Source organism: Drosophila virilis, chromosome X (assembly GCF_030788295.1).
Source record: "Drosophila virilis strain 15010-1051.87 chromosome X, Dvir_AGI_RSII-ME, whole genome shotgun sequence".
Taxonomy (NCBI): Eukaryota; Metazoa; Arthropoda; class Insecta; order Diptera; family Drosophilidae; genus Drosophila; species Drosophila virilis.
Genome location: NC_091543.1, coordinates 21,427,947 through 21,716,304, shown reverse-complemented (window position 1 = coordinate 21,716,304; position 288,358 = coordinate 21,427,947). Strand labels below are relative to the sequence as shown.

Here is a 288,358-nt window from a genome sequence, read left to right as displayed (position 1 = left end):
CCCATTCCCCCACCTCAGCAAGCCCCTACGACGGTCATTCCCTGTTCGTGCTCATTCGCTTGCAGTGGCAAGCGGCACATTGCATACTTTTAGGTGCGCTGCATAAATTACGCGCCAAAGAAGCCCCAAAAGTGAGGGCGACCCAAAGCGATTGCATAAACAGAGGCAGGCAAATCCAAGACGAATGCGAATGGGAATGATAAAGCAGAGAATGGAAGCCATTTTTTTTTTTTTTGGTTTTTTTTTAAAGCAAATCAATAACAGCGAAGAGAGCGAGAGCGAAGCCAGCGAGAATACTCTCTCATTCTGATTTTGGCACAGCTGCTCAAACAGAGCAACGCGGTTTGAAAGAGTTGTTCGTGGATTTGTTCGTCGTACGCAAAACGAGTTCGAATGCAGCGGTCGGTTGCAACTCTACTCACAGCTAAATAACAGCTTGAACTATTCAAAGGGAGTATGCCTGAATAGGGCAGTCGTATTCAAACTGTGAAATAGCGATTCATGGAGGGAAGTGCTGGTGAGCCTGCTAAAAACATTTGTGACCTTAACGCGTATATCGATTTCTAGTTTTACGGTTTAGCGAACGGACATTGCACACAACCAATACACTTCCTTGGCACCTTATGAACAGAGCATATTTACTAACTGCTGATCAACTATATGGTAATGGCTATTCGATACGGTTGAACGATCTACAAGATAATATAAGACATAAAACGGAAAATGGATGTATCGAGAGCCCAATCTAAGTATTGACTTATAAATACGTAAACTTTGTCAATGAAGCTGGCAAATATTTGTTTAAGTTTGAGTTGCAGATAAACTCGAGAAGTTATAATCTTCTATGAGTTAAGGCTGGCGGTTTACCCATGATCGAATGTAGGAGGGAACGCATGCTACTTGGGGTCGCAAAAACAGCTGTCCCCTCTGCTACCGCCCGCGTTCCGTTCCCGTTCACGTTCCCGTTCCAGTTCTCGCTGCCGACCGTCTCTATCAGTCGGCAACAGCAGTTGTTGTCGTCTCTCGTGGTATTCGCTGTGTTATTGTTGTTGATGTTGTCAGGCCCCCCCGTTCAAGTTAAAAATCAAATCAAATCAAATCAAAAATAAAAATGCCAAAAAAATAAAAAAACAAGTTGACAAATGTTTTAAAAACAGGCGCGTGCGGCGGCAGAAGGTGGAGCAAGGCGAGGTGCAAGGTGGAAGCAAAGCAGCAACAGCTGTCAAGAAAAACGCTAGCAGAGACACGCCTCCCCATATATATATATATATATATATATATATATATATATTATATTCCTATATACATACATACGTAATGTGTTATTTGCATTATTTTTGGAAAAAGTTTTGTTTTTGAGCAGAGCGCGTGATTTTTAACACGACAGACAGACAACATGCGATGACAAAAAGTTAGGAAACATCCATAAAGCGTATAAGCTTATATGGCGGCCATATAAAAATAATCAACATCTTTCACGACTTAACGCCCTGCTAAGCTGATAACCTGAACATGCAGCAGTCGTGTCATCTTGTTATCACTCAAAATCTATAGAGAGCAGCAACAATTAAGTAGCTGTAGCGAACACGTTTCCACTCACATTATAGGGTATTCATGCGCACACAAATACCTGCTGCCAGATGCCATCGGCTACCTAACTATTTCTTGTGCCTTATACAATATCTAATATAATCGAAGACGTCTCTCGTTTATGTAGAATTTAGTTTTCATTACGAATTTCTTTAAACTTCTTTTGAATCTTTTTCATCATATGAGGGCTGGTCTAAGATATATACGGTCCATTTTACTATTAAATCAACCTATCGATCAATTCTCTTCTACTGCAACTCAATTTCACCAAGTTTATTTATAACTGAATACTAACTCAGGGCTGCCCAACTCGCATCCTTTCCCGTTCGGCGTCGTTCATATTGGCCATATTATCTACCCGGCAATAATGCACTTCATTTCACATTAGAGCACACATCGCTTATTCTATTGGGCTTTATGGGGCCGCTGTAATAATTATGGAATTTCAATTGTGTACTCTATATATATATAGTGACATATCCATAGTCGCACCCACCCTTTAACATAACTTAGCACATAAGCATAAGCACAATTATAAACATTTCTAATATTGTAAACAAAGAGCCTGGTGATAACATCGACATTGGTCAAGATCAAACTGTCCCCCTTTGGTAGACATAAACAATTCACCCTAAATATCACGCCACTGTCAATGTTCCCATCAGAGTACTATCCCACGCATAATTGCTGACGCAGCTCAAACTTCACTCAATTTTGACTCAAACTCTCTCAAAGCGAAGTTTGCTAAGCGACCGCAACAGTTAGATAAATCAGTTCATATTCGGGAAGCAAATCTGAATGTACTCAACAAAAGTAGCCGTTAAGTGAAAATAATAAATTGAAATATATTTTTTTATAGTAACCTAACGTGTAAAACTTAATTGGCGCAGCCGGTAGGATACGTCGGGAAAAATTAAAGATCGCTAAAGGATAATTAATTCCCAGATCTAACGCACAATCGCGACCGAAAGTGTTGTCGGAGTGTAATAAAAATTTTCTCGAATACGTATCCGCACAAGAACCTTCGGGTCATTAGTAGCTTAATAATATTGACCCTTTGGGCAATAAAGCTACTACAGTTAATAACGACTGGCTTTGCATATCGTTTGATCCCTGCAATACGTTATTACTGAGTCTTTTTAAGACACACACACAAAAAAAAAAAAAAACATTTACACAATAATCCATCACAAACTTTAACTTAAAATAAAAGTGCAAAATCAAAGAACAATAAAGTTCAAACCTACAAACTCAAAACTATTCAAAAAAAAGTGTATTACACCAAGATGACAATGGAATTATCAGAACAACACCTCAACCAGGCCCTTTCACAACTTAGACAGGTGCCAAGCTTTGACGGATCAACGGATCAACTAAACGCCTTCATTAAAAGGATAGATTACATCCTACACCTGTATCCAACCCGAGATGTTAGACAACATAGCATCTTATACGGAGCCATCGAATTGCAAGTCACAGGAGATGCTCAGAGAATATCACAAAGGACAGCAGCCAACACTTGGCAGGAGCTGAGAAACGCATTGATTGAAGAATACAAAGTGCAGACACCATTTGAAGAACTCCTTCGACGCTTATACAACACGAATTACCAAGGAAACGTCCGTAAGTTCATCGAGGAGCTCGAGAATAAATCTTTTGTTATTTTAAATAAGTTAGCACTAGAAAATATACCTAGCAATACAACCCTTTATACAAATGCTATGAATAACACAATCAAAGATGTTATTACAAAAAAATTACCAGATAGGCTTTTCATGATGTTAGCCAGACACGACATTACGTCGACACAAAAACTAAAGCAAGTAGCTCAAAGAGAGGGATTATATGAAAATAGCGTTACTGAAAAACCTAAAAATAATAATGTTCAGGGAAATCCAAATAACAATCGTAGGAACATGGGAAATTATCAGCAAAATGCTAACCCAACCACCATTTCAAGTGGCTATTCCAACACGAATCAGAGTTATCACGCACAAAATAAACAGCATAATAAGTCCGAAGACAATCAGAAAGCTCACCACGAGTTCCAACAGAAATTAAGTCAAGGTAGATACCAAAATCCCTTAAACTACCAAAATCAGTCCCATTCACGCTTGAATGCACCAAACCCTCCGACTAAACGTCAAAGAGATAGTAACAGTGGGCAGATGAAAATGGATACATCCGAAAATTTTCATCAGCAAGCCTCGGAACAAACAGAAGAAATCCATTCATAAAATTGATTATGAATGACGAAGTTCTAAAATGTGTCATCGACACAGGTTCAACCATTAATCTAATGAAAACTAACCGCTTAAATTTTCCAGTTTACAACGAAACATTAAAGGTTCACACCATAAATGGTGTTATTGAATTAAAACAAAGTATACGATTAGGAGCAAGCAAAATTTGTCCGAGCAAACAAAAATTCTATATTCACGACTTCTCAGAGCATTATGATGTTCTGATTGGGAGAGAATACCTTGAGGCATGTCAAGCAAAAATAGACTATGCACAAGGATCCGTAACCTTAGGAGAATTTAACTTTTGTTTTAGATATAACGACGAAGAGGTCGAAGAGGACATGACCGCACAAGAGTGCCTTGATCCACCCTCAACAGAGGACAGACCATTTAACTTCGCTATTAATAATGAATTAATAGAAAACAATGAGTTTAGGCTAGAGCACCTAAACTCAGAAGAAAAAGAAAAAATAAAAAAAGTTTTACATGAATTTCGTGATATCCAGTACCATGAAGGTGACAATTTGACTTTCACTAGTACAATTAAACACAAAATTCTAACAAAACATGAGGACCCAATTTACAAGCGTCCATACAAATATCCTCAAATATACGATGAGGAAGTAAATAAACAAATAAGCGATATGATAAAACAAAATATCATACGTAAATCCAAATCCCCTTACTGCTCACCAGTAATAATCGTTCCAAAGAAAAACGATGCATCTGGAAAGCAAAAGTTCCGGTTAGTCATAGATTACCGCAATCTCAATGAACTATTAATGATAAATACCCTATCCCGATCATGGATGAAATATTAGACAAACTTGGAAAATGTCAATATTTCACAACCATTGATCTAGCCAAAGGCTTCCACCAAATCCAAATGGATCCTGGTTCAATACCCAAGACCGCATTTTCGACTAAACATGGCCATTACGAGTACACTCGCATGCCATTTGGTCTTAAGAATGCACCTGCAACGTTCCAACGTTGTATGAACAATCTCTTAGAAGATTTAATTTTTAAAGATTGTCTGGTCTACTTAGACGACATTATTATTTTTTCCACTTCATTGGAGGAACACATTTTGTCGCTACAAAAGGTATTTAAGAAGCTTAGAGAAGCTAACTTAAAACTACAGTTGGATAAATGCGAGTTTATGAGAAAAGAAACTGAATTTCTCGGTCACATCATCACAACTGAGGGTATAAAACCAAATCCCAACAAGATACAAGCAATTGTCAAATTCCCAATTCCAAAAACCCCAAAAGAAATTAAATCATTTCTAGGATTATGTGGTTTCTATAGGAAATTTATACCAAATTTCGCTAATATAGTAAAACCATTAACACTTAAATTAAAAAAGGGAGCAAAAATCAATATAAAAGACAGAGACTACGAACTAGCGTTTGAAAAGCTAAAAGTACTCATAACATCCGACCCAATTTTAATATACCCTAACTTCGAAAAACCATTTTCATTAACTACAGACGCAAGTAATATGGCAATAGGGGCCGTCCTTTCGCAAGAGCATAAGCCTATATGCTATGCAAGTAGAACTCTCAACGAGCATGAGTTAAATTATTCAACGATTGAAAAAGAATTATTAGCAATCGTTTGGGCCACTAAATACTTTAGGTCCTATCTTTTTGGTCGACAATTTCAAATCCTTAGTGATCACAGACCACTCGTCTGGTTAAATAATATGAAAGAACCTAACATGAAATTACAAAGGTGGAAGATCAAGCTAAATGAGTTTGATTTCCAAATTAAATACGTCCCAGGAAAAGAAAATTATGTGGCAGATGCTCTGTCCAGAATTCAATTAAACGAAAACTTCTTAGGCGAAGATACAATTAGCACAAGAGCAACAATACATAGTGCTCAAGAAGACAACAGTAACCATTTACAAATCACAGAAAGACCACTTAATTATTATAATCGACAAATAGAATTTGAAAAAGGAACCGAGAACGAAACAAAAGTTACGAATTACTTTCACAAAACCAACATAAAAATTACGTACAAAGACATGACTAATACGCATGCCAAAGAATTAATAAAAGAATACTTATGCACAAAGAAAAGTGTGCTATACTTCCACAACGAAGCAGATTTTCCAATTTTTCAAGAAGCCTACTTAGAAATAATAAGTCCGAATAATTCAACAAAGGCAATGAAAACTAGTACAAAATTAATAGACCTTCAAACATACGCAGAATTCAAAGAATTAATATTAAAAAAGCACAAAGAATTATTACACCCAGGAATTGAAAAAACTATCAATTGGTTCAAAGAAACCCACTATTTCCCAGATTATCAAAATTTAATTCAAAATCTAATAAATGAATGTGAGATTTGCAACATCGCAAAAACAGAACACAGAGATACAAAATTAACTTTCGAAATAACTCCGGAAATCGCTAATATCCGAGAAAAATATGTAATGGATTTTTACATAGTAGGAGATAAACAATTTTTATCTTGCATTGATATCTATTCAAAATTTGCATCATTAATAGAAATAAAAAGTAGAGACTGGCTAGAAACCAAACGAGCTATATTACAAGTGTTCAACCAAATGGGTAAACCCATCGAAATAAAGGCAGACAAAGACTCAGCTTTTATGTGTACAGCTTTACAATTATGGCTAAAATCAGAAGCAGTAAATATTAATATAACCACTAGTAAAAATGGTATATCCGACGTAGAACGATTTCATAAGACAGTTAACGAAAAACTAAGAATCATTAACAGCGACTCAGACGTCGAAAATAAACTTACAAAATTTGAAACTATACTCTACACGTACAATCATAAAACAAAGCACAAAACGACTAACAGAACACCAGCGGACATATTCATATATGCAGGTACACCAGAGTATGACACTCAAGCTAATAAAGAAAAACTAATAAATAACCTCAACAAAAAACGAACAAATTATGAAATTGACACTAGATACAAACACTCACCGTTAGTTAAATCAAAGACGACAACCCCGTTCAAGAAAACAGGAGAACTAAGACAAATCGACGACAAACATTTTGAGGAAACTAACAGAGGCAGGAAAATAACACATTACAAAACCAAATTCAAAAAGAAAAAGAAGACTAATCAAAGCAAATATAACAATTACAGGTCAACAACAGACAGCGATCAAAACATACAAGCACCAGCTTAAATTAATTATTATAATATTACTATCAATAACTGTAAACCATATAAATGCACAGAGTATTGAAATTAATCCTATCAAAGCCCATAACGGATATCTCATATTTAAAACAGGAACCATAGACATTCCGACAGATTACGAATTCCACTGTTTAACGGTTAATATAACAAAAACCGAAGAAACTTTTAACAATTTAATTGAACAAAGTAAAGAATTCAATAACCTTATACAAATCGAATACCTAGTAGAGAAATTAAACAGAGAAATAAACGGCTTAAAAATAGCCAAACGTAGCAAAAGAGGTTTAGTTAACATAGTAGGAACAGCATATAAATACTTATTTGGAACATTAAATCAAGAAGACAAAGCAGAAATTGAACAAAAAATAAGCAACTTAGCAGAAAACAGCGTTCAGGTTAACGAATTAAATTACATAATAGAAGCTATAAACAAAGGAATAGAAATCATGAACGAACTAGATCAAGAGAAACAAAAAGGAAAGAAATTAGATATCCTTATATTTAACTTACAACACTTTACAGAATATATAGAAGACATTGAGATGGGAATGCAGCTCACAAGATTAGGAATTTTTAACCCAAAATTACTAAAACATGACTATTTGTTGCATGTTAATTCTGAGAAATTGTTGAATACAAAAACTTCCACTTGGTTTAAATCAGATACAAACGAAATACTGATAATATCCCATATTCCTCGAGAAATAATAAAAAGCCCGGTATTCGAAATAATTCCATACCCGGATGAAAATAATAATATTTTGACAGAAATAGCTCATGAAAAATATTTTACCCAAGATAAAAAAGTTTATAGCAGAGAAACAAAAAAATTAATTAATAATGAATGTTTAACAGGAATTTTAAACCAAATAACATCAGAATGTAGTTATACTAAAATTTTGCAAAATTTTCAAATCAACTACATAGAACCAAATATAATTTTAACTTGGAATTTACCAAAAACTATATTAAACCATAATTGTATAAATAACGAAATAACAATAGAAGGAAACAATATAATAAAAATCTTTAATTGTTCATTGCAAATTAATGAAATTTCAATTTCAAACAATATGTTAGATTATACTCAAAGCATTTACGTAAGCAATGATGTTATAAAATTAGAACCACTTTCGTTTGTACAAACGAAACAAATTATAAATGCACATACAAAATTTAACAATGTATTCCAGATAATTACAATAACCATATTTGTAATCATATTAATAAGTTTAACACTGTATTTGACATATAAGTTCAAAAGCATACCTAAGAAATTAATTATAAAATATAAAAAACCCAAAGTAGAAGAAACACCTACAATAATAGGAGATATACCAATTCTAAAAGAAGAAAATGTTACACTATATCCAAACTTAAACACCTGAGGACAGGCACTTTTCTAATGGTTGGGGGAGTGACATATCCATAGTCGCACCCACCCTTTAACATAACTTAGCACATAAGCATAAGCACAATTATAAACATTTCTAATATTGTAAACAAAGAGCCTGGTGATAACATCGACATTGGTCAAGATCAAACTGTCCCCCTTTGGTAGACATAAACAATTCACCCTAAATATCACGCCACTGTCAATGTTCCCATCAGAGTACTATCCCACGCATAATTGCTGACGCAGCTCAAACTTCACTCAATTTTGACTCAAACTCTCTCAAAGCGAAGTTTGCTAAGCGACCGCAACAGTTAGATAAATCAGTTCATATTCGGGAAGCAAATCTGAATGTACTCAACAAAAGTAGCCGTTAAGTGAAAATAATAAATTGAAATATATTTTTTTATAGTAACCTAACGTGTAAAACTTAATTATATATATGTATATATGACAGATTGTTAAACAACAGTAAAACGTTGGATTTATTCTTTTTAAAAGCGATGACTTTTCAAAAAGAACTGAAATCATTAGCCGGCGTAAATCAACGCTGTTGTTGCCGTCTTATCAATCAGGCAGACTGGCTGACAACAAAGACTAATGATAGCAGCACAGTGTGGTCTGTTCACAGAACAGGGCGTGGCATTCGCTAAGGCGCTGTCACTTATCAGTCGACCGAGAAAAAAGAGCCCAGTAAAAAAAGCAGGGCACAGCGACGATTTCCCAGTTAAGTGGAACGACTGGAATTGGACAGAGCTATAAAGTTTTCGTTTCAATTTTATCGCATTGTTATGAAGTACAAAGTGCAAAAATATAAAGTAAGGGGTGCAGCAAAAAGCAATCTTAATCTGCACTATATCTCTGATATATAGCTTGGGACGTGGATATATAACTTGTAGATTAAGCAGCTCCAGCGCCAGACACTAATAACTGTTTCAATGTGTTCCAATTCCACTTGTTTCTACGTTCAAAAACATTTTCAAAAGAATTGACACTCAAACATTATCAATATATCAATATATCCCCCCCTTTGAACCCAAACCATGAATTAACTTCCTTAAAGACACACTTACGTGCGTGGCGTGTGTATGTGTGTGTGCGTGTGTGTGTGTGTGTGTGTGTGTGCAGCTTACCCGACAACATTATAAGTTAGGTTAGGTACACGTGATATTCGAATCATCAACACTTACCTGAAAAGAGAAAGATAGAGAGAGAGAGAGAGAGAGAGAGAGAGAGAGATAGAGAGGGAGAGAGAAAGAGAGAGGGATGATTAGCATAACAAGTTTGATCAATTCGTAGACAAAATCAATAATTAAAAGTGTGGGGCATTTGAAACGAAGCAAACTCTTGGAATATACATTAAAGTGAATCGTGATCACAAATTGATGCGACAGTTGAAACACAAACGACAAGCATGATTATTTTTAGTTGATGATTATTAATTACCTAGTATATGCTTAAACTTTTGCACCACTTTGGTCCAACTAACGCAGGATTGTGTTCTAGCCAGTTTTGCAGTCTTTACACTCTCGAGACTGTCGTTGCCAACATGCAGTGCAGCCTCCGCCTCGGCGCCCGTCTCAATTTCATCATACTCATCATCAACGTAGCCAGCTGCATCATCGGCTGCGGCATTGCGATCATCTGAGTGACGGCGTACTGGGACAGGTTTTAGATCGGGAATAGCATCGTAATGATTATCATGACTATGACTGCGGACGCGCATCTTAACCAGATCTGCATCGGGATCATCATCGTCATCAACGGCAACGGCATTTGGATGCGGATCCGATATCTGTTTGTCAATCGTTAAACGATTTCTATCACAGTGGTTGGGTTGGTCTTTGGTCTCAAGGCCGCTGGCCGCCAGATTGGAGGCCACCGTTGTGTTGCGCTTCTTGCGCTGCTCCTCGCGCTCCCGTTTGAGCAGCGCCTTTTGCTGTTTGGCCTTGCGCTGTTTCTGTTTGCGTGCAAACTTTTCGCGCAGCTTTGGACTGCCAAACTCGTCCAGATAGTACATGGTGTCCTGCAGGCCATCCTTGCGATTGATCAGCTTGGCATCAATATGCGGATCCTCGTTGATCTTTAGAAGCGGAAAAAATATGCGACCATCTGTGCCCAAACTGCGTGCATCACGTCTTTTTGCCGCCGCAGCAGCAACTGTTAATGGCGCCAACTCTAAGGGCAGCTCCTCCTCTTGCTTCACTACCGTCGCAGCCGCAGGCGTTGCCTTTAATCTTTGCACATGCTCGTGCTTGCCAATGTTAATAATGATGCCCGACTGTGTATCATCTTCGTCCACATCCACATCGACATCGACATCGACATCCACATCCACATCGACATCGACAGCAACGCCATCATCCTCATCCTCTTCCTCCTCCAGATCGTCCTCATCGTCACGATCATCGACAATGTCCACCTCATCGATGCGATCCTCCACATCAAAGCCCTGCGTGCCGGTGCTGTTGGTGCTCTTGTATTTGATGCGACGCAAAACGACACTGCCAGCACCGACACTGACGCCAACGCTGCTCAATTCGAGCGCTGAGGCGGCGCGTGTGCGTCCACCTCTGGCGGCAGCTGCCACCTGTAGCTGTTCATTGCCGCTGCTGCTGCCCAGCGATTCGCTGCTGCTGTTCGATTGGGCGCCACCCGCGCCGCCGGAGGCGCGCTCACCGACACGCTGCTCGATGCCGCTGTCCTGGCTGAGCAGCAGCTGCTGCTGTTGCTGCTGCTGCTGCAGCAGTTGGCGCTGCTGCTGCTGCTGTTGCTGCTGGCGTTGCCATTTGGGCAGCGGGCCGTGCAGGCTGAGTGAGCCGCTGCTGCTGCGCACCGGCAGCTGTTGCAGCTGTAGCAGCGTCGCCTGCGAGCCGCTGCAGAGCTGCTTCTGTGAGGCGCTCGTCACGATGACCCCGCTGTCCGCTGACCCGGTTGATGTTTGCGTTAAGAACCTTTCGTTCAATGGAATTTTGATCGGTGCACTTATGATGTTGTTGCTGTTGCTGTTGTTGTTGTTGTTGTTGCTGCTGTTGCTGCTGCTGCTGCTGATGACGGGAGCCGCATTGGCGGGCGGCGCTGCTGCTGCGGCTTTTGTTGCTGTTGTTGCCATCAGGTTTTCAATGTCTGCAGTTATATTTGCTGATTGTTTTGCCTTTGTTAATCTAAATTAACCACGAAGTCTTTCTCACTATTTGTGTATGTTGATATTTATTTTATTATATGCTTTGTTTTGCTTATGTTCTCTTTCACATTCAATCACTTTCTTCTTTGCACTGTCAACTTTGTTGCATCAGAGTCACATTGCCTGCTCAATAGAATGCATTTCAAATATAAATAAATATTTCTTATTTTGTATTTTTATTGTTGTTTTGTTTTTACTGCTGTTGCTTTATATAAACAAACAAAAAAAAAAAAAAAACAAAAAAAAAATTATTTTCGCATTTCCCATTTATTTTCGTGTACTTCTCATTTTAGTTTGCTGCTATTTTTGGCAACACACGAAGAAGCATACATAAAAATCAAAACAAAATAAAAAACTGAAGAAAAATATATATAAAATATATTTTCTTTCAAGACGACTTTCGTTCGCCTGCGTCACGCAATAAAAACAAAACACATAAAAACACACACACGCACACATACGCACGTGAAGAAAATCAAATTATTTTCCAAAGGAATTTCAAAAAAGTAGAAATATAACTGCGCTTGCTCAGCTCAGCAGAGCACTTGGTAAATTTTCTATAGTTGCTTTTCTTATTGTTAATGCAAATGTTAAGAGAGAATCGTATCTCACACACATGTGCGGGCGCTCTTGAGGTCGCGATTGAACTGAAACTGAAACAGAAACTGAAATTGAATTTCCAAATTATCAACAGCGACGACAGCAGAAGCGTCGCTGCTGGCGCCGCCTGACGCACATAAAACAAAAAAAAACACACACACATACACATACGCGTCAACGCAACGAGCGGCAATGAAACAGCAGACAAGAGAGCAGCACCACAATATCAAGAGAGAGCGGGCGAACGAGCGTACAAAGCACAAAAGCACAGCACACAGAGCAAAAGCGAAAGTCATTAACTATTGCGAGCGAACAGCGGCGTGCGTCGTTCAAGTGGAATTCGGAATGAAACACTGTGCATACTACTTGCGCTGCTTGCTAGTTGCTTGGCTGGCTTCTTTTCTTTTACTGCAGCCTTCAAATGGGGCGTGGCAGTGGGAAATTCAGACACGCACACACACACACATACAAACAGTTCTGCTTCTAATCTTATCACGGCACGACTCCAAAATTCTGAGCTAATCAGAGTATGAAGAGCTGAGAATTCTGTGAGATTTGGCCGTCTGCTCTTCGTTTCAGCTGCTTCGCTTCGCTTCTACTTGCGTCTAACTGTGATAATTTGCAATTGCAGCGTACGAAATTTATCAGAAGTGTAAAGCGGAGGTGTTAAATCAAACAGAGTGGCGACTGGGTGACTGGGCGAACGGGCGACTGGGTGAGCAGAATCGGAGCAGGCGAAAAACAAATGGGAAATGGAACAGCGCACAGTAAACACGGGCGGGAAGGCTAAGCGCGATTAGGCTCTTAACGGGCGATGGGGTTTGGGGTTGAACTTATTAAATATGTACATATAGTAAAAAAAAAAAAAACAAAAAAAAAAACACACTCGATTATAAGAACAACAAAAGCAACAACGGTAGCAATAACAAAAGGTATTGCCATAAGGCAATTTTTAGTTGCTCGTTGTTGCTCAAGTGCAAACAGTGGAAAATTTTCGAGTTGCCTTCGTGATGGCGGCAACTTGTTGTTGTTGTTGTTGTTGTTGTTGTTCTTGGATTGTGTCCATTTCCAATGAACTGAACTGGGGCTTAGCACGCAAAAACTGTTGACAAAGGACACTGGACAAAGGACACTGGACAAAGGACAGCGAACAGTGTACACAGCAAGTGGGCGAAGCCCCCGCCTTAGACTTGGCTTGGTCAATGGCGCATTAGCGCAAATTAGAGGAGTGTACGAAACGAAGTGGAATAAAACGAAACATCCGAACCATCAAAATATGGAGAACATGCGCGCCTATGTTATATTGTCATAACCTTAAAAACAAACAAAGTCTGGGGTACAGGCCAAAGGGTGATAGGTGATATACAGTTTGTATGCTTATGTAAGCAAATATGCTCAAATGACATTTGAAATACGCACAAAGCCGTTCGGTTTTCCAGTTAAAATCGAAGACAACTTTTCTCTTTGCTAACTGCTTACACAATAGATTCAACCTTATATTGATTAAAACAATAACTTTAGTTCAATAATTGAGTTCACTACGTATCGCTGCTCGCCTTTCTCGCTCAACTATTAAAGGTCATATTTATCACAGTTAGAAACTGGTTAAATTCCAACTTTCTCCGCTAGAGCTGGTGCTCCAGATCATTTTTTGGACGAGCTTTTTCCCAGACCACTTGACCACCTGACCACCTGACCAGCTGACCAGCTGACCAGCTGGCCTGTCTGACTATTTGACATTTGACGTTAATTGCCAAATGTTTCGTGTAACGTCGCATGTTTCTTCTTCTACCATTTTCTTTTGTTAAACGTGTTGTTGGTGCCCCAACAAGTGCGCATTTTGTATCGAGTTGACATTGAGCGAACCATTAACCCACCCAAAACACAAGTACGTAACACAATGGTATCCCTCAACTGCAGACGTCAACCCCATATCGCTTTTTATTTATTAAACATAAATTAACGTAAGCAACGACGACAATGTTGGCAATGACGACTTTCCTCTTCTTGCCCTGAACAAAAGTACCTACACGTGTGCACAGAGAGCGCCGGTGGGTACAGAACCCCCCCCTAACACACACACACACACACACACAAACACCATCTATAAAAATCTACTAAAATTTACATGGCAAATGAGTTGAGCCATTGTTGTTGTTGTTGCTGCTCCTGTGGTAAGGTTAAACTCTTGGCTTGTTGTTTCTGCCGGACTTGAACTTGCATGTCGATAATTCTACGGCACGTCAGCTTTTAAATCGCCGTGTGTAGGGCACACAACTTGTTATATGCACAGGTAGAGCGCGAGAGAGAGAGGGAGAGCTAGAGGGAGTAGTTGCCGAGTATAAAAATAGAATCGAAATCGGGCAAGGGTTGTGCACAGCTGGGGTTGTTCTTGTTCTTTCACCCATTTCGCCCATGCATATTGATTCTTGAGAAAAGTCGCACACATAAGCCAAGATATGGCTTATATAAGTGCTAACTGAATGCAGACGTAAGTAAGTTGCCGCGTAATGCCATATTATATATGCATATATATATATATATGTCTATATAGATATAGATATGATGAATCAGTAGCAACTTTTTAGTACAGTCCTCTAGCACACCTCCCCCCCCACTTTAGGGTTAGTTCGTTTGATTGATTCTGGCGCAGCAGGTCTGGTTTGACAACCAGTTTGTGTTCTGGTGCGTGTTATTATCTCTATACGGTCACACTGCTAGAAAGTCCAATTAGCTGGTCAGTTCAGCAGGTGCTCAGGTGTGGCGATCGCCCTGTCAATGGGTAATTGCCATTAAATACCCGACACGCCCCCTTCAGCTGCAATTATTGATATTGACAGCTCTTGTTCTTATTGTTGATTATTATTATTATTATTATTATTATTATTGTCTTTATTCGGTCATTAGGCGATACGAGTAAAATGTACGATAACGGAAGTTTACATTCGACAGTCCATGCCCCTGCCCTGCCCTGGCCTGCCCGCCCCCAGCTTCGTTCGTTTGCCTCTTCCTCAGCTGCTTCTTCTTGTTATTTTCGAGTCTTTGGCAAATACTTGAAGACCCCGAACCATTAATACGACTAAAATCTCTTGAGGCGTTCTCGTGTGCTTCCAATTGTTGTTTCACAAATGAAATGCAAATATTTCTTGCCATTTGGTTTTTTTTTCTTTTTTTGTACTTTTACTTGCTTCCTCTTATGCGCTCTTCTCCACTGTACTTTTATTTTATATTGTTTTGTTGCAATATTAGCACCTTTTACTTTCCATTGTTTCTCGCTCTCGCACGACTTCCAAGTTTGCCCAGCAGATGGCGCTTCGGTGCTGTGCGTAACATACGCGTTCGCTGAGCTATTTTTACAATACTGCACAGACCAGACCAGAACAGACCCGACTATATACATAGCTGGTTTAAGTACTGCATTAGTCGAACCATGATCAATGCGGCCTTGACCCCCCAGTGAAAAAAAAAACTGAAGGAAAGTGATCGACAACCAGGAGATTTACTCTAGACAGATCCGTTTTTTTTTTTTTTTGTGGCACATCTTCCAATCAGCAATATATTTATTTCTAAATTTGAAGAAACTGCAGTCCGATTCATCAGATGCAAACAAATTGGAATAGAGACCTCTCGAAGATGGTAAGGAAAGTGGGCGTGGTTTGGCGTCATAGACATGCGGCAGATGATATGCTTACTAATATGTTAGGCAGCCCGATTTTTATTGTTAGCTAGCGGAGTTACCGTCGAAACACAAACGGATTGGATGCCAATTCAGGGCAGCTCGAAACACAAAGGCAACGCATGGACATGGACACAAAGGATATTTGATAGCTTTGTGCTAAGTAATTGGTTTTAACAGCACAGCAAACCGGACCAAACCAGAGTTGACTAGACACTTCGATAATCAGGGCAGGGCAACAACATGCGTCGCTTTATATGTTGTTGCATGCAAACTCTGTTGATAAGCCAGTCATATACCACACAGAAACATACATATATATGAAGATACACACACACACACACACACACACACACACACACGCGCGCGTCTAGACACCTCTTTGAGTTCGAATATTGAGTAAGGTTTCAGCAATTTGAACAGAAAATCAAAGCTGATGATAAAAATGTGAATTATCTTACAAAACATGAAAGTACTCAAAAGTAATAAAAAGTTTTCGAATAATCTAGATGATTTAATACTCTGTATTCCATTTAGAATAGAAATTATTATCGATCAGCTTTAAACTGGACCATCTCTTCATGCCTAATGCTCCGTTGTGAAGCATCTCGGTTCTGCTCAATTGGGAAATCTAACACAGGTCTGTGCAGTAAGCATTAATATGCCAACTAATCGCAGGCGAAAACTTGAGCAAGGTTAAACACAAAATAATTGCATTGTCTTGTGCTATTTATATGACCCTAGCTGTATATACAGGCAGGCATATATTTTATATGTGAACGTATGTGGAACGCAAATCGATAAAGACACAATGAGTTGACACAATAATGTGACAAAGCAAAGCAAAACCGAGTGAAGAGTCCAAGATGTTGCCAGAAGCGAACACCACAATCCGCAGACGCCAGACGCCGGCTTCTCAGTTATTCTCAGCAATTGACGCGCAGTTGGCATCTCGACTTGTGCCGGGCTGGCCGAGCAGAACAACATATGCAGGCAGACATACATACACAAATATGTAGAATGTGTAGCCATCCATATATTTGAGACTTAAGTGTTTCACTCTAGAAGTGCATGAGTACCCGATGGCACTAGGTAAATGGCTCTTTGAGTGGGTGATGACTGCTTTGGATAGAGGCAGAAGCAGCTGCGGCGGCGCCAGAGGTGCTGATCTAAAAAGCCAAACATGCGATTAGTGGGCTACACTCAGTCAGTCAGTTAGTCCGTCTGTCAATCAATCTCTGTGTATAAGTAAAACGTTGTTATGTTCCAAATAGCAACAAGAACGACAAAAGGAAGAAGCAGCAGCAGCAGCAGCAGCAGCAGCAGCAGCAGCTGTGGAAACTGCGTCTTAGACATTCGAAATGCGATAAGTTTCAGTTGAAACTCTATTGTGCTACACACATATAAATATGTATATATATTTATTAATGTGCATATAATGTTTGTATTTGTCAATTATTTTAATTATTTAACCCAATTTAATGACAATGCTATTTGAAATAGTACTAGCCTGTCCCCATACTACAAAATGGCATTGGAACGAGGGGGGAACGATTAAACGAAACGAACGATAACTGTTCAAAGCGCAACACGATGGAATGCAACCAAATGGCATTGGAACAAATTGCATAGCAACTAATAGAAAGTCAAGGGCTAAAAAATACAAATCAAATGAATGGAACCTAATGTACACAAAATAAACTTTTTAACTTTACTTTATCGTATCAACAATTAAAACTCATTTGAAAGCCTCGAAAAACTAAATATGAAATGAAACGAAATGGCAGCGGAACACCTGAAATTAGACAGGTGAAAATGCCAGCAACAAAAAAAAAAAAAAAAAAAAAAACACTGATTTTGTACTTGAAATTCAATATGCACTTTATATGTTAACCATTTGAACTTAATTAAATTCAAGGTTGGCCTGGTGAAAGTGAATGCAATGGAAACACACAAGCCAATAAAATGAAGTGGCAAAAACAACGCGAACCTAATTGATATAAAGGCAAAGAAGAAGTAGAAGAAGAAGAGCAAGAAGAAGAGCTCGATAACTAATTCAATTACCTTGAAGCTATTTCTATACCGATGAATGTCAATTGATGGATTAGTTGGTAGCAAGTGCAGCGTTTCGCATTTGCCATTTACATGCCCGTTCCAATTCCACCGTTCTCAGACAGCATAATCGTGGCCAATCAATTTGAAGGTTTGTTTTTTACCAAAACAACAACAACAAAACACACACACACACACACACACACAATCTTATCTAAGCGCAATTGCAAAATTGCTTAATTAATCAACAACAATCAAAAAAAAATATAAAATAATAATAATAATCGTGGGGCCAGCCACTGTTTAATGCCAGTTTCCCTATCGCATTTGGTGCTTAAGTACTTTTCGGTGTTGCAGGTAACTGTGAAAACTAGCCCAGCCGAATCGCCTTCCCTATCTATATGGCAGCCATATAGCAATTACATACGCTCGTCCAGATAAGTACACGAACTCACATTCTGACAGCTACGTGATCCTATCCTAGATTGTATCTGTATTCAGTTAGCCAAAAAAAAAAAAACAAAAACAACTAGCTACATATTTGTTGCCCACATGTCAATATACTTCATTTGGCTTCGGCTTAGGGTATATTTTTTATGAAGGCGCCAGAAGTTGCGCTTCGATTTACGGGACACGGCCGCGCGCACCTGTTGTCGACTGCAATCGACTGCAACCTGATTTGCTGTTGTTGTTCCTCTTCTTCGGCTTCTTTCTCTTCCGTTTCGCTGTTGGCTGTTGCTTCATCGCCCTCTGTGCACATTAATGCTATTGTTATTTTGCCTGATTGGCAAAGACAAAGACAGATAACCGTAAACAAAACCACCGACGACAGCTGTAAACAGCGACAACAGTAGCTGTAGATGGATAGATAACTATCTGGCATTGCAATAAAGACGACTAGACTATCTGTGAGTGTAATAGCATAGTTGAGTAATTCATATGCAGGCATTTATGTGGCGACACATTCGAGACAGTCTTCGACGTCGAGGCCCCAAGCTGAATGCCCAATCGATTTACATGCATAAGTTTGGGGGTCCAGCAACGAAATTGTTGCGCATGACTCAGCGACAACACGCCCACAAAATTAACGCACGCACACACACACACACACACACACACACACACACACACAAGAGTGCTCTGGTCGCGAGTGCTTGACTAGAAAATACCCTAAGTGCTCTCAAATTTGTACTCTAGCTCTTACAACCTATTAGATCTATATGCTTAACAGCAATTCGATATCGATTTGTTTCAATTGTTTGCGTACAAGTTATCGATCATTCGAAATAAACTCGATTTTCAATGGGAACAGCCTGTCACAGACAGGCAATTCAACAATTCTTCTACCAAGTGCATTCGTTTGTTGTTGCTGTTTATTTTTTTTTCTTTTTTGCTTTCAACAAATGAAATTCAAGCAGTCTAATAAGCGTTAATAAGAAAACCTTTGGTCCGGGCAAGGCCGCCTAACACCAGCTGGCTTATTGGCAAAACGAAATACCAAGAATCCCCTGCAACAACAAAAGACAGTCAAAATGTGAACTTCTTACGTCAATCGACGGCGCTTGTGATTCATTCACAGAGCTGAAAATGTGTGTTGAACCTGATATATGTAGCTTAGTTTGCTAAAAACAAGAAAACAAAAAAACATGCGACCCACACCCCAACCCCCTTTATGACGGGATCAACCAAATACGACTAGCTCGGGCGTGACCAACTAGCAAATACCCTAAATACCTATGAACATTCCAACTTCGTTCCCTATGCTATGCTATTTTTTAGCGTATAAATATGTCAACCAAATGTGTGCAAATACCCAAAGACTGGGCCCAAGAGAAAGACCGACTCAGCTCCAGTTATATTTAGTTATAGTTATAGTATATAGGTTCCAATAGATTCGGAGAGATATATGTATGTGCAGGTGTAGCGTTCTGCCAAAGAGTTAAAGAAAACCATAATACCCTATTTAGCCATTTTCAATTAATGCAGGGTATAACAACAAAAGCAAAAGCACCATCTGAAATTTATGTTTTGGCCTTTCCCGCGGCTGCTGAGCTAAATACGCATTGATGAATTTGCGCGCTCGCAAGCTGAGTTATTAATTGCATCAGCCAATTCGAAGGCACACACACACTCACACGCACACGCACACACATGCACTTGCATAGATGGATATGTATGTAGGTGTTAGATCTGCGCGTGTGGCAATGAAACAGCAGTTAACAGCACCAATTGAGCAAAGTAACGGTGAGAGCAGAAGTGCAAGAGAGCTGCGGCATCGATCAGATAACAAATGTTAATTGATTTATCTATTACGCATAAGCATACTTTCTTATCGTTTGTTCGCTTCAACGCCCACCCAAAAGAGCTGCGCGCGGGAGTCTACCCAGACCCGCAGCCTTTCCCGTTTCCATCACACTTCCCCGGAGTGCGTGAATGACTGGGCCATGCGTCATCAGCAGCGCGCCCCAAAAAAAAAAAAAAAAAAAAAAACAAAACGAAACTAAAATAACAGAAAAAAAAAAAAAACAACACACACTCAGCACACATAACGAAAAAACCCCCAACAAGACAAAATGCCGACACTGAGGCTGCTCTCCACAAGCCTCCCGCTCTCTGTGCGTACACTCTTAACTTCGTCACAGCTCGGCGTCATACCCTCGCGCGCTCTCTTCTGTGTTATTGGGGCTGCCAGCTGACGCAATGCGTAGCAGCATTTACGTCAACCGGCAACGCTGCCTGCGACAACGTAGTCAGCTTTAAAGTTTAACATTCCTTAAAGTTCCAACAAGAAGCTAGCGTCAGCGCCAGCGTCTCTGTTACAGAGGTCAATACACACGCACAGCGAAGCCTTAGGGAAGAGCGAGTGAGCAAACGAGAGGAGCTCACTCGTAGTGCTGATAAGACGCTTGCTATGACGACGACAATGTCGTTGTTGGAAGGAAGGCAACCAGATTATTTTGCTTGGCTGCGCGTTCGTGTTTAAATATGCATATGCATGTATGTATGTGTGCATGCATTCATGTACACATATATGTTTGCATATACATACATACGTATGGGTGTCTCAGTTGCTGTGTGCCGTTGATAAGGTCACGATGAAAATGAATGTTCGTTTTGTCATGTGTATTAATCTGTTCACTATGTAAAAAGGGTACGGTATTCATGTAATGTCCGTCTGCTAGTCTATTCGTATGTGCGCCATCTAAATCAACCTATAACACTTTATGGACTTAGAAACTGGAAGTCAACTGGTACTGGTGATACGATTTCATAGTGATTAACTAATCGACTATTTTGAATTTGACTAATGCAATGCTACACATCTCTAACATAGCATGAAAAACCACAACAGACCATTTAACATAACATTAACAGTTCTTCTCAGTAACACACTCTGGCAAATCGTTTAACATTCCACTTAAAAGATGCAATAATTTAACATGTCCAACAAGATTTACAGCAGGTCTTAACAAATGTTAACACTTGACAGTTTCGTTCCAATTGGCTTCTTGCATAAGATAAGATAGCTACTAGAACCACTCTCTAACTGAATCGCTACACAATCCACCCACTCCCCCTCCCCCTCTCTTTATGCTCAACCCATTATAGCATATAGTACGGCTGTATGGGTGGTTGTCTCTTCAGTTTATAGTGCGTGAAAGCAGCACGTGACACGCTGACATTTATTAAGAGAGACGCGCAAAGTGGCAGCTGCTAATTGGTAGGATAAATAATTGAGCTTGAGCTGTATTTGAGATTTGTCGTGGGACCGCATTATTCGCAATATCACAGATTAAGCAAGGCAAACAATTCGAAGATCGGCGGAAAATATGTTGTTTACATTGTTTATTATTTTTTTTTTCGTTTCTCATATCAATAACAAAGTGCTAAACGGGCGAAGGCGACGGCAGGAAGAGTTCAACAAACGAAACTAAGCAAACGTTGGAAAATTTTAATGCCAAGTCCTTCTTTAAATGGGAGTTAATCAATTGTCAATATTGACACAAGCGCTGCAAATCGCACTGTTAAATGACGCAAGTTGCGTATGTGTTTCAATTCCGTTAGCAAACATCAGAGTAGCTTATGTTTCGTGAGACTGTTTGCATCGCATTACAACATGTTAACAGCGAATTCTTCTCCCTCTCCCTCGCTCGCTCTCTCTCTCTCTCTCTCTCTCTACGTACCAGAACTTGTATTCTTTCGCGTGCCGTGCTAATTCAATTTGCAAGCCGAATCACTCGGGCGCACAAGTGCGAAGGAGACGGAGATAGCGACAACGACAGCAGCAGCCATTAGAGATGTGCTAATTTCGATAGGCCACTCGCTAATTGGCATCGTTTTGGGACTAGGGGGGAAGTTAGCGGAAAGCGGGCGACAGCTTGGCCAAGATATTTGCAAGTATTTTATTGTGAATGCCTCGTACCCCCCCCTCCCCCTTTATTGTACCAACGTTTCATTTCGCGTATTGCGTTCTGCTCGATTTGCCATTGATCTGTGCAGCAGACTGGAAAGTTTTAGATCTGTGGAATCGTCGCAGCGTTTGGCTCAAAGATCGATCATGTGACAAAGTTGCACGCGTCGCATATTAGAGCCAATCTTACCACAGCCCCTTTTATATGGGGCCGTAACGCAAATAAATGTACGTTTTAAAAATAGACCAGACAGGCGATAATTGGGTGCGGTAGGTGTAATAAAAATGGATAACTCATCTATTTTCGTATCAATTGTTTAATATTTTTGGTTCGATGGCTTGCCCGAGGCGCCAAACACCAAACCGGACAAGCTTAACTTCAAGGCAGGTGCGATAATAAAGAGGGCTTGCGATTGGACAGTTGATTCTCTCCAATACCAGGCACCCATTGCCAGTTCGACCTCAAGCTTAGAAGCGAGAACAACAACAACAGCAACACAAGAACCGCAAGTCAAAGCCAAAGCCAACAATAAAAGCCGATAGGAAACTTAAATAGCGCATATATCGAATAGACATAATCGACATATCGCATGACATTAATGAGCCCTGGCATTTAGTTTGTGTCTAATAAACCGCAAAAGGTTAAATATAAGTTAAGTATATACAATTTGTTTATGTTAATTCACAAATGTGCATAATAATGTTCATTTTATATGCATATCGATACTTTTATGCATAAAGAAAGATTCAATGGGAAAATGGGAAAGTGCTTTTCACGCATTCTTTCACAGGGTTGAATAACATTTTTCACATTCTCGCATAAATAAATGTTGAAATTCCCATAAATACAAATAAAATATTCGATTGCAACGCTGCGCGTGCCCCCGCTGCCAACCATTCCGCCCACAACCCTCCTATCGTTTAACATTTCATCAATCAGTAATTCAATAACAAATGTAATGAAACACAACTTAAACTATTTGAACGCCCATGCAAAATGCAAAATACCCATCTTTAGATCGTGTGGCAAACCAGTTGAAAATGCATTGGACCATAAATTCGATTGAAATATGCAAATTGTTGCTATTATTATTCGTTGAGTACAACAGGTATGCCTCCTTCTGCCTGTTACACACATTACAGGGTATGTTTCAAAATGAAAATGAAATGGTAACAACAAACAATGGAATGCACAGCAATGCATGGGGAACACATGGAATGGAACTGCGCGCGTGCTCGACAATGATAAATGTGCCATTCAGCACATTCCTTTATTGTAAATGATGGAGGGGACGAGACTGATGACAAAGACGTCAACATACGCCGGAAAATGTCGTTAAAAAGCCAAAAACCCCCGCTCACTGTCAAATGCAGTCGCAGTTGCAGTCACTGCCGCAGTCACAGTCACAGTCACAGTGGCCAACGTCAGAGCGAAACGTGTGCTTTTTGCTTTTGTTCGGCGACATTGCACTTGTTGTGACCGTTTTAAGCTACTGACCGCTTTGGTTATTTATTTGTTCGCATGTTTTTCGATCGGAAACGAACGTTTCTGGTTTCTGGTTTGAAAAATGCGCAGCTCCCGAAATGGGCGTGAGAAATCACAACAACATGAAAGCCGTTCGCTTATGGGCGTCATCATTAGCGTCATTATGCCATAAATACAGCAAGAATGCATGTTTGTGTTCATATACATGCACATGCACACGCATACATACATACATACATACATATGAAGGTGAAAATATTTATAAACAGCGTACGGGCAAAAGGACGCTCAGGGCAGGCAAGATACACTAAGCACATAACGCGGAACGCGTGGGAAACGAAACGTGGCGAGCACATCTTACGCCACAGTCGCTCAGCAGCGACAATTGCATTTGCGCGGAAGAGAGAGAGAGAGAGAGTGCGTGCGTTGACGCATGTGCATGCAATTATGTTCGGCTCTCACAAAAGGTCCACGGGAGAGCAAAGAGCGTGCGCAGCCGAAGGCACAGTCGACCATACACAGCAAGCTTTACATTTTATTTTTTTTTTTTTTACCGATCGGCTGTTGCCTTGAACCATTGGCACAATTACCGCGTGGGTGTACGCAGCCAGAGAGAGCGAAAGAACGGAATGCAACGCAAAGAGCGAGAGCGGGAGATCAGTTCATACTAGAGATGAGCGCGTGTCAGAATATCGCAAGCCGAACAACAATTCCGTATGTGAATGTTTCAGTGCAATTGACTGCCTAAAAATGCAAATAGAAAACAATCTTTTTGTTAAGTGATTATTTTTATTTTTAGTGCATTGTGAGCTTTTCTATTCATATTTAATTAAAATGTTTATGTTTGTAGCCAGATTAAAGCTCGTGTTGAGTCGTGCGTGCTCGTGTCGCGAAAGTAAACGGGACACGCGATCGCGTTCGTACCCAAAGCAAACGTAATGCAAACAATTTGATATATTTGAAACATAAAAAGCAACACAAAAAGCAAAGATATAAAAATAGCTGCAGAGGCAGTTGTTGTTGTTGTTGTTGTTGTTGCTGTTGTTGTTGTGTGCAAACATTTATTCGTCTGTGCTATTTTTATAAAACAAAAAGTGAAGCGAAAGAGCGCGTAAAAGCAGCAGCAACAACAAAAAAAAGAAAAAGACGTCGACTGACTTAACTTCTGCTCGATGCCTGCTGCTGGCAGTGCTGGGTAGGGGCACGGCCGGCAGCCGCTATGCCGGCACCACGATGGGGGCCCCAGTTCATGCGAATTTTTTTTGGGAATTTTCCACTGGCAACGCGACAGCAACAACATGAATAATTCACTTTTGGCCCAAGGCATGCGCATGCCTGTCTGACTGACTGTCTCAGCTTGTGTGCGTGTGTGTGTGTGTGTGTGTGTGTGTGTGTGCGTATGTGTGTGTGTGTGTGTGTGTGTGTGTGTGTGTGTGTGTGTGTGTGTGTGTGTGTGTGTGCGTGTGTGTGTGTATTTCAGCATTGTCGCCAATAAGAAATTGCATGCACCACTGTGCCCAATAAGCCCTCCACATTCCCCTCACCCAAATCAGTTCTTTTGCCAATAGGCAAACGCACAGCAATGCTGCAGCATAACAGAACAGAACAGATCAGTCTCTAAATAGAGAGAGAGAGAGAGCGAGAGAGAGAGAGAGAGAGAGAGAGAAAGAAAGGAAGAGGGGCAGAGCACTTCAACGATTGACGCGCTAGCAAAAGCCACCCAATTAGCGCGCAGGCGCGGCGGCGGCAACAATTACAACTACAAGTACAAGTATAAAGACCAAAAGCAGCAACAACAACAACGGCAATGTGAAACGAAACTGGTTTGAAGACGCGTTGCCGCTGCCGCTGCCGCCCGCCGTTGCTGCTGCGCCTGGATGTCAAGCAGGCAGCACGAAGAAGGCGAAAACAGCAAGACGCTGACGCTGACGCTAACTTTTTGCTCACTTGTTGCGTGGCGTGCGAGCGAGAGAGAGAATCCGATATTGCAAACTTTTCCATTGATGAATTTTTTTTCGGACCGCTGGACAAACGGGCCAAGGCAAGTCAAAAGAGGAGGAGGGGGGGAGCAGTAGGCGGCATTGCAGTTGAATTCGATTGTGACGGCTGGTTCATTCACGAACTATCCTCCATTTCACCCACCCCCACACACACACACATACACACACACACACATCGCTCCGCAGGTAAAAAGCTTTACCAATAGACAACTACTTTTGCTTTTGCCTAAATTTCAACTAACTACATACATACATATATACACAAAAACTAAACACAGAATATAAATTATATATGTATATAGAAATGCAGCACACACACACACACACACACACATATATACAAACACATACACGCACGATTGGAGTGGAGTTTTATTGAACATTCGCAGAAATTAGCTAAGGAATTAGTTTCAATGCAAAAAAAAAAAAATTAATCAGCATGTTATCGAAAATTTGTTCCCAATTCAAATTTGGCATATGCAAATTGTATACATTTGTGTATACTTTGTTGTTGTTGTTGTTGCCAATCTGTGCTGTTTTTCGTTAATTATGTTATAAATTTATTACACTGCACTACACAAACATTATTAACTTGAAAAAAAATATATAAAAGAAATAGTGTATGTGTGTGTGTGTGTGATAATTTACGCGATAGAAAAAAAAAAACGTTACTGTTTCACTTTAAGTATAATTTTTTCGTTTTATTTTCTCACTGTGTTTCGTTGCTTTCATGCATGTATTTTTACGATTTGCGCGCTTTGCGGACCGCCTTGCGGTCGTTGGTACGACAGAGACAAGAGACGTAGACGTAACGAAGCGAATTGGGCAAAGACGAAAACGACGAATACGACGAAAATGACGAAGACACACACGAGACGAAAATACGTATACGCCTGTTCGGTAGATTCAACGCGAGTGAACTAAAAACGTTGCCGCTTGTAGCCAGACGGTGGCGACGGTTGCGGCAAAACGCAGCTACGACGGCGACAGCGTCGTCGGCAGCGCAGCCAACGTCACCAATATACCAATATACCAACATGCACACATACATACATATACATATATATATATATATGTGCGTTTGTGCGTATGTTTAATTCACATTTTCTTTTTTAGCTTGTGTTTTGCCCTGGAGCATTGAACGTTGTGAAGAACCGCAAGTTGATCCCAAACACAACGCATAGCGCCAAGCCAAGAGAGTAGGCGCACCACAGCAAGTGAGAGAGCGAGAGAGAGCCAGCCAAAGAGAAATAGAGAGCTCTAGAAATTCTTGTTAGGTGGCGGCCATCAGCCGGCAGCAGCGCTGTTGATGTTGCTGCTTTGGCAGCCTCTTTGCATGTGTGCGTGTGCGTGTGCGTGTGTGTGAGTGTGCATGTGACTCTGTAAGCGTGAGAGAGTGTGTGACGGTTTACTTGCGGCCCCGCTCGTGTTGCATTTGATTAGATGACGTCGAGCTGTTGGCTTCTGTTAAAGTAATACGTGACGCTCCTGCGCGTGACATATGTACATATGTATGTATGTATGTAAATAGACCCCAAAACAATGTCAAGGACTCGCTTGCAGTGCAAGAAATCAATGATAACCAAGAGATGCGGCAGTAGGGCAAATATTCGCGTGGCGCCTAAAAGTATGTGACATCGAAAACAAAAAAAAGTGAAGCAATTGCGCCAACATTTGAACTGATTTGCTTTTGTTTTTGTTTGTGTTTCTTTTGCACTCAAATTTACGACATTTCGATAGTTCGTAAAACGATTTATCGAACGCAACAGCTTGATATCATATATTCGATAAATTACATCAAAGATGTTTTGCGTTATAAACAGAGCTTAATGTGCCGTTATTTGCACACACTCTCTCTCGCTCTCTCACTCTCTCTCTCTCTCTCTCTCTCTCTCTCTCTCTCTCTGCCAGAGTTATCTATGTTATCTAGGTATGTATGTATGTTCCAAGTTTGCTCGCTTACCCACATTTATTGAAAACTATTTGGAATTTATCGACAAAACGGTTATTACTAGTCAACTTACCTGGAAAGAAAGAGAAAATAATGGAATTAGTTTTGCATTTGGAGAGTTCGATAGTTTTATTATGGAGACTGTACTGCGCATATATCGGAAATTGAGGTTATGTTAGACTAGACTAACCAGCTTGCACAAAATGCTTGTCATAATTCTTGGCGGAGTTGTGCCTGCTAATTCCAATGCCGGCTTGCTGCTTGGCGGAGCTTTGATTGCCGAGCTTGGTGGCGCCACCCTCGCGGGCGGCGCCCTTCAGCTTCACCGCCCGATTGGTGGCCGTTTTGGTGGCTTTTAGTATTTAAACTTATTTTAAACTATATTCAAAGATATACCGAAATGTTGTTGTAAATTTAGCCCAAGCGCCCCCCACTATGTTAAGTTTAGTTTACTTGACGATAGGAAAGAACTAGATACTGGAAAATTTTGACAAGAAAAATTTAGCATGCTTCTAGGCAAGTCCAGCATACCCAACCAAGCCCAAACTAGCTAGTTTAAGCATCCATATTATGTCTGACTGACTGACTGACTGATGGGCAGACTCAAAAGCTCGAAAGCTGTTTTTTTTTTGTGCTTTTGTTTTCTTCTTTAAACTCATTTTGGAAACACATTTAGGACGTGTTTCACGGGTTTCGTAAAATCTGTGTGGAAACTCAATTTGACACTTTAGTTTTTGTACGATCTGCTCCAAAGTCTATTTAAATGCTTTTCATTAAAAAGCTTTTCATTTGTTGTAATGCCATTCGATTGTGAAAAGGTATCCTAAAGCGGATTCCATATAAGACCCCACCTAATTCTTCTATAAGGTCAGATACATAAATGGTCAAAAGTCCTAATTGCCAATTCGATAATTATCGATTTCGCTAAGCAGGGTTGCCTCATTTTGCACTTAACATTACATTACAACCCTTAACTCATTTACGATATAACTTCAGAGTGCTTATTATACCCTGCACCCATTGAGTAAAAAGGGTAGATTGGCTTTTTGGAAATGTATGTAACGGCAAGACAGAAGCATCTCCGATCCCATAAAGTATATATATATATACGTATTCTTGATCAGCATTTATAGCCAAGTCCGCTCCTGTAAGAGACTGCTTCCGATAATTGATCACTTTTCCAATTTCCAAGCAATTCGAATTTTTAACAAATCTCTTAGGTTTTAAGTTAAGAAGTTAAGAGTCGCCAAACTTGATATTCAGCTTCTATTATAGTAGGACGCCCGCAAGATGTTGTTCATCTAAGTCAAAGTCTAAGTGCAGTCCTATAAAATGAGGAACATAAAGATACGAACACAACTTCATTCAGTCAGGTAATGGAAAAGGTTGTTTTCTTAGTGGCTTAACAGAATTTGCTTAACAGAATTGGCTTAACAGAAATGTCTAACAGATGCTCCCAAAAGGATTTATGAATTGCTCACAGATTTTTGAAAAAGAAATAAACATTTATGTGCCTGGCTAAAAAATTTTACAACTAAACAGTTTTTTTTTTTTCTTTTAATTTACGAACATATCAAGAATTTCTAGCGTTTATTTAATTGTTTGCTTTGCCTTCCGATATGGTTTAACATTAAGCACATTTTAACATTTTGAATTTAACGATTTGATCACATTTAAAAGAGAAAATCTGTTACTGAAAAAACTTTAAACATTTTCTAATTGAAATCCGTCAATGAATGTAAATACTCTTTGGAAACGTGACCGTTTTTTGGGGAGCGTAACTGATATTTACTTTGTATTCGTATTAACTGGCAAATGACAGCAGGATATTCGCATTTGTTGCAAATTTTAGTCGAATTTTATAAATTTAAATAACAAGAGATTCATAAATTAGGGCATGAATTTGGCTTGCAGCCAATTGGGCAGCAGCAGCAGAGCCGAAAATCACAATTGGAGCAAACAAACGCATTTTGGGGGTCGCCGGTCGCCAGCGGCAACGAAAACCAAATACACCCATACACAAATAGGTATTAATTAAATATTTATGAAAGAGCAATTACCAAGGCTGCAGTCGGGTGTAACAGCCGGCGCAATGCTCTGTTCAATCTACTTGATTGAGTTTATGCCCAATACAAATATGCCCATTGTCAGTTTGTGTAGAGATAGATCATTTGAAAAATGCTAACAACATTCTTGCCTTGCATTGTGCCGCTTGCCTTAACACGCGGTATGCGACACCCCCCCTCCCCACCCCCCTCACTGTGTGTACGCCTGACTATGTGTGTCTTTATCTTGTTTACGCCAAAAGACGCAAGCGCTGGCAGCGACGCCGCCGCTAGCAGCCAAACGCATGATCCAATCGAACAGACCAACGGAGCACGAAAAGAGAGCACGCCCCTCGCCACTCGCCCCTCACCAACCCAACCGATGCGAATTATGCAGATGTGTGTGCGTTTTCTATGTGCAAAAAGCGCATGCTCACTTACATGCATAAGCACACACACACACACACACACACGCACACGCACATACAGTTACATAAATTTATGTAAGCACATTTGAAAGTTCATATCTTAAAATGAAATGAATGCACCAAATGCCAGAAAGAGAGAGAGAGAGAGAGAGAGCTTTGCTATGCTGCACTTGCCTAGCTGGAATAATCAAAGGGATCGGAATACGTTCTGAGACCACAACGACATAAGAGAAAAGCTTTCGGTTTAAGAGAGAATACTAAAAGACATTTGTATGCAATGCAGATGAATATCGTGCACATTCAATCTGTTATTGCTCTGTATGCGCCGTTCTCTTTAAAGTTAAGAGCATGCACGCCTGTGCACGTATCCGTATCCGTATCTACACATCTATCATAAAGGTGGGTGAAAATGTACGTAATAGACAGAAGGAGGCATTGCCGATCCGATAAAGTATGTATGTTCAATTGATCGAGTCATGTCACATTCCGTCTGAACATCTGTTCGACTTTTCATGTGAATTATTAAACCAATTTTAATTTTTAGTTATTCTTAAATTTTTGAATCTTTGTATTGCTCGCACAAACCGTATTATTATCTATATATTTTTAGCTAACACCTGTCTAGTCTTTCCTCCTCCCTTTTTCTTTGACTGTTGTTGCTACCGTCTTTTCACTAATTATGAGCGTATACGTTTGCTACATTAATACATGCACACGTGCACGCACACATGTGCACATCCAAAGCTGAAAATTATTAATTGAATTTGGTTTTTTTTTTTTTTTTGCACGCGCAACCTCTCTTCTCAAAGGCAAACGCCGAATTGAGCGACCGACAGGTTAAGGAAATTACGCGAGAGACGAGTCTATGCGCACGCACACTCAAACACGTGTATTGAGAGAGAGCAAGAGAGCGAGAGAGGGTTGATCGTGAGAGCGTCAATTTCAACAGGTAAAGTACATAGCTCAAGTTCTCTTTCTGCTGTTGCAAGTGTGTGTGTGTGTGTGTGTGTGTGTGTGTGTGTGTGTGTGTGTGTGTGTGTGTGTGTGTGTGTGTGTGTGTGTGCGTGTGTGAGTGTGGGTGAGTGTGAGCGAGTGTTAGAGACTGGCACAATTAAAAAGTAATTATTTTTACAGCATTGTTCCAGTGTTGTATATTCCTTAAAGATAACAGTTTTTTTTTACCTTCAAGCAGTGAACCGCGATTGATCAACATGCTCGTCACCTTCAGCAGCCAACAGTAGAAGCGAAAAAAGAGAAAAACGCTGTGCAGCGCCGCCACTGCTGCGCTTTTTTTGTTGCAGAGCGCGAGAGAGAGAGAGAGAGAGAGAGAGCTTAGCGAGCGCGGCGAGAAAGCGTTCAAATGCGTCAACGTCGCTGCTGACCTTCTTACTCAAGTCGATTGTTATTGTAGTATTGGTGATGGGCGCTTTTTCATCAGCTCAAGAACGTTCTTTGCAGGGGGTGGCAGTGGGCAGTGGGCAGTAGGTAACAGGAACAACAGTAATTTCGACTGCTGCCAACTTCAAAGCCAGCGTCGTCGCCGTCGCTGCTGACAGCGCAGTTATCGTTTAACTAGATGCACACAAACACAAGGGACAGCGCGGTTAGCTACACACGACCGAGAACAACGTCGACCAGAATGCAATCAGTGGAAATTTGAGGGAAAATATTGCACTTTTTGGGCGCTGGCACTTTCCACGCGCATTGCACACTTAATTTTTCTTTACATTTTTCTTTACAATTTTGTTAAAGCAGCGCAATAAGAAAATACACACGACACACGCACACACACACAGGCACACAAAATATTTAAACAAAAAGAAAAACAAAAAAAAACAAAAAAAATAGGCAATGCGAACAACAGTGAAAAAGTAAAGTGAAGTTGGTTGCGCGCGTTTTTGCGTTGTTCTCAGCGTTACTTCGACGAATTTCGTGCTACTGAAAGCCAGAGCGAAAAAAAACACGAGCAACGACAATTCAACTCATCACACAACTGTATGCATTGGCCGCAGCGACAGCGACAGCGGCAGCAGCAGCAGCAGCAGCAAATGTTGCGGCGAAAAACCAAACAACAGTCGATGGCGACATCGCTCTGTGAGAGCATAACAACGACCGACCAACGGGCAGGCAGGCGACTGGCGGGTACGAAGAGAGCTCAGCAAAGCGGCAGGTCGTGTGAGGTGAAACTGTCGAGGGTGAGTGTATATGGGTATATGAATATATGAGTGTTTGTGTGTATGTGTGTATCTGTGCGAATTCGCTGTGCTAGCATGCGCGTCACACTCGCCATGCGGTGGCAGCGGTGATGGCGACTGAAGCGAGCTTTATGCCTGTGTGTGTACGTGTATTCTCATGTGTAATTGTGCTTGTGTGATGGAAACAAAAAAAAAAAAAAAAACAGACACTTTTGGGAGCGCAACAGACAAAACAGCGGCACCCGACCATCGCAGTCGCTGCGCGCCATCACCTTTGTGTACAGTGGGGTCGCGGTCGCTTACGTGACCGGCGCGGCCACTGCATTGCGCCACTGTGCCGCACCGCAAAGCAAGTTTGCAAGTTTTGGAGAGAGAGAGAGAGAGAACAAAATTGAGAGCGATTGTGGTGAGTAATCGAGTGCTCTCCTCCTATGTGTATGTGCATGTATATTAGTGTGTGCGTGTGCGTGTGTGTGTGTGTGTGTGCATGGATGAGATATTTAGTGTGAGTGTGAAATCGATTGAACTCGCTGGCGCTGCAAAAATGAATATTCTGACAGCTGCTGGGGGCGCGCTTATGGATCAAGGGAGGGGATGAGCTAAATTAGAAACAAGGAAAAGCGGCTTGCTTAGTCAATGCCTTCTGCTGCCGACCACAATGGGGCACGTGGAGCGGACCGCTGATAAATGCCAATATACTGTAAAGCGTGACATGAAGTGGGGCAATGTTAACTAATATGTGGCGAAAAATAAAGAAGCAGCTAGTTCCTTGTTCTATAGCCCCAACATGCATGTTCATAATCAAACTGATTGGGAAACCCTCGTCGGTTGGTGCTTCATAGAAAAAACATTGATAATAGCTAAAACAGTCGATTTCACAGATTAGAATTCGCGACTCATTTCGAAATTGAACTCGAGCCGTGATTGTGAATATACATATGTATATGAGAAACACATGTGGAGAAATGCAGCAATGCAAGATTCGACAAAAAAAAAAAAAACAAAAACAAAAACAAGAAGAAGAAGAGAAGTTACAATAACGGCAGCAGATATCGGATGACTCTCTTAAACCTTAAGTGTACGCTTCCTATTCCTATCTCTTTCTCTCCTTTCTCTCTCTCCAGCTTAAAAGCTTTAAGAAGCTCTCTCGTGCCTCTCTGTGATCTTCAAGTGAAACCCTATCACGGATCAGACGACAGTAGCTCAAAGGGGCAAATTTAGATAACGTTTAAGCACACTATATAGCGGCATATCGTGTTTTACAACACTGTCAATAGTCGCGTTTTACAACACCTTTGTTACCAATTTCCAACACTAGTTTAGAAAACTTTTGAATTTATATCAATTCTATTCGAATGCATAAAAAGTTGACTAAACTTACCTTCAACAAAGTTGATGTAAATTTGCAAAACATTCGTATGAAACATTTCACGATATTTGCGAGTAAAATGAAAACTGAGCGCCAATATTTAGGAGAAGAATTTAGGAGAATTTCTTCAAGTGTATTTGAGCTTAGATCCTCCTTCCAGCTCTTAAACTAAAGCAGCCTTTGCTTCCCTGAGGTAGGGCATCATGACTTCGTACTAAAATGTTTAACGCATAGCAAACCCTGAACCCTTGGAAATTGGCTAAAAGGTGTTTTTCGTTATATATGAATGCAGTTGAAGGCAACTCGGCACGAGGTTCTGATAGTTTGTCGATAGCTCGCTTCATTTCGATATCGATCCAACTCGATTTTGAAACATAGCTCCAAAATTATAGAAGCTATTTGCAGCTTTCTTGCCGGGTACAAAATACCCTACAAAATCTGATTTTTAAAACTAAAAAGGCTTTGAGGTTTTAACAGGTTTTAACAGTGAGGGGCAGAGTGAAGTGAGGGTATCTGCTAGTCGAGCAGAACCGACTAGAGATACTTGGCAAACATGTCTCTTCCAAAATCTTGCAATCAACAACGAAAGAAAATCAAAAACAGAATCTCCAAATGGATTCTTCACAATAAACAAAATCTCCAATTGGATTAGAATACGAATATCACGTAAGCTATTGTTCTCTGACTTATCTGAAATCTTAAGAAAACTTGCTAGTGATACCATTTTGAGATTCTATTTTCACGCAACTCTAAACAAGTAAAAGGCTACAGTCGGGAGCACCCGACCTGAACGCTCTACTTCAAATACCTCGCACTGTAACTCTAGCTCTTAAAGGATCTGATATCCTTGCGTTCGTACATACGGACAGACGGACATGGCTAGATCGACTCGGCTATTGATGATCAGGAATATATAGTATATACTTTATGTGCACGAAGCAAATTCCACTCGTCAGTGTGGAAAACTCGCGTAAAAGTTTGTAAGAAACTGCACTTGGCCCTATATCGGAATCTCAAAGAGCCTATCTCAAATTCATTTCACACTTACCGTCAAATCCACAATAATGGATGGAATAAAGTTTTTCAACTGTTTGCCGCGTTATTCAATGGACTCATCAGCAAATATCTGTTTAAGATATCAATTTGGACGTGAAATTCAAGATGGGTTTGAAAATGGGCGGAAAACTGGTGTGTATAAGTGTAAACCTTTGATCGGGCAAGGCCGGAAATAGCAGCTAGTAACATATGTCATATATATCAAAATTTCCATATTTCTCTTTGATTTTAGACAACAAGACAAGTCTTAAGTTTATAATATCAGGAATGTTTCCTGGATTATGTAAGAGGCAGATGGGTTTTGGCCTGTCGCTGCTCGGTTGAATCAGATATTTGGTGGAATCTGAATGTATCTATAATAATAAGATATAGATAGATATCTGTGTTGTACTTACTGCAGGTTTTGACGCCGCCAAGCACCAGACTTGGTGACTGTTTGTTGCCCTCGGCAAAGGAGGAGGTTCTTGGACGACCGCTCATGGTGACGTTGCTCCTGCTGCTGCTGCTGCTGCTGCTGCTCCCTCTCTCTCTCGCTCTCTCGTTCACTCACGCACTTTGTAGTGGTCACTTCGTCTCTCCCTCGCTCACAGTATATTTGTTATTGTTTTGACAGTCACGCTATTCTTCTCTTAGCAATCTATCTTTTCTTTCAGGCCTTGGTAAAGTTCTTCTTTGTCCCAACAGAGAGGACGATGCACGGCTGTTGGCAGCGCGTGTCGTAGACTTGTTAAAAAAAAAAAATAACACAACACACACGCGTCGTTTTTACAGCTGCTTTTTATTATTATTATTGTTGTTGTTATTGTTGTTGATGTTGCTGTTGTTGTTGTTGTAGTTGGTTTATTGTTTTTATATCTGTTTTGTATAAATGTTGATAAGTGTTTCTTCAATTTGTATATGCTGCTTTAGCTCACTGGTGATGTGATGGCCAAATTGTCGGCTGGCACACGCGTTGTTGGTAACACACACAGACACAACACTCGTCAATATGATTAAATTGTAACTGTTAAACGGCTGCAAGCAATCAATAAAGAATTGAAAATTTAATTAACAGTGCCAAGCACACATATAACAAACACATGCAGAGCATCTGTGAAACAATGAAAAACAAAAACAAAGCACAGCAAATCAATAAAAGAAAGAAAAGAAAGAAAAAAAAAAACACAAAGTACTCGCAATCGCGTCACGTGTTTTTGCAGCTTCCGCGCGACAGTTTTAACATCTCTCTCTCTCTCTCTCGCACTCTGTCGCACTGGCTTGCGCTGTTACTGTTTGCAGTTGCTGTTACCGTTACTGTTAGTTCTACTCGCCGTGTTTGCTGTTACGCTCCCTCTCCCTCTCTCACTTACACTGCCGCAAATAAACACACGCACACTTATGCAAAGCGGTGCTAGTCTTCTTGCTTTGCTACACAACACTCATGTTTCAATGCCACGCGTCGTACATTGTTTATTGTTGTTGCTTTTGTGACGTATGCTTTTTAGAATTGCACAGCACACACACACAGACACATACACACACATACACACATAGCTGTATATATATGTATACAGAAGCCTGTATTGCAGTTAGACCGCATCGCTTGTTGTTGGTGTTATTCTTTGATTGCTTTTCCTTATTGGCAGCGCTTCAATTTTATTGCAATGCAAGCACAATCGAAAGATAATGGGGGCAAAGGAACGGCATTTGGAACAGGCACATAGGTGAAGCGTAAGGGAATTCAATGTTCTTGTTGGCTGACACGAAAATAAATTGGTGGTAATTGCACACACACACACACACACACACACACACACACACTCGCACACTGACATGGGAGTGACAAGAAGGGGCTCTGGTCAGTTCGCTTGCATTTAGCACGCTGCATTGGGCGGCCTGGCTTGGGCGTGGCTGTCCTGAATAGCCTCGCTGATTGACCCCATTTCAAGTGGCCGCCGTTGACAGCTGACGCCGGTAAGTCGCTCTCTCTCTCTCTCTCTCTCTCTCACACACACACACACACACAGCAGCAAAGCCCTGCGCCTCTGCGTATGCTATGAAATGGGAAAAGCGCACGAACAGATTCAATTTGCACAAAATTTGTTTAGACAGACATATTAAGGCGAGCCTTTGAATGTCTACCTAATTGCCAACTACATTAGAGTGCATTAGAGTGCATTAAATGCAAACACGAGGAGAACGCAGGGGGAAGGCAGCGGCAGAGGCAGAGAGCGAGCGACAGTGACACCATTTTTAACTAGAGCACCAAAGGAAGAGCGTGCGAGCGAGAGGGGTAGGGTATATATTTGATCAAAAACTTATAAAACAAACAACGGTATAACAAACAGTTAACGGTCTTCCACTGCAAGAGCAGACCGCTGTTTGTGTGTGTGTGTGTGTAGGTGTGGGTGTGCCGAGTGTGCTTGAAGCGCAGCAAACTGTCAGCCCAGAGAATGATGACGATGGCCGCTGCGTACCCGCACCCAAAGACAGCGTCGACCTTTGACCCACAAAACAGCGCAAATGGCGCAGCGTGCGTGTGTCTGTGCGTGTATTGGTATGTCAACAATAGTGTCATCGCAGCGTTGTCGTCGTCATGAGCTCATTTTCATTGGGACTTGACCTGCTGCCGCCAGACAATTATTTCCAAGTTTTCTTTTAAATATATTGTCGATGCCAATCGAAACGTTTTATTTATTACCCGACTACTTTTGCCATATACTAATCGATTGATTGATCCACGGAACTCGTAATACAGTTAATACATGCAACTAACAGATCCACCTCGAAGCAAACTCACACGTTTCGACAATTCGATCGATTTCTGACAGCCTGGCAGCCCTGGCGCCAAAATAAATCGATGCCCAACCAAGGCGCGCAAAAAACAAGCGACAACAGAAACGCGCTGACAAATTCCAAAAGCTTGACGGCAACGCGTTGGAAGCGGGGGCTGGGGGGTTGTGTGCTCTGCAACTACATCTCCAAAAAGTATGCTATGGCATTTGCCAATAAATATTTGCAGGCAAGCCAACCCAATCAGTCTCTGGCTCGCCCTTCCTCCACACCTCCCCCCCACCCATACCCCACCCAACCTAGCACTCTGCCAACGACTAGTTCTCTCTTTTAAATGCCATTTTGCCGAAAAAGCATAAGAAGCAAATCCATCAAGGTTAAAAGCGACATGGCAAACATTTTGGCAGCGTCAACTGAAAGACAAACAGCCCGAGAAGAGAGAGAAAGGGAGAGGGAGAGACAGACAGAGAGAGAGAGAGAGAGAGGGGGGGGGGGGGGGGGGAGAGGTAGAATGTGTGTATTCGATACAGCGGTTCGATTTGCTTAAGTTGCTTAATTGAATTTTAAACCCAACAAATACATAAACAAACAAAACACACACACACACACACACGCACACACACACACACACACACACACACACACACACACACGCACACAAAACCCTTAACACAGTCAATGGACTTTTTCCTTATGCTACTCTCCACAACTAGCCTGCTCTCTTCTGTATGTTATAGTGGCCCATTTTGTCGTCATTTACTCTTCTTCTTGTTCTTGTTCTTCTTTCTTTTCATTTTTTCGGTTTTCGGAGAGGCTAAACTGTGGGTGGCTTGGTTAACGCCCCCGCGCGCGTGTCGTATTTTCAAATTGTTTCACACTGTTCTTGTTCTTCTTGTTGTTGTTGTTGTTGTTGTTGTTGTTCATCTTGCTCATATTCGCTATTCTCACGTATTTTTAGTCGCCTTATTTATTGACACACGCGCGCAACGAAAAAACGGTTTGCATGCCATTTTACCCATAGAGCATTCCTGGGAGGCAGGGCGACAGCAGAAGAAGAAGAAGAAGAAGCATCTGCTGTACGCCGAAAAGCGAGCTACAAATAATGTGCATAACATGCTTGTGTGTGTTCGTGTGTGTGTGTGTGTGTGCCTGCACAAACGATAAGTTCATAATTTTCCAATACTGGACATTCAATAGGCTACAGATAAGCAGAAACAATCTCTTTTGACAGTGTTGGAAAGTATGTCAGGCTCTGCCCGCTTTTTTCCTAACTCTTCTTTTAAAATATAAGAGATATCGATTAATTACATGAATCATTCAGCTTTACAAGGGGCAAAAGCGTTTAATGCTGCTCAACTTGATCAATTTAGCCCAGCGAAAAGCGAACTCTACAATGCTATGAAACAGTCTATACAACAAACAACAGACAGGTAAATAATCTAATGTCTGTTTCTTTTGCATGACGAAGTTTTAAATTTAAATCTTGGCGATTGGGTTTTGTTCTTTTTTTTTCGAGTAGGTGGGGGCAACAACATGCTTTGTCGTCTCTATCAGTCGATATCAAGCAAAAAATGCTTACCGATAAGGCATATTTTAAATGGCGACTTAATTTTTTGTGTGCTTGCCAAACAGCTGATCGGCACGTTTACCATCGCAGCGTCGCGCACAAAGAGAGCGAATTGTGCTCGATCATGTATTGTTAGCAGAATCTGTGTAACGGTAACTCGTGTAAATATTTTAACAGTGAATGTTATGTTAAGCTTATTTAAATGTTAAGCTCATTCAAATGTGTGAGACAAGTGCATGCACGCATATGCATATGCACAGATCATTTAATAATATATTTAACAGAAGACAATTGTTATTTGCCGAATTTGCTGAATAAGAAAATCTTAAACCTGACAATATCTTTTAATAAACGCTTAAGAAAGAGGATTACACACCCTTCACTCAGATCCTTAAAGAAGCACGAAGATTTAAGTCATCGACGATGCAGCAAAGAACTCCCTACACATACATAGGCCACACATAAGTCTAACTGCAATAATATCATTAACCCATCAAGGCCGGCAACTTTAAGGGGGTTCGGTAAAACTTCATATAAAAATGTAGAAAACTGGGCCAACGCAGCATTCACTTATTTATTGCATTCACTTAAAAGCCAACAACAGAAGTTATTACCTGCCAGAGGGATTTTCCCAAAAAGTGGGCTTTCCTTCTCAACTTAAGCAAAGGCTCTTCATTAGTGCAAATATTGTTCTAATTGATTTTATTCAAGAAAATAAACATTATTTGATAAAACAAATTGTTTATTTTGCTATTGAAAGTATGGCGTTTTCCTACACTATTCCCTATAGAAAACGAGCAGTTTTTTGCACTTATTTTTTATTTTCTTCTTTTTGCATAGATTTCGTCAAAGGTCGCTAAATTATAGCTTTACACTCTTCGTATAACGGCAACTAAGTAAATAAAACAAAATAACAGAACTGAAAGCAATGTTAGCCGAGCAGCTGTTGTGCGCTTGTATGTGTGTGTGCTTTACAGCGGCCTGTAACCGTCCCGTCCCGAACTGTTAGTCCTCGCACACAAACACACTAACAGCCACACGCAGATTGGGAATGCACCAATTATGTAAGCACTCGTCACAGTCACAGTCGCAGCAGCAGCAGCTGACTTACCGACTGAGTAACTGACCGACCGACAATGTAACCAACCAAACCAACGACAGAACAAAAAAAAAAACAAAAAAATAAAGTGCTAAATTTCACGAGCACATTTAACATTGAATTAGAAAAATCAACTTGCAGGTAGGTTTTCTGCTGCTCACTGACGTGAAAAATTATTAACACGAATAGCACGCGGAGCACAGGACGCCAGCGTCATCGTCAGCGTCGACTGAACGCTCGAATTTCACATTCGCCTTTGGCTGCTGCTGCTGCTGCTTCTGCTGCTGCTGCTGTTGGATGAGCCTGGCTGCCTCCGCCCACGTAGTTGGGTGCCTAGCTGGCAGTGCTGCAATGGGCGCAACTAGTGCTGTTTTCAACACTGATGTTGCGCCCAATCGATTTGCAAGGAAACTGTGCAAAAGCAAACGCAAACAAAGCGAAAGCCTCACTCACACACACACACACACACACACACGGTCCGAATCGGGCTGCTCTGTTGAATAATCGATAAAAGTTTGCTGCGTGCAAATGTGTACAAAGTATCGGAATGTCACGCGCAGGCGAAGGACAACGCAGGCGTAAAAGTGTTGCCAGCCTACACTCACTCACTCACACACACACACACACACACATGCACACACACGCGCGCGCACACAAGCAGAGCGAACGAACGTGCATGGAAACAGCTGTGACTAGGAAAAGCTTGCGAATGGTTTTTTAACATTTCAGAGCGACGCCGTTGTCAAGCAGAGGAACTACTCTCATTCTCGCACTCGCACTTGATTTTGTAGCTCTTCTTGCTCATAGACACACGTGCACAGCAATTTGACAACTCTGGCCATGCTTGAGAGCGTACACATTTGCATGTGTATGTGTACGTGTGCTTGTCCGTGCATGTCGCTAGCTATTGCACTTTGCAACAATGGCTGAGTGACAGTCACAAATTTGCGCAAAATTTCGATTTATTTAATTTGAAATTCCTTTCAACGTTCGATCAGCCGTTAACCAAAGACCAAAGTGTCTGCAGAACGTTGCACAGTGGTAGCAAATGCATTCCCTGGCACTAGAACATTCAAAATAACCTTGAACCACAACCGAAATTCGGATTGGCCAAAAGCTACACACATATACATATGCATATGTTACTGTGCATGCGTCTCTGTGCATGTGTGTTTGTTTTTTTTTTTTTTTTTTAATTAAATTCAATTAACAAGAGAACAAAAATGAAAATGTTGAGACAATATTTTATTGACTTTTCATATTTAAACATTTCAATCTGCTGTTCTTTTCATAAACGAGGGCATATTAAGTTAAGGTGTTAACTTTGGTAATAAACAAGACAAATACCACAACGCAGTTGATTCATGTTATTCCCTTTCTTCATTCTACTCCATTTCATTTCGTTGCACTGCATGTCAATAATCAAGCGCAATTGCAAAGTGAGTCTGTGTGCATGCGTGCGTGCGTGCATGTGTGTGTGCGTGCGTTCTCTGGCTCATTTTCATTTGTTTCACAATTCATTCTAGTGCAACAACAACAAGAACACTTGCCAGCATTGATCTGGCACCACTGTGCAATGGGCAACATTGATGTGCTCGGATGGAGCAGCGCGTAAACACATAATCAATGTTTATACAATTTTGACTTCATAACTCAATTCATCTATGTAAAAGAGCACTAAAAAAAAAAAAACTCAATAATAAAAATGTATTTATATATACTATGTAATAAATAGCACAAACGCATACTCCCGCACGCTCACGGACACTCTCTCACACTCACGCACGCACGCACACTGATTAAGGCACTTGTTCGTTCTCAAATGTAGAGCCAAACAAGGATGAGGCGGCGCAGCGGTAAGGGGGGTGCTTGTGTAACGCAATTTTTTTCTTTTGCATTAGCAGAAATGTGTGTGTTTAATGTTTTATTCAGCTCGTTGTTCACTAACCACACAAAAAAAAAAAAAAATATAAAGTAAAACAGAAAAAAAAAAAAATTCGTTGCTAGAATTGCTTATTATTTATGTACAATATGCATACATGCAGACATTTGTATGTGCATATGCCTGTACATACATATAAGATGTATAACTTTTCTTTCGTTTTTGCGCTGCTATCATTTCTTTCTTTTCTTTTTCACATACATATTTCTTCACTGCTTTCTTTCAGCTACTGCTGTTGCTGCCGCTGCCGCCGCCGCCTCACGCACACGGCTACACGTAGCGACACACACGCTCTAACACATACATGCATCCATACACACACACACACATCACACACCACACACACACACACACTCGCACACATACTCAGAGAGCGCGACCCGCTGCCGTTGCCTTTTTTCGTTTCGTTTCGTTTCGTCTTTCGCTATACACCTTGCTTCCGTATATACTTTTTTGTTCGTTGTCGTTGTGAAAAAAAAAAAAAGAAAAAAGAATCGGTTTGTACAACAGAAATTGTACAAGATTTTTTTTTATATGTATGTTTGCGGCACTTTTAACAGCGAATTCTTCTCAATTTTCTGTTGTAGTGTTTGAAATAAATGGCACTTTTTGTTCGGTTTTTCACTTCAATTGAGTTTATATTTTTTTATTCGCTCTACCTATGCGCTGCTGCTTCTTCACGCGCAAAACTTCTCGCTGCTATTGCCATTGCTTCATTTTCGTACTTTTCATTTACGTTTGCTTCGTTTTCGTTCTAATTACTTTCGCTGTTCTCACACACACGTTGGTTGGCAGTTTTATGTTATGTTGCAGTTGTACAACATTTGGCACTTTCGGACAAGAACTTAAGAGTATTGTGTATTATGCATATGCTTTTTATCGACTACCTTTTTTTGCCATTTTAATATGGCGGCCGTGTGTGTATTGTGCACAAAACGTTGCTACTGCTTGGGCTGCTGCTGCTGCAACAACAACCACAGCGAGCCAACACTACTTACACTTTCACTAAACGAAAAATAATATGCGCCGCGCGTTCCACGTTCACGTTCGTTCGTGTATGAGAAGCAACTAAACGACGAATGAAGTGCCAAAGCAGACGAATGATAATGAAAAGAACATTGCACGATAATTATTCGATATTGTAGGCGTACTATCAGCTTCTTTGCTGATTTTTTTTTTTCTGGCTGGCAGCTCGTCTGCTTCTTCGTTTTGACTGACGTTTCCCAACACTGCGCATGAAGCACTTTTGCGTTAACAGAACTCAATAACACACTGCTGCTTAACATGGCGACATTCTGTTAAGCGGCGTACCGGCGCCTAATTTAAATAACACACAAATTGTTAAACGCAACTGTCGTTTGTTTTTTTTTTTTGCTCTTTTTTCACCGAAACTCGGAGAAAAAAATTTGAATATTACAATTACACAATGGTTATGATTACAAGTAGATAAATAAGTGTGTTCTGTATATGGAATTATGCTGGACAACTCGCAACAACTCGAGGACCAGTTTTATCGTTAGTATCGTATTTAAGTAATAAGTATGTTTGTATACGCGTATATATGTAGGTAACAAATACATTGTACAACATATTGCCCTATAATTGATTTAGTATGCATCGTAAAATCTTCGAAAAATTTAACAGCTATTAAATACAAAACAGAAACGCAAGAACATAAAAAGAGATAAATAAGAAAAAAAAAAAAAAAAGAAAAAAACAAGAATATTATAATTAATACAGCATTTGGCTAACAAGAAATCCAAAACCCAAAACCGAATCCCAAGTCCAAAGTCCACATAATACTCTAGTAGGGTATCTGATTCTGATAGTACTGGATCATGTCGTAGGTACGCGTGCGGAAATTCTGATACGAATTACGTATGACGGCTAGCATATGGGCAGCCGCTTCCTTGTTGTTCTTGGTGGCCACAAATCGCTGCTTTAGCAGATTAATCGTCTGGCCACGAAAGCAAGGCAGACCCGTGTCCAGCATTAGTGAGACAAGTGAGACAATCGCATCCTGATATGGTCGCACCGCCAAGAATGCCTGCACACACAGCTCACAGAACCATTTGAAGGCAGGTGCCTCCATTTTGCCGCCCATTATCATGACCATCTCGTCAGTGAGCTTCATATCCGGCTCAAAGCCAATATTGCCACCCGGCGATGACTCAAACATGAAGCCAAAATCTGTAGCAGAAGCGAACAGTTGGTCAACGAGATTATATAATATGCGTGTGCATAAGTACCTATATGTATGATATGGCCGTCCTTATCGATCATAATGTTGCCATTGTGCCGATCCTTGATCTGCAGCAGATAGCCAATTAGCGAGTAGGCAGCCATTGACTTGACAAAGTTGGCGCGCGCCGCCTGAAACTCCTTGGAGCTCTCATCTCCATATTGATGCTGGAAGTACTCGGATAGGCCAGAGTCTGTTTGCCTGCCCAGCTGATCCCGGGATTTGGCATTGGGCACACACTCAATGACGCCGCACTGCAATTAGAACATATGGCTGTGGTAATGTCCACTTGGTAGCTTGGCTGCGACTACTTACGCCCGGTGCTGTGGCCACCACGCGATAGGGGAACAGAAAAAGATCCAGGCCCACTTGCTGAAAGATATTTTTGAATATAGTGATCACCTGCAGGGCCAGCATATCCTGGCGCACATCGTCGCCCACTTTGAAAATGGCCGCTTGCCATGATTCGACGCCGAGCGTCATGTGTGCATCCTCCTGTGAATTCTTTGCATGCATAAGGCAGAGACAACGCATATAAGTGTGAGATAAAAAGAGAGAGAGAGAGAGAGAGAGAGACAGAAAGAGTCGCTGTCTTACCGGATTATTGGACACTTCCATGGCACGTGTCTCCAGCTCGGTGATGCCACAGCGATAGACACGGAAACGAGCCAGATACGGCGCCTTGGCAGCACTCTGCATAGGCGTACCGCTGCTATATTCAATGTCCAGCACCATTGCCTCCGGATTGGATGGCAAATAGCATCCGGATTGCACCTTGATGCGGCTAAGTGCCGCCAGGCACGCGTTTTTGCGCTCAATACCCTTGGGGAAGGAGCGTATCTCGCCGGAAACGGCCGTTATTTTGCCAAAGAAATCAAATTCACGCTCATAGAAACGCTTTGCGGCGCCTGAGAAGGAAGCAATTATGTTCTGTGACAGCATATCCAATGCCTCATACAAATTGGGATCGCGATGCTGCTGATCCTCGTCCATGTACATATTCGTTTGCATGTTCCAGATCAGCTGATGGGCCACTATCTGCGAACGCTTCGATATGTTCTTAATAAACTCCACCACATAGCCCATCGTATCGTGGCGCAGCGCCTGCACCAGTTGAGGTATATAGGGAAGCACCGATTCTGCCGGATACGAGTTCAATGTCTTCACCGCATACTGTGCTGTTAGTGGATGCGATGGGTATTGCCGTGAAAAGTAGGACAACGCCTGGATGGGTGTCACCGCTGACCAGGACAGTATATAGACCAGATCGGGGCTCTCCTGCAGTAAATTCTTTGTGGTGCACAAATACTTGAGCGCCTCGGGTATATGACACACAGCTATCGGATCGGAGCATACCAGCCGTGATACCTCCTCGTCAATGGTCTCCGCATTCTTGATGCGCTGCGGCAGGAATACGGCCAGCGCCGGGTTATAACACCAAGCCAAACGCGCATAATCACGCCAAACATTTGGCTTGTATGGACGATTGCGCCACTCGGTAATCTGTTCCTCACCTGGATTGAAACATAGAGAAATTAATAGTTTTATCGATCGGCTAGCAAACGTGCGACTATGTGCCTTAAAATCCTTCCACTCACAACATACAAAAATGTTAGTTCTGAGTGGAATATTAGCAATGGATTTGAGGCGTTTAATGGTTGCCAATATGCAGAGATATCTAGCATGGTTAAACCCATTTGGTTTTTGTTATGGATTGAAAGATTTAGTATCCATTGACCATTTCATGAAACACTATCAAAAGATAGGCATGGATGGAATCTATAGTTAGGATGGAATCTATAGTTAAGCTTATATATCTTGATGACACGAGTCAACCCATTCAAATGCCAAGCTTGCCAATTCCATTTAAGATTATGTATATAGTATTTACCTGGCACTATCAGATCGGGCAGACTGTTGGGATTGTACCAGGTAATGAGAAACTCCAGCTCGACGGCAAGCAGCTCCAGTATCAGATTGCGCTTCTTCATGTAATCCTTGTCATAGGAGTCCTTTTGGTACTGCAGGCGCTTTGAGCGATTCGAGCGCTTCGACAACGTGGATGTGGAATGTGGTATGGTGTTGTACCAGCCGCCTGTGTTGCCAGTGGCACTCATGGAGCGTGCATAGTCAGCGCCCCCGCTGATAAGGGACGCAGTCTCCGGATTGTTGCGCACTGCCAGCATTTGTGTAGAGCTGACCGAGGCACTGGTGATATCATAGTCGCCTACCTCCGATGTAACCAGATGCTTCTTCTCGCTGCGCATTGTCTGCCAGAACTTCAGCAATATCAGTATATCCTCTAGCAGCTGCTCACGGCTCTGATTGGGGCACGTCGGCGGGCCACAGAAATAGTCGAGGGCATTTGAATAGATGCGCTCGCGCAGTATGTTGCGCGCCAGGGATTTTGGTATGGTATTGCCCTGAAGCAGCGACAGGCCACACTGTAGCAGCTTGAAGCGACAGCCAACGGTGGCCACCTGTCGATTCTGGCGACTGCTCTTTAGTATGGGCAGGCAGCGATGGAGAAGCAGACAGAACATTTCCACCTTGTCACGATTGCAATATTTGGCTGTATCCACCATTTCTGAGAGCAACTGCAGCCAAATCAAATGCGGCGCTATCAGTATGGGCTTACTGACCAGCTTGCAGCCCTCGTATGCGGCCAGCGGATGCGTGATCTCCATTTCCCAGGCAAACAAGCCCATGCGCTTCTCAAATGTTGTCTGCCAGGCGCTAACCATTTCCTGTATGAAGCACAGCTCCAGATCCTGACGCGCCGTCAGCACCCACTGCCAGCACTCGACTGCGGTTTCCATGGCGGACTCGGTGAACAGCTCCAGTTGCGAACTGGCCACCGCATGCAGCAGTTTTCTATCGATCTCCGCACAGATGATGAGGTAGGCGGTTGCTCGCCACAAGGCGCCGCGATGCCTGGCATCGCTTTTCTCGGCACATGCGCCCCACACATCGCTAACCAGGCGATCGGCCAGTCCGACTTTGTCTTGGTCACTAAGCACGGAGAGGAGGCCGCTTATTTCGCCAGCGTACTTGCTGCGCAGGCACAGCACGGACACGAAGCGCGGCGTGTCCGAGTTGACGCAACTAGGCCGTTTGCTGAGCGTGCTCAATGTATTGCCCGGATGCAGAGTGCTGCTGTTTACCACGGAGTCAAATGCCAGCGCAAGACCGCTGTGATGGGCTAGCACTGGGGTGGGTATCTGGTTCGGGTACTCCTGCAAATGGGAGCGCGTAGAGCGAGGCGCCCACTTCATGGCCTCGTTCACAATGCCCTGACAGCGATCGGCAAAATCCTTAAGACGCAGCTCACGCGCCGGCAGCGAGTCCATCAGCTGCAGCGTATACGGCGTCGAAACGACACGAAGCGTTGGCGTCTCCTCGTTGGGATCCAGTGACAAGGAATACGCCAATAGCTGCAGTATGTCCAGCATGCACCACAGCACGCGACGATTCCACAGCAGATGCGGGAATCTATCCACCAGCTGCGACAGATACTGATCCGCCACCAATTGGATCTGCTTGTGTATATGATTGAAGTAGACCAACAGCAGCGTTGCCTGCGACTCCAGCACCTTCTCTCTGATCTCATCATGTGCATACAGCACATTGCGAAACTTCTCGAACACCTGATCCGCCACACTGCAAAATGTAAACATAACAATTTTGTAAATAAATCGAACTGTATTGAACGCTTGAGATATCATTTCATTTAAATAAATTTTCAATTTTCATATTTGTATATACTTTATGTTCTCGGATATGTCAACTGCTGCCTATTACGCGCATATGTTAAAAAATTCCAATTTGTATTTGGAAATTGTATTGAAGTTCGAGTTAAGTGAGGCATTTTAGTGAGAGTGGCCTTGTAGAGAAACGAATATTGAGTAAGCTTCACTAACAATCGAGTTTTTCATAAAACTCTGTTTTCGATTGAAAACTTCTAACACGATCATTGAGTGCACCGCCTGCTCTTTCCATGAAACGCAAAAGGCAAACTAAAAGAGTTTCTATAAATGAGATGCATATTCTATATATATTATGGTAGATGTTGATAGAATATCAATGTGTGGCACACTCACCATTTGACGCACTGCCAAATGCCAGTTTTGTCCTTTTGAAGTGCCGTGTCGCACAGGTAGCTCATAATGGGCTCCAGGCTGGGCTCATCGGCATTCTCGACGCGCAGCATCTCCAGCCAATAAACGCTGAGCAAGTAGGTGCATTGGGCAAAGCTAAGCTTGTTAATGGAAGCAGCTACGTTGTCGGAAGAGTGCTCTAGCAGCACCAGTATTTGGCTGCGCAGCTCGTTCACCGAATCGCTCTTAATGGCCAATGTGTAGTTGAGCTCGCGCATATCCGATTTGTGTGCCGTTTGCGAGATGAGCAGCGGCGACTTGGCTGCTATTTGCTGCACGCCCTGGTACCAGTCGGCGGGCCAGAGGCGAGCATTTGTAAAGCCCATGACAACGCAGTAGGCCCAAAAGTCCTTAAAGAGCTTGTGTAGGCGCTGACGCGGATTCTTAATAGGCGGCAGGCGGCGCATAAGTACAGCAATAACGGGTATTAGCATGCCCAGATTGCCGGCACGTGAACTAGCCTTTTGGGCGCCCGGCGTGTTGTCATACGAACGCTCTCCATCGAGTCCAATTTGCACAAACAGCTCCAATAATTTGCCCAGCAGCTCTAGCATCTCAGAATCGCCCTGTATATTGGCCGCAATGTTGCCAAGCGCATTGACCACCGCATCGGAGACATGATGGAACTGTTTACGATGCTCCGGATCTGATGTATATGCCAGCGATGCCGACTGTACGGTAACGCGTGAGAACATTTTCATAATCTCATCGAAAATGTGCGTCTCGCACTGCGAGATAATCATGCAGCCGAGCTGATCAACAATTAATGCATTCTGCTCCGATGGCACCTTGCAGAAGCGCTGTATAAAGAACTGCAGTATATTCTGTGTGGTCTTTGAGGTGTCCTTTAGCGCCACGGCTACATGGCCCAGCATCACGATAATGTTCAAGCTTACCAGCGTTGATTCGCTGCAGAACAGAAAGACAGTCCGATTGGCTGTTTGTTTCACTAAGTAATTGATTTTGTACTTACCTCTCGTGCTTTTCGGCGGTGAAGAGACGATTTGACACATTTGCCACGAGGGCGGGAACACAAAACTGGTCGAGCGTGTGGGCAGCGCGCAGTGCAATCGATAGATTCTCAATGGCGGCATCGCGCAGTGCCTCAAATGCCACATAGCCGCTGCGTCCGGTGCCAGGCTGCTTTTGGTTTTCATCAAAGATGTCGACGACTGCACGTGAATCCGAATGCTGCACCACAATCTTAAAATGCGTCAGCTCCTTCTCCTTTTTCTGCAGGGCTAGCGTTTGCATTGCATGTGCATGCAGCTTGCCCAGTATGGGACTAGGATCGACCAAGAAATCGCGCAAATACGATATCGAAGTGCCCGCAATGTTGGGAAACTTCTGGGCAAGCTTGCCCAGTCCCTCCAGGCAGACCATCAGCAGCGGCATATGATCCATCACGATCTTATGGCTGAGTACCAGATTTAGCTTCTGCGACAAGCGTCCGCACAGTTTGTCCGCCTCTGTTAGGTGTTTGAAAATTTTGTTATGATTATGATTAGCATACGATATACAAATTAATTGGTACAAGGGAGAGGAAAACGGAAACGACAACCTCAACATTGGGAAAGTGGAGCAGCATGCGGCGCAATGGTCAAATGACGTTTGGGATCATCTCCCGATCCCATTCGTATATGATACTCGTGAACATGCCGTGATAGCAACGAACACGAACTACGAAACGAAAAGTAATCGGTAATCAGAAAACAAAACAATAAAATTAATAAAATAAACAATTCGATTGGAACTGAGGGGACAGGAACTGTTCCTGACCTTTCATTAATAAAAAATGCAAGCCATTTTGCAAGGATGACACGTTATAGTCGACGTCAACTGTAAAAATATTCCGTTTTGGCAAAAAAAAAAATATAAATAAAAATATCAACTCAAAAATAACTACGAAATGAAAGCTAACTTCGGTGCACCGAAGCCGCATATACCCTGACAATGTGATCCCTTTGACGTCTTTTCCTTTGCGGAATTTACTAGTTGACAAAAAGAATGATAAAAATATTAAAAATAAACGATCTTTCCTATGCCAGCTATATAATCAATTTAGTGCTCCGTTGTTGATTAGATATGGCTCATAAATTGATATCTTCATATTGAGATATCTTGAAAAACTGAAAAGTATTTTATTCAACAACCTTGTAACATCATAAGCTTAACTGAGAGAATACTACGCGCTGATTGTAAATTGACAAACATAGCTACAATATTGAATCGGTTTTTGATGCTGATCAAGAGTATAATATATCTCTAAGCCTCTTTAGTTTTATTCACTTCGACTTGTAAATCAGTTCATATTTCAAATTTATGCAACAGACAGGAGGAAGCATTTGCAATTCCATAAAGTATTAACATTTATAAACAGGAGCAACATCCAACTCGATCTAGCCATTTCTATCTTTCTGAGAAACACGAATCAAATTGTGTAGCAGCTGCCAACTTGTGGTTCTGATGGTAGCTCGCCGCTGAGTACACGGTATCTCTAAGTCGGCATTCTTTCGGGCCAACTAAGTTAGTAGATAAAACGCTTTGGTCATCTAAGGCTAGGCGAAAGTGTAGCAGCTTTAACAACTTGGCATATGTTTAAAACATTTGCATCAATTTCTATTTATTCATGTTAGTAAAGGTAACTTGTCAGTCAGCTTAAGCCAAAATCTTGGCATAGATGTGTCTTCGGAATAGTTCGGATTGAAGCATTTTATCATATAAAGCTATATCTGCGCTTTGTGGCACAAGAGTATGAGTTGAAATATTTAAAACAATATCAAATAGAATCAGAGAAACGGACAATTAACACGCTTTTATCACCTGTCGAAATATATATATACAAAAAAAAAAAAAAGATAACAAAATGTCCGTTAAAGTAATTATGCAGGAGAGGTTTGTTTACGTACCCGTCTCATCGCGTATGGCCCAAACCAGAAGGTCCACGCAGGCGGCATTGGCCATCACATTGATCTTGTACTTGTTGACGACGGCAATGCCGTTTTCTTCGCGCCTTTCGCGCTCCTGGTCCTGTTGTTTGTTTTGCAGTTCCGTTTGGCCGTTGAGGAATAGACGCTTGACAAACTCCTGTACATCCTTGGTGAAGGGTGTGGGAAGATCGACTTGATGCTGCAGCAGCTCGCGCAGCAATGTGACTAACACCAGATTGAGCATCTCCGAGAAGCTCTTGTAGCAATTGCCATTGTTCAGATGCAGCGAGAATATGTCGCTGCCCAGCTCATCCAAATACTCCAGCGTGTCCTTGGTCAGTAGCTTCTTGGACACCGCAAAGATGGTCTGCAAATGCTGTATGGGAAATGGTGGCACACGGTACAACGGCTTTGGGCCGCTTTTGCTCGGCGATTCGCATAAATTGACGCGCATATGGGGAAACTGATTGAAGCTGGAGCCGTATCGTGTGAAAAAATGCGTACGCGGATCGTACGGCACCGAGAAGTAGCTTTGCAGCGACGGCTTTTGCTTACCGCCTACCGGACGTATACGGCTCTCATCAGATGGCACCTGGCTGTGGGCCAAACTGCCTGACATGGAACGTGGTATGATCGGCCGAAACTGTGTGGTCGCCAGTCGTTCGCTGCTGCTAAAGGAGCCACCACAGGTGCCATTGCCGCCGGCACTAGAACGCTGTATGGGCAGCCGTTCGGGCGGAAATATGCGACACAGCAGCGGCGGATTGTTACTGGCATAGCGACCCATGGATCGCGCCAGACCAAACAGAAGCGGTACCGTTGCATTGCACAGCACAAGGGGCGGTGGTGTCGAGTTGCTGTCTTTGCTGGGCTTGACAATGTTCGCGAGCGTGCCCAGCGTTTCGACCTGATTAAGTATGATCTCCTCACGCGAATCCGGACATTTGGCTGCTATGTCTGATAGCAGTGTGTTTAGGCAGAAGCTGAACTTCTCTGCCGCGGGTATGCGCACACCTGGGAATAATCAATGGATGGACACCAGTTGATGCAGTTTATTTTCTGAAAGGCATTGTCTACACTTACGCTCTACTTTGCTATTGCGTTCATCATGTATTCTTGCCTTGGGCAGGCTCTTGGCCAACCGCAGCAGATAGGGCACAATCTGTGATTCATGCTGGCAGCCGCCTTCCAGGAAGTAGATGCCCAATGCAATGACAGCATCCTGTGCTCTTGAATCCAAACAAAATACGCCTGATGCATTCTCCTGCGGGCAGTAGCGGAAGAGTGTTTGCACCTGTGGCGGCAATACGCATATATACAGGATATTAAAGGTGAGTAGCGGATACGCTGCGATAAGCAGCAGCAGCAACAACAACAATAACAACAACAAAAACATATATATCTGTTTCTCTCCCCAACCACCCTCCCATTTGGGCATCGACGTCACTACACGCATGTCTGTTGCGTCCAAGGTCAACGTTAGTTGCGCGAAAATTCGATTTTCAATTTGCGTCCACTGTCCCGCCCCCGCCCCCCACTTCTTTCCCTAAGCAGACACCAACAACACACACCACTCAACCATAACACACCCCCTGCACACCGACCTTGTCCCATGGCGTGGGCTGAATTCCTGCCAGTACGCGCGCCAAGCAAAGCACAGTCCGCTGATACGTATACTTGTCCGAGGCGGTCATCTTTACGCCTCTGTCAAATGTGAGATGGCCTCCGACTCGGCGACTGCAGAACGTCTACGTGACGGTCTGGGGAGGCGGAGCCGCGACTGTAAGTCGCCCGGTGGCGTAAATGCACGTAAATTGGTATGGGTGGAAGCGCGCGCCCGGGTTGCACACTTTGTTTTGTTAATGATTTATTTAATTTGTTTAAATATTGCTCATTAAACGTTCGTCATCGTCAATCGTTCGTAATTTATATTGTTTTGCTATCGAAAGTATCGAGTACTGTGCGCTACTATCGAGAGTACCAAGTACTGAACGCTGCCAACTGTTGTCCAACGATTCGTTTCTGCTTAAAGTATCGACTTGTCAACGCTGTATGTAAATTAACAGCAATCGAGGCTCCACACCTGTAGAAACTGCTCCACACGCAACCTTCGAAGCAAGGCTTAAACAAATAGATGTTAATGTAAATGTTAAAAACAATGCAAGCGATTTGTTATTGTTTCTGTCGCAGCCCGCAGCCTAGCATACAATACTAATTTATTATTTTAATTTAATTAGGTTTAATGGTAATGCTTTAATTAAAAGTGCGTTTGCTTAACATTTAAATGTTGAGCTACAATTCTCAGTTCTACAATTGTTCCGTTAATACCACAAGGCTAAGGCAGGTGTTACGCAAAGCTCCTGCAACCTTTGACTACTTACGAAAGCCAGATGATTGGGGCCAACTTTCGAGCTAAGAACTGCTAGAGGGACTCGACTTGAAAACAAATATACCTTCATTCCTGAGACAGAAAAAATCCCAATGTCCGCAAATAACGAAGGCCTCCGAGTCTGTAATCATTCCACTCGCAACCTGCCTACACAGAAAAGGGGGTCGATTCCCAGCTAGATAGATCTTTATCTATTTGATGTTGACACTTTCCTTGTTGAGCCACCACTGGGATCGTTTCTGCACAGGGATATTTCCTCTCATTCCTTCTATGCGGAACGAATCAGCAAATGATCTTCTGTGCTCGATGATCACTCCGCGCTCGAGTGGGCCTGGTTTTGGGTGATGCAAAGAGACGAATTAGATCTCTTCTTCAGGGAAACTCACTCTCAGACCTGAAGAAGACCTGGAGGACCTAGGGAAGATCTATCAATGACTGCATGATATATATCTCCATCGAGAAAAATTATGCGTCTGATATACGAGACTATATATATTCTAAATTTCAAGCCTCCAGCTGGATGTTAAATTTGGGAGGCATTCCAAGTGCTGATATACTCTAGATCGAATCGAGAGCTTTGCTTCAAAGCCTTGATTTACAATCGAGATTATGGAAATGTCCTGATTCCGAATATGCTATTTATACTTTAGGGAGTTGGACATGCTTTCCTTTTACTATTTTCTTTTCGCTTGAACAATTGAACAACCAACAATTTTAGCCTAATCCAAAATACATTATATTTATTAATAACTTCTCACATATTTTCTTTTATTACTTTTTTTTTTTTGGAAAATTTCCTCTTTATATGCTATGTGCAGACAATGGATCTCTAGCTAAAGATACATGTATGCAAACAAAATGAACATTCATCTTTCGAAAAACGCAAGAAATAAAAAATAAAAATGCTTATTTAATGTCTATTTATAATTGGTTGCTTTTGCTCTCGCCCTGGGATCTTCAACAAACGAAGACAATTATGCGGCGTGGCACAAAGTTAGGCCCGTCTTGGAGTATGTACTTGCAGCAGTGGCAGTTCGAATCGAAAAGAATTAAAATAAAAAAAAAAACAATTTACTAAAGTTTAGAAATATTTTAAACTTGAACAGCACGATATCTGGCTGTCATCTCTGTGTAGTTGTGAGCTAAACACTAACAATCTCTACATTGTCAATCGCATTTGACCGAAAAAAAAAAAAAATAATAAAGGTATTAATCGTAATATTAGACTGCAAGCAAATGTTGGATGTTCTTGTATGATTGGATGTTGTGTGTGTGAGTGGGCTGTTTGGTGCAGCTGGACAGGCTACGCAGTCTTTAGTCGTCACCCGCGGAGCGCTTCACCTTGCGCTGTTTGGGGCTTTGTTGGCTGGCTTTGGGACTGGCCTGTTTGCCTGGCTTGGGCGATGTTTTTGGCGTTTTTGATTTTGGCGGCGATTTTTCTGTTGAATGCAAACAATTGTTAGAATCAAACTGTGCCATCTGTTGCAGCATAATACTTACGCAGCGCACGCAGTGTCTCCTGAGGTACCCAGTCGTAATCAATGTTGCTGTCGTTGGCGGTGCCGGTCTCGATCACCTTTTTGGCGGCGGCACGCTTGCGCTTGCCAGAGCTGCCCAGCAGATACTGTTGTCCAATGACCAGCAGCAGGACAACAATGCCCGCCAGCAGTACATACAGGAAGAATGTCTCGCCATCCAAGCCCTCGTCCACCTCAGAAATCAGCACAGTTTCATTGAAGACAGCCTCGTTGTACTGGATGCCGTTGGCGTCACGGTACGCCAGAGCAATATTTAGGCCAAAGGGACGGCCAGCAAACTGATCAGATGGCAGGAACGTGTATGAGACAGTTGATTCAAAGCCAGGCTTCACCTCACGGTTGTACGCCACGGCAGAGAAGTTCTGAATGAAGTAGTTGAAGTCCATGGGATAACGGAAGGAGGCCTCCACAGACTCGATTACGAATTCCTCCTGACCTTTGTTGGTAAAGCCAATCAAGAACTCGACGGGCTTGCCTCCGGGCAAATCCAGCTGTTGGCCAGCAGTATGCAATGGCTTTGTAAACAGCAGATAGGTGTCTGCGTTGGGTGAGGTACTGCTGCTCCCGCTGTCAGACTCCTCATCCGCTTCAGCATCCTCGCCCGTTACAGCGCCCTCTTCGCTATCCACATCAACTAGATCATCTTCGACAGCCTCGGCCGCATAGGCACCGAATTTGTTTGCTGCAACACCAAAAACATAACACGAATGAGACCGAGACCAATGTATGCAAGCATTGTGTATTTGCCAACTCAACACTTTTCTCTCGCTCTCAGCAGCAACAGCAAAGCCGCTGGCAATGTGGAGGTCAGGATGAAAATGACAACATGCACATTTGACAAAATAGCCACCCAAAGGCTTTGGCTGCCCCCTTTACTCCGTCAACTAATCACAGACATTGGCCACAGGCACTGCCACGTAGCCGCTGCTGCTGTCGGCGAATACAACAAAAGCAACAACAGTTGCTGTGATTTGGTTGGCTGCAATACTTACGCGCGCTGAAGGTGCAAATAATGGTGGGCAGTACCAGTAACAGAAAGAACATAAGGTTCTTCATTTTGTTGGATTTAATGTCTTTCGCTAATGGTTTCGAGTGCACGAAAAATAAAGACAGCAACGGAAACGTACCGATAGGCAACTGGCAGCCAACGCGTATGAGCGAAACTAACCGAATGGGGGACCAGCAACAATGCGTGTAGCCGACGTAACACGATTTCTGCCGACTTTCACTTGTCAAATGTCTACGTGGTGCCGCGTCAGTTGACAGCTTAGAGTTGTCAGGGGCTGTCACAAAGTGCAGTCAGGCAATAAATTTGAATCAGTAGCAGGTTTAACAAATCACATTATTAATACAACTTTTATTCACACATTTAAATAACCTATAATATTAAGTTAAGTGCTTAAATTTTCGATAAGTATATATCTTTATGTGGTAGTCTGGCAATACTGGTTATTATCAGTGTTGTTATTGAGTGTGAAGCTGTCAAATATTCAATTTATTTATTTGTAAATTATTAAAGAAAATTGACTTTTCAACTCAGTTGCCTAATTTTAATCAAAAAATTAAATGCTATATTTATAGCTCAGTAAGTGGCCGAATGCAAATATATAACATTTTACAATTCGCTCAGAGCAGTCCACAACACTATTTCTCAAAGCAACACTGTGCCTAGCGCAGCCACCTTAACGTCGCTGAAACAATAATCAGCCAACTTCCTTTTTGCTTGCGTCTGTCAATTGAAACGCAACTCGCACGTGAATTCTCTACGAAAAAGCTCACTGAAAATACACAAAAAACATGGACAAACCAGTTGTTTGGGCTCGCGTCATGAAGGTTCTTGGCCGTACCGGCTCCCAAGGCCAGTGTACACAAGTCAAAGTGGAGTTCCTTGGAGAACAGAACCGTCAAATCATCCGCAACGTTAAGGGACCTGTGCGTGAGGGAGACATTCTGACCCTTCTCGAATCTGAACGTGAAGCAAGACGTCTGCGCTAGGAGCGTAACTCGCTTGGGATTGGTTTAGAATGTGAGTAATTGGCTGTTGACTGAAATCTATTTAAAATTCAATAAATCTTACTTTTGCGCTTTCAGGTGTTGTTTTGCACTTGGCAATTTCTTGCAAGAGGATGATATAAAAACCATAAACATACAGAAAGAATAACACAACACCAAATTAAAAATGTTTTAATAAATTTCAAGTATTGCAGTGCTTAAAACAACAATTCAAAGAAAGTTGTATTGATTTTTTTTTTTTTTTTGTTTTTGTTTTGTGTTTTTGTGATCAGTGACCTGTGATTGGGTCAAGCGGTAGCTACTGAAAATGCTAAAGGTAATCCAGACAGAATTGGCAACAAAAACTCATTTATTGCAGATGACAGCCTTAAACAAATAAATCGCTTTTGTTTCTTAATAAATTATTTGGTGTATTTGGATGAAGCCCATCAGGTTGCCAAACTCAAAGGCAATAGTTCTGGTCGGCGCAGGGCTTCTGCTAACCCCAGGACAATTTTAGCCTTGTAATGCGTTGTAAGCTCCAAATCTTGTGTGAACTGTTTGATTGCTGAGCTCTGCACCAGCGTAGGCAGAAGGGAACGTGAATCCAGCTGCAAAAATTTGGTTTGCGTTTGCAGCACACTAAGCGCTTGTGCTAGCCAAGAGCTCCATTCGGTAAGTGTACATCGTTTCAGTTCTACCGCCGGTCCTAGCTCTGCTGTCAGAGCCTGGCATTCTCGCTCAAAATCTGCCACAACGATAGCAACCTCAGCCACAGTTTTCTGCTGCTGGTCTCTGCGAATATTGACAATTATTTTAACTTCATTCTGGGGTAATGTTCATACAAAACTAACATGAACTGGTAAATGGGTCGATAAGCGTCATGGCAAGCTGAGAGCAGTGTAGCGGCAGCCGCTTCGTTGATTCTGTGGGAATGTTCTGGCAATTAATACGGGATACGTACATACATACATGCATGTGCATGTATGCAAATGCCTTGTGTGTCGTTACCCAGAGACTAAACGTTGTCGTTGACTGAGCTCCCAAATGCGGTTCGCTTGAACATTGAGCTGTGGTGCTTGGCAGCTTAATGCGTCGTAGTAGGTGCGAATGAGAGCTGTTGCGCTCTGCAATAAATCGCTCAGTTGTGTTTTGTAGTATTTGTAGCGTTGGGGCTCCAGCGGCATATTTATTTGTTATTGACAAATTTCGCGTGGTTTTACTTAAACATCTGGCAACGCTGCCACTAGAAAGATGCCACTATAAGTTATCGATATGTGGCGTTGCGATATTTTTCAATTGTTCTCACTGAATAGCATTTTTGGTATTCGTTACGAAATGTTAAATGGTTCACCACAAGCGCAATAAGATTTCTATTTGATTTAGATTTTAAGAAATAGTATATGACGCAATAAGCTCAAATATTCTAAGAAAATAATTTATTTTCCCAACTTTCGTATTAAATGTTCGGATATTGCTTGTCCAATAGCTGTTGGAAATTTAAGCAAATGTGAATTGTGAGAACGTTGTGTTTGATAAATCAAAATATATCGATATTAAATATCGAAACGCATGGCTTAAAAGCCAGCAAGCAGCTGATACGCAGCAAAACAAGTAAAAATTAATTGAAGCCGTTTGCGACGAATTGTTTTAAAATATTTTTGCTGAAAATTAAAGCCTTAAAATGACTACTGCGGCGCGCCCCACATTTGATCCAGCGCGCGGTGGCTCTGGACGCGGCGAAAAAGACTTGAGTGCACTCAGCAAACAGTATTCGAGTCGCGACTTGCCCGGACACACTAAACTTAAATACAGGTATGTACACACATATATATATATAAATATTCGTATATTTCAATATACTTGTAGAGAAACTGGCCAAGGAACTAGCGAAGAGACTCGCAATCGTGACTTCCGCAAAGAACTCGAGGAGCGCGAGCGTGACATACGCTCTGGCAACAGCTCGGGTAAGGCACTGCCCTCGATTGTGCGAAAGGCTATTGAGGCAAACAATGCCAGCGGGAGCAGTACAAACAAGCGGGCCAAACTGGAAAGTCTGTCGCAGCAGCAGCTTCATCAACAACAACAGCAACAACAGCATGCGGCCAATCTCGATGCAGATGAGCCGCTGGACAATGATAGCTCGGACTCGGACAGCGATTCGGACAATGATGATGCAGCCCTGCTAGCCGAATTGCAAAAAATCAAACAGGAGCGCTTGCAAGAGACGGCACGTCGTGAAGCTGAAAAGAAACAAGAGGACGAACGCATACGCATGGAAAACATTCTGTCGGGCAATCCACTAATCAACTATGAGCCCGGAACAGCGGTTTCAGCTGCCGGACGCACCTCTGGCAATGGCGGCGATTTAAAAATTAAGCGTCGTTGGGATGACGATGTTGTGTTTAAGAACTGCGCTCGCTCGGCACCTGAAAAGAAGACTCACTTTGTCAACGACGCATTGCGTTCGGATTTCCACAAAAAGTTTATGGACAAGTATATTAAGTAGATAAGCCTGACCAAGATCTTTGTAAGCACAAGCAATACATTTGTAACAGTCTATTATGCAGCTCCATTTTTTAATATTGTATTTGCCTGAAATTAATAAATTCATCTTGGATAACTATCTTTAACGTTGCATGTAAGATGCGGCGCTGCTGGTTTGACCTATTGCCTGGCGGCGGCAACCACTTGAGTGCGAAGGGCATGGAACCTTAACCAAAGTGTGAAACCGCAAAAAACGTCAGTAGCAGCAGCACCAGCAGCAGCACCAGCAGCAGCAGCAGCAGCAGAATTAGCAGCAAAAGCAGCAGCATTAAAATGGCAATGCCCAAAGAAGCTACGAAGTGAAGCAAGGGGCACTGGCTACGTGTGCATATGAAGCGACAGCAACATGATGAGCTTGCCAGGGCAAGGGCAATTGTCGCTGCTGATGAGGCACGAAGCAAAATCAATTTGCCAAAGGAGCAGGCAGAAAGCACATAATAACTTGGCCAATTACGCGCCAGTTCGGTGGCGACGGAGCCAGCAACTGTTGATGGGCTTGAGCTAAGGCCCATGCAAATCATCAGCTGCAGCCTGCAGTATTGCACAATATCAACGCCTCTTAATGCCCCGCACGCGGCCTGCAGGCTGAACTTCGGCTTTGACAATCAGCACACGTTCCTGGCCTGGGCCGGGGCCACCTTCTTGCCGTCTGAACGCGACCCGGTGGCTCCCAAAGTTGCCGAACGCTCAATTTTACGCTAATTCGATCAAAATCAAACAAAATTAGCCCAGCCAACTTCACAATGATCATAATGATGACACTGGTGAACAACGACAATGCCAAATTCCAGGTCTTAACGCCAATACGAACATATTCAAACATCAGCTGAACAATTCAAAAGGAGTTAACATTTTTGGCCCATTTCGAAATTCGATGTTTCCAACATGGTTTTCCAAGCGCACCAAACCAGTTTGTGGACCAAACCAAATGGCCAGATACACAGACAGACGTACATACATATATACATATATACATATATATATAGTTAGGTTTTGAAACTTTGTTCACCGCTGTAATCATAATGATTTGCATTCATGCTGATCATTCTGCAGCAGCAGGAGCAGAGGAAAATGCTGCTGATTGTTGTGTTATTATGCTGCCTGCTTCTGTCTGCGCAGAATGGCTGGGTTAGGGTCAGGCCCGGATCCAGGCCCATAGATGCCGACTGTCAGTTCAGTGAGTCGGTTCAGCAATATCAAGAGCAAGCAAGAATTATTTATTTCCTGTTTTGCATTATGTTTCCCATTATTTGTGCATCCATCAGACGGAGGCAATCTGCAATGCACTTTTCGGTAGTCGCCCGCCGCGCCCTAAATTATGGCCATTGACCAAACTGAACAGCCCATGGCCCCTGCTGCCATGGCCTATCAATTGGCAGAGATTTTACAACTGTGTTACTTGCAAAAAATGGCGACTGGCCAGCGGAAATGGCCGTCGTGGTCACAAGTGACAAACATCCAGCGGTTAAAGGGCCAGCGCACGTCTGACCACCAAATAAAGACCACGAACATATGTTTCTGGCTTTATGAAGCATCCCAAGCTGCCCAGCTCCCAATCCGCCCACGCCACATCTACCATTACCCGGCTCGGATTCGACTCACACAGCAAGTTGGGTTTGGCAAACAATTTTGAAAACTGTATCAGAAATCGGTTGTTCGAAGAGTTTGTATACGAGAATATTTATATATTTGTGTAGTTACGTTTCTTCTTGAATCAATATCGAATAACACCAAATTCTGTTTTTACTAATTGACGTACGGTTCCGTATCTCTTAAACTATTCAACGGATTTTGGCCACGAATAGTTACCTTTCGATTTTACCTTATCCTATTAAATGCATGCACATTAATTTATTTAATAAAATACACTTGGATACTCTTAGTAGAGCTAAACGCACTATCATTGTGAATACCCTTTCTCTGCATATACCCTAGAAGTTAAACAAGCTAGTAACTATAGTCCGTAGCCTCTCCTTTGGTAGAGATCAGATGGTAGAAAAGATAAATCGTGCTATTATAAGAAAATCTTGTGGAAAAAAAAACGGGTTAAACAAATAATAAACCATAATAAACTTGATTTGCCTATGGTATACCAAAGTCTATTTGGTACCCAAAAAAGGCTGCCTCTAGCAGGGCCGCAAGCCCAATAAAAAAATGGCAAGTGGTTCGCTTCATGGCTCGAAACAACTCCCCGTGTGTCCCTGTGCCAAATATGGTAACATAATTACAATTGTTTGGTTCCAAGCAATTTTCAATGTTTCAATAGTTGGTTTATAGGGTGTATAGGGTATCTCGCAGTCAGTCACAACCGAATAGAGCATTTTTTTTTGGTTATTTTTTCGTCACTGATTTCAATACAACTCAAAATCAATATGTGTGTGGAGCTCATTAAGTGTATATAAATTTCTGACTTTTCTACACTACGAGAAATCGCAAGTGACTTTTATAAAGTGACTCAAATATAAAAGTCACTGACTTATTTATATTGAAAACTTTTTGAATAAATTTCAACAATAACTACTAATTTTAAAGTGTTCAATTTTACAAACATACTTCAGAGTAAAGTGCTCAAAATTAAAGACTTAAATTAACTAAAGAATAAATCAAATGCAAACGTGTCTTTCACGACATTTTACTATATTCTTAGAATGGGATAAGTTTCCAGAAAACGTGTATGAAAACAATAAGCAAGTTTGCTTGCTTCACTTAGTTATCGATCAGTTAACCAAAAGCGATCGATAAGTTAACAATAAGCTATCGATAACTTAACAAAAAGCTATCGATAAGTAAACGATTAAATGCATCTAAGTATTTGTAGAGCTGAAATTTGGCCCGGTCAGGGATTCCAAACTTAGCTACACTGACACACACACACACACACGCACACAAGGGTTGATACTTTAAAATTGTATAAAATGCAAATTTCACTCAGTTGTTGCTGCTGTGTTGCATTTTTGCTGGCGGGCACCGTGGACGCCGCACGGCTAAGCGGGTGGGAGTGGTGGAATTGTTGGTGGGGGTTATGTGGGCTAAGGCTAGGCCGGGAGCAAACTGACAGCTTGACTACTGGTGCAACTGATGCTGCATAATTTAGTTGACCAATTTACACTGGCAACCGTTTGCCGCTGAGTGCAACCGGAAACACATGCACCGCTGGCCGAATGGCTTGTGGGTGTTGTGGGTGGTGGGTGTTATTTATATATATATATATATATATTTTTTTTTTGTATCCCTGTATTCTCCTCATGTCTGTTGTTGTTAATGCCTCTGAAGCCTTTAATACCATACACACCTCAAAAGTTGGGTATACCCAGTTGGTGTTAAGTTCGTAACAGATCTAAATATGTTTATTCTCCAAAAACTTTCGACTTTTTTTTTATTGATTATATCTTAGCTAATATAAGATATTAATTTCAAGCCACCAATTTTGATTAATTCTCACCTGCGACGCTGTCCACAAGGATTTTATTTTGCACAGCGCTTTTCTTCGCCTAGAAATACATATGATGTGTAAGGATATATACGCGTAATCGATTTTTATACAGTGTGCTCTATGCACAAATTAAAACTGTATATATTTTCCAATTTGTAAATCTTTAGCTTTAAAAGTGGACAAACTAGACAATGCGCAAAACCAATACACTCAGTTATTCACTGCGAACAGAGTATTTTTTGCTTATATGCGATAGGGTTATTTATACGTGAGTACAGGGTATCGCCAGGTCGAACACACTCGGCTAGCACACTGTGATTTGTTTTTTGTTGCAGCTACTGTTGTTGTTGTTGTTGTTGTTGCTGTTGCTGCTGCTGCTGCTGTTGTTGTTTTTCGGGTCACCTGCACTTGACATATTTACTCGTTATGGCCATTTGTAAATCGTCTCCAGTGACGGCAGACGCGCAGCGGGCAGCACTTCACGTTCCATGTTTTACTTGAATGTCCCGACGCAATGGGTTGGGCTGGGTTGTTGCTGGGAGTGACCAATCAACTGGAGCACAATAACCGAGTTAGAAAGTGAAATGTGGGAACTGTTCATAGCAGGACTTGGAAATTATATAGCCCATAAAACAGTAAATCTATTTTGCTCAGATGCATATATGTCTGCATGTGTGCAAGGTAACAGCATAAGTGATAATTTCTATTTACTGTAAGTTTTAACACATCGCTTAGGTATTTGTCCGTTGGCAGTGTATGAGTTGGATATATCAACTTTGGCAGTTATACTAGAGATGATCTTATCGAAAGGTCACGCTATGTCGAGTAGGTGTGCCTTAGCCGGAATCGCCCTAATAGAACATGTTAGGGTTGTCAAAAGGTGAAACATTTCTAATCTGTAAACAAATCGAGGGACTAGAGACTAACAAGTTTGGTGTATTTAGCGGCTAAGTTATGCTATACTACATGCATATGCTACAAACAACCAATATAAAAGAAATTTATCAAAATCGATATTTATCGATATTCTGAAAATTTTTAAAGATATCGATAATAAATTATTATTTCGCTCTGCGCCTTGTAAAGAAGAATATATAACAATACACATATAACTATAGTCCAGGGATATTCTGAGATGGACGCGTTTTCATATGCAGACCCACAAACGGTCATCGCTGGACTCAATCCCTCGAATTGTTTAAAAATATGTGCACTATTATTAGATATATACAATATGTGCATGTTTGTGTTTTTATATAAGTTATTACTGTTACTATCTTAAAGCTACAGGGTATCTCTTCGTTGACCACATATTACCAACGCATTTTTGTTTGCATAAAATATATTTCAATTAAAATTCTTTAATGATCAGTTAAATTCTCTTTAAATTTATTTTATTATTTATTTAATATGCATTATCACATGTGAACACGAATATTATCTTCTGACGTATATATATATATATATATATATATATATATATATCTTTTGACTAATCTCAAGGTAGTTTATACTTATTAACGGTTAACTTGAGCTAACTTGAGCTTCAGGTTTGGTAAATTATTTGTAGTATATAAATTTGAGTTCAATGCACCGACTGCCAATGACATAATGATGTAGGGGGGTAGCGGGTGTAGGGGGGGGGGGGTTAGCCGGTCAGTGGGCTCATGAATAAATTCACATAAATATTTGCTATGCGGTTGTAAGCATGAAGTGAATCAACCTGATGTACCGATATAGAGCTTTCTTTGTGGTAAATAGCAATAACTGAGTGCCTTTATCGGAACACATATGGAATACATACGTACGTATGCGCCCGCATATGGCATCGCCTCGAGATGGCGATGATGGTGTCGGGGATGCGGAGATTGGCGGAAGGCGGCGGTGCCAACTAATTCAAACTTCACGGTAATTTGATTAAAAACAAATTTGCACACGCAACAGATGCATATTTCCGCAAAAATGCCAGGGGAACGGGGGAACACTTTGGATCGAACCGACTAATGCTAATGTGGCCAGACTTGAATTACGGCAACAGGTGGAGATGCAGATGAGGTGCGTTGCTGGGCCACGCATTGCATGCATTTGGGGTCATCTGTTGCGGGTTCAGGTGCAATTCTAGGTTTGCATTGGTTAGGAGCAAGTAGGCGAAAACTAAAAGCTCATTTGCAGTTACTTCCGCTGCTAAATGAAAATGCATTTCCTGGCTGGAAGAGGCGTTTAAGTTGCCGCCATTATGGTACGAGTGCCACCCCTCTGTCTACTCCATCCTTGCACCCGCCGCCGCCGCCGCCGCCGCCGCCACCGAAGTAAATGTTCCAATGTTGCCTCGCATGTAACGGTGTCTATGACATTTTTATGCAAAATGTTGCGACATCTGTAAATGATTTGCTGCCATTAGAAGAAACAGGCCCGAATCAGAGTTAAAATTTGACTCCTGCTCCGCCTATGATATATTCCAGTGGCAACTAACTGCTTCCTACATACATGCTGCAGTTCTACTTCCGGGCCCGACATCAGCAAAAGTCACCAAATGTTGCTAGAGCACCCGACCCGGACATGGCTCCCTCTACGCACAGGCCTGGGCAAAAGCCCATCCAGAGACTGAGACTGAGACGGTGAAGAAACGTAGGTCAGGCACTGGCCGCAAAAGGCTTTCCGTTTGCATTTTCTTCTCGAGTGCATGCGGGTCCCAAAAAAAAAAAAAAATAAAATAAAAATTTTGGTGCATACACCGACTGCCGCATACACTATATACATATGCTAAATGAAGGAACAAAAATATTTAGATATATTGTAGATTGTAGACAGCCATCTTTTTAGGCAATTGAACAAGAAGGATCCGCGCTCAAATCCCAGACTTAAGTATGGAAGTATTATTGTTAGTCGAAGAACCCAGTTGATTTAATGAAATATACTAATAGCATTTAAATGCTGTATAATTATCGTATAAACAATTTGTTTTTTTTTTTTTGCATCGTCTGATGCAAACGGAACGCCTTAGCTGGGCTTCCCTTGACGGTGCTGAGGGTGCAAAGTGGCACCAGTCAAGAGCAAGAGCTAAGGGAATGGAGTCTAGGGCCTGGGACCTGGGACCTGTTACCGAGCCAAGGCCAGGCCTGGAGGCCTGGCATCAAGCCATTTAGAGTGAGAAATTGACCATTAAAACAGACAGCTACACATGTTGACAAATGCAACGCGTTCCGGGGCCCAACAATCGGTTGGGGTCGCGGCGGGTGTGTGGCCGGCCCGGTGTTAATTTGCAGCTGGGGGAACAAGCCGTATCGCACCGAACGGAATCGAGTCGACCAGAAGCCACAACAAGTGGACTACGTTGTGAATCTTTTGTTCTGTGCAATCGGCCCTGTTTTACTGATTTCTTATACGCGGGTTGCCTTTTATTTGTGCTTCAAATATTAATAAAACAATATCATAAAGGGACTGTTACTGCCCGAAGCTGATTCTTCGCGGTATCCAAATGAAGACTAGCATTATGAAACCAGTTTAAATCTAGGCCGTAAATGTAGGCAGGTTTAACAATATATTTTTTGCCCATATTCCATGCCGAAGATGAACAAATATTTTCATCAGCTAATGCCACTTTTTGGACCAGATGTACGTTGCAATGAAAGCACACAAATCGCACCAAGGTGCGGACAATATAAGGGACAACCCTCGTGCAAGCACACAGACAGCACAGACACAACGTTGTCCTTTGCTGTGTGCCCCCATTGAGGACCCAAGAGCCAGTGACCGGTGGCTAGAGGCCAGGTCCCTGGACCGTTGCCTTTGCCTTTGGCTCGTGTTCCAAATGTAGCAATTCTCATTGCGATAATCAAATTGCAGGCTTCTTGTATGAGCCTGCTCTGGGTTAGTCTGCCAAGTGGACGATGGGTGCACTGGACATCCGGTGTGTGGCAATTTGACAGCAGCGACGCTGAGCAATGGCAAGTGTCCTGTCTGGTTAAAAGTGCGACTGCAAAACGCATCTATTATGTACGCCAATAAATAGAGGTAGTTAAGAACCTTGCGGTTTTCAGCATGCATTTCAATTTGAAAAATGCCTCCAGTCAGCTGGCCATTGCACTGCCTGGTTTCTCTCTCTCTCTCTCTCTCTCTCTCTCTTTGCCCAGGGGCCTGTTTGGAACCCTTCGGGCAAGAATTGCATTTGCCACTTGCCAGTTCGTCGAATTCGCACGCTTCCACGAAAGTTGAATGTGTAAAAAACCAATAGCTAAAGCTGCGACTTCGACTTTGATTACGTTCACGATTACCACGTCGAACCGGGCCATAGTTGTGCAAACGCTAGCCCCCCTTTTTCTACCCAGCGACGCCGCCGAAAACGTAATCGAAAACCCCCCCATGATTCATCTGGTAATGCGCGGGTCTCCAACCGGTTTTCACTGTTGACTTTTTGATTTATTTACGCCATACATATGTCTACACGCACAGATCTATCGAGTTTGGATTTGGAATCGGCGGGACAAGCTCAGTCGCGTGGGCCCTGCGGTTGCACTTAATATCCTGCGTTAATTGTTAATTTGCATTGTTGGGGCAATGCTGCTGCTGCTGCTGCTGCTGCCTCGTCGTCTGCGGCTCCCATTTCCGCCAGCAACTATGTTTACCGGGCATAAAATTCAAGTCGGGCAACGTCAACGACAGCGGCAAATCTTTGGAGTTCCCATTTGGCTGCAACGCCAGCCGATCGGCATCGCTTGTGCATACTAATGGGCCCAAGTTCAGGTTCAGGGCAGCTGTTTGGCTTGGTTTACGTGCGGCCATCGGCGTGGCAACGGTACGAGATACGCACGCCGATCCGCCAACCGCCGCTCGCCTTATTACCAACGATTACCTCGAAATTGACATCGCCAAGTAGTACTGAGTCGGCGTCATATGTGTCTTGCTGGTGATTCACTGCATCCAACCATTGTCTATTGTGCTTGTGCCCACTTGCACGCTGTTGCTGCTGTCCATTTGGTTTTTGCCAAAACCAGTTATATCGCAACATTCTTGGCCAGTTTCAATTCAAATTTATGAATGGTGGCACTGTCACAGATCTAACTTATAGTGGATATTGCTTGCTGAATTAGATTAATAATCATACGATTCGAATATTGAAAAATCCGTTTACTTATTTGCTTAACCTTTTTAAGTACGACTGAACATTTCTTGTTTGTACTGACTGAACTACAGACTGATTCAAAGTCCACAAAGTGCACTGCTCGAATCGTTGGAGCTATGAAGCAGACATTTTTACTGAAACTTCCTTTTGGGTCGAATCAAAGCTTATGAAAGTGATCAAAATCTGTGAGTCTGGGTGGCTAACAAGCGGCATTAAAAGTAAACATTCTTATTTTGTTTTGATAATGCTGTCATATATATTTTTTGGCAGTCTCCAAATAGATGATTGAGTAGATGAGTTGACTGAGCACCGGCCAATTGAGCGTCAGGTTTACGATACGATTTTCGAATTAGTCAAGGCAAGTGTAAGTGCTTTTTATCAAATAAGTTTTCTTTTGCGCAATGAAGGCGAGATAACTTATTAGTAGGAAAATTAGTATTAATGGGATAGGTCGGGAGGCGTGGGACGTGGGAGCTCATAGTTGCATATCGGCTGTAATCCTTGGGGCTTAATATTCAAAATAGAAAGACTTTTGTGATCAAACTAAACGGGCAAGGGCTTCAAAGCGTCGATGCTACGATATTAACGTTAGGCTACCCAACATACATATTATTATTTCATTATGTGACATCAATTTGTCAATAGGCAAGTTATTTCCCATAAGATATGCATAATGGCGATTTCCTCAAGCATCTTTAATCCAAATTATAAATCTACGACCCCCATTTACACTGAGGAGGAATGCATGTGTGGAAAAGTGTGAAACACTCTATGAAAATGAGCTTGGGACCGATGAGGCCAAAGGTTTTTTGCGATTTTTCAGAATTTCCCGAGCCCCGTTTTAAGTGAAAATATTAGCTTCCTAGCTCTTACGGTTTGAGCTGTGTGTTAATCAACAGTCAGTCAGTCAGTCAGTCAGGACAAACAGTTTTATATATATTGGGATTACATATTATACATATTTATTTATTCATTTATATAGACCATAGTAGTATATTTAATAAGCAATTTGCAACAACAACGTCATAAAGTAAAGCACATGCGGTTACGCCAACAGCGACAACCAAAATATCACCAGCAAAACTGGTGCTAAAATAATCAAAAGGCTAATAAAATTGCTGTAATGATGTGGGTGCAGCAACAACAACCACAGAAACAACAAGTAAGTGTGTACTCGACTAGGAGATACCCCTTGTGCTTCCTCTTCTTCTTGTTTTGGAATATAGTTCGATTTGGCTTACAAATTGTGTAGAAAAATGTGCATATACCAAGCGCGAGTAAAAACCTTTAAATATTAGTTGCTTGGTTTGCTAACTTTCAGGATAAAGGGAAGAGGTATCTAAATAGTGGAATCTTATTATACTAGAGCTTACAAACAAAATTTACAGCTATACAGCTCTAATGAACAATGAGTTATTGTCTAAAAACCCAATCTGAAAATCAAACAGACAGTCTGGCAGACAGGCGGACAGCCAGGCCTCCTGCCGCCTGTCACATACATATCCCCAAAGCCATGCTACTCTTCCTACACACTTTAATGGACTTAGGGTATAACTATCACTAATCACTAATCACTCAACGGGAGCCTTTAAAGAGCCAATGAACTGTGACCGCTAATCAAGCTCGCAGGTTACACAAAAAGACCTCACTCGGGCTCAGGCGCCGCAGCCCGGTTACAGAGCAGCGGCTGCACTCTCACCCGGAAAATGGAACTGGCGAACGCATGACCTTCATGGCTCAGCATGTAGGTTGGAATTAATGACATGACCTACAGATGAGCGAAACGCGCTGAAGCTAAGCAACTTCTTTTGCCTGTTTTGCACGTCCGAATTTCCGACAATCCGAGCAGCAGAAAACAAAGCCTTGCCGATTCAAGGACATGCTAAGATTTTGGTCTTATTTAATTTAGCTTACAATTAAGAAATAATATTGGTTTTGTTGAAATCAAAATTTAGAAAATTATTTGTTCATTGAAGTTCTCTATTTGGAAATATTTTTTTGCTTAATGCTTGGAGGTCTTTGAGGTTATACAAAAACAAACAAACATAGGTGTATATCCTGTTGCACACCATAGTTGCATGTGTGTTCCGGAGTGCTTTCAAAAGTTGTAATAGGACTGAGAACAGCATATTGCACAGTAGGTTTCACTTCAATTGTTATACTCATTGAAAATAGGTTAGAAACTGCTGAATGAGTTTTGGAAAGAAAGTGTAACAGGCAAAAGGAGGCATCTCTGCAGCCGTAAGGTATATGAATATCATCTGTCCGTCTGTTTGCATGCGTCGATCTCAAATGTAAAGGTTGTAGATTTAAGAATAAGAAAACCTCACTCGTTCCTATCATAATTGAAAGGCCTAATTGAGGGGTAAGTTGAAAGAAGGGTCGAATGTTTCCTATTGTCATTGCTTAGCCTGTTTAGCTTGAAGTAGATAGCTGCGTAGGAGCCTTGAATAAAAGCCTGACCTAGTGGACGCTGGGCTGGGTGTCACCTTAATGCTGGGGGATTTTTGCCCAAGATAAGGCCAAGGGAAGCTGTTTTTTTCAGAGAGCATATATATAATGTATACCTGAGAGTGTGAGGCTTGGGGAGGATGTAACGACAGCTCGACGTACAGGGTATCTGCCAATCGCATACTCCCGACTAAAGCACTCATATATGCATTTTTTTTTTTGGCTTGGCGCACACACACTTCCTATCGCTCTCACACATCTCTAGCAGAGTTCCATTCATTCCACGGCACACGCCATTCTACTTATTCATTGCGCTGGTGGCTGCTGCGTTGCAACTTTTTTGCCGCCTGCTGTCTGCGTTTGACGCGCGTCTGACACATGACAACACATTAGCCGCGTCCCGTCACACCTCCGCCTCGCCTGGCTACGCACTTGCCACCTCATTTCGTATGGTGCAAGTCTTGCATTTGGTTGACGGATAATTTGATGTATTTTGGGTTGGTGTTTTTTGCTGAGAAAATTAGTCAAAAATTTACATACGAAATCGAAACTTATGCTCGCCAGGTGTTGCAGTTCTTGCTTAGACCATAGCAGCATACAATCCTGTGGTGATTTGTCAGTGGCAATCAATGGTCAAATGGTTGTTTTATATGCGTGCCGTCTCTCCTCTGACAGCCAAATTGTTGCGGCGCAAGCACAAAAACAAAATCAAATATAAAAAAAAAAACAACAAGTAAAAATGCACTAGCCGGGAGTATCTGAATATGAGATACCCAACGTAACCAACTCGCACGTTCCAATATATGTACATATATACGAGGTAGATACAAGCCCACGCACACAAGCAAGCACGCCCCAGACTCACACTATGAGAAATGCATGCTTCTTTAATTTGGCAGCTTATGGGATGATCTTTATGCGATTTTCAGCACTTAAATACAACAACAGAAAGTGTGTATACATCAAGGCCCAAGACGATGCGTTTGTTTCAATGTTGTGGGCAACGCGGCAACCAAAAAGTAAAATCATTTTGATTTGTGTGCACTATATGTGAGTTTATATACTAAATTTGGCATCGAGTGCTTCGTAATACGGCGAAAAAGCGCAAGCTTTTTGATTTTCAATCAGTATCTATTGATGTCGTTAAAATTGAGGAAAGAGTAGGGCCTATATTCTAAATTTAATTTGCTCTAAAAAATAGCTTCAAATCAGTCTTATTTCTTATAGTTTCTAAGAATGAAGGGACGGACAGATAAAATGACATAGTTAAACCAATTTGTCTGACTTCAATTCTACTGACTTCTACATACACTTGCATAAAATAATCAAATCCTTATATTGTCAAAGAAAAAAAAAAAACAACTAAAGCCACGCTTCTGGAGCAATCAGCTGACTAATTTGACTGATTAGTCAGACTGCGCTTAATATTACTCATACGCAGCGTACTCAGCGCAGGTCTGTTGACCGATGTCTTAGCCTGGGTCTTAATCAGCTTATACAAGCAAATACATGCGTACATACATACTATATACGTATATACGCACATACATACGTATTGGTAAATACGTCAGCAATGATAACAACGTCAAAGTCGAACGGCTCATGAGAAACCCGCTTGGAAATTTTATTTAGCATGTCAAGTGTGCACATTTGCAATTGTATTAGTAATGCACAAATAGTCCCTAAACTACAATATTTTGGCCCTATTGGCCCTAATACCAGTTTGAGATTTAACTCCGTGTGGTCGCATAGAAATAACACATTTGCGAAACAACCCACAACTGCTCGGAGGCAGCAATTGGCTTAGGCCGCAGTAAGGCCAGGGCCACGGCTGCAGTCCAACTAACTGGCCAAAAACCGAATGATCCAGTGTGAATCATTCTCAGTTTCGTGTTAAACCTGCTGTGCGAGCAACTGCTGAATACGCGCTTAATGAGACCTTACAAAAGAGAAAAGAGAAGCTCTCTCAGCTCTAAAAAGAGACAGCAGCTGCTTTTTGATGTGTTGTTAGAACGTGAAGTTCGGTTTGTTTGTTGTCACTGATCAGCGTCAAATGGGAAAATTCTGATGGCTTTTATCTAAACACGTATATGTTTTTGCATTCAGTTTATTAATTGAATAGACGAACATCTATTTCTAGTAGGGACTGGGCTAAGCATTTGGTGTCGCGAGTCGGATACAAATCATACTATTTCTTTAAATTATACCTCTCGTTATATCTCTTACCAGAAGAATGCAGCTTAGGAATGTGCCTCTTCTTTGATCAGCGCAGATCTAGTTTATTCCAAATCATTCAAATCATACTCGATAGGTTTTTGGGTTTTGGTCAGGGTGAGCTTAAAACACAATGTTTAGTATAGATAGATAGAGCACATCTTACTCCACCGAAAATGAAGGAAACTTCTTTTTTCAGGCATAGTCTAGAGAGAGCCTTGGAAATATTATCAAAAGTTAATGAAAAATGCATTTCCCATAATGTGGACTGCGGAAAGAAGTAGCTCTGCCGCTGCGTTCGGTGTGCCGCTTGCGAGCTGCGTGTTTCTTTATATTTGCTTATGTTTGCACCTGCCAGTAGAAGCAGAAGCAACGTCTCATGGGTCACAGTGTCAAAAACAAACAAAGGGTGAAACGCTTATTGCCTCCTCTTGTTCCCTTCAATAGGCATTGTGAAACGAAAAGTGAGCGCGGCGCATGCCAAAATTATGCCCTGATCCCAATGAAAATGAGTAACAAAGGGTATAATGGGTTTATGCAAATGTTTGTAACATGCAGAAAGAACCAACTTCGATTCTTACTTAGCATCAAGAGCCGAGTCGATCTAGCCATCTGACCTGTCCCTATGGATTTCAGAACCTTTAAGAGTTAGACGATGCTCGTGCAGCAGGAGCTTGTTTATAATTATTGATAAGTTACTCTTCCATAATATCGATAAGAATCGATATTGAAATCCTCTTTTTTTTATCGGGAATTTTTTAAAAGAGCAGCCAAAGAGCGGCAAATCTATGCTGAGGTTCGTTTTTGTAAGATGACACAATTTAAACTACATACGCGTGATGTATTCATAGGAATTCATGAATGGGCACGAGATCCGATATCTTTCATAAGTTCAACCTAATTAGACAAAATCTTTATATACGTATGCATCAGCGTGTTTAAACCGGATTTGCTGAAAATGAGTTCTCAGTCGATCGGATGACCATTTTTGCCGTTGTAGTGTGATCTGTCGGCAATGGGATGTAAATCGCGATGAAAACGTCAATCTTGATACAGCGAAAAGCACAAAACTTAAATATCGAAGCTGTGTCGTAGCATCGGAATAAAGCATCGTTGCATCCATAAAATTACTGAAAGTACATAAGAGACGATCGAATTGACGATTTTAATACTTTTTATACACTTGCAGAGGGTATTTTAATGTGTCTCAAAATGTGTAACGCATAGAAGAAGACATTTTTCGACCGCATAAAGTATATATATATTCTTGATCAGTATCAACAGCCGAGTCGATATAGCCATGCTATCGTAATGAAACTTTGCATGCATCCCTCTTACTGTTGCACACAGTGCATATATCGGAACCGGCTGCATCGGAGCACTATATCACATAGCTGACATAGGAACGATTGGTCGAAAATTAAGTTGTTCTCTGGAAACGTCTTTTCTAGATATGTTGATCAAATTACATTTTTTCCCTGGGCTTGAAAAGGTTCGGCCAGCAAGGGCACTAAGTCTTCGGTTTGCTGAATATTTATGGTTTTATTTTTTTGAGTTTTAAAAAAGCAAGTATCGCATGCATTATTATATATAAGGTAAGGTAAGAGAGTAATTAAAAATACATAAATTAAAAAAAACCCAAGATAAATGAAAGAATACCAAGGCGAATATCGCCTAGACAATATACATTCTTAAGCAGCATCAACATTCGAGCCATGTCTATCGCCAGAGACTTTAATATACAAAGGTGAAGCATTTTACTTTTTTTTAAATATTACTCTCGTTCTGGAAAATAATTAAAGATTGGATTATAAACGCCGACTTTATTCACGAATATATGGTATTCCTCATAAGGGGAATGCATGATAGTGTGTGTGTGTGTGGAGGTGTGTTTTAGTACGATTAGAACGGCAGCTAGGTGCAGAGATACCCTGTCTTTTTCTAGTTGTGCAGTCGGGACTGGGACAGTTTTAGTAATCAGCTGATTACTCACACTCCCACTTTCCACATGGGGATCCACTTTAAGACTACATGTACGCACAACATGTGTCCGTGTGTGCTTGCTGATAATCCTTTTTATCACCCTCAGATTGCCGCACGCCGTTCACCACTCTCCCTCTTTTGCGTTCGCTCTCTTTCATTGCGCTCTTTGTCAGCACAAGTTTGCGTGGGTTCCGTTTGGCGCTCTCTTTGGTGGGTGGCAACTGCTGCGGCCGCTGCCGCTGCTGCTGCTGCTGCTGCTGCTGCCGCTGCTGGCTTATTGTAGGTGTTTAACAATATTTGTTTTTCGGTTTTTGTTTGCACTGCAGCACACTTTTGTGGGTGGAGCTTGACTTTTGTCTGTGCTTTGTTGTTTTTGATTGCAGGCAGCATTTTATTTTGGTTTTGTGGGCTTATTCAGTTGATTGTGGAAGCATTCGGCGTCTAGTTCCACTTTCTGTCACAGACACAGATTATGTTGCACTTACCAGAGCGAGAGAGACGGCACACACAAATTTTTTTTTGCCATTATTTTGGCCTGCTTATTGCGTTTTGCTACTTTGCGACAACACGTGAGCACAAAATTATGTAGTCTTATTTATTAAAAATGTTGTATATCTCTCAAGACTTCCCGCTCAAATTTAGCAAACACACTTTTCCAATTCGCCTAATGCATTAAGTAAAATATTTTTGAATAACGAAATATCTTGTTAATTACAAAGACTACATGGATTGGTAGATATAAAATCTATAAATAATATTGAATAGTAGGCATATACATATGTATTCCTGATTCGCACGATGACCTGTCCTATTTCCATGCAAAATATCTGTCTGCTATAGCATAAAACTCGTATTGGATGAATCAAATAAGGAACTTTAAACTATAGAAAATCTACTTTATATATTTTTAACAGATAAGATATAACACCATTTTAGTAAACTATTTTGAACTACTAGATATTTTCATTGTCATCCATAAAAATATATACAAAGCTTACCAAATTACTTAAGTTAAAATTTAATTGGATCAGCAGATTTCTGATGTTATATTTGTTGGAATCCACTTACTCACCGGTATTATTTAGTCTCATAGCACACCGCCAAGTTTCATACGAACTGCACAAGGAGCAACAAACAAACAAAAAAATAAACTGATGTAAGTTTTAAAAAAAAGGTTCCCCTTTTTGATCAAGGCCAAAGAAAATTATGTGAAAATCTGTTCTTGGAGATGATGAAACCTGAGACAAGAATGCCAGACCTGCCCTGCGTTCATTGGCACACAGTAAAGCCGAGGAAAAGGTCACAGAGGTCGCATTAAAACAAGAGCTTAGACCCAAAATATCTTAAATCAATCATAGATCAAGGAAAAGGCTAGCTTTCTTCGCAAGTAGTATAAATGCCGGAGTCGGTCGGATTGACGGCATCATAAATTCTAAATAGGAATGATTGGTGGAAAATAAACCCTTTTTACTTTTTAATATATCTCAGCAAAGTTAGTATGGTGGGCAAGGACGAATTCCTTAATTTCGTTAGACCATTTCTAGCTTAGACAAAGCCTGCCTTCACAGAGAGGAGGCAGTTTGCTTGGTGGAACTTCATAGAGTTTTTTATGGCGTCTATCTTTTAATTGAGAATGATTTTTCAGCATACAATGTATTTTCTAAGGAGTTTAATAGTCAAACGAATCAACTTGGATTCAACTCGTGTCTGTGGAAAGATGGTCATTTGATGGCTTTATTTCCATTGTGGTGAACTTGCCGACTATTTTATTGTCTGTTCCCGGGGGTTTGTAAGGCTTAAGACCATGAATTACGCCTCTGATTTCGCTGACAGATAAAAGGCACTGGTAGCTAACTTTTAGTAGGAGGTAAGAAACTGTTATCGGGTTGAGCAGCAAAGTTACATAGATAACCAAGGCTATCGAGAGTACTTTTATTGGCCACTAAAGGTGCTAGGGAGGAATACACGAAAGACAGCTTCAATTTATCTATAGTTTTAGTTGAAGAGTAACTCACCCCGTCAAGGTCAATCTTAATGTTCGCTATTAGGCTGTAAAATGCTGTTTCTTCAGGTGGTCCTTATGATCTTAGCCATGTTACTGGAGCTAATCCTAACGGGCTTTAGCTTCAGGTATTGTCGCTATCGCTGTGACAGATGCCCGCGAAGATGTCCCCCAGTTTGACATCAGAATGCTTTTGTGGGATCAGCTGATTATTATCCTCTAGCTAAAGCTCCTGAGCGCCTGGCTTGCCGTTAATCGTTTCTGAGCGGGACACTCTGACGAACTACTTGGCTAGACCCTCAGTAGGCTCATTTTATAAAATAAAAATGATCGGGCGGGCCAATTATTCTATAGCTGCATAATGTGCATTTGGAACAGCTTTTAAGCTTGCTTCGGGTCCCCTCGGGTTTGACAGAGGCCCACAATCAGCACCTCGCGCGGCATGTTGAGGGTCTATTGATACTGAGCTTGTGTCGACGACTTTCACGTTTAAGGTATTTGCTGTCCTTTCTAGACTTCATTAATTAAAGTGCTTTAGTGTTTAAAGTAAGTAAGAGCACACTAGCCGGCATTGGCCGACTGAGAGATACGCTGCACCCAGCGCAGAATACAAACCGATAGGAATTCTTTACGACTTAATTAAGCTGTTTTTAAGCCTTGAACAGAGTATTGCGCAGTCGACTGCAATAGGTTAAGTGACTGACGCCTTTATCTGGGCGCTTTTCTAATTGGTCATCGATTTGTTAGTATGTACAATTTTTATAATTCTGCAAGGCTTTTGCTTAGTGGACATCAATACATGTTCGTGTGTATGTAGATATATGTATGGGTGCATATAAGTAGCGATTTGAGTTCAAAATTCTGACGGGACCACCCAGATGGAGACCATATACATCAACAACACAGTAGCTGGTAGCGACGGGCTACGGGCGACGGGCAACTGGTCCGCCCAAGGTTCAAGCTTAGCTGACTGGCTGACTGACTGAGTGACTGAGTGAATGACTGAGTGACTGAATGACTGGCAACGTATTGAATGAGCCGCTTGTAAGTAGTACAGTCCAAGTAGATGGCGAAAGTTAATTAGCCACCGGCAACAATAGCCTAGTGCTGGGGCTGGACCACTCGAAGTTCTTGGATGGTAATTCAAGTCGCTCATCATAAACTGCTGACAAAGTTCTGTTAGCCTTGTGTCGCCACCACCGCAAGCTGATTGAATGTACTCGGGCACTCGTATAAGCGACAAGCGATGAAACTGACGATCAGCCAGATCACTTACGTACACGTTCTGGCAACCTGGAGCCGAGGCTGCAGCTGGAAGTGACTCTTGGGGCGTGTGTCAGGCTTCTTGCTGTAGTCTGGTTGCCGTTTTGGGGGCGCATGCTTCGATCGAACGTCGAACGTCGAACGTCGATCGTCGATCGCTGCTAGCTGATCGTCGGCGTCTTTAACGCTCGGCTTACTTTCTTTGCCGGCGGCCTGACGGCCTGTTGGCCTGCACGCCTGCCAGCCTGCAAGAGTACTTGGGATTGGGCTTTTCGCACTGTCTAGAGTTTCCACAGTTTCTTAATCCGATACAGGGGGCTTCGCATAGTTTTGACGCCGACAATGGCATTGCCTTTTGCAATTTAACAATTGACTGCACCGGCTTGATTTGCAGCTCAGCTTTTGTTGTATTAGGCACAACAATATAGAAGCAAACAACAACTACAGCCAACCGTGTATTGTGAGCACCTACGAGGGATGAGGGGTTGCATCTTTCGGATGTAGTAACCGCGGCGGGGTGTTCAATTTATTTATGCTATGGCAAACCGCAAAAACTTTGCACGACCCATGATCCACCAGCAGTGCCTGGGACGGAGACGGAGTTGCGCAGCTAGGGCTCATCCATCCAAAGAATTGTAGTTGGAAGCCCAAATCTAACTGGGTAAGATGGCACAAGAGAGATAGAGAGAGCGGGAGAGAAAGAGAGAGAGAGAGAGCGAAAGAGAGGGTGTGCGAAAGGGATATTCCTCTTTCGTGTGGTGGTCTTACAATGCTCGAATCATAATTTATTTACGCTCACTCTTAAGGCTTCATTCAAAATTCATGATTTTCGCAATTGTTGTTGTTGATGTTTTTTTTTCTGCTGTTGATCTGTTGTTGTTTTTAATATATGTGCATAATTAACTGTAGTTATTGTTGCTGCCACTATTTTGCTATATTTTACATTTTTTCTTTGTGTTGCATTTGACTGTGGTTAGTTTTTTGCATAATCACAAAATATTATTATTTACACACTTTTCCTATTTACCATTTTATTTTGTATTAACATATACGATACGATAGTACATGTGCATATGTGCAAATGGGCGTGGTTTTGCCTGAACGCCATGATGGCGATCTATACGTAGTTTGCCGTGTCTAGCTGCTGTTGAGGAACTCTATCAACTATTATTAATTTTAAATAAATACAATAACTTTATTAATAGTCTTCATTCTTTCCTATAACGATTTTGATATTCGAATTTCAAACAAAATAACAAAAATCGCGGCATATTTTTATATGACGCAACTAATCTAGACTTAAGCCTATTAAAAAAAAAACTTAATTCTTTGTTGTGTTCTTACTCATCGATAGGGCGTATACCTTACATACATACATACATACATACATACATACATACATACATACATACAAAAGTAGTTGTACATGCTAAATATATATAATATAAATGGTTAATGTGCAATACCAATGCGTATAATTATTACATATAATGGGAATTATTTACAGTTCTTAAAGTTGTAAAAGTTACACACAGAATGCAAAAAAAAAAAAAAAAAAAAAAAAAAAAAACACTACATTCTAATATATATTATATTAATATTGAAAGGGGCAAGAAAAAGAGGACACGCACAAATTTCGTTTAGTTTTAGTTCAGTTCTATGTGCAGAAAGGCGCGTGTTCTTTGGAGTGGCGCTAGAATAAGGTTGGGTCAATAGGGACGCCAGACTTGCGTCATATCGCCAACATCCTCTTCCCGTGCCGCCTCGTTGCTAACGTCGCTCTGATGCTGCTGTTGTGCCTCCATCTGTCGCTGCGTCTCGTGGTGATGGTGATGCAAGTGATAGTTCTGGGAGGCACCTTCCGCTGCCTGCTCGGCAATCGACACTGCTGCCTGCTGCTCCTGCTCGCCCAGGGCGACGCCTCCGCTTACACTGCTGCCGCCGCCGCCGCCGCCACAGACGCCAGTGCCCAATCCGATCTCTATGCTAGAACGATTGCTGGCCAGTGAGCTGATAGTTAATTGCTGGTCTGTGGCCAGGTACTGTTCCAGCTTCTCACTGCTGTGAAGATGCAGATGTATCTGGTTCTGGTTAACAGTCGAGTAGAGCTGTGGATATAGAACCACCGGCGGCGGAGGTGCCGTTGCATGTGCACCAGCTCCGCCGTATTGTGCTGCCGTCGCCGAACAGCTGCCGTATTGGTAGTTATTATAACCATTGGACCAGGCCGCTGGATTATTGTAGGCAGCTGGCGTCGCGCCATAGCTGGCGTTAATTGATTCCAGATCTGACTTGGAGCTGGTACCGCAATACCCGCTTGCAGCGGCCGTCTGATACGGATCGGCGGAAAATCCATGCATATCTGGAAGCACTGAGGATATATGATAATTGCCCGCGTCCAGCGTTGTTGTATCATAACCTCCCATAGCGCTGCTGTAGTGATTCATGGCCGATGCGGTGGCTACCGGCACCGGCACCGGCGCTGCGGCCGGCGGCGGTGGTGGTGGCGGCAACGCCACTTGGTGCTGTAAGTGGTGCGCGTGGTGGTGATGCGCCGAGTGGCCGTGTGTGTGCGAGTGGGTGTGGCTGTGGTGCGCATGATGATACGGTACACCCACACCAACGCCCACTGGGTAGGCGACGTTAGCACCGGAGCTGGCCGAGCCCGTCCATTCAGCGGCGCCTATCAGATCGGTTTCTGCAAATTGATAGTTGGAAAAAAAGTTGAAAATATTGAGAGATGGATAGAGAATCAGTTCAACAAAGTCAATAGACAGAAAGTCAATTTATGAGCAACATCTCCAGTCCTCAGTACGATCTCACCCCACTTACAGCTGCACTTGTCACAAACATGCTTGGGCGTGGCAGACTACAGGCGGAATGGATAATTGAAAAATAATTTCATATGCGCCGACGAGACCCACGTGTGTGTACGCCCTCCACCCTCATCCACCTCATCCCCCGTCATGGTCTCTCCCGGCAAGGGGTTAACAAATTGGCAGAGCAAAAGAAAATTCCAAGGCATGCCTCGGGCAACTACGACAACAGCGGGACGTCGCCATCCCCTTGCCTCATCGTCGATGTTTGACAGAACGTCGCGCGCATATTTTGATTAATTATGTCAGCCAGCGGGCCCGGGCCCAGCACCAAAAACAAAAGAGGAAGCATCGTATATGCCAGCACAAGGCTCCAAGATGGTATACCAAAAGCAGGACCAAAAATGCCTTTTAATTAATCAAATTTATTAGAAGCAAAGCGCAACTCAACGTGGCGCCAGGTAAGACGACTATACTAATTATTACGTAAATAACACAGACTAATACACTGAAAGAAAATATATAATGATAACACCTTACAATTAAAATCTTAAAGCTTCTTTTGCGGCCATTGTGTTTGATGGTGATTTGACTTTATCATATGCACCCAATGGCTGTCTTTATCAAAGTTCTTTGAAATTGAATTGATTGGTTGGATCATAAACAAACAAGTTTCATGTAATTCCTAATCATATTTTCAACAATTTCACTTAAATCAGAGAGGGCAATTATAGTTAAATCAAGTAAGAGTGCTCTAGGCGCTTACCTTTAGTCAGCGCCCTTTCAAGCTTACTCAAAGTTTCTAGGGCTTGCAGAAAAACGAGCTATTCAATTTGAACATTTAGGTAAGGAAAATGTGACAAATCAAAATAATTTGTTTATACTATTTGAAATACTAAAACTTAATAATAATATGGGGTCTTTAACTCTTATGAGCTTCAAGAATAGTCAGCAGGACTTTCATAGCGATTAAATTGGAACCTATGCCAACCCAACCTTAATTTGAGCGATTAATAGCCAGAGCTACGTACAAAATTTCAGTTTCTCTTTCCCCTCTCTCTATCGACTTTGTTCATAATCATAACCTGCAGAGACTGTTTGATCTGACTAGATCGACTTGGAACTTAAAGCAGATCGAGACTATAAATACTTAATGGTATCAGAGGTGCCTGTTTGTAAATTGAATTGTCTGTTAGGGTACTGCATAAAACTTAAAACTTGCTTAGCGAAAGGAAAATGTGTTAACAATCGTTCAACTCCTGTTAACAGAAAGTATTTACTTGACTTGGAATATTTAATAAGAAAGTGCGATGTTGCACATGTGTTACAATCATATTAGTTTGTTATAAATAAGTAATATATCAGAATAACCCCAAGTACGTGTGATTTGATCCATTTGACCATATGAACCCTCCCAGCCTGTACTCCAGGTAGGGCTTCCATCTTCATATCTTATGCTATTCCATCAATTTTCGATCCCATGCCCTTCTTTTGTGCATACTCGCCGAAATGAAAGGGGTGGGACAAGAAAATTGCATACGAGCAACTTTTCACCCAGCACTTATCACATTTTATTGTTTCAATTAAGGCGAAAATTAAGGCATTGCAACAGCAACAGCAGCAGCGGTAGCAAAAGCTGAAACCAACTCGAGGAGTAATCAGAAAACGCAACTACCGCAACTTAGCGAGGATGCAATGAAGCGAAACTGACTGAATGAAAGCCAAAGGGGCGAATAATGGCTTTGGCAAGGGCAAGGGACCTGGTCGGGTCTATTGGCCGGGCACGTGGAATTTTGTGCCACTTGAACTCAACCCAAGCTAACGTCAGAGGATGGGAAAATAAAGACATTTTCTTCTCTTTACTCTTTGGCTATAGTCTCTTATTAATGTCACTCGCATTGATTATAATTGAGGGTTTCTTGCGTATACGCAATGTCACTTTTGTCCGTCCTTTCCGACACCAGTCTTTCATTCTAATAAAAGGAACATATACTACATGCAGATGAGGAAATATATCAAATTTAAACTTAGCTTTAGTCAAAGCATTAGCGCCGAGGTCACCAATCTGAAGTTGAAAAGTAACTGTGGTCTTAGACAATTAAATGTAACAATTTCATAAGCAGAATTTACAGAATTTCATAGAAGCCTATTAAAATGGGTGTCTATGTATTAAAATATATGCCTTTGATTAGTATCAATGTCAGTATGGCCATATATTCTTTGTCTGACTATCCGTCTGTTTAATTGTCTTGACCCATTCGCACTTTCCTTGCGCGGTTCTTCAATATGAATTTCATTACACTTTTTTAACCATAGCACCATTTGTTGTCTCTCTGTTTCCTTAAAAACTGTTTCCTTAAAACCTATTCCGGGTCAAATCAATATTGCCGAAACTTCAAATGTACACAATTTGTTTGCGCGCAAAACACGCCAGTTTTAAATATATAACAGCTACTGTACTCCCCTCACCATGGATTATTTTTAATAAGAATCCATTACAATCGAAATTGAAAACAACAAACGTGTCATAATTGAGATCTGAGATCTTACCCAGGGTCTTCACAACGATCAGCTCTAATATACGCAGCAATCCAAAATTGTCCATAAAAAAGGGAAACTTGCTGAGAAACTCATTACTGTTCTTGTTACTTATATCTTCATCTTTCTTCATCTAAATTATTTCAACACGGTGGCAGAAAAGTTAAATATTCTGTTTAAATTGATTAAAAAAACACATATTTCTTATTCTCCTTGCATTTTCTACTTCTGTGCTCTTGTTTTGCGAATAAATTAAATATAAACAAATATCAAAATTGGCGATTGCTGGTACTACCAAGTACTCCCAGGTACTTGGACTACTTGATGGTCGAATTTCGTAAAACCCGTCTTAGTAAGTCGTCCTCTTCGAACCAAAGGTGAGCTTCAGTTAAAAATACAGTTTTGTAGCTCGTGCGCTTTGGGCTATGTATTAGTTAACATTCTTCGGTCGGTCAGGACAAACTCGTTTATATATATAAAATATTAAAAATAAATAATAATAATGCGAAATTCACTCGGATTGACAAGAAGAACCACATACTCGTTCACAGTCCAATAACAGCTTGGCACGTGCTGAAATTATTAAGAGAGGCTTGGTCAAAATATTTTTGGACCAATCTGAAGAGGGGCGCATCACTCGAGTCATTCCGAATTTGATTACTCAAACCGTGAATGACATAGATTTCGCGATTTAGGGGCGAAAATTTAGTTTTACTTTGTAGCCAATGCCAATGAATCTCTAACCTTAGTAAGAGGCTATTTGGATTTGAAGGATTTATGGGGTTGAAAGACTTTATATTTAGCCCGAGCTAATCTTAGAAGATTTTTGCGACTAGCCAAACATATGCGAGTATGTGTTTAAAGTAATCGATAAAAAGAGTTTATTAATTGTCCAGTATTAATCGGTTGATGCTGGGAAAACTTATGCATTTGAAGATATTTTTTGTATAAAGTAGTGAGTGAGGTGGATGGGAGAAGGGAGGGGGGGGGGGGTGGCGTAAGACGTGTGAGCAATGGACAAAACTCGCAACTCTCATTGCCTCCACTAGCCGGATATCTTCGATTTTCTCTGGTCATATTCCATATCCGCTTGGCGTGCAATCAAGCGTAAGGAAGAGGAAGAGACTCTGCGTATCATCGACAGAGCTGATTGTAAGAAAACCACAGCTGGCCAATAATCGCCGGCAGCAGGGCATTGAGCATAAGTTAAAGCTCTGCCACTGGAGCGGCAGCGACCCCATTCCAGGTTCTCACAGCTTTCGTATGCGTTCTCGCTGCCTTCGCCATCTTGGAGCTCATTAAGGACAGGCTGCCAACGAGCAGCTCCAAGTACAAGCTACAGTCGCCAAGCGGTACAAGTACCATTGCTGTTAATTAAAGTGCCTCCACGCCAGCCACTGCTTTGCCTCCTCTTCGGCTCAAATGTTATTTTTTTTTTCGGGCTTGCAAAATGGCGGACGCTTAAAAAATAGCAACAACTTTGCTGTGGAGCGTTGTTGTAAACAGCAAACGGCACGAAACGGAAGTGAGTTTGCGGTTTGGGCTTGGGTTTGGGTTTGGGTTTTGGTGGCGGACCAACTTGGCCACAGTTGGCGTTTTATGGGCCAAAAAGATTTCATTTCAATGTGCGATGGTTGACATTTTTGTTGTTGTTGCTGCTGCTGTTGCTGTTGCTTTTACTGTTACCCGGCACACACGGCACGCATTTCTGGATGCATCTTGCAGCTTGCATTTCAATGTTGGATGTTGTTGCTGTTGCCGTTGCCGTTGCCGCGGCCGTAGCAACAGCTGCGCAACCGCATTTGGATTGATTTGTGGCTTGAGCTCACAGACTCGGTAAAAAGCTTCACAGAAGGGCCACCTCACTTCGCCGCGCTGCTCACCGATCTTAAAATCCTAACAGATGTGGATTTACATACTGCACGCGCTCTTGCTGTAGCATGAAACTATAATATGAGGCAATCAACAATTAAAGGATTTCGAACGTATTAAGTTTTCACTTTTGGGTATCAAGAGCGGCTGAGCATACAGCACTTGTCATACTTTTCTCTCCTTAATTCAATTTATTTTCTCAGACTTTGGATCAGCTTCAATTTACGTTTTTCTTGCATACTGAGTATAATAAAATCAGTACAATCAGAAACTCTAGGCATTCATTTCCAAGGTAGTTTGATCTATTTTAATTCGTCATTTTTAATTCCGATAACTTGCGGTCTGTGGGCTTTTTGGAATTTCCCCATGGTTTCCGCTAAAAAATAAAAAAAAAAGCGCAACGTTTTTTGTCAAGTTGTTATTATGCGTAAATTAACAATTTAAGCGCCACATTTAAATATTAATGGCTTAGCTTTTTAACAGCAACAGCAGCAACAACAACAAGAAGAACAACAACAATTTGTTTATATATATACTTGCATGTATATATGAACCACCAAAACGTTGCCCAAACACGCGCTGTGGGATTTCGAGTCTACGCTTGGGGCATTTCCGGTTTTGGTTTATTTTAGAAACCAAATATACAGCCACAACGAAATCGATTGCACTGCCAAATGCCTGTGGATTGTTGTTATATGTATGAGTTGTTATTGCTTTTGGACAATTAACACACGTCGACGATGTCGACGATGCCGACGATGTGTCATTTTATTCATATCATACACACATACAATTGTGTGTGTATTGTAATTGGGCAGTTCGATGAGCCGCGACTCTTCTGGAGGCAGCAACGCAATCAGACAACACAAAATGCAAAATTAATAAATTAATTAGCATAAGCAACACTTAGTCTCTGTATCAGAGTTTCTGCTTCAGATTCGTCTAGTTTCATCAGTGACCAAACTAGCCCTGACTCATAAGCCAGTGACTCAGACCCATTCCCATAACCAGTGCTCGTGCTGGTGCTTGTGCCTGTCCCCGGGCCAGTTCACAGTTGCCCAACATCTGTTAAGCAGCATTAATTTCGCTTCTTTTTCAAGTCTATGCGGTTCTGAAATAAACGCTAATAATTTGCATACCCTGTACTCAGATGCAGACACAAATACATGGCCACTAATTAACACACAACAGGCCTTAGTTTGATTTAGCCTTTGTCGCTTATACCCTGTTCCCACAGTGCAGAAGAGTATATCCGGTTTATGAGGCTGTCTGCCTATATGTTCATCTGTCTGCACAAACTTCATTTTTTGGCCTCTCCAAACTTGACCCACTAAAAGTATGCTCCATTTTTCCCTTCGACAGGAAACAAATTATGATTTCTTGACCAAGCCCATGCACGCAAATTGCAAAAATCTATAAGCCCAGCAATTTAAGTGTCAGAGTTAGCGAAATTTTACAAACAGTAAACTCTAATCCGCTTCAAAGATCAAAATATATTCGCCACTCCCACGACTTTCTGCCACCCCTGCAACTCGGAAAATTGTATATAAGTATTTTTCTTAAAAAGATTGTCTTAGATCTTCGGCTGTAGAAAATCTCTAGTCCTACAATCTTGAATTGCTTAACCTGTTATATGCAGCTATGACACAGTCGTATTGTGCATGTACGCGAGCAATAAAGTAGTTATTACAGTGAAAACTCTCTTGAGTGAACAGCTACCGTTGGTATCCACCCAATCAGGGCCTAAAAGGAGTGACCGTTAGAAGAGTATTTACTCTATTTTATTATTGAAATACCTGGTCTTACCTATAAAACTAAAAATATAAGCATAATATTTTTGTTAACACACATATGCACATGACCGCTATTGAGTTAAAAAAGGAGAAGATATTTCTTTAATACAGCATGAGACCCCAGGATTAAACACACAATAAATGGATGCAGGCCTTACTTGACGCTTGCAATTCGGAAATGATTAAGGCTATTTATATTTTTTAAAAAAAGCCTGCATCTATTTGGATTCGGCCAGCTAAGTATTAGTATTTATGCTACAAATTAACCTAAAACCGATTCTCAAATGGTGTTTCACGAAATATACTCATTGCTATACGAGAACCTGCATACCTGTAAATAAAATCGGGAGTTGAACTCGAAAATGATCAGTTTAGGACCTGCTGGAAGAGTAATCGAACAATTTGACGTGTTTATTCTGAGCAAACAGATGAAAATTCATTCCATATCCATTCCTGAACCCAGTGATGCATTTTTGCCGGTTTTACAAATTGGATAACTTCAATATATCATCTTTGGTATATTTTTATTGAGTACAGTAAATAGAAAATATATTTTAGTTAGGGAGATGGAATGTTGGGTGCATGGAGTTTTAATCCTTCGCATTTTAAGGCCAACTATTGTTGAAAGTTAGAAGGCCACAGCTTTTACTTCAAGCAAATCAAGCATAACATGGGCAATGCCGGGCAATATATGCTAGTATATCTATAAAGCTTAGACAAAATCATTTCACATAAACACATGGTAACAGTGTGTGTTGATGTAAGCTCTGATGGAGACTGAAGACTTGAACTATGCGGCTATGATTGAAAAAAAAAAAGCGCGAGGCCCCAACGACAATGATCGACTTCAACGGAGTTGAACTATTTTTAAGCTTTATTGAAGAAAATAAATAAATTAGCGTCATAATGTTAAGAGATAAGTAATAAATACTAAAAATAAATCGAGACTGAGACCGATATGCGGCATCGGCCGTTCATTAACTCAATTAAAAGGTTTAGGCCGCCTGGTGCCTGGTCGAATCGCCCAAGTTCTTGACCAATTTAACAAATACACACAAACACACACAGCTTGCATTGGCACGGAAGCAAATGTAGGCGTCATTAAGACTCGTTACTTCATTAGAAGTATTTCTCGACAGTGGAAAAGATGCAGTGAAATGGGATAGTTGGTAGCTGTTCTGCTCATGTAACTTACCTTGAATTTGTGGCGCATTAGGCTTGTAGCCCTGGCAATCCGAATTTATTGTACTATTTGACGATGAGTAATTGCTACCCAATTGCTGGGCAATACTTGCGTTTGTGGTCAGCGTGTTGCCTGCCGATGCAACCGATACCGCAGCAGCCGCTGCCGCCGTCGTGGCTGCCGCAACCTTCGCGGAGCGACGCAGCGTTTCCAGTTCGTGAAAAGTTTTGGGAAAACTATCAATGAATGGTCGCTGGCCGAGGCCGAGTGCACGATATTGGGGACCGCCGGGTGGACCTGTAAATAGTTTTAGTAATGTGAGCTTGGCATTAGAATTGTGCTGAAATCAACTAATCGAGTCGCATTATATGTATTCGACTAGAAATCTTTCTCTTAATCTAATATTGAGTGAGCTACTGTTTGTAGGCCGTCTCTCTATAAAGACTTTTGACAACTGGTGCACAAAATGTACTCTCCTTTCTTATAATTTCTTTAGTATTTTTGTTTTTTCTAGTGGTATTTGATAAGTATGCTGCAATGGGGTTTCAATATTCTCTCTCCTAAAAACCAGATTTATCTGATTCTATAAAATATATATCCTACATTCGAGTATATCGATGGGTAGATAGACATTCCAGTCTGTCTGTTCAAGATACCAAATTTGTTATATAGGGTCTTGTATAATATAGGCAGATGCAAAATATTCGTTTTATGAAAGAAGGTTTGGCTTAGGTTTTTGGAACACACACACATTTAAATGTCAGCTGTAAGCCGTAAATATGACTCAACACTCAGAAGATATTTTGGAATTAATTCATGGTGTTTTAAGAAGAAGTATAGCTACAAAACGAAGCACGCATCTTGCTCAGTTTTGTAATGCCGTATCACTTTTTTGACACAAGTCCTGAATTGCCCAACTGACCCGGCTGATCGTGCGTTCGTACATATATTCGTACAAGTTGTGCACTGCTGCTCTTCTTCTACTGCGAGCGCATACTCAAGGTGAAGTCATGCCGCAGAATATTTAATATGTACCTATACAATACTGTATACTTAAGTATAGTCGTATGTAGAGTAGATATTGCAGCGAAGACCTAAAAATGCATTAACAAAAAAAAAAAAAAAAATATATTAAAATATAAGAAAAAATTAATTCATGCTCGTATATGCATTACACGAACTAATAAACTCAATACGACAACGTTGCCGGCTTTGCAAAAAGGTTTTCTTTGAAAACCGCAAAATTTTCAGAAACCGTAGGAAGCAATGCAGTTCATTTCAGTTCAGTTGAGTTGAGTTGAGTTGTGTTAAGTTGAGCTCACGCTGCAATACGCCTGTCCGTCTGTCCGTTTGTCTGTCTGTCCATCTGTGCAGGCAAACCGGCTGCACTTTTCAAACACCTTCCCTAAAGGTAAAGGCCCAACAAAATGGCCGAACTCTGTTACACGATCTGCCCAGCGAGCAATTTTCAAGTCAATCTGACGAAAATATTTTGAAAATATGTTGACGGCAAAAAGAAAGCAGACAGCAGACGGCACAAGGAACGCAGAAGGTGTTCCACGGGGATTATGAGCGATTACCATTGTGTGCAATTGACCGATATGGCTAAGCTATTTACATTAATTAGACACTTGTTTAATGCGGCCTTAGGTTCGTGCCCAGTCCCAATATGAATTCGTGTTCCTTTTCGGCCGCATAATCCAACCTAAAACTCAGCGGGTGGCGAGTATCTTTAGATCTTTAGACATTTATTCGCAATAGTTAGTGCCACAGTGCTGGAGAAAATGGTGCTTGGTGCTGTTATAATTTGTACTGCTGATGGTGGCTACTTACTCGTCTTGGAACGCGGTTCCCTTGGACCGTCGACGGTCACTTTGATGGCTTTGGCATAGGTGGCCACTTGTGGCGGGCTGGTTGCAACGGTAATTGTCAGCGTAAAGCTTTTTCCTGTAACAATAAGAAGGAAAGGTCCGAAAAGGGTATTAAAAGTCATATGCTGATTTATGAGACAACAAATTGGCTACCGAATCAATTTTCAGCTCCTCCCCACAAATGCATACAACGCTTTCAAAGTGTGTTTATTTCCCTTATCGCACAACAGGCATTTGTACTGGCATATTGTGTTTGCCAGCTTTGAACAACCTTCGCAGGGCTTTCTTATCCACTAAGGTTGAAAATGTATCACTACGGCATGTTTGTACACATACACATATCATGTTTAACATACCTATATTTTCTAACATACCTAATTATTTGGGTAAATTGATGAAAATATAGGGTATGTGATATCAATTACTTGGTTAAGGCATGTCAAACAAATGGTACGTATAGGAACATGTACAGCATAGATCTGTTCAAATTTATGTTATTATAATTCTTGACTTTTGCAAGCAGAAGTCTGGCAGAACTTAGAGATTCATATATTCAAAAATTCATAAGTGCATGCATATTGCAATTAGGCTTTATCCAAGCTAATCCCAACAAAAAGCTTTAATTAGTGCGAATTTCGAAATTATTTAAATCTAAAGTTATGTGTATACACACTCCCGTCCAACTGAATAGGTTTAACACCTAATAACTAAGAATTAAGTCAAATATATAATGTAATAATTCACAGCATTTGTTTTTTTTTTACATCAAAAACTATAATATATCTTTATACTCTTTATTTATATAACGAAGCGAAGGGTTTCTGAAGAAATTGAAAGATATCCAAAAAGTGAAATATTCTGATCATAATAAGTAGTACAGAATGCCTTTACACGGTATACCTCATTCCATTATGTGGTATATCTGATCGTCGGATCATATATATAAATGTAAATTCATATTTACAGGGCACAGATAGGGTACTGGGTTAAGGGTATCTATGATTCGGCGTGCGGAAAAAAAACAAGCATTTAGGATTTTTTATGTCTGTGTGGCGCAATTTATTTGAGCTCGGCATAAATTTTGTTGATCCTTCCTTGATGGCCGCCTCCAAGTGATTGTCCCGCGCCGCGTTTACGGCTAAAAATAACGTCATAAAAATGTTGAAACCTGTCTGCCAGGTGCGCGAAACAGGGCAACATTGTGCTCTTTGAATGGGCTTGACCATGTTTACACTATTTATGGCTAAAGCGAGTGCCGCGTCGCATCGCGTCGCCTCGGCTGGTCTAATGGTGAATTTGATAAGTTTATCGATTTACAGACCGCAAGCGGCAATCGATTATCGGGTGCGGGAAGCTGGTCGACTTTCGAGTTGCCATTGCATTGGCATTAATTGCTGCTCCACACCGACTGCCAGTTAAACAAATGCATTACCGCCATTTTTGTTGTTGGCGGCGGTTAACATACAGATACGAGGTAACAGAAACCTGCACACAAACCCAGTTTAATGTTGTTCTTTATGCATATATGAGCATATATTTAAACATCCACGAAAGCAACAATGTTTATTTCACTTTGTTGTCCCAGAGTAGAGAGTGAGAGAGAGAGAGAGAGAGAGAGAGAGAGACTGAGCGAAATGCAGAACCATAGACAGAGCCAAAATCAATCCTCTCTCTACTAACCGCAAAACCTCAGTCGCATCCATCCCCCCCCTCTGACAATGAAAGGATTGTGCACCTACGCAACATCGCATGAGGGGAGAAGACAGGGCCAAATTGTGCAGAGGTACTGAGGTGCCTGTAGAAATGGACAACGGCGATGAACGCGCTACTTGATAAAACTGGCATTCGGCACATAACTTGGGACAGTGCATAAAACAAATAGTCACTGAATCTGAAGGTTGTCAATGGTACGAGATTTACCTCCGAGTGGCTGCCCCGTAGCTGGTTTACCCAATGTTACCCAATCATTAAACATAGGAGCAGAAGTACGACATGTGAATCTGTACTGCCGGGGTTCATTAACCTGGCAATTTGTAAACTGTCGGTAGAAGCAAACCAAGTAGTCAAAAGCTTTGTTTACGTGCATTCATATGCTCTTTAAATTGTGCTCATCAGTTAGAAAGCGTTTGTCCTCAACCAACGCAGATCCATTGCTGACCCCTGTCATTTAGACGTATTGGCGTGCTACGTGGTCGTTGATGTGGCTCCAAATGTCTTCATTATCGTGAGCCGAGCTTGCGTTTGAAAGTCAAATCTATCGAAATAAGAAGTCAAATTAATCAAAGTGCTCCAAAAAAAAAAGAAAAGAAAGACATAACGACACGAAAATCCAAATTCAAAAGTGAATACCAAAACTTTTAAAGAGATTCCTAGACATTTTGGTTTCTTCTCTTTGGCAGTCATTATTCAATGGAGCACAGCCACATTTGTGATACCTGGCACATACTAACAGAAGGCCAAAGGGTATTGGTAAGGTAAACTAGAGCAACATGATCTCGACCCATAAGACAATCAACCACTCATCTATGGATACGTATACAACAATAACAAGAGAACACGCGTCTGCCTTTTGTTGTAAAGATAAAATATTGCACTACTTACGAGTACTAAAGACTCAATGTAAATGATAAAACATAATAATAATACTAATTATAATAATAATAATAATAATAATAGCAATGAGCACCAGTTTTACTGGCGGTTCCAATCGCAATGTAATCAGTGCCCCAACGAAAGCAAAACAAAGCATGCAACCCAAATGAGTTATCAACATCAAACGTATTGTTGAACAATGGGCACCAGACCCCGATTTCTACAACACGGGCAATCGGAGTTGGAGTAATTGGTAACGACGATCAATTTGAAAAAAAAATAGAGCTATCGAGCCAAGAGCAATCAATGAGCAAGGCTTATACTCATCTGAATAACAATGCGACAATTTGAAGAGAATTTTCGCAGATAACCCTCAACTGATTTATCCTGTCTACATTTGTATTCAAGACTTCACTTATTTATCTAAAATATATTCCATAAATGCAATTTACAGATGTAAGCTTTGAGGTTCTGGGCACAGGTATTCGATACAGGCTTACTTTGATCTTTAAGAGTTCAGTTCCTTTCTATGTTTATGTCTAGCAAATCTGTTCTTATCTTAAAAATCATAAGTTCCTTTATTATATTCAGATCAAGAACTTTTGAATACTTTTTACAAACAATTGATAGCATGTTCCACATATCTGCTATAGTACAAAAGTACAAAATACATTAACAAGCAATTTGTTTATTGTGCTAAGACAAATTACAAATAAACACGAAGAGAAACTTTGAATTCAAAAACTTAAAATAAAAATCATATTGCTGCACACGCCACATTACGCAATTGTAATGAAAATTCACACAGATGATTTGCATACTCATATACAGAATATATATTGAAATTTGACATATCCGAAAACTATAAATTTTAATTGGCGTAACCAATTGATATACTTAAAAAGTTTTTTTTTTTTTTTTTAAATCAATATTACTTAAATGTTTCTAGCTTTTATAATTTTCGAGCTAGACGGACTGGTCTAGACCAACCTAGCTTTTTGACCCGATTAAGAATATATAAGTTTTACGGACTCCAAAATGCGTTCTTCTGCCTGTGACATACATTTGCCTTCTGCTTTTACGCCCTTTCTTTGAAAGAACTTTCAAGGGATGCATAAAGAATAAAAGCTTGTGGGTTTTGTTGGAGGGCGTGGGGCTAAAAGGATTAAAAAATAGCGATTATCGAAAAGTAAATGTGAACAGGACCAAAAGTAAAACGGACAAATCCTTAAGGATGAGTATGAACAACCGTATTATCCACCTACTAAGCGAATCTTATCAAACAGTTATGGCAGTCCAATCTAGTCGTAGACTCAGCCTCGGCCCTTCTCATGTTGGCTGGAGCCTGGCCCAACCCTTATTCAAATCTGAGTACAATTTTTGATATTAATTAAACGATGGGGCAAAACTTATACGACTTATAAATTGCTGCGGCGCGTGCCACTCATTTGTCGTTTGTTAGAGGAGTCTCGTAATCCTTTTGTCTTTTGTCGATTTCGGAATCGAGTCCTTTGATATGATTAGTCCGTTTTAGATGGCCAGCTGATAGGCGGTCTAATAAACTAAGATTGCGATCAACCAGTTGACGAGGCATTGAAGAGCATTTAAAATCCGAATAAAGCATAATTTAAAGCAGCACAAAATCTCGGCGCATGACATTGTCAGGCTGTCCGCCTCCATAATCGAAAAGGGAGCACTTTTTGAATGCAGTATATATTTAATTTTTTGTTTAAGCACATATTAATATTTTGTTTGTTTTGCACGCTTGCTGGTCGAAATGAGCTTTGTCATTTAATCAGAAAACACCGCATGGTGTCCTGGCTCGCAATTTACGTGGCTTCTTAGCTGGGGTCATGGAGAAGGCCACTTTGGGCGATAGCGATGGCAGAGGCGGAGGCGGAGGCGGAGGCGTGGGCCAGGCTATTAAATGAACGACACTGGGGCTGTCGTTGACAATTTGGTCAGCGCTTATATTCTTACATCATTAGCTTGTTATTTGCATGCCTGGTGCTCGTTGTTCTCTGCTGTTGCTGCCGCTTCTGGGCCAGTAATTATTTGCTGCCCTTTGCGGCACGAGCCGTCAATTGGAAGGCATGCACACTGGCCGACTGTCAGGCAGGCAGGCAGCCAGGCAGCCAGGCAGGCAGGCAGGCAGTCTGGCTAGCAGGCAACAGTTGCAGCTAATTAGCCAACTGCTGCTGCAAATTCAATGCAATGTGACTGAAGTACAGGCTCATGAACATATCCCATATTAATGGTGGGTTCAAATCGATTATTCCATTGCGTGACGCCCAAGCAGCTCAAGGTATGCTGATATCTTAGGTATTCATGTGCAGCAAACTTTGAGCTGCCGACTGAAGCTAAGCTTCGACCATGGGTAAATTCGCGGGCTGCCGGCTGCTGGGGCGAGAGGCAGTCGTTGCCGTATTGCATGTTACCCCGGGGCCAGCGCAAACTGCAGCAACAGCAGCCGCCTAATATGACGACTGCTCGACATTGATCCTTACTGCGTGTTAGGGGCATCCACAATGGCCAACACACCGGGACGGCTTCAGCTTTTTGGTACCTTAACGTTACTTTGCTCAATCAAAGCGTTTCCGCTCCTAACAACTTCCGCTCTCAGGCATCGAATTCTGAATAAGAGATTTGTGGGACGATTGAAAATCCAGCTTTTATTTTTTTATTACACTCTGCACTGATAAATAGCCGATATATTTAAAAAATTGGTCTTAAGAAGCTGAAGAAGCCGATCAAGTCTTATTATCAAAACGCAATCGAGTTATTGTAGTACATACAAATGTATGTACCAAGTCCGGAGATTATATTCTATATATTTTCCTTTTGCACTCCTGTCTGTCTTTATATAAACTCTCAGTTTGAAAGATATCATCTGGGTATTTAGAATTCGACTGCAGGCAGTTTAACTTTACTCCGCTTGTCACATATCAGAATCGGAAAATTTCCTATAAGAACAAATTTCCTGATTTTCAGATATTCTAACTAAGGTGTAATAGGCTGCAGACTGAATTGGATCAAATATGAAGTTTTGTTAAATTTGGCTGCGTGCTCCTAAGAATATATAAATATGACCGATATAACTGCTGGAGCATTTTATTTTATTTTGTTTGAAAACTATGTCCTGTATCTAGCAATAGGAATATATAAAAAAAGCTCCTACATGATATTAAATATTTTAACGTTTCTGCATATTTAAGTATGTATGTGTTTTGTGGATGTGCTTTATGTATTTTTTAGTAAATTAGTTTTTAATGAAAGAGGTAAGTAGGCTACGGCTTAGATTGAATGAAAATATTTTGCATCAAATACAAGATTTGTTGTCGGAATCTCTTGTAATCCTTAATATAAGCTTCTGATTTAAGGGAATCGGTTTTTATTTGGGTTCTTTCTCTATATCGAGCTTTTTCCGCTGTTTTGTTGTGTTCTAATATTCACACACATATTAATTAAAATACTCAAATTTAATCAATCCAGTTCCCTACCATGCCCTACCCTATCCACACACTCATGTATTCCTCGATTTCACTCACTTGTGAACCTGATGGAGCAATTTGATAGGCATATTTAATAGAGGAGTATAAGGAAAGGGAAATCCTGTGTCGTCCTGCGGATCGTTACTCACCTCGACCACTGCGTCCCACGAAGCGTAGATCGTTAAACTTGGCAACGCCGTTCTTCATCTGGGCGGTATAGTTTCGCAGCTCGGCGCAGCAGTTCTCGTCATTCCCCGCCCGGATCGTCACATAGGTGCCATCGCCGACGTCCGCCAAGGCGACGACTTTAAAGGCCAACGGTAGCGTTTTATTTGACCGCCAGTGAGAGGGCAGAGCGGAGCACAGGAAGTACGGATTGCTCGTACGCACTGTAATTCGAAACGAAAAATTTAATTCAATCAGCTTATACATTAATTTATTGTTTTTCAAAATATGGTGAATAATTGATAGTTTTTTGGCGGCAATGGTGACCATCAATCATTCGTATCTGCATTAAACGGCACTTCAACGTTTCGCTGAAGCGCTTCATAATTAATTAGTGGGTGGCCGTGACACCTTGCCCCGATGTGGGCCGGTAGATGACAGTTTAGCCAGATGCAGGGCAACCTGCCATAAAGGTCGCACGGCCATTTGTTGCTCAAAGGCTTGCATGTGTATATGTAAAAGGTCCACTCAACTAGATTCAGAGATTCACTTTAAAATTACTTTTCACATATTTTCAATTATTCACTCGAGGTCAATGTTGCCATAACGACCAACAACAACAATGCATAAAGTAAGCAGGAAGAGTGAGCAGTTTGACTGTATAGCTATTTCAAGAAGCCTTCGGTTCTATCATCAGGCTCTGCCATCGAATATCTGGATTGGCAAGCTTTTGTCCCAATTCCGCAGCTAGAACCAATTGGGCTATAAGCAACGAAAGGGCGATAAAGCGACAAAATACAGGCCATCTCTCTTGGAAGTGATTATAATAATATCACCAGTAGAGCTACTATATATATCTCTCGAATTAAGCCCTGGCTTACCCTGAAACACGCATATTAGTTCTGTGCAAATGTAAGTGTGTAACACAGAGAATGCAGAGTCTCCGACCTGAACTAGTAAAACGCTTGGAAGAACATATGTCCCTATAAAGGATATATATTGTAGATCAGCATCAATTGGCGATTGACGCGGCTCGACTCGACTATATTCTCCTGTGCGGCTTTTTTTCTGTTTCTATTCAATTTCACGTCTCAGTCTTCAAGATTTTTTCATAAGGCTTGGCTCGCTTTTCTCTGACAACCAGTCCATATCTTAGAGCCTGCTATATCAGACATTACCATATAGCTGGCACGGGATCACATAAGTATGTACTATAAGTGTAATAACATTTTTAGGCTTCCAATGCTTATGCTTTTGAAGATATCTAAATCACAGTTAAGTTTGTAGGTGGACAAAACAAGAATCCTGATGTTCGGGTGCCAGCATACTCTAGCAGACTTCTGGTAATAAAACTTCCCTCTTAAATTAAGCGTAGATATGTGATAATATTTATTCATTAATTTATTATATGCAAAATCGACTCCCTTGGGTTGACTAGCCAAATAAGCTCATCTTTACTTAGACTAACACGTAATTGTACATCTTAAACTCTTAAATTTAGACTAACTTACTATGCCTTGCATGAATCGTTTCTGGCGCTCTGTAATGATTACACTACGTATTACAGGGTATTCTGTTCGGTGTTTTTTTTTTTCAATCAGTAAATCTTTTAATTAAGTGCTTATGTCAAACAATCTTTAAGCAATCCTGTCTCAGGCAAGAGTTCATTCAAATTTAGGACACGTCTTATGAAGAAAAGTGTAGTCTTTCATAAAATCCACAGATTGATTTCTCAGGCTCGTCAACGCTCTGAGATTTCATAATGAGTCAATGATATGCTAAGGTATATGGATTTCAATGAAATGTTCTGCTGAAGCCGAGGACCAAAAGAGGAAGACGCAAAACAAGGCGAGACTCGTGCGTTGATATTAAAACCAATAACTGATATCAATTTACTTCCATTCTCCTCGCATCATCGAATAACATTGTCATCGACATCTACATAAAGCCATAAAAGTGTTAGATATCTCGTGAGCCCCATCCTGGATAATTGACACGCGCTAAAGCTTTCGCAAGATCCCCGAACTAAATATTGACCTGAGTTTTGCTTGCAGCGCACAGCTTACTTGCAGAGTAGAGTTTGTTTTTACCAAACTAAATGAAATTGTTATAAACAAATCGACCCAATCAGAAATGATAATTTGCTTTGGGGGGAATTCTATTTTGGAAAGTGGAATGCCGCTTACCCAATTCTCCTGGATATTCCTGTTGTCTTTCGAGCACAAATCTTTCCATCCACAACAGATCCTGATGCACCGCATTGTTGCTGTTATTGTTATTGTTGTTGCGACTGTTGTTGTTATTGTTATTGTTGTTTTTGTTGCTGCCACTGTGTGTACTATTGGCAGTACCATTGCTGGCGCCACCTGTTGGCGAGCTGCTGCCAACACTGGCACTGCTCGATGGTATCACCTCGCACATGACCGCAGCCGCCGCCGCGGCAGCTGCGGCAGCCGTGGTGGCGCTCTTGTAATCGGCAGGCGCTGACCAGCCCGTTCCCGTTGGCGATGCCGACGATGTGACCATGCTGCGATTGCTACCGCTGCCGTTGCCGTTGCCGTTGCCGCTGCCGCCGCTACAGATGTTGCGCCCCAGACGGCCGGCGATGCTGACGGGTGCCACAGCTGAGACGTCTCCTGTTCCTGTTGCTGTCGAGCCCGTATATAAAGTATTGTTGCTGCTGCTGCTGCCCACAACTGCTGCTGGCGTAGATGCTGTAGCTGCTGCTGCTGCCGCTGCTGTTGCTGTTGCCGCTTCGCTGGGTAAGTGGAAATGCATGCGGTCTGAATGCAATTCAAAGTTGTGTGGCGCCAATTTGACGGACAATGGGATTTGTGCGGGTGTAGCTGCTTCTTCCGATTCAGTTTCCCTTTATTGCACTGTTTTAGTTCTGTTTCAGTTTATGTGCTCTTATCACTGCCAACTATGCCACTTGTCATCTCCTTTATCTCATTTATTTGCCCTTTTCCCTACACCCACACACATACGCAGCCACTGGCGCACGCCCTGCTCGAGCAAACGAACAGACCTTAAGTGGCCATTGCCTACTCTTAGGCGCTGCGGCTGCAATGGCATCAGCTGTTGTTGTTGATGTTTATTTTTGTTTTATTTTTGATTATCTTAAATAACTTTTCTCTGATTCTCCCGAATCAAAATTAGTCACAAATTAACACTTTTCTGCTTTTTAATACAAAAAAAAAAGGTTATTCATGCTTGGCATGCGTCAGGTTTAATAACTGTGCTGCTTTTGATGTTATAGTTAAGGTTGCTGCTGCTGCTGTTGTTGTTAGGGCGGAAAACTCTCGCTTTTCATTGCTGCTGCTGTTGCTGCATACATCAAACACACAAATAAAGATCACGATCAAATTCAATGAATTCACTTTCGATTCGCCGAAATTTTCGCGCTATTTTGAAAACAACAACAACAACAGCAAAAACATTTCCGTGACGCACAGTCAATGCATTGTTTATGTTTATTCCGCTGTTGGACTATTATTATTTTGGCAACGTTTTGTCAACAACAACAATAACACTTAAATCAGCAACGGTATACCGGTTAAAGCAACAAGACTTTTGACAGTTGATCATTGGGTTTCATTTACATGGGCGGCAACTTTAATTGTTGCTTTTGTTTTTTGTTTTCAATCGAAACTAACTTCCAATAAGTTTATCATTTGAAATTTGTTTTTGGTTTTTGGCGCGTTTTTTTACTTCCCGACATGTCTGGGTCATATGCATTGTAATAAATATAATTAAATATTAAAAAACTTATTACACTGGTACACGCACACACACTCACACACACACACGCACACACACACAACGGCAAATTCGCTAAAAGCAATGTGCATCTGGGGGTTTTTATTTTGCCAACAAACAAAATATGTAAAAAAAAAAACAGGTGCGTCCGCGTGTCGAACTAAATTGTTACTGACACCTAACGTGGCCACCAGCGGCGACTTAACCTATAGAACAGCCGCCAGCCGAGCCGAGCTCAAAATTCAGACATCGTCATCACTATCGACGCAACGGCAGCAACAGTGAAAGCAACAACAGCAACACCCTGCTGCTGCCGTTGCTGCTGCTGTGATAAGTTGTGAACGTTATTTGGCGGCTCTCTCTTACGTTCTCTCTGGAGTCGTATTCAGCAATTGCCGTTTCAACAGCTGAAATAGCGTTGACTCTCTTGCTGTGGCTTCTGCGTCGGCGTTGACGGTGGCCAATCGGCATGCGGTTGCCTGTGCATTGTGCGCAAACCGTTATGTTTGAAACGTATTCTGATTGGCCACCAGATGCCTCTGACTGTGTGTGTATGTTGTCTGTGTGTGGGTCTGTGCTTGTGTATTGTAGGTCATGGTGGTTCAGACATGCCTTTGCTTTTTTTCTGGGGAGCCCATTGCTATCTGTCATTGGGTGGAGCCTGTACCTGTTTGCCTTAGTGCGACCAATTAGCCTGAACCTCTCTTTGGCTCGCTCTTTGCCTTTAGCTCGGCTTGTTGCCAGCTCGTATGTATGCATGCGTGTAACCATTTGCTCTCTACTTTTCTCGCTCTCTCTCTCTCTCTTTCTCTCTCTCTCTCTCTTAGATTTTGAGCAGCTCATTTTACTATCAATTGGTATTTATGTTATTTTATACTAAGTAAACAAATCAAGTGGGACAAGGGGTAATGCTCATATTTATATTAATTTTTTAAGTCCAAGTGTTTATGCCTTAGCGATAAAAGTTATCATACTCTAGATTAGCCTGCGGTCTCGCGTTCATTCCGTTTATGTCTATTAGTATCAAACTGATATGAAAATTTCTGAAATAATAATTATGTATACGATTTAAATACCAGCAGATCGAAATGGGATTCGCATATTGACTAATTACTCATAGCTGGCATATTCTGAAAAACGCCCGCGTATATAAACCCGCAGTTGCTCAAGATTTACCGTTGAGTCAACGGTTTCCATAGGTACTCATGCCATTGTATATTCAAAGATGCAAACATGTATGTATATACACACACACGTACATACACACATTCGAAAGTTTATTTAAAAATACATATGTATGTGTGTATGTATGTTTTTACTTTAGTGGACGGCGACCACACAATTTTTATCGCACATATGCATTTACATACACATAAACATATGTGTTTATGTACGCATGCACATAGTTCAGGTTGGGATATTTACATACACAATTATATTTTCATTGGATTATTTTGTTTCGCTACTGTGGGAAACTTTCAGCTTATCAGTCAAAGCAAAAATAAAACTATGTGTTCTAGTCGACAGTATTCGCTTAGGAGATGTCCAGTACTCAGACCCGAACAACCGCAACAGGGGTTCGCACAAACACACGAATGAATACACCGAAATCGATTCTTATCGATTTTGTAGAAGCGGTTGGGCTATCGATTATTTTAAAGAAATTTGGTCGCGTTCATACAGTTATACAAAAAGCTGACTTGACTGTTGATACAGAATTTGAGTATATATGCGTATTATACATATAATAATGTATTCTATTTGGGCGGGAGACGTCTGCATTTGTCTGTTTCATACATTTACACAGTGTACCCACTGGTAATTCAAAGTACAGGGTATAAGAAAGAACTTATACGATTTGTGCAAAAATGTGCTTATCACTTTCTGTGGATATTGAAGGTCAAGCAGCATGTTCAGCATTTTTTCCCATAGCACCCCAGATAAAACTACACATTTGTAAGTTTTGTATACATAAGTACACGATACACTCAGAAAAAGTGGTTCCTAAAAGCTAATAAAACGATACACAGACAAAATGAAGGGGGGAAAATAATTTAGGAAAATGTAGTAGAAGATATGTAGATATTCCTATAAGCAAGGGACCCTATCTATAGTAAGCTTTAAGAAATTGACTAAAAGTTGCAAATAATTAAATTTAAATGGATTTAAAACATGTTGTGCAAACCTATGTAACAGGGAGAGGGAAGTGTATTCAACCCCATAGAGTGTGTATATATTCTTGCTCAGCATCAAAAGTCGAGTCGATCTAGCCATGTATATCCGACCATCTTCATACATATAGGAGCCTTTCCCCCCCTCCCTCCTGGAATAAAAATCAATACAAAATACAAACTGAATCTAATCATTAGCGCATTTCCTATAGTGTGGGGCTAAAAGTCCTCAACTTGCAGCGTGTGTATTTGTGTATTCATTTCTGAATCTCTTAGTCGGGCACTCCCGACTAGAGCTCACTTGTATGCATACTGGATAAATACATATGCATGTTAAGCTATTTTTGCTATTCTGACTTTAATTTTCCAATGTTAGACACCCTTTTAAAGGACAATATACTTTCAACAGGAATTGTGTGACGAATAGAAGAAGCCATACCCACCCCTTTAAAGTAAATATATTTATATATGAAACATTTTTTTGGGTATCTTCCGCAAACTCGGCATTTATTGGTTCAATTGAGTCAAATCTTATAAAGAAAGAATTATCGAAAACTGAGTTTTTAAATTTACATTACAGTTCTATTGTAGTTGGAGGAAAATTAATAACAATATTTTGTTTTCCTTTCGGATTTGAATTTAAATTTTTTTCGCTTATATGTTTCGGTTCCGACATTTGAAGCAAGTGTTTTCGTACTTAAAATGTAATAATTTTAATTATAAATCCGACTAAAGTTGTAGAAAGCCGATATTCTCCGGAATAGCCTACTACATTCACGATTTATGGAAGGAAGAGTATAAACTTGACCGATTACATACAAACATGATATAGATTACATAGTAGTGAACGCAGATTCATTGAAAACGTTTTGGAAAAGGCTTTTCCTGAGGCGAAACAGTTGTTTGAAACCTTGCAGTAAAATTTCAACATGACAAAGCCCCAATCACCACCGCGAGAGTTGTCAAAGCTTGACTGGATCGTGAGAATATCACTTCAATGAGCTGTCCTCCGTACTCCCCTGACATAAATAGAAATAGAAAATAGGTGGGGATGAGTTGCAAGAAAGGTATATGAATCCGAGAAACAATATTCTACAAAATCGGAGCTCATTGAGGCGATAACACAGGCCTGGTCAAGAATATCGCTTGATTATATCAAGCGCTTGTATGATTCCCTACCAAACGGGATATATGAACTTATACTGACTCGTGGGAGCTTTACTCATTATTAATTATAATTAAATCGGATAGAAATTTCTTATTTTTTATGATACTTACTTAGATTAGTCAGAAACTTGAAAGCTATTTTTTTTTATTGAGAAATCTTGCTTTTGGTTTGCAAGATTTAGAGGCGCTATTCAAGTGAGCGGCAGTGTATGCATGTAAGATAAACAGACGCGACAATACTGATCACATACGCACACATGTAAAAAATACTCACGTATTTGTTGCACATGCACTGCATGCATATATATGTATTATATATAGTAAATAACTGAAAAGTTAGGTGCCGTACAAAATGAACTGAAAACTGCTTCGCGCGGAGTGCATCAATGCAAATGCAACTGCTTGCAAATACTTTAGTTTACATATACATATATATGTGTATGTATATATACGGGCTTACATGCACCAGTTCATATGAGCAGACATAAATTTATATAATCAATACATACAAATGATGAATCTAGCTAAGTATGTACATATTATATATTCATGTTTACTTACATCTAGTTTTGCCCTTATTCCCTAAACAGAAAAAGTGCATTAAAGTAAACTGCTTAAGGAGCTCCCAAGGTTTTTCTGCAGGCAATGTTATATTATAAAACCCGCTTCAGGGGAAATACAAATGTGGAACTTAAGCTACAATAATAAGCAGTTTTGTGCCAGTGTGCAATGCAAGACTAAAAAGTGGCTCACGAATTACTGTAATCGCTGTCTACCTTTGATACAAGCTAACGAGAAAGAAATGTGTATCTTCGCCACGGTGCAAAAGCTTCGCTTTTGTGTGTAGCGGCGTCTGCAAGCAAAGTAACCAAGCAATACAATTTGATCTAATGAAAATTATGTCGCATGAAGTCGTAAGTCAGATCCAAGCAGTGCAAAATGTATTCTATTAGCCATTGAATGGTCAAGCAGCGTTACAGTCAGAACTAACGCTTAATGGTTTCGTGTCCGTGCTAAGTAGCTTGTGGTGAGTATATAAGTATAGTCCCTTCAGTTTCCGCTAGAGAGTTAAAAAATCAGTTATTCAATGTGGCTAATATAATAATAGAATTAACAGCACTAAACACAATATAATTAGTAAGATGTGCTACGTACATTCAAGAGAGAGTTCTTAGTTGAGAGTGACTGACGTGTTTTACTTGTGTTCCAAGGTTTTTATATATTTTTAGGAAAGTGCAGGTGTTCAGTTCACTTATTGTAAACAAGGCAATAAAACTAATTGCGGTAAATAAAATTATGGCAAAAGGATAATGAAACTGCTTGTGGAAAAATTGGCATATAAAGCAGGCCCAATACGATATACTGCTTGATAAGTAGTAGTTTTGCAGTGCAAGAAAGTTCGAAAACAGTAAAAGCAGTGCGGTTCGTGCACTTGCTAAACTTTTCTTGTTCGGGGAATCCCGCGTTATATTCAACGGATGGCACTAGTAAAATGGTCGCTAGAAGCGGGACCGGCACGGCGTTGATGCAAAGAGGCAGGCGCTGAAAAGCGCGGAGGAGTTCGCCAGGCCCGCCGCTAGGTCCGCTCCAAAAAGAGCCCTTGCACAGCAACAAACAAGGCGAACAAGATATTTCAAGTCTCTAGCTCTTAAAGGTTCTGATATCCTTGCGTTCATACATGCTGATCTGATCAAGAATATATTTACTTTATGGGGTCGCAGACGCTTCCTTCTGCCTGTTACATGCATTTACACCCATCCATTATAGCCTTTTACCAATAACCATACAACATATGCATAGATGACACAACTTCATGTGGACATTCAAAATAGTTTTTTAGAATTTTGATTGAATTTCAGCAAATACTATTGAAAATTAGTTTTTAAGGTCGATCCAATGCCAAACAAAGTATATTCAACCATTTTGCTGTATTATCAAGAATAGGAACTGTTAACATCTTAACTTCTTAGCTCTTACGATTTGATTTGTGTACTTATTATCAAACAGTCAGTCAGGGCACACTTCGATATAAATTTTGTCAAACAGATTTATGGTGATTACTTAAATACCTACATTGATTATACACACACTTAAATAAAACAAATGGGCGATTTGTTAGTAGATTTTTTTTTCCATTGTATTTTCATTGTCTTACATTGATTACAGACAGTTCTGTTATGATAAATATTAATCAACTAAGTTTCATTAGGATTTATTAAATGGATTGTGATTATATTATATAACAGTAAGATAATAAGGAAACTTCTTACATCATTTTTGAATTTATAAACCGTTGCATAATGTGTTGTACATAGTCTGGTCTAGTCCAAGTTCTGATAACTCAAGCTTAGATAAACTCTTTACCTACAACCTTTACCATATGCAATTTACCGAAATTGGATCCGCAGAGTGAATAGAACAAAAATGTATTCTCACTAAATAAGCTTTTGCAGTTATCATCGATCTGTAGAAGTGTTATATGTATGCATCTTCGGTATCCCGAAGAAAGTAGTTAAATCTTGTTACTAATTAAAAATAATATTTTAAAATATGCATTTAACTTGGACGGATTAGTTAGTATAGTTATCTATATGCAACTTTTCAACATCAAAAAAAGTATATATTTTTAATACATAATTATGCTATCCATACATATATATATATATATATATATATATATATAGTGTATATTTGATGCGGTACCTAACAATATTAAAGTCCGCAAAAGCAGAAAATAGTGGAAGTCATATTTGTTGATTCTGTCGCATGTTTGATTAGGAGTCTATTTAGATATACTTTTAGTATTGAAAATACCTTCACCCAACCATTCATTTGTATTATTAGCTATTTTATTAATACTTGAAAACCTGTAAGCTCTCCACAACTAGTTAATTAATGTGATCTTCATATCTCCTATCATTCATATATCTTTCATTTCGCTTATCTCCTTGTGTGTGGCAGTAGGAATGTCTTATAGAGTGGTTCGCTTGAAGATACTTCTTAACAAAGCTTGCTGTATTAATACGATTGGCCAATTAATAACCAAAAAAAAAAAAAAAAAAAAACATTCACATGTTCTTTGAGATATTAAAGGGCAGTATAGTGTTTAATGCAAATTAGAGAATCATACACATATATATGTACATATATCCTTGTAGGGGTACATATACATATGTAATTTTAAGGCACTTACATATTTACTCTATCAGCTTAAGACGCTATATCGTTAGATTAGATACATACATACATACATACATACATACATAAATACATATATACATATACATATGTTTGAAAGAAAAAAAATAATAGGACCCCAAGTTTTGGGTTGTTAAAGAATTTACAAGTGCCCATCCACATGAATGTCGATTCTGCTTTATGAACTAAAATTGATCAGATTTGCATTTAAATTTATGTTAATATTGCAAACTGTGTGGACATTTTGTCAGGCAATTGTAATTGGCACGTTTGTTAGTATTGCGTCATTTCGTATATAAATATTTATAAATGGGGCATTCACTTCAGAGAATTTACTAATTGGAATGGTTTACAATTTTGAATTGTGACTATAATGTCCCGGTAAGATTTCAGTTATATTTAATGATATGCTTTACAGTTATTTATCAGAGTGGTTGATAAAGTTAAATCAGCTGAAGAGTTTACTTCAAGATCTTAATTTGTAAAAGCAATTATGTATGTATTACTGTCAAAACTAAGTATTAATAACCCCACCCGAAACGTATTTTGCGCTTATGTGTTTGGCCGAATAATTAAAAAAACAAAAAAAAAAAAAATAAGGCTTGTGGTGGAGACAGTGCGCCGCCTACCATTTGCGCGGGGGCTGGGGCAACTGCTTTTCAGATTGAAAGATGCTTTGATGCGTCTCCACGTATTCGCTTTGCGTCTGAGATACGATGCGCTCCTCAGGTTGAACCGATTCGAGCTGAGCTAGCGTTAATGGCTGCAAATTGATAGGCAGAGCATTATTATATGGGCTTGGGACGTTATGGTTCCAGTACTCACCTGACGTGCCCGATAGGCGCGGGGCGTGCCCTCTGGCGAGGAGACTTCTAGCTCATCGGGTGCTGTCCAGTGCTCGGTGAATTCACTTGCGGAGCGAGCCAGTGATGGATGGCTGATTGACCGATGGAAGGAACGCCTGTCCTCGTCATCGTAGTACTGCATGTGATAATACGAGCTGGCATCGCTTACATTATCCAGATTATCTGGCTGTGGCCTGCCAAAATCAACGGTCACCTCAGACATTGATCGGAAGTCGTTGTGGTCCGTTTGGTATGAGGTGCGCGAGCTTCGTCGTGACCGTTGCGTATTGAACGGACCAGGCCCGGCACCAACACCCAATGGGCCACCATGTAGCGGTAATGTTGGATCGTTGCGTATGGTTCGCACGCTGGATCCACCGTCGCTATCATACTCGTATAGCGTGGGCAGGGAACTGCGCCTCGAGCGTGTGTCCCAGGGCTGCGGAGGCGCCTTCTTGCCACGCTTGGGGCCGCGCGTCTCCACGTCAGTATCGTCGTCATTGGGCGGTGCAAGGATGCGTATGATGACGTCCCAAGTCTGCGGCTCGAACATGCGTTCATAGCGCGTGTCCTGGCGGATACGTTCAAAGTCTTCACGCACAACAGCTTCTGTGAGCATTGTACGCAATGAAGATTGCGTGGTGATAATTTCCTTCCACTTGGCCCTATCATCATAGCTTATATTGTGCACGGAACTAGCATCGTCACCAATTTCTGATAGCTCAGGCTCCTCTAGTATGCGTATGAGGACATCCCAGTTGGGCACATCTTTGTCCTGTGGTGGCACCTCAATCGGTTTCATGTTTCCAACTAGCTCGGGGCTGGTCAACTTAAGCTTGTTATCGTGAATTTGCGCCGGTGGCTCAGCAGGCGGCAAACTTAGCTCGGTGCGCGCCATCTTGGGCGTCAGTGTAAGACCAGAGGCGCTAGAGATATCAGAAAAGTTTTCCCATTGCTGCTCTTCGCGCTGGCTCGGATAATTGCGCACCTTAACGTCGAACTTGGGATCAACAATCGGCGGAGGAGGAGGTGGCAGTGGCGCTTTCGGCTTACTCTTGTACTCGGTAACACGACGCTTGTGGCTTTCAATGTCTTCGATGGTTTTTTTCTCAGTAACCGTACGCAAATAGATGTCGTCCACTGTGTGCGATGTTACAGGCAGCACCGGGGATAGCACCACTGGCTCCGCTGGTACATACTCGTCCTCGTAGTAGTGCATCGATTCCACTGCACGACTTGTGTCATGTACTAGTCTTTCAGGTGCCTCAGAGGCTAGGTCTGTAATCTCGCTTGGCTCCGGCCCATCGGTGTAGTCAGACCAGGTTTCTGGGCGACCATCTACGACCTCATGATGCGTGCGTGTGTACACTGAGAACTTAGGCTCGGCTACCATGGGTAGCGGTTGTGGCTGCGGCTGCTGCGGTGCTGGATGCAGCTCCGGCACATAAGTAAATTGCGACTGCATCGTCTCTACTTGGGGCGGCAACGAGTCCATGGTCATGACACTTTCCCGATCTTCATATGCCTCCATAATGGTGGACAAATTGTTACGATCGGTCCGCAGCGTGGCCATGCTCTCCGTGTCGGAAGTGACGGGTGATGGAATTGGCGGTGGAGATTTCTTTACCCGGACCTGAACATCGAACTTCGGTGAACCAGCGGCCACCTCTTGTATAGAATTGGTTTGTCGGGAAACGGTAGTCATGATTGCGTTAGCTGCAGGTATTTCTTGGGTCGGGCTATAATGGTCACTATATATACTTGAAGTTTCTTGAACAAATGCTCGATTTTCAAAACTGCCCGCTGAACTGAACGGTAACGAACGAGTGTCAATCTCCTCGATTTCTGAATGCGATTCACTGGGATAGTCCGAAGGTATCAAGGCGCCTTCGCTGCCCGAGGAGCTATAGACGGCTTGGAGTGCGGCATGGGCGCGAGGTATTTTCACACCCTCGAATGCGCTAATATTGCCAGCACTGCTACCGCTCAACTTGGTTATCTCCGATCCGCTACCCATGCTCATAGGTAAACGCCGTACGACTGGTATGGGCCGGCTTCGCAGACAGTAGTAGGAGACGGCTAGGCCCAACAGCAAAAGCGTCAGGAACATGATAGCACAGATGATCATTAATATTTGTATGCCCTTTAGTGGCGGCTGGAGTACAGCTCCAGTGGCAATAGGATTTAATCTGCAAACACAAAAATGTTATTTCCAATGAGAAACCATCTTCTACTTAACACTGCTGCTACTACTTACATGGGTGCTGGCAATGCGGGTGGCAGTGAAGGCACCGGCGGCGGATACCGACAAACTATTGTGATGATCTCATCGCCATCCATTTCCAAATTGGCATGGAAGCGCACAATAATGTTGTTGGTGAACACGCGTGTGGGATTCTGTTAAAGTCACACTGAAATTATGAGTTGGACTGCGTGGACTTGAGAAATGATATGCTTACCTGTATTGTGCCACAGCCCTTAAGTGGGAGCTCCAGGCGATAGCTAAGTGCGCCTTTGCCACTAACGCGGCACGCGCTGCTGCGATCGTAGTCGGCCTGAATGATGCCATGGAATGGATCATTGAATTTGAGATCAACCTGCAGCAGCAATGGTTTAAGGTGAGTCTTGCTTGAATCTTTTCAGGCATAAATGCCACTTACTTGCATTGAACCTGCGGCGCAGTTGAGCGCTGCTTTGGTGCGATTCAGAAAAATCAAGGGGCTTATATCGTCCAACTTGGTTACCTGGAAAGCAGTAATAAAAAGTTTAATGAAAAAATAAACAGTCTTCCTATTACATATTGCGTGGGAAGCTTGCAATAAGGCAACAAGTTCAACCAATCCAAACCTTACACAATCCACAGAGCTTCCACAGATTATCATATTATATAAGCTACTAGTGTGGAATCGCATCACATGACTGAAGCTTCCGTTGAGGCTGGCTTTGACTGTGTCCTCGATAATAACAATACACGTTCATATGCATTCAAGTCTCTCAGCTCAAGTAATGGGGTTATTGTTTCTGGTGCCAACTTGTTTCATTGTTTCGCTTCGAATTGGCCCTATTTCTAAGCAAACTAGTCTTTCAGTTTCGAAGACTTGTTAAGTCCAACTAACACATTTGCTTTATATTAGCGTACTCAGCATATCAGAGCCTGCCAGTTTCGACAATTCTTTCATAATATAGTTATTATTGAATCAAACAGTCACAAACGAAAGTGTGAAAACAAATAATGTCGATTGTAATTGGATACCCGAAGATCGGAGGAAATTCAATTAAAAATCATCACCAGTCACCACGCGTCTCTTTTAAGAAATTAATATTCTTGATGCATCTAATTGACTTTTGTCCCTCCCATAATCTAAGAATTAAGAAGCCTCCAGCATTTGTACATTATTATGCAGTATCAGAGAATTACGAAGGCTAAAAGTTATTGCCGGCTCGGTGAGCAGAAAGCAAAAATCCCGAAAAGGGGTAATTCATATATATATTATAAAAAAAAAGTTATTTATAAATATGCATATGTAAATGTACATTTACACGTTCCCAAAATAATATATGCTTTGCATTCGTACCCAAATGCTAAGAATTAACTCCTTACCTTGCCATCCAGGGTCGCCTCCTCGGGCAGTCCGTTTGTAGAGTAGTTGCCGCTATCGCCATGTTGCACGTAATTGGATTGAGCCACTGTCTTACCGCTGAACACCAGCAACAGGATGGAGGTGGTAAGCAGGCAGCGCAAACTGCTGGACCACAGCGGCGATGGGTCTGACTGCATTTTGCTCAAACGTATCTGTGAAGAATGCAACACGACAAAGAAAATGTTAAGAAATAGCAAAATAAGCAGCCTGAAATGGAAAAGTGTGCACACAATAAAGCCCACAATATTCTGGCGATAAACCTAGCTTTGGGCTGCGGCCCACAGGTAGCGGCCCGTAAAGCTGCAATTGCCAGTTGGGGGAAACTCGAGTGCAGCTGCAGCTGCAGCTGCTCTTAGATACTCTTGTTATCTCTTGTTGCAGATCGGCGCAGCTGCATTCGAGCAACTTGCATTACGATCAATTATCGTCAAGTTGCCAAATTGGGGTTAGAACGACTAGGGCTTGTATCTAATTGTGATTGCTGACTAGCTATCGAAAGCAATGCAGCCGCTGACTGCTAAATGGATATGGATCACTTGGGAATAACGCTTGCCTCCAGGTGAATGCCAGCTTGATCAGCCAATGGAATTCTTATTTCGGTTATTCATACCATTCGTTGCCATCGCTAATGACTTCTGTCAACGACCTTCGCCCCAAATATGTAGTTGCCGCACACACAAATCAGACAAAAATGTTAAAAAAAAAAAAGAAACAAAAATAACACACGCACACATACATATAACTTCAAAGTTTCTCTCCATTCAACAACAATAGGTATAAGAACAACACATTTTTCATCGACTTCTTTCATCGCCAGTAAATAATAAGCAACAAAATTCTGAAGTTGTTGTTAATCGCATTCATGACTTTCTTCAACCTCAAGTAGCTCGAGATACAAACGGAGATTGGACTAGAAATGACAAAACGCCAAAAGGGCCGTGTATTTAGGTTTGTTGAACAAAACGAAATGATTCAATTTCAGATTGAGTTTGTGTAACTAAGAAATCTTATAGAGACTGACCACACGATGCAGTTGGAAATATAAAGTGGAATGGTCATATTAAATAATAATAAGTAGTTTTTATTGGATGCTAAAATGAACATATGTATTTGCTAAAAAGGCATGTAATCTGCTTTTGGGTGTATTGCATAAGGTATGCCTGACATACGCAACAACGAAAGCTTCACGCAACTGCAGACCATCAGATCGATGTATGTATGTAGACACATTCGTACATATACATACATACAGCTACGCTTACACATGCCAATGTGCTCTATCCACTAAAGTCAAATAAAAACTCCTACGACAGTTTCGCCATATTTGTCAGACAGTCGCCTTGAGCAGTCTGCGCAGCTGCAATTCAAGAAAACGACGTCAAGAAAAATGTTAAAAGCAAATCGAGTTGCTTTGTGGCTCAAATTCTACTTGGCTTGAGCATTGGTTGTTCAAACAAGTTTTTGCCAAATGGCCAATACAAACACACAAGCACCCTAAACAGGTACAGCTGAAAACGCTCGTAGGAGAGCCTTCTGAGCAAGGTTTTACATAACTTGATGTATTTGCCTGGTGCTGGCTCCAACTAGGCTCGCTCTGGCTCTTCAAATTCCCTAACTAAAAGAACCAATGAATTCAAGTGCATCAGTATCTGTGTACTAGTATCTACATAAGTGCAAGTAATACATATACATGTACATACATACATATATCGCTAGCTCTTAACTGGATGTCACACAACGTTCGAGGTTTTTTTTTTTTGCATCATTTGCCTTTTGCAGATTTGAATTAGTCATAATGCTAATTAAATACATTTTGAAGGTTAAAATAACTGTATCCATATACATGTGTACGTAAGTACGTATGTATATACGTATAAACAGCAACAGTCTGCCAGTTGACCAAGAAATTTTAGCCGAAAATTGATAATTGACAATAAAATGGCTTAAATGGCAAAGGGCAGAGCGGCTCAGGTTAGAACACATATACATATGTATGTATGTACATAAATATTTAAAATCTACCCAAGTATAGATGCGTTTATAAAAGTGTCTGAAGAAACAGGAACAAAATATTCAATTAAGACAATATTCAACAATATTCAATAGTATTAGGAAACTTCTAATACATTTTGTGTGAAACACACACACACAAAACTGAAAAGAATACGCATTTGAAGAATTTACACACACACACATGCGTGCACTTACATACATGCATATATACATATATATGTAGGCATATTTATGTACAAACAGTGTACATGATTTCAGTGTGTAAATGTACGTTGTGTGGTATTGTAACTCGTACAAGCTCGAATGTATAGTTACATACATATGTATGTACATACATATGTTAGTACTTGCATATCTATATACTTGTTTGTTCATATGTATATATAAATATATATGAAAATATGTTCGTATGTACGTATGTCGCACTTATTGAAAGACTTGGCGCAACAATAAGCTCAGATGACGGCAATTTCGAGTAAAACTGGTATTTTGAATTGTCGTAGATTGCGTCTCTCTCGCTCTCTCTCTCTCTTTCTCTCTCTCTCTCTCTCTCTCTCTCTCTGCGTCTGCTCCTATACTCAGCTTGCTCGGCTCTCCTCTCGTACTGGCTTAATGATTACGTGACGCGGTAGACAGAGTAGCTGCTTAAAACTTGATGAAATGATGTCGCTGGTAAAGTTGTGCTAGTGTAATTACGAGTATGTCAGCCTCAAGTACATATTCATGTACATACATACATTGTGGTCTAATCCAAGCCAGCATCCCATGAGCCCAACGCCTGCTACATCCGTATCTATGTACATATATAAGACCCACAGACAGAGATAGAACAAAAGGCGGAGCCAGAACCAGAACCAGAAGCCCAGCCACAGCCGCAGCCTTGGCAACGGATTAGCAATATTCCGACCGTATGTTGCCCACACATCACATCATGCATGTACATATGTATGCGAGTATTTTTGTGTTTATTATCATATACATATGTGTATGTCCAAGTATCTATGTGCATATGTGGAGGAAATTCTTGAGGTACGGATGCGAACGAAGTTAAGTTGATCGTAGTTATATTGAAATGAAGTACTCTGAAGCACTTGGGAACAAACACGAGATTCAATTAACTGATTACGCTTAAAAAAAGCGTAGGAAAACCTTGTCTACTACCACTGTCTCGAAGGTATTCGTGGTCATGAACTTCTGCACTCTCTAAGAAATACAGAGATTTTATTGAGATCTCAGTCTTTGAATTCTCTGGCTTCAAACTGATATGTACACGCATATGTCTGCATTTAGGTAACTCGATGTGATTATATATGTATGTATCATGTATTTTGATCCAATTTCCAGAGAGTTCGTGGAGACTTATGACATACCAAGCAAATATATGTTCATACATATATGCATAGTAATAATAATCCATTAATAGTATGTCATAGCACTTTGGTACGTACATATACCGTTTAATTTGTATGTATTCATGTTATAATGTACATTTTTTAAACACACAAAAAATACAACAAAAAAGAGCTTGCAAATCGAGGCTAAAAGCCCCTTTGCATGCAACATTGCAACATTAATCAACGGTGAAATGGTAAAAATATGTAATATTCAAAAAATACATATACAATATACAATAAATGTACATATGTGCAGATGCATTTGCTTGTAATTAGTAATTGGGGTATGCTACTAACGTATATGTAGCTCACTTTTCCTAGTCTTTACTGTACTATACTGAACGTTGAATATACATATGTATATACAAATGTATACATCAAGCCGTAAACAACAGAGTTTCGCAATGGTATTGCGGGAACTCGGTCTTGTACGAGTATAGCAATAGTTTTGTTGCTTTAAATTTGTTGAATATTTTTCGCGTCGCGCTTTGATGTTTTACTAGCGCGGTCGGTGGATCGTTCGTTAAAATGATTTTTTTAAATTTGTTTTATATATTTTTTTTTTTGTTGTCAATTCTATGCAAGCGGCTAATATTTGTCCGTGCCCGAACGCGCTCTAGTAGGTTACCTGCTTGCGACTGTTGCGGCCGTTTGCCATTTGACAGCGACTACCAAGCGTTTGGCGCTGCTCCACAGCGTCAGCCACTTCCGCTCCCGCTTCTGCTTTGGCTCTGGCTCCCACCTTTGGCCATGTTGGTTTACCATCAGACGAGCTTTGCCCACGTACCCGTATCTGTGCAATACATACATATTGCCGTTTGTTTGTATGTGTATACGTATACCTGTGCTGGTGTCTGTGAATTAATCATTCCGTTGACTCTCAGTCGCTCTCTACTCACTGACGCGGTTTTTGACTTGTTCACCAGTGCAGCTCCCGTTTCTAATCCCACCGTCCCCCGTCCCATGACCGCGCGACCAGCAGTGCGCAACGAATTTGTATAGTCAGAACCAGCTTAAGCTGACCTACGCCTCTCGTCTCCATCAGACTTGCCCGTGATCAACTAACCGAGACTCCAAGCTCTCGGACTGAGCTCTGATGGAGGGGTATCTCGACATAGCATCGGATTCGGTATCTGTACAAGTTTCTCTCGGCTTGTTGCCAAACCTGTTATTGTTATGTCTGCTTTATTTGCGTTGGCACTGGCTCAGTCTCTGGCTCTGTCTCTCACATCATTTGCTGGGTAAGCCGCTTGCCGTTTCTCAGCCAAGTTAAAAGTTTATGAAAAGTGGCTCGAAAAGAGCAAGCAATTGAGAGTTGCTGAGCGCCACGCTCTTGACTTTTCTTAATCGTTGAACACATACAATGCACACAACTACGATTGATAATGATGCTCAGATCGGAAAGGGTTGTTGTTTCTTGCTGACTGTGATGACTAAAATGCGACATTACTTACTTTGCTCAATTCAGTTTTGACTCATACTATTTTTCTTCGAAAAACCTATTAACCAAATATTTCTTCTATTTTCCAAAGCAATTTATGTGTCTACTTGTGGAAGACGCAGATATCTCTGACCCTGAAATGGGACACAGACTTACACTCTTAAAAACAGCAAAACATACCACACAGTATAAACTTGGGTATTAGAACAAAAAAGCTGACAGTTTCGATTTTCTGTATCTATTGAATCGTGTTAAGCAAGCAATATTAATAAAATTAACAAAATTTCTGTGCGTGCCATAGAATTAATTTTGATACGATTTATATCCATTTTCAACGAGTTCTAGATATTTTAAGAAATTCGAGTCATTGTTGTAACCATCAATTTAAGTTTTTCATACGCATTTACATACAAACTTATGCTCCTTGCTTGTGTAAGGTTTTGTGGTTCAAATTTTAGATATACATTTTTTAATTATTTCTCGTCGCTAGACAATTTAAATCTACCCGTATTATCTCGAACTCAAAGTCTAAAGTCAAATTTTAATAGATACATTTTAAAATCCATCAAACAAAAATAAATAACTTAAAGTTACAATCGACCCTTTCCATCCATGAAAGTCTTGTGGTGAGAATCTTATAGCCAAAAAAAAAACATTCTTTCAATAAGCCCGCATTTTCCATCCAAGAGCGGTGGATTTTTCCAAAAAACGTATCAAGTAAATTTTCACAATGCTTTGTGAAAATGAGTCTGGACACATTTTCCACAGCTGCGGATGGAATTTTCAAAATTGTTAACACATCTATTCAGGAAGTTCTTATGTAGTGCTTTGAAAATAAGTTAGAGGTCGAAGAACGAATCTTAAAACTTCACCCTTATAACCTTTTACCCTTTTTATCAAATAGATCTTTGAAAATGACTTTGAGGCCGATTGAATAGTAAACAAAAAAGTTTCATCTAAATGATGTCCATAATTTTTCAACACTTGCGGGTAGAAGCTCTAAAGGACCTACATTTCGGGGAAACAGTAGGGAATCAGTTACAATAGCCGAGTAGATCTAGTCATGTTCGTCTGTCTATCTAAATATATTTCATATTTATTCGTACTATCTGAAGTTAAATTTACCATACATATATATAAAAACGAACTAAGAACCAATAGTTGGAATTGAAAAACCACCTTGTTCATTAATTTCCTGCACGTTTTATCCTAGAGGATTAAATTTTGAAAAAAATTGAAAACTTTATTGTTCGATATGGCATTCAAGTGAGTATATACCATCACAAGGCTTTATAGCTTAAACAAGTAAGTGTTCTAGTCGACACGGAAATTCCCTAAACGGGGATCTCCTGTCCTAGGCTATTGATGCAGGGTAGGTTAGGTTACATATATGACCATAAGAGCATTCTACCCATTTTCAATGGGCTCAGGGTATAAAAATGAGTGGTTTCAATGTTTTTGAGTTATGCTTATAAGACCCAGCCTCAAAATCGAGTTATATCGTTATTTCGACAACAAATGATAAACTCCTTTTGCATATAATATGGGTGAGTATATATTCCAAATTGTATGTCTCTAGCTTTTCTCGTTCATACAGACGGACTTGGCTAAATCGAAACAGCTCGCAGTCCGGGTAAGGAGTACATAGAAATTGATGGGGCCGGACATGCCTCTTGCCTGTTATTGGTATTCAACATAATTTTATATATTCCTAATTAGTTGGTAAATTACTAAATAAGTAAGGTTGCAAAAAGTCTAAATTTGTTGCATAGTGTAATTATATCCTATGAGTAGGTATAGGTGCGTCATAAGCTGCACTCATTGGAAATGCTTCAGTTTCGCTAAAATAGAATTGTTGCTGTTAATGTACATGTACTTTAATTAACCGAATTAATCAAATCATTGAAAACATTACAGCAAGTGTTTTCTAAAGATAACAATTAAATTATTTAAATACACCCAGCCCTACCAATCGTCTTCAACATCACTTGAAATCTCTAGGCGGAAGCTAGTTTTGTAATCTTGTAGTTTGCGACGACAGTTTCTGCTCAGTGGATTGTTGCGCAGATCCACTAAAGCCAGGGAGTCACTGCTAATTGCTTCATCAGTATCAATCTCTGAAAGTGCCATTCGGGTTAGGTAATTGCTGTATTGATGCAACCAACGGTCGGGCGAGTGTACTTACCCAAAATGGCATTCTGTTGAGCATCCAAGGTGGCAAGCTTCTGAAGCTTAAAGACGACTTGAGGTAATGTTATAAACGAGTTGTGAGAGATATTTAAGGTGGTTAAAGCACTCAGATTGGCCAATTCGTCCGGCAGTTTTGACAATTGATTATATGAGAGATTGAGATCTGGAATGCAGTTATATTTTCGATTTCGTTATATTTTTCCGATCGATACAAATGACACTGGCTAATCAATCACCTGTTATTGCGCTGAATTTCAGCGCAAATTTTGGCGTCAGCTTCTTCAGCACATTGCCGCTAAGGTTGCACGTCTGTAGTATTGTATTCCGCATCAGGTGATAAACTGCATCTGGTATTTGCATCAATTCACATTGCGATAGATCTGAAAACCCCAAGATTTCGTATTTTATAGCTTGTATATATTGAAAATGGGTTATAATAGATATAGGCAAAGGTAAGCCCCATAAAGAGTACATATTCTTGATCAGCTTGTCCAACTGCGTCGATTTATCAATATTCGTTTGTCCATTTGTGTAAAAACGGCGATCTTGGAAACTTTAATTGGTATGCTCAGGACTTGAAGTTTGAAATATATATGCGAGCTTATCAGTTTTTGGCGATCCCAAATACATGAAATCGCTAAAATTGGATCTCGAGACTTGCTGTTTTAAGCATAGCTCGAACACATTTGAAACAAATTTTGAATGTATAGTTTACAAAGGTAATCCGTGTTGTATATGTGTTTTTTTTTATATGTGTGTCGCTAGGCAGCTAACGAAAACTCCACGCAAGGTTCAGGGTATCTCCTAGTCGATCACTTTAGCCTAAGCACATTTGTTAGCTGTATATGCAAACATAAATACGTTTATTAATTTTTCCGATAAGTTAAATACACAAATACATGAATATATATTAACATTTTTATGTGTTAACAAGTCAACTATATATAGATCTATTTATGTAATCGTATGCATAAAAACATAAATAAGTCTATATTGTGATATTTACTTATGTATGTGCGTAGCTTCATACGTATACATAATATATACATATATATACGTATATATATATATATAGTGGGGAAAGTACATACATATGTCTGTACATATCTGAGAACCAAAACCCTTACCTAAATGAGAAGTTTCGGCTGCATTTTCACATCGCTCAATTACTTTAACCACCAAGTGCGCCATTTCCGTAGCATATGCCTAAAATGCGCACACAATGCGCTGTCGTTTATCAGCGGGTTTGTTTATAAAAATGTGATTGAGAGTATATATAGAAAACTCTAATAAATAGAGTATTTGTATGCACACATGTGCCATCAATAAATAGAAACAGAAATACAGAACCTAACGCACTTCTATCTGGCCCAACACTAAATGTTTGATATTGCCATGTACACTAGCCGAGCGCCTAGGCTGAGAGAGAAAGAGCGCAACAGAGCAAGAGTACACTGTTCAGCAAAGAGAAGCGGCAACATAATCAGACCGCAGGTAAAATGCACACAATTTTAGATTTCTACACGCTCTTTTTTGTTTGGCTCTTTTCTGCTCTTGGCATAAGCAGCTTCAGCAAAAACGATGACCTACACAAGAATGGATCATCATCATTGTCACTTTAGTACGATGAACGCATTAAAAATAGGTAAAAAAAACAAGGGTATAGTGGCTTGTGAAAATGTATGTAACGGCGAGAAGAAAGCATTTCCGACCCCAAAAAGTGTAAACATAAAGTGTGCCCGTATGTATGAACGCGTCGATCTTAGAACCTATAAGAGCTAGACACTAAACATTTTAAAGTTTGTAGTTTCTTTCGAATGATAAACTTGTCTCGTTTTCATTCAATCGATCAAAGCCAATATCGTAATTTATATTATATTATTTGGAAACTTGACTTTTAATAATGCGAGTTATATCCCTTTTTTCCATTTAATATGTAGAAGCGTGTTTTTGGGTTTCTTGCTATAGCTTGATCAAGCGAGCTTGGTAGATGATGGTCCAGGGTATTTCTTAGTCGGGCAGTGCCGGTTAGAGCACTGTTGCTATAATTTATTTATAAAAAAAAGCAAATATTGTAAAGCTAAGGCGTATGCTGCTTCTGGTTTTTGGTAGGAAGTGTTTAGGGTATCTCCTTGTCGTGCACTTTTTCATTTCTGGCTTGTTGTTATATTTTATTGTACACAGATAAAATGTTCCAGCTCATACATGTCGGAAATACATACATTAATGCTTGAGTAGAAGCAAGAGTGCTCAAGTCAAAAGTACCCGACTAGAAAATACCCTGATCCTTCTATCAAACCCAGAGGTGGTTCGCGAGTGCCAGAAAAAGCACCTTTTTTTTTGTCAACATAAAAAATATATATTAGCAAGAAAATTGATTATATCAATCAATTTCATTAGTACTCACTTGAGCTTCTGCCTACATACAAGAATGTACTTTAATTAAATCCATTCTGTATTCAGTGTATAATCAGAATTTGGGGTCGTTTGGCTATTATATACATAATATTTCAACAAGTATTCTCCACACTGGCTGGTGCTGATTTCCAGAACCCCGCCTTAACCCCAGCTCTAACAGTCTAGTCAGTCTGTCACTTACAACAGTTTCATATATTTACAAATAAAAACTTAGGAATACCCCGTAAATAGACGGGGTATATATGCACACATGTATATGTATAAATATATTCAATATATATGTACATATATGAAAATGAGGAGTAAATGTAATATTTTTCAAAGCCAAATGTCGAAGAGTGCTGAAACTTCTGCATGTCGTAGTTGCATGTAGTTGAACTTTCTTTTTTTAACTATTTTAAATTTGAGTCATTGAAAAGAAAATTTGTGAGTAACTAAGAAGCGTTGCAATGAAATCAAATGAATTTGACGCAATCTCGACCGTTAAAGAGAAAACAGACGTTTTTATATATCTACGTACATATATAGCTTATTATTGAAACAAAACTCAGTGCGCAATAACTGAAATTGGCTGTGGGCCAATTTGTTTATGTTTTGAAAATACATTTTTACAAATAATAAATGTGTAACAGCTAGAGTTGGGTGTATGTCGTGATTGCTTTCGTGACACGAAAACGCATTACTAAACGCGATGTGACGATACAGCAACTTAAGAGGGTATATGATTTAAACCAAACTAAGTCATATTAATATAGTCGCAATTGTGACCCAAAAAAATCGATCAATCAACAACAAATCAACCGTGTAAATAATTTACAACACTGAGAAGGCCTAGAAAAAAACATTCCTAAAATCTCAAAGATCTCGAGTCAGCTATACCTCCAGCTAAACAGTAAAAAGGTCGCTAGAAGAATCAACAATACTTTTTGGGGTAGGTAATGAGTCCGTCTGCCTGTTAAATGCATTTGCATATTCGAAATTATGGGCTAATTAAATTAAATTAGTGGAGAGTAGTATTATTAAAATTGAACATTTTTATCGAAGCATACATACATATATAGACAATGACAAGCTGTAGACCTCGTTGTCTTTTTTCCAAGAAAAATTATGAAATAATCAAAACATGTTAATAAATAATGCTCGAATAAGAGATATCCTGAACACAGCGCCGAGTTGTCAGTACAAAACAAGTATACATATACATGTATATACATATGGACGTATAAACACAAACACACACGTATACGCACAGGCAAAACGCTTTTTGCGCACTTTACAATGAGGCTGTGCATTTTTCTCAGTTTTTGCCATACAATGGAAAATGCATTTTTGAATAACATTGGTGTTTATCGACAGTTTCCTATGGAATTTCACGAGCTTTAATATGACAACAAAAATTCTGTATAAAGAAACGAAAGGCTTTAATCAGCTCCAATATATGCTCATACAATCCACTTAGCTGTTGCATACATCTCCACCTAAACATATGTTTTTTCCTATCCATTTGATAAGACAAGTTGCGCCTTTCCTGTTGCTTTACCCAACGCTGCGTGCTTGTTTCCGAATTAAGGTGCGTGTCACGCATTAAAAGCGTAACTTGCATCATCCCTATTCCGCGCCACCTTGTATTTTCTTTACAGATGACACAATGGTCTTTTCAAGACTACGCTCATATATCTTACCTAGCATGTGATTCTCCTTAGCGTCTTCACAGCGTTGCACCACTCGTATAACTCCACGTCCGGCAATTGGCGAGAATGTAACTATGCCGCCAATTCTGGCTATATGTGGAGGTATACGGGGATCTACTTCTGTGTCCAATGCTACTTCATTGCTGGAGGAGTCCGATTCCCCGCTGTCATTGTTGCCATTGCCATTTGAACGATCCTCACCGTTTCCCCCTCCACTGTTGTTGGAGATGTTTGTAATATCATTGCCGAAAGGACGCATGTTTGCTAATTGTTTGCTTTATTGTGATCGTTGTATTTTTACGGTCTACTATTGGCGCAACACAGGAGTTCAAAAATTGAAGATAATTTCAATTTATTTCACGTTAGCTCCAACACCAAAAAAAAAAAAAAAAATTTATAGATAACAGCGAATAAATGATGTTATTTTATGCACTCAATAGAATAAATTGAAAACGATTTTAAAAATTTTTGAATTAAAACGCGAACTTTTCAATAACCAACTGAACGTCACTCTCTTGCGCATTGAAATATTGAAAATGCTTTTTACTTTCGGTTTTTATAGCACGGAAGAATAAAGAAAAACTGCGCATAACAAAACAAATGAAAAATAAAATGGCATGAAAAGCAACAAATAATGAACCAGAAATTGGGATTACTCCCGGCAAGAAGTATCTCAAATACTCTTCCCAATAATATACATACTACTATCGACACCTCATAGCCTGAGTGTCAAAAATCGTTACGGATATATAATGACACAAGTCAGATTGAAACGGACATCCAGTCATCCCCATTATGAAGCATTATATAGTCGAAGATATATAAATGCATGAATGTATGAAAAGGCGTCCTTAAAATTGTTGTTGACATTAACAGTCGAGATTCCAATGTTGCCCTGACATGCAATAGGCATAGTATAAAGATTTTGATTTTCAATAAATGCAGGAATCTTAAATTTTGAATGTTTTCGAATTGTATTTAGCTGATCAGTTCCATAAATACTGCCATATCATTAGGACTTTTTCACGGAAAGGGTGTTATTGCATACTACGAAATCGTCTTGTCATCGTAAGAGCAATAGCCTCCGTTATAAACAGTCTTTCTCTTGGTCTGCTCTGTTCTGACAACGGAAAAGTGTAAAAGTTCAACACACAGAGAGAGAGCGAAAATTTCAGTGCGAATTTGATGCGTATACGCTCAAAATATACTCGATATACATACATATATGCATATCTAAGTGTGTGTGCATACGTTCTTATAGATCCGAACTTTGACGCATCTGATAAATTGCGATGTTCGGTTAACGGAACTATTGTAAAAATTTTCCGCACACTTGCTATATACTGATTATAAGTGCGCATATAAATGTATGTTTATGACTGTGTATTCGTTTAAAAAAAATCAAGTTTTTGCGCATTGGTACTTAGAAAGTTACTTTTCTGAGAGTTTTACTCGCGAAACCTATTTTAAAATTGTTAAAAGAAGGTAGCATGCATTGCATGGTTTTTGTATATGTAACAGGCAGAACACATTATCTCTGACCCCATAAATTATATATGTTCTAGTTCAGAATGACGAGCTACGTCGATCTTGCTATGTCTGTTTATCATCATTCTCACAATATCGTATCAAAATAATCTGCTCTTAACAAACTTTCTTGGTTACATATGCGATACCGGATGAAAAAATAAAAACATTCCAAAAAAAAAAAAATAATAATAATGAAAGACTATCAAAAGATGCAATAGCCTTGAGAACATATATAGTCGCACATAAGCAACATTGTTCGCATAGTATATGCCCGGTTTCCATAACAGAAACTACTTTTCGAACGATCGTTCCTAAGGCAGCTAACCATGTTTGTTTATCTAAAAATGAGTTTATCTCAGAAGCTTGACATTTTTAAAGGTTTTTCTCGTATTTGTTTCCGATCATCAATAGCCTGCCTCGTTTTCAATATTCTAATGGAATATTCTATGGCATAACAAGATCGGTTTATGCAGAAGTTATTAAAGAAAACATTGACAAACATATAAATTCCTATGCGTAGCCTTGAAATCCAAAAACAGAATTGTAATTGCGATTGTGTTGTAAATATTTGCTGTTTATTTAGTTATTTTTTTTCCGTTTAAATCCAATTCTTAGTATGGCTGAAAATTACGAGGCAATAAAAGGCAATTCGGCAGCTTGCAAGTGCTAACGAGTTCAACACAGGCAATAAAATACGTATGTATATTTTTTCAAATTTATTTTTATTAATTAATGCTTTATTCATAAAATATGATTAAGTAAAAACGCGTAAGGTGCCACTGAGAGCGCAGCGCGAGCGCCATCTGGTATGGATGGATGAAGTATAAGGGTATCCCCTTGTCGGGCACTCCCGACTGGAGCACTCTTTCTTTTTTACAAGGTATATTTGGGGTGACTCGTATTCCGATGAATGTGAGAAATAGACTGTGGAGCGGCTTTTATAGCAAGTATGTATGTACATATATACTGTTATCTGTCGATATCCCCTTAGCTGTGATCAAAGCTGAATTGCTTTTTGTTTGTTTTGTCAAAATGTTGGTATAACATCTTCGTAGTTCGGGCACTTACCATGATACATATGTTGTATGCATTTAATCTTCTTAAAATCGGTAATCAGCTACGGGCAATGATAAAAAATACAAACGATATAAAATGCTTGGTTTTAAAAATAAAATAAAATAATCTCATCATATGTCACTTGTGTTGGTGCATAACCAGAATGCATTTGGCGGAGGGACGGGAGCCATTTGACCCATTTATATTGTTAATTTGTTAATTGGAATGGAATGGGTAGGACAGAAAATGTTACTGGCCTAGCAAAAAATAGCAAACGCGAAAATAGTTGCGTCGAAAAATGCTAGTGTAAAAGTATTATGTATATTGATATATCGTATATGGAAATTGTATTAATTTGACAAATTTTTTAACATACAAATTCATAGTTTTGCCGGAAAAAGTGTCTTAATAATAAGTTATGGCATTCACAAATTAAAAATGCCCATAGATTCACTAACACATTTACAGTCAAATACGTAACAAACTTTATATTTAAAAACTCTCTATTGCATTGCGGAGCCCTGGGCATGTTGTAGTCCTGTGCATAAATACAACATGATAATACTCAAGGCTTGAACTCGTTCCTCGGACCTAGTTTTTGTGCAGGCCATTGATTTCCATGGCGACTCTGATTCCATTCGGTGTGTGGTCGCCTTTTCAGTATAATTTAGCATCGTGCTGCCCTTCGATTCCGCATCTAGTGCACCCTTCAGTTTTGTTAGCTTCATTAGAAATATTTGCATTTTACTACAAATGAGACTGAATTGAATTAAAAAAAGACTGACCAGTTCATTTATTTTGGTCACTCGCTCGTCGGGGGGGACTTCCGCATAGAGAAGCTTACTGTAACTCTTAGCCAGGCTCATCAGATCCTCGTTTCGGGAATGTTTAATGATTGGTTCAGTGATGAGAGCAACTTGCTCCAAAGTTAATGCTGTAAACTCCGAGGGAAGAGCCTCTAAATGGGGCGTGATCATTGCAAAGGGATTTGGATTTGAATGATGATGTTGCGAGGTTTCTTCTGTTATCGACGACTTTCTAAATCGAGTAGGCGTGTATTTAATTTCAGCTCGGATAGCCTCTGCAAGCAAACTTACCGCGACGGCGTATGCTGCGGACTCGGCGGTAGACTTTTTGAGTTAGCCTGTGAGCTGTTTCCTGAAAGTGAGGAGACTATGCCTGGTATGTCCAGATTGCTGGCTTGTCGCTTTATTCCCTGTGTCAGCATACCCGTTAAACTAGCTCTATGCACGTCCATATTAGGATTGTGCGTTTGCTCAATGCTGCCTTGCGACGAAGTCTCCTCCGTTGTCATAGAGCTTAAAGGTTTGGGCTCCGAAATATCAATATATTCGGCCTGTGTAATTGTAAACTCTGGCTTGTTCACTGTTACTGGAGGGGCAAAGAGTGTGTTTGGTATCGACCCAGAGTAGTCGACTGGACCACAAACGGTGGCGCTCTGGCACTTGGCAATACACTTTTTGTGGCAGCACATGGTACAGTCCTTACACTGCATTGCATCCTTTAGCCAGATTTTCTTGCCACAAAAATCACACTGCGTTGCACGATGAAAATGAGTTCGTATAAAGTTATGGGACTTCGATGCAGCCATTGTACTAGCCACACCAGGAACGGAACAATCGCCACAAATGTTTGAAGATTTCAATGACACAGTCTCTCCGCTGTTTTCATTCTGAACTTTATCGTTTGCAGCTGATTGGCTAAAATATGTACAAAATATATATTATGTAATGCACCTTATGTACAATTAACAAAAATATACCTGGCTGGAGATTGGGACTTGGTAGTACTCTTGACTGTGCTCTCACTCGCAGTAGCATTTGGATTTCCATTCCATAAAAATCCAAACAAAATATCTCCGAAGCACAGGTTGGGATTGAACCCAGATTGAGTGGACAACGGATGTGCTTTACTGTGGATCCAACCAAAATGATAAGAAATTATAAAATCCATTGAGAATTTGTGACATTTCTGGTACTTACACTGGCAAAAGAGTTGGCGGATTTAAAGCTATCTGCTTTAGGGACTGATTCAGGCTGGTCTCGCTGCATTCGACTAATATCTGACCGACCTGTAAGTTGTAATACCCCAACAGTATGCTCTCACCTGCGCACTTCCCAAACACACATACGTTTAGAAAGCGACTCTTAGCATCCAGCTGAAAATTGCACATATCATCCATGCGTATAAGAGGGCTGAAGGTGCAATCGATAGTCGAGTGTTGATAGAAATAGTTGACTTCATCGAGTGACTTGTCGCTCACACTAGATACCTTATCATCATTCGGGCAGGGCATTTTTGAAGGAGTGTCGTCTAATTTGGATTTGTCTTTGTCCTTTTGACTGTCACCGCTTTCTCGACTGATGGTCTTCTTGATGGCTTTTGCAATTATGTTTGATTTTTTTGGGGAGTTCGTTAGAGTAGCACCCAGACTAGACTCAGTGTTGCGACCAGCCTTCACTTGTAAATGCTTGGGAATCATCTCGGGGTCGTCAGCGTCATGTTTAAGAGCTACAGGAATGTCGCACAAATCGTCATATTTCTCTAGATCCTCCAGAATGGCATAGTTACGTATGATTCCGGGAATGATACGCTCGATGCGCAGGTAGCAGACTGTGGACTGTAGGTTCTTCACAACCTTCGCAATTTGTTGAATAGTTGTTACCTGTTTGCCCTCAATAGAAACAAGTGCATCACCAGACAAAAGATTAGCCTTGCAGGCTGGCGTGTTCGGCAGAATAGACTCGATCTTCACCACCTGACTGCTACTTTGCTTAAACACAATACCTATCTGTTGATTCTTGGCCTTGTGTATAACCACATCCATGGAGATTAACACGTGTCGGTTATCTTTCTGATGTGCCTCAATGAAAGGCACTGGCGCCAGCGTTATAGTACAGTATATGCTGCTGGTGCCCGGCCAGGCCATCAGCCGTGACAACTCTGCCACACGTACGGTTAGATCGCCATTGGGCTGTATGTCACAGTCACTTGTCTCTTCCTCCGCCGCCCAATGGAAGAAGGGTTTGTAACGCAGCTTATAGTTGGGTAGGGTATGTTTGCGGCGTACTGCTTTGCGTATTTGATTTGATATAAGATTCGTTATGTTAGATTGCATTTGGCGACCTTGGTATTTTGACTCGATAACTAAGTTAAGTTCCGGGTCACCTAAAAAGCTGAGGGACCAGTGAGTGTATGGCCTCCGAGTAAACTGTAGACGTGCCATGCCAGACAGTTGTGTTACTAATATAGAAAATCAAATTTATCAAATTTACATACAGAGACTCAGTAACTGCTGCTTGTATACAATTACCTTTTAGCATTATGGAACCCTTTTTGCCCAGTACCATATCCGCATCAATCGATGTCGAGAAGTTTCCGATATAGTTAATATCCAGTAACAAGTCTAAGTTCTCAATGCGCTGTTCTGCGTCGTCAAGTTGGACGTTATGCACCGAAAGCGATCTGATGTTTGGAAACTGATCTCCCAGCTCAAGTTCCCTAATCTACAAAAGAATTTCATTAGAATTCCATATTGTTTAATGACATAAGCTTATTGACTGCACCGTTAGCTTGTCCAACAATTTGCCTGTTGTGGTTTTTGTAATCAGTTCATCCAGTTCAATGGAAAGCTTTCGATAAAACCATTTTCGCACACGATTCGAGTTTTTAAACTCATGGAACAAGAACTGCATAACAAAATTCAATGATATTAACGTCGACGAGCCCTGATCGCTTTTCTGATGTATCTCGAAGTTTCCACCTTCGTTTTGTGCCGTGTTCAGATTACGGGCGGTTTGTTTGATGTTCTAAAAGGGAAACATTGTTTAGCTCTTATTTCCGCATAAATACATACATACATTATGGAAACACGATTCAGAATCAACTTACCAGGGGTAAGGTGTATCTGGCATTCATCTTTTTTTGTTCCTCGCTCTCATCAGGTAAATTTGAAAATTTTATAAAAAGCAAATACTGAAGCAATATCATAATTACTCCGCCGATTAGCAGGAATATTAAACAGAGCAACAACACATTAGAAAAGGGTATCTCCATACTGGGACTATCGTATTTTACGTCTGTTTATTAAGTTGCAGAAACTTTCTGCCGAGTAAATATTTATTTTTTTAGCTTATTAAGTGCGCTTATCAATGAACTTGCAGTCTTTTTTAATTACGACTAGATATTTGCATGTACATATAAGATTTTCGACTACATCAGACATCGTCAATGCATTGACCTTTTGACAATATGACTTAAAATGCTAGCTAACCACTTCGTCCATTTGAACATTGACGTTTTTCACTTTGATATTGATATGTTCTTGTCAAATTCTTGTCCCACAATAAAGTGAATCTCGATGGTTTCTTAGTGTAATACTGAATGCGCTTATACAAAATCAATACTCTTACTTCCTACCGCGCATGACAGTTAGTCAGCTGGTTTTTATATTGTTATGAAGATTCTAAGCCAAAGCTACCATATTCCAAATACTTCGTAACAAGCCTCACAGCTGATGAGACTTGCTGGGATGCAAATGGCTTACTAAAATGTGCGTGGGCCTCGTCATAATGACACGTAGTATTTGATTTAGAAATATGTAATTTACGGGGTTAAATAGTAATAGAACCAAGGTCTTCTCACATTTTAATAAACGATTGTAAAATAGTCACGCAAAGCACGAGGTAATGAATAAAAAAGATATTTAGGCAAGATATTAAAAAAAATTTAGAAAAATTTATATTTAACGGGCTTAAAAGTGATTTTTAAACTAATATGAAAAAATATTTAGAATTCCATTATAAGCTATTTGATTTTTTCTTTTGCATCCGATCATCATAGGATTTTCTTACCTACATTACAATCTTTGCTCTTGAGAATTACAAAAGTTCAAAGGCATAAAAAATCATTGATTTCTTATCGATTTCACGGAACGTATAAGAAATAAAAATAGTTTATTACGCTCAATATGGGAGCGCTACACGGCTTACCGTAAGGACAAATGGTTAGCCTAGATATTTCATGCTGGCAACAGGAAAGAAGATGGAGGTAAAATGATTCGAAGGGCGTGATTACGGCAAGTCAGTCACAATTCAATAGAGATGATAGAAGTGTTATATTGACAATAGAATGTCGAGACGCTAAAAAAGAAATCAAAATGATGTGTGGTGAATGTTAGAAATTGCCTCATGAAGGATAAGGCCCACTTATAACTCACTTAAACAAATAAAATGTAATGCCTAATGCGTCGGTTCCAGTTAGATACAATTTGTAGGTGCAACCGCAGCTGATAATAAGTGGAATTGGGCTTTGTGACAACAACTTGTTTGATATTCTTAAGATCATATCAGCTACTTGCTGTAGCTCCAAAACGAACTCCAAAATAGATCTCGTACGAACGGCCACACAGGTAAGAATTAGATTGCTCAAAACCTTTAGACAAGAGGAATGAAGCGCAACATTGGGGCTCATAATGAGAAAATGTTGCGTTATTGCGTAAAATTAGTAATTTTCTGGCATTCATTTAGTTTAGTTTTTTTTTTTATTATGTAATTCCTTTACTTTGTGTAAAATAAGAAAGTATTAATAGGTTTTATTAACAAATTTGTTGAAGGCAGGTATTTATGTTATATGTTTGTGTATATCTTGTATATAAATTACAAGTCGTTTTCATAATTAATAATTATTAAATTTACTTCAGTTATCATTTACTCTAGCTTTTCTTAATATTATATTTAATATTTAAACTGCATTATTACTTAGTGTACTCAGTTAAGATAATTTATATATGTAGGTATATGTATTATAATGCATTTTTTTTTTTTTACCATTTTACATAATATCTCTCTTATTTAGCTTATTTTTGCTTTCATTTGGTTGCACTTTGCTTGTAAAAAATTAAGAGCTGATAAGAATTAGATTTCTCATGTGACTTCCAATCCAGACTGTTAATAAACCACCCAAATTTGCAATTATAATAAAAATAACCGCTTCATAACATCTTAATACATCGAACCCATCAGATGAGCAACAACACTTGAAAACAAGAGTGCTCTAGTCGAAAGTATCCCTGTACCCACCGTCGAGCTACCGAAATATACGTCCGAATATCCTTTATTACCCACAAACATCAAACATAGATACACTCACACACAAACACTTACACTCACACATAAGCACTTACACTCACACACAAGCACATACAAGCATATACGCTGTAGGCTGCATGCTTTATGCAGCGTTTGTGTTTCTTTTTCTTCCAAAAGCTCCACACGAGGCACAATTTTTGAGTGAAAGGGATATATTCTTAATCTGTGTATACTACACAAGGACATACAAAATTTGTAATCTCTCTAGATTTTCCGAGATATGGAATTGGGGGGAGATACAAAATAAACAGATTAACTCGCTCTGCATTAAATATACGATAATATTCTTCGAAATGGATTTATACAAAGGGATAGACTCAAAAACAAACGAACATGGATAAATCAATGAAATGGTTCTCTCACCCAAAAAAAAATCAAAGTAAATATGAATACTTATTTTAATATACCAAACGCCTAGATGGACTGACATCGCCTTCCTGATAAGGAATTCGGTGAAGAAGCTACCCCCTACCTATTACATACACTTGCACAAAACTATATATTCATTTTCAATGGGTACAGGATATAAAAACGAATTGGAAAATTCATATTCTGTATAATGTATACAATTAGATTGACTATTCTATATGTACTGGAACTTGGAAGAACAAACCGAACACAAGGATGTCAAATATGCATGTTAAGTTATTTAAGTACTAATTGGTTTTTCGCATGACAAGAAGGGGCATGGACGTTGCTCTTATGGTGGGCAACCAACTACAAGATGAATGAATCGGAGACCTTAAAAGCGACTCTTACATACTTAAGAAATTTCTATTGAGATCTGGATTGACAAAGCCTTGCTTATGAGAAGATTATCCCAACAATAGGCGTCTCTCATACACTTATAAAAGAGTTCACAGCTGGCAAATAAGCGGCTAAAAAAAAGTTTACAAACTAGGCCAATAGTAAATTGCTTAAAACATAAGAAAAAAGGTCCAGGGACAAAACAAATTTCAAATTTTTTACAATTTCTTTTATAGTTATTAATTTTGTACTTAATAGGTCGATTTTATATTTTTATTTCTTTATTTTTTCTTATTTTTGTTTTTTTTTTTTGGCAATTAGGTGACTGCAAATATTCGCAGGTTGATTTAATTGTACTAATGTTATTATAAAGCCGTTAGCGAGCGAACTGTGAATTCGGATGCCCATGTACATACATACAAACATACATTGTAGATACTATGGTGTGAATATTAAATCACAAATCGACGTTATACATATTCAACTTATAAAGAAAAAATTAGCAATAAATAATAACTTTGGGAGGTGTGTTGTGTTTCAATAGTAGTTGAATATTAAAGGCACACATTATATGCCATTTATTACTTTTCTAACATAACATTTTGTTTTTAGTAAATTTGGGTTCACTTAGCTTTGACTCTTAAGACTTGTTAAACACGATTGTATATGTCATGTATACATTCATGTGCGTAGATAATATATTTACATCAGTATGTATGTATATATGCACATTTGACATGTACTTAGCTGCGTTGAGTTTAAAAGATTGATGTAAGTATCGAATATTGTGTTTGATAATGTAAAAGTAGTATTCAACTAGCCTAAATACAAACTATATAAATATGTATCGTATGTACTATTTAAAGTCAATCCTTTAGTTGGTGTTTGCTTTCATACGCTTGATACTTTATATATTGCGTAAATTCGCATTAATGCTCAGCGGTTTTAATTTTAACTTAAATTATGGATTCATTTTTTATTTAAATTACAATATTTGTGCGCTCTTCAATATTCCCTCGTTCAACATCTACATATTCACAGATTTAACTATCTAAACGCTTACTGGTTTTGATTTGGAATGTCACTAGTGTTTATATATGTAAATGTGTTCTACATGCGTTTTACATTTTTCACCAGGCTGCTTCTTTATCTGTTGCTATGGTTATCTTAGGGAAAATCTATTGTCAGACTCGCTCAAAAATGTATCTATGTATGTATGTCATGGCTGTCTATATGGTTCAATATATAAATACCTATATACCTATCCATGCATATCGTTTATGTGTGTATGTAAGTATACGGCTGCATGTACATATATGCAATGTTACAAAGCGCAACAATTGGATTAAATCAAGCTTAAATATGAGGCCTTATAACAGAAATCAACCACGGAAACATACGGGAAACCCTCTACCCAATTTGAACAGATATAGAAAATTTCGTATATCCTACGCCAACAGAATAACAAATATACATACATATGTACAATAGCATACATACATAAATATGAGAGTGCAATTTCTGTATGCAATAAAGGAAGACAACAAAAATGCATTCAAATAATTATTTTCGACCAGCAACATAATTATAAATACCTATGCACATCGAACTGAAAATGGCTAAATTTTAGTATACTCTAATACCAATGGATCTTAAGACACTTACATGCACGCAAGAATTGAAACTCCATCAAAATCACGCACACACACACACACACGCGCACACACGCACATACACACATACATACACATACATACTTAACAATGCTTACAACATAGTATGTACTTAAAACAGTTTTTCTCGCATGCACTTTTCTTCTTCTTAAATATCCGCACTAATGTACACAATTCATCCGTATGGGCTCGAAATGAGTTCTATTTCTGCTAGTATAATCGTAGTCGTAGATAAATACATTACATAAAAAATTTGATATCTACAATAATATTTGATAATATGCACAATCGTATAATAATAAAGATAGTTCTGCATTTAAATGTACATAATTGAATTATTAACTTTAAATATAAACAAGACAAAAACGCTTGCAAATGGATTACAGATTTATCGAGTTATGCATGTAAATATGTATTAAATAACTTACAATGTATGCGTGCACCTACACATATATATATATACATATATATATATGTATGAATATATATATATACATATAGATACTAGCTACTTAGAACTATGTATGTCTACACATATTCGAAATATTTTTAGGTCTTACATACAATGCGTTTCACATATTTTATGACAGAGTCTAATCTATTTGCTTTTTTGTTTTCTAAGTTCTTGTTTCGGGCTCTTATATTTAAGCGGGTTCGGAATTTAAAGTGTATGATACGAATGTTGCTGGTCTTCTGGTGTAAGTTTCTCATAATCTTGATTAGAGCTATGTTGGCAATAAGTAGGCGCGATAAAATCGGCAGATAACGCAAATCTATCATTTAAAGTGGCGGTATTATAATTTATATCGTTATCTGAGTAAACCTTTTGTATAGCGACTGATGTTGTTTGATTACTTGGTGTCATTGGTATTGCATTTGTTGCTTTGCTTAATTTCCTGCTTACTAGTATATCCGATAGGGGCGATGTTGTTCTTGTTTCTGGCAATGACAGTACTATGCGGGCTGGTATTGCCGATGCTGAAGCATCGCAATGTGAGTACTCGTAGCTTGTGTCTGGCTGTCCTGTTAAGAATTGTTGCGATTGCGGCTGTCGATTTGGGTTTAAAGCATACGCTTGTGAGCTGCCTTGAGCTAATTGAATATCGAATGCTGTTGCACTTGCTTCTAATGTTGTTGTGGTGGTAGTATATTGATTTATTTTGTTTCGTATCGTATCAAAATTGTGATCTAAGTTTGGTGCTGATAACGATGACCATTTGGCCTGATGCTATACCCAGATCTGTTCCTTTGGATTACGCGATCGCAATCAAAGCCTTTGCTAGCACCAATCCTCCTCATCCGAATCGGAGTGTCGAGTATTAAGTCCGCTCTTTGGCTTAAATCCATTAAGAACTGGAGATGGCAGTACACGACCCGTTCGGCCCATAGCCAACGCTTGTTCAAATGACAACGGTGCTATATATTCCAGTCTGCGAGAAATATTCATTTTATTTCAAATATGTTTTCAAAATTACATAATATTACCTTTCTCTTTCCACTTCCCGCTCACGTTCCCGTTCACGTTCGTACAACTCACGTTCCCGGTCTCGATACTCATAGCGCAGGTCATACTCGTGCAATCGATCTCGATCTCTAAAGCGGTCGCGATCACGATCACGTTCTCTACTACTATAATACACTTCTCTTGGATCCCGCAGTAGGTCGCGGTGATGTGGCAGCGAGTGAACACTGTGGGGTGTTGAGTGGTGCGTCTAAAAGTATTTGAAGTTTAAAATGCATTAATGTAAATCTAGATATGTGCAACATGCTGATTGATGGGTATCAACGCAGAGTCTAAGCCGTAGCAGCTAGAAAGCTGTACTTTTCAACCAATCGGATTTAATTGAATTTTTCAAAGCAATCGATTCGTATTTTGCTAATTTTGCAAATTCAACACCAATCACGGAAAATAGGTGAAACTGGAAGGTTCATTTGCTGTTTAATAAAATATTTTTCCATCCGGTTAGTTATTAACCGAATTTAAAGAGTTCCGCATTCGCAATTCCTGACAAACCCGGACAATAAATGCTAGTAATACACATTTGAGCTACAATAAGTGATTTTACGTACGTGGGTTGGACTCGCATTCAGCTTTGGAAAATTAATGTTGGTTGGCTTAAGCTGAAGGGTCGACGGTTTGCTTGGAGTCGGTGGTAGGCGTCGTCCAATGCCAGCACGACGAGAGGCCAACGTTGGGTAGCTATGCTGTACATGCGGGCCACCTATTGTAAACATTGGACACAAAAAAATCAGTAAGGCTTGTGTGGCTCATCAGTAATTTGCTAAACAAGTTAACAGTTTGAAGTTATGAGTTAAGCATAAGGACAATATTCGGAAACCATACATATATAGAATGCAATTTTATGTTGTGCGTTCAGTTTTTATATAAGGCATACAACTTTTAAGTAATATTCGAACTTAATATTAAATATTACTCCAATTGCCAATATTACATTGACACTATGAAAACTGAACATTGCTATATATAATATACAACATATATATATATATAAATATATGTTTATATATATATGTATATATTATGTATTTTATATATTTTATCTATTTATATATATATATCGAATATCCAACGTACAGTTAATAACATAAGATCCAATTATTATTTTGGCATCAAGGTGCACAGTTACTTAGATGATTCATTGTAAAACGTAATTAATTGTGGTAGCATGCATGACTGTGAGCTATACATACAAGTTTAATGAGTATATAAGTAGTTTATTCCAAATGGTATAGAGACAGAAAGAATGAAACTAGAAAAAAACGTAACAGTGCAAAATATGAAAGATATACATATAACAACATTGGTTATACACCCAACCGATTCCAGAATGATAACCATAAGCCCATTTAGTTAATTTTTTTTGCGTCTGCAAGTGGAAATAACGAAAATAAAAATCTACCCACAGTTTAAATTCGAAATGAGGGCAATGATAATATGATAATGAGGAATAGAGTCCCATATAGCTGACGTCCAAATATTGTTGGACTCTTCGATTTAGTTTTTGCATTGACAGGTGTTCATCGATGTAAAATTATCATAAAGGAGAAGCACATAGATTCTTGGTCAGTAATTTGGGCATAGAATGAATTATAGGTTTATATATATATATATAATTGACTAATAATGCGTATATAACGAGCACTGCCCTGATACATAATATATATGCACGAGTCAAAGAGGATCACACAATCATAGGAGACTATGTGTTTGCTTAAAAACCGTCATCAAGTTCACTCTTACTAAAAATGTTAAGTCAATTCTGATAATTTGTTTGTCCATGCAGTCTTAGATAGGTCCCTAATGAGCCCCTTTTTCGACTGATATGCGAAATAATTTGTAAATTATAGTCTTAAAGTTGTGCTGTATGCATATAATATCTTACAACCGTTTAGTGAAAGTTTTTGTTGCCAAATTCTTTCCGTGTAGTTTTTGATGAGGATGAATGTTTGTACATAGTATATTTAGGTAAGTGTATGGGCACTAGAGATATGAAATGAACGCTGCTAATAAGAATATTTGAGTACGAGTACAAGTACATAAATACATACATAAGTATTTTTCAATGTGAAACGCTAACAAAACTGAGAACTGTGTAGTTATGATTGGTAAGTAGAATAGAAAACTATTTGATAATTGAAAGCTTATAATGGAACGTCTCATGGCATGACAATACATGTACATGTTAAGCATTTTAGCAGCTGTGTACGAGTAAGCATGTCTGATATTTATATCTGATGGTTTGTAAAAGTAGAAATGTTTGAAGAAATTTGTGTAGAAGAAAGTACTAGCATATATAGAAAACATGTTTTTGGTATTGATTTTCTTATTGATTTTGATTGTTATAGTGTGTTTGATTTTGATTTTGATTTTGATTGAATTGTCAGCTTTAGTTAACATGTGCTAAAGATGTACCCATATCAATCCCATAACCAAGTCTGTCTCGTTCACGCATCTCCTGAAGTCGAGCGGGACTCGGCGATCGTGATCTTTGACATAAACTTGTTGTCCCATATGTGGGATAAGGCAGTTGAGTGCGTTTACTGCGAGACAAATGACCACCATAACGAGAAGGCGAGGGCGAACGGGCCGGACTTGTCGATGCTGACCATGAACCTATATTGTACATATAACAACAATAACAAAGAAAAACAACAATAATTAAGGATGTCGGGGCACAACAGTTTACGTATTGTAAGATTCTTGTTAAATTTGCTATAATTTGAATTTTTTTTTTTAATATTGAAATTTCATTTTTTTTTTTCTTTTTGGAATAACAAAGGAAAATAATTATATGAAAATATAAAAATTATAAAATTAAATCGAAACGAATAATGAATAAAAGTCATCTTTAAATGCTAATTAACTGTAGACATATAATCATAAATGTATTGTATGTAACTAGGATACTACAACATTTTTAGATAAAACTTCGGTCAAACCGAATTGTAATGTATGCACTTTATATATAACATTAGCGTTTGTGGAATGCCATTGATTTTTTTCATATATTGTTCATAAATATTTGACATTTTCTATTCACTTGACGCGATATTTTACAAGCGAAAAGCTTCTTATTATTTTTTGTTGTCATTTCCAAACACAGTGAAGGCGTTTAGTTTTAGATGAATTTTCGGTAACTACATGAAAATATATAAAAAATATATCAATACATGTATGCATTTCCTATGCATTTGAATTATGTGTATATCATTCAACAATAATTTGATTGTTGCAACTTTACGTTGCGAATTTGTCCTCCACCTACATATACATACATACATGTGTGTAAGACGACGATTTGTCTCATATATTAGTTGTTATATCCACACATTGTGCATTGGCTAATAATGTTTGTGAAGGTTTCAGAACATACTTGATATATGACATTAAATTAATTTAATTTAAAAAAAGGAATCGTTTATATAAATCTTATGCTTTTTGGCAATGTGCAGCAATGGCTCATTCGCCTGTCTTTGACTCTGGTCCGTCCCTTTCTCTTCTTTTTCAATTATTTCACACGAAATATCGTTTCGCATGGTGCTTTCATACGTCAGCGCGAATTGAGACAATAATTGCCTGTTTTATGTCAATACATTGTCAAACTTAAAGAAGCCCTCCGTTAAAATTTCACAGGTGCTTTTATTTTTCTCATTTCGCGTCAAGTGGATATAGACCTTAGAAATATATTGTAATTTTACAAAAAAATATTCAAGCCATTATTAAAACGCATTTCTAAGCTTGGCTGACATTTTTCTGTAGTGGGAACAAGAATAATGTAATAGAGCGTTAAGAAAAAATAAAAAATTCTTAGCGGCCAGCTCACATAAATTTTTAAGTGCATCAAATACATACATTATAGTACATACATAGAAATACAAAAACAATAGTTTTGGATAAATACCTCTTGGATACCGTTGATGACTATTGCTATGCCTAGGATGTCGAGTCTCCTTGACCATCTCTACAACATTAGATACGGTATCGGAGAACCCGATATCATGATGTATGTATTGATGGCCGCGTCGTCTAGGACTTGGCGATCTGGCCAAAGGAGAACCGTTGTGTCTGTGATGGAACAAGATGCAATTGTTAAGTAAATAGGTAGTATGGACATTGGGCTTTTAGTAATATTAGTCATTAGAAGCGAAGTATCATTTTTTGATACACAATCAGACAAAGACAAGAGTATTTAAATATTACCTCAAGCTAGGCGAATGCCGATGGCCATTTATATACGAATGTCCAGGATGTAAATGGCCAGCATCGGGACCAGTCAGCGATTCTTGTGATGGATGTCTCGACGAATCTTGTAGATCCAGCATCTAGTCAAGAGAGTTAGATACTCAAGTTAGTGTTTTAGTAGAATAAAAATGAATGACATCATTTGTAATCAGCCGCAGCATGTTTACTTGAGCTGTCAAACAATTAACTAAGAAATGTTCATATTTGAATACGCTCTATAGCCTATAGGCATTAAAATGTGATTAGAGGTTATTGTGTTTCGCAGGCTGACGGCTTTCAAATGAATTCATTCATTTTTTTTTTTTAAGTTTAGTTGGTTTACAATAAAAGCTACAAATGTTACCAATGCTCCATATTGGAGCGAAGGGAATATATACGTATAAACAAAAGCAACAAAAGAAATATAAATACATATATATAGATACTTATATATATATATATATATGTAAATATATATTTTCTTGCGTAGGTATTTTAAGGGGATATACATATATAATATGTAAATTAAAAAACAATTATTACTTCACTGCAACAAAATACATATCCAAATGCGGTTTCAATTGCACTAGGTTGAAGTATCGAAAGGTTCTTAAATGCAGGATAACCTAGTTTAGGGCGTGTAACATTTAAACAATTTCATACACTACTTAAAGTATACATGTATGTTTATTTACTTGAACACTTTAAAATTAATTTAGATTTTCGGTATTGGGCTATATTTTATGTACTAGTTATGTATTATATTTTTTCTATCTCATTGAAGTTTTATTTTTTTTTTTAAATTTTATTCTTGATATCAGTATGCGGTTTTCTCATTTGTGTTACTTATTTCCTTTTTTTTTTTTTTGATGTGCCAATCATTTAAGACCCAGATTAATCTACATAATTGCAGTTAAATGTTGTCCTATATTTATGTAAAATCAAGTGACATATTGGCCAAATGAATCAAATATAATAATAAAAAGATACCAAATTTAAAGTCAATGTCATACAAAGAGACAAATGATGCTATATTACAACTCTACGTACATTGTAACTACACTAAAAATAAATAAATTCATATACATATATGTGTTCATCTAAACTTGTCTAAAATGAGTAAATATGGCTGTAATTCAATGCAGAAGAAGCAAGCAATCAAGTGTACAGAAGGAGTAAAAAATGAGCGTGTGATTATTTTTATATTTACAGCTAATAAACATCTTCATCTAATTATACATAAAAGTATACATATATATATATATACATATATATTTATATATATATATGTATTTACATGCATGCATTTTCCTGTTAGTCGGAGTTAAATAAGCTATTTATGAGCGCTTGTATATATATTGACAATTATTTTGTTGTATCTGATTGCAAGTGCTGGTGGATGTGCAGCTAAGTGACCTGTCCAAATGTCCATGATTAAGTGACGAACCTGATTTACTTACCACATGTTGACTATATTACTATGGACTTAACAAAAAAAAAAAAAGAATTGAAACTATTTACATAAAGTGTTCTGGCTTCTGATACCGAGGCGGAACATCTCACTGATGAACATTATAAGAACAGACTAAATTGACACGGGAACGAAAATAAACAGTACGGAACCACCAGAGCTTTTACATGTTTTAAATTTGAAACTACTTTTGTATATAATGGTCCTAGTTGCCAGATTGTCAAGAAAATTTGTTACTTTGAGACACAGAGCTAATTAAGAATGCTTCGGTTTTAAAATGTCCTAAGCACATTTCTATATTAAAACTAAAGCTGTAAATTTAAGCTTCGCTTACTAAGCTTCAGTTTGATCAGAGTTCGCATAGGTAGCTCGTTGGCGCAGGCTTCAGAGCTGCCGTAAAAGATGCAATTTCAACAATTTTCTTATTTTATTAGTTTAATTTCGGGCTACAGCTCCCATGGCTCCATTGCGCTGTCAAAGCAATGCTTTGCGAAACTCTGTTATCAACTTGCAACATTTGCCGAAGGAATGCTTACGTACATAGTACAAGTACTTATACATACAGATCAACGATCAAATTACAACACTGATTATGAGTACTAAGCGAAGATTTGCTTCTCTAACTGATCAATAAATGGCTATGCAACATTTATGCATGTATGTATGTAAGTTACTATCGAGTAAAAATTGCAAATTGCTTAACATAAATTACACAGCACGGATGTACATTTATTTGTATTTGTACATAGATACTTTTATTGTTACATACATACATAAATGTATATGTAGATGAGTGAGCGTATATTCAAAGGTACTAGTGTTTTACTTCGACTTAAGTAATTGGTTTTTGAACAACATTTATATCGGAAACGGATTATGGACACAAAGAGTATTCACATATATTCATATAATACACAATTATTTATTCTTGTTTAAATTTTTAGAATTTTTGATAATTTCTTTTTGGTTTACCGCTTGGAGTTTATCAAACTTATTCACCTTTTTGTTTCTGAAATTATTTAAAAATTAGAAAAAAACAATTTACTTTTGTAAATGTACAAAGCACAAAATTGTAAATGTTGTGTTGTTTCGTGAATTTACAAATTGATATTTGCAGACCTATACATATTATTTTGCGAATTCATATATGTATGCATAAATTATATGTGTATGTATGCCTGTGCTATGTATGAAAAGTGTGTTAATGGGTATGTATATGCTATTGAACTGGATGCGATTCTTGATATGTGTTAATACATTTTTCTGGTCGAAGTACCCTGAAATTACATCTAAGCATTTCTAAGCGTTCGTCTTTAAAATAAAACACCAACAACGCTCATGGACTAGTTTCTGTTTTGTTTAAAGATACAGACACATATAGGTCGGTATATTCGGAATCTAGTAAATCGTAAAGTATATAAATACAGTTGAAACTCGATTATCCATTAGGCTCAAAGCATTAAGCATAAGCGTACTTTAAGAAGAAGAAAATTAAAAGGGATGAGCAATCTGGTAGTCGACGCTCGAGAAGTTTCCTTTTACACCAACGTTTCTAAAATTGCTTGGCAATTGGCAGCCGGACTGGGCTCGGGGAGTTTGAAAATCAAATCTTTTAGCCATGTGGCAGACTTTGCAAACGTATTCCAGCCTGAGATCTACGCAACATTAACGGGAACTCAGAAACACAAAAGTGTGGATATAAGCAGATTGCTTTTAATTACTTTTAGGTCTCTATCCTCATACAGAACAATCCCGAAACGTGTGCCCGGCTGCAAGAGGCCAGTAAATACACACCCGGATTATATATATACTAGGTCAGCATCAATAATCGAAAGAATCCAGACGTGTCCGTCTGTAAGAATTAGAGATTTGTAATCTATCGTAAATTCTTCTTGAGCCCGCGCAGTACGAGTTCGTTTTAAATGTTTGATATCCTGTCATGTTTTCAATCGTTCGCTGAAAATCGATATCGAAATCAGGCTTTTGAGCAAATTTACAGGCGAGTTCTTGTATAAGCCACAGAGATTAAGTTATTGAAATTTGTTAGCATCAAATGTAACATGATATATATATGTAATGAAGGTGCAGGCAAAGATTGGGATTTGAGAAATTCCACGCAAAGGTGTAGTAGAATCCTGAACAACCGTTATATAAAACTATTTATTGTCTTAATTCGATCGGTTTGTTACTCATCTGCAAAGATCTTTTTTAAAATTGATTTCCATATTGGATCTTTGGAAATTTACTTGAACCAGAAACTTCACCCACCAAACTGGACCCCCATTTTCACCAAGAACGGATGCATTTACCGGAAATCGTAAAACGCCTTTGAGCTGTGTGTTGATCAGCAATCAGTCGAACATCTTTAGACAATTGATTGGTACAATTTGATCAGTAACTTTGCGAAAGTAAATAAAAATAGGGAACTATTATAAGGAATTGGCCCTCATTTTGGTTTAAGCTAGGATATTCCCCGTTGCCTAAGCTCTGAAAAGAGTGGTTTCGATAAATTGTTATTCAGCCAGAACAAACACCTGAGTTATCCGATTACAATTTGTTCTCTTAGCAAGACGCAAAATCAGTGCCTTTAAACTGTAAGTACGTAAGGTGCATCAAACCGTAATCAAAATTTATAGTACCCGAGCACTTTCAAATTGGACTGACTTTGTGAACTGGATGTGACAACAGAATGACTTGAAATAACACTTGTTGCAATCACTTCCTTAAAGATAGAGGTGTCATATGGCATATCTTTATATAGAAATAGTTTGATTGTTCAAAATATAAACGAAAGGCTTTAAAGGATTGAAGGCCAAATGGCATATAGAGCAATAAGACTGATATATAAGTATATGGGTGGAATCTTTGAAAATACTGCAGTAATAATAAGGCTGCTAATGGGCATTACGAGTGGGCATGGCCTTTCTAAGAAGCTGGTCGTAAACATACAAAAAGTAGTTACATTTCAGTCTGGCATAATGCGCATCAATGTGAATGATGTATGAAAAACGATAGTGTTGGCAATGATGAGCATGATTATGATGATGATTTGGTTATGTTAATGGCGTTGGCAATACTTTGCTCGTTACAAGTAAAAGTTAAGGTGGTGTTTTTTAAATTACCTAACAGATCGCTTTCTGATCGTACTCCGACGTGCAAGTGTTGCCAAACTGTTGTGTTCGACATCACCATTTGCGTGATAAGTGCTTGCTAATAAATGTGTTTGTGAGTTGGCGCCTCCTTCCCCATTCGGCTCAAAACTTATGGAGCCCTGTCGCGATCCTCCTTTGTCAAGGGCTGCCATATCGAGCAGGCAGTTAAAGAATGATTGTTTCTATTTGTATTTGTTTGCAGTGGGCGGTTGCAGTTTTAATGCCAGATCGGTGCCAGATCGGATTCGTTTATACCATTTCATAATGTTATTGATGTAGTTATTTAATGAATACAGATTGTATGTTATAATTTTTCAATTAATTATTATTGTTTTTTTTTTTTTTTTTAATATTTATTTGATTGTTTTTATTACGTTTGTATGTGATTTAAGTTCGCAAATCGATATGTTTTTGTTGTTGGTTGTTTGCATGTATATTTCAAACGTTGTGGCAAGTTCAATTGTTTCATTGTAGATAAGTTGAGTGAGTGGTGAGTATAAAGATTCATGTTTACATTGCAACGCATTGGGTTTTTTTTGTTTTTTTTTTTTTGTTTTTTTTTTTTTGATTTTGATTATGTTCAAGCATTAAAATGGAATGTAAGAATTGTTATAGAATAATTGAAAATGTAATAAGTGGGTATCAAAATAAAAGCACATAACATAAAAATATTAATTAATATATATGTATATATATTTATAAATATTATGTTTTTGTTGTTGCTTTTAAATATTCTATAAATATATATGTTTACGTATTATATAAATATGTTAATATTATAATAATGGGCAAATAGCGGGTTTCTGGAGATTTCATTGATACGTATGTAGGAGTATACCGTTTAGAGATGTTTAAAGCTCAATGCAATTTGTAATTTATAATTTAAAAATGTGTCTGTAAGTGTGTATGTATAAATGCATTCGCATTATGTATTCAATAGCTGCTTAAAAGAGCTTGGGTTTTTTTTTTTGTTTTGTAATTGTTTCGATCGTTATGGTAAAAACATGCGCAAACATTTTGACAACTCACTAGGTTTTGAAGAAAATCTATGAAGTATATATTATTATGAGAATTATGTGTGCTAATTTATAGAAAAGGTGGACAGAATTGGTTTTTGTTTACTTAAGTTTTGTCGTTTTGGAAATTTATTTGATTTAGCATGGTGTGGGTGTCTAGATAGCAATATAAGTATAACACAAAAGAAACAAATTGTAAGGCTGCTAATTGTAAGGTTGCATCTTCATGACACGTTCAGCTTAGATTATTTGTTGCATGCCAACGTTTTGATAGGTTAAGGTCTATGGTTAGGTTAGATATGCAAATATTTAAATTTGTACCTAACTTATGACATACATTTTGTTGCATGCCTATCATCATAAAAATGGAATATGAAACTCAACGGCACAACTTGTGAATCAACTAAAAATGTTAAATATAGGACATTTGCTATTGTTTTGGAACAATTATTGATTCTAATTATTTTTCTTTATACTTCGTTTTGTTAATTCGTTATGTGATTTTTTTTTGTATTTATTGTAATTGCCGTACCCTTTTCCGGCATTTATGTTACTAAGCATAAGCAATAATAACTGCATATATATAACGCAAATATAACGTTAAGTTTGATATATTCTTGATTTAATAATTGAATGCATTTATTATATGGGTTATAAATATTGCAGAACAATGCCTTTCTATGCATACAAATTTAATGGTGCGAAATTCGTTTGCCAAACTCTATAAAATGTGCATTATTAAAAAGGCTCAGCAAAGATAAACCATAAAATAAATATTGTAACGTTTGAAGTTTATAAAAAATATAATAGTTTTACTTCTGCTGAGGGTGGACAAGGTCTAAAATTGGACTAAGTGTGATTTTTGTTGCATTTAGACTGGTTGACCTAATGGCATCACATAATTTGCCCAAATATTAATTGGTTTGCAGTTTAGTATCGTCAATCGAATGATAATTTAGCTAACTGATTGTCCCTACTCGGTGGCTGTGTTATAACCATGCGAAGGGTAATTTAATTCTGTCACGAAGTGTCTATCGTATAAATGTAGGCATCGTCGATCCCATGGGGTATCTATACTCCGCATCAATATTGTTGTTGCTATGAGTCCCAAAACTATTGTCATGAAACTTTGCATAGGCACGCCTTTTTACAGACAGCAGTCGACCGGATCGGACCCTTACATCTATAGGACGAATCGGTCGGATATAAACATTTGTTTTTATAAATACATTTGTAAAACTATCGAAACATATAACGCGCATCTTTCTTTCTTGTGTTTACTTTGGTTTTATGCGCAGAATGTTTTAATGTCCTTAGAAACTATAAATGTTTAATCATATTTGGGTTATATGTATATATATATATATATTTTTTTTTTTTATCAAAACAAGTTAGTGCCCGCGGCATGTACAACGGTGATAAAATAATTTGGAAATTGTCGTATAGTACGATTTTATACAAGTATATGTGCTATGGCTTTGTTCGCAATTGCATTAACAGGAGAGGATTGGCTTGAAATCCGAATTTAAATTGAAGCTTTGTCAGCCCTTGTTCGGTGAGCGAGTGAGAGGGAAGAGTATTTGTGTGGTTTTTGAAAGCAGAAATATAACCATAGCATTGCAATTATTTGTTACATAGGTGTTTTGTAGTACTAGATATTTAGAAATTATTTGGGTGTCTATGCAGATTAATATTGCATAATGCATAAAACTAGTGTATATTGATTCCTATATGTATATTCACGTTCCTATGCGAGTATGTACACATGCCGCTAGCCGAAATTGGTAGTTACTTGCAGAAATTTGTAAAATGGCAAAACGGTGAAAAGGGAGCTTATAAATGGCAAAGTAAAATCAAGCGAAAGATGTGTAAATATATTATATACCGGCTCCTCGACTGCCGTTGGGCTACATTTACGATCATCATCATCATCGGGTTTCTTCCGCTATCATTGCCCAAATATCCAATTACATGTATTTTGGACAATTTGATTTTAATCAGTTTGTCAGTGTTAAATTATCGATCGTTTGTGCATTAACAAGAATAAAACAATGTATGTAATTTAATTACTTTTTGTAGTCTTAACGAATTTAGTAGTTTTTATGAATTGACTGTAATTTAAAAATTATACTTTCTATCAGGTAGAAAGCTTTGAAAGGTCTTTCAGCCGTTTTGCTCAGTTCAAACAAACAACAGACGAGCTCTTGGCCAAAGAACAATGTTTTACTCATGAAAATGGCGTTAAATGGGTATTTGTTTTTCTATGAATTAAGACATAAAACAATACTACTTGTAGCTAAAATAATAGCAAACATACGAGTCAAACTTGACAATCAAAATATCAACTCTTTAACTCTACCAATATATGTGTCTACTATTTTTCAACTCATTTCATATGAATTATATCAAAGTATAGGTCATGTTGTTTCCGAAAATGCACAATTTTTTAGATATATTCTGTCCAATAAGACTGCACTTAACTGCAGCTGAAGTACATAACTTTGGAAGAACACAAAAGTACACGACTTTTTCCATCACTTTTTTTTTTCTTTTTCTTTTTCTTTTTTTCTTTGTAATTAAAGAAGTAAATCTATCATATACAGTTTTAAAAACCATTTTCTGATTGTAATCAGTAGTGTCGGATTTGAAGAATCGTATAACTCCATAAACAAAGACCCTAAATTTATTTAAATTAAGCCATTTTGTTACCAGCGGTATTTTTCAAATTGTCATTTCGGCATAAAACAATTCAAAACTAACCTCAGTGATTACGGGATTAGTACATGTATGCTGTAGCCCTGGAAATATGGGCTTATATGGAAATATTTTTGGCACCATGAAAATTCGCTCAGACGGACAAACAGCCACACGGGCACTGCAGAAAACCTATATCTATTTCACTTTACAGATATATCGTTAAGATACCAACTGCCTAAGACCTTACTTTGAAAAGCACGCTCCGTTGATTTGACAGGGAAAGAAATTGAAATTTTTAATAACACAGGCTACTAATGAGAAATGTAGGATGTACATTTTAAATTAAAGGTAAAAGTGTTACCCATATTTCGCAATACAATATTAACTTGGCTAAGGTGTTGGCGCTTTTATGACTGGAAGCAGTGCGCTGAAGGCCTACGACTCGAGTTCTTTTACTCTCATTTAACTTCAGAAGTCCTGAAAAAGCTGATCACAGTTAACGACGAAAATTGATTAAGCTATACAATATTTGAAAAACAATGAATACAGAGCCCTGTTCATATAAACCACAAAAGTTGTTCGACTGACTGATATTTTAGAAAATCTTTTACTGTTTAAAATTTGATTTCCCTGCACTATAAAAGGAGAATTTTAATGAAATTGCCTCGACATGATGGAAAAAGTTTAATTTCTGGTACTTTTAAATTTTAGTTAGTTGCTTATGTATAGGTAAAATAAAGCAAAAAGTATGTAATGTGTTTGTTTCTTAGATAGATACATATGTGACCAACATATACATTTACAAATGTGTAAAGTGTGAGGTTGCATATAAATTAATTATATACCTCCTTCCAATTCTGCGTTTTTATATTTTAATGAAAATTATCATTTTTGTTGTAGTACATTTTATTATGGGTTTAAGTTATTTTCGAGAATTCATTGTTAAACATATGAGAAGAAAAATCATAATATTTATTAATCACATATTTTCATTTAATAAAATATTTAATCAATATGTGCCTATTTTTACTGATAACATCGATTTATTGGCTCAGATTGGATCTAAAGAACAATTTGCGTCTGCAGCGGATATTATAATTTTGTCACTTTTTTTAGCACTATTTTTTCGTTATTCTTCTTATTGTTATTATTGGTAGTCCGCTTTTCAGTTTGTTGTGTGAACCCACATCCCTATGAGTAGGTGGTGGTGTCGATCCCTCTTAGTCTTTTTTTTACCAGAATTTTTTCGGTGGCGAAGCTTAACTTAATTCCGCACTTTACGTATTATAAGCAATTAAAGTCGCCCTTAAGCCAGAGGCGGCACGATTGCCGGATTTTATGCAGCAACTATTGCTGATAGCTTTGAGCTATCGCCAGCACTTCTATTTTATCGAATGCTAACAGCTAACTAATAAATATTATAACTGTATTTATAAAATAACAAGCAACAATAAATATATAACCGATATATTTCGATATTTACAACGAATCGTCATCTATAATTAGCAGCTTTCGCTCATACCGGAGCATTGTTGAAAATATATCGTCAAGTAGTAGTTGCTGCATGGCAACTTTTAATTGCAGACAAATGATATTATACGCTTTATTGTTTATCTGCGTCGGCGGAAATGATAAATAACTAAGTAGTATTGACACAACCCCAGACTAATTTAAACGTTTTTAACCTTGGGCTATATTTCCTCTCAAATAATTCTAATTCTCTAAGTCATTAATTTGTTTCAAAGCTTTTGGTTAATATTAAAGATATATTATTGAGCTGAATATGCTGAGTATTATCTTGTTCTATCCAGTAAACTATTTAATTTGTTATTTTCTTATGGGCTTAACGGATTACAAAATATATTTTTGTTTCTATAATATTTTTAGGAAATCCAATCCACGCCATAATAAATCGATTTCTTATCAGATATGCAAAGTCGATTGAGTTGGCTAAATGTGTCGGGGTATGGCTTAAAATACATATGTATTTTATTTAAACTGGTTACACAATCTATACACATATACAGCTGTGTGTACATATATTTTTATATTAAAAGTTAAACAGACAGGAGTGTCCATCCCCAAAATGAGAGTGATGTAATTGACAGAAATAAATATCCAAAAAATATATATTTGTATGAAGAGGAAAAGTAATTCCTAAGCTCGTATTTTTCAATTTTTGCACTTAATAGCTTTTTATATCTATGCTCCATTTTTAATTCACACGTCCCTTAAAATATAAGTATTTATATAAAAAAGAGTGAAATAGACTGACTTATAACCCCTCGGGGCAAAAGTATGTCCAGAGTTGGTATTGATATGGCATTGAAAGTATAAGGCTACCATTTCGAACCATTTTTTCCGAATAGGGATTATCATAATTGGCTATTGCCCTTATTAACATGCCAAATAGCTGAAGTACGAGTTTTACGACACATTCTTGCTAACGTAGGAGTTTTGGAAACTTACCGGCATGCCTGAATCAATCTGTCCGAATCTTGTATTTCTCCAGGATTCCAATATGAGAAAACCTGCATAGATTTTACCAACTGACAGTTTTCCTTTGTTCAATTGATCAATGGGAGGTACCAAAAGATTCAACATTTTCTTGGCCTGCAATGGCCAAATGTTCGTGATGGTTTCCCGGAGCTCTATGTCCGCCTGATCCATTTCCTCCGCTAGATGAGGATACACATAAAACAAAAATAAAAAACAAATAACAATGCATCAATATTTTTTGTTGACAAACTAATTTGAACTTACGTGCACGCATTTTAATGCTAAGATTCTCCCGAATCAGAGCAAACAACGTTGTGGTGAATTGGACTCTTAATTCATCGTCCAATGGCATATTCATACGTATAAGTTTCTTGTAGGCAAGTCGGTTCGGACATTTGTTACCAAATCCCAAAGGAGGATCCATATTTTTCAGCATATCATACATTTCGGTATAATGTATTCTACCACTATTTTGGACATTCAACAGCAGAATCAGGAAAAAACATATCAGTTTCCATGATGGGGCATTAATATTATCAGGGTCAAACCAAAATGTTATATTCGATATCACCGAAGCTAAATACACCAATCACAAGATCATATGGGCCATCTTTTAAAGACTTAATGCATTTAAGAATGCAAAAACAGACACAAACATCAACATTTGAGACCTTGTGAAATATTTCAACAGATCCACAAGTTTTTTAGTTTAAGCTTAATTGGCGCTTTATAAATACAAAATATCTTGTGAGGCATAGAAGAATAGTAAACATGGTATTCTACTAAAACAAGCATACAGGACAGAACAAAATATAAAAAACTGTTTGAAAGTAAAAAGCAAAAATGTTCCTATATCAAATTAACGATAGTGTGTTTTCCGCAAGAACACAAAAAGGGTGAATCGCATTTTTGGTACAAACACAAATCAGTAACTTTCCAGTCTAATCCTACCGACTGCACATTACTCTGTTAACAGTGACAAGAGAGTTATTAATGCAATCATTCGAATTTCCCTTTTGTACTGTCAATATTCCGGTCAGATATTCAAGCTTCCTATTATACATAAGTAACACCGTTTGCTGTACACTTTGCCATAAACTATGGAAAATGTATTCATGTGTGTAATGAATAATTACTGAAGCCCATTTGGGTGTAAAGGTGGAAACTACTCATCATGTTTAATTTATCTAGCTCAATAATTTTAGTTTTATAATAAAACCAAGTCAAATAAGATAATACCCGGAAGAAAAAGATAAGCTCAGTTTCTTTCAATTTGAATTCCTTAACTTTTATATTTTCCGAGATCGATTCACACTGACGGACAGATAGACGGCATCACTTGTTCGATTTAGCTCGTCGTCCTAATCAAGAATTTTAAAACGTAAAGGGGTCGGACTGTGCGTATCAGATATTTCTGTTAACAGTCCTGATTGGCAAGTATATAAGAGTATACATCGTCAAAAAATATTGAGTTTAAAGGGAGATACGAACGGATAGCACAAAAATTAATATAGTATACTATTTACAATGTGAACAGATACAAATAATAATATTGCTTAACCATACCACTAAATTTAAGGGGAATATGTGAATATTTCAAAGTGTGCACTCAGCTTCTCTTATTGAACTTAGACTTTGCATATGCAAAGTCTCTTAAGTTGTTATTTTGACCGGAATTTATATGAAACAAATACGATCAAATAATAATCATTTAATATTTTCGTAGAGAATACGATTTGGATATAGGAATACGTATGTGTGTATGTGGTAAATAAAGTAACGAAGTTTTCTGATATAATTTAGAAAAATTAATAAATAGGAACAATTAAGTATATGAACATTAATGTATATATTAAAGTGATAATTACGTCGCATTTGGATCATATTCCGCCCATATGCGCACAAATTCGTCTAAGTGATGAGCACCCAGTATACTTGAGTCCCTCGTAAGATAATCGAAATTATCCATGATGACGGCCACGAACAGATTTAACATTAGAAACGAACAAAAGAATATAAACGATACGAAATAGGCGTAGGCCAACGTCGAACCACAGTACTCTCCGGCACCCTTCTCGGCATCATCGTCACAGGCCTTCCCTTTGAGGCATGCGAGCATTATGTTGGGCCACGCTTCGCCCGTTGCACATCTTTGAGGTTGTCATCAAGGAAGAGGATCGTCAATTAAAGCAAGGATGGCACGAAAAATGTTAACCAATTAAAATTAATCGGGGCACAGCCGGATTTATGCAGTAACTTTCTACGTAAATGCTGATTTACTTATGTATGCATGATAATGGCATATAGTAAATAACTCTGTACGTAGCTTATGTTATATATGTGAGTGTTTGTAAATGTGTATTTACAATTACTGAATCCATACACATATGTTTATACGCAATTGTTTAAGATAGTTACATAGTTAATATTTAAATACATTCTAAATACAACATACCAACAACATACATATACATATATATTCTTTTTTTTTTATGCTATTATATATACGTCTATATATATATAAATGTATGCATATAGTATATATTCTATGCTACACTAGCATTGGTTACAGGGTATCTCTCAGTCGAGCATTATATTTGTATTCATATTCTATGTATTTAAATGAAGCCACCAACCGTTCGTAAAAATATAACAGGCAACTTTTAACTTTCTATGCCAATTAAATGATAAACAAATATGTTTTACTCTATTTGTCGGCAATTCAGATGTGGAAATTTAATAGTTACAGATTTATTTACCAGTTAGTAAGAACGCTATATTCGTGCATGCTCGATCGCGAAATGCCCTGTACCCAAATTTAAAGTAGCAAAACTAGCCCTGAAAAACCTATCGCCGATCGGTTCAGCGAGATATATAATATATATATATGTAGATATATACATGTATATGTGTGTATATATATGTATATTTATATATACATATATTGTATATATAGTTTTATTACATAGGCCAGAAACCATTTAGTTTCTAGCTCGAAAGATCCATCTTTCGGCCAAAAATTGCGTCTAAGGATAACACTAGCTTACAAGTTTCAAGGAGGAACTTATTTAACAATTGCAATTTAGCACTTTCCTTTTAGTTCTTCGCTAAGTGCTGGAACGTTTTTGGTAAGTTTGGTAATTTTATCTTTAAAATAAAAAAATTGCGCATACAAGAGCTATATTTTTCTTGAGAAAGTTTTCAAATTGTAAGATTAGACAGACAGACAGACAAAAAGTCGGATAAGTATATAGGAGATTCCGCCGTCTCAGCGTTATGTTGGAAATTTCCCCAAAAGTTCAACTCGTGACCAATTAGGCATAATACCTAATGCAATTGTGCGGAAATGGTAAATGTGAAAAAGATTATTTTTTAGCTCATTTATATGAAAACCAATTATAAAAAGCTCAAACAATTTGTTAAACAGTGTCACACATAATACAAACTACAATTATAATACAAAGAGGTTTAAAGTTAATAAATGTTTGTATTTAAAAAGGAGTCAAATGTGTTTTTATCGAAGTGAACGACAAAAGCTTTATAGTCATAACATTGGACCAACTTCTAGAATATAATATTAAATTATTTACAAACATATATTTCATAGAGCTTGTGGCCATCAATTTGAACAACAACATTGCTAAAATCCGCAAGTGCTCGAATAGAAAATTTTATAAGCCCAGCTGTAAAGTCTCTATATATACATACATATGCATCTATTAATATAACTTCAAGTATACTTTTATATTATATAGGTGTTGTCTTCTGTTCTGATTGTACATTTACCAAATATAGAGCATGACTACTGTGAGAAACTATTTTAATAACTAAAAATAACTTAGCTCAACCACTAACTGAAACTTGAACGGCAACAATAAAAGTGCAACCAAATCAAATTGCACGCACACATACATATATAGGAATAGTTACATACATATGTCAGATTAATATCTGAAATAACTCTAGCAATGATGTATATACACAGGGAAAAATCGTTTAGTGGCAATCAATTTACTACATTTGGTATTTGTATAAGTACTCTGTATTTGTAATGTAATCAAAATTGTACAGTATGAAGATTAATTGAATTTTTGTAGAAGTAGGCAATCATTTGTCCCCTTTCACAACAATAAACATATTTAAGCGGATATGCACAGTTAAAGGCTAATGAATATTTATGTAACTTGATATGCGGTAAGGCTACCTCAAATCCGACTTACCGGAAATAGCTTCTATATAGTATAACTGATACGGACACGATGAATCATATAATCATATTTATACAATGGGGGCATTTACGAGCTTAAACTATTTGAGGAACCCAAAAAAAGAAAAGAACAAGAATGGATGCAACCGACCTTGCATTACCCTGTTTACAGTGTGATAGCTAAGAACAAAAAGAGTCTTTATTTTTGTATTCGTGTCTCTACGAATGTAACCCTATTAAGTGTATTTAAATATTGACTTTGAGAAATATTCACTTTTGAGATTTGTAGTTGTGCGTGGCAAAATTCATCTATATCGAATTTCGCAATTTACACACCGCTTAACAGTCGTGGCAAATTAATCGAATACAAATAAAAAATATTCACAGTTTGACGGACACACAGAAAATGCTAGTAAATGCCCTGTTTTGTATATAAAAAGTAGACACAAAGGCCAAAAAAAAATGTTCCATTTGAATTCTACATACTTATGTATATACAATTGAGATATTTGCTGCAACAACACACTTGTAAGGTTGCATAAAAGTTTTGCTGTGAGGTCATAAGAAAATCATTTAATATTTTAATGCATATTAATACTAGGTTTCATTTTACTTATAACAATCGAGTTTTGTATTTTGTTGCTGTTGTCATATTTGACTTTTGGCATCGTCTAATATTAGGATATAGTTTTATTATCGCCTAACCATGATTGTTGCTAAAAGTCTAAGATATTTTATAATAAACTCGCCTAAAATAATAGTTTGAATCTAATGCTAGTTAAATCTTCTTATTATCTCACTAGAAATATTATAATAAAATACTACAGTGGTGTTGGTCATCACCTCAACTCCAGTTTTTAGAGCATATTTATGATATAAGACTCGTGTAGTACGAGAACAGGAATCTATTAAATATTATATTATTTTAATGCTAAGGTTTGTAAGGCTTGTATATAATGTGGAAATATAACTATGTAAATGGGTATATATATATATGCATATATATATGTATATATATATATATATATATATACATATACATATATTTATATGTATTTTTTATATTCTTAACTATTGAAAATCGAAAATTTGCTTAACGAACAATTTGTAATTGTATTTACTCTATGCGATTAATCGCAATTGAGTTTAAGTTTACATACCTGAAAAGCAACATGACGCCTTGTATAAATGACTGGAAGTTGTTGTGCCTAGTAATGGAATTTTCCACTGTACCTAGTTTGATATTTCCGAATACCTATGCACGATTTAAATATCGGTAAATAATATAATGATTAATTTGTATTGTTAATAGCAACTATAAATGGAAAAGTTGAACACATAACACCTTTTCATCTAGATATCCTTTGCCTATCTATTATTATTTTTTTTTTTTAATTTTTGTAAATAACTCTGCGCTGCTTTTTAAGCAGTGCATAGGTAGAACTTTCAGATATATGACCCACTGAATACAGAAGCTAAGAAATATTCATGTAGCCACACCTATGATCAAGACTTTCAGGTTTAGTTATTAAATTTCACATACGAGAAAAGAGTTTAAGATACGGGTACTGGTTATAGCAAATGCAAACATAAATTAAATAATAACTGGACTAAGGATCCTAATATTGCTGATTACAGAAAAAACAAATATGTAGGTGATATGTATTAATGGTTTGTCTGTGTATTTTTGGGTGGAGTACATAATTATATTTATATGTCAATACTTGGGTATAAAAATAATTAAAACAAAATTAAAGTGCCTGACTAGCTGTCTCTAATGAAATTTGTAAATAACCAGAAAAGAGGATTGATTTACATATGTTACGCATAAGTATAGATATATGCAATGGTATAGGTATAGGCATAGGTATAGGTGTAGGTATAGGAATAGGTTGGGTGTAGGTATAGGTGTTTTTTGGTATTGGTTGTAAAGCCGAATTCTAACGCAACATTAATTGGCACAATTAAATATTTATAATTATGAAAGCTGACGCAACCCGAACTGCGTTGTTAGCAACTGTTTTATTATACAACATAAGATTTTATTGTAGTGTATTATACATTTGTATTGATTAAATTTCAAACAAATGTTTGTGAGCAAAACTTTGTAACAATACAAAAATTAACGTGTGTAAGTTATCTACCGCGCATTTACAATAGTAAGTCGTAACGATAGCTGTAACTACAATGGCAACAGTTTCATACATACGAAAAACTAAGTAACGTGTTTTATAGAAACACATTTTGAACTGTCACAGCTAATGCATACAATTTATTCTTGGAGATTCGGTTTCTAGTACTTTCTACATTTCTGATTTGTCTATTTAATAAACAAACGAATCAAACGAGTAACATGTATTATACTTATTATGTGAACATATAACTAAATGATGCTTCAAAACTATCCAAGTCACAAAAGACGGCAAATTACCAATCATAATGCTTCCTCATTTGTGACTTGCTTAATAAACAACTGATATTGACTGTTTAATTTATATATGTACGTAAGATGTCCTCACACGTTGATGTCAAATCGTCACGTGTATGGACACTTGAATTTCTGAATTTAGGCAAACTACATACATTTTTCTAATATGAATGAAGTAATTATGTAGATATGCTTGTCTGTTTGTGCCATCGTTAATAGACACTAAAGATACTTTAAGTAACTTTATTCTTCGTTTACCGGAAGAGCAGCATGATTCCTCCAGAGAACGATTGGAAGTTATTGTGACGATTCAGTTGTGTGTCCGGATCATATTTAATGTTGCCAAAAACCTTTCAGTTTGTGAGATATTATAATTGGTTTATGTTAGACATTTTAAAGCTAATTTCAAATTTCTCTACGCTATAGTTCGAAAAGCCACGCTTCATATTAACAAAAAAAAAAAAAAAAACAAAATAGACCGCTCTGTTTCCGTGTTGCGAAATAGCAATACAATCGAATGCCTGAGTACATAATTACATATATGAAAATTGGAAGGGGCCCTTTTCCAAATTTCATTAAACTTAATAAATGTTATCGTCAAGTGGCAAGGTCTAAAAAAAAAAAAAAAACTACAACTGGTATTAACAGAAAAACATTTTAGTAACCTATTAAAAAAAAAAACTTGTAGCACTACCTAATCACAGCTAAAAAGATAATAATTTCGTGATGTTTCGTATTTCGAATAATTGAACCCAAGTATTGCCTATTTTAATAATAAGACGTAAGTATATCGGATGTACGGCCTATTGCTCGATAATTCAAAAAGGTATTTTTATTGCTATTAACACAAATGTTGCACTAACTGCGGTTTGCTTCGTTAAAGGTAAGCTAGACAAAGAAATACTAAAATATTTAAATTGAAATCATTATAATAATTTGGTCTATCTGCCAAGTGTAATGATGAGTAGATTGTTGTGAAAAAGGCGTTGGCCTCAAAAACTAAATATGTATATGGTGTTTAAAATTATAATCAAACTAGGAATATGTATATCCTATTACAAGTATATTTTAGAGCTGTTGTTTAAAATAGCTACAAATCGATCCCAAGTATTATGTTGGCTATATCCCAAACTTGATCATGAACAATCAATTGTGTTATGTGTTATGTTTATGTTAAATTTGCGATCCATTATTTCCCATTACTGGGATAATCAAAGGTTCAGTTCAGCGCGAACGGAAACTTACCTGCATGCCAATAATGGCGTAAATAAAAAATAGCATTGCAATAAGCAAACAGACATATGGAAGTGCTTTAAAAGATTGTACAAATGTCCACAGGAGAATGCGTATTGTATATCCTTGACGAAGTAATTTTATAAGACGCGCCGCACGAAACAAACGCAGGAAGCCAACGTTGATTGAGTTCGACTGTAAAATATTATTGGTCAAAGGGAGAAAAAGAGAAAAACAGAAAATAAGGAGAGTAGATTAGAGTGATGGTGTATCGTTTTTACCAATGAATTCAGATGTATTCGAAATTGACGCCTTTCAGCTCAGTTCGAATATGATCTCAGGTTGTTTCTCTGCTTTTTGCTTTTTGCTTTTTTAATTAAGTTCGTTAGTTCTAAGTAGCAGTTATAGTAGTAGTAGTAGTAGTAGTAGTAGTAGTAGTAGTTTTATAGTTATATTAGTAGTAGGTAGTAGTGCAGTAGCAGCAGTAGTAAGTAAGTAGTGGTACTAGTAGCACATAATAAAAGTACATACATTTACATATTTGTATAAAGTTAATTTTAGTTTGATTAGTTAGTAATGATCGATTCGTTAAATAATTGCAATTTTGATTGGTTAGTAAAGATCGACTCATTAAAAGAATTTAATTTACCTTTTTTTTTTCTATATATCAAATATAAAATAATTACAATCAAATTTTCATAGTATATACTCAGATATATAGAGATAATAATTAAACACAATTATTAAATAAATCTTCTTTTTAACAAAATGCTAAATAAAAAGTATTTCAAACTAATTGTTTATACATTATTACATTTTTTTTTTTTTTTTTTTTGTATGTTGCTTTTAATCAAAAAACTATGGAGAAATTTCGTTTCAGGTTTAACTGTATGGGAGTCTGCTTGTATATTTGTCGGTGTGTATATGTGTGTGTTGACTACCACACCAATACAGCGTAACATGTGCATTTGTATTTGTAAGATGCTGATACTAATTACAAAACAGTTTGAAAATGTGTCAATTATTGGGCCTAGGGGTCTCAATAATAATGAAAAATCTAAAAAAAAAATTTGAATTTGAATTAGAATTTTTTTTGTACTGCACTAAACTATCTGGACGAGTTTTTGCAATGATAAAAAAGCATAACGATACAAAAAGTACAAAGTACATAAACATTTTTAATTACGAATAAAATAATTTCTTTATATTTATCAGTATGTACATTTTCCGTTTGTTAATTTGTACACGTGTACACAAGTACGTTTTGTTTTTTTTTTTTTTTGTTGTTGTTTTTTTGTTTTTGTAGTGTAAAAGTAGGTTTATGTAAGGTTATGTAAAAGTGTATATCAGTCAAAAAAAAATATATATAAGTTTTTGTATGCATCGTGTTTTGGCAATCATTGGTTTTTAACCGATTCAAGAACTTTGACCAACATATTTTACTTATCAGCTGTTGCATATTAAAAATCATGTTTTATTTTTTTTGTACATTGCACATACGTACGAATGTAGGAGTCACAGCAACGGTCACTGCAAACGTGACCGTGACCGTGACTGTGACACACATACATCAGTAAATGAGTGCTTGGCAACGACTGACTTGGAGACGCATACCGCCTCGACGTGGCCTCTATATAAGTAAGTAGATTAAAAAATGGTTAGATATGTTACAAGGTACAATTATCTCTGAATAAGTATGTACATATGTATGTATGCATGTATTTTACAACAATGCACTGTGTGCACTGCTATTGCTATTGTGTAGCATAAAGATACTAAATGTCACACTGAGACCATCTGTATCTGTACAAATCTCATATATAGGCGGGTATATTGCAGAGTATTCCATTTGGTATGCCTATTGGATGGGAAACTGGGGTTGATTCACTTGATCCACTAGCAGGATTTAGGATATAAGCAGTAACGGATAAGGTTGTTATGTAAAGAAAAGCATTATGGAACTTGTTATTTGAGCCAAGTTCATATCAACAATGGCATGGCAATGGCAATGGGGTAAGAGTACTACGAAAAATTAAAAGGGATATGGTGTACTTTGGACTAGAAACTTATTTAATGAGTAGCTAAATACATATATGTAAATATGTATTTTTGAAAATCAAGACAATTGAATCTACTACGGAAGAAAACATCAACGATGCGATGTGAATATAGAAAAGGATATATGGTAAAAGTTTAGCTAAATTGCTAAAAAAAAATTTATTTGTGGTTTCTTGTTGTAAAGTTTTATAATTAATAAAAAAAAAAGAACTGTTCTTGTTTTGGTTTGTTTACTTACATCCTGTAGAATAATCAGAAACCATGTTCAATTGAAACATAGATTCGGTTTTTTTTTTAAATTAATGAACACACAACTCATATACCGGATTGTCACCGAAGTTTTTGCCAAAAATGTTGTTGGTTTTGTGGAAATACCAAACGGCAAGTTAATTGCATGGATTTAAAACAGCAGTTGTATTAAGTTGCATTGAGTTCGAATCGACAGCAGCCAAAGGATGAATTGCAAAGTTTTCAACAATAATGAAATGTGTGATTGTAGCAGTGCAGTTGAGCGTTGGTTATTTTTTTGTTTGTTTTTATTTTAGATATTATTTTTAATTTGTTTTTTTTTTTTTTTATTATTATTATTATTATTAGTTAATTATAGTATTTATTTGCAATAACGAGTGCGTATTGGTTGTTTTTAAATCGAATTGCGGATTTCATACGACGTTGGCGGCGTTATAAGTAGTCGATTGGGTTTTTTTTTTTTTTTATTAGAAAAAAACAAAGAAATTAATAAAGTAGAGTTGAAAATTATTAGTAATAATTTACTTTCTTGCAATATGCAAATATAAATCAATGAAAATATGTGATCAGAATTATGTGTAAGTAAATTGGAATGCACATATTTTACTGAATCTTTTATCACGCTGCATTTGAACTGCTCTATAAAACCTTGAAGTTTTACAGCCACTTATGTGTACTACTATGTATGAGTATGGTAGTGGTAATAATTTGTATTCAACCTTGCTTGTACATACGTTAGTATGAGCATACAGTACTATCAATTTATCGGTTTTGCATTAAGTTACCGGCAATCTAATGACAATAGCAAAAAACATAAATATTTAAGAATTTTTGATGGTACCGAAGGATGTTATTAGTTTGGGTTCATAGTTCATACCTTACTAACCTGAAGAGAACGTCAAAAAATATACAAATCTCAAATACGGATCATATGAACAAAGCAGTTATACAGCGTAAGCCTAACAGTACTGTATATCTTTCAATAAAGTACATTGTAAAGTACATTCAGAAAGAAGTTTTATTTCGCGGCATGCATCTTAACAATCTAAACAACTTTAAAAAGCGTTTGTGTTATTAATAAATATTATACTATTAAAGATATTATGAGGGATACAAACCAACTCGATTTCAGCGTTTGTTTTCTGATTTGATTGCGATTAGCATATGAGAACAGCGTTGCAATATACACAAACAATATTTAAAGGCTTGTTGAGGAAAGTATGGTTTTGAAAGTCTCTAAGATATCTTAAGAATATGACAGAGAAAATCTACTTCAGTATCTAAAGAAGTTGTACGTCGTTAAAGACCTGTAGTGAAAAGGGATAGTAAGAACAGAATAGTCGAGGCTCCCAAGTAGTTTAAATTGAATAGGCCAAAGTATTTGCCCTGTGCTATAAACAAGGCACTCAAGAAATCCATATGGAATTTACATCATGCGGAAAAGTTAATAGTTATGTATATACAGTTAAAAGAGTATATTTGAAAACTTTGAGTGCTTAACTGAAATCCTTTTTAGTACCTTTAGTTCTCTTGCTGGTTCTGATATTGACTTGCCGACCAATATGTATTACTTACATTCACCACTGGTCAGCTTAAAAGCTCCACTTACACAAATAAGAAATTAATTATTTTGTATTCAAGAAATGAATAAATTGTTTTTGTGGACCAACAGTCATTTGTTTTAGAAATCTATATTTAAATTATAGCTTGAAGTTGTTTGGCTGTGATATCAAATGTTTCAGTGCTTTTAATCGAGCTCAAAAGTTTTTTTTTGTGAGTTTCTAAGGACAAGCTTTTCTGGTTAAATTATAAAAACAATTTGATCGATCAGTTAATCAAATACATGCGCAAAAAATGGGTAAAATTGACGCGAAATATAAAAACAGACGCATAAATCCACATTTATGAGAAAATCTGAACTCACACTCACTCTCATTGGTTTTGAGATCGGTGCGCTTATTTATACTTTACGGGAAATACCTTCTTTGCCTGTTACATATAAATTGCATATGAGAAATAAATGTCCGTCCCATCCCTAAGTATTAGTTTATAGTGTCAATGTTAGATCTTTGCGATATAGCTTGATCTAATCGGTACCTACTCTGCAAACCCGATTGCAAAGTTTTTAGTTTTTTACTTAATTGAACTTTTTGAAAAACTGAAAATTACAGATACGAATATTCGCAGCTTCGGTATACAGGCAGTTAAATACTCAGTCAGTCGTTAATCTACACACAGGATTTATTAATCGGATTTAAGTTGAGACTTCCTTTACGACAGCGTTAAAATATCGTAATTTCTTAAAATATCAAAGCGTATTTTCTGTCAAATTATTCCCAAAAATTTAGATCTTGATGAGAGTTTTGCTGAGAATCTCTAAGATTAATTAGGTTTTGAGAACATACGGTTGATACTTTCAGCTCTTGTAATCGTGCCAAAATTAGGCATATTATTTGACATAAGAAACTTAGACTTATTCCAAGAAAGAACAAAATAGAGGCTCCAATAAACTCATTTAGGCTCTAACAGAATTCATGGCTATTATACTCTGCATGCCACCCATTTCGTGTCATGCTTAGTTTGAAAAATATTTAATTGTTATTTATTGTGAGTTTTAAAATAACAATATTTTCGATTTTCAGACTATTTTCACTCGTTATTTTTGTTGAGTCTTAAGCCGTTTAAGACAAAATTAATGTTGGCTTGAGAAAAATAGAGCAAGAGTTCCCGTTGGATACCAATTTTCAATATAAATTACCGAAAAGACCGATGGGTGCCTAAAAACAAATTTGTTTTAGTTAAATCTAGCACTCCAGACCCAAAACTAAGTTGCGCCCATTTCGTAACTTAATTACAATATTGTCTGCTAGGACACGCAAATAAAGAAAAAAAATGCAACACTTACTAAAAAATGTGTGTAGAAATTGTATGTGTATATATAAGATCAAAAATATAAGATCTAATAAGCTTATTAGGTAAGTGAAAGGTGCTTAGCAGTAAAAGCGAAATCTAAAATCATTGATTCGAACACATAAGATTTTGAAAAATGCAATTCTGTGTAGATTGTGTTTCGTACTTACATCGTGCTGTTGGTGTTGAAATTTGTTGTACATGTCGATGTAGTTGTAGATGATATATATGTATGCATATGTATGTGCAACATGTGTATTGGATAACACATTCAATTGAAGCACATACACATGCAAAGTTGTTGAATGACAACATGTTTGTAATACAATTCAATTTGTTAATTGGTTCGTTTCATAATTCATTTGGTGGCAGTTTTGTTTTTTTTTTTTTGTTTTTTGTTTTTTTTTTTTATATAATTATAATTTTGTTTGGTGAATTTGTTTTTAATACAAGTTGTGATTGTGATGAGCGAGTTAGTTGCATATTCATTGCATTTAGTATTGGCATTGGTGTTGGTTTTGTAATTACATAGTACAAGTGTGGGTGTTTTTTTTTGTTTTTTTTTTTTTTTTTATCATTATTTTATTATTAATTTCGTGTTGGGCAGCGATAACGTGACGTTTCGTTTCCCGATGGCCAAATTTGGTGGGAATATTCATTAATAGAAGGCATTTGTATCAATGTATTTGATGTTTACATATATACATATGTAGTCGCATATATGCATCATTTACGTTACATATATATAAATTCGAATACATGTAAATATTTGCACGTGTTACATAATTCATACATTAATATACGTGAAGGGTGTAAATTTTGGATTGCGTGAGTGTTTTATTTGATTATTTTTTGCATTCATCGTTTTTTGTTTGTTTCGGATTTGGTTTTCCCGATTTTGAGACCACATTTCGTATTTGGTATTCGTTTTCGTACACAAATAAATATGAAAAAGGAAATCAAAAAGAAATATGATTATTAATTTCTGTATTTCGTGGGAGTTTCAAAAAGAAATATTATTTTTTATGTAAAATCTCATGGAAATAAAATGTTCATTTATCAATAACAATTTCTTGTGTAGCTGTATTCATTAGCGGTTTAAATATCAACAGCAGTGTCATATGTATATTGCCCTTGAAAACACACACAATAAGATAACATTGGAAGTAACCTGAATGTTTTCTAACATATTCGTCTCGTATTACTTCTGTGGAGTCCTCAAACCCAAATTTTTTCTTCCCACACGATTTAATTTATTTTAGTACAATTATTTCCGTTAGCATTATAGCAAAAATTAACTAACAAGCCCCACTTTTCCCCGCTGAGTCCACTGAAAAGTATAGACACTTAATACTGAAGTTATTGATTTTCCATGATAAATAACCAAAGCAGCAATATTTATAATTTAAATATGCTAATTGCTAAAAGATTTATATCAATGTTTAAAATCATTTTCCTTTAATATAAGATAAGTCATTGACTTAGATTTCCTATGAACATACAAATAGCTAATTTCGAAAAATCAATTTGGATTTGTTAAGTACTCATTAATAATTTTCGTCCGTAAAAGTAGAGCTTTAACACCGTTAATCGGTTATATTGACGTTAAATCCACATTTCTCGAGTTTAAATACATATGCACGTATGTTCACATAAGTATGTGTACGTGGGTATAAATATACATATGTGTACGTGTATATGTTTTCATATATGTGGTAAGTATTATAATAAATGTGTTGTTGTTATTGTACGGGTGGGAGTATCTTGGCAAAAAAAATACTTTGTTTTTAAATGGATTATATTGTTTGTTTGTCTTGCATAACGGCCTACATAAATCGAACACAACAATAATATGTATGCTCAAAGTTAGCTATTGCAAACGGCATATAATTACCCCGAATTCCATCCAGAGTGCATCCACAATGCTGCCTAATACAGTAATAAGATCAAAAATGTTCCACGGATCCTTGAAAAAGTTCTATAAAACAAATGGTTACATATTATTTATGGTTTAATTGCTTGTGTAATAACATTTTATTTCTCTACTGCATTATTTTGGGTTTGTTTGTTTTTGTTGTTTTTTTTTTCTCTTTTGTTTTGAATCAATATGCAAAATACAATTTCATACGCTGAAATTTACAATGTTACATTCTGATAATTGTTATTCACTTAAATCAACACAAAGGTCCTTTTTATAATTTACGCACAGTTTGCTAAAACACTATATAAGTTTTCATCAACACATAATGCTATAATCATTTAATTGTAATTAAAATAACGAAATTAACAAACTATTCCAAACAAACTAGTTTTGTTATCATTATAAGTACATTTAACACGAGCGCATATGAATGACCCATTTTACACTAATACCTACCGTACATCCAAATGCTACTACTTTAAGTATTGTCTCCATTAAGAAGAACAAGGTGAATACCAGGTTCATATAGGTCAGTATATCACTGTGGGTGGGCGGTGCATCATGAAACTATAAAATGAGAACACGAAGACATTTGGGATCGAACCGAAGTTTGTTTTAGATGAATTATTACATTTAACTAACATGAAAATTAAAGGCACATCGTATCCATTTACAAATAGATACATAGTTCTTAGCCCAACCTTTAGGTTAAAAAAGAAAAAATAAGTACATGCCAAATATGTTTGATACAAATAAAAAATAAATTATACAAATGGACCAACATTATTGAATACATAATAAATATATACATTGATATTTTTATTCTATCTATATATATTAATGGTTTTGGCGATCTTTCTATATTTAAATCTCTCTCTATATATAAAAAAGTGTTCTGTCTGAGTTATTGGTGATCAACGCGCAAGCCGTGTGGTCAAAAGTGAGTACCAAAATAGAGTTTTTTGAAATTTGGACTTGGGTGGAGAGGTGAGCTAAGCAAACTTTGGATAGTAGGTAGTAGGATTGAAATATACTGACAGACGAAAAGAATAACTTTCTTCACCGAAGATTAAATATCCTTGTAGGCTTACGTCTTCACAAATATGTAAGGAGAATCGTGAAGCTCGTAGTATATGTTTAAACCAAAAATAATTGACCCGAAAAGTGTGAATTAGGTCACAAATGAGTTTTCAAATAGATCTTTTGATCTTTGAAGCGGTATAAACTTAGACCTGGGAGGGTTGGATAAATGTAAAATTAATCTTTAATAATATTTCGTAAGCTAAATAATTAAATGTAAAACAGAAACTTAACCCGTCAAATTCTTGACTCTCATTTTGCAATAGTAAATTCTCTGAAAAGTTTCAAGCCCCTCTCAAACATATGAACAAAGGTTTTTGAAAATGAGTTCGCAACCGTTTCCACAATTTTCCCACACTTGCTTTGGATTCTCCAAACCCCCTCTAATTACGGTTAGCACTTCAATTTTTCAGCACATGGGCTGTGCGTTAATCTCCAAACAATCAGTCAGTCAGCAAGAATAAGCAGTTTTCTATGCATATAGAGACTACAAATGTCCCAAGCGACATTGCAAATCAAACTCATGATTAAGAACTAATAAAAATAATAATATAAAATGATATAAGCTAATAGAACAATGCCTTTTCATGAAATGTAAACTACATTTTTAGTACACTAGTCCAATTTACTACTAAATTAAAAAAAACACCGATTAATCAAAGATCACTAAGTCAGAATTTTCATAGTAAGCCTCGATGTATATATTTTGAACCTCTCGATATACATCGATGGATTAAGAAAAGAGAAACACACATTCTCATATTAAACTATGACGTTTGGAATAAGTAAAAATAAAGCTGGCTAAAATGAATTATCATAATCAGATCGCCGAAGAAGCTCGTAGCTGTTGAAAGAGTGCTTAAAAGAGTAAATTGTCCCTAGTGAAAACGCATTTTTTGAGCAATTTTTCCTAAAGAGCTATATAGGTTGATAGTGATCAGGAATGTAGAAATATACTTGGTGGTGTCGGAGATGACTTCCGTTAATGCAATACTTAATTCATTACAAAATAATAATATCTTTCTACAAGGGTAAAATAATGTTGAAATGCTATAGACTTTTAATGCTGCTTTAATGGTATAGAATTTTTTTTATGTATTGGGGAATTAGTAGGAAACAATCGAGGTGACAAGGCTGTATATTTCGAAACATCAAATTGAAGAATCGATGACCGATTTTTTCAGATTTACATCACTAGTTTTTGGACGATTTGTATGAACATTAAGAACAATACAACTTTTTTATCAATTTTTGTTTGGTGAACTTTTGATTTTAATTAATAATGATTAGTCGATACGTGGTCGAAGTAGGACCCTTTTTAATTACTTAAGACTTTGTGTGAAAATCTCGTAGATTTGAAAATAAACATTTATACATTGCCGTTTTGTTTATAACAAAAAAAAAAAGTTGTATTTGGGCCTTTTTATTTGAAATTCCGTATATTGAAGCGTACTTTCGAGACATATTTACAAGCACACAGAGAAATAGATACATGCGTTAAAGTTGGTAATGTGAGCAGCATATGTAGTTTGAAAAACCTTACCTTGATATGACCTTAGACAGCTCTTCCATTAAACATACATACAAATATTACCAAATGATAATGTGACATTGTATATTTCAGCATACTTAAAACGGACTTAAATAGTCTGTACATTGGATCTAGCTGATATTAAAGATCGAAATGCTAACCGATAACACTTACAGTATTTTATTTTGTACAATCTTAAACTTACCTTGACACCGAATCCAATTATCTTAAGAACAGTTTCAACACTGAACATGCCTGTGAATCCCATGTTGATGTATTTGAGTGACTTTTCATACATCTCACTTTGATTATGATACTGTTAAGATTGTTGTTTATGATTAGTTTGTTTCTCCCATTTAAAAACATCACAGACATTGTCTGTTAGCCAAAAGTAGGATTTGCGCAAATGGTCCGCAATTATGTACGATTACAGAGGTGTGTATTTGAACAACGCATTTCAATTATCCCAAAAATAATGTAATTAAAAAGACTTGAAATATTACCGCCATAAATACGGCGTTCCTAAATCAACAATAATTCCCTTTCGCACTCGCTATTTATATTGTTTCTCATCGACGAATCATGCGACATAGAAAATTCGATATACATACCCTCGTATGTTACGTGTTTGTGGAAAAATTAAAGTATCCCCATAACAAAAAAAAATAAAATAAATAAATAAAAAATAAAACTCCATGCCAGTTTGCATAAGGACAAACTTAAATTTTTAATGGCTTATATACAATTCACAACATCGATTTATACATTTTTAAGGTTGATTATAATATATGTTATTTGTTGCATATTGATACCAAATTTAGTACATTATTTTTAATGTGTATAAGCCAAATAAAATGGAGAGATTCATTAAAACATTTCGATTGACAGTGAACTACTAAATTTGAATAGTGGTTAACTAATAAATATTTGTGGGTATTTTTAAACTTAGCGGGTATGTAAAAATAGTACATTTAAAAAAAAATAAAGTGTCAACTTTATAAAATTCTTACAGTTGCTAAATACGGCGGCTAACTGATAACTTTTCGGTTTCAATATTTTTCAATAAATTAGTCCCACTTTATTATCGTCGACTATAAGGAACGAGTTTATCATTTGTTGCCCCATTACCACAATATGGATAAAATCAATTGTTAATCTTGTTTTTTTAAGCATTGCTTTAAAACTTGATACATCAAAAAATGTATGTTGATTATAAATATAAGCGAATAAGAAGCGTCTTATAATCTGTGTGTGTGCTTTGTGTGTGTTTGTATAGAAAAAAAGCAGGAATATTTTTGAAGGGAACTCAGCGCAGAGTTCAGAGTATTTTCTACTCATTTACTTTCGACTACCTCAGTGCTATTCCTATTTGTGTGTTACTGAAACATGTTCATGAGTAAAAAATGCAATTATTATAGCAACGGAAAGAATAACCATAGCGACTGTATAATGTATCTCCCAGCAGGCACTCTCGACTAGAGCTTTTTGTTAGCTGGCCTGATTTTTTCGGTTGTTTTCTTTATGAAAAAAGTTGTATGTTTTCAAAAGTGGGAATGCTTTTTTTAGTTGCAATATATATGTATATTCCTTCATATGCATTAAGTAATAATAGAGATTTTCTGTACGAATTAATGTTAGGAAAATCACTGAAACCGTAGACTCAGAAGGCCCTCGTATAAAGTATTTTTAATCATAGGCCCAAATTAAAATGCGTTTGTTTGTTTTCAAATTAGTTGTAATTACATGTGAATGGGAACGCAAATACGAAAACTTACCTTCATCATCAATAACAGTGTATTGAAAACAATCAGCATCATTATAAAGTATTCGAATGGGGTAGAGACAACAATGCGCCACACTTTGTACTTAAAAGTATTACGATTTTTGGGCATATAACGTTCAAGAGGTCGAGCTCCAATTGTAAAATCAATACAAGATTTCTGTGAAAAAAGTAAAGAATTTTGATATTATTATATCACAGCAACAAAAACAACAATGTCCACTGTAAAAAATTATTTGTTCTTCATATCCTGTAGCCATTGAAATAGGTAAAACGAATGGTTTTATAAATATCTTTATGTTGTAGGCAGACAAAAACATCTCGACCTAACATATATATTCTTGATCAGTCTAGTCAAAGTCGATCTGCCATGTTTGTCTGTATAAACGCATCGATCTTAGATGCTATCCGAGCTAGCAACTAAGTAGATTTAAGTTGTCCACGTGTGAAAAATGGGTGAAAAGCTTAGGTCCAAAATTGAAAGCACAAAATTTGCCACGGAAAGGCCGGGAAATACCCGCTGGTTTATTTATAAATGATTATAACATCAATCATAATTCTACGTTTAGCTTAAGAGTTAAGATGCGGTTTTGGGAGCCTACTGGAATATGATATCATTTTAATCCAAGAAGGGTAGTTAACAGCAATTGTTTCAGTACGGCTTAAATTCTCTAGTATTGAATATTACAGCTAACATGATAAATAGTAGAAATAATGATTTTTTGATTGGACCATCGCTTGATAAAACTTCGAACAGTCCTGGCCTTTAAAGCTGTGGCCAAAACGTGAGAGTCTATTTGATGTGTATAACCATTATCTTTTAGATAAAAAAGGCTAACTCGACACTAAAATGTGACTATGTCAGCTTGTCATAACATAACAACTTTACTTGATCTGCATACATAGTCACGTTAGGTTAAACCAACCGACGAAAGGTCCTTTATAAAACGAGTAAAGAGTATCCGGCCAAGATGGAAAATCACTTTGTACATGTTCTTTTCCCACCACCACAATATAGGAAATGTGTTCTTGAATAACTTGAGCGTTTTTTTTTTATCGCAATCCAAATATTTCGGTGGTTTCTCCAAAAAAGTTTCTCTCGTGAGCTGACACCAAACTGTAAGCTATGCAGCCTTGTAACTGATTCTGGTACTGATTCCAGCGGATAACAAAACAAATGAATCGACTGTTGGCTGTTGATGCTAATCAAGAATATATTAATAGGTTCAAGCCTTGAATGCTGCATGCTGTATGCATATATTTTAGCCTGTTTTACCTATTAGCGATGGGAGCAGGGTATACAAATAAGGTAGATAAGTCTTGACGCTAGTGAGTTTTACATTTTTCTTTCTAATTTAAATGTTAATTTAAAAGCTATTATATAAATGCATGCCAATCAAAACGAGATCAACTAAAAAATAATAATTTTGCATTTCTGTGCAATTGTTTTATCAATTCCGGGTGTTAGTGCCGGTGTCTTACTAGATTTGAAATAATAATTGATGCCTCACTATATTTGAAATAATATTTGTTCAATTTTCAATTCTCTTCAGCCAATTAATAACCAAAATTCAGTTCAACTCGTTAGGTATTAGGCCGCCTTAATGAAAGATATTGCTGGGTTAATGACATACTTACAGTATTTATTATTGTGTACTCAGCAACGAACTACATAGTTTGGCGAAAATAGCGACTTGACGATACCAATCGTTAAATATTCATCACTGAATATTTAAGGACTATCGTGGGTATTATAAAAAATCTCTACTTTCCGGTAAATGTTCACTCTTTATATTAATGGGTTTCTAATAATGTTTATATACAGGGTCCGATCGATACATTAACCTATATATGTTCTAAGGCCTATGGCACGATTAATTGATGTATTTACATCTGGAGATTACAATTAGTTGATCAAATTTGTGAGAATTTTTTTCGGAATAAACAAAAGCAATACACAAAAAAAAAAACGCTAAATATATACACATACAATCATTTTTATTGTTCTATATTATTCTAAGGCAATAAGACCATAGGGTTTCATCCTTAAAAGAACGCACATACACGTATTTTTTTAAAAACTAATAATGACAGGAACCTATGTAAGGACTTTTTTCTCTTTAAATAATATACATAAATAGTACTGATAAGGTAAGTTTGAAACTAATTTCGAATCATAAACCACTTCGATCATTTTTATGGGCCGATTGTCAAATTATGCGGCAAGCAACCAGAACCAACTTTGAAATTCTCACGTCCAATGTTTGCTGGGCCTGCATTGTCGAAAATCTTATTTAATTATTGCACGCATTAAATTGACAAAATAACTCATATTGCATAGGTTTATGCAATTAATGCCAAACCGCAGTCATTGCAGAGACGGACAAGATAAATGTTAGCCCAAATGTGAATAATGTCAATAACGACGCGCAAGGCGTCAGTCTAATCAATAAAGGTGGCAAAATTCTATAAGATTTAATGGCAGGTACATATAGGAACGATTGCGAGTACGTGTACAGGTACAGATAGCAGAACCTGAGCTAATAACGTTTGCGCAAACGTTACACAAATTTTCCGTACAGTGTTTGATTGTATTGTTTGGCTAGCATACATAAGTAACTATTTAATAGAGGTATATACATGTATGGGTATCGTTGTATGTGTGTACATTTACGTGCAGATACATAGATAATTGTTAATTTTACGACTATCAATTTTACGAGTAAGTACATTACACATGAAACACACATAGTCAGTTTTGAAATCGTTTTTAAAATTTTGTATTTTTTGATTTGCTGGCTCACCTGATTTTTGTCAATTTCACCGTCTTGTAATTCAGCTTCGCCTTGCTCTTGAAATGTAATAATTATCAAGGCGACGAATATGTTGACGAAGAAGAATGGAAATACAATAAAATATACTATATAAAAGATGGACATTTCGATCCGGAAATTTTGGATTGGACCCCTATCTTCATAAGTGGCAGCCATTGAGTGTTGCAAGACCCTATGTGATGATTACCATTAGCAACATTTAAGTGAAGATAGCACAAAACAAAAAATAAAAACAAATTACAATTGAATTATTCACCAGTAATATTTGCACTTTGTTGCATATTATATACTATAGTATTAGTATAACTTAAACGCTACGAGCAAATAGCTTACTGTGGCCATCCTTCGCCGGTTTGTACAGCAAAAAGCGTCAACATGGCTGCGGCGACATTATCGTAATGGAAGCTGCGGGGCTTCCATACTCGCATCTCCTGTTTGGGCAGCAACTCGTCTTCCTCGTATTTAAAATACGAACCCCTTCAGGTGGTGGGTGGTGGTGATGGTTGCATATTATATGTTAATGTTTGGTTTATGATGTGTTCGCAATTAAATTTTTTAAAACGTTGTGAAATAATAAGTAATTGGATTAATTACTTAATTAAAGTCGTAAAAAGCAAGTTTTGTACAATCAAAAACACTACAGAAACAAAATATTCAAAGTACATTATGATATGAATAATATTTAACATAAATTTAATTCGAATAACATTCATTTTGCTTTTCAAATAAGTATGTATGTGGAAAATTCTATCATGTTTTGTAAAAAGTTTGAAAACATGATAATACCAAAATTTATATGTGAGACTATTTGCACAAAGAAATCTAATGAATATACATCAATCAATCAATCAATCAATCAATCAATCAGTGGGTCAGGTGGTATCAGTAAATATTGCACAACAAAAATTAAAGCAGAATATTATGTATATATGTAGGCTTGTATTCCTTTTATGGATAAATATGCGATTTGTGTGTCTGCAAATTGTTTTTGTATCAGTATTTAAATTTGTCTAGCTGTAACCCAGAACAATCCAAATCAACACTGTGCAATCAGAAGGCGTACAAATAAAAGAAATGTTCGAAAACTTAATACATCTACAGTAACATTCAGTAGCTCCGCTTAACCCACAGTTAAGTTAGCAAAGTTGTAAGTCTGTTAGTTACTTCATGTTGTATAAACCATTAAACCAAGACCTACATACGTAACATTATGCGGTGCATTTAAGTCTTTATGCGAAAGAGTGAAGCCGAGTTGATTTTTATTTGGTAGTGCACAACTTATACGTAAGTCGCTGGTTGTTTGTTCGGCGATGTGTAACAAGGCAGCTGCGCTTATGATGTGGAATAATCTACACAGTTTGGTATAATCAACGTGACTGCAAAGGTAATTGATCTGGCGACTGTATTGTACTTTTTGTCATGAGTATGTCTTCAAAATAATAAGCATAGCCGTACACAGTCGTATGTATGTATGAGCACCATGTACGTCAAGAAATGTAAGTATCTGTTTAATTCGGTATAATTTTCACGTCAATTAGGTTTGAGCTGTATTTGCAACAAACAAAATGATAGTCATCCTGTGTTTTTAATTTTGTTAACACTTCTCAATTGTTTGTTTTCCACACTCAACGGAGGCTTTAACATCATTTTTTGTTTGTTTTGTCTTTGTTATAGAAGGGATCGTTACACTCACGTTATGTGCAACGGCTCATGGAGTCAGATTTTGTGTTTGTTGCCAATGTATATTTGAATAAACCTATCTTCTATTGCAACTGATTTGAATCAGATTTGTACATTTTATAAGTTGTTAATTCTATTTAAAGAAATTATAGAATGTATGTATCAACTATAAATAGACATTACCATATTTGAAAATTGAGAGATAACTTGTAAGGTGAAATAGGAGGAAATTTTTGGACACTAGTCACAAACATGACATTCAGGACATGATGTACTACTCAATTAAGCAAAAGATCTACTTTAAATACGATTAGTTATTCTATTGCGTGTACGCGAATACAGACTTATTAAGAAATCTTCTGGTAGTAATATGGACTCTTTGGTATTGCAAATACCCAATTGTAAAGAAATAAAACGATTATTTACATGCTAAACGCGATCGACAGCAGATTCTTGAATTTCAATTGAATTTCAGTTGAGTCAACTTGGCTGTTTTTCGACATTGATTTTTGATTTGGTGTAGAAGGCAACACATATAAAAATACATTGATCGACTTAATAGACTGACTATAAATTAAATAGAATAAAACTAGAAAGGTCTTAGGTGGCAATTGTAGTTTTGCATTTCAGTTCTTTTCTATGAATATATACACAGACACTGATATTGTTGTTGAGTTTTGTTTGCTATTTGTATTTCGCTCGTAATTTTATATTTATTAATTTAAAAATCAGTTGTTTGTTATGGTTGGTTTTCTTGTTAATAATTTCGTTTTTGGCCCTTTTACTCGCGTGAATGTTCAACACAATTCAGGCAAGAAAAACTGGGCGAGAAACTGTAAAATGCTACTCTTACATTCTGTAAAATCAGTGCACCTTTTTTGTCTTCTTAGAAAAGAAAAAAGATACAAGCAAACAACAAACACATAAGTAATTAAATAATATACAATTGAAAAAAAAAAATATATATATATATATTGGAGACAAAAACATAAAAAACGTATGTTATCTGTTTTTCGCAATTGCAATGATTCACCATGTACACATATATAAGTACTTAAATATATGTACACACAGTGTCATGCAAACGACTAATTTATAGCTCTCGAGAGTGCTGGATATCTTGAACAATAATAAAAAATTCATGAGGTTCAATCATGAACAAAATTTCGTTCCCTTGTCTTAACAATTACTAAATATTGCACCTCACTCTCCCTATGATCTCAACTTTAGAAATGCGATTATAATAGGCACATACATATGTATATATAAATATATATACATATATATAGATACATATGTTGGAAAACATTATGAAGGACGAGAAGTAACGATGAGCCTTAGCTTTGGATATGGCTGCAAGTCGAGTGGACATTTAGAATTGGTGTAAACATTTATAGGAACCAAACGTAGATAATGTGGTATAATTGTGTATATAAGCAAGTACAAAAGTAATACATACATAGAAAAGGTACTAGGTACTAACTACGTAGTACTAGTCACACCTCAAATGAGGTTAAACACATACACGCACAACAAATGCAATTAATTGCTTCATTCAGTTTTATAACACTTGATTGACTTATGTATATAAATTGTACATCTATCCGATCTTTAAGAGTTTCCTGAGGTGCTGATAAGTAGGCTTATCATATAGCACATTGTGTTGTTATTTAAAAGCAAAGCATGTACACAAGAATCTATTAATGGTTGTATTTAAAAGCTTTGTAGGCACATTGTAACAAATTAAGGATTGGAGCACACAGACATGAACTGTTTATTTAAATATGTTTATATATATTTATGCTAATCAATTAAAAATATATACACATATACATATATATATACATATATATATATATAAATATATATGTGTATATATACACACATGTATGTACATTCATATACATTCATATTATATATTTAAAGAGAGAAACGGATATGTAATTACAAAAGAGGGAGAGAGAGAGAGAGAGAGAACAATAGTGATTGATAGAGTAGAAGATCTATATATATGTATGTAAGACCACACAGAATGTATGTGTAACGCGTCTAAGAGGATAAATTATTATTGCGAAGTCTATGAAATGATAAGCAAAAAACTATTAAAACTGAACAGAAAATTTAGCACAAATAATGTCGGTTTATGGTATACGAAACATATAAGAAAAATTAGAACAGCAAAAATATCAATCTTGAATACAAATTTTACTTACTGGCACTCTTCGGAAGTATGTTTACTTTCGTCCGTACAATAAAAAAATTTTCCATTGAACAATTGTACACCAATAACAGAAAATATAAATTGAAACAATATGTACACGATTAGAATGTTAACAACATTTTTTAATGAATTCACGACGCAATCGAAGACGGCTTTTAATTTTGGAACACGTTTAATGGTCTTCAATGGACGCAATACTCGCAAGACACGAAGCGATTTTATAGTTGACAAATTTTGTCCAGCGCTGCTACCGCTCATATCGAAACCGAAACTAACAGCAGCGCATATAACGACCACAGCATCCATAATATTCCAGAATTCTCTTAAATAGCTGCCAGGATGTAGTATGACACCCAAGTCTACAATTTTCAGCAACATTTCTATCGTGAATACGCCGGTAAATGCATAATCAAAGTAATTCAAAATTTTGTTTCGCCTCGAGTTCTCACGAACGGGATCTTCGGCTGCTAATGCTATTGATGACATTGAGATGACGACCATTATGAAGAAATCAAAATATGGTAAGTTTACGACCCAATGGGCGCCACGTCGTATGCTGTATGGGTCATTAATTGTTATACAAATAGGTGGTTGGGTTTGTTGTTTTTAGTTTTTTTTTTTTTTTTGTTCAGTAAAAAAATGTTTGTTTGTTTGTTTTTTTTTTTTTTTTGCCAGTTACAATTGCAATGTTCAATTAATTCGGTTATTACATTTGTTATTGAATTTTATTTTAGGTATTCGATTGCGATTTTTTGTTTTGTTTAGTCAACCGTTTTATTTAGTTTAAATTGTTTGTTTTTTCCAATTATTATTTAATCGATTTTGTTATTAGCAGTTATAATTTTGTAGTTGCATAGTTGCATAATGTTTTATCAACGGTGTTTGTCATAGTCATTGTTATAGTTGTTGTTGTTGTTGTTGTTGTTAAAGGTGATGATGAATTTAATAAGATGGATTGCAGTTTCTCGTGGTGAAGGTGATTGGTGTAGGAATCAAATGAAGTTTTCGTCGATATTTGTAGTGCAAATATTTACAATTTGAATTAATCAAAGATAATTCAATTTATGAATTAATTTGTTCAGTTGTTCATTGTAGTGTGCAACATAAAATTGAACCGAATCCAAAAGAAAAAAGTAAAAGAAAAAAGTGAAAATAGTTAGTACAATTTTGGTTAGGCTAAAAAATTTTATCAGATATTAGGATAGTTATTAATGATAGCTATATTTGAATATTAAAAATTTCTAAAAGGAACCTAGATCACAAATACCTGCACTTAAATTAACGAGCCTATGCAAGTATAAAGGAACTGGAATTAAAAGTAATGTTTATATATTTTCCTACCTACCCAACAGCACGGCTGCTTGTCGTTCGTTATCCCATCCCATTTCTTAATGCTTGATACAAATCGATTCTTAGACTTGCTGCTGTGATAAGAATTAATGCACAATTAATTCCATATACATCGGACAACGAACATAAAAGCCCCTGTAATTCTCATTAATCGATAATTTATGATTTGAAGAATTGCACCAGAAGCCAAAGTGTTACTGATGGCTACAGGAGGTTTTGAAGTCGAGCCCACGCTAAATTGTTTTTTATTTTAAATTTATAAACATTATTATTCCAAAATAATAGATTAGGCCATAACTCCCACTTAAGCCTGATACCAAATGCATATAAACTATTTATACATATAAAAGTGGCTTTGAGATGTATTTTTCTGCCACTCCCTCTCCACCTTCCTGGGTAGACTTTAACTAAAATGTTGTTGCCTTGAAACTACTTTTGTAATGTTTTTGATAATTCTAATGAATTCGTATTGCATCCTTTTGGTATGAATATATGTATATGGATTCTATAGACGACAGTTATGTTTTCGTCTGAACTGCTTCAAACTTATTTTTTTCTCAAGAAAAATTCTTTACATCTGTTATGAATTTAATCAACATCAAGCTTTTCCATGCCCCTAAGCATGTAGAAAGTTCTTAAAGATTTGTGGCGAGAAGAAAGAAAATCCATGACCCGGTAAACTAGTATATAAAATCAATATATATATATAGCTTGTGTTACCCGGCGTTGCCGAGTGAGATATTTAAATAAGTAATCTAATGAAAATAATATTTACGGATTTGTTGGTGAAAGTATAAACATCGAAGAATATGGTAACATTGGTTTGGGTCCTTCTGTTACTTCTTCTTCTTCTTTTTTCTCTTCCTCCTTTTTCTTGCTCTTTCCTTTGCTAGTGGCCACTGTGCCATCGCCGTTCTCAAGATGAACACCATCTCCTTGAAGCGCTTCCATCTCCTTTTCTAGCTCTTGTAGTTGTTTCTCTTTATCCTCTTCGACTTGTTCCTCTTCGGCTGCTGTCAGTTCTTGCGCATTCGCCAAATTATCGACGGCGATAGCCAAGAACACATTTAAAAGCGTATAATTACCGAAGAGTACCAAAACGATAAAGTATCTGTTAAAGGAATAGAAAGTTATGAGTTGAATCCACACAATCGCATATAGATATATACATATATGTAAGTACTTGGTAATGTCGGAAGTGTTCCGATCGATTCAATACCCTGCATCCGCTTAAGTGCTAAATGTCAAAATCTTTTTAATCCATTCATGATTAACCTTATTGTGGGAATACCATATGGTTGATTGGCTCAATCCTCATGATCTTAGTTTTGACGGACCAGTATGTACTTTAAACACATTCTCATCTGTCTCCACAGACTCAAGATATATTTATTTGAACCTATGTTCATATGTGCAACGGAATGGTAATACTTTTATTTTCAGGCGTAAAATGATGGTGATATTTCCAAGCACAACATTTGGTCGAATGTTAATAACTACCAATAAAATGAGCTTAAGTAACTAAATAGATCTGATCTAAATATAATTAGTTACATATATTTACAGCGCATCTGACTGCTAGTTGTACTCTAGAATTAAAGGAGACTAAGAGTTGAATCAATCAATCTTTGAATACGGTTTTACAGTGCGGCATTACTCGTAAGTCCAATAAGTCTTAACGAATATAATGTAGTAAGGCGTTAAATACTTATAATACTTAATCAACTGTGACATAGGGCCAAAATGAATCCAAAACTGAATTGATTTCTGCAAAAAATTATGAATATAAATAGTTAAGCAGGTATGTGTAAAGTGTTTTAGCATTTCTAAATGTATACACTTACGTTATTAAGGTACGGATGAGTACGCCGAGACTTTATTTAGATAATGAGCGACTGAGAAAAAGAGAATGGACTTGGCTTGCAAAATTTCAGAATTAAATTAAACTAAATTCTTCAAGCCATAAAGTCCTATCTCTCACTTATATTGTGAAACCAAAAATCCAACGTTTCGGATCTTTAAAGTCGATTGCACACATTAATGGTTCGACGTTCAATGAATTCCATCTACTTTCCCAGAGCCTACTTCGGCGTTTATTATGAAATTATAATATCGAAATAAGTAAAACAAAATTAAAAGCAAATCAAGCAAAATTCTCAATAACTAATAAATTGAAAAAAAAAAAAAAACAAAACAAAACAAAACAAACAAAAAATTCACGATATCGTATAGACTTCTTTTCACCTAGCAGGATATTAAGCATACATGTATTTCTCTAGAATATGACATCAAATTTGTATACTCGGTTCATGAAGTGAGAAAGTGGATTGGCTTTGTGCAATGTTTGTCTGGTCTACCGACAGTCTATATGTCCAGAATTTGTTCAGACATAAATAATATAAACTTGCTACTTTAAAAAAGTTTAATCTGCGAAAATCTATACTCGAACAATTTTAGGGCTGGCATCTCTTATTTAGCAGATCGATGCAAAAATATTGTGGCCACATGAGTATCTATCGCCACACATTGCAAAAATCGCAATTTCCAAAGGCACCCTTAGAAAATGACTGCATTGCGGTTAAGTCTTTGAGCCACCAACCCAGAACGAGTATTGCGTAGTCGGTTGCACCCGACAGAATCGTTTTTACTTGGTCTTATCTATGATACTATCTTATAGCTTATAGAACATACTCATATAATTAAATATATTACATAATATTAATAATAAAAAAAATATATATATAAATATTTATTTAAACTTACATAGAGTAAATCATTCCTTTCTTCGCACCGCCTTGCGATATAATACCCTGATACATAACTTCATTCCAATCTTCGCCGGTAAGGATTTGAAACACGGTTAGAAGTGCTATGGGAAATGTGTTAAAATTTGTTTCGGGTGTGCCTCCTGGTAAATTGAATTGCCCACCGAACAATTGCATGCCAAGCAGTGCAAATATCAGTATGAACAAGAAGAGCAAGAAGAGCAACGAGATAATAGATCTCATTGAATTAAGCAATGAAATTACTAAGTTACGAAGTGATGACCAATATTTGGTCACTTTGAAGATGCGCAGCAGCCGTAGCGCACGCAACACAGATAGGCCGAAGGAGCCACCCTTAACTTCGGACCAGATCACCTCGAATATCGAACCACTAATGACGACACAATCAAAACGGTTAAACGACGACTCGAAGTAAATGCGAGGGCCCAGCGCATACATCTTTATAAACATTTCCGACATGAATAGGCCCAGGAATATAAATTCAGCGTAGTCTGTAACGAAATTAGTATTAGTATTAGCTACCAGACAATCTGCTCTCCACATCTTCTGCAGAAAACTCAAGACCGATATTAAGAAATAACTTACACAGGAATTCTGTTAGAAATGTTGGCTGGCCATAGTGTTCGACAGCTACGCAGACGGTATTCAGAAAGACCAGAACTATTACGAACCAATAGAACCACTGCGTCTTTACTGTGTGTCGTATCCAGAAGCGAAATCTTTTCTCGGCCCGCCAGAATCCTGTACAGCTACCTTGGGGTTTTGAACGAGTTTTTAGATAACCTGTCAAAAGTAAAAATTGAAGATTAGTAACATTTAACTGAATCGATTTCTTAATAGCCTTAGGGAGGAGTGTTCTTAATATTGCCAGAGAAATTTGATGTGTCCTGCATATGAGTACTTTGTGAAATAATCGTGGTAGTTGTTAGCTTTATTCGATATCTCTACGCTTAACAAGATGCAACTACTAACATAGATATCTACGAGTATATACACACTTACATACATGAAATGTTGGGTTTTAATACTAAATTTAAGAGATGACAATGTGTCACAAATTTAAAAACACTAAAACGACTTGGTGTACGTCGTAAGCCGTTAGTATAGAATTTCTACATACTTGCTATTGATGTAGTATTGTCTGTGAAAAGCTTCAGGAGCTGTTGAAAAACTTTAGATTGATTTCGTCTGGCTACAGTACAAAATTGGTCGAAAGGGTAAAATGGCTTTGTGTATGTAACAGGCTGAATAAAGCGTATTTGTTAGTCTGTTTGAACTCGCAATTCTTAGTAACTTAAAAAGCTGGAAACTTGAACATTTTGAATGAAATCTCCTATACGCAGAACAAGGATAATATTTTCGATATATCGTCCCATTTTTATAACAGCTTGGGTCACAAAACTTTTTATGTAGGTTCTCGGATGGTATATGTATGCATATTAGAATATTTATATTAAAGTTACCTCTCCTACTCATTTTTAAAGTTAGTGCATTTGCGATTTGGTATACACACACTTTTATACATATATCAAGCCATGAAAATTGCACGAAGATCGGAGTATAAACAGTATAAAATACACAATAATTAAGAAAAAGATGGAAAAAGTAATTTTTAAGGAAGCTAAAATAATTCGAGCAGGACACTCGAATAAACCACTCTTACTTTCTTTCATTTATTTTTATTGCATTTTTATTTTATTAATAACAAATTAAATAAACGAACATTAAAATTATAAATTTATGCGGGATCTGGAATCCCCGAATCCCCGTTTGTCACGTTGGCCCTAGGCCTTGTGAGAGAAAGGGAGCTAATTTTTCACAGTAGCGATGAAGGTTTCCGATACGACTTAGGCTAAACTTTGAACAATAAACTTGAAAAATAAAACAAAAAGAATTTTGGATAAGTTGTCCCAAATTCCCATACTATTTCTGACTATGTTTTCTTATGATTTGGTAGCCAATCGAAATCCTGAATTATAATCTACTTTACGTAGGACACAGATACTAAATGTATAATAAAATGCATAATCTTCTCATACAATGTTTGGAAGTACACAATGTATGAGACTAACTCTTAAATATTTTCTTCTTACTCATTTAAATTGGTTGACATTTCATCGAAATAGGAAAAAGAATTCACAGCACAAAAAGTTAAAACAAAAAAAAAAAAACAATACATAAGAAATGCACCAAATAAAAATATTGACAAATTTAGAGTGAGTCCAAGTGAATCGAAAAAGTAAGGTGATAAAAAAACAAAAAAAAATCATTTTGTTATATAGCGTACTCATCGCAGGAATGAGTGACTTTCTGTCTTACATTATTAAGGCAACCAACCTAAGTATGATTGATATCAATGAAAATTCATAAGCAAGTGCATTTTTCAAATTCCATTTCAAATTGAATTATAGCTTATTGGGCTACATGAATTATTCTTGAAAAAACTATGAGCCTAGCATAGGTGAAATTGAAATGGGGTACGCAATTTTCCGTGATCTTCGATAAACAAACATCTCCGTCATGATTTTATTATATCTATGTTAATACTGATACTGATACATTAAAAAAAAATGAATAAATTGATGTTGCTACTGAATTGTACGTATGCAGCACGATGTTGTGAAAAATGGTTGTATAGTAAATCAAATAATTGGTCAAATTATGGTTTACTTACACATTTTGAATATTTTCAATGTAAGATATAGAATTTCGTTAAGTTAAATTCAAAAAATCCAATAAAAAAATAATGTAATTAATTGGATTTAAAAACGAATATATCTTAAAAACATCTTAATACAATTAATTAATTAACATTAAATGCTTATTTTAAATAGTTGATTCAGGAATTTTTGTAATAAATGTCTAGTTCCAAAGCAAGAACTATCTGCATAGCTGGAACTTGACATTCTAAAATCGAATTCGTGACAATTTGATCTTAGTTATATTTTAATAAATATATAATAACGTAATATATAATTAATATTTATTATTGCAAAAACCAATGAATCAAGCACCAAAAATAAGCGAAAAACGTTCTTGAAATTTGGTTCCCAATTGACGAACAACAAATGTTATATTGATTACAAAATCATTTGACAGGTAAAAGCGGTAAGCTACCCAATTAAGAATTCGTTTGTGTTTCGCTCACACACAGCTTAAACTTTTATTTACAATTTCTGAACAGATTTAAATATTTATTGACATATTTCTTACCCTGACAACATATATTACATAAATATAAATAAATATGTTAATCAAGTGTTTGAATAATAATAATATTAATAATTTGTTCAAATATGTATGGGTTCGTATGGCGACAACATTACCTGTCGTTAGACTTGATTATTTCAAACCCTTTACTACAAAATATGGGCAAGAGGTGTGTAATGATTTGTTGAAATTTATAAGCCTGTTTATCAATCTCAAAGACTTAAAGAGGTAGAGATGCGATAATTAAAATGAAACTCCTACCATTAGAAACGCTGTCGACAACTCCATAACTAATTTAATCGACTTTTTTCAAGATATGATGCCTTTAAATAGCTCAAAATAATATTGGTCAAGATTGACCGATCAATTAAATCATTAAAGATTGTGACAAGTTATGTGTCACATATGACCATACTTTTAAGAAAGGCTAAAATAACAGAAGCCAAACCTTAAAATTCGAAAAAGAAACAAAAACTATTTGGGGAACAATCAAAACCATATTTTAAACTTATATAAATGTTTATATATTGAGTTCAATCGACAAGGAAAGCTAAAGATAAATGGAGAAAAGATCCTAGTGAATTTTGCTGAGCCTTCTCTTGGCTATCCTCACACCAGAAACAGCCTAAGACTTCGTATTTGGGCCTTCCTCGGAGTTGACCTTTTGGAAGCCCTGTAGAAGATGTGGTGATATTGTGCTTCAGCAACATTGTTCTTTAGCAATATTTAGACTGCTGCCAGTGTTAGTTCCCGAAGCAGACATAGTATTTTGACAACCATTGTATTGTTATGACTTATTGTTCAACAAGGGTTAAAACTATTCTCCTGAGTGTAGCTATACAACTCCAAGCTCTTTGGCTTGCCACATAATGTATATTCGAGCATAGGCCGTTCGCATATTTGACTGAGACTAACATTTTTTTCATCAAAGCATTGTATTTTCATCGCAAAATTCTCGCTGAGAGCTAACATTAAATTGATTTATTTCGTCTTCCACAAACGGCGTACTTTACTTAACAAATCTCTTAAGGTTTTAAGCTTACCGATAAAACAATTGGCAATGGATCGGAATTTGATGTGAAGTGATTTTTGTACTTCCCCTGTATATACGTAGAATATTACATGACATTCTTATATATATCAACCGACTCAACATAGCTATTTAATTAGGAATATACTTTCGGGAATCTCACTTGTAGCATAGATAATAATGCACATGACGGTAATTTGAAGCTGGGCACGGAAGGTATCCTACTCGGGCAATCTCATCATAGGTACAAGTAAATTTTAACTTTCAAAAGCTTTATATTTTTTTTTGTGCGAGTATTAACCAAATCTGTAATCCAACGCCTTTGCGATTTGAGACAAACTCAAAAAGAATGCATTCTTATCAACCTGACTCTTAAATAGATGAGATTTCGCTTGAAACACTGAAGGTAGCATAATGTTTAAGAAGTTTTCGGAGTCTTTTTGTTCACCGTATCAAAATAGTTTCCGGCACTAATAGTAATAAGCAATTAAATGCTTACCGTCATCGCCATAGTCCTCCTCAGCTTCTTCCTCTTCAGTGTCGGTTGATTTTGATTTGCCCAAACTTTTCAGCTTTTTCCGTTTGGCTGCATTTCGTCTACGAGCTAGAATACAATATTATTAGGGAAGTCCCGCATATCAGAACTTAAATATTAGCATACCTTCCATTATGTGCATTTTCTCCTCTTCAGTTGTTCGCTCTTCGGCTAATATAACCTCCTCTGAAAGGATATCATAACGAGAGACAGATTATAATACGTTCATGGCATGCTCAGAAAGGATTTTCAAATCATTTAATTTTATGACAAGCAGTATTAGGATTAACAAATATGTAAATATGTATTTATTTTGATTGAGTATATTTTGTATTTCCTTTATTTTAGTAAAAGCGTACTTGTGTAATGAATGAATATGAAGAATATTTGTGAGGTGTCCGTGTGTTACATTTGAGAATAAATTGTGTGTATTAGGAGAACTAGCAAAAAGCCACTTGTGGTGCATTGCGATATATATTAAACATGTTAGTTATTCAAATAATAGAGAGTGCTCAGGCCAAGGTGCCCGACTAGAAGATACACCGTACTCAGTTCAGAGCCATCATTACACTCATTTACACTTCCCTCTAACTATACATAGAGAAAAAAAAACACATTCTAACGTAGATATTTACGACGGTATATTTACAAATTGATCTCTATAAAACGGAACGGGAACTGGTACTCAAATTGTCATCTATGCACACTTGGAGGCTTCTTATATTCTAAAATTAAAAAGCTTGTTTTTGAATCGAAGTCCCAATCTTCTTAATATCCGAATTAATGGTTGACAAACGTTGAGGTTCGACTAAGAGAAAACCGATGTTGATTTCTGTTCCCTATTTTATAAAGGCGATTATATGAGATAGAGTCATTCAATGTGGCATGAAGGTTCTCTTTATTGAATATAGGTGCTAAAGTTGGCATTCATTATTTATTCAAACATTATTATAATTGGATAATATGTTATGTGAATCGGACAATAATCACAGAAAACATTTATGAATGTGGCGGGGCATCTTCTGATCGAGCACACTGGTGAGATTATGTTTATTTTTTTTTTAAATTGTGAATTTAAAGGTATTGTAATTATAAACTTATAAATGTATATATGCAATTTTGTAGGTTTAAGCACAAGGAAATAGGTTTTAAATATTTTTATAAAGTTACAAAAGAAAGGGGTAAATACTATACCAGCTTTACAAATCCATTCAACATAGCCGTTTAACTCTCTTTCTAGTTGCTGCTGCCTTCTAAGTTTAAGAAATTCTTGTCTATTTTCTACTTTTTCTCGTTCTTTTGCGAATTCACTACAAAAAATAATCAAATAGAATATGATGAACTAAAAACAGGAACGATCCAATGAACAAATATGTATGTATTGCATTACATAATACAATTTTCAGTTTGTTACCTTTTAAAGTTATTTATATATGTGTATGGGGTTTTCAAATGAACATATAATTATTTATATTTTATAAGTTATGTATACATGAGTACATGTTGAAAATTTGAAAAGTTATTTATACATGAAAACAAACAAAAAATTAATGAAAACAAAATGATATTAAAATTCAAAGAGGATTTGTATTTTTAAAAATGAGTAAGTATTGGTTGCATACTGTGCATAACACTTTACATTTAAAATAAGTCTGAAATATTTACTCAATTGGAATTTCAGTTAGTTAGTTGAGTAAATGTTATGTAAATGCCATAGTGGCTGGATCCAGCAATTATAAGTATACATCCATACATATTAACAACATACATATGTTTGTATGTATAAATCTCCAAAATACCAGCATAGCGCTAAGTAAACGAAAAGTTTTCCGTTTTTGGAAAATATGGGGATCCTTCTGAGTTGCAAGAGTACTGCATGATGTACAGTTAGGGTTTTATGTTGTTAATATCAACTAGTTTGAAAACTTTATCAAAAAGTTTAATGAACTTGTTATTGGTAAAAATTTGTTAAAACTTTTGATGCACTGATTTGTTCTATAATCATAACACAACAACAGTTCGTTGATATTATTAAATAATGGAACTTATTAATTTTGATAGTTATACTAAGTAGTACACGATAACAAAAATTGCAAAGGCATAACAAACTGGTGTAGAAGTACCTTGTATGTTTGTAGAATAAGTATGGTAGTTGGGAATAAACTATATATGTAGTTAATTGAGGATTAACATATTATGTAGCTAATTTTTTGTAGTGGTATAGCATACTGCATAGAAATAATTAAGTAGCATGTTCGAACTGGGTTGCTACCAGAACATTTGTTATTTGTTATATGTTATATGTATATGGGGTTTAGGTGGTGGGACCAAACAGCATTTCGTAGATAAGTATAGTAACAGTTTTATTGCATATTGTTTCAATTAGCAGCATTTAATAAATTGTTATATAAACTATTAGACAAGAGCAAAATTGTTAGTTGCCGAGGATTTGGAATTGTTTGCGTTTTATTAATAATATCATATGTAACTAATATGAATTTAAACACGTTCGTATAAAGTATGCAATTCAATTAAAACATTGTATTTGTAATTGTATTTTCCTAGTTTTATTTGAATTAGTTTATTTGTGTCCGTATATAAATATATACGTTGCGGGATTAGTTATATTTCTAAATAGAAGGAAGTACAGGTTGGGCAAATCTCTTTTCAAGATTCGAGTACTCTAAGGATATGACGGTTTAGCCAATTTGTGATTATACGAATATTATGGCAGTTTGCTAAATTTCATTTGGTATGTTCATATTTAAAAACCTGCTTGTGTAATCCAATCAAGATATGAGACCATTGCTGTTTGAAACATGGCACGAAAGCGGCATTTCTGAAATTCCATGCGACGCTCGACGCGGTTTCTCTCGTTTGAAAACTCTCTGAATTTCCAAAAAAAAAATACATTTTAATAAAACATAAACCAAAACAAATTATGCACAAAAATTAAAGTTTTATTATTCATCAATTAGCCGTATATTATACGATTTCTTATTCAGCATTCAGACTGCAATTATTTAACAAGTTTTTGAGCATACTAAATTATATGAAAATTCTTTCCCTTTTTTTTTCAATATTTTTTAATGTACAACATGTATTTTATGGGCTCGAGTGTACATATATATTTTATGCCTATATATTGGAGCATATGTACATATATGTACATTTTACAAACCTTTACTATGTATGTACATCTATAATATTCTTTGTAAATATACACATGAATATGCATTGAATAAAACTTGTTAAATTGATAGTATTTTTAAATTATTTTTCAATTCAAAATCATCATCATCATCAATACAGAAAGCGTTTAGCTTAAAAGTTTCTCATTAGCGTTAAAGCTTTATTTGAATGGCTGTTTCACTGATGTGAAAAGCGACGTGATTTCTGAAATGATCTTTTCACATACACATATCATCTTGGAATGCTATAGATCATTCGAAAAGATAATACAAAATGTAAATAAAACTGTGACAGAGAATTGTGTGGAACCAAAATTAAAGTTTTAAGGCCAACTTACCCACTTAAAACACCAAGAACTAAGTTGAGCATAAAAAATGAGCCTATAACTATAAGAGGCACGAAATATATCCAATTAAATGTTGAACCTAATGCGTCGTTGGTCTGTAAAAAGATAATAGATACGGTTATGGCCGGTTTTATCATTATTTTCTTCATCTATTTTTCATCAGCATAAGCAAATAAATACAAATAGAGTAACTCACTGGCAGATAACATGTCAAACTTATCTTTTCTTCAATTAGTTATAAAGTAGGCTTTGTCATCTTAATAAATGACTATTTGTTTTTATTTGCTTAAACCAAACATATTGAAGATCTTATGTTAAATCTTTAGTCATTGTATTTACCCAATATAGTATTGACGTCCAGCCCTCCATTGTAATGCATTGGAATACGGTCAGCATGGCAAACCCAATATTATCAAAGCTTGTTATGCCTGAATTTGGTCCATCCCATTTTTCCAGACACATGCTTGTCGTACTATTGCATACAAAGGATCCTCCTGCCTTCTCTGTGCTATTATCAGTGTTGCAGGGTGTCTCCGATTCCCCTTCTTTCACTAGTTTGTCTGACCAAGCAGACGATCATAGAGGAAAACAAGATATTTAGACTCTTGACTCAGAATATATGTAACATATTTTGTATACTTGGATCTTCTAAGCTATAACAAGTCTTATGCAGTGCGCCCGAATAAAACTCGAGTCCAATGATTGCAAATATTACGATTGCAAACAACACCAAGAGTCCGATTTGCAGTAAAGGTGCCATCGCCTTGATTATAGATTTTAAAACTACTTGTAAACCTATATACAGCGAAAGATAAATGTTGTACATCGTAGAGATCCATCGCAAGTTGTTGTGGGTCATGCGAATAATTTGTAAAATACAATTTGCGTTAGTAAAATTTAAATGAGCAAATTTTTCTCAACATAAGTATTTTCTCTTCTTATATGCATGTATGTATATAATATACATGTATATATATATATATATGGCAAGATTATCATGAGATCTCACAAGCTCTCTCTTATCAACACAAATACGTACACATGTATATATAAGTATATACATAGAACTTTTATAAATACAAAACCATGCAATAAATATAGAATAAAAAATGTTTCTATGCTTTAAAATGTTCTATTACCATACGCTAAGCCGTATCGTATTATTTAAGTTTGTTTAAAGTGAAAATAAAATGTATGACTACTCACTAGGAATTCCAGACACTAATTTTAAGGGCCGTAGCACACGAATGGCTCTAAGTGTTCTTAGGTCTACCTCGGGCCCCATTTGTGGGTACTGTGTCATGAATCTGTTTGCAGACGTTAAGCGATCAAAGCGAGCATTTCATTAGCAATATCCAATGAATTAAAGGGTCACAATTAATTCAAAATTATTATAAAATAAGACATTCAATTGTGCTACTAAAATTGATGAACATAAAAAGTTGTAGACTTAGCATCTAGATGGCAAGTAAATAGTATTAATTCAAATCAAATAAGAGTTAATACTTGACAAAAACGATTATGTAAAATAAATAATTAAACTAAATATATAGGGGACTTATAACGCACGATTAGTTTATATATGTATTTTGTACACGGAAAGGGATAACCAAGCGATAATTTTTGGTTATTTACCTTTGCCTTATTATGTATTTAACAACTACAGTCATTAATTTTGTTTCCTATATGAAAACTTAATTTAAATGCATATCCAGTATTTTCCTATACACATGTCTAATTTTAAATGACTCTATTTAAAACTAGTTAAGCGCTAACTTGTAGAAATCTGACAAACAAATTTATTTATTTATGTAAACGTAACCCTGCTCCTATACAAGTAGGTATAATGTTTATCATTCCTGAAACTGATTTCAAGTTGAGCTGATCTATATAAAATGTGTAGACATGTATGGAAAAGTTAGTGTTCTTCGAAGTAAATTACGCGGCCAAGCTTGTGTTTGTGATTTCAATATGGAGAACGTTGCCTGGTTTCTGATTTTCAAACTGCATAAATAGAAGTTTAAGCAGATGGAGATAGAAAGGAAGCTGAAATGCAGCTGAAACATACTTAGAAAATACTTGTTTACACTTATTTTTTCACTTTCACGGCTTTGTTTACTTTCACGCCAATTGATAATCAGCTGGCCGGGCAAGCTGCCATCTTTTTTCCGAAATCTTAATTAAATCAGGATCTTTCCATCAAATGTCTCAGATATGCTTTCATTAAATCTAATTCAGTTTCATGAATTTCACTATTAGATAAGAATCTTATTATCATTTATTGTATACACTTAAGAAAATTCGTATTTACTCTTTTAAAACTTGTGTTTTTGTTATCACAGTTATAACAGACTTCGCGTAAAAAAATGAGGCAGGTATGAGAAAAAACTTAAAGTCGATTCTACGATGAAGTTTCTTCTTTTGAAATTTGGATGAGAAAGCAACGTTCGCTTAAAATCTATGCAAGAGGTCATAAATTCTAAAACGAATAATTATAGTAACATTTCTAGATTTTGTGTAATTGATAAAGACCCACTTATTTACAAAAAAAAACATATAAATAGCTATAATATTAAAGTAGATTAGTTATTTGCTAAATATTATGTTATTATTTTATATTATATTATATTAGGAAGATTGCCGATCCAAACATGTTCATCCGTCAATCTGCCATCAGAAATGATTAGAGCTGGAGGAGCTTGACTCTGCCCACCCAGATCGAGTTTATTTAAAATCATGAAATTGATTATTGATTATTGATTATTGAGAATATCTTAGAGCCTATAAATGTATATGTTATCAACTAGAAAAATCTATTTTTTAATTATAATCCTAGACAACAACGGCTAAACGCTGGTTGCAGGGTAACTCCCAGTTGGATACTCCCGACAAGCGCACTCTTACTTGTTCGTTTTTATAATCGTATATGGTGTGCATTACGGAGTAAATATATTTGTTAATCTCCTAAAAAAAAGTAGTCTAGTCTAGTAGTCTACGTCCTAAATAGAAAGTTGAATTAACTCAGAATTATTTGTAATATAATATATGATATATATGTACTACATACATTGTATGTGTTATCATTCCGCTAATGAAATAGTTATTAATAAGATTTAGTCATGAAACTTTGCGTATGAGTTTCATGAATATATACTAATAAAAGATTTTCCAACAAGTTAGTTAAAAATAATTATATTCTCTATATTTTATTTTCAGTTTAGACAGAAAAACGCTTAAGTTTCTGTCTTCGATGTCATCAAATGAAAATGAAAAAGTCGTACTATAACTTATTGAGCATTAAAGTATGCAAAGAACTACGTTTTAGTATGAATTTGTTATTATTAAAATTAATTAGCAAATAAGTTATTATTACATTTAACTCCTCTGGTTGAGTTCATTGCTTGGATTCACAAAACTAGCTATAAACGTACGAATAAGCCAATGTTTCATTATGCTAAATATCAGATATCAACAATTGTAACCTTGTTCGTTCATTCAATCATCCATTCGCGATTTTCGCGTGAAAAATGAGAGTATCTACTGATTTTCTTTTTCAAAATACGAAAGAGGGTATCGAAACTCTTAAGGCTTTTGTTTTTTATGTTCAGCCATACATCATATTTGAAAAGACCAGTTGCCAATGTTACCTTTGACAATAAACATTTTATGTGCAACAACCTGTGTTCCGAAAACAAGTCACGAACAGTGTGAAATATTGCAAATGGTGTTAATCGAGCTGTTTATATATTTATTAATTATCAATTAAACAGTTTTCAACGTTCCTACTAAAAAAAACACATTTGTGTTAAACATAAATTATACTGCGCAAAATGACAGCTAATTAGGCTACACCGAACTCTCGATTGAAATATAGCGTATAAACAGAAATTGAATTACTTGCAAAATATTTATTTTTGCACATAGTTTGCTTACAAAGGCTAATAGAGAAGTACTACAAATTACTCACTTGATATCTGAAAAAATATAAATAGCATTGGGTATAAGAGTATCATGTTATCAGGGCCTCTCGAAGATGTGAATAAATTACTTAGAACCATTTAGGTTACTTACACAGAAATAGTATTGAGCATATTTGTATCTAAGCAACAAATCGCTGGAACACATATATGTATAGTTATATATACTTTTGTTATTTATGTAGTACAATGAAGCTTTAGAGCTTCTAATATCTATAAATGCTCCTAGGCACTAATATGCGTTAAATAGAGCTAGCTCCTATATTATTTATTACTCTAAAATAATGTATATAATTATTCAAGTAAATGACATATAATTTATCTGGCCTAGGGACTCCTAATTTAAAATATGATGTCTTCAGCTACGTTGTCTTACTTGGAATTCGGGATACAAGCTTCAGCGGGCGTAACACACGAAAAGATCGCAACATGCGTAGGTCAACATCTATATTGGCCTCGGCGAATATCGTCATGGCACTGTTCGGCATTGGAGTTGCCATATAAAAGTCGGTATGTACATATGTAAATTACAAATAAATTAACGTGCCTTCAAACGGCATTTTATAAGTGACTTAAATACAACAACCAAATGGCCAACCTTATCCCTCACAGATATATCATTAGCTTTATATTTTTCTTAACCTTAAGTTCTGAATCTGTTGTGTTGCGTGTAAATGTGACACGGGCATAACAAAAAAAAAAAAAAAATTGGAAAAATGTAAACTGAAGTGAACCTGTTAATCGATATAAACGCTATCGTTAAAAGTTTTGAATTGATATCCGCTTGCTATCCATGTTTCATAAAATGCAGGTCAATATTACTTTAAATGAATATTGAGCAACAAAAGAATTACATTTGAAACCAAAGTTTGAAAAAATCGCGGATGTGTGGCATATTTGCCAAAAATAAATAAAAACAATATTTAGGTACATAAAATTGGATTTACAAATAAAATACATATTTACCCCGTCACTACAACGAAAAAATCCATGATGTTCCAAATATTCCTGAGATAGGAGTGTTTATGCAGAACAAGCCCTAAGGCAAGGATCTTGAGCGATGCTTCTACACAGAAAATGCATAAAAAATAGGCCTCCGTTTTTTCCTAGAGAATTGAAAAAATGTCATAAGAATTTCATAATACTAATTCGAAGGTTACTTTCTTTATTGTGCGTCTCAGCATTTTTACACCCTTGCGTAAAATGTGTAACGCATAGAAGGAGACATCTCCGAACCCATAAAGTTTATATATTCTTGATCAGTATTAACAGCCGAGTCGATATAGCCATGTCCGTCTATCTGTTTCTACGCGAACTTGTCTCTCAGTTTTAAAGCTATCGTCACGAAACATTACAGAAATCTCTCTTTCTGTTGCACGAACTGCTGGATCGGACCACTATATCGTATAGCTGCCATTCGGTCGAAAAATAAGTTATTGTATGGAGGACTTTTTTGTATTTCAGTAGCTGATGTTGTATGAAAAGCTTATTGCTTTTCAAGATATCTTAACCATAATCGGCATTAACTATTTTCTGCATGCTTATTAGATACGGAAAAATCACTATGCGCGTTAGGAAAAGGATGGGTTTGCAAGGGTATTAAGTCCTCGACGTGCCGAAGACAGCCCTTCTTTCTCGTTATATTATCTATTATTTATCTCAGTATTGTCAAGACCAATGAGTTTTTTCAGCTTGTGGTGATGCAGCACAACAATTTTAATCGCCGTTCGTTGCAAGAGAAAGTTAACTTAAAGAACAACATACTTTTGTTAAATTATTTTATTTTTAAACAGCTTGTAAGGGGTCTGTATCTTATGTGCCATTTGTGTGCATTTTGTTATAAAGCGTCGGGTTTTTTAAATTTTATTTAAGAAACTTAATTAAACTTTATTGCTGCGGTTAGGCTGAAAGCTTACTTTTTGAGTACAATAAAATTTGTTTAGTTCTATAATAATGTTTTTATGCCCCGAACCTGTTACAATCAAAAGAACGCAGCTGAGACCACATAAAGTATATATGTATATTTTTGATTTTATTTATTTAGAAGGGCAAGCGCAACTGGCATAATTATGCATGTCAGCTCGAGGTCACAATAAGTCACGCCAGCAGCCTCCAGTTGGTACCCCTAGACCCTAACCTTAAGGCAGCTTAATTTGGTGAGACAATGCCTAATTGCAGCTAATCAAACGGACAACCCATTCTTTGTTTATCGTTGAACGAAATTGGGATGAAGATATATCTAAAAAGAACACAGCAAAAGTGTAATTGCCGACATGGGATCCTGCAGAACTTTGTTCCGTCCTGGTACTTTTGGATGCGGAGGGGAGTAACGTCTTTCGTTAATACCCAAATCGGGTGTATCCATATTCGGCTTGGAGTTGGAGATGGCAGGGAAACCGACATGGCTGATTTGGAGAAAGAAAAATGCATATGGAAGCACAAAAATAAGAAGGAGATTTAGATGGAGATCATTATCCAGTGTGAAAGAAGATGGAGTTCGAAAAGGAGTTGGAAATAGAAAAAATAGTAATAGAGAGCGTATTGACTGACTGTCTGAACTGAATCAGGAATAAGTATATTCCTATGAGCTAGTGTTTACATAATGTGATCGGATCGGATTAATATTTTAATGTTTTTTAATGTTTACAATGGAAAATGGAGAATGCGTAGATAAGTGGTGGCTATTTATACAGTTTTAACATTTGCTAATTAGAGAATTTACATGTATTACAAAGAGGGTAATCTTGATATCAATTACATATTTCTAAAAGTGAACATGTTGAGAAATTGCGTAGTATTTGTTACAAACTTAGTTTCATTTTGGATGCATTTAACAGCCGTTAATATCAGTTTAGTACTAAATGATACCAGAATACGTAAATATCGATTGAACTAATCGAGTATTTATCTTGTACTTTTCCATCTCCAGTGTTGCAAATTTGACGCAGGACAATAGTCAATTATTAACACTAAGGCATGCTTAGATATTCGCCCGTAGAGCCCACACTTTTCCTATAAAATCCTAAAAAAAATTTGTTGTATTGCATTGAAACTCATGCAAATGTATTGATTCATATAATGAATATTTTAGAAACAATGACGAGGTAACGTTTTTTTTTCGATACTAGACGCACAATATAAGAAGCAACCCTCGAAAGTGATTGGTTGATAACATAAGTATTAGTTAGTTGACTAAAGAAAGTGTTGACAATGTGTTTGCAGTACATAACATAAATGTTATTAATTGCATTATAAATTAACATTAACATTAAGCTGAAAAACAAGCTTTTCTTACCAATTTTTGAGCCAATACTGTCTTGTCGCCTTCTGGCAAGTGCTCTTCTAGTGCCAACACAACACAGTTGGCTATGATTGTCAATAACACAGCGTACTCAAAGGGCGGCCATTCAATGATGAATCGTGTGTACTTTCTAATTGGGTTATCCTCGGTTAGGATAAACAATGACGTCGGACCACCACCTGGTGGGTTTTCCTCTTTTTTCGGGCCACCCATTCTATCAGCTAAGCGATGGGCTCCCTTTCGACCCAAGTGCCCCCCGCCTAAGGAGTCCTGTTGATGCCCTGCTAGCACTGCTTCCTGAGCTGCTTCCAACCTAAGTTAGAAGATAGAAATCATTATAACGACTTATGAGCATGTTGCTGTGCTGTTCAATAAGTGGCAAAATACTAATACAAAAGAAAGCAAAAAAAAAATGGAAAAAAAAACAATAGGCATGCATATCCTTTCGACAGATTCGAAACGAACAGTGTGCAAACTGACTTGTAACTATATAATACTACATAATATGCATAGTGTCTGTAGACTTAGCAGACACTAAGCACTAAGTTTAAATGAACTAAGTTAGCTCTACAGCTATGGGCGATAAACATACCGTCACTATATCCAATTTTTGATACTTTCGTAACGACCACTCGGCCATAATTATATTACACAAGATGAACCACAATACGCATTTGTCGGGAGTGACACGCCGTCCGCATGGCACAAGAGTGGCAACCGGACATTTAGCTGGGAAGCCAAAGGCTGCACTATATTTCGCAATGGCCGGGTGTCCGATATATTATGCCCGAGGACTAAGAATAGCAAGGCGGATTCCACTCGTTATTTTTCTGTCACAATTTCTTTTAGTTTTTCTTTTTCTTTTTGGTTTTTGTTTTTGCTTTTATTTTTATTGCTATTTTTTAATACAGCGCCTATTGCTTTTGTCTTTTATTTTGATATCTGGTATTTTTTTTCTTTTAATATATTATTATTATTGCACAAAATGCTGTTTTCCAAACACAAAGTACATTTATATATATTTTAGATGAGGTGGAACTGTTTTAATGTACTATAGAGAATTTGCCGTTCACGATTTTATGATATAAGTATTTTATGAATTGAGCCATGTAGTTTTATCACTTTGTATTTACACGTTCACATTTTTTTGGTTTTCATTCAAAGATGCTGAAGTTTAGTTTTAGTATAGGTTACCGGTTTTATCACATTTGTTTATATTTGCACATATATTAATGTGTATGTATAAAGAATTTTATGATTTTATTTATATAACTATTTATTCATTTGTTGTTAAACACTTTTCAATGAGAATTTCGCGAAGCAAAGCTTATGAGAGTGATTTTGTTTTTGTTCGGGTCAATTCAGTTCATGACCTATCGAAATACACACCAAAAATGCACTTGTATGTTTGTATGAATGTGCATACATATGTATGTATTTTCATACAGGCACATGCACATGTACAAATGCGAGGGTACACATGTCACATGCTAGTTAGATATTAGTAGATTTCATAAATTTATTATAAACATATCAAATGTTGACTTATCCTATTTTTATACGTATTGTTAGGTGAATGTACACATGTACTACATGTATGTAGGTAGCTTCAAATGTCAGTATATCATTTTATTACTGGAACACGATATGAATGAAAAGTTAGGGGATGAAACGCTTCGCACTTACATACATACATACCGACGTACGTAAGTGTGGTCATGAAAAGTTCAACACGCTGTGGTGAATTGTGAAATGTTAAATAAAAGTTTCTTACTGCGCTGAATATGTGCAGCCGGATAGTAGCTCTGCCTGCATATTTTTTCTTCGGATAAAGACAAATCCTATAATTTAGTGCATTTTCATATGGCCAATACATACGTATGCGATGTAATGCACAATTTTCAAAATACATGTATACACACACATATGTTTGAATAATGAAATGGGATATGGACTATAAATACAATTATACATACTTCCACATTCTCAACATTTTGATATATTTTGATTTATTACAAGCAAATTACTGAATACTTGCAACAAAATTTTGATTTTCTTAAATGTCACGTACAAGGATAATTCAAATATAAAAACATCAAAATATTCCCGTATTCTTCAACGTATTTCCTATTGTAGTATTGTAGATGTCAAAAATAAAGTGGTTTTCGTATGCATCTATAAAGTCGCAAAACAGATTATTGTTACTTGAAGTTAGTTAGATACATTTTTTTGATTCATAAAATTACACTCGAGTATGCGACGCATAAGAGCATAAGAGCTTTTCAAATTGCAGGAAACGGCACAAATGTGATTAAAAGCGACATAAACTTCAATTATTTAGCAGCATATTTAGTAATAAACTTTTAAGTAAACTTTAACAGTTTTATTGATGCAGACGAAATCCTTTTTAAGACCTGCCTATTTCTGTTATGTGTTATGTTAATACCTGGCCATACTCTGACGGTTCCCACAGTTTGTTTACACTAAAATTATTGATAGTCAAGTTCTGTCCAAAAATGAGACAAGACCTTTTGGTCGGTTCGTTTTTGATTTCGTTGCGTGTGTATATTTTGTATATTGAAGTCGTGCGACCATCGGGTTTTTTGGAACTATCCATATGTACAATGTACTAAGTAGGCATTTGTTTTGCTTTGGTATAAATAATACAAGCTAAAAGTAATTTAGTGACGTCATTCTTTAATTTGTTTTCGGGCTCATTTTCTCTGGAATTTGGATGACAATGGAGAAAATATAGTTGAAAAGAAAAACAATAAGCAGACAACTTAAGCCTACAAAAAATAGACACAAACAACTGTTCCTGCACCTACACGCACACACATGCATGTGCATGTGAATAGTGTGCACACATGCCATCATCATACATGCAAGAATACATTAATACATGTAAAGACGTAGCAGTGACAATTGGCTTTCAGGTTCTTCTTTTATTCGACCTCTCAACAAAACATTTTATATTTTGGCCACACAACCTTATTAATTAGTTTAAACGTACTTAGACACGTACGTAGGTAAACACAAGAATCGCATATATATATACATATATAAGTACTAGTACTAGCAGCCTCGTTTGCTTTGGGAACACATTTTTGTCAGTTACAATAATTACTAGAAACTTTTTTAATGATTCTCTTGCTCGCTTATATCTTTCACCATACAACATATAGATGGGACAGCTTTTAACCAAAAATGTATTCACATGTTTTCGTTGCCGTGAGGTCCTACATAGACTTCTCTTTTGCTCAGCTCTGTAGCTTGCTTACGATCTCAGAGAGCAAGAGAGTTAGCATGGCTCACATTTCTTTCGCTCCCACTACGGTACATTGCATTCGCTTACTCTCAATGTGCATACGCGTACATCTTAACGATCTGTAGACATCAATGAGAATGCATTGAGCGCACAAGTGGCTAACATTTTTTGCACAAGCTGTCCCCGTCTATATGTTATATGTTATGCGATATACGCGGGCGTAAGGGTCAATTAGCAATTATTGTAACTAAATGAACATACAGTGGACGCTCGATTATTTGAAACAGTCGGTTTCAGAGCTATTTTTTCGAACTTTTCTAATCTATGAAATTTTTAATTTTTATTGATGAAATTTCAAACATCATTGAAAGAAAAACATGTTATGCTCCATCTTTTAGGGTTTTAAGGTACGATGACAAATAAAATCCACACGCTGCTCCAAAGTAGCATACATCGCCTTATTATTAAATAATTTAGTAAGAAATAATTGGAACGACCGTAAGCTGCCGCGGAGTATGTGTTATTGATTTATTTACGCTAAACCAACATTTGCCCAAAAATTTGTATATTAAAATATATTAACTGATGGTGACTTTTCCATTGTACCCGTACTTTGAGTATTATCTATTTATGATACAAAACAAATAATCATAAAAAAAAAAACACACAAAAAAAAAACAATGATTTTGCACTGGTGTTTGTTACAACCGATATTTTCTTATATCGAGCCTTCCTATTATCGAGCGTTCACTGTATGTTTAAATAGTTGAGCACAGCTGAAACAATGTATGTACGTACAAATACATGTTGGCCTAACATCCAAATGGACAAAAGTACGTAGGTATGTTTGCATATACAAATCCCATTAGCACATACAACACAATTTTCATTCCCGGGGGCATTAGGCCCCAAAGCCACAGCTTTTATACATTGGTCTTGTTAACATATTGACATACATATGCAAGCGTGTCTGTACGAATATACAAATGTATTTTAACGAATATATGTAGCTGGGATGTAATCATACAACAGACACTCTTACATACATTTCCAATAATTTGTATGTTGTCGAAATAATTTAAAACAATTTGGCATTATTCTATAAAGTGCTGCTGCAGATGCTGTTCGATACAATTCATTCACCTTCCGAATCATACACGTCACAACTCGAAAACCGCTGTAACCGAAACCAAAATTCACTTGGCGCTGTCAAAACTGTCGCTGACGCTTGCTCTGACGCCGTCCCCACCCACGCAACATTCCACCCGTTGTGCTACCAACCCGCTGACCCAATCCCAAGCCCATGTTATATACACGCACACACGCACGCACGCACACACATACATACATATATATATATATATATATATATGTAACAGTGCGCGCACATACTGTCGCATTCGCAGCCGCATTTGTAAGTAGATGTACATTGTGTATGTACATATGTATGTATGAATCGTCTGTACATAAGTTTATATGTGTGTGTAACAAATGCGTACATTGAGGCTATTTAACTACAAATGTAAGCGAGAACTCAACAATTACAACCACTTGCGACACCATCGAAGCGCGACAAACATGTTGAAGATGTGTCCTAGCGGATTGCAGTTGCAGTGCCTGTGCATGCGGCAAGCAAATATAATTTATGTATGGTTTTTTAATTCACTTTTGGTTGCTTTCACTTCGCATGTATTTCTTGGCTTCCACGCAAACCATTTCGCAATTAATCAGTTGAACTTTTCTAACTTTATATTCACCACTCGACCCGATTTTTAGCTACATACATGCCACCACGAAAAGTCGAGTGTTCAGCCCCAGTTAAGATAAATGGCAAGATTTTGGTTGTTTTTTTTTTTTTTTTTTTTTTTTTTTGTTTGTTGCACTACAAATTAACAGCGTACGTTTTCTAGATTCGATTGTCGCTTGCAAAAATAAAAAACAAAAACCGCTATGTTCGACCAGTTACCGACTTTATCTCACCAGTTGGACGAAAAACTTAACAAACGCAAGTCGATGAAGACTTTGTATTACACTTTACACATTACACGCTACAACTACACGCACAACCAGCTAACCAAACAGTCCTGCGCTTTGGATCGAACACAAAAAGCTCAAACAGAACACTTGCAGGTACTGCCGCTGCGAATAAGCTGCACATCACTTGATGTAACCAAGACGTTGTCTTTGTTGGGACGTGGGAATAAAAGAGATGTGTATATAGGCAAACGTAGGCCCGTTGATATAGCCATGCGTTCTTTCCATCTGACACAGATGCTTGATAGTGTTGCTTCTATCGCACATATGGCATTGAATAAAGCTTTAAGCTTTCGTATGATGTTTTCATCCCCCATCGCCAGGGCACAATTTCTGGGCTCTACATACACTGTACGACTTGCCAGTTGGAAAACAATTATGCTTTTTGCTCGCTTATCGATTTGTTTGTTTACCAGCTTTCAGACAGGGCTGCTTATGTTATTGCGCCATCTGGTAACATATTATTTGAACTACAATGATTCTGGCGGGACTGCAGAACGGTATTTAACCACAATCAAATCCATCGAAATAAAAAAAAAACAGTTTTCAAATCTTTGTCACCGTTCATATTTTTTGTTGTATTAGCGTCTGTTTTCACCTAATATAAATAAGACAATAGGAATTACAAAATTTCTGCACCATTTTTCTTATTGTATGACATATATAGTCGACAGTAAGGATTGTAAAAAATTCCCAAGAAATTCTTAGATCTTCAAACAAATTTTAAGATTCTCCTCGTTCCGCTCGATTTTGATTGAGTGAGTGACCACCAAAGTAAATGTTGCATTTAAGCCCACAACATTAATCATTTGAACTCATTGCCCTCAAATTTCAACTAAGAATAGTTAACTAAATACGGCTGAATACTCGATTAGCTTAAAGCTTTCCCTCAGTGGACTCATCGCACTTATCATATCACGAAATAGAATCGCTTCTCTCGTCGCAGCGCTTATCGCGTGCTCCTTGACATTAGCCTTCAAATCTAGGAAGCTTTGGGAAATCCGACCATAACTGTGGAAAGTTGCGAAAAGACGGCTTATGAAACATTTTGTTTTAATGTTAGTTCGGCTTTAAACTAATTTCAGGGATCTTTCTTTCGGAAAGACTAACGCCCTGGAGGGGAAACGGAAACGTCCGTTTGTTTCAGTCTTATTTCAAAAATAAAAATAAAATAATGCTAGCAGAAGATTTTTGAATAACAGTTATAAATGACATGTTTTGTGTCTATCTAATATCTGTACTAAATGCAATTTAGGGCATGGGATTTAATCAAGGAAGTAGCTTAAATTTAAGGCTTACTTGGCTCGAACGAAGCCGGGCCATACCAGCTAGCATATCTACTTAACTATACTTACATAATATCACCCAAATTGAGACGACTTGGAAATGGTGCAAAATTCTCATGACTACTGTCGGTGGCGGGTCGTCTACGCTGTTTAAACGGCTGCCGACCAGGAGGTGTGCTGCCTCTGATGACGCCATCTCCAATGATGGCAATGTTGTCATCCAGACTAAAGACGTTTGCATTTGTTAAGCGTCCCATCGGTGATGAGACCCTTCCGCGTCGAGCTCCCACTCCTCCCAGCATCCTGACCGTAAAAAAAAAAAAAAAACACGACTCGTCTGCTAATTACGCTTTACACGAGAAAAGCGACAGCCATTCCGGTTTGTGAATTCGAGCTATTTTCAGAGATCAAATCGTTTAAATAAAACCGAGCACCCGGAGTAATAGTTACAAGGGCCAAAGAAACTCCATGACAACATTAACTAACACATGCACGATTAACGATCTGTATTCGCGAACACCACAGCCCAGGACCCGGATTCGACTCCGAGCAGCGTCTGGGATGCACTCGCTGGCACCGTTCGGCCTCAACTGATATGCTATCCGTTCACCAGGTATTGGTAGGCAATGTGCCTACGTAGCTGATTTGATGATGACAGCGATAGCCGACGATGACGTGCTCGATAGCAGCCAGCATATGCGCATTGACTGCACGGCGCTGTTTGCAATTAGCAAGCCCCAAAATACTTGTTCACATTATGCGCAGGACGTAGAAGAGTTCTAATTAAATTTGGCCGGAACAAGAAACTCGGGTGAACTCAACTTAAATAAGCCATTATTGATGAAAAGCAGCTTAACTCAAAATGAGCACAATCAATCTTTATTCAATCTCTAAATATGATATGTTACAGAAGGCTTGCCAATAAATCACTAAAGTCACACAGTTGACTATTTTTGATTCAATGCAATAAACATATAAAGTTTTCGAATTTTTGAAAAAATAATGTGATACGCAGGCTCCATGCCCCCTGGGTGGAAAACTTTAAGAATGTGTTTATGAGGAGTTCAAAAAATCATCAAATCGCCTAATTGAAGAACCACATTATTTATATATTTATTTATTTATTTTTTTTTTTTTTTTTTTTATTTATTTATTTATTTATTAATGGTCGACAAAACGAGAGTCTTCCTCATTATTCAAAAGGTTGTACAATATAAGTATATTCTAAAAGCCTAGTTAAAGGATACAATTTTCTAAATAGCATCACCGACCGATGGAGGTGTTTTATTTGCCAGTCCGGCCAGCTGTGCCCCTTTTCACAGCTAATTTTGTCAGTGACGCTATTAGAGCCTACATCTAAGCAGAAGGTTGTAAGTAGGAAAAAAGTGATCTCAAGTGAAATTAAAAATAATCTTAATTTGCTAAATTAATAAAGAAAATACAATAAATAGGAAAAAAGAAAGTAAGAAAATTGTTAATAAAGTAAAGCAATGTAAGTTAGATAAAGAGTGTTAAGTGGATAGGACAAAGAGAAAAGTATTGGGAAATCACCGACACGGTGGGGGAAAATTTTTCAGCCTGTCCGGCTAGCTATGCCCCTGCTCATAGCTGGGAATGGTCAGCGACTTCCCGAAGGTATCCTGAAAGCAACGATTTTATTAGGGGTAGAGACAGTTCGGTAGAGAAAACGTGATGCAAACTATTATAATTTTTACATAGCACGCGAAAAGAATTGTGCATGGAACTGAAGGAATTCGTATTTGATCGATTTTCGAAGATCTTTGTGCAAATGTATCTGAAACGTGTTTCGCAATTTCCAAGGCTGAATGAACAACATTTCTAGTGGATGATAAATGCGGATCAAAGTTTGACTGAAACGGCTCCTTGATGGATAATTTGGGTCAAAGATCGTAGGCTATAGGTATCAAACCTACCTTATCTAGCATACGAAAAACGACTTACAACATTGGGAATTTTTTGTAAAACTTGCAACTTTTTGCTTTTGCAACAATCGCTTTTTATTGATTAGTTTGATTAAGTGTGCACATTGTCGCGATTGAAAGTATTTTGTATACCAGAGGTATGGTTTATTCAGTTAATAACAATTTAGGTACAATGTAGGTGAATTTGATGTCAGATTAGGGTGCATCTAATCCATGTCGTCCTCCTCAACATAGTCCCACATATCATTGGACGAATCATCTTCAAAGCCGAATATACGCTCCAGATCCTGTTCAGCATCGGCACTCACAGTATCAGCCGCAAGAAGCTCCTGATCCGGACAGGCGCTGCAGCGGCTCTCGTTAATTCCATAGTTAAGACAGTGGGCACCCACGCACTCGCAGCAGCCATCGTGGAACCAGCGATAGCTATTGGCTCCCATGCTTTCACATTGTTGCTTGCATTTGTTTGATCGAATGCAAGAGTTAACGTAAATGACAGTGCAGTTGACAATAGCAGCCGGCCTGTATCTGGGCTGATTAACAAGATTAGATTCACCTTCGATGCGCTGTTTAACGCCCAAGCGCATGGGAATGCGTATGGTGGCCCATTGGTCATCGTCCTCGGCCGTGAGTGTATCAAACAATTCGGGTACACCGTCAACATCGCCAATCTCCGACCGGAGCGTCAATGAGGTTGGAGCATCTTTGTGCTTCGGGCACATATCCAAACATCCACAGCACTCCGTGTACAGCTCGCCCAGGCAGTTCAGGCAATCCTTGCAGCAATGACAGTCATTCAGCTTACACTGACAGCTCTGGGTAAGCAGACACTTGGACACCACCGAGCCGCAGACCATTTCGTTGCAGCCATCATCGTTGGCAGCCGCCAAACCGAGTCCGATTAATATTAATACCAAGTTCAACATGTTCAGCCAAGGCTCAACCAATAATGATGTAATATGTATTATTGCGCCTCAACTTTATACGAACAGAAGAACACCTGACAATTGGTGGGCCAGGTAAATGAATTCGCAAATCCCATAGCTCTAGCTGCTCCAGGTACTAAAATAACGGGGCTGTAGCCGGGGTCTGCCATAAAAGCAATTTAAAAGAAGTTAAGCCCAGATTTGTTTGGGTAGGTAGGTGCAAAAAGAAACCGTTACAAAAGCAAAATTCAAATCCACAAATTGAAGGTAGCTCGGATCAGGCTGCACGTGACGCGTGAAATGAAATCTTAACCTATCCAAGGGTTATCACAGCAGTTATTTAATTCAAATTCATTTAGCATCTGAATGGTGGCATATCACACTACACAAGAGTATCTACACAAATTATATAATAAAGGCCATAATCCAATCAATAAACTTTGCCACATCGGCATAGATGACATATTGACTGGTACAACAGAGAACGGAATCGTTCCTCAGCGACCCTCTGGGCTCAGCGGGCAAAGCGGCGGAAACGGTCCCTCGCAGCATCCAACGATTGTTCTTAAGTATCATAAGTCCAGCGCCGCTAATGCCCGTATATATGCTGGCACCAGCGCGGCCACCATCTCTGTGGATGTCGACCAGGAACCCTGCGCAGAATGTGCGGTTCGACGAGAGGCTGCGGAAATGGGCATTGGCCTTGAAGCACACCTCATTGGAAACAATGGGCGCTCTTACAACTGTTGGTATACTGTTACTCGCATGGGACGCAGCGCCGTTTCCCGGCGCAAATGTGGATGATGAATCCTTTGAAAATTTCGTTAAATTTGTTCTATCGAAACTCCAGCCAATGACAATACCATTCTCGCCAACAATGTATTCCGTTTTGCTGGAGCCCGTCCACAGACACACTGGCTGTATAAATGTGTTGAAACTGCCAAATGATTAAATGCATACGAAATTAATGAATAGCGCTCAAGCAATGCCAGAATAGTTACCGCACTTCATCCTTGAGAATAATGACAGCTATGTCCGCGTCGTAGTTACTCAGCTGTTTGTTGTAATCAGAGTGTATATAAATACCATCGACAGGCGCTGCCAAGGAGCCATCCTCATTCCAGTTCTTAAGATTGTGCCTGCCCAAAAAGACAAGCACTTCGTTGGCCGTGTAACGCTGGTTGAACATTTGAAAACAGTGCGCCGAGCTTATGACCACGCGCGCAGAGATGAGCGTGCCACCGCACTGAAAGTTCAAGGATGTTAGATTATTAACGTAAATCGCCGCCAGCCAGGGCCAGGCACCGCGAGTTATTGACGGCATGCTGTTGCCAGTCGTGGCATTTTGCCCATCCACAAATGTATACGTGTCATCTGAGTCGAGCCCATCCTCTTCGATCTCATCCAGGACCGTGTCGCTGCCTTCGTTGTCGTAATCACCAGTAGAGCCAAAAACTGGCGAATGATCAGCGTGATCCGCACTCAATCCAAACCTATTATTGGTGGTGACACGTCCTTGTAAAGTTGATGAAAGTTTAGACATTATTTTACGTTGCCTTTGTTGAGGCAATCGAAAGCCAAGACTTTTAATAATCTTACCACAGATTTCTCCAGCTGAATGAAATGGTTTTCTGCAATGGCATTAAGACTCTAATTAATTACCATCTTATCAATGCACACGAGCGCACACGTATACACATATTATATTATATGACTGTAGAACAATTGCACTAAAAAAAAGCCAATCACAATCCAAATGCATACTTCTTGAACCGGATGTGCGGCAGGGGCTTAGAGCCGAACTCATTATTTGCTGGCAACTCCTTACCAACTACCGTTCCGAAATCCGCACCGCCTGGAGGCACCAATGTACCCGATTTTTTATCTGGTATGAAAGTAAGTTTTCGTGTATGCTCTAGCTGAATTTGAGTCATAAAAACGCTGTGATCTGCAAGAATATGAATTATGCTTGGGATCACAATCAAGTTTGTTTACAGAATGTTTGCGTACCGCCAGAACCGACACAAATAACTTGATTGTTAGCCGAAATGAGCACCAATTTGGGAGGAAAATTATGTTTTGGAAATCGAATCTTGTAAAGCACTGGCGCATTGCTTGCAAATTGTCCGCGAGTCAGCAACTCAATTTCACCAAGATAATTCTGTAAAGAGTAATCGTATTTTGAGAACATCGTTTGGCAATATTTCAAACACCCACCGTCGTCGGCTTGCCCCGCATGGAGAGCGTTACGCGAATCTGTAGAGCCTGCACATCTGGATTTCGTATGGCAGTTAAACCGAACCATTCACTGCCATCAAATCTGTACTGAAAGACCTTTGGGCACGGACTGATCGGCATGCCTTGGGCAATGGCCTTAGTAAATTGCTCGATACATATAAGAAATATTGTTGTGAAATGCACTTTCATCATCACTAGCATTTATTTATCAAGCCTTTTCCACCGATTTCGGATACACACTTACATGAGCGCGACCATCTGCATTAGGGTGGATCAATTTCTATGGGAACATTTGTAATCGGCTGTGAATTTTAGTAAACTCCCCCAAGAAACCATCATAACTGCCATTACTCTTGCAGCAATATCGAAGAACTTTGGATATTCAGCCTATCCATGCATGATAATAAATTGCACAATATGGTTTCTATGCTGCCCTTCATCTATTTTACACTACAACTTGTCGACTGTATTCTACATGCAAATTTTAAGCCACCCTAATATGCAGGCATACACGCATGTGCACACGCATATGTGTGTGTGTGTGTGTGTGTGTGTTTGTGTGTGTGGGTGTGTGTGTGGGTGTATGAATGCGAAAGCAAAACCTTTAATCTATCGAGGCGACCGCGTGCTTTTTCTTTGTTTACGTTTTGCACCCAAGAATACAAAACATATGCACATACATATGCACATACAAAGGCGTGTGCATACAAAGCGGCTTGCTTGTCAGTTTTGGCAATCATACAAAATGGATTAATATGACGCTTTTTATGCCCTACTCCAAATCGGTAAAAGCGGTTTATCTGACATTTAGGCTTTGGCATTTGCCCACATTGGATGCCATATTTGCACTTTTGAAATTTCACAAAGATCTGACAATAGCTACCGAAGTAAATGAAGAAAGCATTTCACATGGCGTTGTGCTCAGGGAGGGGGCTAAGGAGGGCGGCGCAGCAGGCGTAATCATCCGTGTGTATGTGTGGCTTTGTGCAAGTATGTGTAGCAGGAGTTCTATAATGCTTGAGAATCTGCTAAGTAGGCATATATTCCTGTTCAACATACATAGATTTCCGAGGTCGACCTAGCCATGTCCGTCCATATGTATAAGCGCAACGATCTTCCATGTGATGTGGGCAAAAGAGTTTCTAATTTTTTGACGATATGTCTCAGACTCAGTTGTGGTACGTGGTTCTCGTATAGTTCACAATTTTTGTATTACTAGCCACGTTCCCCGCAAACTTATTATATGACTCCCATAGAAACAACCAAATTTTAAATGAAGTGACTATTTATCAGAAATTTAGTTACAAAAGTTTTATACATGGATACATATAAACAAACTATTCAGCTGGTGCAGGTTCGGATGGCGGCTCTGGAGCTGGTGGCGGAGCATCCGCAGCAGGTGGTTCTGCTGGTTCAGCAACAGTTTCTTCTTTGGGTGGCTCCTGTACGGCGGTGCCTTCGGTGGGTTGAGGTGCTCCCTCGGGCGGTACAGCCGCTGGTTCTGTGGTTGCTGGAGCTTCAGTCGGCCCTGGTTCGGCCGTTTGAGTATCGCCCGGCTGCGCCTCGCCTTCTGGACCTTTAGGTGCCTCTTCCGCGGTCGCACCTTCACCTGGGGCGGACTCACTGCCTTTCTCCAACTCAGTGGACGGAGCACGTGACCCAACATTTTCTGCTTCTTGTTCCATTTGAATTTTCTTTTTCTGTAAAGGATAATAAAAATAATTATAAGTATGCTTTAGTCGGATCCGTCTACCGTCTAGGATATACCCTCAACCTTATCCTATCAAAACTAGAAGCTCAGCTCTCAAATAATACACGTTTTAAATGCTGCTGGGACCAAAAAAGGCCCCCATGAACACAATATCATAAAACTACAGTTTACTAACAGGAAAAAGGGAAAAATATCGTTCATTTGAAAAAAACTTGATCTGCATATCGGTCATTGGAACGATCTACGTTAGTAATTTGAAGTCTCTGCTGAGAACGACGCGTTTATAAGAACGGACAGACGGACTTGTGATCGGATACGCTTCCATCTGCCTGTTGCATAGATTGGCAGGGAAACCCGATTACTGATTCGGGATATAAAAATAAAATGAAATATTTTACCTTCTTGGGCTTGATCTCTGCTTCAGGCGGTATGTCATCATCCGTCTTATAGTCTTCAGGGAAGAATTTAAGTGCATCCAAGCGACCGGCTTTAATATTGCTACTACAGTAGGTAGGCTCAAATTGGACCAAAGACAGCATCGTATAAGATTGTACTTTGTTAACTTTCAGCACGAATCTGTCGCCCGATGTGGGCTCCTGAATCTCGTCATATTTAAATATAGAGTTTGTTATTAGTTTCGCCTCTCCTGGAGTATCATTAGTGAAGAAACCATATTGAGGTATATCTTCTCGGATGGTTTCTACAACTTCCATAATATCATCCCGTTTGAAAGCTTCGAATGCCATTATGATATGCGGCGGCTCTGGTGGTGGATCTGGTGGTAAGAATCCGGCAGTTTGGCTACGGAAGAACACGTAGATCAGGGCAGCATGGGTGCGACGGTTATTGGCAACCCATATAGGCGGAATCTTAACACGCTTTGTACGAGTTAGAGGCTTTGGTGGTTCTTCTTCTTCTTCCACCATCTCTTCCTCGCTAGCAACGTTATCGTCAAGACCCAAATCTAAATCGAATGCCATGCCGGGGAATGCTGGCTGGGCAGCTTGTACCACCTCTTCTTCTTCACTAGCCTCTTCCTCGCCATCGTCCTCTCCCGCCTCTTGATCCTTTCGAGACTCGTCCTGCAGGCGAAGAGCAGATTTTGATTTTTCAGCTGCTTTTCTTTCGGCAGCCTTTATTCTGGCCTCTTCTTCTGAACTAATTTCCTCAACCCAAATTTCTCCCTCTGAAAAAAAATAAATAGTTTTAAAACTTTTCATAAATATTTCAGATCTCTCAAACGCAAACCTTCGACTTCCACCTCGAATTTCACCTTCAAAGGTGATATAATTGGCGGAATAGGATGTGGTACATTAATTTCCTCATCCGGCGGGGCAACTCTTTCCTTTGTTAGTTCATGCGCATAGGTTGCAAGGACATGTGGTATAGGCCCAGAGGACTCGTCTATTTTCCAGAAGCACACAAGCAATTCCTTGCCATCCAGTTGCTCGATAACGTCAGGGGACAACGGATTCTTGCAAGCATAGTTAATGATATCAAAATCTGCTGCACACACTTCGAGATACTTTCGGTCTTTGCATTGCATTTTGAGATGTTCAGCTGGCTCTGAAAGCTTTTTAAACATATCCCGGGATACTTGTGGTCCAAAAACAGTCACACCAATATCAGGCAAATTTTCCATTATTATATCTGTACAATGATTCAGATAATCAATTTTTTTCTTATGCTGCTTTTCCCGCTCAATGCGTTCAGCCTTTTCAATTGCCTCCATTTTGACCTTAAGTGCTTCAGCCTCAACCGGCTGAAGATCTGCAATGCCGTAGGTTGGTCGTGAAACATTTTGTAACGCCTTTTCAAGCTCCTTCAGTATAACGGACACTAATTTTGGTGCATCTGACCCATAGAAAATATTTACAGCCCTGCCGTTCTAAAATGACAAAACATAAGTTTCTGTACTGTAGAGAAAGTAATCGAATCGAAAGAGCAGAAACTATATAAGAAAAATATAACTTACTACAGCAAAAAGCCATGTAGGTTCACTTTTTTTGTTGAACCGCTTTAGAGCTGTCACAGTATCAGATTTGCACTATAAATATACTTCAATTAGTAACTATTATATTGCTAAGCAACTACTTACAATTGCCAGGTGCATGTTATCACCTCCCATTTCGAGTTTTACTCTACGCAAGGTACCCAGCATTCCAAGACATGGGCCACACCAATCTGAGTAGACTTCCAAGACTGCAAAGAAGAAAGATAAGTGTATGCTTACCTAAAATTAAATACCAGCAATACTGAGCAATCCTGGGCGGGCCAAAAATTTGTCCAGTTCTTCGTCAGTTTTGATTTCACTCTGTAACTGTTGCGCTCCTCCTCTCCTTGCCATGGTCTGTTCGGGTTACGTACAGACTCATACATATGCAATTTAAAATCCAAATATTTTATAAAATTTTCATAAAAAAGCCAAATTTTTGTTAAAATGTAGCATATTGTTAGTTGAATATTGTGCTATAAACAATTTTTGTCATTATGCCTAGCAGCTCTACAATTTTTCAAAGAAGTATTGATCAAACAATTTTGTCTCTAGAACCAGAAGGGCAGAAAGGCTTAACGCATTGGCATGGATTAAAGAACGCATACATTCAGTTTATCTGCATCATAATAAATTAGTTAACCACATATTTATTTAAATAAAACATAGTTTTTCTTTACTTAAGTATTATCGAGTACTTACACATTGCATAACAAAGTTGTACATTCTGGTTATACATATTTTATATAATACTTAATAATTTAAAAAAAAAAAAAAACAAGTGTGCTCTAATCGGGTATGCCCAACTAGGAGATACCGTTTACCCAGAGTCAAGCTTCTCTAACAAACATTCCTTCTTTACATTAACACGTGTTCACCTGCTGCAGCGGCTGTGCTACTACCTTCATCCCCCCACACTGTAGGAAATGCATTTTTGAATATCTTCGGTGTTTTCAGTCCGATCTATATCAAATGTTCAGGACTTGAATATGGCACCCAAATGTGAGGTTAAACCAACGCGCAAGGGTATTCCTTCAAACAATTTAACTTTGATAGTGAGGGGAGGGGGACATGAATTATTCCACGCATAGAACAATTAATGCCGAATATATCTACGAGCTAGCTTCAAAACGCAAATGGCAAATGACAGGAGTTACTGATAATTTAACGCGTTCAAATTTGAAGACTAATTTTTTAAGTCAACGTGTGCATGCAGAAAGACAGACGGACCCGGCTAGATTGACCTAACAATTAAAGCTGATCAAAAATATACATATATACTTTATAGGGTCGGAGAAGCTTTCTTCTGCCTGTTACACACAGGCCCGATGTTCGTGCTTTGGGTATTGGGTAAAAAATGAGTTTTTGCAACTACGAATTGTTCACGTCCTTTCTTAAATTACTATATACATATATAAACAAAAGTTAACATTAATGATACATGCACGTACGCACAGAGACATATAACTCATGCTCTTTATCGCACAGATATGCCATTAATTGTGATTACGTTATTGGATACTGGCTCTGGCTCGTATACTTCATCATTTGTGCGCATCTCGTAAGGTGCATCATAAAACTGTTCATTTGGTATTTGGTCGTAAATGTTTTCTGCAAATACATTTATAATTAATTTAATTATTTATGTTAATTGTAAATTAAACTCTACTCACCCGAGCGACTGCTTACTCGTTCACCGTCCCCAGTGTTGTCGTTGTTCCGGACTCCTCGATGCCCAGCTCCGCCTTGAAATGTGTTGAAGGTCGCGGATGGGTTGTTGTCCATGTGCATGCGATTGTTTGCCTCTAGCGTAGAATATGACATTACGGCGGCATTGCGCTCATCTTTTGTTTCGGCTGCCTGAATGTTTTCTGTATTTTTCACGGGCCTAGCCTTGTTCCGATACAAGAATATAAGGCCAAAGATCACGAGCAACGCTACAATAACAGTAGCGCCAATGGCAACTCCTGTACCCAGTTCAGAACTTTCTTGTCCCTCCACAGTTGCCAGTTCACAATGCGGCTGCTTGCCACTCCAAGCCCCATCCTCGGTGCATTTCCGCAGATACTGACCGACCCTTTGGTAGTTTGGTATGCAGTGATATTCGGCAGAGCCGCCGTAAAGTGTGGAATCGTTGACCACAATTACACGACCATTGTCAATGGATAACGGCCGTCCGCAGTCAACAGCTGTTTATTGACAATTGTCACACGTCAATATATATTTTATGCGTTTAAACCCATAATACTTACGTCTACATGTTGGACTCTTGCCCGCCCATTTGCCATTTTTTTGACAGATGCGTGTATCATTGCCAACCAAAATGCGACCCTTTGCACACTTAAAGATAGCCACCGAGCCAACGGCGCGAGTGTCTGCCTCCACAATTAAACTATCACTTACATTGGGCATATCACAGACAACCTCAACGCATTTTGGAGCCTCGTGGCTCCAATTGCCATGCTCTGTACACAATCGTCGTGAGACGCCATTGAGTTTGTAATTTGCATTACATTCGTAAAGGACTGCGGCTCCATAGTAAGTGGCATTGGTAGCCAACGTCACCTTACCGTTAGTTATATTTTCTGGCGCCCCACACTCCACATCTGTGAAGTTAAACAATTTGCTTGTTTTAGCTCTATCGATATTTATCTTACAATTTCATTATACTTACATACACACTCTGGTCTTATGCCGCTCCACTGCCCGTTATCCGTACAGGTAGCCAAGGCCTCGCCAACCATTTTGTACCCACGCTCACAGCGGTATTTCGCCAGCGCTCCAATTCTGAAAAGTCAACGAGTTAATTACAGTTCAACAGTATTAAATAGAAGTAAGAATTCGAAAAGAATAGATATAAGTTTCACAATATAATTTTGCGATTATCAATATTCCTGTCGACACACATCATTGATTCTTGATCAAAAAGGCACATAATATAACCGCACTCGACACAACTTACTTGTACGTCTGTGCTGTATTTTGTGTGGAATCCGCGGTGCGTATAAGAGTACGTCCGTACATTCGGTCATTGCCGGTAACAGACAAAAGGCTATGTGTGGGCAGCGTCGGTTCGTGACATCGAATTTCTAAGGGACATAGACAATGGTTAATTTATATAATATACAATAATTCAACATATATATAATCCTACCTTCACATTTGGGACTGGAATCGCTCCAGATGCCTGATTCCAGGCATTTACGTTTCAGCACTCCGCTTAGCTTGTGTGATTGCGCGCAGCTAAAGACCACCTCGGAGCCGACGTGAGTTGTATTTGACACATATTTGATGGAGCCAAACGGTATGGGCAATATGGAGCCACAGTCGATATCTAAAAGAATTTTAATTAAGTTACATTACAATTACTCACAAATACACTTACATTCACAGTAGGGCGCATCGGAACTCCATTCTCCTGTATCCAAGCATTCAAGAACTGGGTTTCCATGCATAATGTAACCAGGATCGCAGTTGTATTGTATTTTAGAGTGTACATTGTAATCATATCCAATGACAAAGGTGCCGGCTGGTACTTGTGGCGTTTCACATGTTACAAGCTCGCAAACTGGTGCTTCGCCAGACCATTTTCCATCTCTTGTACAGTACAGATCCGACGGCCCGTCTAACCAGTGATCCTCATCACACTCGTACTTGACAATAGAATCAACCGTCGTTGTACCGTTCACTAGAATGGATATGCCCCGATCTGGACGAGCGGGCGCACCGCAGTCGACAAACCGACACGACGGCGTTTTACTAGACCAATCACCTCCCAATCCACATGAGATTATCTGTACACGAATAAAAAATGATGTATTTGAACTGACACCGCATCCAATGAAATTTAATATTTACCGCTTCTCCGACAAGCACATATCCCGGATCACACACATACGTGGCAGTGGACCCGGCCCGCTTGTCAGTGAAGTGCACGTTGCCGCCAGTAATCGCTTGTGGATCAGGACACCAGTCCACCAAGCACTCTGGCTGCTTGCCATTCCAGCCTTCCTCCAAACATGTTCGATTCTCGTTACCAATTAGCGTGTAATTCTCATGGCAGCTATAGGTAGCAACCACTCCATAGCTGGTGCGTTCCTCGGACAGGTGTATAGAACCGAATTTCAGCTCGGGTAATGCACCGCAGTCAACATCTACATAGTTGTTATTTAAACTCGGTACGCAACCTCTGATAAGTTACTCACATTTACATGTCGGCGCTGCTCCGCTCCATGTGCCATCTGGCTTGCATTCGCGCTCTGCATAGCCCAGAAGCGAATGGCCCTTTGGACAATCGTATTGTATTTTCTCCCCCAATGTAAATTTTTTCCCCAACACGGTTGTGTTTTGCCGCGCATCCGGCGAGCCGCAGGACAACGGTGCTAAAACAGATATGCACGTTAGACTATATATAATTATATGTTCTGAGATGCGACATACAGTGCTGACATATGAAATGGAGATAGTCCAGATTGCAGCCCACATCATTCCAGAGCCAATTTCGGCCACCATCGAAGACTACACAGTTCTGCTCTCCGTTGTAATTATTCGGCTGATCCTTACCCCACGCTGGCTTCTGCACTATTTCGCCTGTTAATAGAATAGCATACGTTATTTACCTTTAAATGCGTGGATAATAATATTTGCGTACCATTAACCCATTGCCAAGTCCGGGATGTAATGCCCGGTTCCTTTTGTGCGCCAATCCAAACCAATTGCGGCTTTAGTTCTGTTTTTCGACGCTCCAATTCCGATAGAATGTATTGGCTTGTAGCGCCACGAAAGTCGTGAACCAAGTTACCACCTGAGGCAAAACAGTGCTGTTAGTTAACATGTATTATCGATAGGTTATATTTTATGCAACAGTGCAACTTGCCTGTTTGCTTGCAAATGCTTTGAGCTTTTTCAAAGCTTTCGCCTTTCGTAATATGAAAGTCGTAGCATGTCTTGGAAAATGTCGTTACTACGGTATCCACCCCGATTTTGGGGCTTAGACAGCGATCCACGGAAAATTCATCATTGGTAAATGTCTCTACTTCGCACAGGCTTAGGCTGCCCTCAACACCAACCAGCTGAATGGCCACATACTGACCAACAAGCGGTCTAGCACAGGTGAAAGTCTTCACAATGCCTTCATCTAATGTGCCTGGGTACCAGGCGCAAAGGGGATTCCGCTGCAGATCCGCGCTGCTATTGCCCACTCGTATCTCCAAATCCTGCAGCGGCTGATGCCCACAGCAACCGCGCGTGGTAATGCGTACCACATGTACAGCCTGCGGCACCAAAAGATCCACACGCCACCAAGGAGACGGCTCCTTTTGTGTTTCCGAGCATTCTTGCCCATCGGGATTCTGCAAGAGAGACTCGTGTCACATGCAAAGCTTTGTTTGTCTGGCAAATGTGCTGTGATTACCTTATTGCCAGGCTTTCCATCATTCGCATAGCTGGCAGGACCACTGCGCGTGTAGGAGCTTTGGTTAACCGGCTTGCGGTAGGCCACATTGACGCCACAAAAGGGCAGCTCTCGCTCCCAGCCTTTGTGGGGATCACACTTAACGGTGGGCGAGCCAAACAGCTCGTAACCAGCATCACATGTGTAATGTGCCTCTGATATGCCACTCTCGCCGGTCACTGTGCGAACTTTGGCATTAAGTGGCACTGCCGGCGGACCACAAACTAAAAGTAAATACAAAAACAATTATATATATATTTGTTGTTTAGTTTCTGTGATTTGATGACAAGTTTTTTATTTTTATACGATTTTTCATTTGCTTCGCTCGTGGTTTCTGGTTTTGGTGCCTTAATATCACGACAAGCGTCATCAAATGATATTGTCTTTGAATTTAATCACAAAAGATCCATGACCTAGAGCGAGTCAATCAAAATAATCGTATATTTCTTTTTTACCTAAGATGTTCAATTCCTTTCATTTCATCAGTTATATTCTTCTTTCAAGCACAAATTTATACGTATTTATATTTAGTACACTAATCCAAGAGTCCAAGAGCAAGAGCCCTTAAACTGCTTCAAGCATCTTTTCTTATCGCCCGGTTGGCTTCAAAGTCAGATTGCAAGATCTTTGTGAAGATCACCTGAGAAGTTTCTCACACCTGTGGTCCATGATTTGGTGGGTGAAGTTTCCCGCTCAAACTCATATCCAAGGATCTTTACAAGAATTCACTTGAAGATTTTGTGAAAATTCATTTGATTGACAATTGCGTCTCTCTTGGACAGAAATTGTGTACTAATGATTGTCTGATGATAAGGGTTAATTACGGGCTATATATTTTAGAATTTTTGTTGGCTATTGGCTTATGTGTACATTGGTGAATGTATTTTTTTTGGTACATAAATATGTGCATTTCAAGATATTATTATATGTATTTAGGCGCAAAATAATCCGCATTTCGCAGTTTCTGCTAAAATGATGTTATTAAGAGCAGTTTGGTACTGTTAAAAATAAAATCAGCTGTAAGTTAACAGAAATTGGCGGTTGTCAATTCAAACAAAGTGTATACCCTTTTACAAATGGGTATACGAAAGGACATCTAAACGGATGAAGAAATATTTATGCATTTGCCTGTAATACACATTATATAACTCAAATTATAGTATAATTAATGTTATCATCAATGCTATCAGATGAGCGGCAGAAAAAAAAGGAAAAACAAACATAAACACATGGTAAATCCGAATCTAGCCCAGTGATATACAAAGAATGGGTTGTCAAAGATGTAAGTTGCGAATTCTTTAATGCATTATAATGATTGTCAGAGTTTCAGAACATGATTCAAAAGATGATGCAGTAAAGCTACTTTACTTTATATTTTAAGAACTAAACTTTTTTCTTTTTGCTTAAAACAAAGTTGTGTATGAGGCTTATAGCCAGTTTTAAACAAACAAGTTTTAACGCCATTGACGCATAAAAAACTTGGCAATCACGAGCTTCACCATTCGCCTAACTTATCTGCATGTTGCAACTATAAACGGCACTTAATCTTTGGTCTTATGAAAATGTCCAAGTATTTCGCATTTATTTCAGACTTCAATTATTGAACTACTTTCGAGCCTTTGGAAATAAGTATATAAGACGGTAGTCTTAAACCGCTTTCCAGCTAAATGAAAATTGCTATAAAAAAATTAATTTGTCAGTTGGTATGAAAACAGCCGAAAGCGTTAATCTCATCCCATATGAATTTTCATAAACATAATTGAAAATTAATTTCCAGCCGAACCTTTGAGAAAGTACTACACAAACTTTTTCCGAGATTTTTTCACATTTGCGGTTGGCAATTCCCCAAAAGCCTGTCTTCACGTGACATAAGGTAAATCCAGTAAAAAACAAGTCAATTTCCGCTTCTTAACTCTTTCAGTTTAGGTTGCGCATTATTCACCAATGTGAAAAATGTGTATACAGAATAGCGAACAATCTTCATATTGTAGAAAACTTTCTAAAATGATTGAATTTATTTTCCCTAATTGGTTAAATTAAAATGTCTTAGTCTTAAGACAAAACAAAAAATACATGCCGTATTCAGAAACCTATTAAAAGTCCAGCCATACACACATTTACCTACATGTCTAGCTGCCTAGTTTAGAGCTATGCATTATTTGTGTGGGTGTTTTTCGGTTTTCGGTTGGGTTTCGTTTGTATTCCGTGGTATAAGAACACATTCTCAAAATTAAAATTTGCATATACATGTATGTAATATATTCTTTTATGCTTTGGGTTCTTTCACATGGACCATGATTTATAAACGAACAATTTAATTTTCAACTTGAAAAATGTTCTCACAATGCTTCAAATTTAAACACGATTGTTAGTTAGTACATATACTTATATGTGTGTATGCCAGTGTATACCAACAACATTTACTATTCAGATTTTGCCATAATTAAGAATAAAACTCCCATTATTGTTCAACGGCATGCCCAGCTACCTATATTACATAATTTTAGACCAATGGGCACAGGCCGACACCATCCACCCGGATCGGGTACACTGAATACTCCTTAGCAATGTTGGAATTTTACAATGTCCGACTAGCTTGCTTTTCTTCTTGCTTATCATCCATCTATAAACGCAACGTTTTTGGCGCTTTTGAAGTTAGAGTTTTGAAATTTAAAATATATATCTATTGTCTGATGGAAAAGCAAGTGTTTAATTGCCCACAGGGGGCAAGTGGCAAGGAGTATCTTCCAGACTTATCATGATTTTATCCAATCAATATTCGTTGAAGTCACAGTATCAGACTTTATACTTAAAATGCATGGAGAACTTTTATTTTCTGACATAAGATATAATATTTACGCAATGGACAGGGTATAGTGCATTCGGTTGCACTCGACTGAAACTCTATTCTTGTGGTTATCTTCACTTCTAATATTTTGGGACATGACGGATCAGTTGTTAGTTAAGGTTTATGAATGTAGGCGTCCTTTGGCTGAGACTCGAATACTTTAAAGTGTATATGTCAGAAATATATAATATAATATTCTGCTCGCTGATATTTATTTGTTTCTTAATGGTTTCGTTTGGCTTGGCTTGGTATTTAAGTTGTTCGGAGCTTGTGCGATATTTGCAAATGTTGTTGGTGTTCCAGATGCTGATGTCAGGTGTCTCCCTTTTCAAAGTAGCAATTGCAAAGTGTTGCTAACTTCAATGATTTTTTTTTGCTACCCAAGAGCCGTATAAAAAGCAGTTATTGTTATTAGACTACAATCGCCTTTATCCGGTTTTACCAGTATTTATGATACCCATACTTATATGAGTTTTGCCTTATATATTATGCGTCTCATAATAACAAGAAAGAATGGCTTTCTTCCGTGCGCCGAACACTAAATGCCCTTGTACACATCTTTAATGAACTACTTAACTTAATTCGTGTAACTTCACGAAGATAGATTTAAGGCTGAAAAATCAGTCTGCATATGAACAGAACAACAGACATACGGACATGACTAAAGCGAGCTCTAATTCTTGATACAAAAATGAGTTCTTAATCAATATATCCAAACAAGTCGACAAGAGTATAAAAACTGTTATTTACAGTTAGCATTAGAAATTGCCTTGTTTATTTTTATACTCGTTCACATGGTATAAAGAGCATATTGATGATTTGTACAATATCTATTTTTCTGTTTAGTTAATAAACCTTGTTGGTCGCAGTATTTCTCCCCGCTAATACGTTATTATTATTATCATTATTATCATTATTATTATTATTATTATTATTATTATTATTATTATTATTATTATTATTATTATTATTATTATTATTATTATTATTATTATCATTATTATTATTATTATTGTAATTATTATTATTATTATTATTATTATTATTATTATTATTATTATTATTATTAATATTATTATCACTTTCATTATTATTATTATTATTAAGTATTACAAAATCTTAGTTAGTTTATAAATATTTGAATACATGTCATTTATTAGAGTCTGAACATAAGAAATCGGAGGGCGTTCAATAATAATAATCATAGTGATGCAAATCCAGCGCACAATTTAAATATGCTATATGGAAAAATTGTCTGTATAGATATACCTTTCGATTTAAAAAAAATAAGTAAAAAAATATACCAGAAAATCATAGAGTTCACTCAAATTTGTGTCGTAACTTTTAAACTCGATATAAAATTCTTATATATAGACACAAATATGGTTTTAAACAACATTTTTTACTGTGTGGTGAGTGGCTCAATCAACGGGTTTCTGTAATTATAAGCGTACCCGAAAGCAAATGGGATATGTTGCAGTCGGTTGTAACCGACTGCGCAATACTTTGCTCGATCCTTACAGCTTATCAGTAGGCTTTATCCCGAATTATAGAAGATATTGATATCTGTGATTTTCCACTTCTCCAGGGGCGTAGTCAATTAATCTTAACGCTTTAATAGACGCAATCTTTCATTTATGTAATGTTATGTTATGTTTTCTGATCCTTTCACTTTCGAGTACATATAAGCTATCTGCACATTTGCTAACTAGGGCAGGCAGCCTGTGTGATAGGAATACATCTGCATTCCTATATGACAAAACAGGCGGATAAAAAACTTACATGTATATGGTATTTATAAACATATCACACATATCACGGGTGAATGTAATATTTAAAACTCGTAACAGCGAAATTAAAGAGTCGGTAAACTCAGTAGCTCAGCAATTATATTTGCTAATTTCATTTATTAACCAATCTGAACTATTTAAAAAAGTAAAAGAAAGTTGTGTAAATGAATTACTTCAAAGGAGTAATACCCGATCCTAGAGTCGACCTAGCCAAGTGGGAGTTTTGCATTCTTGTAGATTCGCTTGTTGATCAACATTATATTATAATCTTAATGCTAATGTTATGAATGAATTTGCTGGCAAGGAACTTACTGTGGCAACTCCCGGATGTAATTAGCGTCATCATCATCATAATCAGCATTATGGTTGGAGGGAATGTATGTTTTGAAAAGGCCATGGCTCTTTGAAAAACGTTTTCCAGTCGAGGTGCAACCGAGACGAACAATAACCTGCGGCAAAAGCAAAACATTGTTTGCTTTTTGCTGTTATTAGCTGTTGATTAGTGGGGGTATTTACAGTTGTAGCATCACATATGATCACCATATGCATACAAATGCCTATTTTTTTATGTGTTTATGTATGTACTTATATAATTGCATGTGCAGCATATGTATAAATGCATATATTCAATTAATATTCACATGTATGTGAGTACAAGCCGTGAGCTGCTGTCTTACACTCGTCAGATTTTCATTTTGCATTCACATTGAATTTTCACTGCTTAATCATGAAAATGTGTATGAATACATGTTCATCTATGTATGTACGTATTGGTGTACAAAACAAATGCATTTCATCATTAAAAATCACAAAAACCGGGCAATGACTCTGAAGCAAAAACTTTACGAAGCCTAAATCAGTCATACCGTATGACGGAATGATGCATATAAATATGTGGAAAGCAGATACATGCATACCTATTAGATATCATATGGACATAAGGTACGAATATTGCACTAGTTTGTAAACGATAGTACTTTTTACTGAGTGGTATTAACAAATAATGTCTTTGTTTTCATTGGCTGCTCTCGTATTAATATGCAGCACTTCGACCTCTTTCAAGGCTTCATTTGCGTTTTGTTTGCTTGGCTAACTTGGCCTGGAGCATGTTGCCTATTGTCGAACGATTGCTTTATTAGGTGTGTTATGATACATTTTAACAGTTAAGAGTGCTCTAGTCGAAAGTGACCGACTAGAAGTTACCCTAAAGCCCAGAAGAATTTGAACTTTCTGCATGCATACACAAAAACACAATTTCACTCGCGCGCAAAAGCACAGCCTTAGGTTTGTTCATTGCTAATGAGATCAGAGGGGGTGAGAGTCCAAAAAGTGTTTCTAGCTCCTCTGACGAAAACTTAAAAAACCATATTTATCAATATTCTGAAAATTGCGAAAGATATATGTGGGAATATGTATTGCATTTTTAGATTTCGAAATCCATCGTCAACAATATCGATATGCCTAATGGGGTCGAAACTGCATATACACTTGCCTAAACTATTATACCCTTCTTGTACCCAATTTCAATGTGTACAGGGTATACAAATTTGTATGGTGAACGCTAAATGTTCAGTGTGCTGAGAGGAGAATTTCGGTGGCCGGTTTCTCCAATCTCATAAGCAACTTTCGTTACGTCCAGTATCTTTCACTAGTTATCGGTGGTAGCAGCCAATGCTGTTTCTGGTGTTTTGTGTCTGTGGCATTAATTGCTACTGGCTAAATAGCAACAAATATTTGGTTCATTAGTTTTTAGCTAGTGTCTTATAAAATTCGAGATTCGATGTGTTAATTGAATCCATATGAGAAAGTACAATGCGCTCAAATCGAATTAGAACTGTTCAACCACGAAAACGCACACAGTCAGTTAAAAATAATCCCGATTCGAGTTTTTTATGTCACATACACACGAAAATATATATGCACAACAGATACAAATGAATTTTTCGTACATATACATATGCATATTTATGATTATACCATTTACATATATGGCCAGAATTATTGATTTCGCTTTCTGGAAATGTTCTGCTTTTACTATCCACAATATTATGAGTGGGAGTTAAAGTTGTTTCATTTACTCGTGAAAAAATGCACAATAAAAAAAAAAAATGTATTAAACAAAAAAGATACTTTTTGGCTTGAGCAGCAACTTTTAAATAAATGGTTATCTATGATTGTGAATTTATTTCATGTGCATACGATATGCGATCTAAATTTATATAAATGTATGTATATATACGAAAGTAATAGTATATACACACACATACACATATATGTATATATATGTATAAATGTTATATATATATATATATATATATATATAAATTGTTAACGGAGTTCGCTGTTGCCAAACACAACACACAAAAACGCGATCCGATCCGTACGCCTGACACGTCTGCTTGGAATGAAAGTTGACTTATAACTGGTTTTAAGCTGGCGCTTTGCTTACAGAAGTTCGCAGCAGTGCGCGTGTGCACCGACGACCGACCACCGTCACCATAAGGTTGATTGGTTCGCTGGCTGCTCGGTTGGCTGTTGGTTGGTCGGTCGACTGGTCGGTTGGTTGCTCGGTTGCTCGGTTGGCTGTTTGTCATTGTTGTGGCATTGTTGCAGACGTGAAATACAAGCAGGCTGCGCAATCGCAGAGCTTTACACAATTTGTTCGAGGGCTGATTGAGGACATATTTGGCACGTATTTAGCCATTTGATGAAGACTCAAGCAATACCGCAACCGTTTCTTATAAAATTTCAATATTGGTTTTCAAAACGAGCTTAAACGAATCTTGCATACTGCCAAAGCGGAATAACATTGGATTAGCATACGATTTAAGTTTGTATTATATTAACTCATACTAGATATGCGAAAACAAATAATAATATTCATATAATTTGCACTTTTTTAAATAAATTTAAGTCGAAATTGTAACCAAATTGAATCATGCACGTATCATTTACGTATTTATATAACACTCCATCAATTAGTGTTGATCCACAAGAATTATTTATTAACAAAAACTTGACTTATTATGTGTTGATTTAAGCCTTTGCTTATCTTATAGCTCCAGCTAATCATAGACAAATATAATAATAATAATAATGTTGCACACTATTAACTTAACCGTTGCTTGTAACATATCGATCAACCTCCGCGTTAAAGTGCCGGCTTTGTTGCCCTATTGTTACCGACGTAAACTTTTTATACCTTGAACCCAGTGAAAATGGGTAAAACGGGTATAATGGTTTTGTTCAGTTGTATGTAACAGGCAGAAGGCAGCATCTTTGACCCCATAAAATGTATATATTCTATTCCGTCTTTTTGTCCGCCCGTTTATATGTCCGCATATATCAAGAATTTATTTTCCCTAAAAGTGTATGCCTTACCTTTTTGAATCGCCCTGCTTCCAAGCAATCTTTAAGAATCGAAATCGTGTTCTTTGAACATATCTCAGTTCAGTTTTTGGATGCCGCCTCCTCATCCCGCAAAACCAAATGAATACAAATTCGAACTGTTAATATTTTGTAAAAAAATATGCATGTTCCATGCCAGAAATTTTCATCATGTTCGGTTAGGGTATTAATGGGTGAGCAGACATACATTAATAATCGTGACATTCGGTTCGTTCGTTGGTTCAGGATATCGCCTAGTCGGGTACTCCCGACGTAAGCAGTCTTGCTTGTTATACCCTGGACCTGTAGAAAAGATTAAAGAGGGTACAATGATTTTGAGCAAAGCAATTTCCACAATAAAATGTGAAGCTTTAAAAGATTTGTTTTACATCCACTTGGACCGGGTAAAGGGTATATCCCGATCGGACACCGTCAAGAAGAGCACTCTTGCTTGCTTCTCTTATACCCTATATACGGAAAATGGGTTACAATGCTGTTGTGCGAATATATGTAACAGGCAGGAGAATAAGCACAAAAAATACTGTGTATGAGTCTTGCCGTTTTTATATCTAGTAAAAGCAAACCAACATTCATTGAAAATGTATACAGCCAGGTATTTTGCAGTTGTGTCAAAGTTTCTCGAGCTTAGAGTATATGCTTACATATATTCCTGGGCGAGCTTAATCGACCTTATCTTGTCCTTATGTACGATGTAGGAATTCAGCGATAGCGCATTGCGTTCCATGACATTATTTGAAGAGAAGAGTTAGTGGTTGTTTTGCAAGTACAGGATATTTCTTAGTCGATCAAGCCTGACTAGAGCACTCTTACTTCTTTTTTTCCGCTGTCTAGTTCACAGAGCAACTTCGAGTGAGCAAAAGAAAATAAACCCGTACTATAACTGGAGTACAGTAAAAGCTGTGTTCTGTTTAATTCTATTAATTGGCATGGTCAATAAAGGTAAGTAGTCAACCGTGGCAACTACATTCTCATATGTGGGTATCCATGTTTACTTATAGAATGTATGCGTATAGAATGAATACATACCCAGTAGTTCGGTGTCAATTGACTGTCGTGCGTGAGCACGGTGGCCAATTGCCCCCACCGTCTGTCTGCCCAGAGTGATGCAACGCAGTACCAGTCAAACGGGAACAAACCAAGTCAGTTTTAGTTTGGCTTTGATTTTCGTCTGTTCTTTCTTTGGCTTATTTTTAACAGTGTGCCGTTAATAACCTGTGCTACGCTCTTAGTGCAAATTCGTCATTCTCGCCTCGAAACCATTCAGACATGATGTAAAAAATACTTGTTATTGTTTTCCTGCTTTGAAAGAATTATAAAGAGAAGAGGTGGAAGAAGTATGTAAGCTTATACGACTGCTAGGCAACTCCTGACTAGAGCCACAAGTAGGTATTCAAATAAAGTAAAAATTCTGGATGGGTATATAATATACGATATGCTGCATACCTCTTTGGTGCTTTTAGCTCCTATAAAAACAAACTGTGTTTCGATATTGATACTTATTAATTTCATTAAAACACCGCCATCGATGATTTGAAAAAACCCAATTTTAAGTTTATAACATATGGTTTTCTAGATCAACGTATAAATACGCCGGGCTAAACTCGGGCTTACCCACTGCACGTTTGAAGTAAATTTTCTCAAAAAAAGCTTTGAAACTGATCGAACGCATTTCAAACGCATTTCTGCCAAATAAGTTTGGATTGTGCGAAAAGTGTGATAAACGTCTCAAATGATTTTTTATTTAGATCTTTGAAAATGAGTTTGACTCCGATCGGATGGTTTCGTACAAACGTGTTTCGCGATTTCCACACTTTCGAGTGGAATTTCCCGAATCCCCGTCACATAACTGCAGTAATTTCAGCTGCCCAGCACTTACGGTATGGTCATCAGTCAGTCATTCAGTCAGCCAGGACAAACAGTTTTATGTAGAGAAATATATGGAATTTATGGCGTCGGAGATACCCCTTACTTGGGGCGAGGCAATCTCCCAACGAGAGCGAATTTTTTAGTTTTAACTTATTGATATTTCCACAACAGGGGCAATGGAGCCATTGATTGTTTTGGGACCACCCGATGGAAAGAACCGAGATCAAAATCTCAGTGGACATGACAGCTTTGTATTTGCAACGGATTTGTTATTAATAGATTACGATTGGATTTCGATTTGCAACATAATTATATCTATGTACATGTTTAGTATAAATAGCGAAATGGGACTGTTGTCTATGCTTCATTATTTCATTGTTAAATGAAAACAAGTAAGAGGTTCTAGTCGGGAGCTCCCGACTAGGGGATACCCTGAACTGTCTTCTTCCAACATCAAATGCATATATATATTCTATTTTAGAAGCAACATATCATGTTTCGTGACTCTAGCTCTTATTACTTACCAAAATTGCCCAAAAAACAGGATATCGATATCGATTCTTATCGATTGCTTGGAAACGGAGTCGATTTGGGTCAAAATTTTGGATTTCCTTTTTTTAATGCCAATCGATAGAACTGATCCTTACGAGTCAAAAATGGTACAAAATTCCAAAATCGGACATTATTTGACGGAAATATTCCAAAAAATCATCAAACAAATGGAATTTACGAACGAATCGGTTTTGTTTGTCAACATTTTTTAACCCATCGATGATTAATTTGTTTGAATGCCAATTGATGGTAAGGATCCGTACGCATTCAAAAAGGTATAACATTTTAAAATCATACATTATTTACCCGAGATATTAAAAAACAACCATCGAAAAAGTTATGATTTACGCACCGACCTCGATTTTGAAAAAAATCGTGATGATTTGGAAGGTCATATCACCGCGCGGAGTTCTGTCGTTTTGGAACGTCATATCTCCGCGCGGAGCTATTACCCGAGATATTTAAAAAAAAATCATACCCATTTTTAATGGGTTCAGGGTATAAAAATAGAAAGTGACGCGTTCGAGGGATGGTGCGGGCAGAGTGCGAAAATTTTACCGGCTCAGACAAAAACGAAGCAGACAAAGTCGACTCGGGAAATGCTTGCAATAATTCCCACTATTCATGACTTTATTTCGAGGCTAAAGTCATTGCAAATGAAATGTTAACGCACTGTTAAATGTTCAAACTTAACATTTTTATGTTCAGCTCGCTCTGTTTCTATGCAACCAATAAGTAAATATTATCAACTTTTTCGTAGCCTATAAAAGCTAAAGTCAGCCAAAAAAATGTTGTTCTACAATTTAGGAATTTTTACCTTTATGGCAAAACAAACCAGAAAAAAATTTGATTGAAATTAGTCAAATTCACGCAAAACGTGATCAATAGGCTCTCTTACAGTATACACAGAACCAAAATAACTAACACTTTCTTATGTACGCATATAAACTATAAGCACCGAAATTATTCAAGAATGCATTTCCCAAAGTGTGGGGCTTAGGAAAGAGAAAGTACTGTCGCTGCATAAAGTGCGCAGCTTGTGGCGTGCGTGATTGGGTGTGTGTGTTTTTGTAGAAGTATGTGTGCATCTATAAAAGAAAGTTTCACTGAATATTACTACAGCTCGGTTCGGGGTAAGAGAGTCTTCTAGTCGGGTATTCTGGATAAGATTAGTCAAGTAAATGTTAAATAATTAGAATATAAGATATTTGCTCTTGAATAAAACATATAACCGAATTACATGAAAGAGCAGCCTACGCCTTTGCCCCGCTGAAGATTGAAGTGATTTTATATCCTACAGCACACCGAAGATCAAATACAAATACATCTTTCATTGGACTAAAACATAGAAGGATCGTCTCCTCTTTGGCGTAGTTAATGTATAATAGATAATTTTACATTTTTTATATTATGTAATTTTATTTATTAAAAGTAATTCATTACATTTTATTATACCCTTTTCGCGGGTATTCGTTCTTGCCTTGAAATGTGTAACGCATAGAAGGAGACATCTCCGACCGAGTAGATATAGCCATGTCCGTCTGACTCTCAGTTGAAAGCTAGCGTCATAAAATTATGCATGCGTCCCTCTTTCTGTTTAAGGCAGTACTTAGTCGAAACCTTCTGAATCTGACCACTATATCATATCATTTCCTTCACGTGGAACTTCCGTTCCCATCAATATGGAACCAAAAGTTCTACTCCTTGACCCGTATATTTTATCCAAGAGAAGAAAAACCTCTCAATTTAAGAACCGAACTTTGAAAATTGATTTGAGCCAGGTCGAATGATAAGCAAAAAAGTTGTATACAATCGATTTTTGCGATGTTTCCTTACCTGCGGTTTGAATTTCCCCTAAAACCCTGTCTTAGCGCGACCAACCATAAGGTAACTTAAGTAAAAATATTACTTTCATAAGTCTAGCCATGATCACCAGTCATAGCCGTCATTCCGTCAGTCATTCAGTTAGACAGTCATTCAGGACAAACACTTTTATTATGATGTACATATATATGTACATTCTACAGTCAAAAGCTAGAAAGAAGCCCGCCGTCCCGGTGCGACGTGTTGTGCCGCTTGCAAAAACGAGCTAATGCATGTGTGGTACATGCAACACATGTACGCACATGCACATGTATTTGGGCGCATATACCGGTTCTGTTGCATATATTTTGCTTACATGCAGTTTTGCTCTAACTAATTAATGCATGCACATGTACGTTTGTATACATTAGTTCAGCATATATTTATATATATGTAAGCACACCACCTGTACCTCCAAGAAATTAATAAATAAATATCAATTGTTTTTTTTTTCTCTTGTAGAAGACATCATAATTTCATCACAAAATGTGTATCGCATTGAAAGCACACCCTCGACCTCATAAAGTATTTACATACATATATTTTTGATCAGAATCAACTTTGTCTATCCGTCTCTCTGTCTCTCTCTCTCTCCCTATCCCCTCTCTCTCTCTCTCTCGCACTCTCTCTTTCTCTCTATATGAACTTATCTCTAAGCTCTTAACATATCGTCTTGCAACTGTTGCAGGCAATACATATGTCAGATCGGACTTCTATATCATATGGCGACCATGATCGGTTAAAAAGCAGGTTCTTCAAAAAACAATTTTATTGTTTATAATATTTTGACAAAACTCACTTTGGTTACGCCATATTGGAAAATACATTAATATCGGATTAATATATCAAGTATTTGATCGGTTGATCGAAAATTTATTTCTTGCTTGAAAAATGGTCTCTTTATCAAGATATCTTGAACAGATTTATGTATAAATAATTAATTTCCTTTATGCAGCTACAAAATTGCCTTTTTGGGCATCAATGATGATTTGGAAGGTCATATCTCCGCGCGGAGTTCTGTCGTTTTGGAACGTCATATCGCGCGGAGCTATTCTCCTTTCCTTAGCGCCTTATTGGTGAAAATGCAGTCTTGAATAATTTCGTAATATCCAGTTCTTATAATTTTCGAACTATCATGTCTGAAAAAATTGCAGTAAAAATTGATAGCTATAGATGCTTTCTTTTTTTTAATGGAAAGTGATGTCGTAGACTATACAAAAGTATATGTATAACACATATTTAAAGTCCTCAGCTACTTATGATTACAGATACTCGAACACAGTTAGCTCGTCTTTTTGATACAGAGTATATTTAACTTATGTGCCCCTTCCTTTAATACTCGTTTTACCCATTTTCAATATGTTGAGGGTTTTCTTCGTACTTTCGAGGTTGATTTTTCGCGATCGCTGAGACACGTTTTCATTCAATTACTTTTTTTTTCAAAAGTTTGAATAGCCGCCTGAAGTTGATGGAACTTTCTGAAAATGCCAGTTGCTAACCAGAGGCGGGTGATTTTCCGGAAACCGAATTGGATGGTAAGCAAGAAAACGCTTCCCAGCTACGTTTTGTGATGTGCGCTGATCACCAATCAATGTCAGTCGGTCAGGCCAAACTATTTTATTTATGATCCACATATGCTTCAGATATTGTTTTCAGATAAAAAATTAAGCTGAAAGCTTAGACATTAAGATACAAAATTCCTTAGATACAAGTATCACCATTTGCTGAGGTGAATTTCATTGTCAAGCAATCTGTGAGAAAATATGTAGGTACAAAAAATACAAATAGTGAAAATTGACAAGCTGTTGGTTAAAAGTTAGCCACCGTCCTCTCTTTCTCTCTCTCTCTCTCTCTCTCTGTCTCTCTTTTATACCCTTTACCGAATGAAAACGGTTAAAAAGAGTGTAATAGTTTGATGTAACTGTTTGTAACAAGCAGAAGAAAGCATATTTATCCCCCTTAAACATTCTTGATTAGGATGCCATAAGTCTAGTTTTTCTGTTAACACCGTTGATGTCGTCAGCAGTTCAAAACTCGAGACATGAATTACATATGTATTCTCGTATATAATACGAAAACATACATATATTCTATCTGGTGTCTCCCCCATTTCCATTATATTGTATTTGAGAATTGATCGTATAGGCAACAAATTAAACTTATAAGAACTTTATATACCTAGATTGGCTTAAGGCTTAATTGGCTAAGAATATTCCACCTTTTGGATAGCTACCAAATTTAAAAAGCAGAGCCCATTTAAAAAGGTACAGTATTCGGGCTTATGTATACATAAGGTGCCATATTTATGTCCTGAAAGTTTCATAAAGATTGTATCGGTATTCATACCGAAGTTATTCAAGTTCCATAGTTTGCGTGCTGTGTGTTCTTGTGTAACTAATGCGGCGCTGTGTACAGGGTGTCTATTAGTAGGCTACTCTCAACAACAGCTCTCTTAGTTGCTCTTACTCTATCGTACATAAAGAAAATGCAATTTAGCCTTGCCACGTCAACTTAGTCGCTCACCGACTGAAAACACTGAAAACTATCCGCACCTACATTGAGCGCATCTGGCCTTAGGCTCAAACTCGGAGCGGCGAGCATGTGAGTTGGTTGCGCTCTTGCTGTCGCTCTTGCCAAGTGCTGGCAGGTAAGTAAGCGAATTCCGTTTTGGTTTCAGCGCTTGCTTTTGTTTTTGTTTAGGCCAAGCAGCGAGCGTACAGATGGAAATGGCTTGTTTAAAGCGCTCGATCGAAGTGTGTTCGAGAGAAGTATTTTTAGTTTGTTTTCACCTTTCGGTGCGTACAGTTGCCAGCGTCTCGATTGGAGTGCATTTTTTCCTGTTGTTGTTTTATGATTTTTTTGTTAAATTGTTTTTTCTTTTTTTTTATTTTTTAATATATACTGTTGTTTTCTGGCTCTGTAGAAGCTTACATATGCATGCATATGCACATGCAGAGACACAGGTATATATATAAAGTTATTTTATGTGGATTAACAAACATATTTATGTATTATATATCTACTTTTGTTTGTTGTGAACTGGTATGCCTCTTTTGGTTCCATTTTTCTACACACAGATGTATTTGTATGTTGTGCTTCTCTTAATACATACATGTGTTTACATTCATTTCAAAAAGTTTGTAATGCGGAAGAAATTTTAAATAGATCGAAGCAACGTTTTACAATTAGCCAACTTTGAGCAACAGCATATTCAACGGCCCATAACGATTCCCTTCATTATATATGTACACATGTGCACTTTAAAAAGTTTTAAACTCAACTATTGTTAATGTGTGTGGGTTGTTGCAGTCATGTGAATTACATACATACATACATACTTGCTAAAGCTGGGATACACGATTTAGACTCACCTGAAGTACGTGTGTTTGTGCATCTGTATTCCCGATCGCATGTGCCTAAAAGGGGTATATTAATTTTGTGCAAATGCGTGTGACAAGCAGATAGAAACATCTGCGATCATAAAAAGTATATTTATTATTGACGATGAGTTGAATCGATCTAACCATGTTGGTCTTGGAAACTAAAAGAGCTTGACATCTTTTAACTCGTCTCAGGCAGAACGAAATTTTCGAAATCTCTTTTCATTTTTATAATATCGATAAATATGGATTTTAATACAAGGGCTAAAGCAATACTTAGAAACCATAAGATCTAAATACAAATTTGGCATATGGCTTGTTCGTCACCTGCCAAATTATGGTGAGAGGCTGAGGCAAGAACAAGCACAACTGCTGCATGAATGCAGAAAACTGGAATGTTTGTTGCATCAGCTTGGAGCTGTGTTATCTTTAGGCTATCTTAAAATCGAGCACTCCCGACTAGAACAGTGTAATTGACGATACGCTTACATATGCGAACATGTGTGTATATGGGAGAAGAGCTCGAATACTTTATGAAAATACCAGAAAATGAGTAGAACCTCTTTTTCCAGCTATCTTTTTAGTAAGACATACTGAAAATACGCTATGCGCCAAGAGGCAACATTATTATTAGTACAACGTCAGCTGAAGGAAGAAGGAAGGCGACAATGCAACCACAAATCGTCCGGCCAATAAGCACCTATGACAACTTAACTGCCACAGCCAACACATCGGAGCCGAAGACAAAACAACAGCAGCCACAGCTAGAGGCAACACTCAGCAACGTTCATTCGAAGAGCTCCACGCTGCAGTCATATTACGATCAGGATAGCACAAGCTTACAATGTGATTTGGCCATGAACGTAAACAAGAAATCTCGGAGCCGAACATACCAGGAAACGCCTGAGGCTGCAGCAGTCATTGAAACAGCAGCAACAATCCAGGATCGGCTTGACCCGGAAATGCCAGAACACGTCTCGGAGCTGAATGAAACCAGCCACAGCATCGCAGCAGTTAAAGCGGCGCTGAGTGTTGCAAAATCCAAATTTTTTGGAATTCACAATTGTGAGACATTGGACGTTACCGCGCCGCCTACAGATGAAAATGCACCGCATGCGCCCATGCTAGCAATCAAGCCGGAGCCCAAATACCAAAACGTGCCACAGTCCAACCGTATTCCCATTTTACCGGAACCAACCAGCTTGAAGGCAATGAAAGAGCCCACAAATGTATCGCATCGTTATGGCGCCACATATGAGCAAATTCCATTGAGCGATCTAGATATGCTACAGCCAACGCAGGTTCGTATTAACTACAACTAGCACCTGATGCGATGTGGTCAGGCACAGCGAGATTATGCTTATTAATTTTTCCAATGGATAGGCTGTCTATATGAGTACAACGGTGCCACAGAATATGAAGGGCATGAAAATCGCTGGACGACACACACCAACTCGAAATAGTCTAAGACACAGTCGGATGATTGTTGTAAATAATAAGAACCATGACAGTAAGTCTAGCAAACTTAAAAAAACAAAATAAATCGATCCATTTATATTATGCATATTAAACCCCCTAGGTATCCAAGATACGTATTCTACGCACATTCGGAATTCAAATCTATCGCGTCAACTGCTGATTTTGCAACTGGCAATCGGCCTGCTGATCGTTGGTCTCTCAATCTCAATATTTTTTTTGACACCGAGTGCATCTATACTGATAAATCCGTACCTAAGTGGCTTATCAGTAAGTTGCATCCCATATTTAATTGTCGATATTGATTATAAGCATGTTATTCGCTAATTGCACACATAAGTGTTACTTACTGAGTAGTAAATCAAGTAATATTTTAGCTTTTACTTGCCAGTATTGCCGGTCTAATACTGCTTGGTCGGGATCGCGGAGCTGAATACAAAAGAGCACATAACAACTGCAACAAGGTGTTGCTAGCTGAATCTTACGTGTTTTCTGCTGTGGCACTAATTTTCTGCTGCTTGGCTCTAGTCTGTGCCGCTATTGAGTTTGCCGAGCTGCAGAATACCTCCATGCCAACTGATGGCTCCTGTGGTCCAGCAACGAGCTCACTCTTGAATTATCGCAACTGCACCTGCTTGACGGAAGATCAACAGGCTACCACCCCAGAAGCAATAGCCGAAGATGGCACAGGCGATGTGTGAGTATAGCTGCCAGATTAAATATTAAGCAGGCGATTGGCAATTACACCAATTTATTTTTAACTTAATTATATTATTACAGCGGCAATAGTTATAGTAACAGTCAAAGTTGTGAGGCACTTCGTGGGAAATGGAAATATCTGCTTGGATTCTCTATGTCTCTTAATGCATTGGGCATATTTGCAACATTTTTATATATTACGATATTTATTTGTTGTCATCATAACAGTCGAAAACACTTCAATATATCTGTCTGATAAACTTTGTACCTACATACATGCACATGCATCGACAATTACATATGTATGTGTATGTACAATTATAATATTTAATACAAATACAATTGTCACTAGAAGAACACATTTCAATTTGGCTCAGCAATACTTTTTTTTTTTGTTTTGTAATGCATTTGTGTTTGGCATTCTAAAAAGTAGTGTTAATGAAATCTAATTGATAAACGTAAAGATAATGAAAATTACATATCATTATCATTGAAAAAATTAACGATAATGAAAATTAGTTTTAATTATCATTGAAAACATATTTTCATCAGCATTGATAAATGGTTTTTCATTATCTTTAAAACTGACTGACTGATTGGTGATCAGCGCACAACTGAGACGGGGTTTTCCAAGTCTTTTGTTCAAGTTCACTTTGAATTCGTATAGCTCGTATAGTATGCATAGATAGGAAACATTTCAGTCACCATAACAGCTTCATACAATCGACATACTCGATTTTTCCACATTTGTAAAGTGTAAAGTATTAGCTTCCTAGCTCTTACGACTTGGTCTCTTCATTCAAAGGTCTTTGGCAGAAATGATGACAAGCTGATCTTTCTGAAGCCCTTGAAGCAGGAGGATGAGGCTTTGCGTATAAAGATAACCCTTGAATCCAAACAACTGGTATCTTTCCGTTTTTGAGCACTTTTTTGAATACTGCTTGTAGCCAAATAGTGACGGTTGAAGGAGTTGTGTATCAGACCACGAGTGATATAGGTACTACCCGCAAAATTTGTTATTAATTGAGATGCACACAATCAAAAGGCGATTGATGTCAGCAGGTCGAGATGCCTGGTTGTTTTTTGGAATTAAGACGCTAAAAGCAAATCGGTGACTCCGGCTGACTTGAGAGGCGGACTAGGAAAGCAGCGAAGGCTGCTCTATAATTATGGCTATCTGAAGTAGTCTTACAGGCATCTGAACATGTAATTTCCAGGTAAAGTTCCCAATCTATGACTGCATCAGCGTCATCTAAGTCTAGTTCAAAATCAGCTAAGCGGATCTATCGGGTTCCTCTTGTTGCGAAGTTAGTCTGACGGCTGTGTCGCTTCGGCCAGAGCATTCGATTTACAGTCCTTAATGACTGCCAAGTAAGAGCCATAATTAAGCTCGGCATTAGCGGTTCGAGTGAATACTGAATAAAAAGTTATTGCTGTTACGCTGTCAGAAATGCTCCGGCCGTGTCCCCTAATACCAGTTGAGGTCCTTGCAGGGTGAGTGGTTGTGCCAAGCAACTGCCTCCAGCAGTTCGAAGCAACGGATAACCAAGGCCATTTTCGCACAATCTAATTTCTGTTTAGGATTTCTTTAGTCTTCCTCAATTTTATACCCTTAACTCATTGAAAACGGATCAAGTTTATGTAACAGACAGAAGGCGGGATACTATATATTCTAACTCAACATCAATATTCAGGCCGATCTAACCATGAATGTCTGTCTGTCCGTCTGTTTGTGTGAATAGGGAAGAGGCCTGTCAAGCCTGGACCCAAGCTCGCAAAAAGCCGGCATAAATCTGATTTTGAGGCCGGACCTCATTGTGACTGTTTCGTGGCCCAGGCGCATGAGAAAGGGCACGGAACAATTAATGTGTGCTTTTCACCGTACGTATTTTGAACTTGCAGCTGGGGTCAAGTTAAAAAATATGACACGCGTCTTTCTCTATTGCTGAAAAGCTAAAGTCGAATTCGAACGAGACGGATATATACACACATTGATGAGAAAATAAATAGACACATGTGTGTTAAAGCCAATCTGATTGTATTATAATTTTTAAATTTATTGAGGATGTATGAATTTTCTTTTTATTTGGAAGCTTTTATTTAAATACAGTTTATATGCCTTTACAATCTTGCATTAAATGTAACTGTTCAGGAGATTTCGTATTATTTGCGGTGGTTTAAATGTTTCTTTTGGGTTATCTGTTTCTATTCACTTACAGAGGGTAATATAATTTTATCACGAAGTGTGTAACGCATACAATGAAACTTCACTCCCCATAACGTATGTATACATATTCCTGATCAGCATCAACAGCTAAATCGATATAGCCACGACCATTATCAGATGCTATGGAGATTCATCAGCTTAAGAGCTATCGTTGTGAAAGTTTTTATAGGTTCGTCTTTCTTTGCAGACTTTGTCGAAAAAAGGCTGAATCAGATCACCTGATCATATAGCCATGAAAATAATCGGTGAAAATTAAGTTCTTGTGTGAACATTTGGTGTGTGAACATTGTTTGTTTTATAGAATTTTTGCCTTACTTAGAATTTAAAAGCTTCACTTAACCTTCACTTAACAAGCTTTAAATAGTTTTTTTTTTTAGAGATATTTTAAAGAAACTTGGCATTTATAAACTATTTATACAGAATTTTCTCTCGAAAAACAAAGTTTTGTATAAAAAATTGTTAAATTTTTCACCATATCTTAATAAAACTCAGAAATGATCAGTTTCACTATTCTGATATATTTGTTAGACCTCAAATATATCTGCAATACATCAGACTACTATATCATACAATTTCAACAGGAACGATCGGGCGGTAATAAACGTTCTAACCCAAAGATTTAGGTATTGGTATTTTATTATCGGCCTTCCGATGTAGCCGATATTTCCTGTTTTTTTTTTTTTTAGTCATTATACAAATAAAATGTATATAATATTTTTGGATTATGTTTCACACTTAACGGTAATAAATTTTATTAAAAGAAAATATTTATCAATAATATTAATTGTAATTGTAAAATCTACAGAAAATAGTTATTTTTATATTATTTATATTATGGGCTTAAGTATATTTAGATGTGTGTATTCTCTTTTTTGTTGTGATTGTACATATATATGTATATATTCTATATGCACAAGTTACATAAATCGCTCAGCGAATGCAAAGAAAACTGTGGACAACTTAACGCGATAAGCTTAAAAACTTAAGCCATAGAAGGGAAGCCGAATAACCTGCAGTGTAGACAGTCTCAGTCAGGCATGGCTATCTCTTACAGCTTCTCACAGTCACCCTTTATTTTACAAGGCTTCCCGTTTAGGTGCTGTCCAATTGATAGTACCATTTCCGCTTCTGCCACCATCGAGCAATGCCTCAGATTTTGAGCTATGTAGGCGCTTTTCGCAGTAGAGACTGCCCACAGGTTTTGCTATGGAGGCTGCCAAGCTCTTGGTCACATTGGAGTAAAGAACCGCGGCACCATCAGTCAATACAGGTGAAACAGTCGCATCCGCGCTTATTTGCCGCATTAGCAATGAAACCGGGATCGGTCCTTGATCCGCCTTTATTGCTGTCGTTCGATTTCGATTCGTGATAGGAAATTTATTCTTCGTACAACTCAGATCTAGCTCCAACGTATAAAATCGTCCACGCGTATACTGACGATTTTCGTTTTCAAGATTGCTGCATGCCGTGCTGGATGTGGGTGCTGGCACAGTTGACGATGCTGTCGTCGACGGCGGTGGTGGCTGTTGACTGATAGCGCCAATGCTGCTGCGATTACTGTGAGCTGCAAGAACGGCAGTATTTGCGGTCGTTACACTACTGGCCTGGGTGCCGGCACCGCTTCCATCACAGACATCTTCGCCAATATCTTCGTCGCTATACATAGCATCCTCTGTTGAGTCAGTAATGTGCAGCTCATTGTGTGTGGTCGCCGGCACCGTTCTAGGTTGCGACGCCGAGTAACCCTGCACTAGAGTCTTATTGGACCCTAAACGTGGAGATTGATCCATTAGTAGATTTTCCCAGCTGGTCTCATAAACGCTGGCAAGTTGGGCCGTTTGCTTAGGCTTCAGCTGCGCCTTGTGAGACAGCAACGTTGAATTTGATGACGGTGGTGCAGCTGCTGCAGTTGTTGTCGTTGTTGATGCTGATGTTGAAGCTGTTGATGTTGTTGAGGTTGTTAACAATAATGTTGAGGCAACGGAAGTATGTGATGATTTCTGTAGATCGTTGGCGGGCTGCTTACGAGCGCTGATAATAAGCTGCGGCTCCACATAGAACGTATCGAAGTTAAGGTCTAGAAAAAGTTCCTGCAGAAAGCGGCGCGCACTCATGCGATAGCTACTGCGCCCCAACGTCTTGCAAGATTCCGAGTATAGGCAAATGTCTTGAAAAGCATGGGGATGCTTCTGTTTCAGTTCTAACAATGCCATTTTCGATTGTTTTGCACTAACCGGATTAGCTAAACGCTGCACATTGTACAGTATAGAAGCGGTTAACTTATCTGGGAGACTCTCTTCACTCAATATGCTCTCGGGCGAGTGGAAGCTCATATCCGCAAGCTGTATGGAACCACCGCCAGTTTTGCCAGTAGTCTTACGGGCCAATGCGGGGCCAGCTTGCATACCAGCGGCAACCAATGTCGCTGATGCGCTGCTATAAAGTTCACAGGGTGCCATTTGGCCGCCAAGGCCGTTGGTGCTGTTGGTGTCCTGTGCTGACGCTTGCGATGTTTGCGCTTGCAGTCGTTGCTGACGACGCGAGCGTGTACAATAAAGGCACTGGCTGCGTGCATGTTTGGCGCCAAATTGCCATTTGGACGGCCGTCGACTGGCCGATGACGAGACATCGGAAAGCGAGGATATTACCGAGGACTCGTCGCCGCCCTCGTTGTTGATGGAATCGTTAAGAAACGTTAAGAACTGCGGCCGCCCGCTCAATAAATTAAGGCCCATTAAATCCTGATCAATAATATCACATGAGACATAAGTACGGCTTAAATTCCGCGAGGGAAACAAATCGAGTGCATTTTTAGGCAAGCAGATGCCAGTATAGCATGGACCTTGTAGATCATTTGGTGGCAGAAACTTGGGCGTATTCAGTGACGGTAATGGCACCTGCAGTTCTTCCGACGAGAGACGTCTGAAAAATATTAAAAAGTTACAACATTAAAAAATATATTAAATTTAAAGCACTAGTAAAACCCTGTACCCAGCATCTAGTTGCTGTAAATTGAAGACTAGCGAGGAATAACCAATTTGAAAATGAGTTGCTTAAAAAGCCCATTAAATGTTACAGCATCCCTATATACAGCTTATAGCCGGAATGAACTTCGCTTCACGTTTCTGATAATGAATGAGAAGCTTTATTGAATGTATACCTTATTTTGCGATCTACTCTGCTTATTTCCGTTTATTTAATATGACACAATACACATGGCTCAATATAAAGCAGCAATGGTGACTGAAACCTGCGAGAAACAGCTGCCACGAAACGAAACATCTCCGACTGCATATGCCGGCTATTGCATGTTCATCCCCTTCCATGGACCAATTTTAAAAATGGTTATTATAACGATGTATCGAAGACATCGAAGTTTTTGCTAGACATATCGCAAAATATGGATGTCACATGACGATATATTCTCGGCATGCAAATATTTTGAGCCTCGATTAGTGTATACCATAAGAGCTTCATGGTAACACTATCACTTAATTCTTAATCTTAATCTTAAAACCAAATTAATCCTTTAAAACCAAATTTCGATTTAGGATATCAAACTCGTATAGCATGAGCACTAGGACCTACGTTCAAAATTTCAAGTGTCTAGTTCTTGTATGTTCTGAGGACAATGCGTTCATATAAGGGAGTCACGGATGCTTCATTTTGTCTCCTGAGGACTGCCCTACTATGGAATTCTCTGAACCCGATTCCCCGCACGCTGTTGACAGCACCACTTAAGCTGCGGCTGCGCTGCCTTTTGCCTTAGCACAATTTTGCGCAAAATAGACATTTTCTGCTCAACCCACGTTCTGAGAGAACAATCGGTGCGATTGCTATATGCTTTGTGTGACAGAGCACAATCGTCGTTCTATAATTTGGAAAATGATTATATACGTATGATACTCCTGTGGGGGATAGCAGAGTAACATTCTTTTCCTATGATCCAAACTCATTTATTCTACATCAAGACATAGTATAAGTCACGTTTTTCAGAAAGAACAGGTCTATTATAAAAATGATCACGTAGAATTATTATAAATATCGCATTGGGATAAAGAGAGAGATAGAGAGAGAGAGAGAGACAGAGAGAGAGACAGAGAGAGGGAGAGATAGAGATAGAGAGAGAGCGAAAGAGAAAGGGAGATGCAGACATAGGGGCATAGAAACAGATAGACAGACGGACTAGTTCACATCGTTCGCTGTTCACCGATTATATATATGATTTACACAAATACCTTTATATTTAGTTTCAGGTCTGCACTTACGTGAACACATTAAGCATTGTCTGTCGATCCAAACTGCGCACTTTAATCCGGCGGTTGGATTCGCCCCAGGAGTATTTTCGTGGTTGGACCTCACCACGATCAACAATGTCGATAAAGTCGTATAGTTCCGCAGCCGATTCTGAGAACACCGGACGACTCCGGGCCCGCAAAGAGCGCAGCTTTGCGTAGCCCTCCATAGCCAGAGGACTTAGCGCGGGCGGTAGAAAACTTGTACCCAACAATGATGTGCGACGCAACAATTTTGCGGCTTGAAGTGTCGGTAGCTCCAGCAGATTGGACATACTTGGTATGGGACTCAGTGGAAATTGCTGAAAGTCACCCACGTTGATACCACCTGCAGCAGCGGATGCAACAGCTGTTCTTCCAGTTACTGACTCACAACTGCTTACGCCCGAGGTATTAGAGTCCGTGCAAGAATTGTAGCGAATTCGATGTTGATAATGCATTGGACAGAATCCAACACCTGGCGCACTAGTTCCGCCACCTAGTAGGCTAAATACATCCGTTGTCTTGGATTCGGACAGAGAGCGCTGATGTTTACCCTGACGCACATTGCTTCCTTCTGGAAGCGTTTTCGATTTGGCTGCTACTCCGCCAATGGGAAGCGGCCGACTGAACTGAAGCTACCATATGAGTGAAAGATAGATAACTCTTAGATTTGTGCAGTTGGTGAGTTATTAATATGACAACATACCTCTTCGACAGTGGTCCGGGCACTGTCCGTCGTCGTCGTTGTAGTGGTGTTTACATCCTGCAGATTCCAACAACTGCCAGTATCATAGGAAGCATCGATTTGATCCTCAATACCCGTGTAGTTATACGGCGGCATATCCTCATAGTGATGACGCACCGGAGTATATTGGTTTGAAATCCAATCCTCTGGCTGATGAACGGGCCACATTGTGTTCCGATCATGACGAACACTAAGCCAATCTATAAACATAACATATCCATCAATATTTGCCGTCTTTTGCTATTTCCTGCTTGCGTTATAACAAAGACTGTCAGTCTGTCTCTCTCACTTGCTTTCATTCTTGCACTTATATGTATATTCAATTTCTATAGCCATATATATAGTCATAATATCTTCAACTACACCCAGATCAGATTCCACCTAAATTCAATACGACATACATCTGTATGTATTGCAGTAAAATTGTACGATGTATGATGTATATACACTAAAAACTTACTTAGCTTGAAAAGCAAGTTGGCGCCTGCCTGAGTTCCTGCTATTAGACCCAAGGCACTAAAGCATGTCGCGCGCACCGAGTACACTTCGCACTTGGTCACCATCAGTATAAGCTTTTCATAGAGCCTGCAAAATGTACAGTTACACTGTTATTATTGTGCAAAGTTGTAAATGTATATTGTCTCACCTGGCGCCCAGCTCTACAAAGTATTCAATGCCATTGGAGTGCGTTGAGGTATGACTTAGAGCCCAAATAGCCGCTTTTAGCTCAAGGCATTCGGCATCGTCGTTGCACTTACCGCGCGTAAAAACCTCGACTAACTGGGGGAGATCAGCATATTTTCGAAGAGCTGTCATGCCCTGAGTGGTCTGCGCCATTTGGCCATACAGATGCGGCGCTATATTGGGCGGAACTAACTGTGCTCTTTGATTGCAATTGCGCCTGGAGTAGTAGCCATCCTCGTTGCGCACGTGTAGCGTTAGACTGGAGTGTGTCTCCGCCTCGACGAGCAGCACATAGCGCTTATTGTACCCATTGCGCCAATACTTGATCTCATCCTCGATGTGAGCTTTGCTGCTATTCAGACCGCGCGATAGAGAGTAAAAACGTGACATAAGCAGACGCCCCACATCACCCAATTGCTTAAGATTTGGCCACAGACTAACGATCTCCTCCAGATAGTATTTGTCATGGCAAGCCTCCTCTAGCACATCCATAGCGGCTAGTACAACACTGCGGTCCGAGTCCTTGGTTTGCTGTATAATTAGTGGTAGGCCCCAAATTTCAAAGTTGGGCAAACGTGCACGAAGCAACACAGCCAGAAATTGAGTGGCATACAGTCGACCACTACGTGTCTTGGCGAGCGTAAGGGCTTTTTCTAGCACTTGTCGCGGCAGCTTTTCATGGCTGTAGTTTAGGCCAGAGACAATCAGTTTTACATAGCAAACATGATCAGTATGACGGACCAGCGTAATCAGACTAATAGAGAGAATAGAATCAATAAAGTTTACTAAGGAACTGGGACAATTTCACTCACTATTCGAATACGGTTGTGTTCTTAAGCACTTCAATACCCTTGTTGTTGCGACACATCCGTCCAATATAGAGAAAATATTGCTGACACATTGTGTTGTTCATATGCTGCGGACTAAACAGGCAATCATGGGCACGACTTGATGTGGTCACTGCCAGCAGATGTTGGCTTATGTCCGAGAAATAGTCTGTTATGTAGCGCATGCATTCCAGCTTCATTACAAACAAGAGAAGAAAAAAAGGTACATGCATAAGAAAAAGGTAAGACTATATTAAAAATATATTACCTCGCTACTGCTTAGCAACACATCAATTAGATCGAGGCCAGCGCTTACATACGCTGGCATTGTGTGGCCCGGAACAAGATCTTGATGTGAAAAACGGTTGTTACTTGGTTTAAAGAAGTCCACCAAACGTTTAAGGAATTTATTTAGAAATTTTCCCGGCGTATAGTCAAGCTTGCGTATTAAATTTGACTGGGAAAAAGACATGAACGAAAGGTTAGGAAAATATGACATTGTCAATTGTTCAATGCTTACTCTCAGTATTGTGATGATCACCTCCCAGTCCCAGGCGTTTGCATCGGCCTGGGTTAACACATGTGATTCGTGCAGCAGTCGATTGAAGGCACGAAAATTATCGAGGTTAAATACCTGCGGTAGAAACTTACGTTTCAGTCTAAAGCTGGAACGCAGAGAATTTGATGCCTGCGAATTCGACTCATCACTGGAGGAAACTGAATCCAAACGCTGTCTATCCAGCGTTCCTGTGCCTCGATAAGAAGCTGAAAAGGACGACGAAGACGCGACGGCTACTGCAGCGGCCGCTGCTCCAGCTGTATCCTGCAGCTGCAAAGCACTAGTTTGTTCCTGTGCATTGATGTTACGCCGAAAGAGACGTGTTTGTAAAAGCGCACCACCTTGTACAATGCTATCAAGAAATAAACTACACGATGCCGGCCTCTGGCGCAACATCTTCTGATAATTTTGCAGAGCTGCCACGGCTGCATTGGCTTGTTGATTGCCTTGCGTGGCATGTCCAACGAGCGTGGGTAACGCTGGACTAGTGCTAAAAATATCAGCTGGCAAATGTGTATGCATTAGCTGTACTATTTTGCCAATTAAAACTGTGGCGCGCACCGACACAAACTGATCACTGGCAACGGCTACCTCGACCAGAGCATTGAGCAGTCCTGTTTCAAGAAAGCAGTAAAGAAGCAGCGCTAAGTGCTGTTCCACCACATTGGGAGCACGTGCTGCCAAACTGGGTAATATAGAACGTCCCTCAGCGGAGACAAACCCATTGCTTAGCAGCCAAGAGTCTTGGAAATCTGACGGATCCACCGTTTGCAACGCCACATCATAATCATCCGTCCAGCTAGGTTGTGGAACCGATAAAAGCTCGTAAAGCAAGTCCAATATTGCTTTCTGCCGGCAACAAAATGGAGGGAGAAAAACGCACAATGACAATTAGTTAGTTATTATATAAAAACATATAAAAAAACGAGTTTTATATTTTGTTTACAAACTAAAACAGTTATAGTACGGTTTTGCGAACAGGAAAATGGGGGCATCGTTAAAGTTATAATATATGCACGAATATCGATCTGTCTAGTCCCTCAGTTATAAACAAAATCGAAGCACTCTATTATATGCTCAAAAAGTTTCAATTAAGCAAACAATTGAAATACTGTATAATTATTGAAATCAAGTGAATGTTAATAATTTTTTTGATTGATGTTTTTATATTTATTTTAAAGATCTTTTTACAGTAGAAACTAAATTAACTGTACATGTAGTTCGTTTTCTTCGAACCTCTATCGTTAAAAATTAATTATTTTATCTTCTCGTAAGCTGGAACCTTAAACATTTAATAATTTCTATGACAGCATTGAAAGTTGACAAACTTTTGTCGAAGAACAAATAAGGCAAATAATTCAATACACTTAGACTGCCAAAATAGGTATATACAAGCAATTTCTTTACTTACTCTGACTTCAATTTGATTTAAATATAAAGCGTCAACTATTGCTTTCAAACCCGAAGGTTTGCTTGGATCACAGAATTCGAGCGTGCCTGTCCAACTGCGCAGAACGGAAAGTAAAGCTAGGCGACAACTGGTATAACGCAGCTCCCGTGCGTCCCTGCAATGGGTGAATCATTAAATAAGAGATGTTAACAAAAGACATTAGCTTTGCTTTACTTACTTGTTTTTATCCATAACGCCTAGTCCATAGGTGAAATCACAATAAGGAGCCGCTAGGCAGTCAAGTCGAACTCCACAAATATTTCGCGTCTGCGGCCACTCGAGAAGATAGAGCAGCACGCCGCAGAGACTTTCGGCGATGCGTGGATTGTGGCACTCAAGCACATTTCGCGTAATGGATGAGACGCCACCGCACACAATCAGCAGCGCCGGATTGAGCACTGCAAACTCAGCAAGCGTCGCAAGGCAGGCACGCAGAAGATTGTCGCTCTCCTCAATGCCGCTGTCGGCCAGCGACACTAGACATCTGACGACTACTGGACTTATGTCTTCAGGCGCTATGGCCAGCATTTTACGTACCAACTTAAGCGCCTGCACGCGTTCATCGTCGTTCTTTAGCATCAAATCAATGGATCGACATAAGAGGTGCTGAAGCTGCAGCGCATTGAACGCTCTGATATCCTTTGGCGTGGTCAGCGTATAGCGGATAGTGCGTAGCGCAGCCGCACGTACCTGCGTAAAGGTGTGTACCAGTGAGGCACTTAGACTGCAGATAAAAATATGATTAGTTTGAAATAATTCTTAGGATTCCTTGCAGCACGCGTTACTTACCAGTAAAGGAGTTCCTCTGTGCTGAAGCGTAGATTGTTGTGCGGCGAGCCCGTGGTGGCCGCTAGGCAAAGCGAGGCCAGAGCATTGAGCAGAAACAAACGCTTCGTATCCCGCGTCTCCTCCACACAAAGCATGGCATAGATGTCATAGGCATTTTCAGCCGCCGATTTCTTTGGATCCAATCGATAGAAGTCCTCCGGATCTTGTGAAACTAAAAACGCAATAAGTCAACAGACGTAATTAAAAAATATTGTGGGAAGAGGCAGATGAGTAGGGATCTGGCAAAAGGTGATATGTGCTAGGCGCGAACGCTCTCAAAGCCAACAGCTGGACTACGGACTAGAATATCCCATTTGATTGTGCCAAATCTGCATGTGTCATGTTCACGCTGCGCCCCGATAGCTGCATGGAACTGTACTTCAATAAAGGGATGATTGCACATACTAGCGTCCTCTAATTGTTGATCGAAAGGCTGGATCGCAGAGCTAAATGCTTGAATAGGCTAAAAAACCTTGCTGCTTGTCTGTACAAAGACGCTATTCGTTAAGACGATGCTCACGCCCATTTGAATCTACGTCATCCAACTTTGGCACACGGCATCACCACACCAACTTAATTGGCTGCGGCTCATTCAAGGCAACGGTCAGAGCTCTAGGTAGCCGGACTCGCAACTGACGCTATGGAACGTGATCTTCGCCTTTCGAAGGTTAGAGATCAAATTAAATGTTTTTGCAGCAGCTCCGCCGACAAGCTGCTGGGGCTGTGATGCCTGGGATATGGTCGCCAGTGTTCTGGCTGAAACCATCCCAACGTCCATGGTTCGATTTACAATGCGAATCAATGCCTCTCCATTAGGATCTGTTTGTTAACGTGTTTTGCTATATCCATGAGCCAGGCTTAGTCTCGATGGGAAAATTTAATTCATACTTAAACAAAATTCACTGGAATTCATTCATGCATTTATGCATTCAACAATTAATTACTACGAAGCGTTCTTAACCCATTATCGACTCAGTGTCCCTGTTGCGCCATAATCGACAGTCGAAGTAAACAATGCAGAAGAAAATCAATGCCGCTCTGTTTGTTTATATTATATTATTTCTGTTTTTTCCTTCTTAATAATACTGAAATAATAAGCAAATGTAAAAAGCGACAAATGCTGCTGCAATCGAACCGGCGACTTCCCACTCATTAGTCCGACGCACAGTCACCCAAGCCATACGGGCTAACGCATTGTTTTTGATGCTCTTCAAACAAACTTTGACACTCGCTTTCACCAAATTAGGTGTCAGATTTTCATTGCTTTCACGGCTGGGCATGTGCATTCAGTCATTCATTGAGTGATTCAGTCAATCGGGACAAACTTATATATATATACAGCTAAGTATTGAAATATGTTAATGGACATTTAGATAATGTTTATAAATGCTGCAGTTAATACTGAGCTATTTCTCAGTATGAGACCAGAAATGCTTCCTATAGCCTGTTACACACATTTGCATGATAACCATGTTAATTTTGAAACTTTGATCGTAAAGTTATGAAATCAATATCATCATAAATAATCAGAGGTCAGTATTCATAGTTCTTAATTCTTCGCGCATCTCAAAACGACTTTAACAAATGCACTTAAAAATGCCATGAGTTAAGCTGATATTCTCTCAATAGATCTGCTACAATATGAAAGTTATAGCCATCTTATGGGGATTGCAATGTATTGTTGCAGAAAGTATTGCTGCTTTCTATGGCTCGAGTTCGTTATGCGTGTTAACAAAACAAGAACATACTTCATAATGTTTTTCAAACGTAGATTACAAGATATTAACACAGCTGTGTTAAATAGGAAAGCGCCTTTGACAGCGCATTAATTGGAAAGCTACTCTATTTCCGACAATTTCCTGGATATTTTTTAGGAAACCAAAGTTCGGAAAGTATTGAAATCGTTCTAGAATTGATGAAAATAAAACTACGAACAAATTGAACAGTAAAAATACATTTCCTGCACACCCACTTAGACTTTTTTGTTGGCCAACTTGGATGAGCTTGGATTTGAGCGCGTAGAATGATTCTACCAACACCTAGAATCGATGGGAGTTACAAGAATTTGAGGAATCAGATGTGTGAATGACAGGATATCAAAATTTAATTTTGATTTAAACACAAATAGTCTTTCAGATTTAGAATCAATATAAAATTATTTTACGGTCGTATGTCGATAGCATGGAATGCCAGGTCGCGGTCAAGCTACTGAAAAACGAATCGTTTATAAGTATATTAGATGGAATTAATTGATGAAAACAAAGTAATTTCTCACATAAAAGATTTAAAAGTCCTTGCAGTCAGTGCATGTACCGGCAAACGCAGCCTGCTCCTTAGGACCTGCCCATTCAAATCAAGGCAGTTAACAAGATTTTTGATTTCTGAGCGTGATGCATTAAAATGTGCATAAGTATGTCGTACAAACAATTCCCACTCAACTCACGGCTATTGAAGGGAAATTGCTCCACGAGCGAAACTAATCAGCGCTGTTGCTGTCATCAGGTTGGGCTGCCGGCGCACGTGAAATTATTAAGTGTCATAGCATTTGGATGTCTCGTTGCAAGCAAGCTAGCCAACTGTACTTGGAAAATAAATTAACAACAAATGTGAATGTTGCTGTTGGTTTTATATTGTTGTTAGCTTGCTGCGTCATCGTTGGGGCCGCTCTATGTTAGCGACGTGACGTCTATTAATAGACAACAAACATGAAGTAAAAATTTGGTCAAACAAAACATAGACAAGCACATAGGCACATATAAAAATATAACAACCCATTTCTGACAGCTACACCACACGGAGGTGACGGATATATTCAAGATATATGTATATAGCCAGGCGGATGCTGCAACATTGCTTCGACTTTGCCTGCCTCCTAAACCATATAGTATATGCGTTTATTGGGTAAGCCCGCAGTAGCTGTTGACTAGACTATCTTACCGCTTACTGTTATTTAGCTTGTCACAGGCTTGCCACAGCTAGTGGCAATAATAATATCAGTTCTATTTAGTATGTATTATGCACTTAAGTTTACATGGGCAGTAGCGATGCTACTTGAGGCATATGTTAATTAACATTTATCATAGCTACACATAATATACCTTTAATGCGTAATTGTAGTTTGCTTCTTTTTTTGCCAAAACGCCAACTGGAATGTAGAGAGGCCATATCTCAGGGCAACGGCGAAGATGGCGGCGGTTGCAGCGCCCATTCACCAATACAAAACCAAATAAAAAAGACCACACGAGTAAATGAAAATATATTTCGATGAATGTTACTTGGGGTGCCTCTGTTTACTTTCTACATTTTATGGCACTCTTGTTTGCACTGTTGTTGATATTGATAGCGATGTTAACCTACAGCTGGTCAAAATTCTCATTTTTAGGCGTTTCGAATCACTTTTAAATATATATTTGGTATTCACTTTTTTTATTTTATATCATGCACTATGGCTTTTATTTATATCAATACTTTATTTGCACAGAACCAAGCGCAAAATTGATTAGCGGATGCGTTTCATTTTTTTTTTTTTTTGATAAAATGAGCAGAACTACTTGCAATCGATATCTGACAGGGCTACGAATAGTTAACCCAAATGAATTTATGCAGCCCTTCGTGACTATGAAATTTGAAGTAATTGGCAGCACTTATCAGGCAATATCCAAGCTACTAAAAAACAGTTAAAGAAATATATTAAAATATTTCAATATTAAACTTATTTGCACAAATATTAAAAATAATTCACAAAAAAACCTATTAAATCCTATATATATGTAATGTTTTTATAACATATTTAAATCATTTCTTTATGATTGAGATCATGTACATTATACATGTTAAACTAATCTTTATTATATAAATTTAAAACTTTTTTAATACAGCTACAAAAGAACAAAAGCCTTGAATACGTGGAGCTGGTATATTTTGTTTATAGGAGCAATACCAAGCAACGGACAAATCTGTTAGAATAAATGTAGATATAATAATGATATTATTATAGTTTGGTTCGTTTTTGACTGAGTGGTCGTCTCTATAACTTTTGATTTCATTTCCTTTGCCGGGCATTTCGTATACTTATCGCCGAAAGCTTAATTGTTTTCAGGAACACCACCATTTTGGGGCTTTGTCACGGAAAGCAAATTGATTTGTATTGCCGGCTGGCAAGCAAATATCGATGATGCTCTGCACAGCATTGTAACATTAAGCGATGGCTGAATATATTTACACGATACTATCGAAGAGCGTACTCAATTCGATAACAATTGTTTACAAATGGATATATCGATAAGAATCCACTTAATGAGTCTATTTAAATTTTAAAAGCGACGCTAAAATCCGAACAATATTTGTGTTTGATTGAATTGATGGATTCACAGAAAATAAATTCTGTGCTTATAGCGGTGCGTGAAGCACCGTTTCGGACCACACTGATTAGCAGCAAAAGGCCCGATGAAAAAAGTATAATACACTATCCGGAGAACTGTCCAAACGTAAATACGATCACAATGTAACTGTACACTATGTACATATTAAATTTAATACTGTTATGGCGAACATGCTTCTGTTTACAGGCCCTTTCTGTAGATGGTAATGTTTTTAGCTTTGATTATGTATTCAACTCCACTGTGACACAGTCTGAGCTATATGATACGCTTGTTCATCCGCTGGTCCTAAAGGTATTATCTGGTTATGATTGCACAGCATTGGCCTATGGTCAGACCGGCACTGGCAAGAGCTATTCTATGGGGATGAGCGCAGAGGTGAGTTTGAATAAGCGGCGTAAACTTTGACATTTAGCGTTGAAGAGCTCTTTTTAAATGCAGAAACTAACAGACGAACATATGGGTGTGGTACCAAGGTGCTTGCAAAACATATTGGATCATACATGCCTTGCAAATCAAAAAGAGAACAATCCTTTGCCGAAGCTTGTTTACGCTTCCTACATAGAAATATATAATGAAAGAGCATACGATCTTCTTGCCCTCGACACGGAAAAGCCTTTGGCATCGCGTGGACAGCGGTTCACGGGCGGCACATGTAAGCCAGTGAGAAACCAACAGGACCTGCTACATATACTGATGTTGGGCACTAAGAATCGGCATGTGCGTCCCACCAACATGAATAAAAATAGTTCTCGCTCACATGCCATTGTCACCATCCATGTTCGACAAGGCCAAAGCCATGCGCGCCTGAACATCGTCGATTTAGCTGGCTCCGAGAGTGTGCGTCGTACTGGTAACGAGGGCGTGGCACGTGCTGAGGGAGTCTATATAAATATGGGACTCTTGGGTATAAACAAAGTGCTGCTCTCCATGTCTGCTGGGCACACATTGATACCCTATCGAGACTCTATCCTAACAACTGTGCTACAAGGTATGTACATGTGTCTAATTGACTTTTCGTTTTCGACTAACTCTTTTTTAAAGCCCAGAATCCATTGAAAACGGGAAAACACTTTCAAATATTATATACAAAAAATATAACTTCCCCCAAAAATTCGAAAAAAAAATATTAGTAGAAAGAAACATCCCAACATGGATTTGAAATGTCGCAATTAACTTTGAGCTAGACTAAGCATCTTTACTAATTCCATAACTTTGCACAGTGCTGCATTTTCCGTCTGTGCAACATCCTTGAAATTTTAATGTTGAGTAATTTGCATGTGTGATCTGCTTTCAGTTCTTTTATCTAAATCGGTCGGTAACGACCGCAGCTAATTAAAAGCATCATTTGATGCGTTTTTCCGTATATATATATATATACAAGGCTGGTAGAATATTTGCGGGGAATGTAGAGGCATTTCTTAGTCGGAAACTCTCTAGACTAGAATACCCGCGGTTGTTTTATTTTAATTATAATAAATTATAATATACATACACAATCTATACTTTCAATAATTTGTCTTGTTTGGCTAGCTTATTTGATTTCTTTTCATTTTAGTTTTATGTATGTTTCATGTGGTCAAATATAATAAGTTCCGTTAACTAACGTCTAAATTAAGTCTAATCTGGATGGCATTAAAAACAAATGGGCTTTAATAGAAATACACATTTATCGCCAATATTGGTATTTAGTATATGTTTGTAAAAGAAGGCGCTCGAATCATATTTATATTTGCAGACTCTCTCAGTGCAGGTGCATATTTAACACTGCTGACTTGCGTAAGTCCACATGCTTCCGATCTGTCAGAAACTATCTCCACGCTGCGCTTTGCTAAGAGTGCCAAACAAGTAAAGCTGTCCCCGCAACTGAGTCATCGGTTGCAGCAACTGCAGGAGCAATTGGTAAGCAACTGAAACATCTAAATGTAGTTATAATCTGCACAATCCAATATGACGTCGCGCATTCGTTGCTTGTACAACATTTCATTGCCAACTCCTAAAAATCCAACTCCGTGCAAACTGGTGGTGGCGCCGCCTTCTGCCATCTCACTGATAACTTGAAGATCCGGCGCATCCTCGCCACGCATGGTCACTATTGGTAACACCATCATGGCTAGCAGCAAACCCACAGCGCCCTTTTCCTTTAGTTGCTGCTTAAAAGCAGTCAGTGGAAATAAAGCTTCTACCACTTCTCCCAGTCTTCCAAAACCAAAGTAACAAATTTAAGTGAAAGTAAAGTTCAATCGAAATAATGGGTAGCTCACCTAGTTAGTTGTTGTCGCAACTCCTCATAGTATAGCTGAATCATTGGCTGGTAATGCTGTCTGCGAAACATTCGCGTGGTACAGCTGAATAAGAAGTAGACCAAATCAGTTATCGGGGAGGCATATCGCATTAGCTGCCAGTCAATAAGACAGACCTCTAAAGGCTGTTTCGTGTACGCTTGGCACCTGTATAGAAAATTGTTGTTCCAACTGTCGCCGTGGCAAACCACTGCAAATGGTTCACAGTTGGAACCATTTAGTAATTCCAATAGCATTTCGAAATAACTACCACGACCAAAAAAAGCCTGCAGACGCTTAACATAAACAGCATCTTTTTGCGGGCATAATGTGCTCAGTGCGCTTTGCTTTAGCTGCTCAAAGTAGGCACCTAGGACGTGATCAGTGCGTCGCTCCTCAAAAATGTCCACCAGTTTCTGAAATGGCAAAAGCTTCTGAGGCTGTTGGCGTTTAAGAGCCAATGAGACTGCATGCAGCTTTGCATATGCGCACATGACCAGCGATACGTGAGCTGCCGTAAGGTCCGCGAAGCGATCATGCATCTGGTAGCCATTACGGCACAAGTCCTCCAGCACAATACACTCGTTGGGCTCATCCTGGCGACTGGCGAAACATTGTGCAAAGTGGCAGAAGCGCTGTGCCTCCGGTACCTGTCGCTCTGCCTGATAACTGCGGACCAGCGGCAAGAACTTTTCGTAGGCCATAGATTCGCGCTTAAAGCATGGCCGAGCAAAAAACTGCTTGCGCCTCAATAAGTTCTGGGGTGGAAGCTTTAAGACTAGGCTTTGCTCTTTTTCCACTTGTATTCGCCACACTATGCCCAAGTAGTTATTGCCCTTGGCACAGGCCAACTCCAGTGTATAGTCGCTGCGGCCAAGTAACTCTTCAAGTGTCTTACGAACGCTGGCATTGGGTAGATCCTCCTGTTGCTCCATGATTGTGTACTGTGAGCAGATCTTAACCGGCGATTGCTTTTATAGGCATATAGACTAACCGCAACCGCAAATTCGATCTGAAGCTAATTTGTATATTAAATGTCACTTTTATTGTCTACAGCGTTCAGCCAAAAAGAAGTCTACCAATGCTACGAGACAGAGCTTACGGCGTGTACTACCAAGCTCAAAAGCCATCAAGCGGCCTTTGACGGTGCCCTCCCATGCTAGCACAAGAAACAGTTTCTGTACGCCAGTCAAAAATACAGAGGCAAATACAAATTTCCAGCGCCATCACTCCGTCATGGGCTTGACACCTAAGGCCAAAGAGTGGTAATTAATGTTGACATTTGTTACATAAATCGGTTAAGAACTCTTCTTTTTTTTTTTTACAGTGCACGTGCCTTGCTGGAGCTGCCAGTGGATTTGAATACAGGCCCAATTGAATTATTACCTGGGGTAGAACAGAGCAACTGCAGTCTGGAGGAGGTGAAAACTCCTACGGCGTTTCCAACTATAAGTGACTATATAGAGCTTAAAATGAAGTACGATGCACTGCAGCAGCAGCCGCAACTTCACCTAAACGAGCAACAGGAGAAACAGGCTGCTGAGCGGCCTCCGTCATTGTCACTGCTTAGTTACAGCGACTTCAACTCAGAGCTGTGCTCCATAGCTGAAGAAAACGATGAAATCACTGTGCCGCGCTGTCAATTCTTTAGCAGTAGTCCTGCCAGTTCCAATCCCCGAAAGCCTAGTCCAGTTAATGTCAGCGGCATTTCTCCACTGTCATCTTCATCCATTGTTATAAGCAAAGAGCATACGGAACTAACAGCTGTTAGGCGCCGCTCAACACGTTTAATGAGTCGACAACTGAACATAGAGATATTAAAAAACTGCCAGGAGCTACCGCAGCGACGTCGCAGTATGCGAATTGCCTTACAAACAGAATTAAGACCATCTCCGGCTACTGAACAGCCATCTAAAACGCTCGTTAAATCGCATAATAAAAGTAACACTGCTAACAAACTAGGCGGACTAAGCGAGATCATTTCAGGGCAGCTCAGCAATGGCTCTCAGAACACACGCCTGCGCAAGCATCGCTCCAAGCTATTAGCGCTGGTGAACAGTGCCAGCTTAAAGGATCTGCAGGCATTGCCTTGCATTGGGCCCAAGACAGCCTTTACGTTGATCATGCAACGGTAATTAATTGAAAGTCACACGCCCGTCAGCACAATCTAATTACAATTATCATATTTCTTACAGCTCGATATTGGGTAACTTTAGAAACTGGCTGCAAGTGCAAAAACTGCCCATTTGGAAAGGCAGTAGTTGGTCTCGGTTTGCGAAGGCAAATTGCATTGAGATTTAAAATTTTAATTTAATTTAGTGTTTAGTTACTAAGAGTGTGTTCTAATTTTTTTTAAGGCCTTTTTTTTATTTATCTTTACTTTTAACGCAATAATACAAATTATAATCCATTCTATACAAATGTGATCGGAACATTTTGGTTTTGTCTGAGTTTTAGGATTTAAAGTCAATTTGTCGGAATGCTTGCTGATTCCCTGCTTTAAAAATCTTTTAAAGTCCACGCCCTAGTTTGTTTCCATTTGAAAGACAACAATGCACCGATTTTGAGTCACTGGTAGGAACGTCATATCTCCCCGCGGAGCTATTATCCATCATACCGCGCGGAGTTATGTCGTTTTGGAACGTCATATCTCCCCGCGGAGCTAGTACCCATCATACCGCGCGGAGCTATGTCGTTTTGGAACGTCATATCTCCCCGCGGAGCTAATATCCATCATACTGCGCGGAGTTATGTCGTTTTGGAACGTCATATCTCCCCGCGGAGCTAATATCCATCATACCGCGCGGAGTAATGTCGTATTGGAACGTCATATCTCCCCGCGGAGCTATTACCCATCATACCGCCTGGAGTTATGTCGTTTTGGAACGTCATATCTCCCCGCGGAGCTATTACTCATCATACCAAGCAGAGTAATGTCGTTTTGGAACGTCATATCTCCCCGCGGAGCTATTACCCATCATACCGCGCCGAGTTATGTCGTTTTGGAACGTCATATCTCCCCGCGGAGCTAATATCCATCATACTGCGCGGAGTTATGTCGTTTTGGAACGTCATATCTCCCCGCGGAGCTATTTCCATCCGAGCGGAGGGAGTTATGTCGTTTTGGAACGTCATATCTTCCCGCGGAGCTATTATCCATCATACCGCCTGGAGTTATGTCGTTTTGGAACGTCATATCTCCCCGCGGAGCTATTACTCATCATACCAAGCAGAGTTATGTCGTTTTGGAACGTCATATCTCCCCGCGGAGCTATTACCCATCATACCGCCTGGAGCTATGTCGTTTTGGAACGTCATATCTCCCCGCGAAGCTATTATCCATCATACCGCGTGGAGTTATGTCGTTTTGGAACGTCATATCTCCCCGGGGAGCTATTATCCATCATACCGCGCGAGGCTATGTCGTTTTGGAACGTCATATCTCCCCGCGGAGCTAATATCCATCATACCGCGCGGAGCTATGTGGTCTTGGAACGCCATATCTCCCCGCGGAGCTATTTCCATCCGAGCGGAGGGAGTTATGTCGTTTTGGAACGTCATATCTCCCCGCGGAGCTAATATCCATCATACTGCGCGGAGCTATGTCGTCTTGGAACGCCATATCTCCCCGCGAAGCTATTACCCATCAAATCGCGTGGAGTTATGTCGTTTTGGAACGTCATATCTCCCCGCGGAGCTATTTCCATCCGAGCGGAGGGAGTTATGTCGTTTTGGAACGTCATATCTCCCCGCGGAGCTATTACCCATCATACCTCGCGGAGTTATGTCGTTTTGGAACGTCATATCTCCCCGCGAAGCTATTATCCATCATACCGCGTGGAGTTATGTCGTTTTGGAACGTCATATCTCCCCGCGGAGCTATTATCCACCATACCGCGCGGAGCTATGTCGTTTTGGAACGTCATATTTCCCCGCGGAGCTATTATCTATCATACCGCGCGGAGTTATGTCGTTTTGGAACGTCATATCTCCCCGCGGAGCTATTATCCATCTTACCGCGCGGACTTATGTCGCTTTGGAATGTCAAATCTCCCCGCGGAGCTATTACCCATCATACCGCGCGGAGTTATGTCGTTTAGGAACGTCATATCTCCCCGCGCAGCTAGTACCCATCAAACCGCGCGGAGCTATGTCGTTTTGGAACGTCATATTTCCCCGCGGAGCTATTTCCATCATACCGCGCGGAGTTATGTCTTTTTGGAACGTCATATCTCCCCGCGGAGCTATTACCCATCATACCGCGCGGAGTTATGTCGTTTAGGAACGTCATATCGCCCCGCGGAGCTAGTACCCATCATACCGCGCGGAGCTATGTCGTTTTGGAACGTCATATCTCCCCGCGGAGCTATTTCCATCCGAGCGGAGGGAGTTATGTCGTTTTGGAACGTCATATCTCCCCGCGAAGCTATTATCCATCATACCGCGTGGAGTTATGTCGTTTTGGAACGTCATATCTCCCCGGGGAGCTATTATCCATTATACCGCGCGAGGCTATGTCGTTTTGGAACGTCATATCTCCCCGCGGAGCTAGTACCCATCACACCGCGCGGAGTTATGTCGTTTTGGAACGTCATATCTCCCCGCGGAGCTAATATCCATCATACCGCGCGGAGCTATGTTGTCTTGGAACGCCATATCTCCCCGCGGAGCTATTTCCATCCGAGCGGAGAGAGTTATGTCGTTTTGGAACGTCATATCTCCCCGCGGAGCTAATATCCATCATACTGCGCGGAGTTATGTCGTTTTGGAACGTCATTTCTGCCCGCGGAGCTAGTACCCATCATACCGCGCGGAGCTATGTCGTTTTGGAACGTCATATTTCCCCGCGGAGCTATTATCCATCATACCGCGTGGAGTTATGTCGTTTTGGAACGTCATATTTCCCGCGGAGCTATTATCCATCATGCCGCGCGGAGTTATGTCGTTTTGGAACGTCATATCGCCCCGCGGAGCTAGTACCCATCATACCGCGCGGAGCTATGTCGTTTTGGAACGTCATATCTCCGCGCGGAGCTATTTCCATCCGAGCGGAGGGAGTTATGTCGTTTTGGAACGTCATATCTCCCCGCGGAGCTATTTCCATCCGAGCGGAGGGAGTTATGTCGTTTTGGAACGTCATATCTCCCCGCGGAGCTATTATCCATCATACCGCGTGGAGTTATGTCGTTTAGGAACGTCATATCTCCCCGCGCAGCTAGTACCCATCAAACCGCGCGGAGCTATGTCGTTTTGGAACGTCATATTTCCCCGCGGAGCTATTTCCATCATACCGCGCGGAGTTATGTCTTTTTGGAACGTCATATCTCCCCGCGGAGCTATTACCCATCATACCGCGCGGAGTTATGTCGTTTAGGAACGTCATATCGCCCCGCGGAGCTAGTACCCATCATACCGCGCGGAGCTATGTCGTTTTGGAACGTCATATCTCCCCGCGGAGCTATTTCCATCCGAGCGGAGGGAGTTATGTCGTTTTGGAACGTCATATCTCCCCGCGAAGCTATTATCCATCATACCGCGTGGAGTTATGTCGTTTTGGAACGTCATATCTCCCCGGGGAGCTATTATCCATTATACCGCGCGAGGCTATGTCGTTTTGGAACGTCATATTTCCCGCGGAGCTATTATCCATCACACCGCGCGGAGTTATGTCGTTTTGGAACGTCATATCTCCCCGCGGAGCTAATATCCATCATACCGCGCGGAGCTATGTTGTCTTGGAACGCCATATCTCCCCGCGGAGCTATTTCCATCCGAGCGGAGAGAGTTATGTCGTTTTGGAACGTCATATCTCCCCGCGGAGCTAATATCCATCATACTGCGCGGAGTTATGTCGTTTTGGAACGTCATTTCTGCCCGCGGAGCTAGTACCCATCATACCGCGCGGAGTTATGTCGTTTTGGAACGTCATATCTCCCCGCGGAGCTCTTACCCATCATACCGCGCGGAGTTATGTCGTTTAGGAACGTCATATCTCCCCGCGGAGCTATTATCCATCATACCGCGCGGAGTTATGTCGTTTTGGAACGTCATATCTCCCCGCGGAGCTATTTCCATCCGAGCGGAGGGAGTTATGTCGTTTAGGAACGTCATATCTCCCCGCGGAGCTATTTCCATCCGAGCGGAGGGAGTTATGTCGTTTAGGAACGTCATATCTCCCCGCGGAGCTATTATCCACCATACCGCGCGGAGCTATGTCGTTTTGGAACGTCATATCTCCCCGCGGAGCTAGTACCCATCATACCGCGCGGAGTTATGTCGTTTAGGAACGTCATATCTCCCCGCGGAGCTAGTACCCATCATACCGCGCGGAGCTATGTCGTTTTGGAACGTCATATCTCCGCGCGGAGCTATTTCCATCCGAGCGGAGGGAGTTATGTCGTTTTGGAACGTCATATCTCCCCGCGGAGCTATTTCCATCCGAGCGGAGGGAGTTATGTCGTTTTGGAACGTCATATCTCCCCGCGGAGCTATTATCCATCATACCGCGTGGAGTTATGTCGTTTTGGAACGTCATATTTCCCGCGGAGCTATTATCCATCAGAACGTCATATCTCCCCGTGGAGCTATTTCCATCCGAGCGGAGGGAGTTATGTCGTTTTGGAACGTCATATCTCCCCGCGGAGCTATTACCCATCATACCGCGCGGAGTTATGTCGTTTTGGAACGTCATATCTCCCCGCGGAGCTATTATCCATCATACCGCGCGGAGTTATGTCGTTTTGGAACGTCATATCTCCCCGCGGAGCTAGTACCCATCATACCGCGCGGAGCTATGTCGTTTTGGAACGTCATATCTCCCCGCGGAGCTAATATCCATCATACTGCGCGGAGTTATGTCGTTTTGGAACGTCATATCTCCCCGCGGAGCTAATATCCATCATACCGCGCGGAGCTATGTCGTCTTGGAACGCCATATCTCCCCGCGAAGCTATTACCCATCATACCGCCTGGAGTTATGTCGTTTTGGAACGTCATATCTCCCCGCGGAGCTATTACCCATCAAATCGCGTGGAGTTATGTCGTTTTGGAACGTCATATCTCCCCGCGGAGTTATTTCCATCCGAGCGGAGGGAGTTATGTCGTTTTGGAACGTCATATCTCCCCGCGGAGCTATTACCCATCATACCGCGCGGAGTTATGTCGTTTTGGAACGTCATATCTCCCCGCAGAGCTATTACCCATCAAATCGCGTGGAGTCATGTCGTTTTGGAACGCTTACTTGAATCTTATTACCAGTTAGATGATTTTAACAATGGATGTGGAGTAATCTTTGTTGACGCTTGTGCATTCGATCGCTACTGCTATGTAAGCGAAAATTCGCAGGAGTGCGTTAGCTTATCTGTGTTTTGGTGTGAGAACCTAATTTTAGATGCTAATTGTTAAGTTGACCAGGGGGTGCGCGGGGTTTCATTAGATGTTCTAAATAACGTGCTTATAGAGCGTGCTCATATTCTCGCTGATTGCAGAGATAGAGCAGCTGAAGGGGTGCATGGAGGTTCGCATGCGCTGCCCAAGCGCGTATTCCCGTCCCGAATAGAGTTTCCTCGGTCAGTCGAGCCTTTGTCCCTTGTCCTAGTCGAACAAATCATATGCTTTCGGCTTTTGTTTCCGCAGTCTTACTCTCTCTGGGCATAACAAAATGGTCGGTTGTATGGTTAGTGGTGCTAAGGTAAATCGCTTAAGTGTGAATCCAATAGAAGTTTTATCAGACCTTCAGTTGCAGTTCCCAAAGCTGCATAATTATCAGCATTTGATAGACCCCATTAAATATATATTGTTGATTAGCATCAGCAGCCGAGTTGATATACGAAGCCATGTCTATCTACCTGTTTCTATGCAAACTACTGTCGAAGGTCCGTCTTTCTGCTGCAGTCAGTACATATATTTCAGAACTGGTCGGATCGGACCACTATATCAACGACCGATCGAAAAGTAGGTTCTCGTACGAAACACTTTTTTACTTAGGATTTTTTTCAGGTTTGCCAACTCTCATCAACATCGGACCACAAAATATATATATAGATGCCTCATAAAAGATAGGCCTAAAGTAGGTTCTTTAAGATACATCTTCCTGTTGCTTTGCCTTTCATATAGTTATTTACAACCTGATCATACTGAAATTCTGATTACACTCAATGTCGCATGAGAAAAGATATGTCCGAGAATGTCTTCTTTGGGACTCTACATGAAGCAAAGATATATTGTGTTATTTATAGGGGCAGTTTTTCACTTCGTTCAGGGTATTTTCTAGTGGGGCACTTACGACCAAATCACCTTTTCATGCTTTTGTTAGCTTGTTGGTAAACAAGATAATGCGAAGTACGGGGATACTCACGTTTCAAAATAATAGCTTATAGCACATACTGACATATATACAGACTAATGACTTACTTGCATGTATGTATGTAGGTATTTGTGATTGCAAATCGCTTATAGATAAGGTGTACATTTTATAACAATATAGTATGTATGCGGTAATAAAACCGCAACAGAAACCATCACAACAACAGAAGCGGCTTGTGCTAAGTGCAAAGTGCTATCGTGAATAGTCAAAGAAGGTGCAAAAACAAAACCAATAATATCAGATACAGTACAGAATATGTAAGAATGCAGTGGTCGGGAGTGCCTGACTAGGAGATACCCTGTGCCCGGCCAAGAGATATTTTGACCCTAGCGTAAAGCTTTCTTTACAAATAGTCTCGCTTCTTTCTTAACATACAATCGATACTCGATTACTCAAAAATCTAGCTAAGTTTTAACTGTTGAAATTCTGTCAAGGAAGTAGTTTTTTTGTGTATGGAAAATGTTCTGATTAAAGATACAAACCTTGATGACACTATTTGCAATGCTTTCTTGAATAGGTTCTGTGATTATTTTCCGATCTTTATGAAATTTTCAGCCCGTCAATATGGCATCCAAATTTGTCTAAGTACCAAGGCCCAACACTATTCCTCAAATATAAAAGACAGTTTGTCCCAACCGACTGATTGGTTATCAAAGTACAACCCAAACTGTAAGAGCCAGGAAGCTGAAAGTTTCACTCTAGTCACTTTATGTGATGAAAGTGCACGCTCAGGACGGGGTTTTTGGAAATTTCATCTGAACATGTTTTTTATTCAAGAACTTACTTTCCAACCGATCGTTCCTATGTCGATCCAAGTACAAACTTTAAAAGGTACATACATATGTACATACATATATGTAGGTAGGATGCATAGTGAAACCAATAATTGCCGAATTAGGTAAAAATATTCTATGGTAGATATATTATATATCCGGTTCCGACATGCATACATATGCAGCAGACGGTAGCTTTAAAACTGAGATATTTTGAATAGAAACTGACAGGAGGATAGGCGGACATGGCTACTTTGCCGCGGCTGCTGATCAGTAGATCATGAAAATATATAGTTTATGAGATCAGATACATGTTCTGCTATGCGTTTAATATTTCATGACAATTCGAATGTCACCAGCTATAATTTAAGTACATACATATATGTACATATGTATGCATGTATATGTAAATTTAAACGGCGATGCCTATGTATAAATGTATAAGTGTTTTTACAAAATATTTAAAACTGAAATTGAATTAGTTAAAATCAACTACGAAAATGGTAACTAAAATAGTTAGACATATTTACATTCGATATGCATGCACATATGTAGCTACATATGTAGCTACATACATATGTATGTACACATAGCGGTATTTATTAGGGATCCCATCTTTTTGACAGCTTATCGAACTGACCCTCAATCGGCGTGGGGTGCTCAACACCGTATGTACATATGTATATTAAATGCGCAGAACATCGGCACTTCTGCCAACCAACAACAAAACGAACTCTCGACTGTGAAAACAAAAGCAATATTAATTAGTATAACAGAAACAGCGACGCTACAAAATGCCAAACGAAAACAAACAAGTAAAAGTGCTCTAGTCGATAATGTCCCACTAGGAGAGATACCCTTCCCCTAGCTTTGGGTTGCCATAACATACACATGTATGTACACATGTTCTTACTTATGTACGTATGCATACATACATATGCGCATACATATAAACAGCGACTGTGTTTGTTCGTTTTATAAAATATACACTTGATCCTAACTTCTGATACATCCAAAATACATACATAAATAGACACAGTTAACAAGAGAGTGAGATAAACGTTATCTGTGCTGAATACCAAATCGTGTGTTCTTAGCTTTATGAAGTATTTTCAGAAATCGCAGCGAAAAGCAATATTAATTAAAATCGAATATACTCCACTTATCAATTTGGGTACAGGGTATGAAAAGCAGGCAAAGCAAGCAATCGACGACCGGCTTCTCTTCTTTTTCATGCTTTGCAGCTACACACAAACGACTGCGCGTCAGCAGCTGCGCCACGCATGTGTTCATTCAATAGCTCCACTGCCTCTCTTGTCTACACAAAAACACTCACACAGATATGTATGAATATTTCGAATGTTGCCAATGGCAGCGCAGGCGCAGCTCATAGACGGCAGCGACGCTGGCTTCTTTACTGCCAATGCCTTTGCGTCGCGTTTAAAATGTCGCATTCGGCGACGCTTAGAGCTCAGTCTAAAAACAGCAGTTAGAGCGATTGACCAGTCAGCTGCTAGTCCTGCTACTAAAACTAATTACATTCGTTTGTTTTTGTTATTTTGTTATTTTGTTATTTTGCTTATTCGTGTTTGGAATTCGAACTTTTGTCTTTTGTTCGCGTTTTGTGTTGCGCCAGCTTTTATCGCTGCAGAAAAAAAAAAAAATCACAGAATTAAATAATTAAGTTATTATTATAGGAATACAAAAACAAAATGACGCAACCGGTAAAGTTCTATTTCGATTTTTTAAATCAGTCCAGCCGATCCCTCTACATACTTTTGGAGGCATCAAAAATTCCATTCGAAGCAATACCTATTTCTATGGTCAAAGGTAAGTTGAGTACGTGCCCAAATGCTCGTCATCAGCCTTTACTAGCCCATAGACACACACACACACATACACGTATACACACAGACACGTACACACACATACATACAGTTTACTACTCAATAATCAATTCAAATACAACATATGCATATGTAAGTATATTATGCACTTAAGTCTATTTCTGTCTCTTTCTTAGTGAGTCTCTGATATTTTATGAGTATTTTCCAAAATTTTCCACTTGTTTAAAATTCCGCTTATCAAGTTTCCGAAGGGGAAAGTGCTACATACATGCTTGTCTACATATGTACATAAATGTGTATGTATGTAATAGACAGGTATGCACGCTTAATGTCACTTTTGAAATAATGATAATCTATGATAATTGAAATAGAAACATAATTTATAAAAATTGTTTCGTTGTACATTATCATACTTGTTGTCGGAAGTAAATCTCAATTATTCTCATATTAAAAGCTTTCACACATTATTTCAGAGTGCATCATTCTGGAGGGTATAGCTAGCTATCTTCTAAGTGCTGAAGATTATATACCCTCAAATGATGTACTCACATAACAGATTGCGGTAAATTTGTACATTACCGATAAAAAAAACGAAGAACTTTCATGTTTAGCTTCTAAGATACACTAGTACGAAGATGATGTGATTTAGCTTGAGAAATCACGTTTCTAAACAGTTCAGTTTTTGACAGATTGTTTCTACGGGAGCTAAATGATATAGTTATTCGTTATTGATAAGATTTTGCAAAATCTTGAAAACATATAGAACTGTCGAGGCTTGATACTGATAATGGGGTCGGAGATATCTCCTTCGATGCTTAGCACAATTCGTATAAACATTTTATTAATTTATTACCTATCTATGTATGTATGTTCACCAGTCAACCATAATTGTGGCTTGTGGAAATAATTATTTATACATATGTACATACATGTATGTAGTATGTAGGTCGCCAAAAATTTATTACGCTTGGTGTGTTTACTAAAAAAAAATACATATGCATATATAATTTGTATATTTCAATTCAAATTAAATGTTTGCACTGCCATGATTTAATTTATTCATATACATATTTAATATATATATTGTGTACAGGTGTGCATATGTATGTGTGTGAGGGCAAACATTCACCTAAAGCTTTACCAATGTATCGGCTTATAATGCATTTCGCACCCAGCTGCAAAGTTTTTTAATGTGGCCAATGTATAAAACGCGTTTATAAATAGAATCAGAAATATTGACACACTTATAATAAATAAAACAAATAAAAACAAGTATAATAAGTACTCTACGCGGTAGTGCCGGACTAGGATATACCCTGTGCCCAGCATCGACAAACAAATGCTATTAGTCAGAAACGTGATTTTTAAGTTATCTATGAATAACTACTTGTTATGTTAGTTTTTGTACTTTTAAAATGAGAAATGTTGTTTGCTACATTTATGTATGTAGAATTCATTTGATTTCTGATAAATTGATAGTTCTATTGAATAATTATAGATATTCGACGTCAACCTGGGTTCAGAGATAGGAAACTAAGTACACGATCCGAACATTAGCCCGTTAGCTGATCTCCATTTAAGCACAGGGTATTAAACAAACAAAAATTTCTGGTTTCCTTAGCTGCACATACGGCGCAGTAGAGATTACTCTGGCACAAAATAAAACTTTTTTTATTTGCAGAAAAGTTGCAAATTGCCCAAATCAAATAAAAAGATCTTGCAAGAACAATTTGTTTACGCTGAACCAATTGAAAATGGCTAAAAAGAGACCGATCACATTTTTTTTTCAAAAATGTATGCTATTTTTCCAATACATTAAACATTTATAAAAAAAACGGCGACTTTGTTTATTTAAAAATTATTTACCTATTTATTTTTAGTTATATTTATACTCTGCTCCCATTAAAAAGGGATAAAATAAGGGGACATTGCCTTTTGCAAATTTATTTAACATGCGCAACTAAGCAAGTCGAACCTAAAAAAGTGTAAATACTCTTGATTCAATTTAGTCATGTTTCAAACTGCTGGATATCGACTTGCGCAGCTTTTCCGCCCCCAAGTAGACGTGACTTAAAAAGTGTTACACTTTTACGCGAAAAGACGCGAGTTTAAATGTCAAGTTTCAAATATAAATCTCCAAAAAAGTACGTTTTTGCGGATTTACAGACTGACTTACGGAGAGCAAGACGGAATACTCAGTTGTGGCTTCCATTTAGAGATAAACTGTAACTAAGGTCATTGAGTTATTACATTTTGAGCATGGAGCATTGAAGCAGACCTATAAGAAACGCCAAGCACTGTGCAAACTTAGACACTCGACTCGTGCACATGCAACCAAGTCTGCATCTGCATAAGGCTGTTTGCTCTGTTGAGAATCGTCGATGCCGTGTTTCGGGGCCAGTGGCCAGTCGCCAAATAAATATCACTCGCAAAAAGTGAGCTTAAGTGGCACAACTACTTAAAAAAAGTTGTCGTTTTTGGAAACTGTTCAGCTTAAAGTCCAACTGCGAGCAAGTTTCGCTGCACTTGCACTACGACAACAAGGAAGCCGCCGGGTAAGCTCTCAGTTTTTCTGCAATTTGCATGCAACAAATGCGGATGTAGGCGATCGGAAAACTCGAGAAATTCGTTTTTGACATCTAAAAGTTGTATACCTTAAAATGCCTACTTAACTTCAAAGTATATAAGTATTTAGCGCAATAGTTTAATGCTCGATCTAACCTTGACTAAGTCCATAACTGCAACCATCGTTTGGGCCATGTTTGACTTGGTTAAGTTTGGTTTTTATTTGGCAAAGCTATGCAAAACACAATGACGCAGCATTTTTTACTTTTATATAGTGCTCTTTTTGTATACCCTGAACCATTTTAGAAATGGGTATAATGGTTTTGAGTAAATGCGTGTAACAGCCAGAAGAAAGCAACTCCGATTCAATTAATTAGATTAATTCTTGATCAGTAGCAATAGTCGATTTTGATTTCATGAAGATCGGACAATAAGCACGGAAGTAAATTGGCAAAGATTTCCCCACAGTGTGTGGCTAAGTGAAGAAGAAGCTGCGTATATACCTGTGCAATAGGAAGGTAAAATGCATGAGAATCTCTTAGTACTAAAGTACTCTTATTATTATTCTATTAACAATGTGTAAAAAGATAGTAGGTAAATCTTGCAAATATATATAACTGGCAGAAGGGGCATGTCTGACCTCATAAAGTATTTATACTTAATCAGGCCGATGAGTTGAGTCAATTTAGCCATGTTCGCGTGTCAGTCTGTCCCTGTCTGACACTACATAAGCTAAAGACTTAAAATGCATATGGTCCTATAGCATACGCAAAACTCGTTCATTTGTCTGTTACATATATTTGGTCAAAAACAATTGCATATGTGTGTACATAAATAAGTATATATTATTGAGCCTGTAATAATAAGTACATTTGTTGTTGTTTTTTTGTTTAATTTTTTTTTAAGGTGAGCACTTAACGGGCGAGTTTCGAGACAAGGTCAATCGGTTTCGCAAGCTGCCCGCAATCACTGATCAGGGATATCAGCTGTCCGAGAGCGTGGCCATCTTCCGTCATCTAGCTCGCGAGAAGCTAGTGCCCGAGCACTGGTATCCGCATCGTTATCTGGGTCGCAGCCGCATCGATGAGTTTCTTGCTTGGCAGCAGTCCAATATGGCGGTGGCCTGTACCGATTATTTTCAGCAAAAATGGCTGGTGCCTTACCTGCAGAAAACACGACCTTCCGATAGTGCGGTAAGTTAAGGTTATTTCCTTGTAAAAGGTTATAATGCTTTTGTGCCAGTGTATGTAACATGTTGAAGAAAACACCTTAGTAAGAAGATAGAGACCAAACCCTACTCGTCTGTCTCAGCGCCTTTAAAGCTAGAGAGCTGCAAATTTGAATGTAGCTCCCCCCATGCCAGAGTTTGTTTGAAAACAACAAAAGCTTGCTCCATTTCAACGAAATCTATAAATGTCAACATCAATATCCTGCTTTTTGAGCATATCTCGGAGCTAAGTCTTACGGTTACTATGCTTAGATCTAGACGATCCAGATGCCTCGTATCCATGAAAAGTTCGAATTCGATCGGATGGGATACAGATACAGGTGGAATTATTTAAAACCCACTGTCTGTGTTTCAGTCTTTCAGGATAAATAGCTATCATATAAACTATATATACTTAAAAATATATGACATATCCCAAAATTCATACATTCTTTATGCAGGTTAATGTAGCTAGCAAGCAGCTGGAGCACACACTTAACGACTTTGAGGAGCTGTTCCTGAATTCTCGAAAATTCATGTTGGGCGATAACATATCCTATGCGGATTTGAGTGCAATCTGTGAAATTGACCAGCCCAGTAAGTATTATTTATATAAGTTCTTTATTGCCACAAAATGACTAATTCTCTTTACTTTCTTCTTCTTCTTATAGAGTGCATTGGCTTCAATGCCTTTAAAAATCGAAACAAGCTGGCGCGCTGGTATGACATGGTGCGCGAAGAGCTGGGACCCTATTACAAAAATGTCCACAAGGAGTTCGAGTCCAAGTTAAAACTGAACAATGGACAGCAGCAGCTCGGCGAGGCGCACGCCCTAAAGCAATGACGAATTACCAGATAGCCTTGTTTTAATTATATATGTATATACCCTGTACACATTGAAAATGGTATTATGGTTTTGCGCAAATGTATGTACCAGGCAGAAGGAGGCATCTCCGTTCCCATAAAATATTTAGTATATCCATGTTTGTTTGTCTGCCCTTTTTGTCTGTATCTATGAAAACTATGCCGCCAGTTTTCGGGCATTCTGGATTAAACTTTGCCTCGGTCCATCGTTTTTATCAGTCAGTGTCTGAGAAAAACGTTATGTTTCGAGGTAACATTTAAGCGTAGGAAAATAGAGTTTTAGATAGTAACATATCGTTCATCTGCTTTATGTGTGCAAGGGTAAATATTATTCGGTCTCCGAAAATAATTGTTTATTTTTTTTTTCTTTCGATTACCTTAGTCAGAAGCTTATTTAATAATATGTACACTAAAGACGCGTTAGCCGTTAATTATTATATCTGTAAATACTTAGAAAATAATGTTCAAATATCATATAATATTCCGAAAAAATTAAACTAAGATGGCCAAGTGTGTTTTCACACTTTTTTTACAAGTAAACTTCATGACTAAAATTCCAAGATATATAGACACACTTTGAGAGTTGGGCTTTGGACTGAAGCTATAGAGTAACTAAACCCAAATAATTAAAGGCTCTTTTATACCTGTTTCGGCTTTTTATTCCACTGTAATTAGAGCATTGTGCAGTCGGTTGCACCCAACTGTAATGTAGTACTTGTTGCAATTTACCACTTAAATAAACTTGTTTTGTTTTTATTTTTATAGTTATACTAAAATACCTTATATATTATTGTACTAATGAGCCGCATCTAATAAGATATATGTACTCAAATTTAAATTCAAAATAAATTGCACTTTAATCAAAGTTTATCTGTTTATTTGTTCTAATCGAATGCATTGTTTAACTTGGCTTGCGATATGAAAACGAGTATATTAGTTTTGCGCAATGTCCGTCATGCTGTCCGTTCGCACAGGCCCAAGTATCTATATCTCCCACAGTTCTTCAGTGCAACCGCCAATTCGACAAATAAAAATCTTAAAAAAAGATCGCTAAGGGTATGCGCCAAACGCGCATCAATACTCATTACTCAATCGAACAACATTGATTACTCTACGAAACAAGCTAAAATATGGCCTCTCATATAGTGTAACATATATTTGCACGTTGGGTCCCACATGGACTCTGTTTCTGCACTGGCCCTAAGCTCGCCGGATCTCTCAGAGAGTGTGTGATGGCACTTAAGCAGATGCTTGTATTTTATTTACCATTGCATACATAAAATTATAAATAAATTACAATATCAATTAATTCATTAAAATTAACATTGATTTCAATAGACTACATGGAAACCACCGTATACTACAGATACGACCTATTTGTGCAATTGAACGTAACTTCGGCTGCCATTCGTCTGTGACAGGACAACGTAGGTTGGCATTGGGGATATATATTGCCGAGAGGTACGTTTTTATCGCTGTTGAGGGACTATTAAAATGTTTTATTTCCGATTTGACGACCCTACATATTGTATCTTTAGTTGTCATACTTTCTGTTTAAATATTGGCTTTGTTTTTTCTTTCTTTTATTTTTCATGTTTTTGTTTCGATGATTATTTTTTACCACAAACTCTAACATATATTTTTTATTCTATTACATAAGTACATATATTAATTTTTTTTATTTGCTTGTAGTCAAAAGGCACTGCCGCATTGTTTGCTGGGGTTTGTATTCAGCCATATTATTATTTTTTTTTTAAATTTCATATTATTAATTTATGTTGTATATAAATATGAATGTATAGTTCTGAGTCAGTGTGATTTTGTCTTATATATTTTCTGAACTGCACATCGATTAAATATTGTTAATAAATCTAGATATTTGAAAACGAATTTGAGCGCAAAACGTCACCCACCAAATCGTTAACCCGCACTTCCCCCAAATGTTTTTTTCTCACTTATTTTTTTCGAATTTCCCAAAACGCTGATACACGCATTCTTTATGTTTTTATGTAGAGCTTTGAAAATAAGTTGAACTTGAGCGCGAAACGTCACCCACCAAATCTTTGACCCCCATTACCACGAAGGAGGAATGCATTTTTCGAAAACTGTGAAAAACGATATTTAAAAATTTGTTTGAGGCCAAGCGGGCCAAGTCGACCTGCCCATCTCCGCAGTCTGTTTAACTGTATGAAAGCGTCGATACTGGAAACTACTAAAAGCAGATGCTTGACATTTGAAACATTTGAACCACACACAGAACGAGTTTAACAGGCAGGAGGAAGCATCTTCAACCACATAGAGTATATATATCCATTGTCAACACCAATTGATCTAGCCAAGTCCCTATGTCTGTCCGTCCGTCCTGGAGCTGGATATTTCAAAATTTGATCATAGGTCGTCGTTGTGTCCATGCTGCCCGACCTGAAATCGATAAGAATCCATATCGAAATCTTGTTTTTTGTTTAAGCTTAGCCACCACATTCGGAATGTCGATCGGTATGGTATACGCAGAATGTTTGTGTTTTTAGGCATCTCCCTATATAAAGATGTAAAGTCTTTGTACTTGCACGCATTTATATGGCATACTCATGCCCTAAAGATCGGACAATACTGTACTGTGGTGGTAAGGAAAGAAAAAAGAAGTATACTGCACAGTAAGAAGCAAGAATGCTTGTGACGGGAGCTCTGCTTTTAGGGAATCTTCAAGTAGGACACTCCCGACTAAAGCTCACTTACTTGCTTGAAAGTTCTATGTAGACGCTGAATTTCATTAAGATACGGCAATAAACAATTTTGCTCTTCAAGAACACTTGTATGAAACATATGGATTTTGCATATATGCAGTGCAGTAAGCGCCGAGCATCGGTGTGTGTGTGTGTGTTTGTATGTGTGTTACTGTGTAAGTGTGTATGGGATAAAGCTGGAAGCTGTGTAAAGATACAAAGCTCGGCCAGTGGTTCAGAATATCTCCTACTCGAGTGCACCCGACTAGAACACATTTGCTTTTCCTTTTTAATTCCCTTATACCATAGATTTACAATTAAACTTGAAACATTTACAATGTAGTTTGAAGCACACAAAAATTGTTTAGTCCTTTACTTGCAGAACGAATCTTAATCGATACATCCATATGTACATACATATTACATAATTTCATCAATGATACATTGTTGTTATAGCTGTTGCTGTATGCTTTTTGTGCAATAGGAACACGGTCGGCCTGCTTAGTTACAAGTATTAGCCAACTATTATTTTTATTTTTTTTTTAATTGTCTACCTAATTATGTAGAATAGTACGTACGAACAAATCGATTTATAAACCATTTTTAGTTGTGTATTTATATTAGTCAATTTGCCAGAAAACACCAAAAAGAAAAAAAAAAAACAAGTAAGAACGTTGCAATTAAAATCCCCGAGCCTAAAAGATTGTGAGCGCGTTTTTGGAAATGACGACAGCGTCGGTGATTTCGCGATGTGGTTAGTAATTCCTATAACATAACATGGCCACTCCAAAACAATAAGTTTAAGCTACAAAACATACAAATTGAGACATTTTGTAGTGAAGAGAGTGAGATCAATATAAGAATTTCATAGGCAAAAATACGAATAAAAGCGACTTTATTTCAAATTTTTGGTTTATACTTAGATGAAGTTGAGATTAACAAGTGCTTCGAAGACACAACCTCTGAAAATCAATAATATTCAGAGCAAGCCTAAAATCTAAGATGTTTTTGTAATTTAATTTTTTTTTTTTTTTTTTTTGGTATTTTTTGGCACTTTGATTTCAGGCGATCTAAGGATGACCTACTAAGCTGCAGTTTGATTAAAAGCTTACATCTATAGGTGTTTGAACTATCTCTGCCGTTTTGTGGGGGCGGCGTGTATTATTCCAGTTGCTCCCCGTGCCCAGATTCGTCGATGGTATCCTCATCGTGCTCATTCAATAATGGGCTGTCATCACCTAATCGATTGGGCGGGAGTCCGCTGCCTGGCGTTGTTGGTGCCGAGCGAGATATCCAGCCCTTACGGGCCACCCGTCCGCGGTTAACAAAAAAGTTAGCACCGCTGACAACGCTACTAATGGGGCTCTTGAGCACACAGCGTTGGGCAGGCGGTGGTGCCATTACGGCCATTGGTATATATAACGCCTTGTTGGGCGGCTTCGACGCATAGAACTTTTTTCCTTTACTGGGAGTCGCTGATGTCGGCGTTGTTGACATCGGTGTTGATGCCGTATGTTGCAATGTGGCGGGTCGTGTTATTGGCCTGGACAGCGTGTGCTGCAAACGTGGCTTAGCACCACCGGTAAGCAGCAGCTGTTCGTAGCTGACGTCCGCTTGTAGCTTACTTATTTGGTCGAGTATTTCGCGCACCTCGCCGGTTGGGCTAGTAGCTTGAGGGGGAGAGCCAGGCGTGCCAATATTTGAGAGGCTACTTACTCCAGACACTGTGCTGGCTGTTGTGGGCGCTGTTACCGCTGCAGCCGCTTCCTCCGCTGACACTAACTGGCAGCAGTTTTCTAAACTGTGCAGCGGATTGGACTGTATGCAAGCATTGTTGTAAATGGCTGGTGTGCCCCCGGCTGCTAATGCCAGGCTGCACAATGAAGATGTCTGTGTGGCCCCTCCACTTGCAGCTCCACCCACATCTGGTCCAGTCACTCCCAAGCCCGCCGCACAGCTGTTATTCACAAATATATCACTGAGGCTACTGCGGCTGTTTACCATGTAGCGGAAATGTTGATCGCTCTGCGACTGCAGGAAGCCTCCTCCACCACCACCGGTATGCATAAGGCCAGCCGAGTCAACGGACGACTCACCCGGCGAGAAGTGTCCGCTGTGCGAGTTATGTAAACGTGTACTATAATGCGCTGTGCCAGCCCCAAGTCCAGTATTTCTGTCCACTGCAACGGTAGCATAATGGGCTCGTGGCTGATATTCTGGCTCTACCAGCTGGGATGCGGACCTTGGTAAGCCGTATTGCGGCGCTGCTAATTGCGAGTTGGGTGGAGGCTCTCTGTTTGCACCGTAATGTAGGCTTAGCTCTGGGCTGGCTGCTCGTGAGTAGGGTGGCGGCACCAATGTGTTGGCCTCATTGATATTGCAAATGAAGCTGGAGCTAAGCGAGTCAACAGTGCTGGCGGCACTCAGTGAGCCCGTTGGACGCACAATGTAGTTGCGAAAATATTGCACCATCAAATAGCTGGAGCCGGCATTTCCCTTGCTATTTTCGTTGTTGCATGTAAACACGAGCGGGTATAGATCCGGTTTCGATGCCACCTAATAAATAAGTGAAACTCGTTTTAAATAAACACATTTAAGAGATTGACCAGGTAATTGAAAATCGACCATCTCAAAGTATATTGAAACTTACCTCCGTGTACGGCGGGGGAGGGTGATGAAATGAATTGCAGCGACTATATTGCGGCGGTGCATAGCAGGAGCCGGCCGAATCTCCCTCGGATTGTGTGTGATGCTCCGTAAAGCCCCAGCCGCAGAGTGTACGTCGCTTTTTCCACAACGAGTAGGCACAAAGTATGGCTAAAATGACGGCCACCACGACGCACCTAAGTGGGGAATAACATATAATTACGATTGCTGAGAGGTATACACAATTTATAAGAAGCTCTCTTACTGCTCCGTTTGCAGCTGGCGTGTCTGTATGAAAAAGCCCATAAAGGGAACAGGACCAGGCAAAGGCGCGGTAAGAGGGCTAAGATAGTAACGGCCGGCTCCGTTCGTAATCGAATTCCAACTAAATGAGCTGCCTGTTCGCTTGGCTTTTCGGCGACGCTACATTTGATTATGTGAACAGGCGCTCGACAAGCAAAAGAGAAATTGCGGTAGGAACAGTGACAGACAGTGTCTCATTAGTTGGCAATGCCATTTGCCGCTTTCTGTCTCGTCTGGGGATTCGGGGCCGACTTGCATAAGGCGTTGTCTTGACTTGACACAACTCAGTCAGGGGCCAACTTGCTGCCAATAATAATACTCATACTCGTGTTTATATTGGCGTATACCATAGCACACAATGCGAATCAGCCCCGGCAAAGTAACCTTGAACGTTATGCAGAGCTTCTCGTCACAGGGGACTGTGACTGCAACCATGATGATGATATATATGTTATTATCTGCATTTTCTACTTACCAAAAGAACCAATGGCTGATAAAGAATAAGTTCAGTACATGTTCCGACGGTGGAGGCAGCTGTCGCGGTCCACTTTGATATGGTGGACAACAACCCTGGGTGCAGCATTCGCGTGGCAGCGAACATATGTGCCCGCCCTCGCAGAAGCGAGCCGTGACCTGCAAAAGTGCAATAGACAAGAAAGGGTAATGGAGAACAGGTTGGCTCGCGACCTTATTTGTCTGCTATGAGCAATAATAACTATTAATATACACAAGAGCTCAAAGAAAGAAAATTAGTTACTAGAATTGCCAATTTCAATGTTAAATAGCCCAGAGGAAAGAAAACAAAAAAACATGCCAGAGTGCTCTAGTCGGGAGAGCTCGCCTAGGAGATACCTTAAGCCAAATACCTTAAGACAAATAATACATACACAAGCACGCAGTTTCTTCCCTTAACCCCAAATGCATTCTTGATTAATTGGTTTTAATATCAATATTCCGAATATACATCCTAAATTGGGTGTCTTTGATTTGGTTGGAATGAGAGAACGTATGCAAGAAATTAAATATGGGTATGAGCATACTATACGAGAGCCTTAAAATTTGGTGCCTCTAAAATAAGCTACAAGATATGGTATGGTAGTTCGTCCCGTCGAATATCTGGCCAATGTTCTTATGGACTGAAAAACTATATAAACTATAAAACCCATTGGATATTAGATTTCTTATATGGACACATTTACATTTAATGTTTTGGGACAATCATGAAATGAGTAACAATCATGAAATGAGAATACAGCCAAATAAATGTGCAACGCTAGCTCGTCATCATTTAGGTACACGGTATCTTCTAGTCGGGCACTACCGACGGCGCACATGCAGTGCATCACATTTTATACCCTGAATCCATTGAAAATGGCTTAAAATGGTAGATGGAAGCATCTTCTGGTCAGCGTCAATAGTCGAGTATGTGAAGTATGTGAAGTATGTGAAGTATGTGAAGTATGTCTGTCCGAAAACATAACAGTTAGGCTTCAAGGTGTGCGTGTATGTCCTTATAATGCCCGTGTACTACGAGTTTACTTTATATCATCAATAACTTGGCCCGTTTCCATCAATTCAAAATAAGTCACGAAAGCATTTTCTTAAGCGTGTGGCTAGAAGCAGCTCAGCCGCAATGTAAGCGGCGCTCTTGAGTATGTGCAATGTGTATGCATGTTGTATATGTCTAGCTAAAGGGGAATCTCCTAGTCGGGCACTCCCGACAAGAGAAATCATAGGCATTTTTTTTTTTTTTAATTTGGCAAAAGTTACGTGAACTAAGGTCACAAAATCATTGCGTTAAATGAATATGTTTGGCAACTTACTTGAACGGGCAGCCATAGTAGAATGAAAAACATTGGAACTAATCGGAGCATCGTTGAAGCATGAAACCACATGGTGGCCACACAGTTGTCCGACTGGCGCCAAATGTCGATTGGGGTGGCTTGCTTGTCTGGGGTTGTTGTGTAGCTGCAGCCTCCGTGGTTGGTTGTGTGATTTGTTATTCTGTTTTGTTTTTCTTCGGTATTTTCGCTGCTTGATTGTTTGAGATACTTTTTTGTCTTAAGGGTTTTGGTGGCGCTTTGCTTGAAAACACACATACACACGCACGCCCACACGCACACACACAGGCAAGATAAACGCCAGTCGCTACATGGCAGAAAGTTTTGTTTTGTCCTTGACAGAAAATGCAATTTTTCGCTGCATACTTTTGGTCGTCGTCGAACGAGCTGCTTGCCTTTGTGCTTAGCCTTTGCCAGAGTTGTTGTTGTGTTTATGACGTTAACTGAATAAAATATTTATTGCAACGCTATCTACTCGGCCATTAAAAAGTTGATGTGTGTGCCACAGACAGATTTGGTGTTGTGCAAATAGATGACAACATAAGTAGTAGCACTTACGCGAAAACACACGCAATTATTTTGCAAACTTTAATTTGTTTTTATTGTTTTTTTTTTCTTGTTCGCTTGTGTTCATCTTAATACACACAGAAAGTCACACCATCGCGAAAATGAGAAAATTTTCTCGCTATCGTGTAACAACACTTAAGGACCGTTTCTGTTGCTGTTTCTGTCGCTTTCACTGGGCACCAGCAGTATTTGTTCTCTCTGTTGTTAACCAGGCAACAATTTGAGGAGCTTGCTGTTGTTGGTAGGCAGTGTGCAGTAAACAATTACAGAATACTAAAATATTGTTGCGCACCAGGGAGCAGTTGACTGTCACTCAGTAACAGGGATGTGGAGACTGCGACAACAGTGGAGTGTCGGTGCGAAAATGAGAGCGAGTATAGAGTCGCTGTCGTCGTTGAATTGGTAATCGGACTTTGAATTAAGACTTCATTGTCGATTGTACAAAAATGAAGCGTAGAACGCGCACAAAAACAACTGGAAATGGCTAACAAAATTAGAAACAGCGACAGGCTTGCCAAGGCAACTGGGTGTGCAATCAAACTTGTATCTATTTTTATAAAGGCTGCCAACCCTTACAGCTGACAAAAGCTTTAGACAAGCTTTAAGCTAACAACAACCCTCATTGATTAATAAGTAAGTATATAGAGACGAACAGTCACTCCGAGCTTTCAGTGCCACTTTAAAGCATTCGCCCGTACTTGGGCTTGGTCTGCAAATACAAAATCAAACACAAAAACTCAAGCACAGTTTCCATAGTAAGTGACAACAAATCTGTTGAAAAACAACAACAATGCGTTTGAAAAGCGTGCTTGTTTTCGTCCTTTATTTAATTAGAATGCATGTTTGAGTGCAGGGCTTCGAGTCGTTGGAAACAATGTGCAAAAAGCCAGAACGAAGAATGCTTCCGAGCTTGTTGCAATGTTCTGTGTCTGCTTTTTTGTCTTTCAAGGATGTTGCTGCAGAGCCGAGTTCCGGCGCCATTAGGTAGACTATTTGTTTGCCAATAGGTCGTATTCAAAACAAAACGTTACGCATACGACGCGTCCACATCATATGTACATATTGTGACGTCAGAATATTGTTTAGTTAACATTCGTACTATTATTATGTTAATTTCAAACGCATATTAATAAATAATTTACAAGTAAGTAATTAAGACAATTACAAATTTAGAAAAATATCGCTGCGCATAGTAACTACAATCTCGAGATTTTCACAAATATGTCTGTGTTGAGGCAGATATCCCAGCAACTATTTGGTACTTCGGTGCAAAGATATCTTTATTTATTGTAATAGTGAATTATGTTTTAAAGACACATGGTGACTAAGTTGGAAGACAAGGTAAAGGTGTGGGATGGCTTTCTCAATGATGTACACACTATCTGAAAAATGTCTAGGTATTACATCTGATTGAGACATTTTCACCCAGTTGACACATCATTTATAGACTCTTAATTGGACATAAAAAACACTAGAGATTTGCCGTTGTGAATTTTAAAAATGGTAATCATTTTTATACAATTGGCCGTTAAAAAGAGTCTGTTTGTATAAGCCATAAATTTCGCATTTAATTTATTAAGATAAATCGCCAATTGTTGGTTCTTAACATCTAAGTTCAATATAAGAAGCGGTTGATGTTGTCTTAGCTTTGTCTAGCTTTCAGTCTACGTTGGTGGATCTGAAAGCCTATTAAAAGTCCTTGTTGCTTTCCCAGGCATTGTGCACACCATGGTAGCTGTTCTGCTTCTGGGCAGGTGCGTTACGACCGAAGGGGCTCTTAGGATTAACCTGCAGGATGTAGTCGCCCTCGATGTCGTAGGCAGCGTCAATGCCCATGTATGCCCGCTTACCGAATCCATCATTCTGCTTGTACTGCTTCAGCGAGTTTGCGGGAACAGCGGGGAAGCTGCGCTCATTGCCAGGGCGAACAGACTCGGCAAAGTAGCGGGTGGCACGCATGGAGGCCTCGACAACGTTTTCAGCACCGGGAACACCAGCTCCCAGTCCATTGGGGTAAAAATCAACATCACCGCTGCGAATAGGCGTGCCCATGCCGTAGACGGACGTGTGGATAGCATCAACGAACTCGGCATCGCCGCGGGCCAGACCGGTAAGTGTGTAGCGGTTCTTTGCAACAATGTTGCTGGGGTCCAGACCAGTGACACGACGGAGCTTATGGCCAGTCAAGCGGGTGAACTCGTTGGCAGCAGCGCCAGCAACGTGAGCGCCTACGTTTTGACCGATCATATGAATGGTCTCATGGGGCAATTGCAGTTCGCTGGTCAGCTCGACAATCCACTTGCCGATCTTGGCGCCGGTCTTCTCAATGTCCAACATAGCGTAGCGCTTGTAGTTGGTCAGGGTAGAGCCCAAGTCAATCACCTGTCGAAATTATTAATGTTTGATAAGTTGAGTAAATGTTAAAGGTGTTTCGCTGTTGTGCCAAAAACCATGTGCTTACAATAATGTCGCCGGTGTTGGTGTTGGCGTTCTTGGCCTGCTCGCTGTAGTCCTCCTCGCTGGAAGTGCGCTGACGCTTGTTGTCCTCTTCGGATTCAGTGTTGTACTTTTGAGCTTGCTGCTGCTGTTGCTGCAGATTGTATCGTTGCATGTAGGCCTGGACGAGCTTGCGGGTTGCCTTTTTCACGGTCTCGCTTGTCTGGGGAAGGCCAGTAACAATGATGGTAACCTCATCCTGTCCGAAGTTCTGTTTCTGCTTCAAACGCTGAATCATTTCGTTGATTGGAGCCACGATCTTGTCACCATTGGGCTTCGGCACATAGACCTGAATATTGCTGGGCACGAAATTGGGCTCGACATCATGATTGATTTGCGACAAATGATCTATCAGAGATCAAGAAAGGCATATCAGCACCACAACTAAGTTTCCAGGCTAATGTTTAAATACATACACACTTGCTGTAACAGCTCAGCGCCCTTCTCCAGGGACATGTTCTCCAATCGCTCCAGGGTTAGCTCATCCACAGCGGGAATGGCCTGCAGCTCTTGCACTGACAGCCACTGCGATGGTTTCAGCGCCTGGCTAACGGCATTCTCGTGCATACGGGTGGTGGGGCTAGCCATGGCAGCTACAGCCAGGCAGGCCAGAAGGCTAAGCACTCTTATTGGATTCATGGTATTCTAGATCAGGCACAACTAGGACTTCAACTACTGCAGGAACTACTATGAGCTCTCGATGTTGCTGTGAGTTGAACTGTCTTTCAGTGTTCCGGGCTTTAGATTTTATAGCATTTAAGCCCATCCACATTTTGCATTGTCAGGCAATTCGGAACTTGATTGATAACTGCAGCGTTGCAATTTTTTGGAATATTCATTTAAATATGTAGCCAAACAGGCATGAGATTGCCCACAAATTCGCATACATGAAACTACGCGTGCACCCTACGTACATGCATACATACATACACATGCATGCATACATGCATATATGTAGTTTGATAGCCTTAGGCTATCAAGTCATTTGTTAAACATTGTTAAATGCCTGCAACAAATTAAAAAGCTTGATAACAAAATGCCTAAATGGGCAAAATGTTAATGATTGTACTATGAGCTGTAAATATAAAATAATACTGGCTATTTGTAGCGGAAGTACCCGGCGTTCCCCAGCTCAATGCCTTAATTTTGAGCATTCCGCTGGCAGATGTTTGCTTAGCACATTGCTAAGACATATTAACACACTACTTAGCAAGTGTTTTGTTTAGGCTTGCTTAAATGTCACCACGTGCTTAAACGATTCTAAAAATGTTTCATGTCGACCCGTGGCCGACATTTGACCCTGATTCTTCTTATCATTAGGCTATCAACAAATTGCCCTCAAGTAAATGTAACAAACTTTAGGGCAATAAACTCAAAAACGCGTGTGTATAAAAACTGTTAATTTTTTTTTGCCAAGTAAGCTAGAAATTAATGAAATTGCGAAACTGGCGCCAAGTTATACAATTTTAACGCAAACATTGATTTTTAAACATGCACAAAAGACTATGTATATATATGAGAGGCATATTTTATTAAAAAAGAACATAATTTCCCTTCAAAAAGACAAAGAAGAAAACAAAAATAAAATATGAATTGCTTCTATAAATTTATAATTAATAGCAACACTGACAGTAATCAGCAACTAACATTATTGTTATACCCTTAGTATGGATGGTATTGTAGTTTTTTCATGAAATCTGTAACGCACAGAAGGAAACATCTACGATCCAATAATGTGCATATATTCTTAATCAGTTTCAACAGCCGAGTCAGAATGGTTGGGTGTGCCCTTTTTTTTATCCGTACAAGTCTCTCAGATTTGAATCGATCGTCATGAATAGGTATATGTTTTTTATTGCAAGCAGTTCACCTGTCGGAATTGCTCGGATCGGACCACTTTATCATGCTGAACTTTTTTTTTATCATATATCATTATATATATATATATATAAATTAAGTTCTTAATTGAAAAACGTTATATTTTTCAGGCACTTTTGCCAAAAATCGGCATTAGTTAGTTTCACTATGCACTGCTACTTACATTTGAGCCAAATCTTATCAACATCGGTTCAGTATATCATATAGGAGCCAAAAGAATGATCCGCCAGAAATCAAGTTTTTGTCTGAATCAAGTTCTTGTCTTTCTTGTTTACCAACTTGGGTCATTATTAGTTTCACTATGCTTTTTTTCTTACAAATCAAATCTTATCAAAAATGGAGTAACAATTATTCGACAAGAGTATTTAATGTTCGGCGTGCAAAAAATAGACTAGCCATATATTCAAGCACTAAAGCCTTCATTAAGATCGAATGTAAGTTTTTGTGTTTGTACCATATTTTAAGTAATTTCAATATAAGTATATATTTAATATATATTAAATATATTCAATATATTATATGTTAGTCGCAATCCTTACACTCTTTCATATTTTCAGATTTTTGCATTAAAATTAGTTTATTAATAAAGGATGATTCTCATCAATGTGACATCATACAATAAATAAAGCTATATATTAATAAATGGTACTGAAAAAAAATGCACGTAATGGTCTTCTCAGTAAAGGCGGGTTTTTAATGGTAAGTTCATTGTATCATGGTTACAAAAGAAGCGCAATGCAGCAGCGCATTTACGAGGTGCAACTTTTGACACAAACAGCACGTAAAAGTTGCCAAATTGGCGGTGTCAAATGCTGACTTTAAATTGATAGGGGCAGCCAATTGACGATCACTGATAAAGCGAAAAATATGAATGTGGAAATTACCGCGTCACCAAATCGATGATTGCAGATTTTCAATTTTTTCATATATTATTGTCTAGAATTTGAGCTTCGATTCCGAAAAGTGCTGAGCAAGATGCATGCACCATGCACCCGTCAGCTACCTAGTGCTTCCGCTGGGCGACACGTGTATGCTGACAGTCAGTGAATGTATTATCGTCAAAAGAAATCTGGGGCTATAAAACCGCTGTCCGGACAGCTAGCTACATGCAGTACAGCTTGGTACGGCGTCTCGACAATAGAAGTACAAAGCTTTGGTAAAAATGAATCCTCTGCACTCTTTTTGTGTTATGGCCTGTCTTATGGCCGTGGCTTTGGCTGCGAACAACCATAAGCAGTCCAACTCGCTGAACAGCTACGAGGATCCCAGCAACTGGGTCAGCCCAAGCGAGATTGAGCAGCTGCCAATGCTCAAGGATGTGACTCTGCGTCGTCTCGAAGGCATGACCGTTGATGAGGGCGCCACTTTGCTGGACAAATTGTGTAAGTAAATTATTACAATGTTATGATCGAGTGATTTTCATCATAATTGAATGGGACTATGACACTTTTCAGACCATTTGGCGCAATTCAATCGCATCTTCAAGCCTGATTACGTTCCAGAGCCCAGCAAAATCAAGGGCTACATTGTTGGCGAGCGCAAACAGAAGATCGAGTTTAACCTTAACAACTTTGTGCAGACAGTGAAGCGTCAGACGAACTTCGGTAACGATGAGGTGACCATTTTCATCGAGGGCCTGCCCCAGAGCTGGAACCACGTGAACAAGGCCAACCGCAAGCTGGTCCAGGCTTATGAGCAGCGTTACAATCTGCAGCCCTATGCCGGCCAGCAAGACAGTTCTGAGCAAAAGACCAGTAGCGAGGAGCAGGGACAACAGCGCCGCAAGCAAAACCAAGAGCAGGATGACAACAAAACCGGCGATCTGGTGGTTATCACATTGGGCGATCTCATCGAAGATTTTGAGCAGTACGCTACCCTGAATGTAGAGCGCATCGGCGAGATTATTGGCGATCTACTTGTGCAGCTTACGAACGAAGTGAATGTGCCCCAGGAGATCATTCATCTGATTGGTCAGGGACCCGCTGCCCACGTTGCCGGTGTTGCTGGTCGCCAGTACACACGCCAGACTGGACACAAGCTGCGCCGCATCACTGGCCTGGACCCCACCAAACTGTACGCAAGGCCGGAGAACAAGCTGAGCGGTCTGGCTCGCGGTGATGCCGACTTTGTTGATGCCATACACACCTCCGCTTATGGCATGGGCACCCAGGAGCGCCTTGCCGATGTTGACTTCTACCCCAACGGACCAGCAACTGGAGTTCCTGGCGCTGACAACGTTGTGGAGGCATCTCTACGCGCCACCCGCTACTTTGCCGAGTCTGTTCGCCCTGGCAACGAGCGCAACTTCCCAGCCGTCGCCGCCAGTTCCTACAAGGAGTACAAACAAAACAACGGCTATGGCAAGCGCGCATACATGGGCATCGCCACCAGCTACGACATCCGCGGCGACTACATGCTGCAGGTGAACTCGAAGAGCCCCTTCGGCCGCAACACCCCTGCCCAGACACAGAGCGGATATCACGCTGTCCATGAGGCCTGGAGGCAGCAGCAGCAAAAGAACTTCGCTTAAGCGGAGTCTGCTATTGAGCCTTCGAAGCTAACATGAAAAACTAGAAAACAACAAGACGCATTTCCTTTCATATTGATTGCCTATTTTACGCATAGTTTTCAAATATAATTTTGCATATTTAAAAAAACCACAATATTCCCTGCCTATTTTCTACGTACTCCCAATATTTCTACGTGTTTTCAGCCATTTTAGTAGATAATCAAAAGTCTCTCTTACTGCATTTAATTTTACTTACTGTCACAAATATTTAAAAATTGCAGTCGAGTTTATATACTACGAAAATATGGAATTCATGATATGTATTAATATCTTTATGGATATTGAGCAAATGCCACATCGTAAAACGTTTTATTAAATATTACATTTATCGCCATCTCTGTGGTACCAAGCCGCTCGTATATAACATATAAGCAAGGTATGTTTCATCTTCAGAAAAAAAAAAACAAATAAAATGGTAATCCTTCGTGGTGCCGGAATTACCCTATTAGCAGGTTTGCAAAATATTTCTTAACTTATTAACAAGGTATTTCCATGCAAAAGATCGTGTGCCGAACAATGGTTGCTATGGAAGATATGGGAGATATAAGTAACTTTATTTTGATACGATTTGGTTCATTTGTCCAAAAGTAGAACGAAACGGACTTCTTCGGCACGCCGAAGATCAGGGAGCATAGTAGAACTTGCAAATGCCGAATTTGGTCAAGATATCTTTATAAACTAGAATGTTTTTCAGCCGAGAACTTAATTTCTTAAATGTAAGAAGAAATGCCGAGCTTAGTCAATCGAGAACTTAACCTTCGGTCGATCGTTTCCATAATAGTTATATATGATATAGTGGCCCGATATTGATAAAATTAAGCTTATATGTAAGGAGCATAGTGAAACTAATAAATGCCTTGTTTTACAAAATATTTTTGACAGAAACTACCTTTCGACCGCTCATTACCATGGCAGCTATACCAGTATCACATAGTGATCCGAGCCGCCCGGTTCCGGCATATTTACTGTCTGCCACAGAAAGACGGAGGACGTATGCAAAGTTTCATGACGAACGGACAGACATGCACACAGAGAGGGACAAAAAAGTATCAAAAACAAGGGGATATATGCGGCTCATTCATTAAGAGCTTAATGACACTTATATTCGCTGAGTGGCATTTTGTAATAAACAGGTCTGAACCATTTGTTTCAATGGCAGGTTTTTTGATAAAGTGGTTCGATCCGCCCAGCTGATATATGTATAATATTGTGCATAGACGAGCAGACTGACAGATTCAAGACCTTTTTCTAAACGTACAATAATACATAATACATTTTTTAACGCCTAAATAACATTAAAATATCTATATTATTACTTGTTACACACATATATAAAACTATTCACAATAAAAAATTTTGTGCAAACATGCAACATGCAAGAAAAAAAAATCAGTTATCTCTTTTTGGGAGTGGCGTTGGGCCGCAAAGGCGTGTATTCAGTCATTGGCCCCCACCCAGACGCTTCAATTATGACATGCTCTCTCGCCGGCTGCCGCCCAGGTGCACATGCCGCTGTCGCCATCGTATCCGAGACCCTTGGGGCAGGTGTACTCCCAACCTACAATGCCGCCGGTCCCATCGAATTTGGCACAGGAAATGAATTTGCGACAGTTGAGCGGATGAGGAAAATTGCCTTGGTCCAGGCACTCGATGATGCCTTGCCCATGCACAATCACCTTCGGTAGCGTCTGTGACTTGGGCTGGGACTGGGACTGGCCCTGAACATGAAGACGGGCTGGTTCATTGCGGCGTCGCGACTGTTTTGTAACGCTCGCACGGTTCTGATCATAGATCTCGTGGTCAACAACGCCTGATCGACGATTGGCAGTAGATGTGGCCGTGGCCACTTCCGGTTTGCTAGGCGGCCGGCTGTATACCTCAATGTACTTGTGCGGCCGTCGACGGCTCTGCTGACGGCGGGATGCTGGCGGCGATGATGCCGCCGTTACTGTTGCTGCAGTTGTACTAGGTGTGGGCGTGGCGGACTGTGGCCGACGTGGGCGTGGTATCATCTGACGACCTGCATAGTGATTCAAAGAAAGAATCAGTTTCTAAAACTAAAATTATATTAGCAAAAGGGACGCACGTGTGATATTGGCTACGCCAACGCTACTGATGCTGTTGGGTAGCTCAAAACTCAAGCCTGGACGTAAATGTTCCGAGATATGATTGAAGCGACTTGTGTGTATGCTGGACCTAGCCACCTGATCATTATCATCCTCAATGCCAGGCAAATAGGTAGTCGTATCTATCGATAACGCTGTGGTTGAAATCCGTGGTGGCGTTGCAGTAGAGGTTAGCGTTAGGCGGCGCTTAAAAAGCGGGTTTTGTGTGCGCGGCGCATCCGTGGCTGAACAGTAAACATAACGAAAGTATATTTTTTTTAAAAAATCGACTGCTGCGTTTACACTAAATACAGGTTGTTGGGCTTCGACGAGTAGAGAGAAGAATGCTGTAGTCGGGAGTGCCCGAATAACAAATAACAGAAACACAGCAAGATTTCTCATAAAGTTTCTTCCCTTACTACAGCTTTATGCGATATAGCTAAAGTGTCTATTAAATTCCCTGGTGAGGTAGTATATGTAGTACTGCTTATTTATACCCTAAAAGAATAACGAGTAAGCTCGACTAAAAAATACCATGTATCCCACACTCAATAAAACACTTTTCGTTCTCCAGTTGAATTCTTCAAATCACATGGTAGAGCCAATAACAATATAAAGTGTTTAGATTGTCTTTCGTAGAACCTATTACAATTTTAAATTATCTTAAAGATACAATTATGGACAACCTATAATTTAGAGTGCATTAGAGTGTACTTGTCAGTGCGCTTCATCATAAAAACCTTTAACTTCAAAATGTTTCATATTAATTTAATACATTAACAGCAGCTAATAAATGTTGCAATTTCTTACCGTTTTCATCGACACTTGTCGAGGATGCCGTTGTCGTCAATCGACGTGTCTGAAACTGGCGACGCAATGCATAGCTGGCTGCCTGGAATTTATGTTGTTTTTGCGCGTTGTCAGTGCTGTTGTTGCTGCTGTTATTGTTGCTGCTGTTGCTGTTGCTGTTGCTGCTGCTGCTGCTGCTTGGTGCAAACGGCAATGTTGCTGACGAACTTTTTAGTTTGCTTAGGTAGCTGTTGCTGTTTTTAGCTGTTGCTGCTGCTGTCGTTGTGGCTGGCTTACTGCGCAGACGATTATATTTAGAGGTCGTCGTCAGTTCTGCAGTTTGCGTGGTCGACTCAGACGCTGCCGTCGGCGTGTTAATTATTCGTCGGCGCACGCTTAGCACGGGACGTCGCGAGACACTGGCGACAGCGGCAGCAGCAGCACCAGCACCAGCAGCAGCAGCAGCAGTGGCAGTTGTTGTCGAAGGCACAGTCTGTGTTCGCAGCTGCCAGTTGAAAGACGATCATCCAAGTTGTTGTCGGAGGCGGCGGTTTTTTGTAAAGTTTGTGTTGGTGGGCACATGAAATGAAGCGAGCAATTGGCATTCAATATTTTATAATAGCATAAAATATATTGTTTATTATTGATAGATCAGTTCTCATTTTTCATTTTATTTTTGTTTAACTTGCGTGTCTGTGCTTGTCGTGTGTGTTGTGCGTTTTTTTAATTTGCATCTGTGATCTCAATATCAAGATATCCGCGATGTGCAGTCACAGTCAACAGCAATCTAAAAGCAAGCTACATGCTCAACAATTAAAGAAATATTTGTACATGCATATACATATATGTACATAACTAGTTTACATTATAAATAAATAATTAGCATTGGTACTAATACTATGATTACATCTATATATACTAATGTTTCCGTTTATACTGTGCAATAAAGTGTTAGGGCTTGTGTGTGTGCGTACTTTCTTACAAAGACGGGGATTTACTTCTAATACAACAATACCTATAGCATACAACAAATTAGTCATATATTTCCCACTGCATTTAGCCTACCCAAATCCACTATAATTTTTGTCTTAGAAACTTTAGTCTACGGTCAAGAACTAGCAACTCATGAGTGATGCTTGATGTTTGAGTGTCATAGTGAAATAATTACTCATGAACTCAATAATCTGGACAGACTAAAAAATGCAGTCAGGCATCTTAATTGAAGGACGTTAGAATGCCAGAGACTATATAGTATAGACATACATAAGATCATTGTGCACAAGATGAATCAGTATGCCAACAATTTGATACCAGTTTGGTTAGCTGGCTGTTGGGTATTGTTCAGCGAGCACTGTGCATGCATTATGCATACATGTAACCATGAAACTATGGCTATGCATAATAAAAGTTATACAGAAACTTATGGAATAAAAGTTGCGATGTG

The 288,358-nt window shown here is 38.6% G+C and overlaps 24 protein-coding genes and 1 long non-coding RNA gene across 67 annotated transcripts in view; 7 read left to right on the top strand and 18 right to left on the bottom strand.

The window, feature by feature from the left end:
• Positions 1-43,405, bottom strand: part of sgg (shaggy) — a 62,111-nt gene extending 18,706 nt beyond the window's left edge. For 3 of the 9 annotated variants that reach the window (XM_032439937.2, XM_032439938.2, XM_032439936.1), the window contains exon 1: positions 9,874-11,734. In XM_032439937.2, coding sequence (XP_032295828.1) covers positions 9,874-11,539 — 1,666 coding nt within the window. In that variant the 5' untranslated portion in view covers positions 11,540-11,734. Of the gene's footprint in view, positions 1-9,591; positions 9,618-9,873; positions 11,735-12,076; positions 12,280-27,977; positions 28,129-31,442; positions 32,160-35,275; positions 35,895-43,147 lie in introns of those variants that run through there. The other 6 variants (XM_032439940.2, XM_070211176.1, XM_002055484.4 and 3 more) reach the window with 6 other exon arrangements.
• A 561-nt stretch (positions 43,406-43,966) lies between these two features.
• Positions 43,967-53,538, bottom strand: Pi4KIIIalpha (phosphatidylinositol 4-kinase III alpha). The gene is made up of 10 exons (XM_032439935.2): positions 53,194-53,538; positions 52,673-52,883; positions 51,569-52,603; positions 49,633-50,128; positions 48,603-49,568; positions 46,394-48,162; positions 45,100-46,016; positions 44,818-45,006; positions 44,510-44,756; positions 43,967-44,450 (listed from the first exon to the last, which is right to left on the bottom strand). The coding sequence occupies exons 1-10, from the start codon at positions 53,281-53,283 to the stop codon at positions 44,065-44,067; spliced, it is 6,306 nt and encodes a 2,101-aa protein (XP_032295826.1). The 5' UTR covers positions 53,284-53,538; the 3' UTR covers positions 43,967-44,064.
• A 1,330-nt stretch (positions 53,539-54,868) lies between these two features.
• On the bottom strand, positions 54,869-56,731 carry l(1)G0320 (signal sequence receptor subunit 1 l(1)G0320). Its single transcript, XM_002055487.4, has 3 exons — positions 56,509-56,731; positions 55,479-56,198; positions 54,869-55,417 (listed from the first exon to the last, which is right to left on the bottom strand). Exons 1-3 carry the CDS (start codon positions 56,570-56,572, stop codon positions 55,293-55,295), a joined length of 909 nt encoding a protein of 302 aa, XP_002055523.1. The 5' UTR covers positions 56,573-56,731; the 3' UTR covers positions 54,869-55,292.
• A 501-nt stretch (positions 56,732-57,232) lies between these two features.
• On the bottom strand, positions 57,233-58,755 carry LOC6632211 (uncharacterized). Its single transcript, XM_002055489.4, has 3 exons — positions 58,520-58,755; positions 58,363-58,434; positions 57,233-58,303 (listed from the first exon to the last, which is right to left on the bottom strand). The coding sequence occupies exons 1-3, from the start codon at positions 58,693-58,695 to the stop codon at positions 57,958-57,960; spliced, it is 594 nt and encodes a 197-aa protein (XP_002055525.1). The 5' UTR covers positions 58,696-58,755; the 3' UTR covers positions 57,233-57,957.
• RpS28b (Ribosomal protein S28b) lies at positions 57,314-57,738 on the top strand. The gene is made up of 2 exons (XM_032439941.2): positions 57,314-57,542; positions 57,608-57,738. Exon 1 carries the CDS (start codon positions 57,314-57,316, stop codon positions 57,509-57,511), a length of 198 nt encoding a protein of 65 aa, XP_032295832.1. The 3' UTR covers positions 57,512-57,542; positions 57,608-57,738.
• A 333-nt stretch (positions 58,756-59,088) lies between the features above and the next one.
• On the top strand, positions 59,089-60,134 carry c12.1 (spliceosome-associated protein CWC15). Its single transcript, XM_002055490.4, has 2 exons — positions 59,089-59,323; positions 59,378-60,134. Exons 1-2 carry the CDS (start codon positions 59,193-59,195, stop codon positions 60,015-60,017), a joined length of 771 nt encoding a protein of 256 aa, XP_002055526.1. The 5' UTR covers positions 59,089-59,192; the 3' UTR covers positions 60,018-60,134.
• A 19,298-nt stretch (positions 60,135-79,432) lies between these two features.
• Positions 79,433-100,786, bottom strand: lz (lozenge). Of its 3 annotated transcripts, none has more exons than XM_070208930.1 (6): positions 100,620-100,786; positions 99,031-100,024; positions 96,829-97,068; positions 90,559-90,672; positions 88,738-89,022; positions 79,433-81,221 (listed from the first exon to the last, which is right to left on the bottom strand). In XM_070208930.1, the coding sequence occupies exons 2-6, from the start codon at positions 99,620-99,622 to the stop codon at positions 80,233-80,235; spliced, it is 2,220 nt and encodes a 739-aa protein (XP_070065031.1). In that variant the 5' UTR covers positions 99,623-100,024; positions 100,620-100,786; the 3' UTR covers positions 79,433-80,232. The 3 variants fall into 3 exon arrangements, with proteins under 3 accessions (XP_070065031.1, XP_070065037.1, XP_032295916.2); XM_070208936.1 differs by having other exon boundaries at positions 99,031-100,021; XM_032440025.2 differs by having other exon boundaries at positions 99,031-100,786.
• A 5,266-nt stretch (positions 100,787-106,052) lies between these two features.
• pot (papillote) lies at positions 106,053-116,012 on the bottom strand. 5 transcript variants are annotated; one of them, XM_070207145.1, is made up of 7 exons: positions 115,875-116,012; positions 111,586-111,777; positions 110,645-110,728; positions 110,444-110,581; positions 110,242-110,381; positions 107,965-110,173; positions 106,053-107,902 (listed from the first exon to the last, which is right to left on the bottom strand). In XM_070207145.1, the coding sequence occupies exons 1-7, from the start codon at positions 115,995-115,997 to the stop codon at positions 107,765-107,767; spliced, it is 3,024 nt and encodes a 1,007-aa protein (XP_070063246.1). In that variant the 5' UTR covers positions 115,998-116,012; the 3' UTR covers positions 106,053-107,764. The 5 variants fall into 5 exon arrangements, with proteins under 5 accessions (XP_070063246.1, XP_015026402.1, XP_015026400.1 ...); XM_015170916.3 differs by lacking the exon at positions 115,875-116,012 and adding an exon at positions 115,661-115,764; XM_015170914.3 differs by lacking the exon at positions 115,875-116,012 and adding an exon at positions 115,345-115,657.
• Positions 116,013-118,334: 2,322 nt separating this feature from the next.
• Positions 118,335-123,290, bottom strand: Sclp (leucine rich repeat containing protein 20 sclp). Of its 2 annotated transcripts, none has more exons than XM_002055494.4 (4): positions 122,764-123,290; positions 118,900-119,043; positions 118,659-118,826; positions 118,335-118,590 (listed from the first exon to the last, which is right to left on the bottom strand). In XM_002055494.4, the coding sequence occupies exons 1-4, from the start codon at positions 123,029-123,031 to the stop codon at positions 118,439-118,441; spliced, it is 732 nt and encodes a 243-aa protein (XP_002055530.1). In that variant the 5' UTR covers positions 123,032-123,290; the 3' UTR covers positions 118,335-118,438. The 2 variants fall into 2 exon arrangements, with proteins under 2 accessions (XP_002055530.1, XP_015026399.1); XM_015170913.3 differs by lacking the exon at positions 122,764-123,290 and adding an exon at positions 119,791-120,003.
• A 2,370-nt stretch (positions 123,291-125,660) lies between these two features.
• On the bottom strand, positions 125,661-129,775 carry Pdzd8 (PDZ domain containing 8). Of its 2 annotated transcripts, XM_015170911.3 has the most exons (9): positions 129,271-129,775; positions 128,946-129,188; positions 128,693-128,885; positions 127,951-128,622; positions 127,362-127,890; positions 127,142-127,291; positions 126,456-127,079; positions 126,144-126,396; positions 125,661-126,080 (listed from the first exon to the last, which is right to left on the bottom strand). In XM_015170911.3, the coding sequence occupies exons 1-9, from the start codon at positions 129,433-129,435 to the stop codon at positions 125,862-125,864; spliced, it is 3,048 nt and encodes a 1,015-aa protein (XP_015026397.1). In that variant the 5' UTR covers positions 129,436-129,775; the 3' UTR covers positions 125,661-125,861. The 2 variants fall into 2 exon arrangements, with proteins under 2 accessions (XP_015026397.1, XP_002055531.1); XM_002055495.4 differs by having other exon boundaries at positions 127,362-128,622.
• A 4,687-nt stretch (positions 129,776-134,462) lies between these two features.
• On the bottom strand, positions 134,463-201,780 carry cac (calcium voltage-gated channel subunit cacophony). Of its 21 annotated transcripts, none has more exons than XM_070210066.1 (31): positions 196,978-197,638; positions 196,380-196,698; positions 194,051-194,190; positions 190,314-190,414; positions 189,747-189,902; positions 189,447-189,667; positions 189,099-189,202; positions 188,342-188,457; positions 185,696-185,755; positions 185,534-185,638; positions 181,380-181,577; positions 180,772-181,285; positions 178,784-179,119; positions 176,651-177,214; positions 173,091-173,234; positions 172,728-172,929; positions 169,919-170,083; positions 168,349-168,459; positions 165,506-165,589; positions 158,407-158,589; positions 157,420-157,511; positions 152,395-152,676; positions 150,791-150,993; positions 150,497-150,705; positions 147,216-147,275; positions 139,671-139,792; positions 139,372-139,535; positions 137,883-138,083; positions 136,019-136,170; positions 135,434-135,660; positions 134,463-135,378 (listed from the first exon to the last, which is right to left on the bottom strand). In XM_070210066.1, the coding sequence occupies exons 2-31, from the start codon at positions 196,596-196,598 to the stop codon at positions 135,228-135,230; spliced, it is 5,586 nt and encodes a 1,861-aa protein (XP_070066167.1). In that variant the 5' UTR covers positions 196,599-196,698; positions 196,978-197,638; the 3' UTR covers positions 134,463-135,227. The 21 variants fall into 21 exon arrangements, with proteins under 21 accessions (XP_070066167.1, XP_032296246.1, XP_070066127.1 ...); XM_070210026.1 differs by lacking the exons at positions 134,463-135,378; positions 135,434-135,660; positions 136,019-136,170; ... (1 more) ...; positions 157,420-157,511; positions 188,342-188,457 and adding exons at positions 142,135-142,171; positions 144,285-144,496; positions 148,873-148,884; ... (1 more) ...; positions 186,764-186,879; positions 201,634-201,780 and having other exon boundaries at positions 139,175-139,535; positions 196,978-197,758; XM_070210031.1 differs by lacking the exons at positions 134,463-135,378; positions 135,434-135,660; positions 136,019-136,170; ... (1 more) ...; positions 157,420-157,511; positions 188,342-188,457 and adding exons at positions 142,135-142,171; positions 144,285-144,496; positions 148,873-148,884; ... (1 more) ...; positions 186,764-186,879; positions 201,634-201,780 and having other exon boundaries at positions 139,175-139,535; positions 196,978-197,179.
• LOC138911379 (uncharacterized) lies at positions 192,346-241,681 on the top strand. Its single transcript, XR_011416932.1, has 3 exons — positions 192,346-192,409; positions 193,416-193,594; positions 241,596-241,681. It is a non-coding gene; the product is annotated as an uncharacterized lncRNA (long non-coding RNA).
• tsg (twisted gastrulation) lies at positions 205,030-205,878 on the bottom strand. Its single transcript, XM_002055498.3, has one exon. The coding sequence runs from the start codon at positions 205,840-205,842 to the stop codon at positions 205,123-205,125; it is 720 nt and encodes a 239-aa protein (XP_002055534.1). The 5' UTR covers positions 205,843-205,878; the 3' UTR covers positions 205,030-205,122.
• On the bottom strand, positions 206,159-208,331 carry gd (gastrulation-defective). 2 transcript variants are annotated; one of them, XM_070209498.1, is made up of 7 exons: positions 208,060-208,331; positions 207,853-208,003; positions 207,607-207,790; positions 207,442-207,473; positions 206,844-207,357; positions 206,706-206,779; positions 206,464-206,652 (listed from the first exon to the last, which is right to left on the bottom strand). In XM_070209498.1, exons 1-7 carry the CDS (start codon positions 208,279-208,281, stop codon positions 206,600-206,602), a joined length of 1,230 nt encoding a protein of 409 aa, XP_070065599.1. In that variant the 5' UTR covers positions 208,282-208,331; the 3' UTR covers positions 206,464-206,599. The 2 variants fall into 2 exon arrangements, with proteins under 2 accessions (XP_015026366.1, XP_070065599.1); XM_015170880.3 differs by having other exon boundaries at positions 206,159-206,779.
• Positions 209,348-212,259, bottom strand: LOC6631428 (fibrous sheath CABYR-binding protein). The gene is made up of 6 exons (XM_002055500.4): positions 212,048-212,259; positions 211,890-211,993; positions 211,767-211,838; positions 211,040-211,679; positions 210,190-210,977; positions 209,348-209,780 (listed from the first exon to the last, which is right to left on the bottom strand). Exons 1-6 carry the CDS (start codon positions 212,136-212,138, stop codon positions 209,418-209,420), a joined length of 2,058 nt encoding a protein of 685 aa, XP_002055536.1. The 5' UTR covers positions 212,139-212,259; the 3' UTR covers positions 209,348-209,417.
• fw (CUB and Sushi multiple domains furrowed) lies at positions 212,434-224,102 on the bottom strand. Of its 4 annotated transcripts, none has more exons than XM_070210069.1 (15): positions 223,852-224,102; positions 222,187-222,366; positions 217,198-217,460; positions 216,661-217,135; positions 216,436-216,588; positions 216,225-216,374; positions 215,990-216,166; positions 215,643-215,938; positions 215,170-215,578; positions 214,939-215,118; positions 214,747-214,873; positions 214,459-214,571; positions 214,037-214,390; positions 213,458-213,973; positions 212,434-213,395 (listed from the first exon to the last, which is right to left on the bottom strand). In XM_070210069.1, the coding sequence occupies exons 2-15, from the start codon at positions 222,341-222,343 to the stop codon at positions 213,262-213,264; spliced, it is 3,504 nt and encodes a 1,167-aa protein (XP_070066170.1). In that variant the 5' UTR covers positions 222,344-222,366; positions 223,852-224,102; the 3' UTR covers positions 212,434-213,261. The 4 variants fall into 4 exon arrangements, with proteins under 4 accessions (XP_070066170.1, XP_070066172.1, XP_070066175.1 ...); XM_070210071.1 differs by having other exon boundaries at positions 222,187-222,356; XM_070210074.1 differs by having other exon boundaries at positions 222,187-222,323.
• LOC6631430 (uncharacterized) lies at positions 232,350-235,479 on the top strand. Of its 2 annotated transcripts, XM_015171203.3 has the most exons (6): positions 232,353-232,526; positions 233,516-234,244; positions 234,327-234,453; positions 234,523-234,689; positions 234,797-235,116; positions 235,200-235,479. In XM_015171203.3, the coding sequence occupies exons 2-6, from the start codon at positions 233,612-233,614 to the stop codon at positions 235,372-235,374; spliced, it is 1,422 nt and encodes a 473-aa protein (XP_015026689.1). In that variant the 5' UTR covers positions 232,353-232,526; positions 233,516-233,611; the 3' UTR covers positions 235,375-235,479. The 2 variants fall into 2 exon arrangements, with proteins under 2 accessions (XP_015026690.1, XP_015026689.1); XM_015171204.3 differs by lacking the exon at positions 235,200-235,479 and having other exon boundaries at positions 232,350-232,526; positions 234,811-234,997.
• Positions 238,068-250,261, bottom strand: rictor (rapamycin-insensitive companion of Tor). Its single transcript, XM_002055503.4, has 12 exons — positions 249,814-250,261; positions 246,677-246,887; positions 246,066-246,611; positions 245,849-246,002; positions 244,399-245,286; positions 244,147-244,335; positions 243,864-244,072; positions 243,014-243,805; positions 242,828-242,952; positions 242,329-242,567; positions 241,614-242,257; positions 238,068-240,267 (listed from the first exon to the last, which is right to left on the bottom strand). The coding sequence occupies exons 1-12, from the start codon at positions 249,878-249,880 to the stop codon at positions 238,422-238,424; spliced, it is 5,910 nt and encodes a 1,969-aa protein (XP_002055539.2). The 5' UTR covers positions 249,881-250,261; the 3' UTR covers positions 238,068-238,421.
• Positions 250,262-250,992: 731 nt separating this feature from the next.
• nod (no distributive disjunction) lies at positions 250,993-255,802 on the top strand. The gene is made up of 7 exons (XM_002055504.4): positions 250,993-251,202; positions 251,284-251,472; positions 251,536-252,085; positions 252,833-252,996; positions 254,433-254,641; positions 254,704-255,507; positions 255,572-255,802. Exons 1-7 carry the CDS (start codon positions 251,077-251,079, stop codon positions 255,675-255,677), a joined length of 2,148 nt encoding a protein of 715 aa, XP_002055540.2. The 5' UTR covers positions 250,993-251,076; the 3' UTR covers positions 255,678-255,802.
• Positions 252,995-254,333, bottom strand: pkm (Pinkman). The gene is made up of 2 exons (XM_002055505.4): positions 253,359-254,333; positions 252,995-253,293 (listed from the first exon to the last, which is right to left on the bottom strand). Exons 1-2 carry the CDS (start codon positions 254,309-254,311, stop codon positions 253,014-253,016), a joined length of 1,233 nt encoding a protein of 410 aa, XP_002055541.1. The 5' UTR covers positions 254,312-254,333; the 3' UTR covers positions 252,995-253,013.
• An 8,180-nt stretch (positions 255,803-263,982) lies between the features above and the next one.
• GstT4 (Glutathione S transferase T4) lies at positions 263,983-269,862 on the top strand. The gene is made up of 4 exons (XM_002055507.3): positions 263,983-264,344; positions 267,833-268,119; positions 268,595-268,730; positions 268,805-269,862. Exons 1-4 carry the CDS (start codon positions 264,227-264,229, stop codon positions 268,975-268,977), a joined length of 714 nt encoding a protein of 237 aa, XP_002055543.1. The 5' UTR covers positions 263,983-264,226; the 3' UTR covers positions 268,978-269,862.
• On the bottom strand, positions 269,304-277,612 carry LOC6631456 (uncharacterized). 2 transcript variants are annotated; one of them, XM_002055508.4, is made up of 4 exons: positions 276,493-277,612; positions 275,145-275,302; positions 274,371-274,563; positions 269,304-274,276 (listed from the first exon to the last, which is right to left on the bottom strand). In XM_002055508.4, exons 1-4 carry the CDS (start codon positions 276,766-276,768, stop codon positions 272,882-272,884), a joined length of 2,022 nt encoding a protein of 673 aa, XP_002055544.2. In that variant the 5' UTR covers positions 276,769-277,612; the 3' UTR covers positions 269,304-272,881. The 2 variants fall into 2 exon arrangements, with proteins under 2 accessions (XP_002055544.2, XP_015026365.1); XM_015170879.3 differs by lacking the exons at positions 275,145-275,302; positions 276,493-277,612 and adding an exon at positions 274,632-275,105.
• A 1,007-nt stretch (positions 277,613-278,619) lies between these two features.
• On the bottom strand, positions 278,620-280,292 carry Yp1 (Yolk protein 1). The gene is made up of 3 exons (XM_002055509.4): positions 279,990-280,292; positions 279,539-279,921; positions 278,620-279,459 (listed from the first exon to the last, which is right to left on the bottom strand). The coding sequence occupies exons 1-3, from the start codon at positions 280,210-280,212 to the stop codon at positions 278,767-278,769; spliced, it is 1,299 nt and encodes a 432-aa protein (XP_002055545.1). The 5' UTR covers positions 280,213-280,292; the 3' UTR covers positions 278,620-278,766.
• Positions 280,293-282,560: 2,268 nt separating this feature from the next.
• On the top strand, positions 282,561-284,114 carry Yp2 (Yolk protein 2). Its single transcript, XM_002055510.4, has 2 exons — positions 282,561-282,833; positions 282,906-284,114. Exons 1-2 carry the CDS (start codon positions 282,614-282,616, stop codon positions 283,979-283,981), a joined length of 1,296 nt encoding a protein of 431 aa, XP_002055546.3. The 5' UTR covers positions 282,561-282,613; the 3' UTR covers positions 283,982-284,114.
• Positions 283,955-287,437, bottom strand: LOC116652039 (uncharacterized; the record flags this gene model as incomplete). Its single annotated transcript, XM_032439766.2, has 3 exons — positions 283,955-286,040; positions 286,107-286,370; positions 286,936-287,437. Coding segments are annotated over 3 exons (1,323 nt in total), but the record flags the coding sequence as incomplete, so codon positions are not given.
• Positions 287,438-288,358: the final 921 nt, after the last annotated feature.

Bases quoted from the DNA above. Each gene is read 5' to 3' on its own strand.
- Pi4KIIIalpha (XM_032439935.2), bottom strand. From the start codon at position 53,283: ATGACCGCCTCGGACAAGTATACGTATCAGCGGACTGTGCTTTGCTTG. The intron at 46,017-46,393 runs GTAAATACTATA...GTTTCAATCCAG, and splicing joins GCCCGATCTGATAGTGCCAG to GTGAGGAACAGATTACCGAG. The intron at 45,007-45,099 runs GTAAGACAGCGA...ATGCATGCAAAG, and splicing joins TGGAAGTGTCCAATAATCCG to AATTCACAGGAGGATGCACA.
- RpS28b (XM_032439941.2), top strand. From the start codon at position 57,314: ATGGACAAACCAGTTGTTTGGGCTCGCGTCATGAAGGTTCTTGGCCGT.
- LOC6632211 (XM_002055489.4), bottom strand. From the start codon at position 58,695: ATGCCGCTGGAGCCCCAACGCTACAAATACTACAAAACACAACTGAGC. The intron at 58,435-58,519 runs GTAACGACACAC...ACATTCCCACAG, and splicing joins CGACAACGTTTAGTCTCTGG to AATCAACGAAGCGGCTGCCG. The intron at 58,304-58,362 runs GTTAGTTTTGTA...CAATATTCGCAG, and splicing joins CGACCCATTTACCAGTTCAT to AGACCAGCAGCAGAAAACTG.
- c12.1 (XM_002055490.4), top strand. From the start codon at position 59,193: ATGACTACTGCGGCGCGCCCCACATTTGATCCAGCGCGCGGTGGCTCT. The intron at 59,324-59,377 runs GTATGTACACAC...ATATACTTGTAG, and splicing joins CACACTAAACTTAAATACAG to AGAAACTGGCCAAGGAACTA.
- lz (XM_032440025.2), bottom strand. From the start codon at position 99,622: ATGCATTTCCACTTACCCAGCGAAGCGGCAACAGCAACAGCAGCGGCA. The intron at 97,069-99,030 runs GTAAGCGGCATT...TTCGAATTACAG, and splicing joins GGAATATCCAGGAGAATTGG to TGCGTACGAGCAATCCGTAC. The intron at 89,023-90,558 runs GTAAGTAGCCAC...AACTATTTACAG, and splicing joins GGAACCGCGTTCCAAGACGA to GTCCACCCGGCGGTCCCCAA.
- pot (XM_070207145.1), bottom strand. From the start codon at position 115,997: ATGGGACGGGGGACGGTGGGATTAGAAACGGGAGCTGCACTGGTGAAC. The intron at 111,778-115,874 runs GTATACGTATAC...CATTCTTCACAG, and splicing joins ATTCACAGACACCAGCACAG to ATACGTTTGAGCAAAATGCA. The intron at 110,174-110,241 runs GTAAGTAGTAGC...TTGTGTTTGCAG, and splicing joins CCCGCATTGCCAGCACCCAT to ATTAAATCCTATTGCCACTG.
- Sclp (XM_002055494.4), bottom strand. From the start codon at position 123,031: ATGCGTCCTTTCGGCAATGATATTACAAACATCTCCAACAACAGTGGA. The intron at 119,044-122,763 runs GTAAGATATATG...TGGGGTTTTCAG, and splicing joins TAAGGAGAATCACATGCTAG to ATCTATCGCAATGTGAATTG. The intron at 118,827-118,899 runs GTGATTGATTAG...ACTGCATTCCAG, and splicing joins GAAATTCAGCGCAATAACAG to ATCTCAATCTCTCATATAAT.
- Pdzd8 (XM_002055495.4), bottom strand. From the start codon at position 129,435: ATGGAGATACCCTTTTCTAATGTGTTGTTGCTCTGTTTAATATTCCTG. The intron at 128,623-128,692 runs GTAATTGTATAC...TTTCTATATTAG, and splicing joins GGGTTCCATAATGCTAAAAG to TAACACAACTGTCTGGCATG. The intron at 127,080-127,141 runs GTATATTTTTGT...TACATATTTTAG, and splicing joins AAGTCCCAATCTCCAGCCAG to CCAATCAGCTGCAAACGATA.
- cac (XM_070210066.1), bottom strand. From the start codon at position 196,598: ATGGGTGGCCCGAAAAAAGAGGAAAACCCACCAGGTGGTGGTCCGACG. The intron at 189,668-189,746 runs GTATACAAAATA...CTGCTTGGTCAG, and splicing joins TTATAGCTTAGAAGATCCAA to ACAAACTAGTGAAAGAAGGG. The intron at 181,578-185,533 runs GTAAGCATTTAA...TACTTTTGACAG, and splicing joins GGAGGACTATGGCGATGACG to GTTATCTAAAAACTCGTTCA.
- tsg (XM_002055498.3), bottom strand. From the start codon at position 205,842: ATGTTGAACTTGGTATTAATATTAATCGGACTCGGTTTGGCGGCTGCC.
- gd (XM_015170880.3), bottom strand. From the start codon at position 208,281: ATGCTAGTGATGATGAAAGTGCATTTCACAACAATATTTCTTATATGT. The intron at 207,474-207,606 runs GTATGCATTTGG...ATGCCATTGCAG, and splicing joins CCGCACATCCGGTTCAAGAA to AAAACCATTTCATTCAGCTG. The intron at 206,780-206,843 runs GTAACTATTCTG...ATCATTTGGCAG, and splicing joins ATTCTCAAGGATGAAGTGCG to TTTCAACACATTTATACAGC.
- LOC6631428 (XM_002055500.4), bottom strand. From the start codon at position 212,138: ATGGCAAGGAGAGGAGGAGCGCAACAGTTACAGAGTGAAATCAAAACT. The intron at 211,994-212,047 runs GTATTGCTGGTA...TCTTCTTTGCAG, and splicing joins GGCCCGCCCAGGATTGCTCA to TCTTGGAAGTCTACTCAGAT. The intron at 211,680-211,766 runs GTAAGTTATATT...TTGTCATTTTAG, and splicing joins CTACATGGCTTTTTGCTGTA to AACGGCAGGGCTGTAAATAT.
- fw (XM_070210069.1), bottom strand. From the start codon at position 222,343: ATGTTTTGCTTTTGCCGCAGGTTATTGTTCGTCTCGGTTGCACCTCGA. The intron at 214,874-214,938 runs GTAGGATTATAT...TATGTCCCTTAG, and splicing joins TTCCAGTCCCAAATGTGAAG to AAATTCGATGTCACGAACCG. The intron at 213,974-214,036 runs GTAAGTATTATG...GTCAATAAACAG, and splicing joins CAAGAGTCCAACATGTAGAC to CTGTTGACTGCGGACGGCCG.
- LOC6631430 (XM_015171203.3), top strand. From the start codon at position 233,612: ATGCAACCACAAATCGTCCGGCCAATAAGCACCTATGACAACTTAACT. The intron at 234,690-234,796 runs GTAAGTTGCATC...GTAATATTTTAG, and splicing joins CGTACCTAAGTGGCTTATCA to CTTTTACTTGCCAGTATTGC. The intron at 235,117-235,199 runs GTGAGTATAGCT...ATATTATTACAG, and splicing joins GAAGATGGCACAGGCGATGT to CGGCAATAGTTATAGTAACA.
- rictor (XM_002055503.4), bottom strand. From the start codon at position 249,880: ATGGCCTCTCTACATTCCAGTTGGCGTTTTGGCAAAAAAAGAAGCAAA. The intron at 246,003-246,065 runs GTAAGTAAAGCA...CACCCATTGCAG, and splicing joins GGCGTTATGGATAAAAACAA to GGACGCACGGGAGCTGCGTT. The intron at 242,953-243,013 runs GTGAGACAATAT...TACATTTTGCAG, and splicing joins TTTGTAGAGCTGGGCGCCAG to GCTCTATGAAAAGCTTATAC.
- nod (XM_002055504.4), top strand. From the start codon at position 251,077: ATGGATTCACAGAAAATAAATTCTGTGCTTATAGCGGTGCGTGAAGCA. The intron at 251,203-251,283 runs GTAAATACGATC...TTCTGTTTACAG, and splicing joins ATCCGGAGAACTGTCCAAAC to GCCCTTTCTGTAGATGGTAA. The intron at 252,086-252,832 runs GTATGTACATGT...TTATATTTGCAG, and splicing joins CCTAACAACTGTGCTACAAG to ACTCTCTCAGTGCAGGTGCA.
- pkm (XM_002055505.4), bottom strand. From the start codon at position 254,311: ATGGAGCAACAGGAGGATCTACCCAATGCCAGCGTTCGTAAGACACTT. The intron at 253,294-253,358 runs GTGAGCTACCCA...TGGTTTTGGAAG, and splicing joins TTGCGACAACAACTAACTAG to ACTGGGAGAAGTGGTAGAAG.
- GstT4 (XM_002055507.3), top strand. From the start codon at position 264,227: ATGACGCAACCGGTAAAGTTCTATTTCGATTTTTTAAATCAGTCCAGC. The intron at 264,345-267,832 runs GTAAGTTGAGTA...TTTTTTTTTAAG, and splicing joins ACCTATTTCTATGGTCAAAG to GTGAGCACTTAACGGGCGAG. The intron at 268,731-268,804 runs GTAAGTATTATT...TTCTTCTTATAG, and splicing joins CTGTGAAATTGACCAGCCCA to AGTGCATTGGCTTCAATGCC.
- LOC6631456 (XM_002055508.4), bottom strand. From the start codon at position 276,768: ATGTGTGTTTTCAAGCAAAGCGCCACCAAAACCCTTAAGACAAAAAAG. The intron at 275,303-276,492 runs GTAAGTTGCCAA...GCACTTTTGCAG, and splicing joins TACTATGGCTGCCCGTTCAA to GTCACGGCTCGCTTCTGCGA. The intron at 274,564-275,144 runs GTAAGTAGAAAA...TTCCCCACTTAG, and splicing joins ATCAGCCATTGGTTCTTTTG to GTGCGTCGTGGTGGCCGTCA.
- Yp1 (XM_002055509.4), bottom strand. From the start codon at position 280,212: ATGAATCCAATAAGAGTGCTTAGCCTTCTGGCCTGCCTGGCTGTAGCT. The intron at 279,922-279,989 runs GTATGTATTTAA...GATCTCTGATAG, and splicing joins TGAGCTGTTACAGCAAGTGT to ATCATTTGTCGCAAATCAAT. The intron at 279,460-279,538 runs GTAAGCACATGG...TAATTTCGACAG, and splicing joins CCAACACCGGCGACATTATT to GTGATTGACTTGGGCTCTAC.
- Yp2 (XM_002055510.4), top strand. From the start codon at position 282,614: ATGAATCCTCTGCACTCTTTTTGTGTTATGGCCTGTCTTATGGCCGTG. The intron at 282,834-282,905 runs GTAAGTAAATTA...GACACTTTTCAG, and splicing joins CACTTTGCTGGACAAATTGT to ACCATTTGGCGCAATTCAAT.